The following is a 288358-nucleotide window of genomic DNA, read 5'->3' on the forward strand; positions in this document are numbered from 1 at the left end:
CTGCACCAAACTTTGGGGGTATCATCAGGACAGTCTCCTGATGATACCCTCCAAGTTTGGTGTCGCTAGCTTTAAAAATGCTGGTTTGCGTGTTTCACCGCTCACTCCAGCAGGCTTCATGTGCAGGAGCGGTGAAACATGAAAACCGGAATTTTTAACGCTAGTGGCACCAAATTTGAGGGTATCATCAGGAGACTGTCCTGATGACACCCCCCAAGTTTGGTGCAGTTTGGTTCAGGGGGGGCAAAGTTATGGACCCTCAAAGGGGGGGCCTCTATCCCCCATTGTTTCCAATGAGAGCTAAGGAGATGGTGGCTACCATTTTGAGGGTCCATAACTTTGGCCCCCCTAAACCAAACTGCACCAAGCTTGGGGGGTGTCATCAGGACAGTCTCCCGATGATACCCTGATATTTTGGTGCTGATATGTCTAAAAATGCGCACCTGCAGGCACCCCCAAAAATTTGCCCAAGATTCTTTTTTCTGCAGTGACTTCTGCATTGCTGTCAATGGGGAATTTCTGGTGGAGGGCTGTGGGGTGCACATTTATCAAGGTACAGTCACAAATGTTCAGGGTATCTTCAGGAGAGTCTTTGGATGACACCATCCAGGTTTGAGGAACTTTGCTTATGGGGGCAGTGGGAGATGGACCCTACCCATAACATTGAACCCCTTGAAGCAACGGTCACCAAACCTGGATGGTGTCATGAAGAGACTCTCCTGAAGACACCCTGAAAGTTTTGTGGGTTTACCATGAGAAATGTGCACTCCACAGCCCTCCCACAGAAATTTCCCATTGGCTGCAATGGAGCCAGCCAGCCACCACAGAGCACAGAATCTAGGGGAAATTGTTTAAGTGACTATGAGGGGTGCAGTTTTAGAGCTACTGTCACCAGAATTTCAGGGTATCATACAAGTACTGTCCCTATGATACTCCACAAGTTTGGTGAAGTTTGGTTGAGGGGTTCAAAGTTATGGACCTTAAAAGTGTAGCCCCCATTTCCTGTTAGCTTCCATTGGAAACAATGGGGGATGGGGCACCCCTTTTGAGGGTCAATAACTTTGCCCCCCCTGAACCAAACTGCACCAAACTTGGGGAGAATCATCAGGACAGTCTCCAGATGATATCCTGAAAGTTTAGTGCTGCTAGCTTTAGAATTGCACCCCCTGCAGGCCAAAACGTGTAAAAACACCAAAAATTCAAAAAAATAATAAAATGGACCCGAATTTTTCGGATTTACCCGAATTTTCGGGCATATCCGAATCGGCTATGATTCGGATTCGGGCATACAAATCATTTTATGCCCCAAAATACCCAAATCCGAATTTTACCGAATTTTTTTAGTATTGACCAACCCTAGTTCCTGTTACTCACAGTAGTTGTTGTCCTTTGCATGGGCCAGAGCCCCTGAATTCACCATACTCTCAAACTTCTTACTGTGTGATGGCTAGATATGGTAGTGTCTTCACATACCAAGAAAGTAGACGAGGAATCTCAGTGAAAGAGCAGTTTATACTATGACTTCAAGCTTCATGCAAATAGGCTGTGTTACTTGTTCGACTTTTTGACCTGTTGAAACATCAATCAGGAATCCTAGATGAGGAATCTTTGAAATCTCTTTATTCAGGGCCAAACTAGATGTGATTAGGCAGCCACATCTAATCATTGAAAGTGATTTGTCAAGTTTGCAGATATATATATATCGCTTCAAAGGAGCACATAGGAGAAGGGAGCTAACATCGCCAATCATTACCTAATTGTATTTTTTTTCTTTAAATAAATTTTCTTCCAGCCCTGCTCTGATACCAGAAGTGAGTCAAGCGAGGGGAAAAATGATTGAAGCCATAGAATGTACCTAGATACTGCAGGACAGGGAGAGGCCATCATTCTTCTCACACATGTGCACTTTTCTTATAAAATATAGATCCCCCCATGCCCTGATTTGCATGTAAATGGAGCAGATGCCTAAAAACAGATGGTTTCTCCGCTGCATTTAGTGTGGCCCTCTGCCAGCCAGAACATCAATGAAGGAATCAAGTTTATACCACTCATCACATCATTCCCCTCTTCACAGGACAGGGAAGGAATCTCCCTCTCAAGGTCAAAACAGACATGTTTCTATGAGACCTGCCAGCCACCTTTCCAATGTTTTAAAAGGATAATTGCAGCTATGTAAAGCACTGAGTCAGTGCAAGGTAAGTATTTAATTTTCCTTTCTGTAGTTCCATTGAACAAAACTTAGATCCCTACATGGGCTATTAAATCTAGAAGGAAAAAGAGAAAGCACTTGTATTTTTCTCACTCAAGTTTAATAACAGTATGGAGGTATTAAAGGAATGGCAAAGGAGAAAAAGGATTAATCCCCCCCCAACACACACACAACATGACCATGCTTCAAATTTGAACCTTTTCCAGCTGCTATATCCCTTTTTAAACTGCTGATAGGACCCTCAGTTTTCCAGTAAACTTTCCTCAGTCCTGCTATTTGTCTGGCTCTACAGTGTTGTGTAATGGAATTATGCAAACAGGTGTGAGAAAGGGTCTGTGTATTGGATAATAATATTCCAAAGGTATGGCATCTAACAGGTTATTTCCATAAAGAAAAATCATACATTCTCCAAACTCAGCCAACAATCTGCAGCTTCCTTATAGTTTTTGATGTCACCTTTGCCTCCCATGCATGTGACAAAAGAAAAGTAAAATTTGCTATGGGAGATGTGAAACTAAGCACTGGCTTAGCAACAGATCCTGGAGGTAAAGGGGCAGGATCCAGAGATATCGAACTTGTGTTCATATGCTGATACCAGGTACAATCTTAAATTGAAAACAAAACTCTGCAAGTTTCTTTTTATGTCTAAGAAAAGTGCTGCCTGTACAGGGAGGTGTATTGAAGTGTATTGATATATAGCTCAATTTTGCTGAAACAGCTTTGGGCTGTAGCATGTTAAATAGCAGTGAAATATTATTTAAATCCAGAAATTCAGCAAAATCAGTGTAGAGCAGAAGTACATATGGTCAGCAGATCTGCAGAAGAAGAAGAACTAGCACTGCTTTGATATATCTGTGTTCATTCCCCTTTGGCATACAAAAAGCCAATGATAGCTGAAGATGGAGTCCTTAGACTATGAGAATGGGAGAAGTCACGACTCATGAAATTTGCCCTTCTATACCACAATAGTTGGTTAGTCAGTTAATTTATAGACTGCCTGTCAACTAAAAGTCCCCAAGGTATTTTGCAACACAATAAAATAAAGGCTAGTGAGATACAATTAAAATTGAGCAGAAATCAATAAAAGCAATGCAAATCAATGTAATACCATAAAAGATCAATACATGTTTATTGAGTCCAATTGATCTTACAAATAGGTATGATGAAGATGACAGCACTAAAGTACAGGAGTCTTTCAGACAATCCAGGCCACAGTCTTCGTGCTGCTGTCCCTAATGCTCAGTTTCCAAAACCCTTTACTTCAGAGGGTGTAGATTCAGTTCAACCTGGACCATTTTCTTCTTGTCCTCTTTTTTTCCCCATTCTGCCTCTACTGAAATGAAATACTGTCTCCCCAGACATGGATCCACCAGTGAATTGCATGGAACTTAAGGCACCTAAATATGGATCATCAAGGAGTTGCTGCTGTTACCTGCAAGGGCTGTGGAATGTTCGTTTTCTGCCAGAGGATATGGATAGCTACACCTGCAGCAAGTGCAAGTTGGTTCCTTTGTTAGAAGAGAAGGTACAGCAGCTTGAAACACAAGTATCTACACTTCAGCACATTAAGAAGAACAAGACTTTCCTGGACAGAATGGAATAGACAGTATTGGATGGAGAACAAACCAGGGACATCTCTGAGGTGGATGACAGCTCTCAAACAGAGGAGGTGGGAAACTGGAGAAATGTAACCGATAGAAGCAGAAGGACCAGGGAGCATTCTGTGAATTTGAAACTATAGAATCATTTTGAGGTTCTCTCCCTTCTTGATGAAGATAAGGAACAGGCATAATAGGAATGGACAGAGAATGCACAAGTGACAGAAGGTTCAACCCATGAAATGTCACCTGTAAAACTCCAGAGGAGATGTGTGGTGGTGGTAAGGGACTCCCTGCTAGGGGGACAGAAGCAGCAGCTTGCAGGCCTGACAAGATGTATTGAGAGGTGTGCTGTCTCCCTGGGGTAAAAATCCATGATGTCACAGAGAGGCTGAGAAGACTTGTCAAGGCCACTGACCGTTATTCCTTCCTTTTAATCCATGTCAAAACAAGTGACTCCACTAGATGTAACTTTCAAGACATCAGAAAGGATTTTGAGGCTCTCGGAAGAAAGCTGAAGGAACTGGATGCACAGGTTGTCATTTCATCTCTACTTCCAGTTGAAGGACATGGGCCCAGGTGGGAAAGAACAATAGTGGAGGTGAATAATTGACTTTGCAGGTGGTGTCACCAGGAATGCTTTGGCTTCTTGGACCATGGTCTGCCGTTTCATGAAGAGAGACTACTGGCAAGGGGTGGGTTACACCACACGGCTATAGGGAAGAGCATTTTTGCTGGGAGATTGACAAACCTCTTTAAGGGCTTTAAACTGAGATTTATGTTGGAAGGAGACAGTGCTCAAGTGGCCAGGATTTCATGAAGTGCTACAGATAGTAGTCTGAAGATTATAGAGAGAACTGAGCGAATAGTTCAAGAAACAATGGTGGGAGGGGAAAAGGCTTTAATAAGGGGGAATGAACAGTGGTGGTATTCAAATATTTTAACAACTGGTTATTTACAAGCAGCATTTTAACAACCGGTTCTGCTGGTGCAAACCTGCTGAATCCCACCACTGGGAATGAACCATGGCTTTAGATGTCTCTACACTAATGCAGAGAGCATGGAAAATAAGATGAAAATCAAAATATCCTGAGGATAAAATAAGATTTTGATTTAAATGTGCTGATTACAATAGAAGAAACAGATGCCATAAGTGTTTTTGTTCCTCTTCTCCATTATAATCCCTAAGCATTTTACAATTTTAGTATGATTAAATCCTGATTTTTGCTGTAATTCTAATTTTTCACTCTTTGTTAAATTTTTAAGTATCCTTGTGGTGTTTAATTCATTAATCTTCAAACCAGCTAGTTTCCCAAATCAGTTTATTTTTTCTAACATTATATTATATTAATTTTTTCTAGTGGTTCATCTAGGAATAACACCAGGTCATCTGGGTATGCTCTAAGTTTATAATTTTCTTGTTTACTTTTATTTCTAATATCTCTGTTTAAAGCTTCTAAAGTCAAAATAAATAATGAAGAAGCAAATGAAGATTGAAAGAGAAACAGGGGGACCAGATCAGACAGCCCACTGGCAGAACATATCAAAACAAAAACATAAATGCCCAACCATATCAGGACGACTAGTATAGGATTCATGTGCATGGTTTACTAACCATAAGGCAGATGAACTTATTCTGTTTCCCGTACACATGAAAGCAGCTCTAGCCCATGAAAAACAATAATATACACTTAGAGATAAACATCATCTATAAAACATCTTAGCTTTATGAAAACCTATATGTTCCTCTTTGAATTAGGTCACCACAGAGAATTTTACAAATCAGCACATCTATTTCATGTTCCTTTTCTTAAAAAAAAATGCTTGGCAGCCTGAAAGCCAGACACTATGACCCATAAGCCATAGAAAACTTAACTCGGGGCTCTTCGGGTGCTCTTCAGTGTGAATGTGAGGAGCCATTCTGTGCCTGCCTTGAAGCTTGAAGATAAAGGGCCTTGTTAAAGCCCTTTAAACTGCATTTATATTGAATTACTAGTGACAGCAAGTATATCAATATGGTCGCCCCCTTCCCAACAAACCCCGCAAAAAAAGAAAGAGGCAAAACACCCTGCTGAAAAAGGAGACTATGCTACATCCCCCTCCCTTCCCTCCAAACTCTCTCTCTCTCTCTGCTGTTGCAGCCAGAGAAGTTGTTTTAAAATACTGTCTTGTTTGAATCAAAGTTGTAAAAATCCTTCCAGATCATCAGGGAGGGCAGAAGCAAAGCAGGGAAGCTGGAGTGGAAACAAAAAGAGACCCTGCTTGGGTTGATGTTTTGCAAAAGCCAAAGAGAGAGGCTTGCTTTTAAAACAGAAGCTTGTCTGAAAGAAAGCTTTTTTAAAAAAATGCCCTCCCAATCATTGGACAAAGCAGAAGAAGAGCAGAGGAGGTGCGGTGAAGCCAGAAAGAGACCCTGCTTGTGTTGTTCCTACTGAGGTATTGATACAAGCATTTAGGGAGGCTGAGGGGGAAGCATGCAAAGCAACATGAGGAAGTGGGGAGTGAGACTAGGTGGACTGACTGTGGGTGAAGGGAAGAGGTCCAGGGCAAAGTTGTGCTCACTGGCAATTCTGCCTCCTCTGGCTGCAAAGCAAAATTAAATTTGTGCTAGAAGTTGCCCTGCTTGCTCCAAGGAAAATAGAAAGTGAAAGCGGGGCTTGAGGAAAGAAATGTTGCGGCCACACCCATTTGCCCCCATTCATGCAGCAGATGCCTTGTGTGTAATCAGCTTATGGCTTGATTTCCCATGCATGCCGACATGATTCTTTTAAATTTCTCTCATTTACATATGCATGCACCTCTGCCTTTGTATGCATACAGTTTTGCTTTGGTAAAGGTAGACATTGATAATTAAACTGGCATATCCAGAGAAGAGCCATCATTCCCAATAAAAATGGATGGTCTCTGTTTGAGAACTTCTCTCCTAAAATGATGCTGTCCTGCTATTCTTTCTCCACACACATCCTGCTTCCATTGCTCCCCTAATGCTAGCAAGTCAACCCCCAGTTTGGAAACCTCTGACCTAATGTATCATTAGTCATTGGAACATCTATAATTTCTATCTTGGCTGTGTCCCTTTTAATCAGGGTTACTAATTAGAGACTTCTATCATGAAAGACAAGGTGCTGCTGAATTTAAACATACAGTATAACAACTAGTTAAACTGGGGGTTTTGTTGCCCCTCTCCCTTCGTAAAGAAACTCTTATCTAATTCTAGGCCTGAAGGGTGCCCCTTGTTGTCTGCTATTCTTTAGGTCTGACAGAAAATCTTGTAAAGCAATCGCTTGTCCCACTAATTGTAATAGCAATAAGTTATCTAAAGTATCAGCTAAATATTTGAAAGGATGCCAACAACATGTTAGCTCCTGTGTGTGTGTATTTTTAATCAACACAGAGTAAGATAAGGAAGTAAAATTTTAGGGAAGCACTGGTTTTGTTTGGAATGTTCTAAAGTAAACAGTGATGTATCATTTGTTATTGGGTCTGTTTTATGGGCAGTTCCTTTCTCTAAATATAAGCACACAAATCACCACTAACCACCATCTCAATCTCTGGTCAGCTACGTACTCAGACCAAGATTGTCAATAACAGATATTTATTCCAAGTAACAGATATCTTTCCCATGTGGGATCACTACATTGAACTGAAATCCTATGTATTTAACACATCTACTGGGTAAATTGTTTCTGGAAGACATTGTTGTCCAGCATCCATCAGCATATTTTCACTGGAATAAAAATATGTATCTGAAAAGTTCTGCTACTAAACTGCTTTTTGTTGTTGTTGTTTGGAATATTCAGCTCAGAAATCCTGTACAACCATTTGCTGTAGTCTCAGAATGCCAATCAAAGCATTTTATTTATTTATTTTTATTTATTTATTTATTTATACTTTGGGCTTTTATACCACCCTATCCCCGAGGGGCTCTGGGGCTCGGCCAAGTAGCCTTATACATGCTTAAGGGGGACTCACATGCTATGGCCCACAGATGTCTAATGATTTAATTTTACAGATTAAATGTCAGTGTCAGGTTCCTTTTGTTATACCTAAGGGTGTCTTTGTGGACAGACAGTCATTCTGTACTTTTTAAAAGTGTGGACCTTCTTGGTGGAAAGTGCTGTGAAGTAACATCAACTTATAGGAAACCCATAGGGTTTTCAAGGCAAGAGATGAACAGAGATAGTTTTCTATTGCCTACCTCTGCATAGTGACTCTGAACTTCCTTTGCAGTCTCTTGCCCAGGTACTAAGCAGGGCTAATCCGTGCAGAGCCCCTACCCATCTGCTATCTAATCCTGCCTCCAAAGCATTGAAAGCCACCATGGTAGCAGTGTGGAATTTCCAATGTATATATAGTACTTACCTGCCCAGACTTTTTTTCTCAGCAATTGAAATAAAGTAAGAAAGATTTTGTTCAAGAAATCTCTGAATTAGGTTATAGTTTTAAAGGGAGACAGAGGAATTAAGGGAGTGCTTCTACATAAATAGGGTCCTGAACGTTAAAATGAATGATTCCTAACTGCCTTTGCCTAACTCTAGTAACAAGAATATATCTCTTGCATTTCTTCATCTTTATCATCCTGTAAAGGAAATACACATCCGCATGCACCAATGAAATGTAGTCAAGATATTCGCTAAGAAGGATACTTTGAATGGTTTAAGATATGCTGCTGAAAAAAGTTTCAGAGAAAAATTTGACAAAGTCAAAGCAACAGAAAAATGCAGCTGCAACAAGACTGGAGTTGGGTGAGAACCCATCCATAAATAGTTTACTGTGACCTTCAGAATCATTAGACATCTGTGGACCATAGCGTGTGAGCCCCCCTTAAGCATGTATAAGGCTACTTGGCCGAGTTACAGAAAAAAGCTACATTGCATTGGCAGTTTAAACAATGTTGACAGTGTTACCTGCTAAAGTATGCAATGGAGTTAGAATATGCCACCTCATAGTTGATATCATTCAACCAGCCCCAAAGCCTGTGGCACAACGCCTGCTGAGTTTTTGTGAAACTGGATTGCAAACCCTGGTCTCCTCCTTAATCTCAGTACTTTTCTAATTCCCCAGTCATGCCTTGTATCAGTTTACTGAGTTATCCACACTCACCTACAAAACATTTACTTCACTTCATTACTCCCTGGCCAAAATATCTTCTGAAGGCCGTCATGACAGATTTATATTCTGACCATCAGACAGGAATGAAGTTCTCTGCTTTTCCTTTACCTATACTACATAAACATGTCCACTGTAACGGGTATAGGACTTCTCAGACTGAGACACAGTACAATCCTAACCACAGTTACATCCTTTTAAATCCAATAGACATTAATGGACTTCGAATGATATAATTCTGTTTAGGATTGCACTGTTAGCGTATAGTATTCTTAGGCTGAGGACTAAGGTGAAATAGACAACAACCCCTAGAGAGCTGGACTGTGTGTGAATAGGAAAACCGCTCCTTCTCTTCCAAAATATGTCAGAGTTGATGTGTTTAATAGCTGTGACAGGCCAGGGCATTTTAAAAACAGACAGATTTAACAGTGACAGTATGATCCAAATTTTATTATCAGGCTGTCTTGCTATCTAGAAAATATTTCATTTACCAGTGTAAGTTGCAGGGTACATATTACTTTGTATTCCAGAGGATACACTGTAGAGATATTTTTGTGTTGAAAGGAAGTGGATTCAATGCACTGATATGCCTACTGCTTGCATAGTGAAAAGATTAGGTAAGGGTCAGTACACTGGGGAAGTTAAGACATGAATGTTTTTATGGTCTGTGGTGCATTTCTTTTATACACAACTCAGTGAAACAGATACTCATTCAAGAAGATTAAATGGACTGGCGCGAGAAAAAAATAAGACATTGTATTAAGCACACAGGTGGGGATATAATCTCATTTGCCAGTAGGCGATTTCAAGAAGGTGGACCTCTGTTTCTTCAGCATGTTCTGTCTTCTTTGATGAATATTGAGGATTGTCAAAAATGTGACTGGCAGCTTTCTCATTAGATGTCTTAAAATGGATTAAAGAAACATAGACCCACCATACTCAGAGATAGCTATTCTTCACAATATGACTGACCAATCATCAATATACAACAACAATGCAAGCCTTTATTGGCATATAGCCAATCATCAATATATTGCCTTGCATGTAGGTTTCCCATGGACATGGGTCTGGCCATTGCTGGACTTCCTTGTTCATCATCCAGCTGACACACCCTGGGAGAATGATAATCAGAACTTTATGGGAAGGTTATGAATCACATGGACATCTATATACTATTTCCCAAGTATGTCCCCAATTATGGATATATAAATCCATGGATTGGGGCCACACTTACACTAAACAGATGCTTCTGCAAACCAATGATGGTGTTAGATAGGAAGAGCTACAAAGCTGGGGGTGAGTGAATTGTCAAGGGTTAGCAACAGATGCAAAGAGTTGCAAGGGTGGGATACATTGATGGAGAAAAGATGGGGCAAAAGTGAGAGGTAAGTTGACAGATAAAAGGAATGAGAGATGGTGAAGATAGGGAGTAGATTGACAGAAAAGGGAGAAGTGGATTAATGGAGAAGGAGTGGGGCACAAGAGATAGAAGTAAGTTAACAGATAAGAGGAGGGGAGAAATGGGAAACAGGGGTAAATTGACAGAGAAAAGGTAGAGTAGATTGACGGAGAAGGGAGGGGCAAAAGGGATGGGAGTAGGTTGGCAGACAAAGGAAAGGGAGAAGATTATTAGAGAAGGGGAAGAGGGAAAGAAACAAAGGGTGGAAGGGTTGTACCCTTTCTGCAAGTTCCTTGCAGGTCCCCACTTGTTATAGTTTATTTGGATACAATTGTTTTGCGGAGTGAGGCATAAATAAATATTAGAGTTCATACTTAGTGTGGCATTTCTTGTGAATTTTAGGTTGCATATTTCTCTTTCTTAAGGACTCCATCTTGGGTTTTTTTCTCTTTAATTGTGAATCAGTTGGCTCAACTGATCTTTAAGAGATATTTGGCATGACATCATAGCCTGAACATCAAAGACTCAACCAATAGGAATCTCTAATTTTTTTTGAGGGGGGGGGCCTTTTCTTATATAGCTGTTCACTATTTTGTTTAGTTCGGTCATTTGTAGTATTTTGACTTGCTTTTGAGCCATCTTTGCTTAATAAATGCCTGGAGAAAAAAATAGATATAAAGTTTAGTGGCTTTATGCTTAGGTGAAAATTTCTCTCTTGATAAGCAAAGGTAATCACTAGGAAGAATCATGATATCCTTGAACTTGGTCTTCAATTGTGTTGACGTGATGTACTTTTATTGTTCTAAACATTATTTTAGTTCCTGGTTTGTTTTATTATTGTTTTATAGTTCTTCTGATGCCGGTTTGAATACAGACAGTAAAATGGTAAGACATGAGAATTTTAAATAAATAAATAACAAATCTCACTATATCCCATCCACATTATAATAAACCTTTGTCTTCATTCTCCAGATAACCATGCTGCTTACTCTTCCTTCAGTTTTTTATTAGCAAGAACTATATCTTGTTCAAAAAAGTCTCAAAATGGATGATGAAATGGTGAGAGACTGCTGAATAAGAAGCTTGATTTGTCTCCAATTGCTACTTTTTCAAAAATATGACTAATGAAGTTCTCCTTCTATGGTGAAATTGTACCACATCCATTGTTTTATTCAACATTTAATCAAGTGATACGTAAGGGGTGACAGCATCTCTGGTCACTAGTCACATCACAGGCAATATCTTGTAGGTACCTAACATTTGCTCAACCAGATTCCTCATCAAAATCACAATAGCACTGAATGAGCTATCAGAAACAAAACATAATATTCTGGATGCTTGCAGTGTGTGATATCTCTGCTGCGCAAGTACATCCTCAAGGGACTATCTGCAGTGAATGAAAAACAAAGCACCCGCATGCACACACGCGCACACACACCACTAGGGTTGGAGATTCGGCCAGTCCAAATCCGAATTTTTACCGAATCTGCACTGATTCGGACGGATTCGGACGAGGAGGGCCAGGCCTGAACTGTCAGAATCCTAACGGAGTCCAGATCCATGGGATTCGGATCCTGCCAGCCGAATTGCGTTTTTTTTATTTTTTTGGGAGTTTTCACGTTTCGGCCTGCAGAGGGCGCATTTTTTAAACATATCAGCACCAAAATTTCAGGGTATCATCAGGAGACTGTCCTTATGATACCCTCCAAGTTTAGTTGAGATTTGAACTAGAGGGGGGGCCAAAGTTATGGACCCCCAAAGTGTCCCTATCTCCCATTCTTTCTGTGGGAACTAAGGAGATGAGGGGCTACCCTTTTGAGGATTGTAACACAACTGAACTAAACTACACCAAACTTGGAGGGTATCATCAGGACAGTTCTACCTGATGGCACTCTGGAAGTTAATGGTACTGATACATCTACAAATGGCACCTGCAGGCACCCCCAGAAATTTGCACAAGATTCTTTGTTCTGCAGTGACTTAAGCTGCATTGCTGTCAATAGGGAAATTCTGATAGAGGGCTGTGGAGTGCACATTTTTCATGGTAAACCCACAAAACTTTCAGGGTATCTTCAGGAGAGTCTCTGGATGACACCGTAAGGTTTGGGGAATTACACTTCCAGGGCAGTGGGAGATGGGACCCTACCCTTTTTTAAGGTCCCATAGGAATTAAACCCCCACAGAGCAAAATTCCCCAAACCTGGATGGTGTCATCCAGAGACTCTCCCTGAAGATACCCTGAAAAGTTTTGTGACCATACCTTCAATGAAATGTGCACCTCACAGCGCCTCTACCCAAAATTCCCCATTGACAGCAATGCAGCTAAGTCACTGCAGAACAAAGAATCTTGGGCAAATTTCTGGGGGGTGCACCTGCAGGGGACGCATTTTGAGATGTATCGGCACCAAATTATCAGGGGTATCATCAGGTGACTGTCAGTGATGTTGCCCACCAAGTTTGAGTGCAGTTTGGTTCAGGCTATGGACCCTCAAAGGGGGGTTGCATACTGTGGCCCTATTGTTTCCAGTGATGGTAGCTGATAGAGGGGATGGGGGGCTACACCTTTGAGAGTCCATACCTTTGGCTCCCCTGAACCAAACTGCACCAAACCCAGAGGGTATCATCAGGACAGTCTCCTGATGATACCCTGAAAGAAGTTGGTGTCCACTAGCTTTAAAATGCTTTGGTTTGCGTGTTTCACGGCTCCACTTTCACTCCAGCAGGCTTCATGTGCAGGAGGCGGTGGGAAACATGAAAACCGGAATTTTTTAAAGCTAGTGGCACTGCAAATTTCAGAGGTATCATCAGGAGACTGTCCTAATGGCACTAAGTTTGTGGTGGGGTTTGGTTCAGGGGGGGCTGAGATTATGGACCCTCAAAGAGGGGGCCTCTATCCCCCATTGTTGTTTTCAATGAGAGCTAAGGAGATGGTGGCTTACCTGCATTTTGAGGAGTCCATTAACGGCCCCCCTAAACCAAACTGCACTAAACTTGGGGGGGGTGTCATCAGGACAGTCTCCTGATGATACCCTGATATTTTGGTGCTGATATGTCTAAAACTGCGCCCCTGAAACACCCCCAAAAATTTGCCCAAGATTCTTTTTTCTGCAGTGACTACTGCATTGATACTGTCAATGGGGAATTTCCTGGTGGAGGGAACTGTGGGGTGCTGCACATTTATTTCAAGGTACAGATCACCAAAATGTTCAGGGGTATCTTCAGGAGAGTCTTTTGATGACACCATCCGGAGTTTGATGTACACTTGCTTGCTTATGGGGGCAGTGGGAGATGGACCTACCCATAACATGATGAACCCCTTGGAAGCTAGCGGTCACCAAACCTGGATGGTTGTCATGAAGAGACTCTCTCCTGAAGGAATTACCCTGAAAGTTTTGTGGGTTTACCATGAGAAATGTGCACTCCACAGCCCTCCCACAGAAATTTCCCATTGGCTGCAATGGAGGCAGCCGAAGCCACTACAGGCACAGAATCTGGGGAAATTGTTTGGAGGTGAAGGAAAACTATGAGGGGTGCAGTTTTAGGAGCTTACTGTCACCAGAGGGAATTTCAGGGTATCAATTTACAAGTTACTGTCCCTATGATACTCCACTGAAGTTTGGGTGAAGTTTGGTTCAGGGTTTCAGAAGTTATGGACCTTGTAAAAGATGTAGCCCCATTTTAGCTGTTAGCTTCCATTGGAAACAATGGGGGATGGGGCACCCACTGAGGGTCAATAGCTTTGCCCCTGAACAAACTACGCAAACAGGAGAGAAATCATCAGGACAGTCTCAGATGATATCCTGAAAGTTTGAATGCTGCTAGCTTTAAAATTGAACCAAGCCGGAGCCAAAACAGTGTAAAAACACCAAAAATTCAAAAAAATAATAAAATGGACCCGAATTTTTCGGATTTGCGAATTTTCGGGCATATCCGAATCGGCTGTGATTCAGTTCGAACGCATACAAATCATTTTATGCCCCAAAATACCCAAATCCGAATTTTACCGAATTTTTTTAGTATTGACCAACCCTAGTTCCTGTTACTCACAGTAGTTGTTGTCCTTTGCATGGGCCAGAGCCCCTGAATTCACCATACTCTCAAACTTCTTACTGTGTGATGGCTAGATATGGTAGTGTCTTCACATACCAAGAAAGTAGACGAGGAATCTCAGTGAAAGAGCAGTTTATGCTAGGACTTCAAAATGAAGAACATAACAGAGCTGGGTTACTTGTTCGACTTTTTGACCTGCTGAAACATCCATCTAGTATTCCTAGCTGAGGAATCAGTGGATTTACAATTTTACAAACAAACAGCAATGTGCTGCACTCTGGTTATTCAGGTGCATCTTATTTATTAAAATTTCATTATTATCCTTATAGTTTTTTACTCTGCCCGTACTCCAAAATGCTTGTTTCTCCTACCCATTTTATCTTCCCAGCACCCTAGTGAGGTAAGTTAAGAGTGAGAGGGAGAATTACTACCCCAAGGTCATCTGTGGGTTTTATGGCAGAATAGAAGTTGAAAGTGTGTCTCATAAGAACATAGAACATAAGAACAAGCCAGCTGGATCAGACCAGAGTCCATCTAGTCCAGCTCTCTGCTACTCGCAGTGGCCCACCAGGTGCCTTTGGGAGTTCACATGTAGGATGTGAAAGCAATGGCCTTCTGCAGCTGTTGCTCCAGGACACCTTGGTCTGTTAAGGCAATGTTGGCAATCTCAGATCAAAGAGGATCAAGATTGGTAGCCATAAATCGGCATTCTCCTCCAAGTAAATCTGTCCAAGCCCCCTTTTTGAAAGCTATCCAGGTTATTAGTGGCCATCACTCACCTCCTGTGGCAGCATATTCCAAACACCAATCACACGCTATGCGTGAAGAAGTGTTTCCTTTTTTATTGAAGTCCTAATTCTTCCCCAGCATTTCTCAATGAATGCCCCCTGGTTCTAGTATTGTGAGGAAAGTAGAGAAAAATTTCTCTCTGTCCAACATTTTCTACCCCATGCATACAATTTTGTAGACTTCCAACTTCATATCCCTCTCAGCCGCCTCTCTCAAACTAAAGAGTCCCAAACGCTGCAGGCCTCCTCCTCATAGGGAAAGTGCTCCAGTCCCTCAATCATCCTTGCTTGCCTCCTTTTCTCTGCACCTTTCTTTCTATCTCCTCACATATCCTTTTCTTTTGAGGATGTGGCGTGACTCAGAACTGGACACGAGTACTTCGGCGCAATGCGGTCGCGATGCCACCTCGCTTTTATAGAGTATAAGGAGCATGAAACAATTCCTTTTGCAGTTTTATTCTCAATTCCTTTTCTAATGATCCCCAGCATAGAGTTTGCCTTTTTCACAGTTGCCATGCATTGAGTTGACATTCCCATGGAACTATCAACTAAGACGCCTAAATCCCTTTCCTGGTCTGTGACTGATAGCACTGACCCCTGTAGCGTGTTTAGGCTCTGTGTAGGCTCTTCAGGCTTCTCTTTAGGCTCTGTGCAAATGTTCATTTGTGACCAATACCGAGATGGCAATCCCATCAGTATCCACATCCAATGTTCAACAGAACATCTTCACTGGGGCAGTTGCATTCATTTGATCTGTATGTTGCATTTTGCAATGTATATGATAACGTGAATTGACTCTATGGGCGATTTTGCACTCACCGTGTGAACTCAAGTTCAACCTATGTTCAACCCAAGTGCTCCCCACATCCGGTGAATCCGACATGGGTTCATCCTGCTCTGCTCCATTCTGCCATTAAATTTTTTCTGGAGCTCACACCTCTCGTAGGGTTGAACTCAATGCCAAGCTAGGGTTTTAGAACTCAACCTGCTGAAGCTGACGTGGAGTGGGGGACTCTTACGTCCGGGCTTCGCATTCACCCATTCAGCCAATCACAGACGAATGTTTTGGGCATGCGCAGAATGGAAGACTCATGCCGGCAAAAAGCGCGCCTTTCCCCCCACTTCCATATAACACTGACGACCATGCGCAGTAACAAAGGGCAATGAAACGGCAACATTTTTCCTTCACAGCACCATTTCGCCCAATCAATCGCACCTCATCCCTCCCTCCTTTTGGGTGGCATGTTATGAACATTTGTCATTTTGGAGGGGAAGTTGCCATTTTGATCTGACTGCTGACAGCTGAGCACAGTTGAGTCACGGCCAGCAGTTGCTCCACCTCAGGATCCACAACAGACAGTTCTGACAAGAGGATCAAAAGATGTGTTTCCCGCGCAAAATGGAAATGAAAGCTACGAGCGTAAGAACCTTGCACCTTCTTACGCACATTGCATTGCGACATCAATGCTACGTAGCTGTAACATTAAAAAAATTGGGGGAAAAGGGACGCATGTTCGCATTCCCGCCCGAATGCAGCAGCCAATCAGGCACGACGAGTGAATGATGCACTGAGGTGATACTGCCCTCTGAACTCGGCTCCGGCAGGACAACCTCGGCTGCTGTGGGAAGTTACGAGGGGATTGACATAGGTCAACTCTTTCAGCCTGATGAGTCGACCCTATGTCAATTCTCAAGTGCAAAATCGCTTTATGTGTAGGCCCTGTGCCAACATTTCACTGAGAGCAAGAACACTTACATATAATGATCCTTGGTTTCTTAATCCAGCAGATTCTAATGAGCTTCAGCATAAAAAAAATAGATCCACAACTCAATGGTAGAGCATCTGGTTTGCATAAACAAAGTACCAGTTTCATTCTGGCATCTCCAGTTAAAAGGATCTGGTAAGAGGGGATTTGAAAGACCTCTACCTGAGACCCTGGAGAAATGCTGCTGATTGGAATAGACATTGACAATTTAGACTTTGATTGACCAGTGGTCTAACTCAGTAGTTTACCATGATGTGCACAGAATAGTTGTTATAAATTGTGCAAAGCAAAGGATTTCTCAAATATATATTTCAGAGGCACCAGCCCTTAAACACTAAGGATTAAGGAGCTGAAGGGCTCCAAAGCGAAATTGTAAGGATGGAAGGTGAGAGGGCTTTCCCTTATTAAGTATTAAGGCTCAGCTTGTCAGTTTGGTATTTGAAAGCAGTGGGGTCAGGTGAGTGGTGCTGGATAAATCACAGCAATTTGAGCTATCACTTCGCTCTCCTATAGCGTCTGAATTTCTTCCATATTATAACAGCTCCTCTTTTCTCATACTGAGCGAAATCCCTCATTCTGAGCTGCTCTTGAAAGACTTCAGACAGCTAATTTTGGACGTTTCCCAGATCTATATTCCCCAAACATTGCTTCGATTGTGCAGTAAGGGAACTCAGAGTCCCTCCCCCAGCCACCAACCCTGTACAAAGGACATCTGCTTTTACTATTTGGTTTAGTGTGGGGTTGAGGTTAAATGAGAAAGGAGTGAGCTGATTGGCCCCAAAGGATTGATTACACTTGATACATTGAATGTCTGATTTTTGTATTCCTTGTTCTTATTTGTTCACAGCCTGTATGTCAAGGTACACTGTGGCTGCAGCTGTTTCCATCTAGAAATAAAGTTAATGTTGTTGGAGAAGCTTGGCAAACCAGGATAATCTACTAATAAAGCCTGTTTTGGTGGCTTAGACTGGATTCTGAGTCAGGCTTTAGCAACTAGAAATCTTTGGAGTGTGGAGTGGGTGTTGGCATACTAAAGTATGGTCATATGGACCAAAGGATATCTTTTTAAAAGTTTGCATTCAGAAGCACCTTTAAAACCAACAGTTTTGCTTATGCTATAAGCTTTCATGTGGATGAACACTTCTTCAGACATCTGAAGAAGTATGCATGCACACAAAAGCTTATACCAAGAATAAAACTTAGTTGGCTTTAAAGGTGCCACTGGACTCAAACTTTTTTCCACTTCAGACCAACAGTGTTACCCACAATATGAATCTACTATAAAGTATATCAAGCATTCATGAGCTCTAGTCACATTGCTTTTCACAGCTGGATCAGATTCCTTTAAAAATGGCCCAAACTTCAGAAATCAAAAGCATTATCACTAATATGAAAATACTCTCCATAATGTGCCATTATCCTATTCATAACTGTCTGTGCAAAATTAGTTGCAATTTTTTTCATGGGATTTGTGACTTGTGTCCACCAATTGTAAGTTACTCATAGAATGCTCAATTGGCTTTAAAAATATTAATGTTTTTGAAAAACTTCTGTGTGATTTGCAATCAAACCGAGAAACAGAACCTTTGGTGACCCAGAGGAAAATAACACACAAGCTACTGTAAAATGAAATTTTGAATACTATGTAGCATTTTGGATCTGTTCTGTAACTCAAATTTACTAGCTTTCAAGGAATCTAAACAATATAGGAAGCTGCAATGTCTGTTGCTTGTCTGGAAAGAAAGGACAGAAAATATGTTTCTATTTCTCAGTTACTGAGCCATTACTCTTGCACAGTTGCTTTAATTTTAAAAAGTACTTAGTAGAGTTTAAATCAGTATATCTGCACTGGCTTCTATTGAGTTATGCTCGCATCTACCTATTCTGGGTCAATAGTAGCACCTGTTACTTTAGAATATTAAAATCGCAATCTTGTCAGTTTTCCTTTGGGCAATATTTTGTGCCATTCCTTTCCATTTTCTCACATTCCCTTTCCTTTATGGGTGTAAATATGCTGACATGTGAGCCATTTTTGCAAAAGATGAGGAGACCAAATTTATGCAGCATTGGATTTTTGTTCCTGATGGAAAATAATAATTACCCAAACAGAAGCCATCCTCTGGAAAGTTAAAATGCTCATCCAGCTTATTCAACAGCATTTAAGAAAAAACATATTGTCAGGATCAATGACATATAAAAAAAGCGAGCAAAAGAGCAAGATAAAGACATCTTCTATGTAGCCCAAGAAATACTGTGCAGTAGGAAGCAACCCAGAGACAGCCCAGAAACAGCTGAGCTGGCAGACAATGACAATCACAAGCAAGACAAAAGCAAGAATAAAATAATTTACCAGTCATTCTTGTTAAAGATAGCACTGGACTAAGACTTCCATATCGATTCTCATCTCTCACTCTGCCTCACACACTCACTCTGCATTAAACATACAATCATACATAGCATAAAGTATGTAATAAATGGTTCAGTGGATCCAAAAAACTATTATTTCAGTTGGCTTTACTTCTCCTGCTGTTCTCTGGTTTGTGTAAAAGTAAAGGCTTGCATTTATGAAAACTGCTAGGGAAAAAAATTCTGTTTTTGTTCTTTTAATGATAGACTAGCAGGCACAGTTTGGGATTCAGTGGAGTGGGGGGAGGGAGGGGGGGAGGGAGGGAGAAAAAAGTTCCCTTTTATGAACTTTTCCAGCCAGCAAGTGGAAGGTGGAATGAGATTTGAGCAACACCACCATCCTCTAATTCAGTAGTGATGCTATGACACAGTTTACACTCAACTAGAAGAGCTGCTGACATTTTGTTTTACAAACAATGCATACCAAATTTTTCCATAATAGTATGAATACTTAGAATTCCTTCTGAGAGCTCATATGGAGTTATTATTGTCCCAAATTCATTCAGTCATCTAAGATTTGAACACAGGTCTTCCCAGTACAAGTAGCAAGACTAGAAACTTGGGAGGAGGGTAGATTTTTAAGACCAGGGCACCTATTCCACTTGGGAAATGCCTCAATCACATATTTTATATAAATCATTTGAGAGGCAATGAGGCAGAGTTGACAGAAAAGGATAGTCAGAGATTGTCATAGACTGAAGGGTTTTTTCCCCACAGGTGTTGGGAGTACTAGATAATTTTGAGGAAAACTTATGCATTTAGTCAGTGATACTGGCTCATTTGCTAAAGGCTTTGCCAAATGTATAATGAAGCTTCTTATATTATGCTCCAGTCTGAACATATATTTTAACCTTTTCTCACATATTGGTAGGCAAATTTCAGCTGGTGAAGAAATGGAATTCAACAACAATGCATTTGTATACTGTGACAGAACTGGGGCTTAATTGTCAGCTTGATGAAAAACTTAACAGCTAACTCCCCCCACACACACACACACACACACATACACACACACCTCACTGTCCCCATTCACTTCTGCTAATACTTCTTCTTTCCTTGATCCTTAGCGAGCTACACATGGCCAATATGGCTTCCTGAACTATAGAAAGTGACTTAAATCATTTTCCTCTCTTCCATTTTATTATCATGAACACTCTGTGAGGCAGTTTAGTCCAAGAATATGTGGCTGGCCCAAAGTTACCTAGCAAGCTTCCATGGCCATGTGGGGATTCAACACTCTGCATAAGTTCCAATGCTCTTAACCATTGCACCACACTGAATGTCTATTAGCCCAGTGGTGGGATTCAGCACTATGCACCACTTCGGCTTGTAATGGTGCTTGTAAACAACCAGTTGTTAAATTATTGGAATCCCACCACCGGAACCAGTTGTTAAAGTATTTGAATCCCACCACTGTATTAGCCCATATGATGGTCCCCACACTACACACCACCATTACAGGACCAAACTCTGCACAATAAAGAAAGGAAGCTGCTGGCAGAATATGCAAGGTGTGTGGATGTTGCCAAGACAAATTGCTATTTGTTTCTGAACATGTGCAAGCAACACAGCTTTGCACAGAGGTACAATGTATCATCAATCAAAGTTATATTGCAATTCCCTCCCAGCTTGTGTAAATAAATGTTTGTTGATTCCGTACTCATCTTTTCTTCCATCAGAAAATCCAAGGTGGAGCAGGTGAGGTTTGGAAGTGGTTACCCTGGAGGCATTGATCAGGCTTGCTGAAGTAAAGTTGCTGTATTTTGAGCTTTTAAATCATCCCCTAGGACCTTGCATTCAGGTAATCCAGTTATCTGGGAGGAATGCTGTCTCAAACTCTGTGGGTAAATAAGATATGTCATTCTCAGATTGGCAGTGCTCTCTCCCCTACTTTACCTAAAACATGCACCGTGAGTCTCAAAAGATGTACTTATATACCTTACATGTGAGTCCTTTTTGCCACCATCTTCAAACTTTTCCTCACAAAATTCCATATTTTCTTTACTATCTTCCATATTTCCCACATCATCGTCTATCAGTGTAGCAAGTGTTTTGCAAATAAAAAAGCTCCCAAGAATACAAATTTCACCATCCCCATATTGTATTAGGGTATTTAAACAGCTCGTGTAAATGGCATGAGATTACTCCAAAACCATGCTGGAATACAGAGAAAGTATTCAGTATGGATTTGATCAATGCAAGTGGTTTGTACTTCACTGCCATAACTCTTAATAACTCTATAACAGGAAGACTTAGGCCCCTTCTGCATGGGCCAATAAACCCAGGATACAGATGGTAAAAAAAACATGGGGGGGGGGGGCACACAGATCCCACTGCTAAAGCAAGGCTGTCCCATGTTAAGTCCCCTAAACAGGGTTTTTTGAGAATCGCACTATCCATGATTCTTTTTTAAAAACCTGACTTAAAACGTAGCTACGCAGTGGAGGAAAGTAAGTTATAAAAAAAGACGTGCCTCTGTGCAAAGGTGTGATAGCAACCTGCATTGTTTCCACAGGCTCCATAGAACGTGAAAACAGGGGAGAGGGTTACTTAGAATAGAATAGAATAGAATAGAATAGAATCTTTATTGGCCAAGTGTGATTGGACACACAAGGAATTTGTCTCCGGTGCATATGCTCTCAGTGTACATAAAAGAAAATACATTTGTCAAGAATCATAAGGTACAGCACTTAATGATTGTCATATAGGTCTAGTAAGCAATCAGGAAACAATCAATAGTAATAAAAACATACTTTATCCCAACTGCAACGTGCTCTAACAGTGCTGCACAGAAGGGGCCTCTGAATCATAGAAACAGAAACATAGAATAGAGTTGGGAGAGGCCACAGGGGCCAATCTCCTGCCATTCAAGAACACATAATCAAAGCACTCCTGAGAAATGGCCATCCAGCCTCTATTTAAAAACCTCAAAAGAAGGAGTTTCCACCACACTTCAAGGCAATGTATTCCATTGTCGAACAGCCCTTACTGTCAGGACTTTCATCCTGATGTTTAAGTGGAATCTCTTTTCCTGCACTTTGAATCCATTACCCTTGTTCTAGTCTCTGGAGCAGCAGAAAACAATATTTAACTGACTTTAACTCAAAGTGGACACATTCAAGGCCCTCTTATTCCATTTCGTTGGCTGTTCATATTGTTTCTAGTCATGATATATGACCATTCCCAGTTTTCTTGCTTTCTTTTTGGTAGAAAATGTCACCAAATTTCTAGTTCAGCTAAGAGCCAAACTACACAGTGAGCCTAAATGGTGTTTGGGGGCATGACTGCCTCCCCATACCTCCCCACCAAGCCCTGCCCCCCCCCCCCCCCGCCAGCCAGCTTCTGCCCTCCCCAGGAAGGTGGGGTGTTGCGGCGGGTAACCCAGACAGACACCACGGATGCCTGCCATCAAGCCCTGCCCCCTGTCTCCCTGCAGGTCAGCTTCTACCCTCCCCAGGGCCTGGGGGGGCAGGAGCCAGCCTGCAGGGAAGCTGGAAGGGAGGTGGGGCTCAGCAATGGGCAGCTCAAGCACACGCCCTGCACTCTCCTCATGTGACAAAATGGCATGCTCCTAGGGACATGGGATACACCATGTCAACATTAGCGGTACGCCACTGAAACTACATGTTACTGTTTACATGAGTTGCCAATGAGGACTGGCAGCCATTCTGCAGGCATAAGTCTCTAGTGGCAACTTCTGTGTAGAACCACAGCAGGAAGCTGTTTTGGATCAAAACCTCAGGATGGTTGGAGAGACTGTTGTCTTCCCCCTTAACACCAGTTGTAGAAACCAGGTCTTCCCCCTTAACACCAGTTGTAGAAACCAAAACACCATGGAGGCCACAGGCAGGTTTTTTTCTTGTAGATGGCTGCAAGCATTCAGCACATGCACCGCCTCCCAATGGGTTAATAATATAATATCCCCCATAGGTCCCCTGGTCTATTTTGGCTATGAAAATGGTACAGTATGAAGGCAGGAATCCCTCCTCTTCCAATCTAAATCATGCCCTTGCTGCCCTGTTACACAGGAGTTGCCACAGAATAACTGCCAGTCCCCCTTGGCAATTCATGTAAAGTATAGGTTGGCCCTAAGCTTGCCTACTGGCCAACCCTTTATAAGGTGAGCAATATACTATTCGTTTAAGGTATGTAAGATTTCTTTTACCTAACCACTTTCATAAAGAAGATACTTTCCTTATTGCCAAGATGCAAAAGTGGTATTTATTTTGAATATAATAATTTATCAGGGCATTTTATGCAGTGTCACTACAGTCTAAATGCACTGAATTCTATGGCCCCTTCCACACATGCAGAATAATGCACTTTCAATCCACTTCCACAACTGTTTGCAAGTGGATGTTGCTATTCCGCACAGTAAAATCCAGCTGCAAAGTGCATTGAAAGTGGATTGAAAGTGCATTATTCTGCATGTGCTGAAGGGGCCAAAGGGTTTAGACAGGAGTAAAGCTGCATAGGATAGCACTGTCAATTTCTTATTTCAACACTCAAGCAAGGTAGAGAATACATTTTGCCATTATTCAATAAAATGTTCTTCCAGAGACTGCAGATGCGTTTTGGTTTTTTTAAAAAAATCAAAATTGATAATACATTCCCAACTTGATGAAATTAACAGGGAAGAAATGTGAATTTTTTGCCTGTGGGATTCTGGAATCAGATCTTGGTGTTTGGCCTGAATATTTTCCCTTCTCTTTCTCCAGTCACTGACAAGTATTATATAAGACACTGCATTGATTGAAGACAAAACAAAAGCTTGTGAATGGAGCAAAGATTGCCGTAAACATTCTGTTTTCTGTGCAAATAATTGTACTGGGGCGGGGGATTGACAAAGTATCTCCTTTGTAACATTTGAAAGACCCCCAAAATGATTTTAGTTGTGCATGTTTTTTTCAAAAGAAACTTAGCTTTACAACTTTAACCAAGGCTGATGGCAAAATGCCTAGATAATATTGCTAGCAGCTTGTTCTTCTGTGTCACCCACCCTTCATCTGGATGTAATATCTCAATATTGCTCCAGAAGATTGAATTTTATTTAGGCTTTAAGCATGATAATAAAAAAAGCAAACCAAATACTTCAATGGCAGGAGCTTTGTCAGTTAAAGGAGTTGGATTTACAGGGAGGCAGCTGCATAGCTGACTTTATCGCGTGCAGCCGATTAATGAATGCTACCACTTGTCAATAGAAAGGAGAGGTCACCAGAAGAATATTTCTTTTATTTTTGCAAGATTTTTGAAGGTGTACAATGTGGCACTTGGTGCTCAAAACAATGATCCACTTGCAAAAGGACCAATAGTGTGCAGTACAATTGACTCTTTTGCCATATTTATTTGACCATGGGTCCTGACCTGGATAGCCCCAGGTTAGCCTGATCTCAGAAGCTAAGCAGGGTTGGTCCTGATTGGTATTTGGATGGGCAACCTGACATGGAGGCAGACATTGGCAAATCACCATGACATGGAGGCAGACATTGGCAAATCACCTCTGAACATCTTATACCTTGAAAATCTCACATGTCTACTGTGACTTGATTGCAACCACACATACACACAAACATTTTGAGCATGAATCAGAGTGGTCATCTGAATAATACCAATCCAAAGCATTATGAAAATATAGCTATTTTGTGGATCCTTTTCAGTTAATAATACGTGAACCAATCTTAGTAGAGAAGAGATGAAGAAAAGAGCACCCAAGAAGTTTCAGGACTGCAGTCATGGACATTCCTGATGCTGAGGGAATTAATGAGTAAATGTTAAAGTCACCTGATCTTGGAGTGGAATGGTCCAGTGGTCCAATGAATGGAGCTTTGTGGCCCACACTTAACTCTGGTAAAGGAACAATGCATGGTAGAATATCACAGACAGAGAGATGTCCAGAGATATTGAGCAATGTCTGTTGGGAGAGGGGGCTTCTTTTAGGGAAAATTGGATCTTCAGAGTTATGCAGAGTGGCCCTTAATCTCCTGGGAAAAGAGGAGTCCTGCCTTTTTGGGGAAAGATGAGAGACAAACATCAACCTTAATGTGTTGGGTTATTAATCTAATGGTTGAGGCATTTGCTTGATGGCCCAAGCTTGGCAATGCCTGAAAGGGGGGAAATAGTTGATGGAATTACAACTATACAACAATGTCAATGCAAATGAGAAGGTCATTTGAGAGATTAATTAAAGAAGAAGTACTTGGTTAGTGTAACACTGCCCAGGAACACTCATGGCAAACAGATTAACAAGTCCTTTGTCTCTGCAGAGGTAAATAGTTCAGGACTGGAGATGGGAATGCTTTCCAGGGCAGGGTCACTGTCCTCTCTTAATGCCTCTAGGAAGCATATGAGATAGGTGCTTTGCATGGCAGATATGGGCGAGGGCATGTCTAGACAACTTTTTCTGTGTCCTTGTGGGACACTAGCCAATGCAGAGAATGGGCTATCCATTTTGGCACTGCTCTGCTAGGTACCCCAAGGGTTGGCAGGATGAGTAGAGACATGGCTGTCTTAAAAGCAGGGCTCACCTGACCCACCATGGTTCGATCTGGTAACAATAGTCTCACTGCAAGTTTACTGTCAAATTAATTCGTGTGCCCAGACAGAGTGAGTCCAAGTGAGGTGTCACTTTCCGGGCCAGATAAAGAGGAAAGCAAAAACTAATTTCTTCCAAATGTATTTAATTTTCTGTAGAGTTGAACAAAACTCTGAGATCTGTGACTGAATCAGTCAGAGCTAGGGGTGCTGACAAATTCCCAGTGACTATGTGCAGCAGGCAAACATATTGTTTCCAATAGCTTTGATCCCTTATGAGCTCACTGTACAAATGCCTCACCACACCATCTCACTGGAACATCAGGCTTAACCATTTCTGCTGCAGCTCAGTAGCTTTAGAGGTGGCAGTTTGAGTGGCATCACCTCCATCTTGTTTCAATTCAATTTCAGTTTGTTCTGCCTCAGCTATTTGACTGATAGGCACTGACCAAGGACAGAAAGGGCAACTTCTGGTGAAATCAATAAGGAGATACAGAGTATGGTGGCATGGCATACTGATGATACTGACTACCAAAACAGTGTACAGTCTCATCTACAGATATTACATAAACATTGGAATGAGACTGGCTACTGATCCTGGGGGACCCCACAGGACATTTCCTGTGCTGCTGATCCTGCTTCAGATGCTGTACCCCAATTGCACCATCAGTAATGAATGATAGGATATAATTCCAGCTTTCAAGGGGCACCAGGAAATCTCCAGCTATTACAGTTGATCTCCAGACAACCAAGACTAGATACTACCGAATATTATACCTAAGATTTTCTGCCTCTAAACAGATGAACTACCACTGGGTCATGGTCAAAGCTTGCTTCTCTGAAACTTTAACAATAGATGTTAAATTACGATTCATATGATGCTTGCACAAGTACTGGCTATTTTAATTGAAGTCACTGCAGATCAACTGTATACAAAATCATCTTCAAAAGCCATTCACACCTATAATTGTATCTTTTCTTCCCCTCTGGATATCCCATGGGCAGAAAACACCACTGCTATTTTGCAAAGAAGATCACAGAATAATGTTGAAAATCCAATCATGGCATGTTCTTATGATATTTATAATCATATAGGGTGGTTTCTTTTTTGATCCAGAACTGATTTTTCCATTTGATGTAGGATGGGTAGAGGGCATTATTCCTTAGAGCACAAAAAATGTACAATTGTGCTGAGTAAACATTTAAGAAAAATGACCCACAAATGAGAAGAGAACACAAGGGCTTCTCATTCCTTATTAGGCGTTATTTAAGGAATATTTAAAGAATGGGGAAGTGAATCCATATTTTAGAAGCATTTCTGCCTCCTACTGTACCTTACTAAAAGGATTTATGTGCAATCCTCTTAATTGGTACAGGCCCTGCTGGGAAGAAGAATGTGCCAACACATTCTTCATTCTGATTAGGCTCCAAGGAATATATTGTGCTGTGAGACAATTACTTTTATTTCATGAATTGGTTGAACAATGAACACTGTGCCATGTTTTTTTATTTTTATCCAGGGCTGCATTGAGGTGGAGAAGGGGGGGAGACAAGTAGCAAGAAATGTATGCAAATAAATACTGAATCACACCTGTAAGCTATTGTGAATAGAAACCCACAGCCATCAGGCTTGCCAGCCAAACACATATTTCACAATTAAGTGAGCAATTACCCATTCTTTATCCATTGAAATGGGATGCACTAAATCTATTCCCTGGCTATCAGCCCATTTAAAGAGCAGGCCATCCATCTAGGTACTGATTAAGTGGATTGTGCTATAGGTGGTGCAAAGAGGTACACTTTGCATCTCTTCTCCAAGGTGCTGACTGTCCTTATCTCAATGTGTCAATGATAGGAGATAAAGGCTATCAACACCTTGCAGATAATTTATGAAATCTACCCAAGGAGTTTTTTCAGTCAGATTTCCAATGGCTCCATCAAAGGCAGCTTGAACAATCTGAAACCCAAAATCTCTGACGCTTTTGTGTTCCATTTCCAAATATTTGTGTCTGACTTCCATTCATAATCGCTATGAGCTACAATCTTTCAGTTCATGACTTTTTGCTCTTGAGATTTTTGCCTCTCATGTGAGAAGAGCAAATGTAACTAGTAAGGCTGGGGATCACAGTGTAATTGCCTCTAATCTACCTCTATGACACAGAAAGGGGGCTAATATACATAACTGAGTACACAGGCACACCCTGTGTAACAGTCAGATGTCAGTAGCAAGTGATTCTCAGTTCCCTCACACATGGTGCTTGATTTAGATTGGGATCATATTAAAAATGAAGGAGCTTCAGTCTTCCTACCTGTACCAATTCCTGACCTGAAACTGTTCTGAAACTGTTTTGTTCTGTTCACTGTCTGGCCCTTGGGGAAACTAAAATATATCCCCAAAAATGGCCAAATAGCCTCCCAGGACAATTTCAGGTTAAGAAAACAGTGCAGGGGAAGAATGTGTGATAAGTCTTGATCTGAATCAGGCACCCTTACACAGAAATTGAGAAAAACCCACAACTTGTGCTTAACTGTTACACAAGGAGACGAGTTCAGATTCTGGGCTCTCTATGGTAAGTGAATCAGATATAGCTAGCCTAAAATAGACAATTAGCAGTCATACTAATTGTTGTTGTGCATTCTTTTTTTCACAATGCAATTTGGTGTAACATATCTGAGTCCCATTTATATATCTAGTAGCAATATGTGATTACCCATCTGCAATGCTTAAATCCGTGAATTGGGATGATACAGATGCTAAACAAACTTTTGTACGAACTTGGCCTAGGTTTGTGGAAAAATCTGAAATGTTTACACTTTCCAAAATTAAAATTAAAAAAAATTGACAAGTACATAGACAGCACACTTGCTTTGCTTCTGTTGAAGTGGCAGCAGTGGACACTGGAAGCCACTCCAAGGCCAGCGGTGGTGACAGAGGAGATGCTATGGACTCTGAGAGGTTCCAAGGCACTGGCACCACCATGGCCAGGCTCCACAGTGAGTGGCTAGCCTATAATTGTACTGGATCAATAATAGGCAGGGAAATAATGGGATCACCCCTATGCAAGTTTCGTGAAGCGGTGGGAGGGGGCTTATAAATCTGGTTTATTACAGAAAAAGCTAGACTTTCTGAGACACTTGATATTATCTGATTAGAGGAAGCTTTCATATATGTAATTTCCCAGAGGTGGTCAGTGCTGATACAAAACATAAGAAGTCTGTTTCATGAGATTCTTCTAAACATGTAGTGTTAGATCCTAGGTAACAGAACCTAGTCAAGAATGGTAAACTTTGGCTCATGTAGTAGGCATTACATTTTAATCCCATTCTTCCACCAGGAAGTTCACAGATACATTTTCTCCTTACAATAATCTTGTGAGGCAGTCTACAAGATGACAACTTGCTGTAAAACACCCAGTCAGCTTCTCAGATTGAGCAGGGATTGAAACCTCACATGCACTATTTTGACTCTACAGTTGTCTCTCACCATAAGAACATAAGAACAAGCCAGCTGGATCAGACCAGAGTCCATCTAGTCCAGCTCTCTGCTACTCACAGTGGACCACCAGGTGCCTTTGGGAGCTCACATGCAGGATGTGAAAGCAATGGCCTTTTGCGGCTGTTGCTCCTGAGAACCTGGTCTGTTAAGGCATTTGCAATCTCAGATCAAAGAGGATCAAGATTGGTAGCCATAAATTGACTTCTCCTCCATAAATCTGTCCAAGCCCCTTTTAAAGCTATCCAGGTTAGTGGCCATCACCACCTCCTGTGGCAGCATATTCCAAACACCAATCACACGTTGCGTGAAGAAGTGTTTCCTTTTATTAGTCCTAATTCTTCCCCCAGCATTTTCAATGAATGCCCCCTGGTTTTGGTATTGTGAGAAAGAGAGAAAAAATTCTCTCTGTCAACATTTTCTACCCCATGCATAATTTTATAGACTTCAATCATATCCCCCCTCAGACGTCTCCTCTCCAAACTAAAGAGTCCCAAATGCTGCAGCCTCTCCTCATAGGGAAGGTACACCAGTCCCTCAATCATCCTTGTTGCCCTTCTCTGCACTTTTTCTATCTCCTCAATATCCTTTTTGAGATGCGGCAACCAGAACTGGACACAGTACTCCAAGTGCGGTCGCACCACTGCTTTATATAAGGGCATGACAATCTTTGCAGTTTTATTATCAATTCCTTTCCTAATGATCCCCAGCATCTTTGCTGCTATGGTTGCATAGTCAAGAGCAGAGAAGTCAACTGGTGTGAGGCAAAAAAGAATGTATCTGTGGTAACTGAGCTGCTATTAACAGGTTGATTCTCACAGTGTTCCTCCAATACTACTCCAGCGCTGGAGGTTAACCAATATGCTTCCATGGCAAACTAGAGAACTGCTTTTTCCTGGAAGCATTCTGTGATCCAGAATGACATGAAAGAGGCACATGGGTCACTTCACACATACCTTTTTAACAGTTAGAGATATTTGAAGAGTGCACCTAAAACTGTGAAGTGTCTATTTGACTTTTGTGATGGCAAACACATGTACATTTGTCAGGAAGTTCTGAATGGGTACAGCAATGTATGCTTCGTAGCAACCCCAGCTTTAGATGGCCATGATCTAAGGAGCTTCCCAGTTTTAGCTCTTAGCCAGGCTCCTGGGACAATTGTTTAGGAAGAAAAGGAAAAAATGATTGGACTGTGACATGATGGTTCATTTTGGACATTTCAGAACCAAAGAGGCTACCCTTTGATCCTCATAATTTGCCAATTGTTGCTGTGTTTCTTACTTCATTGGGTCATAACATCAGCTTCAACAAAAGATAGTAATTCATTATAAGACATGACAGAATTATATTGACAGTTTGGCATTGGATTTTGAGAGGGTTGGCTGGTGTATACCATTATCTAGTCAGTATCTTCTTGATTTGGCCAATGTTTGAGACACTGGGAATATCCTGTAATGTAAGGAATGTTTTCAAACATTTACACTGCTATGGCTTGATAGTTGAGATAGACAAGAAGTCTGAGAAAGAAAGAGATGGATCAGATAATGGATATCTCACAGTTCATTTAAATAGGGCTGTTCCCCTTTAAATACAAACTACAGGAAAGTGTTTAAAAGGAAACACAAGGCTATAGAGAGACCTATGTATTCTATCAATAGTTGTTCCAAGAAGGTTCTGTTTTTATCAACAGTAACCCAGTTTGCTAATACACAGCCAGAGCTACTTGGTGATTGATTGCACTCAGGGCCAATTGAAACTCTGCTAGCTTGAAAATGGATAGTGTATAGACCAACAGCGGTGGTGCAGTTTTTCATTAAAATGAAATGGAAAAGTGATTTCATAATTCTTTCTGTCTTAGGTGGTTTTAAAAGAATTTTAGACAGTTAAAAATTGCATGGATTTTAAACCATATGTGAGAGGGTGAAAAAAAATAAGGGTTTGTGTTTTTCCTGTTTTTTAATATGAGCCAGATGAAACAAAAAGATTGTTTCCTTCCAAACTATAGGTCAAGTGCCTCTATAGGCTTTAAGATGACTCTGTAAGTTATCATGTTATCTTTCTTTCTTGACAGTGTACCATTATGTGGTGTATCATTTCAGCATTTACTATCTTCAATGTCCTTTTATCTTCATGCTGGGATTTCTTTTAAAATTCCAGCCCATACATTTGGTTTCATTATATAAGTCTGGCTTTTACGAAACAGTTTTTTAAAAAATAAATTGTTCTTCATTTTCTTCAGTTTCATATTTGCCAGTTCTGACCTGAAACAGAATATTCACTTTGTTGATTTTTATCACGAGAAGTTAAAAACAATGCAGCCAATGATCTATAAAAAGGCAAAAAAATGGGGAAATATGTTAAGTTGCTTTTCATTAATATCCTTGAAGGGGAGGAAGGCAGAAAAGGCATCACTATAAATTACAAAAAAAATTGTTTGCAAAATTCAAATAGTTTGTCCTTTTGTAACCCCTCAACCCCATTCTGAAAGTACTGTTGTATCCCTTTCTCTTCTGTGGCTGTGTTTCTTTCACATAAAAATAAATTGAAATAAGTGTTTGATACCAAATGTTACCAGTGTTAACACTGCAAATATGGTGTTAAATTATTTATTTAACATCTGGCAAATATTAGTCAAGCTGCAGCACAGATAAATTGAATAAAAGAATGTCTATGCCAGGAGGAGGAAAAGAGAGAGAATTGCCTAATGCTGTAAGTAGATCGAATGCTTCACAAAGATTTTCTCCCCCTTTCATAAAGGGTGCATGTCCAAGGCCTGCAAAAGTGGGCAGAAGGCAACTGCTTCCCCTTAGCTAAATCTGAAGCCATCAAAGCAGTTTTAAGGATTTTGTTTAATCTTGAAAACCAAATTCCATGAAACAAACCTGACAGCAAAATGAGATCTTATAACACATTTTTGTTTTCTGTTTTCTAAACTCCTCCTTCAAACACAGCTTTCCAAATATTTCATTTTATTTTATCCTACTGTTGGCTTTTTGTTTTTTGAGCAAAAAAATTAATTAAGCCATCCATAAAAGATTTGGCCAGTTCGGAACACAGCACCAGATAGAGTTACCTTGGAAATCAGGGGAGGCATAAGAATGAAGAAAGGCATTACAGGAAAATGACACATTGAAGTTCAGCTATCAGGGGAATAAAATAAAAGGAAATGTTGTTTGGGTAGAGTCAAGAGACACAGACACTCTTTTGGTTAGAAAATTACAAATAGAAACTGCTGGCTTACTTTAAATAAATGCACATTGAGTGGGGAGGGGGGTTTACTCAAAAACAACTGAGGGCTTATCGAAATAGAATGGAAGAAGGAATAATGATAACATATCTAATGCTCATTTTCTTTTAAATTCTTGGATTACTTGATATTGCTTGAGAATGTAAGGAAAACTGATCTCGTATAGCATCAACCAAAATAGTGTGTTTTATACCTTCCCTCTATTGTGCGCAGCATTAACTAAAAGAGAGGAATTAAGATTCCAAATACCATTTGTGCTTAATGGCATGTGTGCACCTCTTTCTTTATATAACAAGTTTATTCTCATTTGCCATTGTTTTAACTATGTGACAGGCATATTATTGGGCCAAATCACTAAACCAGATTCACATTGAGTGTGAGCTGAAATACAAAACATGATTATTAAAGATGTATTTGGAAATACACCTTACAATGCATTTTTACCTGAAAATAGAAAACTTTATATCTTGTGGTTGTTGTGGGTTTTGTGACCATGGTCTGGTAGATCTTGTTCCTAATGTTTCACCTGCATCTGTGGCTGGCATCTTCAGAGGGAAGTCTGTTACACACTGTGTCCAGTGAGAAGAGAATATTTTTAGTGGGGTATACATTGTCCATGTCCCAGGGTGGAGAACGAATCAGTAAGTGTTTGGGTGGAACTTGCTATGCAAGGTGTGGTTGATAGTATTGTATTGCGGGTGGGGTTTTTCCAGTTCAGGGAGTGATTCACATTTGCATTCCCTGCAACAGCAACAGTGAATGCAAACCCTGTGTCTGGGTGGAGTCCATATTCTTTGAACCGAGCATGCCCTTGGCCTTTGATTCTGGTGTTTTGAAGTACTGGTAGCCAAGTTTTGTTAATTCTCAGAGTCTCTTCCTTCTTGTTGACGTTTTCTTGATGTTTATGGATTTCAATGGCCTTCTTTCCGCGTTGCAGAGACTCCAAAACTATTCCGGCCTTCCTCACAGCAAAAAGGACTTTTAAATCCCCACAGGCTAACCATATATATGACTGCCCGGAATGCATATTATTACATGAGAGAATCCACACCACTCGGAAAGAACTTGCAACCATAGACAAGGAGTTACTACTACTCCACATCCACATCAGTCAAAAAATGAGAAGCCAAGACTGGGACAAAATCAACAACCTCACATACAGAGAAATGGAGAAAAACATTGCTAGCCACACAAAAAGACGGAAGCAGAAATTCAGCAAAATCTAAAAACATCAGCATCGACAGAAACCCTCATTGGACACTTCAAGAATCATTATAAATTTGACTGAATGGCAACTTTCCAGTGATGAAACATCCATCCTGGCCAAGGGAGGCAATTTTGCTGTTACTCCTACCAGAGTTCCCATGGAAGACATCATTGCTAATGTAGAATCATTGCTAATGTAGAAGTGCAGTGATAGGCAATACACATATCTGGAAACACATATTTCTTTACTGATTACTGATCCCACTGGATCTGACGGTTCAATTGTAATCTCAAAACTTTTAAGGAACCCTGGTCCCATATACAATCAACATCTTTCAAATTTTCTTTTGGATATAAGCAAATGTAAATGATACTTTATGGTGTGTATGTACTGTCTTAGTCTTCTTATCCTTTTATATTTTGTTATAACTGTATGCCAATAAAGGCTTGTTCATTCATTCATCTGGAAACACTGGTGATTTTACACCATTTTTTTGTGTGAGCAAGTTTGCAGGTTGCGAGTCCCATGGTTTGTGTATCATCAACATTGTTTGAGACCTTTGTAACATTTTATACTAACATTTTCATATGTAACCTGTGTTTCTGGTCTTAACAAACTTATTGTGCAAAACATATAACAAATATTATTATTTTATTATAGAATTTATAGTTTACAGCTCAATCTTTTAGGCTCCCTGTACTTTTCTGGTTGAGTTTCCCCCACCCCATTTGTTGTTGTTGTTTAGGTTTTCAGACCCATCAGGAAGGCTTCAAGGAAGTTCTAAAGGCAACTACCCCAAAAACCTTCCCTGGGTGACCCCCATCTGAACCTCTGTTAATGTTAGTTTGTGATGGGAAAGCATCTGGGTTGACCTAAATCTTCAATTTGGTTGATGGAAATTGTCCTTCAGAAACTCTGGGCTTAAGCCACTTACAGACTTTAAAGATCAAAAACAGAGCTTAGAAACATATTGGAAGCCAGTGTACATGCTATAGTACTTCAGAATGGGACATGCAATAGAAGTGGTAAAGAGACTTTGTTCTCTCTGCATACTGTCCAGTTTGGGATCAGCATCTTGTCCTCTGATGAACCAGCAAAGGTGAGGGAGCAGATTCCAATAGCTCACTGCTAACTCCCCCTCCCCATTTGCAAATGTTATAATTAGCAGGTAGGCAAATATGAAGCAGAGATGGGAAGATAGATAACCAGGTTGGTGAGAAAATAGTTACCATGCAATTAAACAAAGGGTGGAAAAAAGGGAAGAGTGGCAGGATGGCTTAAAATGAGAAGTGTAAAATGAAAGACATTCTGGGATACAATTGAAGTCAAGAAGATCTTTGGTGTTTTTCACCATTCATTTTCGCCATTCATAACACTCATGCACTGGCGTAATGTCCATTGGGCAAGGTGGGCAGCTGCCCAGGGCATCACCTTGTGGGGGGCATCAAAATGCTGGGTTCGTTTTTGGGTATTTTTAGTGGTTTTCCATTTTTGGCCTGCAGGGGGCGCAGTTTTTAGGCTAGCGGCACCAAAATTTCAGTAATAGAGATCAGGAGTCTGTCCTTATGTTACCTTCCCAAGTTTAGTGAGGTTTGGTTCATAGATTCCAAAGTTATGGATCATTGTTGGGTGTTTCTATCTTCCATTAGTTTCCTAATGGGAGTTGGTTGGAGATGGGGGCTACAGTTTAGGGGGTCCATAACTTTGGTCTCCCTGAATTAGTAAACCGCACCAAACTTGGGGGGAATCATTAGGGCAGTCCTCCTGATGAGACCCTGAAAGCGGAGACTGTGCCTTCAAAATTGTGCCCCCCCAGTTTGCAATTCCTCATAGATTAGTATCGTAGAATTCTCATCGTAGAACTAAGATTCTTGGGCAAATCTCGGGATGTTCTTGGAGGGAGGGTATTTCTGAGGACGTATCAGCACCAAAAGTTCAGGGTATCATATGGAGACTGTCATGATGGCAACCCCAAGGTTTGGTGCAGTTTGGTTCAGGGGGTCCAAAGTTATGGACCCTCAAAAGGGTAGCCCCATCTTAGCAAAGAATGTGGGGTGGGGTACCCCCTTTGAGGGTTTATAACTTTGGACCCCCTAAACCAAACTGCACCAAAATTTGGGGGAACCATAAGGACAGTTTCCAGATGATATCCTGAAATTTTGGTGCCGATACATCCAAAAATGCGCCCCCTGCAGGAACATCCCAGAAATTTGCCCAAGAATCTTTGTTCTGCATTGAGTTTTCTGTATTGCTGTCCATGGGGGTTGCAGGCTGGGAAGGGGGGGGCGGGATTTCTGAAGGCACAGTCTGAAAATTTTCAGGGTCTCATCAGGAGACTGCCCTGATGATACCCCCCAGGTTTGGTGCAGTTTGATCCAGGGGGCCAAAGTTATGGACCCTCAAAACTGTAGCCCCCATCTCCTATTAGCTCCCATTGGAAACAATGGGGGATGGGGCACCCCCTTTGGGAGTCCATAACTTTGGAATCCTTGAACCAAACCTCACCAAACCTGGGGAGTAGCATAAGGACAGTCTCCTGATGATATGCTGAAATTTTGGGGCTGATATGTCTAAAAACCTCACCCCCTGCAGGCACCAATGTCCTGGTGCAAAAAAAAATTGGTTGTGGTGGAGTGGCTGCCCAATCAGTATCTAACCCAGGTTTTGCCCAGGGCTACAGTTTGCCCAGGGCTGCCTCATTACGCCCCTGCACTCATGTATTAATGTGTCTTTTTCCAGCTGTTTATCATATGACTATATATCCTAGAATTGAATGTCTGTCTTTTACTGAAACTATATTTTGTAACTGTAATACCAAACTGTATGTTTCAAGTCAACTATGTGTCTTAGGTCAGGAAGACCCTAAGGCTGTTTCCACACAGGCCAAAAAAGTCGGTAAAAGGATAGTAAAAACAGCATTAGAGGTGGGGAGTTCACATGGCCATTGATGCAGAAACAACACTGCAGTGTTGCGGCAACGCTCCAGCGGGCCCACAACAGTTTATTTGAAAGTCGCTCACCTAGTGTGTCTTTTCAACAATGGTGCTCCGCAGTCAGCGTCGTGCAAAGTGCCCACCAGGAATCAGTGCCGCAGAGCTCCCCACCCCCCCCAATGGCAGCTCACACTGGCCAATCCTGGTGCTGAATGACCATGACTGGGAAAAAAAGAACACCATTTACAAAGCACAGCCGTAAGAAGTGCCGATGTGCTTCTTGTCTACGGAGCACCCGCCCATGCGAATGCTCTGTTGCTGCAGCGTTGCCAATAACACTGACAGCACAACACTGTAATTGGCTGTGCAGAAACCACCTAAGAGACTACATCATGGACTTTTGTTTGTTACTTGGACTCTAGGGTTACAGTATTACAGTTTCCCAGGTTCTGTTCCTACTGCTTTCCTGTTTCAACCTAGTTAGTGTTGCATGCTATGCCCTTAGATCACCTGGCTTTTTAATATGTCTTCACCTCTCCTCTGTCTTGAACATTTTGTAACTTTCTTTCCTTTTCTAAAATTCATATTTATTTTCTCCTTTTATATCTTTTATTTCCTTTTTACTCACTCTGCTATATATGCTTTCCAGCAGATTCCTCTGGCCCAAATGCCCTGTTGTTAAGATTGACATAGGAAGTTTTCTTCAAAGTCAGGGAAAAAAGCACCAAAGATGGAAGGAGAAAGTGAATTAAACAGTATAAAATTACATTGTTTTAAATTAGTTTTTTAAAAAAAAAAAAAAAAACCTACACAATACAGAAGGCTATTGATATAAAAACATTTTCTCTAAACCTTCAGAACCCAGAGTAAATGCAACCCAGCTCACATCTGGGTGAGGCACAAAAATGTTTTGGGGAATTCTGGCTTTCGACTCAACCCTCACAAGAAGAAATAAGCATCTCTCTTCAATGGGCATTTCTTGTAGAAATGGTTTTTAGGACTTATATTGTGCCAATGCTCATTTCAAAAGCCTGAGAAGATAACAAACTCAAGTTCTTCAGTCAATCTATTCTGCGTGCCACCATCTTAAAATGATGAGAGAAACAATTATAAGCATATGAGGAATAGGATAACAGGACCAAGGGTGTCAGTTATTGCATATAGCTACCATTGAGTTCTCCATGTTGCATATAATTTTTCAGATGAGATATAGTCCTTCTCTTGATCTCTTAAGATTGTACGTCAGAGAGAAACCAGTACTGCAGCATTAAATAAGTAAGCATGAGCGTACACCTAAATTTATACCCTTTATGTCCTTTTTTCCTGTCCAGGTCTTCTACAAATAAGTGGTGGCTGGAGATCCCCCACTATTACAACCTGTCTCCAAATGATAGATATCAGTTCACCTGGAGAAAATTGATGTTTTGGAAGGTGGACTCTATGGCATCATACCCCATTGAAGTCCCTCTCCTCTTCAAATCATGCCCTTTTCAGGCTCCATCCTCAAAATCTCCAGGTGTTTCCCAACTTGGAGCTGGCAACTCTGTCTACAGATACTATCCCTGAAAGGCTGAAGGGCCAAATGTCTTCCTTTCATGTTGCCTCTCAGTGCACATGAAGGCTCCATTTAGTCATTATAGCAGATAGCCCTTGATTAGGCTCTGCTACAACAGCCTACTTCCATGTGAGACACAGGCAATATGTGGAGAGGGTTGCCAGCTCTAGATTGAGAAATACCTGGAGATTTGATGAGTGGAGCCTGAAGAGGGCAGAGTTTGGGGAGGGGAGAGGCTTCAGTGGGGTATAATGTCACAAAGTCTACTTTCCTAAGCAGCCATTTTCTCCAGGTGAACTCATGTCTGTTACCTGGAAATCATCTGTAATCCCAGGAGTTTTCCATCTAGAGGTTGGCAATCCTTATGTCTTTCAAAGTTATTAATTAATGACATTGTCAAAATAACTTTCCCTTATCAACCTGTTATGGTTACATGCTTTAATTGGTTTAGTCAAAGTTTAGTTAAAGTTTTTGTTGATAAATTGATTAGTGGAAATTTCAATCAGTAAGGACTATTACTTGCTTATTTTCTGAGGTTATTTTAGTTCTTGTGTCTTTTTGCTTAGTGAGTGAAGACCTTTCCCTATAACAGTGGTCAATACCTTTGGGGAGCAAACCTAATTAGGTTTACTCAGAAGTAAGTCCAATTTTATTCAGTGGGACTTGCTCATACAAAAGGTTTTTTTTAGGATCATAGAGTTTATTTGTTATTGCTGCAGATGGTGAGACTTACTTGCACAATAAATACACCTGTGGGGGGGGGGGGGGGGGGGGGCGGGGGGGGGTGGGGGGAGGCGCGGGGGGCGGGGGGCGGGGGGGGGGGGCGGGGGAGGGGGGGTGGGGGGGGGGGGGCGGGGGGGGGGGGGGGGGGGGGGGGGGGGGGGGGTAGGGGGGGAAAGAGGGGCTGAGAGGGGGGGGGGGGTGGGGGGGGGAGGGGATGGGGGGGGGGGAGGGTGGGGGGGGGGGGGGGTGGGGGGGGGGGGGGGTGGGGGGGGGGGGGGGTGGGGGGGGGGGGGGGTGGGGGGGGGGGGGGGTGGGGGGGGGGGGGGGTGGGGGGGGGGGGGGGTGGGGGGGGGGGGGGGTGGGGGGGGGGGGGGGTGGGGGGGGGGGGGGGTGGGGGGGGGGGGGGGTGGGGGGGGGGGGGGGTGGGGGGGGGGGGGGGTGGGGGGGGGGGGGGGTGGGGGGGGGGGGGGGTGGGGGGGGGGGGGGGTGGGGGGGGGGGGGGGTGGGGGGGGGGGGGGGTGGGGGGGGGGGGGGGTGGGGGGGGGGGGGGGTGGGGGGGGGGGGGGGTGGGGGGGGGGGGGGGTGGGGGGGGGGGGGGGTGGGGGGGGGGGGGGGTGGGGGGGGGGGGGGGTGGGGGGGGGGGGGGGTGGGGGGGGGGGGGGGTGGGGGGGGGGGGGGGTGGGGGGGGGGGGGGGTGGGGGGGGGGGGGGGTGGGGGGGGGGGGGGGTGGGGGGGGGGGGGGGTGGGGGGGGGGGGGGGTGGGGGGGGGGGGGGGTGGGGGGGGGGGGGGGTGGGGGGGGGGGGGGGTGGGGGGGGGGGGGGGTGGGGGGGGGGGGGGGTGGGGGGGGGGGGGGGTGGGGGGGGGGGGGGGTGGGGGGGGGGGGGGGTGGGGGGGGGGGGGGGTGGGGGGGGGGGGGGGTGGGGGGGGGGGGGGGTGGGGGGGGGGGGGGGTGGGGGGGGGGGGGGGTGGGGGGGGGGGGGGGTGGGGGGGGGGGGGGGTGGGGGGGGGGGGGGGTGGGGGGGGGGGGGGGTGGGGGGGGGGGGGGGTGGGGGGGGGGGGGGGTGGGGGGGGGGGGGGGTGGGGGGGGGGGGGGGTGGGGGGGGGGGGGGGTGGGGGGGGGGGGGGGTGGGGGGGGGGGGGGGTGGGGGGGGGGGGGGGTGGGGGGGGGGGGGGGTGGGGGGGGGGGGGGGTGGGGGGGGGGGGGGGTGGGGGGGGGGGGGGGTGGGGGGGGGGGGGGGTGGGGGGGGGGGGGGGTGGGGGGGGGGGGGGGTGGGGGGGGGGGGGGGTGGGGGGGGGGGGGGGTGGGGGGGGGGGGGGGTGGGGGGGGGGGGGGGTGGGGGGGGGGGGGGGTGGGGGGGGGGGGGGGTGGGGGGGGGGGGGGGTGGGGGGGGGGGGGGGTGGGGGGGGGGGGGGGTGGGGGGGGGGGGGGGTGGGGGGGGGGGGGGGTGGGGGGGGGGGGGGGTGGGGGGGGGGGGGGGTGGGGGGGGGGGGGGGTGGGGGGGGGGGGGGGTGGGGGGGGGGGGGGGTGGGGGGGGGGGGGGGTGGGGGGGGGGGGGGGTGGGGGGGGGGGGGGGTGGGGGGGGGGGGGGGTGGGGGGGGGGGGGGGTGGGGGGGGGGGGGGGTGGGGGGGGGGGGGGGTGGGGGGGGGGGGGGGTGGGGGGGGGGGGGGGTGGGGGGGGGGGGGGGTGGGGGGGGGGGGGGGTGGGGGGGGGGGGGGGTGGGGGGGGGGGGGGGTGGGGGGGGGGGGGGGTGGGGGGGGGGGGGGGTGGGGGGGGGGGGGGGTGGGGGGGGGGGGGGGTGGGGGGGGGGGGGGGTGGGGGGGGGGGGGGGTGGGGGGGGGGGGGGGTGGGGGGGGGGGGGGGTGGGGGGGGGGGGGGGTGGGGGGGGGGGGGGGTGGGGGGGGGGGGGGGTGGGGGGGGGGGGGGGTGGGGGGGGGGGGGGGTGGGGGGGGGGGGGGGTGGGGGGGGGGGGGGGTGGGGGGGGGGGGGGGTGGGGGGGGGGGGGGGTGGGGGGGGGGGGGGGTGGGGGGGGGGGGGGGTGGGGGGGGGGGGGGGTGGGGGGGGGGGGGGGTGGGGGGGGGGGGGGGTGGGGGGGGGGGGGGGTGGGGGGGGGGGGGGGTGGGGGGGGGGGGGGGTGGGGGGGGGGGGGGGTGGGGGGGGGGGGGGGTGGGGGGGGGGGGGGGTGGGGGGGGGGGGGGGTGGGGGGGGGGGGGGGTGGGGGGGGGGGGGGGTGGGGGGGGGGGGGGGTGGGGGGGGGGGGGGGTGGGGGGGGGGGGGGGTGGGGGGGGGGGGGGGTGGGGGGGGGGGGGGGTGGGGGGGGGGGGGGGTGGGGGGGGGGGGGGGTGGGGGGGGGGGGGGGTGGGGGGGGGGGGGGGTGGGGGGGGGGGGGGGTGGGGGGGGGGGGGGGTGGGGGGGGGGGGGGGTGGGGGGGGGGGGGGGTGGGGGGGGGGGGGGGTGGGGGGGGGGGGGGGTGGGGGGGGGGGGGGGTGGGGGGGGGGGGGGGTGGGGGGGGGGGGGGGTGGGGGGGGGGGGGGGTGGGGGGGGGGGGGGGTGGGGGGGGGGGGGGGTGGGGGGGGGGGGGGGTGGGGGGGGGGGGGGGTGGGGGGGGGGGGGGGTGGGGGGGGGGGGGGGTGGGGGGGGGGGGGGGTGGGGGGGGGGGGGGGTGGGGGGGGGGGGGGGTGGGGGGGGGGGGGGGTGGGGGGGGGGGGGGGTGGGGGGGGGGGGGGGTGGGGGGGGGGGGGGGTGGGGGGGGGGGGGGGTGGGGGGGGGGGGGGGTGGGGGGGGGGGGGGGTGGGGGGGGGGGGGGGTGGGGGGGGGGGGGGGTGGGGGGGGGGGGGGGTGGGGGGGGGGGGGGGTGGGGGGGGGGGGGGGTGGGGGGGGGGGGGGGTGGGGGGGGGGGGGGGTGGGGGGGGGGGGGGGTGGGGGGGGGGGGGGGTGGGGGGGGGGGGGGGTGGGGGGGGGGGGGGGTGGGGGGGGGGGGGGGTGGGGGGGGGGGGGGGTGGGGGGGGGGGGGGGTGGGGGGGGGGGGGGGTGGGGGGGGGGGGGGGTGGGGGGGGGGGGGGGTGGGGGGGGGGGGGGGTGGGGGGGGGGGGGGGTGGGGGGGGGGGGGGGTGGGGGGGGGGGGGGGTGGGGGGGGGGGGGGGTGGGGGGGGGGGGGGGTGGGGGGGGGGGGGGGTGGGGGGGGGGGGGGGTGGGGGGGGGGGGGGGTGGGGGGGGGGGGGGGTGGGGGGGGGGGGGGGTGGGGGGGGGGGGGGGTGGGGGGGGGGGGGGGTGGGGGGGGGGGGGGGTGGGGGGGGGGGGGGGTGGGGGGGGGGGGGGGTGGGGGGGGGGGGGGGTGGGGGGGGGGGGGGGTGGGGGGGGGGGGGGGTGGGGGGGGGGGGGGGTGGGGGGGGGGGGGGGTGGGGGGGGGGGGGGGTGGGGGGGGGGGGGGGTGGGGGGGGGGGGGGGTGGGGGGGGGGGGGGGTGGGGGGGGGGGGGGGTGGGGGGGGGGGGGGGTGGGGGGGGGGGGGGGTGGGGGGGGGGGGGGGTGGGGGGGGGGGGGGGTGGGGGGGGGGGGGGGTGGGGGGGGGGGGGGGTGGGGGGGGGGGGGGGTGGGGGGGGGGGGGGGTGGGGGGGGGGGGGGGTGGGGGGGGGGGGGGGTGGGGGGGGGGGGGGGTGGGGGGGGGGGGGGGTGGGGGGGGGGGGGGGTGGGGGGGGGGGGGGGTGGGGGGGGGGGGGGGTGGGGGGGGGGGGGGGTGGGGGGGGGGGGGGGTGGGGGGGGGGGGGGGTGGGGGGGGGGGGGGGTGGGGGGGGGGGGGGGTGGGGGGGGGGGGGGGTGGGGGGGGGGGGGGGTGGGGGGGGGGGGGGGTGGGGGGGGGGGGGGGTGGGGGGGGGGGGGGGTGGGGGGGGGGGGGGGTGGGGGGGGGGGGGGGTGGGGGGGGGGGGGGGTGGGGGGGGGGGGGGGTGGGGGGGGGGGGGGGTGGGGGGGGGGGGGGGTGGGGGGGGGGGGGGGTGGGGGGGGGGGGGGGTGGGGGGGGGGGGGGGTGGGGGGGGGGGGGGGTGGGGGGGGGGGGGGGTGGGGGGGGGGGGGGGTGGGGGGGGGGGGGGGTGGGGGGGGGGGGGGGTGGGGGGGGGGGGGGGTGGGGGGGGGGGGGGGTGGGGGGGGGGGGGGGTGGGGGGGGGGGGGGGTGGGGGGGGGGGGGGGTGGGGGGGGGGGGGGGTGGGGGGGGGGGGGGGTGGGGGGGGGGGGGGGTGGGGGGGGGGGGGGGTGGGGGGGGGGGGGGGTGGGGGGGGGGGGGGGTGGGGGGGGGGGGGGGTGGGGGGGGGGGGGGGTGGGGGGGGGGGGGGGTGGGGGGGGGGGGGGGTGGGGGGGGGGGGGGGTGGGGGGGGGGGGGGGTGGGGGGGGGGGGGGGTGGGGGGGGGGGGGGGTGGGGGGGGGGGGGGGTGGGGGGGGGGGGGGGTGGGGGGGGGGGGGGGTGGGGGGGGGGGGGGGTGGGGGGGGGGGGGGGTGGGGGGGGGGGGGGGTGGGGGGGGGGGGGGGTGGGGGGGGGGGGGGGTGGGGGGGGGGGGGGGTGGGGGGGGGGGGGGGTGGGGGGGGGGGGGGGTGGGGGGGGGGGGGGGTGGGGGGGGGGGGGGGTGGGGGGGGGGGGGGGTGGGGGGGGGGGGGGGTGGGGGGGGGGGGGGGTGGGGGGGGGGGGGGGTGGGGGGGGGGGGGGGTGGGGGGGGGGGGGGGTGGGGGGGGGGGGGGGTGGGGGGGGGGGGGGGTGGGGGGGGGGGGGGGTGGGGGGGGGGGGGGGTGGGGGGGGGGGGGGGTGGGGGGGGGGGGGGGTGGGGGGGGGGGGGGGTGGGGGGGGGGGGGGGTGGGGGGGGGGGAAGAGGGGGGGGGGGGGGGGGGGGGGGGGGGGGGGGGGAGGGGGGGGGGGGGGGGGGGGGGGGGGGGGGTGGGGGTGGGGGGGGGGGGGGGGAGGGGGGGGAGGGGGGGGAGGGAGGTGGGCGGGGGGGGGGGGGGGGGGGGGGGGTTGGGGGGGGGGGGGGGGGGGGGTGTGGGGCGTGGGGGGTCAATGAATGCCCCCTGGTTCTAGTATTGTGAGAAAGAGAGAAAAAATTCTCTCTGTCAACATTTTCTACCCCATGCATAAATTTTATAGACTTCAATCATATCCCCCCTCAGGACGTCTCCTCTCCAAACTAAAGAGTCCCAAACGCTGCGGCTCTTTCCTCATAAGGAAGGTGCTCCAGTCCCTCAATCATCCTCGTTGCCCTTCTCTGCACTTTTTTCAATCTCTTCAATATCCTTTTTGAGATGTGGGCAACCAGAACTGAACACAGTACTCCAAAAGCGGTCGCATCTCACGGTTTCTTAAGTATATGGGCATGACAATCCTTGCAGCTCGGATATCAATTCCTTTCCTAATTATCCCCAGCATAGAGCTCTTGCCTTTTTTTCACAGCTGCCATACATTGAAGTTGATATTCCCATGGAACTATCAACTAAGACGCCCATGAATCCCTTTCCCCTGGTCTGTGACTTCGACAAATTTGAATCCCTGTAGCGTGTATGTGAAGTTTTCTGGGATTTTTTGCCCCTATGTGCATCACTCTTTACATTTTGCTACATTGAACTGCATTTGCCATTTCTTAGCTCCACTCACCTAATTTATCAAGGTCCGCTTTGGAGCTCCTTCGCAATCCTTTTGTGGTTCTCACCATCCTACATGGCCTGGTATCATCTGCAAACTTGGTCACCACGCTTACCCACCCCTACTTCCAGGTCATTTATGAATAGGTTAAAGAGCACTGGTCCCACACGTGGATCCTTGGGGGACACCACTCCCATTACATCTCTCCACAGTGAGAATTTCCCATTTACACCCACTCTTTGCTTCCTCTGCTTCAACCAGTTTTTAATCCATAGGAGGACTTCCCCTCTTATTCCTTCATTGCTGAGTTTTCTCAATAGTCTCTGGTGAGGAACTTTGTCAGTGCCTTTTGGAAATCCAAGTAGACAATGTCCACTGGTTCCCCCCCCTATCCACATGCCTATTTACATCCTCAAAGAACTCTAGTAAGTTTGTAAGACAGGATTTGTTTCTGCAAAGTCCATGCTGCTGACTCTTTCTCAGCAGGTCTTGCTTTTCTACATGTTTAATACAATTTTATCTTTAATGACAGATTCTACTTAATTTACCAGGAACAGTGATGTCAAACTGATCGGGTTTGTAATTTCCCGGGTCCCCCCTAGATCCTTTCTTAAAGATTGGTGTGACATTGGCCATCTTCCAGTCTTCGTGGGATGGAGCCCGATTTCAAGGATAAGTTGCCTATTAAAGTGAGAACATCAGCAATTTCATGCTAAAGCTCTTTAAGAACTCTTGGGTGAATGCAATCTGGGCCAGGGGATTTGGTAGCATTTCTTAGCTTGTATCAAATGGCCGTCACTGTGAACTTCTTCCCTTTGTCTACCACTATCTTCGTTAGTTCCTCGGATTCGCTTCCTAAGAAGCTTGGTTCTAGGTGCAGGGAATTTTCCTCACCCCTTCTTGGGTGAAGATTAGATGCAAAGAATTCATTCAGCTTTTCTGCAATCTCCCTGTCATCTTTTAGCACACCCTTTGTTCCTTTGTCATCTGTCCGGCCTTACCGCCTCCCCTTATATATTCCTGCTTTTGATGTACTTGAAGAACTGTTTGTTGCTGGTTTTGATGTTCACAGCCATGCGTTCCTCATAATCCTTTTTTGCCTCCCTTACAGCTAACTTGCTTCTCTTTTGCCACCATTTGTGTTCTCTCTGGCATTCTTTTTTTATCAGCTAACTTGGACTTCCATTTTCTAAAAAAAGACACATCTTTTTTTTTTCCTAATAATTTCCTCAACCTCTTTGTTAACCATGGTGGCTTTCTTTTGGACTGGGTGCTGCCTTTTCTAACCTGTGGAACACATTCCAGCTGAGCTTTTAAGACTGTGTTTTTAAATAACCTCCAAGCATCTTGGACATTTTTGACTCTCTTGATTTTCCCTTTCAGCTTCCTGCGCACTATCCCCCTCATCTTTGAGAAATTTCCCTTTCTGAAGGCAAATGTAACTACATTAGTAGTTGTCACTTGTTCGCATGCAGAGATACTGAATCTGACAGCATTGTGGTCGCTGTTCCCTATCGGCTCAACAACACTGACTTCCCGCACCAGGTCCTGGGTCTCCCTAATCTTAGTCCAATATACCACTGTACCACACTAGCTCATTAACACCCATCAGCACTGTTAAATTAACACATTAATTTAGCTCCATAATATTTTTCAGCTTTCTTGTAGCACATATTAGGGAACAGTGATCCATCAGTTTTTTCAAAGAGAATGGCAACTATTTGGAAACTTTTTCCTACAACAAAAACAAGGGCAATCATAAATAAGTCTCCAGATGTTAAAAAGGAATTTGAGCTAATGTTTGAATTTCCCAGATGGTACTTTATTAGTCATGCTCTCAAAGAAAAAAAATGCTTCACTTCATGGAGGTGACAAATACCCTTTAGAAGAGTTCAAAACAGAAACAGACGTCAAGGCATATACAAGAAATGTACAGGTTAGTCACATTGCAGGTGTTATGTTTCTTCTTCCACTTCAAAAAATCCACCATGTCTTTGAAATTATTGATGCAACTTTAATGTAATATTAAAGCATCTTCCTTACATATAGTAAGCACACTAATTAGTTTACAATTAAACCAACGAAAGAGGGCCTAACCATAAACAGGATCATGTTCAGAAATGAAGAGCAACACGACAAATTTAAGTAATGCTTATTCAAATCAGTAGGCCTCAAAATGCATGTCATCTATACCCTGTTGACATATGGTGGTACAAAATTATGACACAGACCCAATGCTGTTCCATTTGGCTATCTTTGATTAGGTGGTAAGGTGACAAAATTTAACCTAGAAGGACCAAAAAGAAGAAAAAGTAAAAATCTGCAGCTGGCAATGAGAGTCTCACTCACCACTATTTACTGAGAGGTGATATTTTATGGATGTCAATGTGGTTTTAATAACTTAGAAAGTTTGTATCATTTGACTTATATTTCAAAGCCAGTACCAAGTCTTTAGGCAAAACATGTCAGAAGCAGGATGCCCTTTTGGGTTTTTTTTTTACCTGCCCCTTTTACCTACAAATAGATATATTACATTGATCTTAAGAGTTTAAACCTAATGTGAGCCAGAACTATTTATTTCTTCTAACCTATTGTCAGTACAGCAAGCTGTATCTTTGTCTAATGGCTTAACAAAAACACTTTAAAATAAATTTAAAAATTGAATTTTTGTAAAATTACCTGGGAAAGAAAACTTGGCAAGCACTTTGAAGCAGCATCTATTGATGAAAGCAGTTTTCCAGAGGGCCTTTCTGCACAGCAAAATTAATGCGGGGTTCAGCCAGGATAGATGACGCCAGTGCAGAGCTGGGCCCTTTGTATGGTGCTGGGTGGGTGGCCCCGTAGCCAACGTGGCTGGGCGATGCGACTTCTCACACAGGCCATCTGTTGTGGCTGTCCCTGGTCCTCTCCGCTGCATTGCAATGCAGCCGGCCACAAGCAATCCCCACACCATATTAGGTCGGTGCTCTCCTGCATGGCTACACAGGAGAGGGGCAGGGGGTAGGGAACAAGAAAGCTGCGGCCAAGTAACATGGCTCCCATGTGGGAGCTTGAACCCTGCCTTCCCCAAAACAATTGTGGAGAACGCGATTGTCATTTAACCCACCCTGTGGCTGTTAGCACAGGTGAGGGACGGGTTAAACCCATGTTAGGGGCGGGAACCGTGCAAAGTTCCCACCCAGTATGGGGTTTTTCCCTCCCTTAACCCCGTGTTTATTGCCTTGTGTGGAAAGAACCTAAGCCAGTCATCTGGCTATATGTCTGGGGGGTTTGGGGGGTTCTTCTCTGGTGCTGGGCAGGAGAGCCCCAGCTGCTATACTGAAGCTTGAAACATCGGCAAGGTGAGCTCCTATAACTGACAATCTTGCTGCTAACTTTTAAATTAGTTCAACTTTTCAAACCATCTGCAGGTGGGGGGGGGGGAGTGATAAAACAAGACCATAAATATTATCAGCAGGAAAACCAGCTATAAAACAAGTCAATAGCCTATCACAGGCACAAAATAGTATTCAACAGCATAAAATGTCAATAAAATAGCTCTCAACCAAGAAACAAACCATAAAAATAGTTTTAAAAGAGGGAACCATTTCATTAAAAGCATGAGTAAAGGGAAATAGTTTAACTCGATCCTTGAAAGGCATTAAAGAATGTGCAGGTGAATTTCAACTGGGCAGGCACTTGAAATGAAAGAGACCACCACTGAAAAATCCCTGTCTGGTTACCACATTTTTGCAGACTCAGAGAGCAGGGCCCAGGAAGAGGATCTTAACTTGGGTGTGAGGTAAGGGAATGTGCAAGGGAGTGGCCCTTCGAATATTCTGTCTCCAATCCACTTAGAGTTAAAAAACCAGTACTTTGAATTTTGCACAGAAATGAACAGACAGCCAGTGCAACCCTTTTCAGATCAGGGATGATACAATCCCTGTATCCAGTCCATGATAGTAGCCTAGCTGATGCTTTTTAGACCAACTGAAGTTTCCAATCATTTTTCAAAGGCAGCCCTACTTAGAGTGCATTATTCTATCCTGGTTGTGATCAGAATATGGATCACCATCAATGTGTTTAAAGGAACATCTATAGTTGGCAGATCAGCCAAAGCTGATTAAAGTGACTAGTTGCCAAAGGGGAAACCTGCGCCACCAGCCATGGACCAGCATCAGCAATACCTCCATCTTACGAATCTCCTTTCTTAGAGGGAACACTGACACCTTAGTCCTTGAGGACCTTTGTTACTAGCTAACCATACCTCAGTCTTGTGTGGGCTGAACTCCCATCCTGTTACCTTCCCTAGGCATTTGTTTAGAACATCCACAGACCAACTCAGCTGTTAGGAACAAAAGGAACTGGATGTCATCTGCATATTGATGGCACCTCATTCCAAATCCCTAGACTCCTAGCAGTTTCAAAAACATAAGTTGTTCATGGAGACCCATTTGTGTTCACCTATAGATTAACAGCTCAGCCACCAGGTATTCTTAGAGTTTACTGGAGATTGTTTTGGAGGAGATTGCATCTGTGTAAAGTAGCAGGCTGGCATGACACACATTCTGCTGGCAGTTGCATCTTTTTGAATAATCATTTTATATTTTTTACTGCACTTCACTTTTTGTTTATTCATAATCTATGTGCTGGCTGTGAATCTATGACAAAAATATAATGGGTTGATTCAGATAAATATGTTATTCATTATCTATGACAGCCTAGTCTGTAAACTTTTCTTCACATGGTAACTCACAATGAGATGGCCTTTAATGTTTTACAGGCAATAAGGGCAAAAGTTTCTTTGAGATGAGATTATCATCACATGAATACATTGTGAAGAGGCCATTTGAATTTAACTGGTGAAATTAATATGAACCTATTCTATATCTATTAGTCATATAATCAAATATTAGCCTTCTGAACCATAGTACATATCCTTGTCCAGTCCTGTTACATATACAGTGTTTAAAAATGAAAGCAAAACTCACTTAATTGGAGAAGGCAAAACTGGAGAATGCAAACATAATGGTATAATACATAAAATAAACAATACAATAAAACAAATTTATAAAATTGGAGAATGACACACTAACAGTGCAATCCACAAGGGGGAAGAAAAGAGTTGTAGAAGTTGCACGAGGGTGCACCAGTGTGAGTGCTCTATACACTGGTGCAAGGGGCAAATACACTGAGAGGGTGTATACTAACATGGGTGGTGGGGTACTGCATGGCTTCATAATGCCCAAATATGGAAGCTGCTGCTGTGTAAGCACTCCTCCAGCACAGGATGCCACAATAGTGCTGGAGGAGACATTCTGGGGGGTATTCCCTAGGGTGGAGTTTCCTATGGTTGGCTTCCTGTGGTCTTCCAGCCCAGGACACCCCTATTAGCTGATGTAAACTTAAGCCAGCTAAAAGTGTGGTATAGCCCATTGGAGTTTGCAGGCAGCTTGGGATTTCTGCTGTTTTTCATTCTTCCCATGTTACCTGAAACCCCTTTTCAGGTAGCATGACTGTGCACAGCAATGCCACCACCTGGCCACCATGAAACTGCCTCCCTTATAAAGTGCATTGCCAATATCAGTATCATATATGTGTTAAACAGTGTACCAAAACTGGATGACAAAGATAGAAAGCAGTGCAAAAATCATATGGTACATACAATAAACAATGCAACTGCAATTGCTAAAAAAATCCCATAACATTCCCTTTATAAAACTTAGTCCCTTTATAAAAATTAAATGGAGAGCATTCAAATTACTGGGGAAAAGGAACATTATGTTGCCCTGAGCTTCTTGGCCAAAGAAAAAAAGGATGGAAGAACAGATTGACAGAAATTGTAAGATCAACTGTGTGCAGAGGGCTTTTTGAACACTGTAATCTGTATATAAACACTGGAAATGCAACTCATAATGTTGCTGAGCCAAAATTTCACTCTGGTAAAGAAAAATAAAGTTGAAAGATTGAAACTGTATATATGTAGACACTGAAAAATAGCTATCCTTCACTTTCTCTTTATTCTTTTGTGAAAGGTGTCAGAAGTATGGAAAAAGTAAAGAGAGAAGAGGGTTTTTTAAAAAAAAATCAAGCAGAACGAAAATATCAGTTTTCATCAAATCCCATTTGCTGCTAGAAATTTAGTCCCATAAGAATTCAGTGACATAATAAACTAATTTTCTGGAAGCTTTCACTACTAGTATAATTAAGTGATCAGCAAGCAATCCTATACTTGCAATTTGTCTGTTTCTTTCCTCCCAATCCTATTTTAAACTTCTTTGGAGCATTTCATATCATTTACGCAAACCATATGCAAAGCACATGTGTTCTATCTTAAAGGTATGGAAGCAACATAAATTTCACACACTGAATATGCCAGACACATGTGCACACGTCCTCTAGCCACATGTATTTAGAATAAGGAATAAATCCAGTGATGTTTAATTTGTGCCTTTTATTTGAGAGATGGCAACAAAAATCTGTTATGTGCGATTTTACTTGGTTTTTGTCACAGTGCTGTCCAAGTTGTAAAAAGTGGAGTGCCAATAATTTTTACAGTTCAATGGATTTTACTTATGCACATACATTATGATTTAGTATTGGAAAGTATTGTGGAACAGGAACTGCTCTGAGCAACCCCACATCTTGTCAATCTCAGAAGTCCTTTGGGAGTTTTTAATGCACACTAGTAAGCCTAGGCCAAACAAATTTCATTGGTAGAAACCACTACTAAACAATACTTTTCAGTATACTCAGCTGGGTGGGGGTCTTGACAAACAGACTGAGAGTTAGCCGAAAGAAGTGCAAATATAGAGAACATTCGGGATGACTTTCCAATCCACTATTCAACCCCTCTGTATTCTTTTTACACAGCGTTCAAGGTGTAGGCAAAGCTTTATGTGTAAGAAAAGCTTTAAAGAATCCTGGAGCAAACCAAAAATTGATCCCAACTAAAAGTTTTTACTCAGGAAACATCATTTCAAGTACACAAAAAGATACATGAAATACCTATCATTTCTATATTAAATATTTTTGTAATAATCTTATTACAAGAGAAGAATGCTATTCTTACAAGAGAAGAAAGTCAGAGAATGACATTATCCATGTGTAACTATTAAACTGGTAGTATATAGCTGGATTCTTATTAAGGGTTTAATCTTTTTAGATTAACAGGGATGTAGAATCCTTTCACATATTGTCTATTCTGGGTTTTCTGGGCTGTGTGGCCATGGTTTGGTAGTTTCTGCTCCTGACATATTCCCACATCGATGGCTGGCAGCTTCAGAGGCATGCCATGGTAGACGCCAGCCATAGACATGAGGGAAACATATATTATTAGACTGTGGCTACACAGCCCGGAAAACCCACAACAGCTAGTTGATTCTGGCTGTGAAGTCCTTCAACAATACTTTCAAATATTCTTCTTTTATTTTTATCCCATCCTTCCTCAAAGGTGCCAAAGGCACAGTATGCAATTCTGCCTTCTTATCCGCCTAGTTCTGTGGGGCAGATTAGGCTGAGAGAGAATGACTGGCTCAAAGTCACCCAGCAAGCATCAAGGTAGAGTAGGGATTTGAACCTAGTCTCTCAGATCTTGAAGCCAACACTCTAACCACCATGCAGCTCTGGAACATGAACTATCGACTTTTAATGGATCTATGTGTTCCACTCATGCCAGACAGACATTTGATCAACTGCTGGCCATTGGATGCCTCCATTTTTACTTTCCCCTCTCAGAAGACTATTACCATTTAAAATTTGCATACTTGCTAAGCATTTAACATGGGATGTCTGATACATCATGTTTCAGCTGGTGAAGAGTTCTGGAGTACTTGCAAGCCTGCAGCCATTTTATTTTGGTTGGTTCTTAAAAAAAATCATATGGCTTTTTTATTTGAATTTTGCTTTGGGCCGATGTGTCTACATGCACATTATATATAAAAGCTTAATATACAAAATACATGCTTGTTATTCCATTTTAGGAATTGATAAAACAATTAGAGAGTGTCATCAAAATTATAACTTAAGTTGTTTCTGACAGGAAGCCTTCAATTTATTTATTATCAAAACAAGGTAATAGATTTCCCAATGCTGGTTCAAAGACATGGAATTTCCTGCTTCACGTAAATGTCTACAAGGTTCTACGCACTATAGTGCTAGTTGTATGAACATGAATGTGGCAGAAGTACTCACCATATACCTTCTGTTTTGATTCTATAATCAATAAAATTTCTTATTTGTGGAAATTTGTATTCTGTGATGTAAAATTTCTTGTTCTTCCAGTATCAATCAGTTTTGAATAAGCAGCATGTTATAAGGAAGATTTCTCACAATCATGAATCACTGGGAACTCCTGGCCTAAAAATGGAGAGTTGATACAGGCCTCAAACTAAAAAAAATGCTTGTGGTAGCAGCCTTCTGCAGAAAAGATGAAGGCTGTTTCCGCACAGCCCATTAATGGCGCCCTGGGGACGGGATAAACGCCGTCCGCAGGGAGCCATTCGCACAGGCGGCGCTGCTGCAATGCAGCAGCGCCGACCTGACTCCGCTCCCCAAGGGGGAAGAGGCGGCTCCGTGCAGAGCCGCCTGCCGTCTGCCGGCCTGTCTGGAGGCCGCCCGCATGCTTCCATGCGAACGGCCTCCGCCTCCACGGCCGTGCGGAAACAGCCGAAGAGAACACTGTGAGGCCAACCAAGTCACATTTGGCAGTCACTCCCCCATTTGTCCACTCAGAACTTGCTGTTCTAGATGTGAGGATTTCCTGCCACCAATCCACTCTCCCAGTCAATAGAGTGGCACTCAAAGAACAGAGTGGTGTTATGTTATTGTTGCCCTGACTTGGATACCCCAGGGAAGCCCAACATTACCAGATAAACAGCATTGGCCTGGTTAGCATTTGAATGGGAGACAACCAAAGAATACCAAGGACCTAGTTGCATGGTAAACTACCTCTGAATATCTCTTGCCAGGAAGATGCTATGGGATTGGTTGTCATAAGTTAGCTGTGACTTGGAACTAGACCACATGCATTATATGTTATGTGTAGTCAAGTTGCTTCCCTATGAATTAATGGCCTTCAAAATGTCCTGTCATTAACTTGCTTTGGTCCTGTAAACTATAGACTGTGGCTTTCTTTATTGAGTCAATCCATCTCATGTTGGGTCTTCTACTTTTTCTACTGCCTTCAACTTTTTTATTTCCCAGGAAGACTTGCCCTGTATCTTATTGAAGTTAAATTTGGGTGCCTTCAGAAAAAAAACAAAAGTCTTGCAATACATTTGAAATGACAAAATTAACATTAGTCTATCTGCATATGGAATGTCATTCCAGATGGCTGCTAATGCTATATGAATTTCAGAGAGCCATTGCTTTCAATGCACTGTTGTTTTGCATGGAGACACATTAGTCACACTTTTGCTTGAATAATTAAGGTGACAGAAAAAATGTAGAGATCATGTACTGTTTTTACTGTCACTCAATTCCAGGTTCAGAAAGACAAAAACATATCCATTTTATTATCATGGCTAATAGGAAATGCCAACCTAGTACTATTATAATGTTTCTAGTCCTAGTAGCCCACTAACAGAAGGGGAAGGAAGGAAGGAAGGAAGGAAGGAAGGAAGGAAGGAAGGAAGGAAGGAAGGAAGGAAGGAAGGAAGGAAGGAAGGAAGGAAGGAAGGAAGGAAGGAAGGAAGGAAGGAAGGAAGGAAGGAAGGAAGGAAGGAAGGAAGGAAGGAAGGAAGGAAGGAAGGAAGGAAGGAAGGAAGGAAGTTCCTTCACATACACACTACAAGGGTCAGTACTATCAGTCACAGACCAGGAAAGGGATTTGGGTGTCTTAGTTGACAGGTCCATGGGAATGTCAATTCAGTGTATGGCAGCTGTGAAAAAGGCAAACTCTATGCTGGGGATAATTAGGAAAGGAGTTGATAATAAAACTGCAAGGATTGTCATGCCCTTATATAAAGCCGTGGTGCGTGAATCTCAAGACTTGGAGTACTTGTGGTTCAGAAGGATTCTGGTTGCCCACATCTCAAAAAAGGATATTGAAAGAGATAGAAAAAGAAGTGCAGAGAGAAGGGCAACTTGAGGATGATTGAAGGATTGGGAGCACCTTCCTTATGAGGGAGAGGGCTTCAGCATTTTGGGACCTCCTAGTTTGGCGAGGAGACGTCTGAGGGGAGACATGATTGAAGTCTATAAAATTATGCATGGGGTAGAAAGGAAATGTTGATAGAGAGAATTTTTTCTCTCTTTCTCACAATACTAGAACCAGGGGCATCCATTGAAGAAATGCTGGGGAGAAGAATTAGGATCTCAATAAAAGGGAAACACTTCTTCACGCAACGTGTGATTGAGTGTTTGGAATATGCTGCCACAGGAGGTGGTGATGGCCACTAACCTGGATAACTTTAAAAAAGGGCTTGAGACAGATTTCATGGAGGAGAAGCTTCGATCTATGGCTACCAATCTTGATCCTCCCCTTGATCTCAGATTGCAAAATGCCTTAGCAGACCAGGGTGCTCAGGAGCAGCAGCAGCAGAAGGCCATTGCTTTCCCACATCCTGTAATGCGTGAGCTCCCAAAGGCACCTGGTGGGCCTCACTGCGAGGAGTAGCAGAGTGGCTGGACTAGATGGACTCCTGGTCTGATCCAGCAGGAGACTAAGATTCCTTATGTTCTCTTAAGGAGGAGAAGGAAGGAAGGAAGGAAGGAAGGAAGGAAGGAAGGAAGGAGGGAAGGAAGGAAGGAAGGAAGGAAGGAAGGAGGGAGGGAAGGAAGGAAGGAAGGAAGGAAGGAAGGAAGGAAGGAAGGGAAGGAAGGAAGGAAGGAGGAGGGAAGGAAGGAAGGGAAGGAAGGAAGGAAGGAAGGAAGGAAGGGAAGGGAGGAAGGAAGGAAGGAAGGAAGGAAGGAAGGAAGGAAGGAAGGAAGGAAGGAAGGAAGGAAGGGAAGGAAGGAAGGAAGGAAGGAAGGAAGGAAGGAAGGAAGGGAGGGGAGGGAGGGAGGGAGGTGAGGTGAGATGGAGGGGGACGGACGGACGATGACTAGGATCGAATAATGAGGATCTGGACATAGAGCTGAGACAGGCAGACGTGATGAGACTGAGACAGACTGGACAGACGGATGGAGCGTAAGGGAGTTGTCAAAGGAAACTTTCTGCTATGGCTGGATTTAACTGGTTTTAGTGGGTTTTCCAGTCTGTGTGGTGTGTTCTGGTAGATCTTGTTCCTAACGTTTCGTCTGCATCTGTGGCTGGCATCTTCAGAGGTGTATCACAGAGAAAAGTCTGTTACACACTGTGTCTAGTGAGAAGGGGAAGTTTAGTGGGGTATATATTGTCCATGTCCCAGGGTGGGGAACCAATCAGTAAGTGTTTGGGTGGAACTTGCTATGCAAAGGTATGGTTGAGTGCATAGTATTGAGAGTGGGGCTATCAGTCGATTTTTAAGTACTTGTAGCCAAGCTTTGTTAATACTCAGAGTCTCTTCTGTCTTGTTGAAGTTGTCTTGGTGTTTCGGAATTTCAATGGCCGCCCTGGGCAGTCTGACATAGTAACCTTCCGAATATTCCAGAATTTCAGTGTTTTCAAATAAAATGTTAAATCCAGTTTTGCTTAGGACATGTTCTGCTACTGCAGTTTTTTCAGGATGGTTAAGTCGACAATGTCTTTCATGCTCCTTAATACGTGCCTGAATGCTGCTTTTTGTGGTTCCTATGTAGACCTTTCTACAGCCACAGGGTATGCTTTAGACTCCTGCAGAAGTGAGGGGGTCTCTCTTGTCCTTTGCTGAGCGTAGCATCTGCTGTATTTTCCTGGTAGGTTTGAAGATGGTTTTTAGGTTATGTTTTTTCATCAGTTTCCCTATTTGATCTGTGATTACCTTGACGTATGGTAGAAATATTTTTCCTGTGGTGGGCTGTTTCTCCTCAGTCCTCTGTACTTCTCTTGGTCTTAAAGCTCTTCTGATTTCTGTTGTGGAGTAGCCATTAGCCTGCAGAGCCCAGTCTAGATTATTGATTTAATCAGGGAGGAAGTGAGGTTCACAAATTCATTTTGCACGATCTGTCAGAGTTTTGATTATGCCCCTTTTTTGTTGTGGATGGTGATTGGAGTTTTTATGTAGATGCCAGTCTGTGTGTGTTGGTTTTCTGCATATTGTGTGGCCCAATTGGTGGCTGGGTCTGCGAAAGACCAAGACATCTAAAAAAGGCAGTTTCCCTTCTTTTTCAGTTTTCATGGTAAATTGTAAGTTTGGGTGGATGCTGTTAAGGTGGTTCAGAAAATTCAGCAGTTCCTTCTCACCATGGCTCCAGATTGTAAAAGTGTCATCCACAAATCAGAACCAAGGTTCAGATTTCCTGAGTGCTGTTTTGAGGGATTGTTTCTCAAAAAGAAAGAAAGATTCAACAATGGCTGTACATTTAATTGAGAGGAGAATAAGAAATGATGTTTTTTCTTATGAAAAGTTAGAATTTATATATAAAATTATATTTGGCAATATGTGGAACATTATATTGAGCCATAGAATGGCAGTAATTTCTTAATGACTAGTTTTATAGAATTTTATTTAAATTATAATGCTTTTAAAATGTATATACAATTTCAATGTATCAGCTTTAAAACATGGTTATAGTTATTAAGTTTACACAATCCAAAGGACAAACAAGGAATCCCAAATATTTTAACAAACACTTGGGAAATGATCATGTCAAAGGTTTTGCTGGCCTAATGGCCGTAATAAAACTGAACTGAATCATGTCAAAGGTAAGCACTTTTACATTCCATTTATCTGTATTTATTTATAAACAAAGAAATAAATTTGATTTCAGTCGAAGTCATTTGAAGTCAGCAGCACCTTTGCCTCATTCACAACCTTTGGAAAAACTATCTGGTGATTTTAAAGGTGCCTATTATGAATAATGTATATTTGGACAGAGCAAATCTGTTTGGATGTCCTTTTTTACTCTATGTTTCTTTCCTCTGAAAGCAAAAGACAACATTTCATTAAGTGACCAGATGATTTGTGAAGTCTTCATGTAAACATGCATAGGCATGAAATAATTTAAGTCTTAATTATAGAGAGAGAGGATAACTTGTCAAAAATATTGTATGACGTAACTCTGTGTGTGTGTGTGTGCGCGCGCGCGGGCGCGTGCACGTGTGTGTGTGCATGTGTGTGTGTAACGTGCGGGGATCAAGCCAAGGTCAGCAGATCCTGGAATGTGACAATGTGTCTCACTGAAGGAAGAGAGCAGGTGAAAGAACTTTGGACAAAACCACTAGCCAGAGAGTCCTGTCCTGTGATTTATAAAGCAGGGTGCATGCCAGAAGTTGCTAAATACTTGCAGGCTGTGTGAGTTACCAATCACACAGAGAAACTATAAACTCCCAAGGATAATTTGCTATTTTTCTCACTCTGTCTAATCCATATAGCAGAGGTAATTCATGTCTCCAGCATTTTTAGATAGCACAACTAAGCAAGCACACTTGAAAGCAAGTCCTGCTGGAATCAAAATGTTGAGGCTCTGTCTGTTTCACCATTCTGTACCTTGTGCCAATTCTAGCCAGTTTTGTCTTAGATGAAAACAACAACAGTATCCTAAGCATCAGTAGCAGAGACAGAGCTGCAATGGGGACATCTGGAGTGGCTTGCCCCGGGTGCTGCCATTGTAGTCACATGGCAGGAGTGGGGACGGGGTCAGGGCGTGTCAGGGGCATGTTGGGGCGGGAGCGGGCACGTGGGCAGTTCATGTCCCAGGCGCAGTTTCCCCTCCCTTCGTCACTGATCAGAAGGGGTACGAACTCTGGGTTGCAAAATTTCTGGGGGGATCTTAGCAGATATAATGGCAGAGTTCATGCTCTAAAGTGACCATTTTCTCCAGGGTAGCTGATATCGGTAGTCTGGAGATCAGCCTTAATTCGGAAAAATCTTTAGGTCCCACCTGGAGGCTGGCAATCTACAACTGGCTGATCATCCTGTCAGCAGGGGGATTTACTAGCAGCAAAAGAAGGCTTCGACCTGCATTTCCAGTATTATGGTTGCCAGTGACACATCCGTGGTCCTGTGTTTAGGCATAAACTTTAAGGTAAAATGACTTTTACAATAGAGGCTTTGCCCAAATAGCAGGGCATCCCCACATTACCAGCAACATGATGCCATCAGTTGCAGAGTATGCTGGAAGTGACATTGCTGCATCTCGCAGGAAGTCACATCCTGTTCACTAGGTTTCTAAATTCATGTCTAGTTTGAATGACATCGCCACTTTCACTTTACATTTTGCATAGTGGTGCCTTGAAGTGGGAATCTGGAATCAGAAACCACATTACATCTCCCTGAAGGCCTCGTGTAAAAAACAAAGGCTTAGCTGCCTAACTAATTGCACATTCTTTAAGCATATTCTTGGAAGTACAGCAGCAAGATCAAAACAATTCTGTAGCAGGCATGGCAAGATGTTTGGAGAAGAAAGTGACAACAGTCACAGCGAAACAAGAATGAATGAACACAGTCAGTTGCAAGCCACAAAGTCTAATGCTTCCAGGCTTTCAGAGCCCTGTCACCCAGCAAACATAAAAGATGCGACATAAAGGGTTTTTCACACATTACATTTCGAAACCAGTCATAGTAACAAGTAAAACTGAGAATCAGCCTCAGACAATCCTACTGGGAAGATCTCCCTGTGGTGTTTTATATCTTCTTGATTGGATATTATTATTATTAATAATAAGGAAGCTGATGAAACTGTAGATCATGTGCTCAGCTGCTGCAAAAAGATCGCCCAGACTGAGTATAAACAGAGGCACAACTTAGTGGCCAAGATGATCCACTGGAATTTATGCCAGAATTACAACATGAGGTCAGCTAAAAACTGGTGGGAACATTGTCTAGAGTAAGTCATGGAAAATGTGAAGGTCAAAATCTTGTGGGACTTTTGAATCCAGACAAAGTATTGGAACATAATACACCAGACATCACAGTGATTGTGGACAAGAAAGTGACCATTTTCAACATAGTGGTACCTGGTGACATCAGGGTCACTGAAAGAGAACATGAGAAGGTCACTAAATACCATGATTTGAACATTGAGATTCAGTGACTATAGCATAAGCCAGCTGAGGTCATCCAGTGATAATCCAGTGATAATCCCTGAGCACCATTCCAAAAACACTGGGGCAGCACTTGAAATTTCTTAAAATCAGCAAAATTAACATCTGTCAGATTCAGAAAGCAGCCCTCCTGGGATCCGCGTGAGTACTATTCTGATATATTTCAACTTCCTAGGCCTCTGGGTGAGGCTCAAATTGTAATAAAAAGCCAACAACCAGCTAAAGAACTGGCAGCTGTGACATTAAAAATAATAATAATGCTGTGATAGTAATATTACTGTTTCAATTATACTACTATTGTATATGAAAGATTTCACATAAAAACTTGATATTTGCAAACTGTGTTAGAAAAACATTAATCCATGTCTAATATCTTTGTCTCACTGGGTTTTTTAAATGTATACCTATATATTTAAATCCACATATCAGGGTCACACAGAAAAAGAAAAAACGACATGTGCACAGGATCACCAGGATGAACAAACTTGATTAATCTATTTTTACATGGAAAGGCCCATTGGATGAGCTGCAAGCAGAGTAAACTGCTGGGAAGATTTTTTTAAATCGCTGCAGTAACACAGAAGCTCCTGAAAGGGGGAAGAAAATGGCGGGCACTACTATACGAAAAGCCAAGTCTTGCTGATTGTTGTCTAATGCACTATAAACGATCTCTCATCAAAGTTCAGTGTTTCATAGTGCATAGAATAATGTTTTTGATGATGGTGGTGCTTAAAAATATTTAATGCTTTTAGAGAATTAGGACTACTTTGAACTGTGAAAACTGTGGAAACACTCTACTTTCACTTCTGCCAAATGACTACCGACTGCACTTAGATCTTTTGGTGAGACAGGGTATAGTGTTTTGGATATATATTTTGTGACTGGAAGACTGTATTCAAAAGATTTGAGGCTAAACCCTGTGCAAAATTCCTTCCCCAAACATGTTATATTCCAGCTTAAAAACATTTCATTTGTGTTGCATGGAATGTGGGCTGGGAGGTGGTTCTGCTTCCAGGTCTTCCTCGGAAGTAGCCTGGCTGCACTGTGTCCTCAGGTTCTGTCTCAGAGTTCTCTGTGTCCTGGTAAGCACCCAGGGGCTGCCTCATGACAGAATGGACCATTGTTAAGATTATAAGATTAGGGTTTGGGAAAACACAGTTGAAATCCTTGGCCCTTTTCACACAAATCTTTTTAAATGTTTTGAGGCAGGAAATAAAATGTTTCCTCCATGGAGTTCTGCATTGTTTTTATCCCCAAATGTTTTATTTCTAGCCTCAACCCATTTTAAATGAATTCCCCTTTAAAACGATTGTTTGGCTGAAATGAAGCACGGACTCAACACAGAACTCCAAAAAAACACACAGGCCCTTTCCGCATGGTCCAATAACGACATCCTGGGGATGGCAAAAACTCCGTCCCCAGGGAACCGTTCGCACAGGCGGCGCTGCCCAAATGCAGCAGCGCCGACCTGGCTCCCTTCCCCCTCCCCCAGGGCAGCCTCAGGCCGCCTCCAAAAACCTCCCTCCTGGAGGGAGGTTTTTGGCACAACAGCGCATTCCCGGGGGTGCTGTGCGAACGGCACTGCCGGGAATGCGCTGTTGTCCCTGTCCCTCTCCCACTCACCTCGTCGCCTCCGTCACCCTGCTGGCCTCCGAAGGCCTTCCCTCACTGTCCTCCGACCCTTGGAGGTCGGAGGGCAGTGTGGGCGGGTCTACGGAGGCCAGCAGGGCGACGGAGGCGACGGGAGAGGGACGGGGAAGAGGCGGGTTGGCCTGGCGACGGCGCTCCGTGGCGCCGTTGTCCCAGCCAGTTCTGGGATCGTCCATGCGGACGGTCCCAGCGTCGTCGGGTCGGCGTTTATTATGCCAACCCAACCCTTCCGCCTCCGTGCGGAAGGGGCCACACAAAGAAATCACATAGTGGCAGCTAGGAATCATTTTGAAGGGGTGAGTGTAAACCTATAACATGGCAAAGGAGGGGGGTGGAAAATGTTTTAGGAATGTTTTAGGGGATTTGTGCAGAAAGGGTTTTTACTCTGCCATTCTAGGTGACCCTGTACCAGTCTCACACTCTCAACTTAACCTGTCTCACAATGTTGTTATCAAGATAAAATGAAAAGGAGGAGATAGCCTGCTCCATAGCTTTTAGCATGTTCATGAGCATCTTAAAACATCAACTCAACTTAGCCAATAGGAAACAGAGGTTTCACTATTTCCATAATGTTCTTTAGCAGATAATGCTGCTTGCTTATAGGCTGCATAAAATTGCACCGTAACTCAGAGCCAATGAGAGAGGGAAATTCCTGGATTTGTCGTTTGCATCTTCAGAGAAACAATTTATCTTCCAGAGAACTAGCAGTTTGTGCTAGTCTATGTAAAGTTGTGTAATTGAGTATTCTGGGAGATTAAAGTGGTTTCCCACCGGTTTTAGTATTGCTGTTTTCAATGTTTGGTTTGTGCCCATTTATTCATTTAAAATTGGCCAGTTTACATGGGAGGAAGTCATTGCAAACAGAGAACAAATTTATTTTAAGATTATTTTTAATGTGAGAATTAAGTATGCTATGATTTGCTTATTTATGAGAAAAGTACTAGCAAGACAGAGCGCAAGCAAAAAGACAGCCAATGGGAAATGTCTGCCCCACTCCTAAGAGGGCAGTGAGTATTAATGCCGAACATCTCCCAAAACAAAAACTTCCTACGCAATTCTCTTTGAAGTCATGAGAACTTTGCCATGTGTAATCGGCTGCAGAAATTTTGTATGCAGTCTGAAGAAATGTGCAGGGTCCTCCCTTCACAGGCAGATGGGGGGAAAGTAGGGGAGGGGGGAAAGCACCTTCATGCGAAGGTGTACGCCCTGGTCAACTTGCTGCCTGTCCACAGAACAGGGGCTGGGGCAGGGGCGGGTTCATATCACCTGCCTTTCCCTCACTTTTATTGGCCCGTACGAAAAGGGCCTTAACAGTGTTACTCAACAAGTAATGAAATTGTCCCAGCGTTATTCAACAAGTAATGAAATACAACAATGAAATAGTCCCAGATCTCCTAGTGCACAGGAATGCCGCCATTGGTGCCAGTGCAGGCTCCTGCAGCAGAGGAGTGCCAGCACAGCTACAGCATTCATGCCTGGCTGTGGATATGCCATGTATCTCCCCCATACTGGTATAGGTGCCCCCAGTGCCAGCATAAGTGCTACTAAAGCTTTTTGGATTGGCAATGGCACCGGGGTCATGCTGGCTCCAGAGCCCTTTCACCACCACCATCACGCCCGCCCCCCCCGTGGATTGCACTCTAGCTCTGCTTACATGGAAATAGATTATTGCCCAAACCTTTATTGTTTTTACAATGTGATTATAATTACTGCTAAAATAATGTTTGACCTTTGTAAACCAACTTTCTGCCATACCAATTTTTTCAGAATCAGCAATAAAACAATTAAAAAACAGAAAGAATGACACATTAAACCATAAAACAGGCAACTGACACTCTACTATTAAATCCCCTTGCATCAATTAGGTCAAAAATAAACCAGTTATTTTTTAAAAAATCAAATGCCAGTATTATAAAAAAATGAATGTTTTTCAATTTCCTCTACAATTATTATAATGAAGTAGCTAGAATTACTTCCCTAGACAGAGAATAACAATGACTAGGTAGGCCAATTTGGGTTTTTTTGTTTTTTAAAAAATCCTGCCCTTACTGAATCTTGTTTCCATGAACGAGCGGGATACAAGAGCAGATTCTGAGTCATCACCCAAATAAGAGGAGGAGGCAAATAGAGGGGAGGGAATAAGCACTGGAATATTTAAATGAAGATAAGACAGAAAATGCACACCTTTGGTGTAGGCTGGGTTTCTTGCCAGCTAAATAAATTACTTTCGGATTCACATACTTAAAAAGTTTTCATTTTAAATCCAAAACTGTTTTGAAAGATCTTGCTTTAATAAAACTTATGTTCCTCTTAGCTGAGAGCTTGAAGTGGCTCTTGGGTTATATAACACTGGTAGAAGATAAATTTTCATAAACTTTGTTGCTGAAATCTGGATGTTCTAAATCTTTTTCCATGCTCTATATTAATGTGGACTTCATAGCTGTCACATGATACTGATACATTCCAAAAGTTAAAATACAAGATTATTCTTCAGCCATTGAACAAACCAGCAGGAATTTTAATCAAGACAATATCCAATAATGAATAAAGACTGAATGTGTTTGGAAGTCATCCAGAATACACATTTGGGAATTTTAATCTTGATCGCCTTTGAATTTTGAAAAGAAGAAGAATAAAAAGTCGGCCCATTCAGATCATGCCATTCTGTCTGCCAGCAAAAAAGAGAGCCATCTAAGGTATTAAAGCGTTTCATCTGTACAGACACTGAATATTGCAAATCTGTCTCAGTAATTGATACCAGATAAGTCAAAAATGAATCTATTGAAGGGGGGGAGTTGTTTCAGTGAAAATGTGCTACAGATTCGTAGATGGAGCAAAAATATTGATAATTTGTATTCAAAATTGTTCAGTTGTTTGGTGTGATAATATGAAGGAAATTATTTTTGATAACATATGATCAACAAAGGAAATCATTTCTGATAATGTATGATAAATAAATCTGATGTAATAAGAGCTGGGATGCAATAGCAGCTATTTATCAGAAAAAAAAACTTTGGGATGACATTCTGATAATGCCGAAGTCCATGGCAAAATTCTAAACTGCATACACAGTTTGTTACTACTGTGAATATTCAGAGAGATAATCTATTAAATTCTCCACAATAAGGAGCTTAGCATATTGGACATGGACCATTATTTATTCTGATAGTTTGTGGATCCTGCAATAGCATTAGAATAATCAGTGATTTCAGTCAGTGATAGGAATTTATATAGAATCATATTGACTTTGGATGAATAGGCGAAAATATCCACTGAAATAGATAATCATTTTTGTTGTTTCATAATCATCCCATAAGAGAGTTGTTTATGTATAAATAGAGAACTAAAACTCAATGGCGTAGCACCCATGGGACGGGGGGGGTGCGACGTCCCAGGAGGAGCAGTGGCTGGGCCGTCAAGGGGGCGTGGCGGGGCATGGCAGGTGTGGCGGGGTAGGTGACACTGCAGCAGGGATGCAGGGCATGCGTGCGCCCCAGGCGCAGTTCCCCCTCGCTCTGCTTCTTCTGAGCAATAAGGATTGATTCAAATCTGTATCCATCAGGTCCATGAAATATTGCATTTGAAAGCATGGTAAAGTCCAAACTTTATTCAGCTTTCCCTCACTGATGTGTGACAATCCTGTTGGAAATAATCCAAAAATTTCAATTAGTACAGAATGTGATTGTTCATTTTTGACCTCCAGGAACAGCACAGAAGAGTTCAAATTCTGCAGAGAATGGGTTTTTCAGGTATTTTAGAATTTGCTATTGTCCTTAGTATTCTTAGAATAATAAAGTGTTTTCTGCCCCCATGCAGGGAATAATTAAATATGTCTCAGAAATCTAATCAAGAAAATGCACTGAAAGGATTTGTTTGAGCTGGCAAATCAATGCCAGGAAACTGGCTCAGAAGGTAATGGGATCTTTGAGTCAACAGCATTGGTGCTGAAGTTCCTTGGGTTTGAATGGATTGAGACACTCCAGGAAAGCCTTGCTCAAACTCCAAGAATATGACTAGCCAACATCTGTTTAAGAATTTTGTTATTTTCTCGAAAAATATAAATGGAAAGTCAGTGAATATTTAAGAACAGTCTTTATTTCCTCATAAGGAAATAAAATTACATTAGTAGTTGAGTGAGGATAATATAAAAAAGGCAAAATGTACATTTTCTGTTCATGGTTGGTCTTGAAGACTCAAAGAAATTTAAAAGTTTTCCCCTCTCTAAGAATATGGTTTCTAACCATCTATGAATTTATGGATCTACTTGATTTAGCCCACTGGTTTCTCTAGCTTAATATCTATCTATCTATCTATCTATCTATCTATCTATCTATCTATCTATCTATCTATCTATCTATCTATCTATCTATCTATCTATCTATCTATCTATCTATCTATCTATCTATCTATCTATCTATCTATCTATCTATCTATCTATCTATCTATTTGGGTGCTGTGTGGTTTCCGGGCTGTATGGCCGTGTTCTAGCAACATTCTCTCCTGACGTTTCGCCTGCATCTGTGGCTGGCATCTTCAGAGGATCATGATGCAGGCGAAACGTCAGGAGAGAATGTTGCTAGAACACGGCCATACAGCCCGGAAACCACACAGCACCCAAGTGATTCCGGCCGTGAAAGCCTTCGACAATATATCTATCTATTTATTTATTTATATACCGCCCTCCCCAAAGGCTCAGGATTTGTTTGAGCTGGCAAATAAATGTCTGGCAGAAGCTCTCTGGCAGAAGCTCTCTGGAGGCTTAAAACAAATGGTTCTCCCAAACCACCTGCTGTTTGATGTTGAATCTAAAACCTTCTGCATAAAAAAGCAAGCATTCTACTTCGGAGCCACAGAAGATTTACCAGTTTGGGAAGGAAAATCAGCAGGTTGGCTCCAACCAGCTTCTTTCTGCCCTTTGATTACCAAAAAGGATATGCTGAGTGTAATGGGATCTACGTGAACAAGACCATTTGGAATTGGAGTATGGTAGGAGCAGAACTGGGTGACATGGGAGCAAAAGAAATGGTGGGATTGAATCCACTGTGCAGAAGTGCAATTCCTTTGGTGATCACTACTCTTGGCAGCTTTGTGAAAAATATTGCTCATGAAATACATTTTGGTTCTTTCTCAAAAAAGTCGCACAATGAAAAAAAAAAAGGAATAAAACTGCATACTACCCAATAGAGCCACAACAAGGAAAAAGCTGGTGAAACCTATGTGGAGCTACACTGAATCAGAGGAATGAAATGGAATGAGAGGAGTTATGTGACTAATAGGCTGGTTGAGAGGCTGGCACAGTATCAGGAGCCTGATACCTCAGCCTGAGCTCAAACTTTCTGTGGGCCACTAGAAAAGACCCCAAAACGGTTGAAGGAGACCTACCTCCCCTTTTTCCTTTGACAGATGAAACTGTCCATGGGACCCAACTCTCTTTGTACATTAAAAGTCTTATGCGGGAAGCTATAAAATAACTTAAGCTCAGGAAGGAATGTTCTGCATGCTAAAAGAGTAGAAGAGGCTAATAGAGTTATATACGTTTCAAGTGTAGATATAATCAAGTGTGTACAATATAAAGCAGAAGGTTCATAATGATGGGGGGTGAAAGGGGGGAAGCTATTTTGCAGTAGCTCTGTGAACTTTGGCTGAACTTTGCTGTTTGGCAGCCTTCAGTAAGGACAGCCTAAGATGAGGCATTAGGGTTTGAATCTGAGAAGCTGACATCAAGCAGACAGCAAGACATGATATCTTATTTTCCTGAGCTGTGCTGACACAAATTGAACTCCGCTTATTATTTTCTTATGCCTGTAAAAGCTGCACTTGGAATTTAAGCATTTTGCTCGCAGATGTTGAGAGGAGGGCTGCTTTGTCTTCATTTAAATAATTTGCAGATTGGTTGGAAGCATTAGAAGATAAATACTCATTTTTCATTTCAAGTCGATGTGATGAAGAGGGTGATTTTCCCCCCTTGTCTTTTTCCAAAGTTAAGAAGCCAGGATTCCATGTGTTAAACAGTAAAGGGGGGTGGGGGTGGGATGCCCTATAAGATATGTGACTGTTTCCAATCACCAGCAATGATTTTAAAGACTTTTATCAACTGTGGGTTCTTTTGTTCACTGGAGGTTTTAGGTTGCGATACTATTCAATACTAAAAGATCCAGGCCTCCTGCACTGAACACACAAGCCTCAGAAAGCTGCCATCCTTTTGAGCTGATTCTTACGATATGCAATAAAATAGATTCATATAGTTTGTTTTCTTCTAAAATTTGCACTACTAGTAGTAGTCAAATGTTGTTGCTTGTGGTTATAAGCCATTTCAATTCCCTATGACACAGTAAAATAGAATATAAGATAAAAGGGATACATTTAAAACTCTTATTACATAAAGTAATATAACTTAGAATGCAATTCAAAGGGGGTGGTGAATGGAGCCTTGGAAGCCGTGCCAGGATTGTGCCAACTCGAGTGCTAATCCTGCTGACGCAAGGGATGAATACACCAGTGAAGGGGCTATTATGTTGGCAGCAAACTTGGAAGCTGTCATGCATTCCTGCACCCCCCAATATTACATGATATTAGAAAAATTCCACCAGGCTACAAGACATTTCCTGCAAACTCAGCTGACTAGGCCTCAACCTCGACTCCTTTTCAATGTCCAGTAAAAAGTACATTTTCCATGCAATTAAAACTAGATTGGAATATATGGAGAGAAAAGCCCTTTTGCCATCTAAACTTGGGCTCATTCCGCACATGCAGAGTAATGCACTTTCAAACTGCTTTCAGTGCTCTTTGAAGGTGTGCGGAATAGCAAAATCCACTTGCAAACAGTTGTGAAAGTGGTTTGAAAACACATTATTTTGCGTGTGCGGAAGGGGCCCTAGAGTTTGCTCACCACAAACTTTTTGCATTCACACAGCTTATAAACAAGCATCTTTTTATCTTTATATATGGGTCTCTCCATCACTCAGAAGAGCATTTGTGCTAGCAAGACTGAATGCCTTCCTGGCCAACGTCTTATTGGGAAGATTCACAGGCATTCCACACATGAGCCACTCTGCCCTTGCTGAACTAATGCTCCCAACTCAATTCCCCCTATTATTTTGGGATGCTCTTTATTCATTTATTTTCGTAAACCACTTCTCCATTTAATGAATACCAAGGGGAAGAATCACCTGACTAATGCCACATTGACTCAATTCCTGTTAAGTGATCAAGACCTTTAAAAAGGGCTTGGACAGATTTATGGAGGAGAAGTCAATCTATGGCTACCAATCGTGATCCTCCTTGATCTCAGATTGCAAATGCCTTAGCAGACCAGGTGCTCAGGAGCAGCAGCAGCAGAAGGCCATTGCTTTCACATCCTGCATGTGAGCTCCCAAAGGCACCTGGTGGGCCACTGCGAGTAGCAGAATGCTGGACTAGATGGACTCTGGTCTGATCCAGCAGGCTAGTTCTTATGTTCTTATGACCTCCACTTCCCTACATCTGTAGCAACTTTTCTGGCTAAAATTTTAAAACAGAATTAACTGAAAATTGTTGAATTTTAATTGTTTTCCGATTTTAGTACATGTCCTGTTATTTAACTTTATCCAAGTAAAATTGAATGAATGCCATTAAAGGTAATTTGAATTATAAAAATTAAAGTTTCTGTATTACATGATACCTTTGGCAATTGTTGCAACATATTTGACCCTTAACCTTTTTGGCAGCAAGGGCAAGAAGTGAGACATTATAAGTAACGAAAGGATCAGTATCGGATATGAGCTTAACCAGCTTTTCTATTTCTGTTAAACTGCTATCTAAAAATAATTTATCTAAGAATTTGGCACTGTGCAACTAAAATCATCCAGTATCTACAAGCCATGTAGAATTATGACAGATGTGAGCTCTTCCAATTCTGCAATAAACCTAGTAGTGGTCTCAATTACCCTAGGGTCAACCACTGGCTGGGATGGTGCTGCAGTTCTCTTGCCCCACAATATTTCCATAATACTTAAAATGTTAATTGTTGTGAATTCTGTTGGAAGCTGCTTTGAGCTCAACTTGTAAGGAAAGGATTGGGTAGAAAGCAAAGCAAATTCATAAACGCGTTAGAGAATAGAGGAAAATTCTTTTGCCAACATTGTGTATATATAGATATCTATAATCATTTTTCAATTCAACAATAATTTCCAGCATTTAATTAGTCTGGAAGCCTATCATAAGACTTTTAAAAATATATCATTTGCTATACTTAAAATATATCTGCACACCAAATTCAACTGAATTCAAGACTGGATTTTTTGTAGTAGTAATTTACAGATGAAACTTTATTACATAGATTATTAGCAATATGTCAACTGTTCAACTAATAGACAGGACACTTTTGTGGTTCTATTATGTTAGAAGTTTCATAATGTAACTGTGATCCTGTGGTCAGCCTTCCCCCATCCCTCAACCCAAGCAGGACAATTCCTTCAGAATAAAAATTCAATATAGCTACACCAGCAGAACCTCCCACCTTATTCTACTGCCACCATCAGGTAGGAGATCCCTCACCCCACATATTGGATAGAGACAGAAGGGGGACCTGGAAACCCCAATGACCATGCAGGGAAGGAAAGCTGAGAGCTTGCTCCTCTCATTTGCAAATCCTACAAAAGATTGTTTGTGGCAGTGACTGAATTCAGAGAGAGAGAGAGAGGCCCCTCTTGGCATTGGGGAAGCCAAGGTTGTGTGTGCCAGGCAGATAGAGGCTTTGGATGGCCGCTAGGCCCTAAATGCCTTGGAGAGCACCATGTAATAGGGCTTATAGGCCAGAGTAATCTGTGTTTCAGATGTCCAGACATGATGGGATTTTGTAGTGGAGATTAGAGTGTCTGGGCGTACTTTTATTCTGAGTACAGGGCCATGAGCAGATGTTTTGGGTGGGATCCAATGAAATGTACTGGTTTCTTGCGATGTTCTGTTGCTGACTTTTTCCTTTCCATTTACTTCATAATATGAGGAATGAAATCTTTTATAGTCTGTTTCCCATATTATGATACATATGGAAAAAGGAAAAGACAAAAAAAACCAAGCCAAGCTTGACCATTCATTCTTCTTGAATTTCTGGGTGCCTGTAACTTGCCATAAAAACCTCACATACTGTTCTTTAGAAATTGCTCTAAGATAGCCAGGCATGCTGAAGAGAAGAATATCTTAGTTCATCTGGCAGCAGAGTAGTGCTGACTGGGCCTCTGCCACTGCTTTTCTGTCCCTTAAATAAATCACATTTCAGTGATTGACATCACCTAATATTACAACTGCTGCTATTGATGTATTCTTGGCACAGTCCAGGAGAAAAGACATCACAATCTTGTTGCTAAGAGGCCTAAAAATCTAAACAAATGTCAGATATCCGTTACTGACAAGCCTGTACAAAAGTATCCTGATCTCTAATAAGGAAGAGTATTGAAAATGAATATTTTACTCTCTTTTTTCCCTCTCGTAATTTTCCATAAAATTTCCAGGCATTGGAAATAGTTGCCAGCTGGCAGTTCTCTCAAATGGGTAAAGTGGCACTTGAAAAATAAAACACAGTATCCTTCATGCTTTGGATGAACACAAGATTTTTCTCTGCTATAAAAGGCGAGTTACTGCCAAATTCAAGGGGGGGGGGATATTACCAGCTATAATGGAAATGCACTAGTTAATGATGAGGTTACCAAAAAGTAACAATGGCCCCTTCCACGCATGCAGAATAATACACTTTCAATCCACTATAACAATAGTTTGCAAGTGGATTTTGATGTTCCGCACAGTAAAATCCAGCTGCAAAGTGCATTGAAAGTGGATTGAAAGTGGATTATTCTGCATGTGCGGAAGGGGCCATAAATGACTAAAATAATTATTGCTATTATACATCTACTGCTTTCTTGCCATGTGAAAGGTTTTGTAATAAATAAAGGTATGTAGAAATGGACAGCTATGTTCCAAGCATCATCCCACCCACATTGCTGCCCAGTCACTAATTCTATTCAGTGCTGTCTTAGGTGACATCTTGTTTTTATTTGCCTCTTATTATTTGGCAACAAGCTGCTCCATTAATGACCACAAAAATTCTGAGAAGAAAGTAAGTTGTCAGTTTATGTTGCAGTCCTCAAGGGTGAAGGAAAAGAATACAGAAGAAGCCAGGCGAAAATTAGATGCTTTATAATGAAAAGTACTTGGTTTTATGTATGGTTACATAGCTGGCAAATAGTCTCTCCCCTTTTACACACATATGGTTCTATGACTCTTAATAATGGTGTGGAAGGACATTTTCCAAACTAGTCATGCAGTAACAATGCAATTTGTATTTAGAAATTATCTGAAGGAATTACAGTTATGTTGATGTTTATAATGAGGAAGCAAAGGTTTTAATTTGTATGTGGGCACAAGGAAGAGAAGGACACATTAAGAGAGTAAAGGGTTGCACCTTTATTAACCTATCAAAACTTATTATGGGAGAAAGCATTAAATGACAATCCTAGCCCTGCTGCAGATAGTAGAGTTAAAGTAGGACAGTGAAAGTGCCCCTTCATCTTAAGCTTGGGTGACTCCGCCCTGATTCAGAGCCTATGGCCTGAAATGGTGGGATTCTGTTCCTTTTGGAATGGGGGAATTAACAAGAGCAGACTCTTGGCTTAGCAAAAGATTGGGCAAGCTCGAGATCTTTGTTGCCTATGCATATTGAAGTCACCTTTTGAAAGAAATCTGTAGGAGAACAAATAAAGTTTAACAATTTTATTTAGGGATAATGGGGGTACACAAGCACTCAATAATCAAAGCAGCACAATACACACACAGTCCCAGGATATAAGCACTGCTGAATGTATAAGTTTGGAATAAATGACTGGTACTGGGGGGAATATGGGTTATAGTCACCTGATCTTGGAAAGAAAGGATCTAGTGAACAGAAATGAGTGATCCATGTTTAGGTGTGGTAGAAAAAAGAATGACATGTTGTGGGGCAATATGAACAGAGAGGCATCCAAAGATATTGAACAATGACTACTGAGAAAGGGGGCTTCTTATAGGGAAAAAGGGACCCTCGGGCTATGCAGAATGGCCCTGAAGCTCCCAGGACCAAGAGGAGTCTTGGCTTTTTGGGGAAAGACAAGAGACAGACATCAACCTTTCGTGTTCAGTCATTAATCTAATGGTTGAGTCCTTAGCTTGATGGGCCAATCTTGAGAATGCCTGAAGGTGAGAGGACACTGATGAAATTACAGTTTTTATAACAATAACAATGTAAATGAGGTGGCTATTGAAGAGAGATTAGTCAGAGGAAAAAGTGTTGGGTTAATACAATACTGGCAAGAACACTTGGGGCAAATATCTTATCAAGTCTTTGCAGTGTGGATAATTCAGGGCTAGAGATGGGAAGCAACAGCTTTCAAGACAGAGGCATTGTTTTCTCTTAATCCCTTTAGGAAGAGAACGGTGGCAATTTGCAAGGCAGATATTGGCAAGAACAACTGCAGACAAGATTTTTCTATTTCCTTGTGGATTTACTAGCCAGTGCAGAGAATGGGCTCCCCATTTTGACACAGAACTGCTAGCCACTCCAAGTGTAGACAGGATGGGTAGAGACACTGTTCTTAAAACAGAGTCCCCCACCCATCATGGAGCGGTCTGATAATAGCTCTACCTAACTCAACATCAAGTCCACATCTATGCATAATGGCCACTGACCACTCCAACATGGCTTCTCTGCCAAATGGGAGAACCATTAGCACATTTCCTGGAAACATGGATGCAACAAGGCATTTGTCTTGGAACTTAACATTTAGATAATCAGATTAGAATGTTCCTGTCAAACTCAGATTCCTGACCCTTGTAGGCACTGAACCAGCAGTTAATAGGCCAAAGTAGAATAGTCACATTAAAATCAGAAACTGGGAGGTGAGAACTAAGAATCTGAAACTGGTACTGAATCAGTTCTTGGGGGGGGGGCTTAATTCCACAGAGTGACAGCAAAAAAGATTGGACAGTATCTGAGACTTTTGTACCAGATGGCTATTTCTTACATTATTTGAGTGATTTCTCTTTCCAGTATAAGATAGCCAGTAAAACAATCTTAGTGAACGTGGGGTAGAAAACCATGACAAATTGGAGCAGTATGAGTAGATACTTGGCAGAATTCCATAGGAGCTCCCAATATCAATAACCGGAGGATTTCCATGGACTTTGTAGATTTATGGTTTAGCTTTGATTGATTCAGAGATTGATTCAGATATTAATAAATCAAATAATTGAAAAAATGTTTTCATTAATTATATTCGTTTTATTAATTTTATTATTTAATCTAAATAAGAGATAATTCAGTAATATTCAGTTGTAAAATTCATTTGAAAATAACCTAATTGAGTATGAACTTCACTTGTTAATTTTGAAAGAATTACTAATCCAGGTGAAACTACTTCTGACTTTCAGACCTGAACTCAGCCAGTTCTGGCTGGTTTTTTTTTTTCTGACAATGTCATGGTACCTGCAATGGCACACTGATTTCAGTTACAGTTGCTCCACACCATTTTTTTAATTTCTGTTTCCCAAGGGCTATAAAGATTCAAGGTGTCAGGGAAAGAAGACAAAAGCACACAGTAGATATGAGCCTGATAGGAACATGTCCAACCCGAACCTATGATCACAATAAAAGCGTGTGCCATTTCTACCTATAGATTTATTTCCAATTACAATATAGCTTCCTGGTTTAGCAAGGGAGACTGCTTGCTCACATTTAAAGCAAGCATTATTGTGCCTTTCACAAAAAACACCTGGGCATGCAGATGAAGAAAGATAAATCCGACACCTTCTCATGCCTTAGCACATTGTGCAGCACAGTTTGAAGAATGTAATTTTGCCTTGGCAAACCCATCCCCAGTTTTCCATGCCTTTAGCTCTATCTGTTTTAGAATGATTCAATTCCACTTCCCACCCATGTAAGTAGCCTGGAGGTAGGAAAGAATTATGGAAGATCTTATAACTTGTGTCTCTCTGTGAGTACCTTTTTTTTCTGTCTCCATTTTGACAGGAAGAATCTTTTGGGTGAGGAATATAAGGGGGTCTTAAGGGGGTCTTTCTGTTCCCTGTTTTTTCTTCCTGGCCACCATCATATCCTCTCTCCTTTTCCTACTTCTTTCTCTCCTTCCCAATTATTAACCATTTTTTATTTTACCTGCCCCCTCATATTTAGCTTTATTTATTACATATCTACTTTATTTATATCCCACCATTCTTCCCACTGGGAGCCCAAAGCAGCTGGCATCATTCTCAACGTCTCCATTTTATCCTTGTTTTATCCCTGCGATTCAGATCAGGCTGAGAAAGAATGATTGGCCCAAGGCCAACCCACAAGCTTCCATGACAGGGGGGACTTGAATCTAGATCTTGGAGATTCTAGTTTGATGACTGCTACTACACCACTCTGGCTTTCAGCCTCCTTCCCTTACCTCCCCCTTGCAGGCTGGGACAAATCCAGTCAAGTTTCAAAACTTGTGCAGTAGCAAGTTTCTCAGGTGAGTTATGTGGTGGCCACTGCCAGTCTGGTCAAAGTTGTGGTGGCCACTGCCAGTCTGGAAGCTGCTACTGGGTCCAGGTGAGTTATGTGACATTGTGTCATCATCTTTCAGTCTAACCTACCTCAGTGAGCTCCCCCTTGCTGGCAGTCTTTAAGCTGCAGCTGGACAAACACTTGTCTGGGATGTTTTAGGCTGATCCTCCATTGAGCAGGGGGTTGGACTAGATGACCCTCTCCAACTCTATGATTCTATTATTCAATTTCTCCTTCCATAATGCAACTTCTAACATAGCTTTTTCTATATAGCTAGTACATTGTTTCAGTTTGCTCTTTCTTCAGGTATATCAGAGTAGTGTACACAGTTCTCCTCTCTTCAATTTTATCCTCACAACAACCCAGTGAAGTAAGTTAGAGTGAGAGAAAGTGAGTGATCCAAGGTCTCCCAATGAGTATTATGACAGCAGGGGGAGGAAGCAACTGAAAACAGGAATCCAGGTTCTAAGTTAACAGCCTGACTACTATTCCATATGGATTCCAGACTACAAAAAGCATTCCTACAACAACTGAAGGAGCAGATTTGATTGCATCTGGAAGTTACAAAACTGCAGTGGGGATTTTTGAGTAGAACTGGGGGATGTAGAATGAGATACCTGAAACTGATAATGGTTTCATGCGGACTTGAAAACATTAAATTATCCACCATAACTAGTCAGAAGTGCTAAAGTTATATTTGCAATAGTGCATCCCAATGACGGTTCTCAAGGAATAAGCAAAACGTGCAAGCTATTAAGGTAAAGTGGCTCTCTCAAGATGCTGAAAATTGTTCATGGGAAACATGACAATATGTCTCAAATAATAACCTGAATTTCACCAACACCAATATACCAAACATGATTTTGACAGATTGAGTAGGAAAGTTGAAAGAAAATTGGTGCACCTGCTTCTGCTGCAAGGGATTAATGGGAACAATTAAGAAGGATAAAGACATTGCAGAGGGAGTTAAATGACTTATTTGCATCACTTTCCAGGGCTTGCCAGGGAAACAATTACTCTTATCTGGAAATGAAGATGATGAGCTGGCAGACACTCTGGTGTCAAAAAGGGATTCTTTTTAACGAACACAGCAAGTGAAGAGCAACAAGTCACCAAAACAGCCGACAGTGTGCAAAAAAAAAAGTTTTGACAGGACTTTCAAGTCAAATACTGAGAAGACAAAATCATATAAAAAGGAAGTTGCCATACTGGAATTTAAGTATCTCTGCTTATTGAATCAGCCTTCAGAATTTTATGGAATGTAGTGTAATTAGGCTCAAATAATGCTTTTTATTCACTTGATGCATAAGATTCAGGACTGATAATGGAAAACAACCCCATTTCACAAGAGGAAATCATGCCCTTCAATGGAAGTCCATCGAGCAGATCCTTTTCTTGAAAATGTTTCACTTTGGATTTTTTAAACATCTCCTTTGTAAAGAGTTATTAAACAGAAGCAGCAGCCTCAGTGTACAAGCTAAGCTTACAGCCCTCAGTGTACTTTGACTGGAGAGGAACCCCACTATTGATATGAAATACGTCAGAATATAACAAGATGGAGACCATCTGGTGAAGTCATACCTCTCCTACAGTAATGTCAAGTTTAAAAAAGAATACAAGATGGCATCATTGAATTTTTCATTCACTGCAGTTACTAACTCAAACTGGGTGTCTTGGGCAGGAGATTTCTTATACTGAATTATGTAGATTTCTTCAATATCTGTTTCTGGTCCATCTACTTCTTAATACTTCTTCTAGGATTCATAGTCCAATAAATGTAATTAATTTTGTAGGTTTTACCATTGTGATTTATAAGAATGAACAGACCATTGAATTCTTTAGCAGCAATTTCTATAAACCTTTATCCTTCACCCTTCTCGAACAGATTTTACATAATTTATTTTTTAAAACCAGTCTTTCTATGGAGAGCTTCATCTAGCCTTTCAATCCCTGTGCAGTTCATTTGAAAAATACATGTCCCATGATGTCATTAGCTTTGCTTTTTCTGGGGTTAATAATGGGGTGGGGAAAGTCAATTAGCAAACCCACACAGGAATGGAAGGGTTAAAATGCCATCCCCCTCCCCCATTTTATGGCCTCAATCTCCCTAGTCCAAACTGGGGCATTATTCAAGATTTGTTTTAAAAAACAGGGGGAAGATCCAGCAGAGGTGTAGCTCCAAGGGGACGGGTGTGTGTGCACCAGGTGCACCGCCCTGTGGGGGTGTCGTGGGGCGGGGTGTGGTGTGGTGGGGGCACTCTGGGGTGGGACAGGGGCAGAGAATGCACGTGTGCACAGGGCACTTTTCCCCCTTGCTATTCTTCTGTGATCCAGTCACTGATCTCCCAGCGTTGTATTTGTTTTGGACCTAAATGACCAGCCACACCAAAAGCTTGCTGACTGCACAATGTACGGAACCAGTCCTTCTGCTTTTTACTTTCCTTCCATCTTTCTTCTCACAACTTAATAGGGGACATTACTTAGCATCTCTCTGTGAACATCAGTTAAAGCCAGTGTTCAATGTTCAGAAGTAATCAAAAGGACAAGACACAAGGTATTGACTTTCTCCTGCTGCCTTGGAATATAGTCTACTATCCTTATCAGCCTGTTTGTGAGATACAGCAGAGAAAGTTGTGGCAGTCAGACACAGATGATTAAAATGACCAGAGATACACCAGGCAAGATGAGTAAGGTGAGGTCTGTTTTGTGTACAAAGGTGTTGTGAACTAGAGATCAGTATGAAGGTCTCTGGAATAATTCATGGGATTCTTTTCTAAAAAGTAAATCATGTATTTGAGTTTATCCCAATTCATCAGAGTAAAAGTTCTTCAGTGAGACTAAACTACAGCATATTTATCAGCGACTAAGAGGAAACAATTGTTTCCAAGATTCACAGCGCAAAACATGTTTGAACTCCATTCTAAAACCTCTTCCTTTGGTCCCAACAGTGTCCATTTTCCAAACTATGTAAGGGCCATATACAAAGAAGGCCAGTACATGTATATTTATGTACATTATGTATTTTGGATTTTAGTGTTTTTAAAGTGTTTTTCCCAAGAGCTCCTACTCAATGGGGTTCTGAGGAACAAGTTGAAATATGAATCTATGGCCCTTTCCACACCGCAACGGTGCGGCGGGTGCATCGGCATAAACAGTGCCAATGCACCCCTCCGGGACCGTTCGCATGGATGGCCCCGGGAAGGCAGCAGGCGGCAGCGCAGCCTTCGCGCAGACTGCGCCGTCGCCGAATGCCTCCCTTGTCTCCTGGCTTCCAGCTCGTCGCAGAAGCCAGGGGACACACCCCTGCAGCCTGGAGCGACGGCTCTGGAGTCGCAGGCTGGGGGGCATGTCCCCTGGCCTCTGCAACAAGCCAGAAGCCAGGAGACAAGGTAGGCATTGGGGAAAGGGGGGGAATGGTGCCTTCCAGCCGCTGCCGTTTGCACGGCAGCGTTTGGAAGCCGCTGTTTCCGAAATACCTTGCTCAGGGAGCGAGGTTCAGAAACAGCAGCTTCACGCCGCTCGGGGGTTGCGAGGCCGCCACTGCTGCGATGCAGCGGTGGCGGCCGTTGAACCCCTCCCCAGGGATGCTGTTTTTAGCGTCCCTGGGACGCTGTATTCTGCCCATGCGGAAACAGCCTAAGTAACATTAATTTCTCTGATTTTAATACATGCTGAATTCTGATTACAAGGGGAGCTATTCTTTCTGGATGTTACCTGAGAGCCAGTTAATGTGATGATGCAGTAGTAAAACTAGAAACTGGGAGACCTGAATTTAAATATTCTGCCATGGAAACTTGCTGGATGACTTACAGCCCAATGAGGTAGATTGGTGGTGAGGTAGATTGGTGGCCAGAGACAGCATCCACACCATCTCCAATAAGGTTTCAGGCAACACAGAAGAGGGGAGGAAAGGAAATAAAACCCAGTATCCTGAAAACTCCCACAGGGAAGACTGATACATGTCACACTTTAAAGTTGGCACTGCCCCCAGGAACACCCCCAGAATTCAGAGCAGCCTCTTGTGAAACAGGAACAATGCTGTGGAAGACCACTTCCTGTTTCCTGCATCACAGCACCCTACCACTGAGGTAAGTATCTCTGCCTCAGCATTGATGCCACTTGCCATGGGCACTGGCACAACTCTTCCGCCACTTCCAGTGTGGCTTCAATTCCCCCTCCCCTTGGATTGCATAGTTCGACTAGTCACACACTTTCAGACTGATCTACCTCACAAGGTTGATGTGATGATAAAATGGAGAATAAACCATGTAAGCTCTTTGGGTCCCCATTCGGGAGACAGGTGGGGTAAAATAAATACCAGACTGGAAGTATTGTCCTCAAATTGGAATATGCTATTTGTTGAGATATTGTGTGCATCGAGGAATGCTGCTGTAAATTTCGTTGTGCGTGCACAATGACAATAAAATGCTTATGCTTATGCTTATATTCCTTTCCCTATACCCCTCCTTTCCATTATGTGCCCTTGCACTTCTCCTGGTTTCCCTTTCTCATTGTCGCAAACTATTCCATGGACTGCAAAAAATCACATCTAACAGTTACAATGTTAAGTAAATTGTTTTGAATGTTAGTTTTTTCAAATGTAGCAATTTCTTTACCTCTGACAAATACAGAGGGGATTAAAAATTCATGCACTCTTACTACAAAACTGATAGCCATAATGTTTACATGGATCCTAGCCAATGTGAGGAGAGTTCTGGTTGCAGGAAAGGACTTTCCATTTTGTAGCCTGGCTGAACATCCTGAAATGTTGCTCTTAAGAGGACAGTGTGGGATGTGGCACAGTGGGAACTGGTGTTCCTTCTTTGCAGGAACAAAAGACAGGCGGGATTTTAGGACAAAAAGTAAAAATGCTCTAGGGAAACAGGCAATTTTCATCAGTAGTGAATTACATAGCAAGAAGCAAGAAATAAAGATGTTCACAGCTAAGGTGACAAATATATGTCTACTAGGATTCAGTAAATGTCAGGGGTATTACTCCCAGGATAAATCCGGCCTCAGAGAATTTGGAAGGCATGAAGTGTGATGCAGACACATAGTGGGAGTGTGGAAGAATGCTTCTATTTTGAGATGTATTTAAAAGGCTTTCTCACAGATCCATGGAGGTCACAAAATATTTTTATTTAGTTCCAATAAGGTCAGAGCTTGAATGACAAGCTCCATTTTGGTCACAACAGCAAGGATAAATCGAATATAGCCAGGAGATTCTAAAGCAAAGACATGAAATGTTGATTCAAGAGTTTGGAGGAATGTCCTTCAAGAAGAACCATAAAGGAAACAGAATAGGAAACAGAATAGGTATCACTTACACAAGAAGTGACAACAACAATACTTGACCACAGCTAATAAATCATTGTCTGATAATAATAAAACAGAAGAATTATTTAGTGGAATTTAAAAGGACTTAACAAGGGATTAATGAGGATTCCTTGTACTTGGAGTGCTTTGGAACCTCAGTGCATTTTTATACATGAGACTTATCTTTTTTAAATTTACTTTTGTACACTCTCTGTAACCCACAGTGGCTAAAATATGTGTTTGACATCCACATTTCTGTCTTTTATTAATGACATTCACATGGACACAAACAGTATGAGAAAGCTTTGATAATTAGTTTTAATGTATCATATGAAAACACCCTTGGAGACTAACATTCGATACAGGCCAATAAAAATAGAAAGATACAATATATTCTCATAAGCGGCATTATTTAGAATATGAACAGGAAGAGCCATGAAGTTCACTAGGTAACACTGAGCTAGTCACTTTTTTTCAGACTAACCTCCTTAATAGAGTTGTTGTGAGGGTAAAATAGGAGGAGGACGACATATGCTGCTGTTAGCTGCTGAGGAAGCACAGAATAGAAGTGTTGTATGAAGCTGAACATCTTACCACAAATCTAAATCCTCCACACATTCAATCCCACTGTGTATTATTCTTCATATTTGCAGTATTCCATTGTCAAAAGCAAGTAGAAAGCTAGAACCAGGGGCTTCTGATCTGAGTGTCATTCCTCCTTGTGGGAAGCCACCCAGGTTTGTAGAGAGAAGCCTGAAACAGTTCAGTTATTCAGCCATATCCAATATAGCTTCACCCTTTCCCAGGTAGATTATTGGCTTCTACTGGCCTATCAATAAATGATTTTGGATGAAGTCAGAAGGTGTAGGTTCAGCTGCTTATCTGCACAGCTTCCTAGGTGCTTTCCAAGAACCTTTACATGGCTACCTTTAGCCCTCCCCCCTTTTCCTGCCTTAGGCAAGGAATTATCTACCTGCAGCCCTAATTTCCCACTCCGGAAACATTGGGGAGTAGGGAAAGTGACCTCATATGGTAAAGACCAATGAAACTAGGGGAGGCATCCCAGAGTATCATTAGCCAGAAATGCTATCACGTCCTCCCCGAACTCTGTTCTCCCAGGCATCACCACCTCCAGGCAGTGTAGGGAACCACAGCACCTATTTCCACATATCAAGCAATTATATCCTGAGTAGTGGCATTGCTGCCATGCGGTCATCCGAGGACAAACACCCCAGGTGCCCCGTGGGTGTCATGTGGGTGTGTAAAAATCTACCCCCACACTTCTGGGAAGGAGGAGGGGCATGGTTGGGCCTTGCCTCTCGCAGTCCCCCCCCCCCTGCAGTGCCCCGCAAGCTGTCCTTGGGAAGTGTAGTTCCCACCAGGCTACTTTTTCAGGCTGTTTTTTCCAGCCAGCTGAACTCAGGTAAGTGGTGAGTGTGTGTGCCATGGGGGGTGCCATGGGGTTGGGTGCGGGGCACCATGGGGGGTACTGTGGGGGTGGGTGCCATTCCCCCACGTCAATTCCTGAGCATAAAACAATGCAGTCCTTTGGTCTTATGACCTTCCAATTTCAAATATCTACTCACAGTAACCTCTGAGGAGAACCTCTCCTAATTGGTGTGGGCTAGAAGTGAAGAAATATGTGCCATTGATTCACAATCAACTCTTGGTGACCCCACTCATGAGCTTTTCAACACAAGACAGCAGCAAAGGTGGTTTGCCTTTCTTCATGAAGGAGTCCTTATCTCCATAGGTGGTACTGACTGTAGCTGTAGACTGACATCAGCTCTGCATCTCCCAAGCTCTAATGATCTCAGGCTAAACTGAGCTAAACTAGTGAAACAGTTAAATACCAATAAAAACTCTACTGTATTTACTCAAAAGGAAGATGATTCCGAATGTAATATGACCTTAAAATGCTATTCACTCACAAAACTGTATGCAAATGCAAGACAACTTTCTTTCTTTTTGATGGCATACCCATGGGGGGAAAAAACCTAGTTTTGCATTTGACTGGATATTGTAGTTGCAAAACACCTTCTCCAGGTGCTGGGTTTGGGGTGGGGGGGTTAAACTGCTCCACAGCGGTCATTATCAGAAGCTAGAGGTTAAGCATAGCAGATTGGAAACATCTGTTTTTATGTCTTTAATTAATAGTACTGGTCTAGGGAGACCAAAATAACCTGATTGTGATTGTTAATGCCCAAGAGAGTTAGAAGGTACCTTTGCCACTTCAACTCAAGCAGAAATGTTTTGGGATGCTTTCCTTGGGATGCACTGCAAAGATTTCAAATTCAGGCCTGACTTGTCTGAGGAGAAGAATACCTGCTTTTGCTGTCTGCGGTTTAGCACAACTCCAGGATCTGCTTCTCACAGCACATTCTTTAAAAATAGCCTATTAGCCTCAAGCAATGTAGAAGGGCATGATTTTACATTGGTTGCACTGCTAGACTAGAATTACTTTTAGGTTGATCCTATAAACTGCCCTTAAATGGAGTGCAATAAAACTGCATCTTACATTTGACTAGCGAATCAAAGATGCGTTTGCTTTTCTTAAACTTCCCTCACCATTCACTGAGAAAGCAGATTTAATTTTTTTTTATTCCTGGACTGTCATTGGCCATTCTTGTTTATCGCCATGTCTAACAGTATCATGCAGAAGACGAGTTCTTGTACATAAGAATGATGCAAATGTTATGGAAAACATGTTCAATGCCCCATGTTCAACTGGAGTCAGTTGTGAGCTATATCTGTTCAGTTTGGCAATGAATTCGTTTCATGTCTGTTGAACAGATTTGCATCAGGTTTTTGCAAAAAAAAAAAATCCTAAACCTATGCATGCATGCAGACACTGATGTGCCAAACAGATCAACAGTCATTAATGTCAATAAAGATTACCTAGATTAATGCCAAAAGAGTAAGATTTTAAACACAGTTTTTATGACTGAGTTATACAACTTGTGGCTGATTTAACTGACAATTTAAACTGCGTGCCAGGAGGAACATTGACACTGGATGCGGGTGAGGGTGCATACGTGGGTTGTTCTATAGTCTGCTCTTCAGATGGAAGAGCTGAATAGGTGAAGCAACCTGTTCAGCAACCATGATCAGGGAACCAAATGGGCAAGCTATCCACTGAACGAACTGCTCCCTGTTTGCAACTGGCAAGCAGGACATGAGCCAAATGGGTGAGTGTTTTAACAGGATAGTTTTTCATGATTTGAAATGCTGCTTCATCAATACTTGGATCTCAGAGTCAACATGAAGAAGCTCCAGGTTTCTGCAGTCTTTTAAGACGTGGAGCTCTTTAAAAATGCAGGTGGTGGAATTCTGGAGCATGTGGCTTAAGACTTTAGGAGGGGTGTCATGATGCAGAGGCGTAGCTCCAAGGGGATGTGGCGGAGGCGCGACACACCAGGCATGCCCCTGTGGAGTGTGGCGGGGGCATTCCAGAGTGGGACAGGGCAGAGGATGCACCAATGCACCGGGCGCTTTTCCCCCTTGCTACACCTCTGCCATGATGTTAAAGGTATTTCCATGTTAAAAAAAACCCTCACTGCCTGTAGCAAACCAACAAATGTGGGAGAGGACTACTTTAACATGCTATCTTACATTAAGTGTGGAGTTTTTGTGTAAAAGCCATCAATGTCATTATTTCCATGTACACATGCCTGCACTGAAACTGTACCAGAGCAGAAACTCAGAGGTCCAAGATACAAGTTGTTGTCATTGCTACCTAATCTGATTCTTCTTAAACGAATAGCTAAAGATTTACTGATGCCAATAACTGCTCAAATTGAACTTAGAAGTGGTGAGCCCATCCTGTTCCCTGGTCCAAAGTCCTGCTTACCATTACACATTCCAGCTGTCCCTATGTGATCCACACAGGTATGCTAGAGCGTGCCAGCAAGAAATATTCATCCCTCGGGTGGTACATGTGTTTTTAGATTCATAATGGTATAAAGAAAAAGAGGATTTGTGGTTGTAATATCATCTGACTTCTGTACCAAACTAGAATATACCTTCTTCGCTGGAGGAAAAAATCAGCTCCTTGGTGTCTATGTTAAGAAAAGTGGCATTGATAAAATTGTATCTGTTATCTTTAAAATTGCTTTAAACTAGAAGCTTGGCTAACAAAGGACAGAAGTTGCTTTTGGATTAGCATATATGTCATGTTTAATCAATCAAGGGAGAGTTGTAATTACTTTACTCTTTTCTTTGCAAACTTTAAAGAAGGAAAGCCATGAACCTATAAAAGTAAGTGTCATCCTGTTGGGATAGTTAAGAGTTTTACAGGTAATTTGTTGCAGATTTTATGCAGATAGCTGATAATTATTTCCTTTCAGGCTCATCTGCCAGCCTGTCATCCATTTTTAACACAGCCATAAGGAGTACAGATGCAGCAATCAAATCTATGTAACTGTATGGATTGGGGAGGGGTGATGTACACATTGCAGGTATTTTTATTGAACAACCAGCTAACTCCTGATATTATTAGTGCACAGAGTAAATGTGACATGGTATCAACTTAAAACTATGGATTTTGTGACTCTAAACATATACAATGATGAAACAATGAGGTGTTTGCTTGTTGTATTCTAAGTTCTGGATTTTTGTTCGCTACACATTGATGAAATTGTTGCTGAAATGAAAAGTCTGACCCTACTTAAAAAAAAACCCCTCTTTTTTTCCAATTTGATTGTCGTTGAATTGAAGGCTTCGACCCTACCACTTTGCCGTCAAAAGGTTCATTCACTTCAAAGTGGCTCATGTTGGTAAAAGCACTTTACAGATCAGGCTGCAAGTGACTGTTTCTTTCAGCACTGAACCCTTGATTAGCCATAGCCCGAAACAAAAGGAATGCATAGCTGCTCCAAAAATGACTTAAATTGTCAAAGGACACCGAATTGCCTGCACCACAATCAGATGAATATGTTTCAGAATATGCTAAAACGGGCACAGCTGTTTAACTTTAGAGTTCAGTTCCGTCACCTTAAGATGGTCTGTATTTTTCTGCTTCACGGATTAAATCTCTACACTGGGAAATTTTTGGAAGAACATCCAGAAAAAGAAAACAGAAGAGCATTTCAATAAAGCTGGATTTGATATAATAGTTTGCCTGAGTGATACAAAGAGTTCGTTTTTCTCTGATTCTTTAGAGCTCGGTTACAAGGCTACTGCATTTTATTCCCCCAAGGAAATCAGAGCAATAGACATGATTCGCCTCTCCTCCATTTTGCCCATATGGGCTAGTTTGGCCACAAAAAATTGACTGCCATAGACTCACTCATGAGCTTACTTTTCTGATCAGGTGTTTGATGTGGCATTTCTAGCATGCTACTCTGACACTCTTGCCACTGTACCACACTGTCTCTTAATATTTCTATGTTTCCAGTCCTGAAGGCAGTTTGATGATAGACGCCTGTTCATAATATTAATTGACAAGGACAGGAATTCATGTCATTAATTCAACTGAGACAAAGTTCTTTGTCGTGGAAATACCCTAAGATTAGAGTAATCATGTTAGGATGCCCAGTGATATATATGCATATGTGAACTCATCCACAGTATTCACTGGATAGGTAAAGGTTACTAAAATTGCCCTATCTTGCTGCAGACACCATACTGGTCCACACTAATTCTCTTGAATTGGTAGCAATACTAGTAAAAGAAATGTGCCATATTCTTCAGGGGATTGTGAAATATTTCTCTATGTTGACTTTTCTTTACAGCTGCCATACATAGATTTGTTGCAGTTTGTCTTGGTGAGCCTATAGAGCCAAGCCTCATTCAGATATGGTCTAAGTATTTCAACAACTACTTTGCCAGGGGACTGTCACAACCCAAAAGTGTTATGCTGATGTCACAATTGGATCCAGTTTGTCACCATGGCACAAATGTTCTGCACTTACTAGCCAAACTCAACATTTCATTGGGGATCCACGAGCAGATGGGGAAGGGGGTAGTGATTTAAATCCGGAGTGTGATGCCAGGACAGCGAGGTGAGCCCTCCCTCACCCCCCAGATCATTTCCCTGATTAACATGCTTTTTACCCAAGTTGTTGTAAACCTCAATAAGATTGCTTCCACATGGGAGATTTGCTGAGCCCTGGCTCTCAAATGGAAATGGGTAGCAGTGTTAAGAGCATCCATGCCACACTGCTTTTCATCCATTTTCCTTGCACACTTTCCCATGGTTTGTTCTGATGATTCTGCAGCCTGCTTTGCTCCAAACTTTCGGATCACAGGTCAATTATGTCTTCCAGGATAGTTATGGGACTATAGTTCCCATCATCCCCTGTCAGCATGATGCTGGCAGGGGATGCTGGGAACTATAGTCCATAACATCTGGAGGGCCGTGAGTTTGACACCTCTGTTCCAGAAGCATCAGCATCATACTGGATTTTCCCACAGTGTGGCTGGGAAGGTGCAGATTTCCACATCTCCCTGCCCACATTCAGTACCGCATTCCATTCCTATGTCACTAGAGAATCATATGTTTTGGTGTACTATTGTTTATTATGATTTTTACGTATTATAATTTTATTATTTTTAAATTATTGTGAGCTGGTCTGTGCCTGCTGCAGTGGAAGAGAGCAGGATGAAAATCTAAAATAAATAACACTTTAGTGATATGATTACTTAGTACTTTTATAAAGCCCTTTGGTGATATAGGTAGAAGAAATGGCAGGGGTGAGAGGACAAGGAGGAAAGAATGGGAAAATGCCCTGTGAGAATATTCTGTGAGAACAGTCAATGTCTCTGCATTTGCAGTGACAATGGTTGGATCCAGAGTACATATTTCTATAGCTGCAAGAATTGCTATCCATGACCTATCTCTTCTTACACAAGTCTGAAACGCCCCCCAAATTGTGTTCCAACTATCATGTATCCTCAAAAGGCAATGCAGCACTATTGGAACTGGGATTTGTTTTTGTTTTTCAAAAGCAGCAATGCTTGACAAACAGTAGGTAGTATTAGTGCATTAAGCACGGCATGCAGCTAAAGTGGCACATATATTCATGACTTGCAGTAATACATGTCTATTGCTTGATGTACATCCATATCTTCAGCACCAACAACTGTGCTTTCTCCAAACACTTCTTGTCAGATAGGTTCTGATTTTCACTGCTAGGATCTGATACTGTTCTAGATCTTCTGCTAAGATATTTTCAGATTCTGGTTTTCGCCCTATCTTGCTGCTTAGAACGGGATGTGCCTGTGATGACTTACCCTAAGAACCGGTTTTTCTAAATACAGAATCAAAGCAATCCCATGCAAAGTTACTCAGATCTAAGTTTGTTGCTTTTAATGGTTAGATTGCAGTAATTCTGCATAGGAATTCACTGAATGTCTACTCATGTCTGCTCATTAACATTTGCTTTGGGATAAGTAAAATGCAAGAAAAAAATGTAGTTTAGGGCCTTACAGTTCTTGCATTGTGGTAAACTCCACCAAGATTGATTATTTAACCACTATAGGGACATGTAACATTTGTCTCTAATTTGCTGCAGCTACTCGTTTCATCTAGTTATACATACATTTGAGTATGTTTCAAAACAATGAATTACAATTTAATATTGTTCCTAAGAAACCCTGCAGTACATACATTTATGACAAATGAATTTATGGTTTAAATTATTACAGAACCTGAGGGAACTTTCTTTCACAATCAGTGGCATTTAGAAGAGAAGAAAAAGAGAAATGTGATCTTTATTTAGAAGCAGTATAAAATATATACTATGATTTTGAGCCCTGAACAACTCAGCTTCCTGTTTTAAAAATATATATATCACTAAAGTACAGCCTCATATGTTCCATGTCAATACACAAACAACCCTAATATTTTTATTATTGTAGTGTGAATAGTTAACAGAGAAACAGAATACTTCTGAACTGGTGGTGAAAAGTGCTGTCAAGCCACAACTAACGTATGGCTATCCCCGATGGTTTTTGAGGGATTGCCAGCAAGATGTAGTGGTTAAGAGCAGTGGACTCTAAGGTCTCTTCCAGATAGCAGCATCGGCACCCCTGGGGACAGCAAAACGCCGCCCCAGGAGCCATTCGCGACAGGTGCAGCTGCCGCGCAGTCAAGGCTGCCCTCGCATCACCGACCAGCGCGAAACCGGCATTTCCCAACCTCGCTGGCAAGCGAGGTTGTTGGGAAACGCCAGCTTGGAGCCGCTGCTGTGTGAACGGCAGCGGCTTCCAGGCACCTTCCTCCCGGACAGTAATCATTTAAACCTGGGCGGCCCTCCAGCGCCGAGGCCTGGGGACATGCCCCTTTGCCCTGCTAATTCTGGAGCTGTCACGCAAGCAGGGCAGGGCGTGCGGTCCCCTGGCCTCGTGACATACTGGAGGGCCGCAGGACAGGTGAGTCGCTCTGACAACAGCGCAGCTCTGCGCCGTCATCCCTGCCGTTTCTGGGACCGTCCATGCGAACAGTCCCAGAGGGGTCGGGTCGGTGTGGATTGTGCCGACCCGACTCCTTCCACCTCCATGCGGAAATGGCCTAATCTAGAGAACCACATTTGATTCCCTACTCTGCCACATGAAGCCTCCTGGGTGTCCTTGAGCCAGTCATAGTTCTCTCTCTCACCTACTTCACAAGATGTCTGTTGTGGTGGGGAGGTGACCGTTAACCACTTTGAGACGCCTTTTGGTAGATATAAAAACTGTTCTTTTTTTAAGATTTCCCCTTCAAGTATTATGGCTCAGCCTGGTCTAGTTGAAGACCCCTGGGAGGAAGACTCAGATGGAGAGGAGGGGACAGTTTTGGTTCTAGATCCCCAGACACTGCCCGTAAATGCAGAGTCTGACCAGTCATTAGTCTCCACAGGACCAGGTCTAGGGGCTCAGGCAGAACATGCAGACAGGGATCCATAGCCAGGTCCAAGCTCTGAGATTCCCTGGCCAGGGTCTAGCTCTGTGACACTTCAGTCTCTTCCCAATGAGCCAGAAGGAACCCTGCCAGCCCCCCTCAGCCCCAGGAGCAACGCAGGAGGAGACTGCATGCCAGGATACAGCAGAGGAGACGCAGTAGCAGCTTAGCAGCCATGGGGTGAGCTGACTTGATTGTTAAGTCCTTACAGGAGTCAGACTAAGGTAACCCAGCTGCAAGAGGTTATCGCACTAGGGAATGGGAGACTGGCTATAAAAGAGCGGCTGTGGCTGAGCTATCTTGTGGAAGCAACGTTTTGTTTCAGTTTGTAGGCCACTGTCTCTGTTCCTAACCTTGTGTACTCATTAAACAGCTGCATTCGCAGAATCACTGTGTCTGGAGAGTCTGTTGGTAAATGAGGGCCGGTCTACGACACCCAGTACTAACCAGGACTGACCACATTTAGCTTCTGAGAGCTGATGAGATTGTGTTATCCTGGACCATCCAGGTCAGGACACTTCTGAATTTGCTGGGGTTTAATAAATTACAAAAACTAAATGCTTTCTGGAAGGTCCAGGCAAAGATTAAAATGTGAAAACATGTTACTTCTTGAAATGAAAACAGCAAATGTGTTCAGAACCAATATAACAAGGGGACAGAATCCTACTGTCCCTCATCACCCCAAGAGCCCATGGCGTTGGACAAGTGATGTGATTTGTTTTTATACAGAGTTCTGGCACCCACACACAAAGCATGTCATGTGGTTGTTTTAGTTTTCTATGGGGATAAAGTACATAGATTGGTAATGGAGAATTTTTCATTCTGCCCTCAGTCTACCAACCATTATCTGGTGAAAGTTGAGTCACAGACAATCGAAACATCCTCAAGAGTGACGGCAGAAGGCTGATGGATCCAGAGGGGTTCCTGAGATCTCTTGGGGATTTTCTAATCAGCAAGAATGGTGCTCCTGTTTATTTATTTGAATGTATTTATCCTTCACCTTTCTAGCCAGTGGGCACTCAAGGCAGCTTATTTTCCTCTCCATTTTATCCTCACAACCTTCTGTGTAGGTTGAGAGAGTATGATGGGCCCATGGTCACCTAGTAAGCTTCCACGGTAAGAGTGGGGATTCAAACCTAGGTTTTCCAGATACTAGTCTGATACTCTTAACCACTACAGCACACAGGCTGTCACTGATCTGTGGAATATGAAGATGACCTGAGCTGTGGACATGATTGCCCCTGAGCACTCTCTGTTCTTGCATGGCATCCGGAATGGCTCTTGGTTTACTGAGGAACTTCGTATAATGAAACATTTAGGTAGACAGAGCATAAATAGACAGAGAACTCAAAGCAAATGCAATCAAATACAGATGATAGCACATTATCATACTTGTTCCAGGGGCACTGATGGGAGCACTGTGAGCTCACTTTCCAACCATCACTGTGCCTGCATAATACCCTCCATTGGAGCTTTTCCAGAATAAAAAGGGGCTTTTATTTCATGCCTCAGGGAATGCTGACCCAGAAAGCATACAGGCTCTCTATGATTCCCTTGCAAAGCATTCCTTTGGAATGCATCTTGCAGATAAAATTGTTCTTATCTGCCATGACTTATACAGTACGGTTAGACTGGTTCAACTTCAAGTTATTGTTGGAGCACAGTCTATTCCTAGCTGTATGGATAACTTTCAGATGAAGTGGACAACTTGCTTTGAAGGGTGCTGTCCACCATGTCCAGCTTTGCTCCTTGCTATCATGGATAATAATGTCATGCAGAGCTGGGTTGGTTGACTGAGTTCAGGAGGTAATAAATGCCTCTATGCAGGAGGGTGTAGTTTCAAATTCTTTTTAAAAGGCAGTTGTACGACACCTCCTTCAAAAGGCATTCCTGACCCGAATGGCCCAAACAGCTGCTGCCTAGTAGCTAATATTCTAGTCTTGGGCAAGGAACTAGAGTTGATGTTGGCTAAACAGCTTCAGACAATCTTGGAGGAGTCGGACTACCTAGACCTATTGCAGTTTTAATTCAGGCTTGGCTTTGGGATGGAAATAGCTTTATTTGCTCTTACTAATGATCTTTACTGGGAGAGTGACAAGGGAGTGCATCCCTGTTGATTCTCCTAGACATCTCAGTGGCTTTTGATATCATTGACTATGGTATCCATCTGAACAGGTTGGCTGAGGTGGGTTTAGTGGGACATCATACTTCACTGGTGGCATTTTTTATTGACCAACCAATTCCAGAACGTGGTAACAGAGAACTTCTGCTTGACCTGTAGCATTTATGCTATTGGATATGACAGGGCTCTATCTTATCCTTATGCTATTTAACATCTACATGAAGCCTCTGGGAGAAGTCATCTGGAGACTTAGAGGGTGGTTCCACCAATATGTGGATCACACCCAGCACTATTTCTCCTTAATACCTAAGCCAGCTGGTCTCTGGAAGTCCTGAATAGGTTCCTGGAGAAGGTAATGGGATAGATCAGGGGTAGGGAACCTGCGGCTCTCCAGATGTTCAGGAACTACAATTCCCATCAGCCCCTACCAGCATGGCCAATTGGCCATGCTGACAGAGGCTGATGGGAATTGTAGTTCCTGAACATCTGGAGAGCCGCAGGTTCCCTACCCCTGGGATAGATGAAGCTCTATCCTGACAGGAGATGAGGTGCTTTTGGTCAATGGAGAAGCTGTGTGGAAACTGTCAAGCCAGACTGTCTTGAATGATGTTGCAGTATCCTGAAAGAGCAGGATCATAGTGTGGGGGTACTACTAGAGATTGACCTATGCCTGAAGATTCAGGTCACCTCAGTGGCAGGTAGCATCGTTTATCAGCTCTGGCTGGTTGGCCAACAATGGCAGTTTCTTGGAAAGCATTACCAAATCTTTCAACGTCCAAGGCAGATTATTATAATCAGCTCAACATGGGTCTGCCTTTGAAATTGGTTTGGAAACTTCAACTGGTCCAAAATGTGGTGGTCAGGCAACTGTCAGGGGTTGATTAATAAGATGTATCATCCCTGTGCTGCACTGGTAACTCATCAGTTTCTATGCACAATTCAAAGAGCTGCTTCTTATCGTTAAGGCCCCAAACAGCTTGGAGTCAGGGTACCTGAAGGACTGCCTCCTCCCATCCTATCCAGCCTATCAGTTGAGATCTACCTCTCAAATCCTGTTCTCTGTGCCCCCCCCCTTAATGTATAAAGTGAGTGGCAATTCTGTGATGGCACCTTGCCTCTGAAATGCCCTTTCCTTTGAGTCTATCCTGGCACCTACTTTACTTTCTTTTAGGCATCAGGTTAAAACATATTATTTACCCAGGTTTTTAATTAGGGGTTTTATCATAGCTTTTTAATGCTCTGCTTCTATTTTATGAATAGTTTTTATGCTGCTCATGAATAATGACTTTTTAAATGCTATTAATTGTAAGCCACTTCAAGCAGAGAGTATTCTAAATTAATTAATTAATTAAGGAAGGCATGAATCCTCTGTAGTAGCTAACACTCAGATGGAGATTCAGGGCCTTGTTTGTTACATTTTCAGCTATGTACTTAGCACTTTTTGCTATTTGACAATGAATGTAATGTATCTTTCCCAAGAAGGTATTTGCTAAGCAGGTTGATAAATGTTTGGTGATAAATTGGATGCAACTGGGTTGGCTCAATTAAATCCAATTAAAATCATACCAACACAGAATATAAATAGCATCTGACTTCAGTGCAAAGAGGGGCTAGCCTTTACATTCTCAGAAGATAATTCTACTGCCTGACAGATACATACCAGAAGAGCATTCAGAGTCAGATATATTATAGAACTAAATTGCCAGAGAAATCAGTACATCAATGGTGTAATGAGTGTGGCTGCACAAAGGCACTGAAGTGAAATAAATTCATGCACACAACACACAGTTAAGATCATATTTGAAGGTCTAGCAATAGACAGCCAGGAGCTGCTGTCTATGTCCAAGTCTTTCCTTTAGACATTGTCTGACAGTTATTAATCTATCATTGCAATATGGCCCTGTGAAGAGCATGTGGGTGTAGAATAGCAGTTCAGAGACTGAGTTATGAATCTGGAAGTTCCTGATTCAGAAGTGAGCTCATTTAAGAATTTGGTGGGTGGCCTTCAGCAAAGCAATTTCAGCCCCCACGTTAGTGTGAAAACAATTGTACAGGGCTGTGGCAAAATTCACAAGATAGGGCGTGCAAAGTAATTTGAATATTTGAAAGTACATTACAAATACTAAGAGAGGTTATAAGGACTACATGTGTTGGGTTGAACTTTGTGTTCAGACACACATTACTGCTGAACATCTGTAAAGCAGGCATTGGAGATTTTGAGCAGAAAAGCAATCGGTGGAAGAGTCTTAGGTGCTTGACTGTTACTTTCTCCTTCCTTCATGTTCTCCTCCAAGACCCAAAATAAGCCCAGCTAGAGATAAAATATATGTTATTTTTTGTTTTAACTGGTTTGATTATGTAATTCAGAATGTTCTGTTTTTAATTGTTATTCGCATATGTGAGCCTGACTAGACAGAAATGTGGGCAATAAATAAATAACTAAAATGCCTGAGTGTGAAATAATGCAGGGGAAGCTGCTCCATTCCACTTGATCTGTGTTTGACAGTGTCATGCTTTTGAAGACATGGGCCTGCAACTATTATGTCTAGCTCTGCCCTTAGGATATGCTTGTATTTCTGACTTGCAGTGTCAAGGCCAGACCTACCTCATAATGGCTGTGGTGGGTTTTCCGGGCTGTGTGGCCGTGGTCTGGTGGATCTTGTTCCTAACGTTTCGCCTGCATCTGTGGCTGGCATCTTCAGAGGTGTATCACAGAGTAAAGTCTATTACACACTGTATCCAGTGAGAAGGGAATGTTTTTAGTGAAACTCGGTGTGTAACAGACTTCTCTCTGTGATACACCTCTGAAGATGCCAGCCACAGATGCAGGTGAAACATTAGGAACAAGGTCTACCAGACCACAGCCACACAGCCTGGAAAACCCACAACAACCAGTTGAATCTGGCCGTGAAAGCCTTCAGCACTACCTCATAACGTTTATGAGACTGAATCAGATAATTGGCTCATTTCAGCTGCTGCATTTAGTGTTATATAAAATTGCATGGAGAACTATCTCAAGTCCATTTTGTACTGTACATAATAAGGCCATATTGTTCCACAATCTGTGAGTCTTTGATGGCCACCAATGCTCAGTGAAAATATTTTTCTACATCTAATCTCTTCAGATACTAATTGAAAGGCAAATCTGCTGTCCAAATGGAGAATTGGTGATGACAAAGAAAATTCTTGAAGACAGCCTGCCTTACATGACTTTAAAAGGGGATTGCATGGATTTATGAACTTTTGGTCCATTGCAAATCATGGTAGCGGAATGAGAACTTCGAGTTCAGAGGTAAATTGCCTTCATTTGTCACATACTGAGGAGCCATCAGCAGGTGCAGATGTTTATGAGTTTCCCTGTGGCATCTTACTGGAAACTCTTGGAAACACAAAGCTGACATAGATAGATCTTTGATCTGATCCACCACAGCAACTCTTATACTCTTATGGCTTTAATTAAAGGGACCCAAAATCAGTTTCACTTCCTCTTGAATCATTCTTTTCCCATGCCACTTTCGAAACTCCTGATTTGATTACAATATATGTTTAAATAAATTCAGAACTTGCATGTAAATAGATCGAAGAGTTTCATGGTCAGGGCTCCTTTGCTTATATGGACTCATGAAACTCTTACAAATTAATCATACACTTTGCATTTTCTAAGAAAGAAAAGTTATTTGCATTAGAAAGGCTTGTTAGCACATCCTACAAACTGGGAGACATTAGCAGAACACATTGTCATATGGAATGGCCATGTTATCATTTTGATTTAAAAGCTGTCTGCAGTAATGGGCTCAGTATAACCTTTTGCCCTATTAGACTTCTACAAAGAAATCTATCTGGTTGAGGGTTAAATGTAGATCACACAGTCACACAACACAGTCTGTACACTTTCCCTTCAAACTGTTGTGGGAAGAAAAAGACTTGCCAAATCACACCTCACTTATTTTTTTAAGTAGTACATGTGGTTTAACTTTGCACCCACTTTTCCACTTGAAAGCCTAATGTTAGCACCCTAAGACACCTGCTTTATATTAGCAAAATAATTTAGACACCAAGCAATGGAACAAAAGATGTGGATTATCAGTTGGTATACAGATGACTAGAGAATCAAGGTATCCTTGGATTAAAAATACACTGCCCTGGCAAAATGCAACCCTATTTGTTTTTTTTCACCACTGAGCATTGCGCAAAATCTAAAGATAGGGTAGTTAAAACTGCAAACAACATCTTGCTTTTATGTGATGAGCACCTGAAAATCCATGTCCACCCTTTTGACAAGGGCATTTTTGTCATTCCACAGTAGCAAAACAAGTGCAAGATTTGACGTGGTCTGCACATATGGCCATTAAGGGCACCAAGGTTTGCTGGAGGGTCACCTTGTTTTGGCTCTGGATCAATTTCATGGTCTCAGCTGTCCAGATGATTTGCACAGAACACCAGCAGAGTAGAGCAACCTGCTGTGAATCATCATCCAAATAATTTTTTAAAAAAACCTGGCAGTTGCCCTACACGATATCCCATAATATTAAAAACTTTTTTCCACTAGCATTAGCTAGTTGCTGTTCTTGTCTTTTTATTTACTTGTCTGGGTGGCTATAAATTACTTTTGTGCTCTAATCTCTGTTTTCCAATATATGCTTAATTGCCCCATGCAATATTAAGAAAACAGAGTGAGAGATAATGGATTTTTGAAATAGCTACTTTCAGCTTGATCTGGACTTCAATATGCTGCTTTGTTAGCATGCATCAGTGGATGGCACTCTTTTATACAATACATGATGTGCAAATTCCTTTTGTCCTACTCAACTCAGAGCTTTGAAAAAAGCTCAATCGCTAGGGATTGCTTTTATCCAATATGTATCATGCCTTTAGCCAAGAAGTACGTTAGAAGTGTTGTGGTAGTTGGACTGACTGCAGCCACCTTCCATTACCAGTTAGGTATATACAATCTTTGATCCTCTACTGGTGGGTCCATCTTGCATACCAAAAATCTATTGCTTCCCTCCTATTATTGTGCCTTTACGCATTTTGTGTGCTTGCCTCAGGCCTCTCAGGTGGGGCTTCTGGCGAGTCACCATTTCTATTTAACTGCCATTCAGCTGTCTTCAGCACTCTCACTGAGGTGGGGGCAGAGGCATAGCTACCATGGGGACATCCGGGGACAAGTGCCCCGGGCGCCACCTTGTGGTGGGCGCAAAAATTGCAGGTTCGTTAGTGGCTTTTTCTATTTTTCAGGGGTTTTTCCATTTTTGGCCTGCAGGGCGCGCAGTTTTTAGGCTAGCAGCACCAAAATTTCAGACTATTGTCAGGTAACTCTCCTGATGATACCAGCCAAGTTTGGTGCAGTTTGGTTCAGGGGGTCCACAGCTATGGACCCCCAAAATGGGTGACCCCATACTCCATTGTTTCCAATGGGAGCTAATAGTAAATGGGGTCCATTTTGAGGGTCCATAACTTTGGACCCCCTGAATCAAACTTCACTAAACCTAGGTGGTATCATAAGGATAGTTTCCTGCTGATACCACCCAGGTTTAGTGAAGGTTGGTTCAAGGGGTCCAAAGTTATGGACCCCCAAAAGGGGTGCTCCATCCCCCTTGTTTCCAATGGGAGCTAATGGTAGATGGGGCTACCCTTTTGAGGGTCCATAACTTTGGGCTTCCTGAACCAAACTTCACTAAACCTGGGTGGTTTCATCAGGAGAGTCTTCAGAAGATAGCCTAAAAGTTTGGTACTGTTAGCTTAAACATTGCTCCCCTGACAGGCACCCTCAAATTTTCCCCAGGCACCCTCAAATTTTCCCCGCCTTCAAAAAATAGCATCACTTCCAATGTTGTTTAAACTAGGGAGCCCTGGGTGTGTTCAGATTTGTGTGTTGGGGCATGTTCTATAATGCGATGGTGACTTTGAGATGACCTGGTGCAAAAAATGTTGTTTGGTCGTGGTGGGGGAGGGATGCTGCCCAAATTGGGGGGGGGCGCAAAACTCAGATTTTGCCCCGGGCTCCATTTACCCTAGCTACACCCCTGGGTGGGGGGAGGGTTTTTCAGTAAGCAGCAATCTTGGGGAAGACAATAGAAGGTGAGTTAGAGTCTGGACATGGGGCAGAGGCTCCAGACACTAGGTCTCATTCCCTGGAGCTCAATGAACAAGTCCTTGGTTAAACAGGCAAGACTTTTTGAAGGAAACACTATTGATGACAACTAAATATGGATAGTCAGGGAGTTGCTGCAGTCACCTGCAATAGCTGTGGAATGTTTGTTTTTTGCTGGGCGATGTGGGTATTAACATCTTCAGCTTGTGTAAGCTGGTTGTTCATGAGTAGTGTTATACATCAGGGATTATTACAGCTGTGAGCAGGTCCATGGAATCCTGGAAGCCATATTGAGAGCATCTGGGTAAAAATTAAGGGAGAGAAAAACAGCAGTGATCTCATTATGGGGGTCTATTACAGACCCCAAACCAGACTGAAGAGTTGGATGAAGCCTTCCTGGAACAGATGACCAAACTTTCAGAAAGGAAAGAAGTAGTGGTAATGGGAGATTTCAATTATCCTGATATTTGTTGGGAGTCAAACTCTGCCAAGACTATCAGATCCAACACATTTCTCACTTGCCTTGCAAACAATTTCATGATCCAGAAGGTGGAAGAAGCAACAAGGGAAATGGCTATTTTAGATCTGCTTCTAACCAATAATGATGACCTGATTAGTGGAGTGGAAGTGGTAGGATCCTTAAGTGGGAGTAATCATGTTCTCCTGGAGTTGGTTATACAGTGGAAAGGCAATACTAAGTGTAGTCAGACAACATCCTAGAATTTAAGAAAGCAGACTTCAGTAAGCATAGGAAACTACTGTGTGTGATCCTTTGGTTAAAAATACTAAAAAAGAAGGGATGAATAGGAATTCCTTAAAAGTGAGATCTTGAAGGAACAATTTGAAACATTTACAGTGAGGACAAATGGGAGGTGTCTAAGGAAACCAGGATGGATGTCTAAAGAATGTTCAACTGAGCTAAAGCTCACAATGAGCTGAGACAGAGAGATTAAAAACAACAAAAATGGCCTTTTGGGGTATATCTATAGAAAAAGAAGAAAAAAGATAGGATAGAGTCACTGAATGGAGAAGATGGCAAAATGCTAATAGGGGATGGAGAAAAAGCAGAACTACTTAACATCTTCTTTGCCTCAGTCTTTTCTAAAAAAATAAAACAGTGCTCATCCAGTGGAAAATGGAACAGAAGATAAAGAAGGGGAAATTCAGCAAGGAATAAACAAAGAGGTGGTATAGGGATATCTGGCTACCTTAAATGAATTCAAATCTCCAGGGCCTGATGAGCTGCATCCCAGGGTATTAAAAGAACTGATAGAAGTAATCTCACAACCTTGGGTGCTGTGTGGTTTCCGGACTGTATGGCCGTGTTCTAGCAGCATTCTCTCCTGACGTTTCGCCTGCATCTGTGGCTGGCATCTTCAGAGGATCATTGAGCCATAGTTTTTCCAATTTCCGTGTGTCTTGGAACAATTTCTCCCCGTAGAGATGTTCAATGTATTGTCGAAGGCTTTCGCGGCTGGAATCACTTGGGTGCTGTGTGGCTTCCGGGCTGTATGGCCGTGTTCTAGCAGCATTCTCTCCTGACGTTTCGCCTGCATCTGTGGCTGGCATCTGTGGCTGGCAGTATGATCCTCTGAAGATGCCAGCCACAGATGCAGGCGAAACGTCAGGAGAGAATGCTGCTAGAACACGGCCATACAGCCCGGAAACCACACAGCACCCAAGTGATTCCGGCCGTGAAAGCCTTCGACAATCTCACAACCTTTTGCTATAATCTTTGAGAACTCCTGGAGAACAGGAGATGTCCCGGTTGACTGGAGGAGGGTTAATGTTATTCCCATAGTCAAAAAGAGGACCCAAAAAAGTACCATCCAGTCAGCCTGATATCAATACCAGGAAAGATTCTGGAGCAGATAATTAGACAGATTGTGTGTAAGCACTTAGAAGGGAACAGTGTGATCACTAAAAGTCAACATAGGTTTCTCAAAACCAAATCATGCCAGACTAATCTCATGCCAGACTAATCTCATCTCACTGCCAGCCACAGTGACAAGCTTGGTAGACAAAGGGAATGCTGTTTATGTAGCATACCAAGACTGTAGTAAAGCCTTTGATAAGGGGCCCCATGACATTCTTGCAAATAAGCTAGTCAAATGTGGACTAGACAATGCTACTGTTAGATGGATTTGCAGTTGGTTGACTGACCAAACCCAAAGAGTGCTCATCAATGGCTTATCTTCATCCTGGGGAGAAGTGACTAGTGGGGTGCTACAGGATTCTGCCCTGGGCCTAGTGCTAGTCAATATTTTTATCAATGACTTGGATGATGAAATAGAGGGCATGCTAATCATATTTGCAGGTGACACCAAATTAGGTGGAGTAGCTAATACCCCAGAGGACAGAGTCAGGATTCAAAATGACCTGGACAGGTTAGAGAGTTGGGCCAAAGCTAACACAATGAACTTCAAACAGAGATACATGCAAGATACTCCACTTAGGCAGAAAAAATGAAATGCACAGATATAGGATGGATGACACCTGGCTTGAAAGGGATCTGGGAGTCTAAGTAGACTGCAAGCTGCACATGAGTCAACAGTGTGATGTAACCAAGAAAGTCAATACAATTCTGGGATGCATCAGTAGGAGTATAGTGCCTAGATCAAGGGACGTAATAGTACCTCTCTATTCTGCATTGGTCAGACCTCACCTGGAATACTGTGTTCAGTTCGGGGCACCACAATTCAAGAAGATTATTGGCAAACTGGAATGGGTCCAAGGAGGGCGACCAAAATGGTAAAGGGTCTGGAATCCGTGCCCTGCGAGGAGAGACTTAGGGAGCTGGGCATGTTTAGTTTGGCAAGGGGTGACATGATAGCCATGCTTAAATATTTGAAGGGATGTCATGTTGAAGAGGGAGCAAGCTTATTTTCTGCTGCTACAGAGACTAAGACAAGGAGTAATGGGGTCAAAGTACAGTAAAAGAGATTCCATCTAAACATTAGGAGGAACTTCCTGACAGTTAGGGCTATTCAAAAGTGGAATACACTTCCTCGGAGTGTAGTGGAGTCTTCTTCTTTGGAGGTTTTGGTGTTTGATTGTCTGTTCCTGCATGGCAGGGGGTTGGACTTGATGGCCCTTGTGGTCTCTTCCAACTCTGTGATTCTATGATTCTATAGTCAGAATACTAGAAGTAACAAATAGCTCAGTGTAACTTACAGTGCACCTTCTCTGTTAATATACAGGGGCAGCAATCCTTCCTATCATTCAACATAGGTATCATAGGCTGATTCCACATGGGCCAAAAACAGCAGTGTGAAAACAGGGTTTATACTGTTTTCACACCATTTTCACACCGCAGTTTTTGGCCCATGCGGAATCAGCCATAGATTGTGCTGAGATTTACAGTTAGATTGCTGTGTCCATAGTCACAGCCAATTTTTGTGTTTTCTCTATTACGTACCTATCAAGAATGAATTGTAATTCATTTCAAAAAATAAACTGGAAGTGGTAGTACCATCTGATTAACTTGGTTCCCAGAATATCCTGACTCTCCCCATTCAGTAGCAGTCATTCAGTTGCCTGGTGCTTCTTATCATGCTTGTTGACACTCGCAAAGAAGCCCCTTTTTGTGTTCTTCATTACAGTGTCATGGCACACATGTCATGCCACTGTCTTTATGCCAGGATTCATGATGGCAGGAGCTAGTCATTGTGTCACTCAAACATTAGTTAGTGAGGAGCCCATTCCTGTGCGATTCTCCACTTTCCTCTGCATTAGTAGCTCCTGCATTAAGCTGCTTAGACAACATGTCTGTTAGTGGTCATGTTTTTGGCTTACGGACATGACTGTTCTGACAGGCGTGCCACTGAAATGGTATTTAATTGATTACAGCTCTTTGATTTTGGAAAAGAAATCTCGAATAGATTGTGAAGGTCCGTAAATACAGTATGAAAGTTGTGAGTTATGAGTGACATTAGATTTCCAGCAGATGTTTCTGCCCTGTGATACAAACCAATTTAACAAGTCTGCTTACAGATGGTTTGGGATATTTGGGGCCTCATGACATAGTGAATTGCTCTCGTTCTCTCGTTCTCTCTCATTTTTCACCATGATCCATTTAAAAAACATTTTTGAAGTCTATGGATGGTTATTTGAGGGAACTTCCTCAAGTATATTTCAAATCCAACAAAAAGTTTGGTACTATTATAATAAAATCAGAGACAGCCATTATGCTTCCGGGAAGCTGTCATTTCCTAGAAGTAAGGGGGAATGGTTTCAATGTCAGGTGTTACAAGAGACATTGAAAAGATTCTGCCACAATTTTTTAGCAGTCAGATGCCTTATAATATTGATCAATTATAGTAATGCTTTAGATATAAAGCTCACTGGATGATGTTGAGCTTTCTCTCACACACAACAAAAGCTGCCGTATAAAGATTTTTTGAGGACCTAATGAAGGAACATGTATATTGTCCACTGCCATCACAAATTATGGGGAAATTGTGACATTTACTCAGTGAAGAGATTCGAAAATCTGAGCCAGCTGAATGACCCCTGGTCAGAACATCTGACCAACCATTTTTTTGCAAGTACCGGTAACTTAAAGCTTCATCTGGATCTGAGATGTGAGCTTTCAGCCAGTCATTTGAAGCTTGCCAGCTATGCTAAAAGAACTAGCAATCAATTACAATCTGTAATATTCTCATGGCTCATCGCCATTTTCAGTTTGACTGGAGGCCTGCTGGACTATAGATTTTTATTTAAATTGGTATTGTTTGAGTGTATTTTACTTTGTAAGCCACTTAAAGCCCCACAATAGAAAACAGCATCATTATAAAGCCCACATGGTGCAGAGCTTAAAGTGTTGGGCTAAGATCTAGCACACCCAGATTTGAATCCCTACCCTGCCATGGGATCTCACTGGGTGATATTAGCCACTCATTCTTTCACTATCAGCCCTACCTCTCAGGTTAGTTTTTGTGAAGATGAAATGGAGGAAGGGAGAACAATGTTGTAAGATACATTGAGTTCTCATACCAAAAAAAAGGGGGGGGGGTATAAATATCTAAATAAATAAATCTGACCAAGGATTATGGTAACAGCTCTGAGATTTGTCCTGTGATTAAAATAAAGGCAGTCAAATTCTTTTTAACAATAATTTAAAGACAGTTTGAACAAGGGAGTTCCTTTCACGCATAGCCCTATGGTTGCCATCTTGGAAAACCAAATTCTTTTTTTAAAAAACCAAGCTCCTAAATTAAAAAAAAAACCTTCAAAATGTGCTGCAAGGCATTTTCTCCCAGCCCGAACCCTCAAGCAAACTGGTTGTTAGAAGAATAAAATGGCGGAGTCCTAAGGTAGGAGAGATTTGGAATGGCAAATATGTGTGGGAAGGATACATATGATCTTCGGAGGAGGAACTGCCACAACAATGAATGGCACATGTGTTTCTTTCAGATAGTGGTGGACTGTGGGGGATGTCCAGCACATAGAGGACTAAGAATTTTGTGTGTCCCTGGGATGTGGACAATACAGCAGAGATAATATCAAGCAGCTACCAGTGACCATGGAAAAGACATCCTATGTCCATGGTGGCGAACCTATGGCACTCCAGATGTTCATGGACTACAATTCCCATCAGCCCCTGCCAGCATGGCCAATTGGCCATGCTGGCAGGGGCTGATGGGAATTGTAGTCCATGAACATCTGGAGTGCCATAGGTTCGCCACCACTGTCCTATGTGTTATCAGACCCTGGGGATGTAAGGCCAGGTCTGGGAAGTCTAGAAGGAAGGTATTACTCAAATGTAGGTCTCCTTCAGGTGCTAGAGAATAAAGGGAAAATGTGACAGTAGATGAAATGATGATGTTAATGATGCCTTTTCATTTCAAAACCAAGGCTAGTTATATTTATAAGGTAACTTCTATAACAAATCAGATGCTTGTCCAGTCAACTGTGGTGCTAATGAGTGAGTACTGAATTCTGTTCCTGTATTGAACAAAATATCCAATAAGCAAAAATATACGAATATACTAAACATGCTCCAGAAAAGACTATAGAAGAATATGAAATCTAGCTGTCACACAGAAATCAACTGGACTTAAAAGTGACTAACTTGGGTTGGATTATGCCTGCATTTGTATTATTATGCCCAAAGTGATGCATGAACAGATAAGTGCACCTTATAAATAATTCATGTCAGTTTTGTTTATCTGTAGCTTAGTTTTAATGAAATGCATTATAATTTAAGAGATGTAAAACCCCAAATCTGAAATTGACTTACAGCACACCCACGTGCAGAGTTATTTCAGTCTAAGATCATTGAGATCAGTGGGTTTAAATTGGAGTAATTGCCTGCACTGTTAATCATTCAACCTCATATAAACTTGTAAAAGGGCCAGTTTACATCCAATTGTTTTACTACTCATCCAGAGGCACAGCTGGGGAAAATGGAGCCCAGGGTGGACTCCAAGTTTTCCGCCCCTCAACCCATGGGCCTGTGTAGCCCCCTGCTACGTCACGCCACCCCCCCATGCTCAGTTCTCCTCCCCCCTCCCTGCACCCCACTTACCCGGCGGGGCCTGGCAGGGTGGGGGGAGGGGGAGGTGTCTGAGGGTGATTTTCTGCCCCCACATGACCCCAACAGTGCCTGTCCCCACCCCACCCCCTTATAGCTACACGTCTGAACTCATCCCATTCCCTGTTACATACATAATGAGTCAAATAAGAGGTCAATCATACTTTGCAACAGAGATAAAAATGAAACATACCTTCTATGGTTCCTACTCATTCATGAGAAAGAGTCCCTGACATAATATTAGGAGTAGCACAAAGTCTGCAAACAGCCATTTCAAAATCCAACTCACTTTGTTTTCAAAGCCCATTTTATATTGAGATGAACACATCATATGAAGTAAGTATATACATAGCCACGACAATTTGTTAACAATTCAAAATGTTGTGGCTACACTGTGGGAGCACCCAGCTGGTCATGTGGCTACCACTGACATATGCTCCCAATTTGCTCAAATTGCAGATGCTCTAGGGTCACCATGGACAGGTCATGCATGCTTTAAAATCAACTATGTTAGAATGCATGTTCTGCTTTTCCACCTGCACAACTGGCATCATTAATCAAATTGACTCATGCAGGGCTGATTTACAGGGTTGAACGATAGTCCCAAGTGGCAGTGCAACAACCTGTAACTATCTTGTGATCCTACCTTCTCAGGCAGTGATAGAAAGTTAAGGAGACCAGCCAGGCAGCCTTCTCCCTATCCAATGTGCACCCACTAAGCAGGATTGAGGCAACTAGTAAACCCTTCTCTTTTGTAAGTTTTTCTTTCTTTCTGGTGGGTGCTTTCAGTGTGATGAAGAGTAATGCAGAATATTTTCAATCTGGTTTCCATGAATGACCAACAGAGCCTAGACAGACAAGCTTCTAGCTCCCCACCCCAGAGAATGGGAAAGAACACAGGCAAGAGATGAAGAGGAAAGACTGTGAGGACCTGCATGCACAAAGCCCTTATGATCAAATTCTGAACCATTCTGAATGTCTCAAAAAAGGAACGTTTAAGTTTTGAGGGTGCTCGTTACAACTGTGCAGCTGTTAATTCTGAACTACAAATACATCAAGCACATAGCCCAACAAGCACATCAAGCACATCAAACACAAAACATTTGGCCAGCGGGGGGAGTGTGTTTTTACCATCTAGGTCTCCGGTGGGTTCAGTTGAGGGGGAGGATTACGGCCATCTATCTGATATAGTTCCTATTATAGTTATTGGTTACAAGTTTGGATTTTATTGTTGTTTTAAACTATTATACAGGTCATGCATGCTTTAAAATCAACTATGTTAGAATGCATGTATAGGGCGGCCTATACATTGAAAATATAAATAAATATAAATAAATAGCATAGACTAGGTGACAAGTATACACTGAAGGCAAATCAGACAAATGCAGACATAATATTCCCACCAGTGCAAAGTTTTCTGAACAGGTCTGTTCATGCTCATAAACAAAGTAGTTTGCATTTCCCAAAATAGGTTTTCCTTTCACCCAGCTCTATGTCAACCCGGAACAAAGACAAATCATGTAAAGAAAAAAAATCAAATTCCAGTTTAGATACTAATTACTTTTGTACTCTCCAGACTGCTTAGAAGAGATGCTGACTTTTTCAATTGCTAAATGAGGTGGCTTTATAGAAAAGTGTCATTGTTGCACTGATAGTCAATAATTCCTCTCAGAGAAAGCTAGTCTAATCTTGGCAACAATATATGCTGAAACCTCAGAGAAAATCATTCTAAGCCTAAATTGATCAAGGCAATACACAGAGTTGATCAATATATTGTTAGTATAATCACAGTGAGTGGTTCTGAGGCACAGCATGCTTATGAATATACAATCTAGTATCCATCATATGTGGAATGCAGATAAGTTTGCTGAGGATGAATAAAGGTAGCCTAGGTTACTGCTTCATTGTAAATGGGATTAATGAAGTAGAAGATCATGTGGGAAGGCAAACAGGGACACTGGAAGAAATTTACTAGTGTTAACTAAAAAAGATATGGTAGTGATAGTATATTTTTGACATCCCAGGCTTCAAGAGGCACCACAAGGTCAATACAGCTCCTTCTTAGTTGGACAAGTACATCGGAAAATATCATTTTGAGCCATTTATGGCACAATCAGCAAATTTACTTAGAAGAAAACTCCACTAAGTTCTGGTTGTGGTGGGTTTTCCGGGCTGTGTGGCCGTGGCCTGGTGGATCTTGTTCCTAACGTTTTGCCTGCATCTGTGGCTGTCATCTTCAGAGGTGTATCACAGAGGGAAGTCTGTTACACACTGTGTCTAGAGAGAAGGGAATGTTTGGGGTATATATTGTCCATGTCCCAGGGTGGGGAACCAATCAGTAAGTGTTTGGGTGGAACTTGTAATGCAAAGATGTGGTTGATAGTATTGTACTGCGGGTGGGGCTTATCAGTCCAAGGAGTGATTCACATTTTGATGTCACATTTCAATCCTCACTGCACTACAAGACTCTGACTAAGCTGACAGGCTCTCAAAATGTTATGGAGCAAAACCTTTCACAATATGAGTGGTTGTTAACCATTTGTCAGCAGAGATATAGAAACAAAGAAAGGATATATATATATAGTGTGTGCCATTGCTTCCTCAGACAAATTTATGAAACAGCTCTTAAAAGTATGCAAGTGTCACTGGTCAGAAGAGAATGGGATCACTAAATTTACCACAAGCCAATCTAAATATGTTTAATTATGTTAAACATAATACAAGCCAAAGTGCTTGTCATGGTGGTGCAGTTAGGTAACTTTAGACTCTGGGCTTCATGGCGTAGAAGGTTAAGAGCTCGTGTATCTAATCTGGAGGAACCGGGTTTGATTCCCAGCTCTGCCGCCTGAGCTGTGGAGGCTTATCTTGGGAATTCAGATTAGCCTGTACACTCCCACACACGCCAGCTGGGTGACCTTGGGCTAGTCACAGCTTTTAGGAGCTCTCTCAGCCATACCCACCTCACAGGGTGTTTGTTGTGAGGGGGAAGGGCAAGGAGATTGTAAGCCCCTTTGTGTCTCCTGCAGGAGAGAAAGGGGGGATATAAATCCAAACTCTTCTTCTTCTTCTTCTTCTTCTTCTTCTTCTTCTTCTTCTTCTTCTAGATGCTAGAATACATGTCAAATGCACAGCAATGTCCTCTGCTGAGCCCATAATCTGGGGTGCTGGACCACTCACTGGGCCAAGCTTACTTGGGGACCTCATATTGAGTTCTTTTCTATCATAGTTGTCATTACTATCTGGAGGGACCTCTTCAGGAATAGGTGGGTCATTTCTGATGTGGCAGTGATTAAGGCAGTTAACTGTCAGACCTCACATTCTGAGTCGGTCATGTGTCCAGTGCACAATTTTGTTTTAGTTGCCTCTCTGCTGACAGTATATTGCAAGTACAGATAATGACATCGCAGATTTCTTGTCTCACTTTCAGGAGGAGAGGTTCTGGGCATGGGCCTCTGACTTGAACCATCACCCAGAAAATCTATTCCCAGAAGAGCTGTGGGCACTTGCCAATGAGTGATCATGCAGTAAATACTCCGCTCCATTGCACTTTACACTCAGTGTTCATACTCTCTCTATGGCAGCCTTCCTTGCTTCCCTGAAGGATGATGAGTGGGAGCAGTTTGTTTCTATTCTTGGAGTCCTTGGTGCTTCATTACCTAGCCTAGCATATCTGATGGAGAGGGTCCTGGTCCCCAAGAGTATGGGAATTCACTTGTTTGCTCTTGGCTTTGCTGATCCATGGGTCTCTTTTATTGCCAAGAGGCCATTGAGGGTTAGCAGAAAAATTCTCTTCTGGTGTCTGATGCTCTCAAGCCCATCACTCTCAAGATCCTTAAGGGGCTCTTGCAACAGCTGCCCACCCTCTGCTGGCTCAAGTTCAGGGTAACCCCATTCTCAGCCATCATACTCAGCTGTCTATGGGGTCTTCCATAGCTGTGAGCAGGTCTCATCCTCACAGTGGGATTGTTCAGGGCACACAATCTAGACATTAGCATATCACCACTTGGGGGGCAGGATCTCTGCATGGTAGTGTTGCAGTCCAAGACCAGTCAGAAGGGCACCCATCCAGGTTGAGACAATCATGGAATAACTCGTCAAAAGGCCAAAGCTCTCTGCTCCTTTCTTATCCATACAGACGGGACTTTCCTCACAAGGTTTTAATTCACTAGAATATTTGGGTGACCTTGACCAACCTGGGATTCCAGCTGAGGGACTTCAGGGCACATTCCTTTTGCACAGGTGAAGCCATGGAGAGACTGGAGCTAGAGCTCCCATCCTCTCACATGCTGGATCCATGTCTCATACTGCACTTGTGTTCCTATGATTGTGAACAATAAAAGCAGTGGCCTTTCCCCCTCCAAATCAATGTGATCTGCTTTTTGTTCTTCTTTGTCCTCATTTCTTCCTTCATTTCCTTGGTCCTCAAACAATATCCTGCTTTGAGGGCCTCTGCAAAGCCCAAGAGCTGAGCTGGACTTCCATTCCAAAGTTCAGTAGCCAACTCTAGCACTATCAATGTCCTGTCAACAAGCTGGAATCCAATCAAAGAGTTACAACCCGCACCACCCAAGTGCTTTATGTTGCTATAGAAAAATTAAAAGATAGCCACTGCTCCCTGACTACTGTTGTCTTAAAGTGTGCAATTTTGAGAATTAATCATGACACTATTTATTCATTTTAAAAATCTGTCACTTTTTATAACTATTTCCTCTGGTCTAGGCAACCCACAGAGTATTAGAAAGCACTCTGTAATCTAGTTCATAAACTGCTAAATTGACCCTGTGCTGTGCATCTCCTCCAGAAATGTAGATGGTAGCCCTAAGACACTTACACAGCTGAAGAAGATGCCCTGGTAATTAGGCCCCACCAGATATCTGGTTTGTTCAGCTAGATGGTTTGTTCGTATTTTTTAATGATATGGACTAAGTTAACTAACCAGTTTTCATTTGCTACTTTAAATGAAAACCTCAGATTACATTCATAACAGAAAGAATACAGAATAGGAAACAGCATTGAGCTACTTGGTAAGGGATACGTTGTGTTTCCTCTCTGTCAGGTTGCTGAGTGCTGGTGAATGTAATTTATTAAACTCCCCTAAGGATTTTGATAATATTGCCTGAAGTATCTATTAAGGAAAATAGTTAAGTGGGAAATTAAGACCTAAAGTTCTGTCACAGATGAAAATTAAGTGATAAGCACAAAAAAGAAGAAGAAATGACCAGTCTGCTGTATGAATCAGCAACATAATGGTGTGTCCTATGGGATAAATGCTATGGCTGGTGTTTTTAATCAATTCGGAGAGGATAAAATAAGTACAAACTAGTGCAGCAGTCTCGTGAAATATATAGCAGAATTAGAATGCTAGATATTACCTTGGCAGATTGAATTCTGTTGCCTTCTGTGCAGTAAATCGCTTTGGAGGGCGCACATTAAACAGCTCATGCACTCTGATGAGAAGCGAATTAGTTGTAAACTTCTCCAATCTTGGGACCATTGTAGACAGCGACCCAATGAAGACATCTCTTCAAATTCAATAGAGAAAGACAGTCAAGACTGTAAATTAGATATTAGGCTACATGGAGAGGATATAGTGAAGAAAATATTATTCCATTATACAAATCAATGGGGCAAACTCTTTTTGAGTACTGCATTTAATTTGGTCCTCTAATCTACAGGAAAGTCATAACAGAAAAGCCATAAAGAGCAGGAAGATACGTGGCACAGGAGAAATTTGGTAGATTCTAGCAATGTAAAGCAGGTTTAGTTTTAAAATAGAGTGTATCAACATTGTGCCATTCATCTTAGGTCATGGCTGAGAGGTTCCTGGCCTGAAATAACATCAGGGAACTGCTGTTTGCTTCAGTGAGGTATGTTTACGTGCATTCCTTAGTTATCCAAATGGAACAAGTTATGACTCCCCTGGGCCATTTCTTGTTGGGCACATGGCACAGGGGGATGCTTTAGCCCTCACTCGCTTTGTGCTCCATAAGCACCCCAGTTCAGGGGGGATATGATTGAAGTCTATAAAATTATGCATGGGGTAGAAAATGTTGACAGAGATAAATTTTTCTCTCTTTCTCACAATACTAGAACCAGGGGGCATTCATTGAAAATGCTGGGGGGAAGAATTAGGACTAATAAAAGGAAACACTTCTTCACACAACGTGTGATTGGTGTTTGGAATATGCTGCCACAGGAGGTGGTGATGGCCACTAACCTGGATAGCTTTAAAAAGGGCTTGGACAGATTTATGGAGGAGAAGTCGATCTATGGCTACCAATCTTGATCCTCCTTGATCTCAGATTGCAAATGCCTTAGCAGACCAGGTGCTCAGCAGCAGCAGCAGAAGGCCATTGCTTTCACATCCTGCATGTGAGCTCCCAAAGGCACCTGGTGGGCCACTGCGAGTAGCAGAATGCTGGACTAGATGGACTCTGGTCTGATCCAGCAGGCTAGTTCTTATGTTCTTATGTTCTTATGCACCTTTAATTTCAGCTTGAAAAGCCACTGGGATCTCCAAACATGGTACCCACCCCTTCCTGGTGCGTGTCTGATTTGGTCTTAGGACTGTAATGCATACTTCTTTGACACGGTCCTACTGAACTGAGCAAAATTTGCTTTTGGTAAATGTGAATAGGCTTAAAATGTAAAATGGTAATGGAAAGACATTCTAAATACACATAAGATCTTTACAGATCTCTTCTTCTCAAATCTATCTGAGTTAATTCTGAGTGCATGATTATGAATACATCAAAAAAGAAAAATGCTGAATTTTGCAAAATAATTATTAACCTGAACCTCAACAAGTCTTATGTCTCTGCTTTGGCATTATTTTCTTCAGTCAGCAGTTGATGCCTACCTATAAACTAGAAAGAAATACAGAAGATTAATAGATACCATCTTCGTCATATTATTCAATACAACTACACAGTTTTGAAAATTAGGTCAAGGGAGGATAGGAGAATAGTGATTCATTACCAAGACTGAGAGATGCAGAATTACCTCATCATGAATTCTAAGTCATCTGTTTTTCTCCATTGTCATTGCAATGAATCATCATCACTAATAAATTGGGAAGTCAAATAACATCTTATACTGCCTGGATAAACTGGTTGCCATCTGACATCTGTCTTCATTAGCAGAGCAGTAATAAAATTAATGAAAAACACTTAGCTCACAATACTTGGAATCAATCAGGTTGCCTCTAGGTTACGTAGTAAGTAGATTCTCCATTGAAGGGTCCTCCTCAGAATGATACTGCATCACTGTACAAAATGGCACCACTCGTTAGGAACTGGTTACATGTTTCCAAAATGTATCAAAATCCTTGTAATTTCTGAAATGAGACATTGATATTAACATAATTTACTGGCATGGACGTGCATGTATTAGCAAACAGCTAGCTGCTAGAGATTGTAATCTTTACAATATGATTTTTATGAAAATGAATAAATCATTCAAAGAAAGTTATATTGGATCTGTTGAAAAAGACTGGAAGCATTAGTTATTTTAATATGGGCTCATCTCTTCTTAAAATTTTTGTTCTGAACAACCCTGTATGTAATAAAGTCAATGAATGATGGGGTAGGTCCTCTAGCTACAGTGTAAGATTAAATCAGTGAGGGGTGAATAACCATTGATTAAACATGATGGGAAGGCAGTTCCATGAATCAATTAAAACAGTTCTTGACCAGTTCTTAACTTGAATTCCCATCTTAACTGATTGCAAGACTGCAAACAGTATATTTAAAAATCTGGGTGCAATTCATTCAATGTGGCTTTGGGGAAAGTTTTGAGTCATTTTAAAATAACTTGCACCTGAACAGGAATAAGTAGGCTGTGCTCAGTATTGTTTCTAAAAAGAGGACCAGGAAGGAAAGCAGAATGTCAATAATGAATGCATACGAATTAGGATTTAACTTCAAGCAACTTTCATATGTGTTAAATGTGATACTGTGTCTTAGAATTGGGGAAAAATAAATTAGAATGTTGCCAGTAGTCCAGAGGCTGATACTTGCAATAAGCTGACAAATGACATTATTGTCTTATAAGCATATTATGAAAATATGGTTTTGGTATCTAAATAGGATCCATATAGTTTTCCTATTGGTCTTTGAAAACTGATTGCCCTTGTATATACAATTTTTGGGGATCCAAGTTTTCAAGAACTTCATAAGTTTCATTTCCTTCTTTGAAGAAATTTCTTTAGATGCCTTATACATTCTGCCATATGTTGTTCGGACATGAATTCAGCATCATTTTTCCCTGACAAACTTGCTCTACAAAACAAAACAAAAAAATGCCATGTCCAAGAAATGGAGCCAATAGGAGATAAGACTGATATTAAATCTAGAGGGGTTGAGTGTCTCATTTCCCTCTGTTGAAACAAAGCTGTTTCTGATATTTAGTAGGGAATACATGGAAAAGATTTCAGAGAGATCTTGGATTTTGTACAGCCTTTATGGTAGTTTGCATAAAATGTTGCCTATAAAGCTAAAGATTATCTTAAGGAAGGTGTCGTTTTGATATTACTTAATGAAGTCAATTGTATCAGTAGACTAACTACAGTAATATTTCTGAAATCCAAGATCCAACTATAATATGAATCCCACATATATCTGCAGTGTATTACACCTAGTAATCACCTTCTAGAAGTGCCAGTTTGATGCTGAAATGTCAAGGATCTCTAGAGATTCCCTGGACAGTGATCCTTTTGAACACCCCAATACATTTAAATAACATTTAAAGAAATACAGCTTTAAGAAGGAATGTGAGAGAAAAGGGTGTGCAAATAGTAGAAATATGGAATAAGTACCATTGACCTTAGTAAGGTTTACGCATTACTTTCTGTCAGCATGTAAATACAAAAAGACCCCACACATGCACATGTAGGAGAAAAGAGGGAATGAACTCACCATGCTTAAGAGGCAAGGCCTATCTAGGAATACAAATTTGTTCATTTGAACCCTTCACTGGAAAACAGCAACATGCTCCCATTTTGCAAAAAACAAACCAGAAAAAACTCTGATTTAGAGGGGAAAATGAGTTAAAGTGAAGAATTCTAAATCTCTAGAGTGGATTTCTAGCAATCTAAAATAAAACTATGAGATTGAAACTGTTGGCCAGGATCAACAACCAGCATGCTTTCAACATCACACTTCTGATGGGGTTCAGCTGACTTGGGGCAGCAATCCCCATGCCAACAACGGGGCATTTTTAACATGCAAAAAAACCCTCTAGGAGTCCAGCTTTGCAAGTTAATGTCGTTTCCCCCACCCACCTACCTTCTTTCAACTCAGTGCAGCCTACAAGATGTCTTCTACCCTGACAAAGGTGATCTGGCCACCTGAATAGTAACACTGAAACAAGATTACTGCAATGCACTCCAGATCTTCCTTCAAAATCAACTTGGAAATTCCAGTTGATGCAGAATGCTACAGCTTGGTTATTATCAGGAACAAGGTAGAGTATGTTTATTATACACTCACAGTTACAATTATTATACACAATTATACACTTGCTGCCTACTCAATTTAATGTACTGACTATCATATACAAAGCCTTTCATGGCTTTGATCACACATCTGCAAGACCACCTCTCCCTTTTCTCCATCACAATAGCTTCACTCATCTGATCAGGGCTTTCTGCAGCTGCAACCCTGAAAATGGGCAAAAGTGTCCATACATATGCATGTTATGTGAAAAAAAGAGGGTTCATCTCCTAGGTCAAATTGCTGAGTCAGCAATAAGGAAGGAGCCAGAAAGTCTGGAGCAACTTGTGATACCGCACATGCAGAATAATGCACTTTCAATCCACTTTCAGTGCACTTCGAAACTGTGCGGAATAGCAAAATCCCCCTGCAAACAATCGTGAAAGTGGATTGGAAGTGCATTATTCTGCATGTGCGGAAGGGGCTATAGTCGACCTTTAATGTGAATGGTGCACGAGACTGTGACTCTGTTCCTATGGAAGACTGTTGGTGGGCAAAGTGCTAGCTTGAATATTATAAAGGCAGTGTATAGAACTCTATATGAATCTTTAGGCTTCTTACTTATCTTAGTGCTTAGTCCTGTGTAGCTTAAGAACTTTGCATAGTGCATTGCATAGTGTTTGTATAGTAGTGCAACTACCAAGTAAAGCCTTCCTGTGGAAAGAACAACTTGTGTGAAGTGTCTTATTCCTAAGAAGGTCGGAGACTGCTGAGTGTAAGCAGTTGGACTACTAGACCTCCTTATCTACTATGGGTAGCTCTGCTCTACTCTGCTGATAATGCATTCTCTGGTGTAACTCCCACCTTATGAAATGCCCTGCCTGCAGAAGTTAGGAATACATTCACTCCTGGATTTCCACAACCTACACAAAACTGGATTATTCAGATGGAACTAGGATTGTACTGTGATGAAATGGTTTGGAAAGATGCTTTGGCAAAGGGATATGGAGTGGAACTGTATACTGTACTACTGCGTATAATATTCACTGTCTGTTACTGTATGCTCCTTCAGTGTAGTTTCTGCATCATTGAACATGTCTTATTTAAATGCTTATGCTTTCTTTCAGCTCTATTTCAGATTTCTGCAATTCAAACCCTATTGCACTGTTTATTGGATGTCCCATCCTAACACTGTGCAATTCACCCTGAATCTTTGTAAGAATGGAGGACTATAAATAATGTAAGTAAATAAAGGAGAGAAAGAAACATGAGGCAGCTGGACTGTTTAGATTCGTGGATCCCCAAAGCAACATGAGCCCTGGGAATTTTGTATCCCTGGTTTCCTTCTTTCCCTTGGTATGATATTCACATGAATTAGAATTTCACTTCAGTTTTGCAGACCACAAACCAATTTTCTCAACTCCCACAAGTGCTAAAAGTGCTTTGGTTATTGCAGAAAAGCTGTACATTGAGTGAAAACAGAGTAAAAGTACTCTTGCAGATCACAGCCATTATGTACGAAATCCCTTTAAAATTAGGATGAGTGAAACTTTCCCTATTATTTTACCAATATTTCTGCCGCACTCAAAATGACACCACATGTTTGAGACTTTTATCTGCAAAATCAGATCAGTAGTTCCAATTAAATTGTAATATTGAATGTTAGCTGATAGAAGTTGCTTGGAATCGAGCATTATTATATGACTATGTTATATTATATTCTAAAACTGGCCAAATGTTTGGATACTAAAATCCAGTGGCTGGAGCTGTGAACAGGCAAGACATATCTTTCACCAAACTGAAAAGGGCCCTAGGTTTGCAGAAAAACCTGAAATCTTTCCAAAAAATATACTGGGGAGCTTTAAAAAGCCAAAAATGATAAATGGGGCTTCTGTAACTTTAAGCAACAGGTTCCCTCAGTGACCTTTCTAGGAAAACACAGGTATGGTCCTGCCAGTAGAGGCAAGGAAACTGGGGAGGGCCCTTTCCAGACCTATTTTGCCTTTTGAGGGAGGACTCATTGGGGACAGGCCTAGAGTTACCAGCTCCAGGTTGGGAAGTTCCTAGAGATTATGTGGTGAAGTCTGAGGAAGGAAGAGGTTTCAGCAGAATATAATGCCACTGAGTCCACCCTTCACAAAGCCATTTCTGCCAGGGAAGATGGTACTGTCAACCTCCAGGTGAGAGCCAGAAATCACCCAGAATTATAACCAATTTCCAGTGCCAGAGATGGGTCCCTGAAGAAAATGGCTGCTTTTGAGGGTGGAGTCTATGGCATTATACCTTGCTGAGATTGATTTCCACCCCAAACTTCACCCTGCCAAGGCTCCACCCCCAAATCTTCAAGTATTACCCAAGCTGTAGTTGGCAACCCTAAGGAGGACTGAACTCTATAGCTGGAAGATCTGTTGTGATTCCAGGAGGGTTGCTGCCGCAATTGCTGCTGGGAGAGGGGGGGAGGGGTACTGTCACATTCCAGAAACTAGGATCCACTGGCAGATGTTTAGTTCTGCATGCAATTGAGCTTCCCTCCAAGCTCCCTTTGTGATCTTATCAGAATGGAATGAGATTGTGCCATAACTCCACAGGTTTCACTGACATGGTAGGGTGCACTACATATGCTTAGAGGTGTTCACTTCTCTATTCAGATAAAAATGTGTGCACAAATTATGATTAACACTCTCACACAAGCAGAGCAGCAAGCTCTTTTAAAATTCTCTGCTAGCCCATCCTTGTCCTCGTTCTATGTTGCACAAATCAATAACGTAAAAGAGATTTTCCCCTCAATCCTACTGGGATGGAAGATGGGAGAACTGTTTGGTTTGCTTTTTAGCATTTGCTCTTTAACATTTGACTGACTGACTCTGTGTTCATCGCAAATCACACACATTTTTCACATAGTTGTTTCTGAATTGCTTTTTCCATCTCTGTTCCCTATCTGTCATCTGCTACATATACCTTGTTGTTAATGATTTACAAAAGAGATGGTTCCAACTTGGAAAGGTGGAAGCGCTACATAGCTAGGAGGTTAAGCTACAGAAGAATGAGAGATAGGGGTATTGAATAGTCTGTAAAAGATGAGAGCCAGCATGACATAGTAGTTATGAACAGCATACTCTAACCTGGAGAACGGAATTAGATTCCCATGCTTCCACATGAGTAGCGTGCTCTAACCTGGAGCACTGGTTTGGATTCCTCATTCTTCCACATGCAGTGTGCTAAGTGGTCTTAGGCTACTCACAGTTCTCTCCAAACTCTCTGTCTCACGTACCCCACAAAATGTCTATAGTGCAGTGATGGCGAACCTATGGCACGGGTGCCAGAGGTGGCACTCAGAGCCTCTCTGTGGGCACGCGCAAACAGAGTACCCCCTCCCCACACATATAGGCTGGCCTGGGCCGCTGGGCTCGATTATTAGCATTAAACCTAAGACCTAGTTTTGGGGAAGTAGTGTAGGTAACCCTGTTAAGCGCTGTTAAACCCCACTGATTTTCATGCATAGAACTAAAGTGCGATCCTTTACCTGGGAGTAAGCTTGTTGCTGGCAATGGGGCTTGCGTCTGAGTAAACCCTCCTAGGGTCGTGATTCACCCGGTTGGAAGAGTTGCACAGTTGATTCAAAACGAAGCCATCGACACCACCAAACTGACTCCTGAGTAACACACGCCTCAGAGTCAACCATTTTTTCTAAACAAAAACCTCAGTATTCAGGTTAAATTACCATGTTGACACTTTGCGATAAATAAGTGAGTTTTGGGTTGCAATTTGGGCACTCAGTCTTGAAAAGGTTCGCCATCACTGCTATAGTGGTAAAGGGAAGGGAAAGTGGATGTTGTAAAAGCCACTTTGAGACTAAAGGAGGGGTATAAAACCAATTCTTTTTCTTCTTCTGTAGCAGCCAAATTGGAAGTTATTACTGTAGTTTATTAAGTCAACTGAGATGGCCTGGATTTAGCTGACAATAAGATATTACAATTATTCTTTTAAGTTTCCTCCTATAGCTTAGAGAGAAAGACCCACAATATTGGCTTCAGCTGGCAACTGTCTGGCCTTTGTTACTCCAGCCTGCTGAAAAGCCACCCCCAAAGGTAGGGAGAGCTTTGTAAATGGAGCAGGATGTAATGCAGGGAACTGCAGGGGAAACTTTGGAAGGAAGAATCCAGTAGCAATCCCCCACTTTTGCATGAAAGGAAATGCTTTTCTACGGAAGGGGGGGGGGGATAGATGCTGAATTTAACCCAATTTTCAAGAATCCTTTTACAAAATCAGAAGATAAATTCTGACTTATTTCAAGCTTTCCAGATAAGACATTACTCATGAAAGTAAACATCAGGTATGAATAGAATTACACACATGTACATTCTGAGTTGGATCAAGCCAGCTTTTCCACTTGTAAAAAAGAGAGGAAAAGGAGAGGAGAAACTTCCATTTGACCACCAAAAAGGTTATGCTAAGGATCACTGTATCTGCATGAAGGAAAGCCATGTGGCAACAAGGATTATAAAAGGGACGGGAACTGACTGATTGAAAAAGCTGACAGGATTCAATTCTATATGTAATTTGATTTTTTAAAAGGTTTTATTTTCTCAATATCATGCCGTTGTTTTGAAGACAATACAAATTGCATTAGGTTGAAGAAAATATTAAGTTATAGTTATAAAGATATGCTAGAATTTATGCTTGTGCAAGAAGTCAGATATTCTCTATCAACCAATCTCATGTGAAATTTCATTTAAAAAAAATTTTATTTTCTCAATGTTATGCTGTTGTTTTAGAGACAATACAAATCACATTATGTTGGAGAAAATATTAAGCTACTGTGATAAAGATATGCTCAAATTTATGCTTATGCAAGAAGTCCAATATTCTCCAACAACCAATCTCAAGTTAAATCCTAAATCTAATGATAAATAAAATAAATACATAAATTCCTTTAAGGTAATGTATAGTTTTATCAGCCATCAGTAAAGCGAAGATTGATATATTTGTATATAAGACTATGAATTCTGAAAGTATCAACAGAAATAAGATTCCCCTTATATTTAATGGACTTATCCAAAACAATATCTTCTTGTAAAGAAATAATAGTTGTAATTAAGGAAATCATGGACAAAGAGTCCCACAGCATCCTTAGCTTATTGTTTTGGATTATAGAAAAATGCTGTGAGACAGGAAAATTGAATACCAGTGATTAATACAATAATTATGCCAAGAATTGAAATTGCTTCCAAGTAGAAAATGGAAACTCTTGTCTGTTGAAAAGCAATCAAGGTGAACATGGAGCACATTACTGATGGTGAAGCTCGCTCAGCTGATGTGATTAGAAAAGGAAAGAGAGAAGGAATGCCTTGAAATAATTGGCATTTGTTTTCTTCTGGAATAGAAGATAAAACTGAGATATTTCGAGGCTCTTCTTCTTGATTCACATTAGTGAATGTCCTGCTCTGTTTCTAAAAATAAGGAAATTATATGTTGTGTATATTTTTGTTTGTGAAATGTATATATTTTGGATGCACAGATTAGAGTTCATTTTGGTTATGCCTGCTGCAATGATAATCAACAGGCATTTCAGAATATTCTAACTGCATACCTTTGTTTGGGCAAGCATAACCGTCTTGTGAAGATGGAGGTATTTTACACAAGGCCTGACATAATTTCTGCATGTGCTTGCACGGTCACTAAATATTATTCTGTGCCAATCTGCAGTATGCACATAAGGTATTATAGGAGCAGCAGTGGCGTAGGAGGTTAAGAGCTCGTGTATCTAATCTGGAGGAACTGGGTTTGATTCCCAGCTCTGCCACCTGAGCTGTGGAAGCTTATCTGGGGAATTCAGATTAGCCTGTACACTCCCACACACACCAGCTGGGTGACCTTGGGCTAGTCACAGCTTCTCAGAGCTCTCTCAGCGCCCCCCCCCCACCTCACAGGGTGTTTGTTGTGAGGGGGGAAAGGCAAGGAGATTGTCAGCCCCTTTGAGTCTCCTGCAGGAGAGAAAGGGGAGATATAAATCCAAACTCTTCTTCTTCTTCTTCTATAGACCATTGGTTCCTGGATATCCCACATTCACTATTATTCTGCATGTACCTGTAGAAGGCACTTGCTGCTCACATGCCTGCTTTGGAACATCCCAGTTCAACTGCAAGGTGGAAACTGTGGGGCTATTATTTTTATTCACTTTTCCATGAACCCTCTGAAACAACTTACAATGAATAAAACTACTAATACAAGCAGCAGCAAAGTTGCAATCAAAACTGAATTAAAGCAATAATTGGACAACACAAACTTTGAAAATGACTGATTGTATGAGAATAAACTGCCCTTTGTCTATATGTAACTGCCAACAGTGAAGGCACCAAGCACACTTTTCATGGGAGGGGAGCATCAAAAATGTGATCCCTCAGAAGAGAAAATCCACACACAGATGATCTGTGTAACAGGGCAAGTTCTTATGGCAGGAGATAATCTTTCAGCTAATTAGGCAAACAACATGGCTGCTGATCATCCCTCTGGCCTGCTCATCAATCACAGGATAATTTAGATACCCAAAGCCCTGGACCCTGGTGTGTCATTATTTCCTGTTATTGTATCCAGTCACATGAAGAACTTCTTGTCAGCCAGGGATAAGAGCAGGTTCTGCTGCTTGACTCTTCTGCTAAGTCACATTATACGCACACACATGCTCAACAATGCTGAGTTGTGTGCCTGTTTTGTTGGGAAATACTGACATTTGAATTTCAGTTGTCAAAATATCCTGATTTATTTTGGTTTGTCTTGTTTTCCTTTGGTAGCTGCACATTAGATCATGGCACATCCATTCATTCACACTTCCCATACTCTGATGATCTTTTGCCGCCTTCTAAGTGATATGAATTAATGAGTGATGTGTTGATTGCCTGGAAACATTAATGTCTTTTTGAAACAATTTCATTGAAAGCAATAAGAGGGACCATTAGCCCAGCTCTCATTGTTCTGTTAATCATGTCTAGTGAAGCTGGTTAGTTTAAATCTAAGAAACTACATCCAAGGTTGACACTGAAGTTTTATTGAGGCTAGTGTTGGCAGTGGAGTTAATTCAAGGGGTCTCCAGAACAGCCCTGGAACTTGCCTGTAGTCAGATGGCTGTTATACAGTTATCCAAGGAATTTGATCCAAGAGACCACATAAAATAATGTGCTGTGATAATTCAATCTTGATGTCTCCAAGATACAAACCACTTCATTCAGTCTTAGATTAAGTCAGTATGAACTGCAGACATTAAGTACCTTTAACCTAAGAAAAATAATATTTTACCATCTGGTTACAATCTTATGCAAAAGGGGGGTTGAAGAACAAAATCACCCCAAGGTATTTTTTATGAAAATTGAAAGACCTGGCATATAAAAAACAACAGATAAATGTGAAGAAGAGGTCGGGTTTTTTTTTTTTTGTTCAGTAAGTTTTGCATGGTTATAAATCAAACCTAAATTCCACCCTGAAGTATATGATTGCCAACTGTAAGGTTGATGAAACACTGCTATTTCCCATACTGTATCACTGTTAGTCAAATTCTCCAACTGATCTTAGAGCTGCCTATTACACGATGTTATCTAAATAGTTAGTATAACTGATACTTTTTATCATACCACTTTATGACAACTTCTGCTCCTACAACTGATCAGAAATTTTTGTCAGATATAAAAATTGTCATATAACAAAATAGTAAAAATAGTCTCATTCAAACTGGACATGACACTGATAATGTATACTCAGGATTCCTCTAAAACTTTTAGTATTGAATTTCACATTGCTCTCCCTCACTGTAGGGATGTATGTTCAGATATTGCTAAGCTGAAAATATATCCAAAAATACCTTATTGTTATATCCAGGATTTGCTGTTGTGGGTTTTCCTGGCTCATTGGCCATGGTCTAGTGGTTTTAGTTCCTAACATTTTGCCCATATCTTTGGCTGGCTTTTTCAGTAGCATGTGCCACAAACACATCTAGCTTAGGTCCCAAAAATGGGTCCTGAAAAATCCAGGAAATATCCAGGATTAACCTGAAATATTGGGATCCAGTGTTTGGTGGCTCCCAGGACTTTATTTTTTTTCTTCTCCTTTTCCCATGTTTCTGTGTATCCAGGTCTTTGTATCAGTTTGCCATGTTGCTTTGGATAGGATTCTGTGAGTTTCAAGTGTTTAAAGTTCTTTTTTTTTTCTGGAGTTGGTTTGTGTCAAGTTCATTATTTTTATGAGTGGATTTTCCCATTTTATACAAAGATTCTTGCATTTTACATAGGTTTATCTTGCATTTTTAGGTTTAGATTTTCACATTTTGTATTGGTAAGTCTTAGCAACTTGCACTAGCATTATTATAGGGAGATTCTTGGATTTTACATTTTAAGACCTTTTTTCTCCATAGGAAACCATGGAAGATGACTGGGGGCATCTTTTTCAGGGAGTAGGACTCCTAGGTCCAATTGGCTTGAAATTTGGGAGTTCTTTAAAGGATAGGCACTATCAGCTGTTATGAAATCTTGTGGCCAGGACCTTTAAAAACTCTCACCCTTCCCTCTCCAGAAGTATTCACTAGAGCAAATAACTGAGCTGAAAAATATTGGAAACCCAATAAAATCTGGATTTGAACACCATGCCTGTCTTTGAAATCTGGAAAACTGTGAATATTGATTTTTTTTTTGCCCCAGTATATCTGGATCTGAAAAATACCAATTTTGGCTGCTGTACACCCGTATCTCATTGTATAATCTGGAACAAACGCAAAATACTGTGTCTAACTTCATCTCCTGTAGCCATAAGATAAACATTAATCTGTAAGATCAAAATAGAATTCATACTGTGGCTTGGACAAAGTTGTAACAATGTGCAGAACATTATTTTTGTTTCCCATACCAAATAAAGTATCCAGATAGATAAATAAACAGACCATTATGAAGCACAAAATGTTTGTAACAATGTAAACCAGAATTTTCTTAAGAATGAATCAACAGATTGTCTACCACATGTTATGCGATCTAGTAACTTATAAATATAAATTTGTGCTTCTTCACTTCCAGGGTATCCTTTGAGGTTCATGTCTGGACCTGATTAATTATGCTGTGCTTGTAGGAAGAGTTTCATAGGATAGTAGTATTACTTTAAGACATAACTCTCTGAACAATCAACTCATATCTTCAGTAGCCTATATTGCGCATATGGCATATACATGCAAGTGGGAGGTTCCCGAGGACTTAGAAGGTCAAGAATCATATTTTTCCCCTACTTGCTTTTTCTCTTTGCCTCCCTTTAGCATACCTGCATCATCTCCCCTTTCTTTCTTAACCCTTCTCTATATAACTTTTTCTGTTTGTCCCCATGGCGATCTCTGCCCCTCCCTCATCCACCTTTTTCTGCCCCTCCAACTTTAGCTGTCAAAGTTTTTCTGTCCCTCATCTCTCGAGATCCTAGGTGAAACACTGTATTTTTGAAGACATTGCTTCCATGGTTTTAAGGTTTTTGTAACCAGAAATGTGGGTGTGTTTTTTTGTTGCTGTTACATTTCATATTTTTTCTGAAAAATAAAGTTTGCCCCAGACCTGTTGAAAAATTCCTCTCTGTTCCTGGCCTTGTTATGGGGATTTTTTGATCTATACTCTATAGCCAAGTTCAGAATCAGATACAAGTGTGGGCTATGAGGAACTCATAGGAAGGAGGAAAGAAGTCACATTCTTCTTCTCCTGGCCACCTCTGTCTCAGTGCCCACAAAGCAGGGCACAAATTGGGAAGAAAAAAAGATGCTTTTGACTTGTAGCTTGCCCAACCAGCTACCTCCATTTACTTTCCTCTGTGGCAGCACTAACCATCTTATGGCACTCCATTACTACGTGTCTATATGCTCTTGCTGCCTGCCCACCCTTTTCTCCTTCCAGGCTGCTCCAATTCTACAACTACTAATGCCCACCATTCCTAACAATGGCGGCAATGATCTCAAGATGCAACATCATAAGATTTCCTTTCCTTTACGTTGCTTGCATAAGCGCAGACGGTGGTCCTACACTTTTAGCATTTTTCTGAAAAACTGAACTGTACAAAAATGCCCCCTGTCTCTACAGCCCCGACTGGGTTACTTAATCCACACTGGGGTCAGGATCAAAATGATACAATAATTTGTCTACACATGACCTCTATTCAGACTGAATCAACAAGCTCAAGAAGGAGTTTAGTGGGAACAATCCTGCTCGGACATCCCAGTGTGAACTGAACAGGACTAAGGCTAACTTTTATAAGAAGAAGAGTTTATATTGGATTTATATCCCCCCTTTTTCGCCTCTAAGGAGATTCAAAGGGGCTTACAATCTCCTTTCCCTTCCCCCCCACCCCACAACAAACACCTTGTGAGGTATGTGGGGCTGAGAGAGCTCCAAAGAACTGTGACTAGTCCAAGGTCACCCAGCTGGCATGTATTGGAGTGCACAAGCTGATCTGGTTCACCAAATAAGCCTCCACATCTCAAGTGGCAGAGCAGGGGCATCAAACCCGATTCTCTACACCACATTGGCTCTCTGTCTATTTAGCTATGAACATAGTGCCAATCTGCGGTGTCAATGAATGCCTTTGTAATTAAATATTAGCACTGTTCTATTTCCAACATAAGAGGTTCTTTGTTCAAAGCAATCAGCCATGCATTATTGAAGTGTGAAATACTGCGATTCTTTCACTGAATGGCCAGAATCCCATCTTACCTTCTTAAAGGTAGCCAAACCTTGTTTGTTAGATTTCAAGTCATCATATGTCAGAATATTCATAATGTTTCACAAGCCAAAATCCAATCCATCAAACAGAACAAAAATGTCTATTCTAACTTATTTCAATGTGTTTTAAAATAATGGTTGTATGCCCCAGCACTTATTTCCCAGACCCCACTGACAGGCAAAGTGAATCCATTGTTTTGTATGTACAGGGTTAATTTTCAGGTGCATTCCACAGCTTGATCCAGCAAACTTTGTTCATGCCTTTCAAGAGACTCCTCCTGTATGTCAGCGTTGAAACATCAAGCTCTTAATGCCTTAATTTAAGAGTAGTGTGTCCCAATGCTGTCTCTTTCCCATCAAGGAAAATCCAAGGTATATGCAGGTGTGCTTCTCTAGGAAGAAAAAGAAGAAGCAATAAATAATTTGTTGACAAGATAAAGCCACAGATAAAATTATGAGTTCTGCTCTGATTTGTGTAGACATTAGATATCTTAATTTTATTGTGGAGAGAGATGATTATATATAAATATATTGCTTTTAATTATAGGTTAACTGACTTGACTGTCTTTGCCTTTGACATTTGAAAAAATAGAAGATGATTTTCAGAACTGCATAGTACTTAGAATTGTGTGTGGGGGGGGGGGTCTTTTAGATCTTTTTTTAAAAAAAATCTGTTCTGACAATATCAGCCATGAGCTATTTTTATTTTATGATTACTGTTCTCAGTTGGATAACATTCTCTCTTGATTTAATCAGAAAAGATAGAGTAATGTCAGAAGATTTTGTTCTCAGCATACCACATTGTTTTGGCAGCAAATTCAGCCTAAGCATTTGCAGGTGACTGGAGGCCACTTCTAGAAGGGATCTGGATATCCTCCTTCCAGAAATATTTGCAGAAAGCTCAGAATTTCTGAATATTGAGAGGCGCAGGAAAGAGTTTGTCATTCAGCGCCAAGCTTTTTCTTTTTGACACTTACGGATCATTCCCTTATCAAGGTCGATACTGACTGCTCTGACCAGCAGTGGCTCAGGCAGAAGCCCTTCATACTACCCACGACTCGAACCTTTTGAACAGAGGTGCCAGAGATTGAACATCAAAAGCAGATGCTCTGTAACAGAGTCATGGTCTCCACCCGCCAGCAGCAGCAGCAGCAGCAGCAGCAGCAGCAGCAGCAGCAGCAGCAGCAGCAGCAGCAGCAGCAGCATCATCATCATCATCATCATTATTATTATTATTATTATTTAAATTTATATACCACCCTCCCCCGAAAGGCTTTATTGCCTTTTTGAGTTAGTTCTAAAATTCTGGACTAGAACTAGCCTAGATACACTAATTTCATAATGTCTGTGGATACCTTTATAGCAGTGGTGGCGAACCTATGGCACGGGTGCCAGAGGTGGCACTCAGAGCCCTCTCTGTGGGCACGCGCAAACAGAGTACCCCCTCCCCACACATATAGGCTGGCCTGGGCCGCTGGGCTCGATTATTAGCATTAAACCTAAGACCTAGTTTTGGGGAAGTAGTGTAGGTAACCCTGTTAAGAGCTGTTAAACCCCACTGATTTTCATGCGTAGAACTAAAGCGTGATCCTTTACCTGGGAGTAAGCTTGGTTGCTGGCAATGGGGCTTGCTTCTGAGTAAACCCTCCTAGGGTCATGATTCACCCAGTTGGAAGAGTTGCACGGTTGCTTCAAAGCAAAGCTTCAAACCACCAAACTTACTCCTGAGTAACACACGCCTCAGAGTCAACCATTTTTTCTAAACAAAAACCTCAGTATTCAGGTTAAATTACCATGTTGACATTTTGCGATAAATAAGTGGGTTTTGGGTTGCAATTTGGGCACTTGGTCTTGAAAAGGTTCGCCATCACTGCTTTATAGTGATCAATATAATAACCTTACATTGTTTTGAGTTCTGAGACCATCCATAATTACCACAAAAAAATCACAGTTTTGATGTAATCCACCATACATTCTTCGGAATAAATTCCATTGAGCTCAACAGGATTTTCTCCACAGTTTTCCATTCTGCTTTGGGAAATAAAATGCTTGTCCAATCAGAGAGCCACTGCCCAAATTTACAGCGGAGGGGGCTGTGATATTCCTTAGGGAGCAGCAGTGGTGCAGTGGTTAAGAGCACGTGCAGTCTAATCTGGAGAACTGAGTTTGATTCCCTGCTTTGCCACTTGAGCTATGGAGGCTTATCTGAGGAACTAGATTAGCCTGTGCACTCCAACACATGCCAGCTGGGTGACCTTGGGCTAGTCACAGTGCTTCTGAGTTCTCTCAGCCCTGTCTATCTCACAGGGTGTTTGGGGGGAGGGTGGTTGTAAGTCCCTTTGAGTCTCCTACAGGAAAGAAGGGGGGGTATAAATCCAAACTCTTCTTCTGAAACCACATTATGTTTACTGATGCTTTTGGAAGTATCTTCGAAAACAGAATTTACCCTTCCTCCAATGCTCATTTGTTTTCTTTTGCATTTATCAGCCATACATTCATTTTGAAGTTGGGATTGCAATTAAAAATGAACAGCATTCTGCAACTGTTTGCATTAGGCAGCCAGCATCATTCACCATCACATAAACAGCTAGTTGCTAGCTGATGTTGGAGGATGTTCAGAACATATGGAATTGTTGGGGTTTATAGTCACTGGAGCTTTCCCGGCCTTTCAGTTCCTTTTCTGAAGACATTAAAATTACTGGTCATAGCAATCCCACTGGGAAGCTTGAAAGACTGGGAAGAATAATGTGCAGGAAAGATAAGGCCGCACTTGGAGCCTATTTGGGGTTTAAAGGGAAGTCCTGTGGCTAGGGTTGCCAGCTGTCTGGTTTTGCACTGGATAGTCCATTATTTACACTTTTTGGTCTTGGAAAAAAGCTAGGAAAGAACAGACATATAAATGTGTTTTTTTAAAAAAAATGTTTTTATTACTATTTACATCTCTCTCTCATGCACGCACACATGCATGCACAAACACACACTATGAGGGGAAAACCTTTACTCTCAGAGAAAGAGTGAATAGGTGGGCAGGGAGTGACTAAGGCCTGTACTTAACCCACCCCTCCTTCATTTCCCCTCAGCCTTTGCCTCTGCTATCACCTTCTGCCTTAGACAAGGTGTTGTCACTCCCCCTCCCTCCCTCCCTTCCTTCTTTCTGTCTGTCTCTCTCTGTCTGTGGGAAAGCACTTCCTTCTCACTGCCATCCACAGGGCCAAGAGAGAAGGATGGATTCAGCACAGGCCAAATATAACAGGTGTAAGGTGTTATACGAACCATTTGTGTGGGGGGGGGGGGGACATTACACAGGTCCATTCCCAAATACAGTTTGGCCTGTTTTCTTCCCCTCAGCCCACAATTTTTGAAAATCCACAGTCCTGGGTTGGAGGCATTCCTGCATGAACACAACAGGCAGGAGACGCTTTATTCCCCTTGCTTCCACCCATTCACTTTGTTCCATGCCATCCACTGTCATGGAGGATTCACCCACCTGCCATTCTGTGCAGGTTGGAGGCAGATTCTCTGGATGCTCAACTGTGTGCAAAGTCCTCCACATATATTTTCTCCCAGTGGCAGTGAGTATGATGGATCTACAGTAACATATTCATTATTGCTCAGCCATTAGAGGGAGGTCTCTTTTCTTTTCTTTTTTCTTTTGTGTGTTGCACATGCACAGCTATGTAGGTGCAGCTGATCCGACTGTGGGATCATCAGATGGGTGTGGGCAATGGAGGGATTCAGCAGGTTCGCACCACTTCGGCAGAACCAGTTGTTAAAATGGTGCTTGTAAACAATGTTGTTAAACTATTTGAATCCCACCACCAGAACCGGTTGTTAAATTATTTGAATCCCACCACTGGGTGTGGGGGTTCATTTACTGTATGCCTGGGCAGTTGTACATGTGTTGCAGGAAATTAAAAAGAGAGAGAAGCATCTCTGTACAAAGGTGTGAAAGATAGAGTGAATATGACCTGACAGGGTTTGATGAATTCTGGTGACTTCATCAGTTCTGCTTTTCTGAGGCATTGAGGAGCAGCACTTCCTTTGGATGTCAGTCAAAGCTGAAATGAAGTTACTAAGATAAAAGTACTAGTGGAGAGAAAAAAGAGATGGAAGGGGAGGCAAGGCAAAGTAGAGTAGGCTGAGCTTCCATTTGGACTTCCTTTCTTTACACCGCTGCACATTGTCTGAGAAAACATTACCACTTTTGAGCATGTGCAGTGCTTTTATCTTATCAACAAGTCATAGCAGCTCCCCTGCGGCAGGCCATGTAGCCAGAATCATTTCTGCTTTTCACAGGACCAATCACAGCCCTTTATTAGAACTTTATTTACAAAATAGAAAGGTCGCTTTCTGTGAGGCTATAAAACAAATTTGGGCAGAAATGGGGAAAAGAAAATGGAAGAGTGAAAGATAATAACTGATTAAACAAAGGGCTATCTTTTCCCCACTATTTACAATATTATAAACTGTTTTCCTAAAAATGGGACCCATAGCTGTGTGCAAAAAAAAAGAAGCTTACAAACTGAACATGCACTGTAATGGACCACCATCACAAACAAACTAACACTGAAAATAAATCACATGAAACCAAATGCGTTATCTGCCTTTAATTTAGGAGTGCACACAGATGTTTAAATAACTCTAGAGCAGGTTGAGGCAACTGGCCCCTGCAATGAAAAGTACATAGCAGTAAAATGTGGCACGTTAAACCTGTAACAGATTTGCAGTGTCATCCGAAGCTGAATTATACCCTTCCAAGTCCATTGGCTTCAGCTGTTATCAGAGTGAGACTCAAGGCAGATTACAGAACTAGGGACAATGCAAAAAAGTCCAGTTTAACATGTTCAGCAAACAGTGCAGTATAACTTGATCACAAAACTGGAAAACAATGAAATTAAAACATCCAACAAAAAGCCCAACATCTTTCATAGGAACATAAGAAGAGCTTTAATGTTGGACTTGGTTCTGAGTGAGGCTCAGGATCTGGTGTGAGATGTAGATGTTGCACTGATTGCAAATAGTGACCATAACACTATTAAATTTAGTCCCAAAGACCAAAAAGAGTCGTATTTAATTTTGAAATAAGGTGACTACTTGAAAGAAAGCGGAATAGGAAACTCAAGAGAGTCAAATCCCTAGAGGACAATCAGAAAACTGTATCATAGTCCCCCTTTACTAAAATGAACAATTAGAGCCAGTGTGGTGTAGTGGTAAAGAGTGGTGGACTGTAATCTGGAGAGCTGGGTTCAATTCATCACATCAAGCCTGCTGGGTGACCTTGGACATGTCACAGTTCTCTTAGAACTCTCTCTCAACCCACGTGGAGACAAGCAATGGCAAACCATTTCTAAATATCTTTTGCCTTGAAAACCCTACAGGGTTGCCATAAATCAACTGTGATCTGATGGCACGCATCTGAACAATCCTGTTTTACACATTCTGCCGACCAATAAAAAAGTGGGAGTCTTCCTGGCGTAAGGCCACTGCACTGTTACAGTGGCATCATTATTCATAGATCCATTTTGTCCAGTGCACTAAGTGCTATCCTCAGTTGGCAGATTCATTCACACATACTGACATACAAATATTTTGGGCTGGGTCTGTGGATCAGTAGCAGAGTTTTTCACACAGAATTGTATTTGAGAGGGCAGAAAGTAATATAAGGGATGGGATTTCAATTTTAATTTTGAAAAGAAAAAGTGGTCTCAAAGGAAGGGCAGTGTTTGGGGAAGTGGCAACACAATGTCCTTTGACCTGAAAGTGCCATCATACGACATGACATCACAAAGTGACATAACATCCTGCTAAGCCCTGCCCTCCCCAAACTCTGCCCTCCCAGCCATTACCTCCAAATCTCCTGAAATTCCAACACTTGGCAGCTCTAAATGGGGAGGGAAAGCATCAGAGTGTATTAAGGAAGGTAAGGAGAGCTGTTGGGGAGAGTGTCCAGCATTTTTGTCAAAATTGTCTGGCAACCCTACCTGATGAAGGTCATTACCAGTCATTTGGCGGGGGGTAGGGCATGGTACTCGAGAAGAGACAGGCAGTCACTTGTGCCTGTGTGAGTATTTTCTAAGCATTCTGCTGAAGATTTAAAATGTCTAACATTTTTTCTATTTAGCAGATATGCAAAGTTTTGGTGAGGCACAGACTTGTGTAAGATGCCTCCATCCCCTCAGGAGCTGATCGTCGCTAATTATATTTTAAGAATTAATATGCATATTGAATTTTAGACGTCTGAATTGAAGCCATTGCACTTGGGAAGTCAGCTACCAGAATAACAGATCAAATGGTGGACTTACAGTCTCTCTGTCTGAATTTCCAGTATTCTCTGAGACAGTGCTTTCATTCGTTCCACTTCCTGTATGGGTATAGAGGACAGTGTTTCAGACACTTGGAAGCGGCATTATATTGTGGAGTTATCATTGCACTATACATACATGGTTTTTGGTGTCTTGTTATGGTCTCTGGTCAAATCACAGCATTAATAAGACATTCAAAATATCTATTCGCTTGTAATATTTTATCTTGATTTCAAAAAAATAGCTGCACCCTAAGTAAGGGGCTTGTAAATAAGATCAGACAATAATATCCCCAAATATTTTACACCAACATTCACTAGAAACAACTGGACAAATACTTGAGTGTTATTAATTTGAAAGTGGGGGGGGGGGGTTGTGGTTTCTTGATTCCCCTTCTTTCTCCAGATACACTACACAACATATATGACTTACTGTTTTGACTACTTGAGAGGAAACCAAATACATCTCGGTGATTGTCAGTGCTGTCCTAAACAAAGTTATATCTTTCAAAGCCCATTGGTCAATGACACAGTACTACTGTAGGTAAAGTGATCTAGTTACTCAGAAGAAATGTATATGATTAACCTTTTTACAACCTTTTTAGTTTGTTTCCCAATTAATCCTTTCAAATACAGAACTTTCTAGGACTTTTTTTTTCATGCCTACAGCTGGCTTTATACTAATCAGCATGTTTTTCAGTGGATTAACTAGGGTGCTTCAACCATTGATTTCTTAAGGGTTCTATCCTGCTATATGAATGGAGACCCAAAAAATGGCTTGTAATATTTACACAACGCCATCTGAAATATAAGAACTGTTTTAATGTTTAAAAAGTATAAAATCAACAGACACATAAAGAAGAGATGCAGGTATGAAACAAAGAAAATAGATTGAAAAACAAAGTTTGAAAATACTAGACTAAACCACAGGAACATAATACAAATTAAACCCACACAACAAATGGAGAACATATAAGAGACTGAACAGAGTTGGGAGCAAGTGTGTGATTGTGTCTTGACCTGCCTCCCTTTCTTTCTAAGTAACTAAAAATTTTAAGTAATTTGCAGTGCAATCCTAAAAACACTTTCCTGGAAGTAAGCCTCATTGAATAGACCGGAGTAGGATTCTCAGTAGACCAGTTTAGGCTTGCTCCCTGAGTTATTGGCACCACCCACCCAATGATGGTTGCAACAATGTGGAGGAAAAAAATGTCCTTAATTGATGCTTAATGGATGTTACTTATCAGGTGATGTTATTTACCCGCATGTTATGAAAAGCTCCACCTGCCTATTTCCACTCATTAAGCCTCTATTAAAGGGGAAGGGCATTTTTGTCCAGGTAACTGGCAGCCTTGAGCTTCTAGGTATTGACTATAATTTTATTTGGGCAGGTTCCCTATGAGGCTACCCAACAGGGCCACCAGTTAGGCTCACCTTTGCTTTTCCTAACGTGCACACACACAGTAGTCAATGTGTGGATTATAATGATGACATTCAGCTCCAAGAGAGGCATTCAGACTGATCAGCCCACAGTTAGCTTCTCACCCACCACCAACACACATACGTACTCACAAATGTTTCAAAGTGTTTGCTGATCTTATTAAAGGCTGATATACCTAACTTGCTAATTCTGCTGCCAACTCCTGAACTAGGACCTAAATAGATGAAAGCAGATCTATTGAAACTAAGAACTTCCCATCTACAAGCAGTTCAGGGGTGGGGGAGGAATTTCTCCAAGCCAATTTGAGAAGGTTCCAAAAAATTTCTTGTTCAGCCCCAATGCAATCAGCTAATCCTACAGAACTTTATAGAGACAGGGATGATAGGTCAGTTTCTAGCTTGCAAATGGCTGTCAGAGACAGGCTATTTAAAGTCTTTACTTGTCCTCTCTGGCTGGCCACACAGCAGGAGTGTGTCATTTTCTTTAGAAAGAATACAATTGTAGCAAATAATGGATCCCAGCTAAGAATGGGATCCTTCTTTAGGTTGATTGTCATAATTTTCAACACCAATTTGCAATTACAGGTACTATCTATGGCTGAGATCCAGAGAGATCTTTTAGGCATGCCCTGGTGGTTTGGGCATGCTCATGACAATTTTTTTTGTCTCATAACTCATTGTGTGGTTCTTCAGATCTTGGCCTATAATGCTCATAGTCTCTTGACAATTCTATTGTGGATCATTTTGTATAACACAGTGATTTTATTTATACTATTGCATACTTTTAGAAACAGGCAGTGATTTTACTGAAACTTAAGATGACCCATCTCTAAATAGGGCAAAGGAATGGAATCTAAAGTAATAATTTAGTCTGCATAAGCTTTGATTTGAAAATTGAGGCTATCTGCTAATATGGATTCCTTTCCATTTATATAAGCAACTTTTCTATAATGTTGTTGAAAGTTGTTGAGGAAAGTTGCTGAGAGGGAGACTGTCAGGGAAGGAAGATTTGCACCTATTAAAAGGAGTTATTCATGTAAGCCTCTTCAACAATAGCAGAGATTAAACCCTTTTACACTGACTTTGAAGACCTATGAACTCTAAGGTTAAGTGGGGTATATAACAAGCTATCTGACAGCCACATCAACAGTTGCCTTATCCCTGAGCTTATCTTATCTTGGAAAACCTGATCCATAAGCCCGTTAAACAGTCAAGAATACTTTGATTTAATCTGGTTTAAATCCCATTGACTTCAGTGGGTCTGCATCAGTTTAAATTCAAATTCTAGGGCTTAAATAGTTTGTGAATTTGGTTGTAAAACACTCCATGTATTCCCATAAAAATGTTTTAATGAAAGTTCAGTGGGGATCCATAAAAAGAAGCTGCATGAATTGTTTCTCAATAGCATTTTGAAAGTTTGGACCCACTTTTAACTCCATTCTAAAATATATAAACTATTTTATTGTTTTACCAAATATATCAGCTTCCTTTTATGTTGGCATTTGTTTGTTTCTCTCTATCAGTTCTTCTCTAGCCCTTTGTTCTGCTTTTAAGCTTGTTCCATTATCCCCCCTTTCTTTCTCTGTGTGTGTGTGTGATTCAGCTATAAATGTATTTATTTATTTGTTCGATTTATAGGCCGCCTCACCCCCGAAGGGCTCGATGGTTCCAGGTTCAGTTCATGATGCTTCCAGTTAAAAGGTGACATGAAGAACCCTGACCTGCTGCCAGCTCAGTGGACAATACTGCCATTGATATACTAGTGGTCTGAACCAGCTCAGTGGACAATACTGCCATTGATATACTAGTGGTCTGAACTAAAGTAGTTTCATGTATACTACTTGTCTCTTCTCTTAAAAAAATTATAGTGTTGGTCTGGTCCTCATAATACACCAGCTGAAAATCAATGTAGTGCTCTAAATCACAGACATTACTAAATAAATTATGATCTGCCACCTTAGTTTCATTGCCAGTGAGTATTCTTTGCAGAAGAACAAAATGTCCCCATGGAACATGGGTTATCTATACTTTCTCTCAACGAACTTCAGCATTACCTCTAAAACTGCAAACTCACCAAAAGCTCCCTAATTCTCTTGTACAACCATGTGAAGATCACTATCTTAAGTGCCGTCCTTCTGTGCCGTCCTTTCACTGTTCCTGGATGACAAAATGAAAGTGCTAATTTACATCCTATGCTCTTAATGCATGGAACCAATCCACCATGGCTTGCACTTTCCTGTGACTGCTGCCTTCTTTTGGTGCCAAGAGAGCAATTAGTGACTGAGGAGTAGCCTCAATTAACCAGCAGGAGTGATTATCAGGCCAGATTACCATCTTCCAGAAGTAAAGATTGGTGATAACCAGGTCAGATGGAATCATCTTCACCTCTCACAGAACTGCAGGACAACAGCAAGACATACTATCCCTCAGGGAAGTTAGATTACTGCAGGTCATGTTTGCTAAAACTAGGCCATTCCAACTTACTGTAGATTTGACCTGACTCAAAAGCGATATAATTATCAAGTTAGACACCATGGAAGAGTCCTTGCCTAAGTGCTGAAATTGTTACTCAACTTATGCTGCATAAAAGTGATGGTCCTTCTACTCTCTTTTTCATATACTTGAAACATAGCACTAGGTATTTTTTCTGATATAATTCCAGAACCAAATTAAACAAAACCATATGAACTATCTGTTGTATATTCCATTGCTCCATTTGCATAGTGGTATTTGTTAAAATTATATTAAAGTGTTATGCCTGCCTGAAGCTACAGCCCTACAGCATGTGCAAGTGGTATTGTGTTAAATACATTCTCTTTTTCACTCCTGCATCACCATATCCAACCCAGTATTTCTGTTCCCTCTTGAAAGAAAATCAACCATAAACATATCCTAACATCACAATGACAAAAGTTCTTGTATCTTTGTCTTCTCATTCGGTGACCTTTCATGTGTGTGTGTGGGGGGGGGGGGTTGCAATAGCCAGCAATTATTCAAAGTCCCGTTTCAATCCCCACACCAAACAGAGAAATTCAGTGGATGTTTAACAATCTTCAATTCTCTCTGCTTTCTGAAGTATGTGTCTGGGCTACAGAACCTCACTGTGTGTCCCTTGTATCCCAGTTAAAAATCTGTGAACTGTAATTAATGTCCCTGCCTTTAAAAGTCTATTTTGTCGACCTGAACACAAACACTTTTGTTTTGTGTTGCGTTAAATGCAACATTAATTAAAAGATCATAATCATTAGGTGGCTTTCCCCATGAAATACTAAAACAAGGAGAGCCAGTCTGTGCTGGTCTTTTGTACAGTCTGCACATCAGAGTCTATACGGCATGCTTCTCTTTCATGTAAATTGCAGGGGCTGCAATTCATTGGCTTGGATTACCAGCTCTGCAAAGAGACCCTTGTCTGCTGTATGGAAGGACTGAAAGACAATAGGGAGAATACACAAAACAGAGGTGGAGGGAACAGAAGGAGAGAGCAACCAGAACAAACCAATAAACAGTGAGGTCTTATGACTGCACCTCTTTCATGAGGCTGTGAAAAGAAAATGAGTTCATCTCCCCATATCTGCTCACAGCCACACAAACATATCATGGAAGGAGCCATTTTCTGTTTCAGTTTTTAGCTTTTGGAATGGAGGTTGGAGTTTGGCTGCTGCCATCAGGGCCTCCCAAGAGACCTTCTTGAAAGTGAGATGGAGGATCTCCAGGGTGTTTCTGATTGAAATGAAATTTACAAATAAATACATGACTGAAAGAGAAGGGCAATGAATAAAGGTGAGACTACAATGACCCAGTGGAAACTTCTTTGTTGGACAAAGTAGGAAACTGGGAAATGTGCACGCATTTTCATTAAAAACAGTGACAGCTCCGTAAAATTACAAAGTTCTTCAATTTATATCGAGTTTTGTAACATGTAACATTTTAAGGTGTTATTAGTACCAATTAATACAGAATTTTCAACAAACAACATTCTATAGAATGCTTATCTTGTCAACATTCAACACAGCAATCCTGAATTATAGATTGCTTTTACTTTTTCTGTGATCTAATAGCTACAACTGCATGTGAATTAGGAGATCTAGGTACACCTTCTGAAATGGGCTCTGTCCATTCTGAAATTGGGTTGATTACATATACATTACATATGATTACATTACATATTGTTGTGGCATTGTTCATTTCATATCTGGTTCATTATAACATTCGTCACAACATTCAAGTAAAATTGTTTATTGTTAATAATTTCTGAAGCATTTCAGAGAACAAATTATATAATGATAAACCCTTCTCATTCAGGCTGCCCCTTGAGGCAGTTTCCATTTTGCTGGATGAAAACTGGGGTACACAGCCACTAGCTCTAGGGTTGCCAGCCACGAGCTTGCAATCAGTGGGAGTCTGGGGGGCCAGGGATATGGTGTGGCATTATCAAGCTTATATCACTTCCAAGCTTCACAACTTCGTGCTGCAGTTCTCCATATTTTGTATAACTCATACCTTGAAGACGACCCCCGCCCGCCCCGCCCCATAAGAAAAACTCACAGAAATCTTCAATATACAAGGCCATTCCCGCACGGGCAGAAAATGACGGCCTGGAGATGGTAAAAACACCGTCTCCAGGCCGCCACTCGCACGAGGGGCGCAGCTGCAGCGCAGCCGCGCCGCCCTCGCGCCGCCCGCCCGGCCTGGAGCCGGCGTTTCCCCAGAGCGCTTCCTAGCGCTCTTTTTGGGGAAACGCCGCAGTGAAGCCGCTGCCGAGCGAACGGCAGCGGCTTCACTCCGACTCCCCCACCCGGCACTCACCTTGTCCCTGGGCCTCCGACGCGTCGCCGAGGCCTGGGGACACGCCCCCCTGCCCTGCTCCGCTCGAGCAGGCGCGCAGGGCCAGGGGGCATGTCCCCAGGCCTCTGCGACGCGCCGGAGGCCCAGGGACAAGCCGGGTCATGCGAGCACCGGCGCTCCGCGGCGCCGGCTGCCCGCCTCTTCCCAGGACCGTCCGTGCGGACGGTCCCAGCGTCTTCGGGTCGGCGCGAGAAGCGCCGACCCAGCCGTTTCCGCTGCCGTGCGGAAACGGCCCAGGTTAGTGGGAACAGAGAGTGAGCTCACAAAATGGTACTGAGGAGGAAATTTGGGGACAGCAGAGTGATGTGGAAAACATTTTGGAGACTGCACAGCAATGAAGCCGTTTCAGCCTAAAGAATCATTTTTAAAGGAGATTCACTGAAAACATTTTGAGATTGGAACTCCATGGAGGAAACATTTTATTTCCTGCCTCAGGACGTTTTAAAATGTTTGTGCAGAAAGGGACATGTTGGGGTTCACTAGCACAAGCAAGATACTTATTACATTACTTTGTATGCCTATCCAGATACAATGTATGTGTCCCATGTCAGTTAGAAATAATCCGTGAATAATTTCAGTTACTTCCTTTGCAAACTGTCCAAAATAATCAAGAAATGTTCAGTTGTCTGCTTCGATGTAGGAGAAAAGTGGTGATTTATATATCATATGCCAATTGCTACTGACATGAGACAAGTATATTTTTTACACAACTATGTCTGAGTACAAAAGAATTTTAATTAGCAGGTATCTCAGTTCTAAATATAAAATGCCTAATAGACCACACTATTTTCTTCTGTTCTCTTTCCTAGCCGAAATCAACCTAAAACCAATCCAATATGCCATTTCATGTTGAATGCAGTTACCTAACATGTGGGGAAAATATAGCAAGATAGTTCAGGCAAGGCATTGTGCTTGTTTTAAACTTTAGGAGGACTCAAACAACTTCTTTTTTGAGCCACTGCCTCATAATTTGTTGGTTTGCCAAAGTAGTTTTACACAAACTTTATTAGCATGTATAAATCAAAGTAGCTTCATAAGTTATATGGCAACAAAAACATTTATAAATATTATTCTTGAACAATGCACATGGACATTATATTTATCAATCCAATAACCATTTTCATGTATGTATTTACTTACACTCTGTCTTGTCTCCTCAGACTAAGTTATTAGAATTATATATGATCATATACAGAGTTATTTCATACATATATAGTTGCTTCTGTGATGGAAAAAATATCAAGATGCTGGGTAGTTAATGGGTTTTGCTCAAGCCAACTTTTTTTCAATTCCCTCCTTATTACAACCATTATCACACAGGGTTTTGTCCATCCAGATGACATAATCCTCTGCAAAAACATCTTTGGTGGACAAAGGGAATGCCCTCCTTCCTTTTAAACCTGTAAAAAAAATTAGTTGGATCCAGTTGTCTTTTTCACACATACCCCTTCTTATAATTCTGTGCTGTATTGTAATTCTTAATCTAGGCTACATTTCAGTGTTACATTTAACAGCAGCTAGTGAAAATGTGAACACACACACAGCTAATTGCTGGGTTTATGCTTGAATGTTATGTCTCCTTTCACAGTTAAAAACTAATTCCATTTACTCATCATGTATGGGCACAAGGTTTAACTGGAATTTCTATTCCTCCCACAAATCAGGATTCTAAACTTTAGAGTCCTGGTTTAGGATCCTGGTCAGTGGAGAAGAAAAAAAATCATCTAAATTTTGCCACCCAACCCTATGTATCAGAGCAAATCTCACTGAGCTAAGTACCATTTATTCCCAAGTAACTGTACATAAGATTGCAGCCTTCATTTAAAAATGTCAAACAGCAGACACTTTGATTAGATGAATACTTGGCAGGGACTTTTCTCCCATTAAAAAGCAAAGACTAAAGGCGCATTTTACATGAACTCAATATGAAGTGGAACCTGCACTCCCAATGAACATTACTTTCAATAACAGTAATAAATTGTTCATATTTCCATACCTGTGATAGAATGAAACTATTTGAAACATGTCTAGTACTAACCAATATGGCAAGTATGGGATGTTTTCTCTTCCCCCCACCCTTTCTTGTTAACCAAATTATTCTACAAGGCCAGCCAGTTAGTTGCTTAATTTCTTGAGATTGTTTATTGATGCATACTGAATAGTCTGCTGTTTTTTTGTAATGCTGAGTGCTTACATATACCATAGTACAAATATGTTAAATAATGCAATATGTTACACACGCACACACACACACATACCAGCAAATCGACTTACATAATAGTGCAACTTGCTGTAAGTGAAGAGCCTTGTCAGAAACAAGTCAGTTCAGGCAAAGATACATGTGCATACTTGGCCTAAGAGAAATATTCTTGTCACATAAAAATCCTGCTATTAATCAAAAATCACATTATAGCTTCTGGAATGAAGTTTCCTTTACTACTCTTTAATCATAAGTCCAAGATAAGATAAAATTGGTAATTGTACATTCTCTTTTGATGGAAGATAATAGTAAAGTGGTACAGAAATTTGAGTTACAAGAATATATTCACCCTGCTAATAGGCTTTCATTATGTGGTCTTTACTGATTTATTCATTAGACATTTTCTACATATATAGAAAACTTTAATTGGAAGTTACTTAATACATTGTTACAAAATGTTAATTCATTTTTTTCTCTCTAATTCAACAATAATTTACAGTAGGAAAGCTAGCTTAGTTGCAGAAAGCAAGAAACATTCACCAGTGACATTGTTTGGACAATGTTGATTACATTTCCTAAGATGATTTAAGAAGCAGGGAAGCCAGTGGTGAGCCTGTGTATGAAAGCATTCACACAAAGCGGTCCTTCACTGCTCACCTAGTTCACTGGCAGAAGGATGTCATCAGCAAAAGTTAGAAGCGTAAAGGGGTAAACCTGAATATACTTTCTCAGAAACAAATTCCACTAAAATGGCATTTTATAGTCTACTTTTCTCACCAATGGGGAGCAGTTTACAATGTTATTATCCCCTCCTTCATTTAACTCTCACAGCAAAAATAACTGTGTGATATAGGTTAGGGTGACAGGTTTAAGCTTCCAGTGAACTTCGACAGCAGAGTGAGCAATTGAACCTGGCTCCCAGATCCTAACTTAAATACTGTGCTACACCCTGAGATGATTAGGGTTGTACTATTTGGCTGCTTTTCTGGGCACAATTGAAATTTCTCACTGAAATTGATGGGATTTACTTTTGAGGAAACAGGGGTTCATGCTGCACAAATGAAAACAAAGAGGACATTGCAGGTGAGCTCCCAGTCTCCACATTGCTTTTTTATCTCATCTTCCTAAAGGTACCTATCCATTTATTTATTTCATACACTTTCTTTTTTCTCTCTCTTTTAATTTTCTGGACTACAGCACCACTAATTTTATTATTATCTATCTAATACAATTTCTGTATTATTAAACTGTAGGATTGTGTTGGAATGTTCTAAACTTCCCTGACCTAGATGGCCCAGGCTAGCCCAATCTCATAATATTTTGGAAGCTACACAAGGTTGGGCCACTGCGAGTAGCAGAGAGCTGGACTAGATGGACTCTGGTCTGATCCAGCTGGCTTGTTCTTATGTTCTTAAGGTTGGCCTGGTCTGTATTTGGATGGGAGACCACTAAGAAAGTCCAAGCTTGCTGCGTAGAAGCAGGCAATGGCAAACCACCTCGGAACATCTCTTGCCTTGAAGTCCCTATGGGGTCCCCATAAGTTGGCAAAAAACCAGCATCTACTATTGCTGCAAGCTACAAATAAATAACACATGCTTCCAAGAGAATATAGTGGTGACACAATGATAGAGCATTGATGTGACAGAATGGGCCATACCACATAACATTGCAGGACATTTTGGAAAGTTTCTTATATTAGTAATTCCTAAAAATGGCAAATTAGTACTCGTTTGAGAAAAGGAGAAAGTAGAACCTTTCTGTTTTATGTGCTCATGTTTTTATTGGCAGGAAGTTTTTGCATGGGTGGGAGCATTAAAAATGTGACGATTCCAAATAGCAGTCTGAACTGGCACTGTCAAATTCTACCACCTCATTCTGTTCTTTTGACTGGGCCTAAGAATCCATTGAATCCTGGACTGACATATTTATTAACACGTGTTGTAAAATTTTCTAAAGTGCATTTGAGCGCACCAAAGATTAGATCATAAGGCATTTATAAGTTCTCTTGGTATCACAAAGGACTTGGTTCTTTTTGCTTGTTCTGGAATAGAGCTCTTTAAGAAATCTTCTCTAGAAATGCTTCTAAATGTAACTTTTGGTCTCTGGGCAATATGAAGCACATAGAATTTGGTGGGGCATTTAGAACTTTTTCATGGGCCCATTGCAATTGACAATTTATGAAAAATGTACTACTGTTTATGAAATGGTACTATTTTTTTCTCAGCAGAATCAGAGAAAAAGAGCAGAAACAGAAATCAATCATACAGCAAGATACAAATCATGGGCCCCTTCCGCACACGCAAAATAATGCGTTTTCAAACCACTTTCACAACTGTTTGCAAGTGGATTTTGCCATTCCACACAGCTTCAAACAGTATTGAAAGCAGTTTGAAAGTGCATTATTCTGCATGTGCGGAATGAGCCATGGACTTCCATCTCTGCTTTTGGACAGTGAGAAGAAGACATAATCTGTGGGAACAGCTCAGCCTAACAACTGACAAACCAAGTGTCATCAACGTTCAGGGTGAGATGACATGAAATAGGATAAGAACACCTACAATGCCTAATATAACACCCCAGAGCAGTGTTATATGCTGGACAGAAGTATTGAGTGTTCAGTTTCATTTCATTATCTAATGGAAGATGCCCTCCTGATCCTTCGTGATCCTTTGTGAAATCAAATAAATAAACTCCCAGTGTACGAACTGCATACAATTAAATGTGGGTGAAATCAATATGGGAATAGATTACTGCAGTTTTGAAAAGGCAAGATCAAATGAATGAACTTATAACATCTAGCAACACATATCTGCTCTGGTACTGTTCCTATCACTTTCTAAGTTTCATTTTTAAAATGTCCAGGGTAACCATTCCTTTTATTTATTCGTTTCTAAGTCTTATATCTCTCCCTTCTTCTAAATGTTGGTCTCCAAGATAACAAATAGTTAAAAATCTTGCAATTAAAGGGAGAAATAAATCAGTCAGTCAGTCCAGAAGCCAGTAAACATTACATAGAAGCGTAACCAATTTCTTGCCATTATAAACCACAGAAACTAAGACTCATCAGATAACCATCACTGGCCTGGGCAAATAAAGTTTTTATTTGGCACTTAAAAGGTATAAACATGAGTGCCTCTTTGCCTGGGGAGAGACTGTTGCCATCAAGAGCTGTTACCACCTGCTTAGCCCTCCCTGAATTAGTCAATTGATGGCAGGTAAATTTGATCTTGGAAAACATATGAAGAAGAGGAGTTTCGATTTATATCCCTCTTCTCTCATGTAAGAAGACTCACTTACAAACTTCTATTCCCTTCCTCTCCCCACAATAGAAACCTTGTGAGGTAGGAGGGACTGAGTGAGTTCTGAAGGACTGTGAGTAGTCCAAGGTCCCCCAGCAGGAATGCAGGAGTAGGAGAACAAGTCTTGTTCACCAGATAAGACTCTGCAGCTCAAGTAAAGGAGTGGAGAATCAAACCCAGTTCTCTGGAGTCCACCTGCTCTTAACCACTATACCACACTGGAGAGACATGATGGACATGTATTGTATGTGTTTTAATTTGTAAGAAATTTTGAGTCCACAGAGTGAAAAAACAGGTTTTAAAAGACACAAATAGTAAGCAGTTATATTTGCATAATCTATTCCAATACTGGCATTTGTTATAACAGGAATTTTAAGTTTTATTTTTATAAGCAGGAATAACCAATTCAAACTCACAGAGGTAATTTGGGGAAAAGATACATGTTGTTCTACTTTTCTCTTCCCGAGTTTCTGACAGTCTGCCATTCTGCCATTTAGTTTTATGACTGAAAAATAAATACACTGGAGCAAATTAATACAATGAAGCAATTGCAGCAAGTACTATATCAGGCAGCAGGCAGCTTGCAAGAAATTTCACCTGTAGTGACAACTATGGGAATTCACTGGGATAACATCCAAAACTAAGACAGGAGGGTCATGACTGAACTGATATATGAATTAATCATGAATATACTGGTCTATTGAAGTTAGGATTAGTCCAATTTGTAGAGGAAAACAATACTTACACACTATGTACTTCCTGCACATCCATAGTTTTATGTTGCCTTGCCAGCTCCAAGTTGTGAACTATGTGGAGATTTTGGGAGAGGAGACTGAGGAGTGTGGGGTTCAGAAAGGGAAGGGACTTAAATGTCCTTGAGTCCACCTTCCAAAGCAACCATTTTCTCCAGGCAAACTCATCTCTGTTGCCAGATCAGTTGCACTCTCAGGAGATTTCCAGCCCACCCATAAGATGACAACTCTAACTTTATGATAATCAGGGTTAGAATATCACAACCATGATACATGGGGGGGGGGGGGTTAAACCTTATTTTTGGAATATAAAAGAATAGGAGGAGTTGGGGGCAGGGATAATACAGCTGGATATGTTCAATTGTTGCTTGATTCTCAACTTTTTATGTTAATAACTTATTTTTTATTCTAAATAGGCCACTACCCACCAGGTGACTCCTCCCACACTACTGCTGGAGGCAATGATACCCATCCTTGGTGCTGTTGACCAGGACTGAGTTGAATAGCTCAGAGCAGAACAGAGACTTCTCAACTTGGCTTGCTCCTTGGCCACTTAAATTTCCAAGTCCTCTCCTGAATACTGTTTCATGCGATATCGAAGAAAATGTTTGTTAGGTTTCCAAACTAATATAAAATAGACAATATTATGGTAATAGTCTTGTAGTTCAGATTTCAGATCCAGCACTTATAATAGTATATAGAGCAGGTTGTTACAAAAAGTCAACTGGAATAGAACAGAGAGAAAACACCATACTTGGAAGAGAACATGTGATGAAACACAAAGGATACAAGCAATGTTGGTAAAGCAAAAATAAAAACTGTGTATTCAAAGGGCACAAATATTTAAAGTCTATAGGCATAAGTAGAAAATTTAGACACAAGCAAATATTGAAAATATTTCTAATTGTTCCAAAATTTATGTTGCTAGATTTTGGAATATGAAAATATCTCAGCAATGTACAATACATCCACAGTCTGGGCGGTGGACAAGAGTGATTTTTTGACAGTGTAATCCCACCTCATGACACTCAACACTTACAAAAATTACAGTAAATAATTTTCCAGCTTGTTCTTTCTTTTCTCTTCCATAAGAAATAACGTACAAAACAGTACATCAAATATAAAAAACAATAATTAACATAGAATGGTTTGGGCCTGTTGTGCTCAAACAGACCAGTAGAGTCTCAGTCACTTTCTGGCTTTTGTCTAGCTGGGTCTCCAAGAGATGGATAGGCTTGCACCTTTGCTTTGCCGAGCCATCTGTTCTTCTCTTCAAGGGTTCCAATATAACCCTAGAATATCAATATACAGTTCATAAGGAACTTGGAGTTCTTCTGAGATGAACTACCTACAGCTTCAGGCTCTCCAACAAATCTGGGAGAATTCATATAATAACCATTGCAACATACATAACAGAAAACCAAAGTACCACCTATTAGCCAGTCAATATGAACATAATCCTCCCTTTCAGCAATCATATGCAAATATTCTCATGCCTGTAATATTAATATATAGTTCATAATGAACTTGGAGTCTGTCTACCTACAGTTTAGGCTCTCCTTCAAATCTGGGAGGATTGTGCCTTTTCTTCCTTATATGGGAATATCCAAACTCTTTAGCTCCCCTAGTGGAATTTGGGCTACACTTAACTTCAGAGATCTGATGGCATCAGGCTATATCACGCTGTGTTCACTCCTGGATTGCATTAGACTGTTAGACATAGAAAAAATAGAACCAAGTGCCTATTCAATTCATTAACTATATAGAAGAAAGGAGGGCAGTCATTCTGACAGGGCTCAAAAATTCAGCACAGGGATCCCAAAAGAAGGCAGTAGTTTTGCATTTGAGAGTTACATTACCATATAAAGAAGATAAAGGACGATCATTATGCCTAGAGACTAAAATTACCTACATGCAACACTGGCAAAAGGATCCCACATCTTGCAAGAGGTAAAACATGAGAAAATACAGCAGAAATAAGGTATTCCTCTGTTATATCCCTTGTCAGAGGTTTGCTAAGTTCTCCTAGAAAATGCTTTCAGCCCAGCTTTCAAAAGCTTCCATTTTGGTTAGATTCAGTATCTAAAGTTTTTCACAGGAAAATTCAATAAATATCTGAGGCCTTAAAAGACTTAAAGTGTAGACTGAGGACATTTTAGGCTGTGTAAAAAGGACTCAGGAATATCACTTGAGACTAAAAAGGGCACTAGAAAGAACTAAAATAACATGACTAAAGCTCAGCAAACAGAAGTATAAATTCAAAGCCAAAAAAAGATAGGTGGAACATTAAAAGAACAAGCGTTCAGGTATACCTTAGCAGACCAAAGCAAATATGCCATTCTCTAAGGAGAAAGAAGGACTACATATATTCCTGTTTGATCTATATCATAGGGAAGTTAATACAGGTGAAACAGGAATGCTAAAAACAATTCTGCATAAAAATTCTCAGTAGCTTTAGGTGTATAATGATAATCTACGCTGAATAACTTTTTGAACTCAGATGGAATAACAGGAGCCATTTTCAGATGTTTCATTTGACACACCAACCATTTGTAATGAGAGCACACATTATCTATGATCTTTCTGATTCAAACAAATGCCATTTGGAAGGAATAATTTAATGAGCATATTTTTCATATTTGTTACAAATAAACAGATGATTGAATTTTTGAGGGTACATATTCATGTCCAAAGTTGTACACACATTATAAAAAGATGTATTGCACTATTCACACAAAATTGCAACCATACATATCAAGGAGTAGGAGTAGTATGGGATGTTGTGTGGTTTCTGGGCTGTATGGCCATGTTCCAGTAGCATTTTCTCCTGACATTTCACCTGCATCTGTGGTTGGCATTTTCAGAGGATCTGATGGTAGTAAAGCAAATGGAGTATATATACCTGTGGAATGTCCAGGGTGGGAGAAAGAACCATTTCCCTGCTTTAATGGTTAAATTGTTTTTTTAAAAGCTTGATTTGCATGTGTTGAGTGGGATACACCCATTTTAGCATGTGAGTAACCATGAAGAGAGCATAATCAATTAGTGAGGGCATCTGCATAGTAGTAGCCTGGCCTTTTGATCCCTTTGATTGCTTACTGCCTAGAGACATCCTTTGTCTGGGTCATGTTCAATAGCCCTTTGATTGATTGCTGCCTGGAGAAATCCTGTGTCTGGGTGGTGTTCATTAGTCACGGTCTTGATTAGTGTTTTTCAGTACTGGTAGCCAAATTTTGTTTATTTTCTTGGTTTCTTCCTTTCTGTTGAAATTGTCCATGTGCTTGTGGATTTCAATAGCTTCTCTGTGCAGTCTGATTTAGTGGTTATCAGAGTGGTCCAGAATTTCTGTGCTTTCAAATAATATTTGGTGCCCAGCTTGGTTTATCATGTGTTCTACTACTGCTGCTGCTGATTTTTCTGGCTGAATTAGTCTGCAGTGCCTTTCATGTTCTTTGATTCATGTCTGGGTGCTGCATTTGGTGGTTCCTATGTAGACTTGTCCACAGCTACACGGTACACGATAGACTCTTGCAGAAGTTAGAAGATCCCTCTTATCCTTTGCCAAACATAGCATTTGTGGGTCTGTAGATTATAGGTTATGTTTCTTCATCAGTTTCCCTGTACAGTCAGTGATTCCCTTGATGTATGGTATGAACACTTTCCCTCTTGGTGGCTGTTCATGGAGGCATGCAAATGAGGCAAGAGTTGAGAGCAGGTTCCTTTATCCCACCTGCAATCCAATCTCCCTGTGCCATGCAGAAAGGGCCTTATTCAGTGATCTTGGACCAGTCACTGTATTTCAGTGTAGCTTACCTTAGAGGGTTACTGAGTGGATAACATATAGAAGAGAAAACCATGTACATTAGCCCAAGATCCTTGCAATGAGTGAAGAGTAAAATATATTAAAATGCAAGTAGTATCAGTCTGATCCATGGAATCATATGATGATTTTGTTTTTTTTCTTACAGCAAGTTGAAAATGTCATCCATTTCTCCTGAGCATATGACCTCCCTGGGGGTGGGTCACTCCCAATTGACTCCCAATGGACTCATATTGACTCATGGAGGTACCTTATTGTTGCTCTGCAGTAATAGCAACTATGGATGCATAAACCTGTACATTTTGTGTTTTATTGGGTGCTATAAAGTCTGAGGAACCTGCTTCATCCCCTCCTGAGTTCTCTTCCAGAAATCTAAATCTGAAGGATTGTTCTACATGAATATTAACTTTTGCACTCATTTTAGCATCTTTTTTTTAGATATCTGGTTTATGAATCTGTTTTGTAATCGATTAAATTGCATTCCTTTATGTGAAATATTTTAACATCCTTTTTTTTACTTTCCAGAGTTGTGAATATGCTGACATTATTTGGTTTTCCTTACTATAGCAGACTTGAAGGAGTATTAATCCTCCTTTTGTAAACCAACCAGGCTTAAAATTATAATTATTTCATCTAGTCTAGGTGTAAGTGGATATTACTGCAAACTGTCTCCCTTCCCCAGTTACAATGAATATTTTCATGCCATTCTTCTGTTTTTATTCTTTAGAAATCAAGTCAACTTCTTTTTAGGTACCAAAGATTGTAAATGGATTGATCTGGCCTATTAATGTTGCTTTCACATAAGTTATTGTTTCTTATCTTTGCAGACACACACATGTGCCTTCCCCCTCCCTTCAGCTAGAAAGGGCCAGCTCCTTGAAGCTCACATAGATTCTTAATAGAGCAACAAAGGAGTGTATCTGTCCAATTAGTGCCAAAGGAGAAAACAGTATTAATTCTATGACCATTCTAAGTCATAATAACCTTACAAAATGGTCAATCCTTACTTGTCCAAATAGTATTACTGATCACATTAGGACACTTGGTATAATCACTGTGCAAAGGGAGGGGGGTTATTCCTAGCAGGCGAACTTCACTCAACCTCAAGTCACAAAGAAGCAGAACAAGCATCGTGAAGGGAAGAAAAACAAAGACAAAAAAGAGGAAAAGATTACATAGGAGTTTTGTAACAAAATCTATATTTATGCTTGATACTCTTGGCCTTGACTGTCCTCATTATTTCCAAAATCCTATGATATGAAACAACTGAATTTATGCAAGCAATGCCTTTGTGTTTAGACATTCCAGGGTAAAAGCAATCCGTCTCTATTGGTTAATTACTTTCTTCATGTGCAAACAGATTCATGCTCACTCGAAACCACAAAATTGCTTCTGGAATCTTTATTGAGCTTACCTATATTTCTGATAAAACAGATGCTTGTTATTGCTATTTCATAACTAATTATAGTTATTTAATTAACTATATATCTTCAGGGCCTTGCTTTTTTGCAATAGTTTGTTTTGGAAGGGATGAAGAGAAGGACGGGGACACAATACACTGGGGAGATACAATACCCCATACAGAGGCACCCAGACTCCCATAATAGCCAACCACCCCAGGAAAGCACAGCTGAGAATTACCTTGCCGCCGTTGCTGCCTGGGAGCGGGCAGGCAGAGGCGGGGCCATTCTGCTGCTGAGGTGAACACGTAATATAGGTGGAGGGATGAGGAGGGTTCCAACCCTCACTCCCCTATTGGCAGGGGGCTCACAGCCAGAGCCACCTCTGCGCCCCATAGGGCAGGTTGGATTGTTTCCTCTTGCCTCTCCACCATCAACATGGCAGTACCAGATTCCTCCATAGGCAATGCTAACAATGTCTTCTTCCAGGGCATTGCCAGGACTTGCATGTAGCCCTCAGAATGCATGGGCCAGCTGAGCTTGGCAATGGGGCCCCCCACCCCTGAGCAAAAATCAAGTGGGAGCTCCAAAGCAAGGGGGCAGGACACCAGCCTGGGTGTGGGGGAGGGTCCTTGAGACAGCTGCAAGGTCCATGGACCATCAGCAGGCATTGGGCTCGAGGTTCCTGCCACAGCTCGCAATCATCACTGGAAGCACATGAGGTTGTGCCGCCACTCTTGCCATCGATTCCCCCAGCAGCTCATTGTCCGGCGAGTCTTCCTCAGATGAGAACACTGTCCATGCTGGTGGCTCTTACTGGAGGAGGGATGAGGATGTTTTTGGGTTGCCTCATTGGTTAACCAGGCGTAGAAGGTCCAGCTCTGACAGCGGGCCCAGGGGCCAGCCGCCACACACAACTCTGGGGAAAGTAAGGCCAGAGACCCTTCAGGATCTCATCTAACTCGCAAACTTAGAGAGCGGGATTTAGATTACTATCATGTGGATATCTTTTCCCTCCTGAAGCCTGATGGGTTTCATGGGGATACAGGAAAATCTTCTGTCAAGACACAGAGCGTACCTTTGATAACTGGATTCAGGGTTATGGGCAGTATCAGGCCTTAATCTCCGTTGCCTACCCAACAGAGGTTGGCATCTCATGACCATATGTGTAATGTCTTATGGGCCCAATTCATAGCAGGGGATGCTGCTGCCATTAATTATGATAAAGGCTTTTGGAAAAGCACATCCCATGATGAAACTGCAAGCTGGGACCTTATGTATGACCAGGTCTGTAAGGTCATCATTCACCCATACTCCAAGCCTCAGGGTGACCCCTTAAAATGATGCCTTCCTATTAAAAGGGATGGGTCCCAGCTAGTCTATTGAGAATTTAACCAAGGGAAGTGGCAGTGGCAGCGGTGCAGATCGGAGCATGTTTGTGAGTCATGCTTTTGGCTCCACCCCAGGTTTTCCTGTGGGAAGGGGGTAACCAGCTGTCCTTTTGAGGAGCCTGACCCACCAACCCTAACAGGGGGTAGGAGGGATGGGGAGTCGGGGGGTCGGGCACCTCCATCACCTCCTCTTAGTTCTCTAGCTGGGCCAGGTTTGGGGAAGCTAACTGCCCCCCCATCTGGCTTGGCTCTCTGGTGTCCCTGCTGTATGCTTATCCCAACAGAGCAGCTGCAAAATACTTGCTAAAAGACCTTACAGAGGGCTTCAGGATCCCCTATGAAGGAACCCAGGTGGCCACAAATTGCAGTAACCTAAAATCTGCCCAGGACCTGCACCATGTAGTAGCCTCAAAAATTGAGAAAGAATGCAGGGTTGGTCCTTTTCCTGAAACCCCCCTTGCAACTCTGGGGGTCTCGCCACTGGGGGTGGTCCCAAGAAAGCTCCTGGGGAGTACTGCATCATTCATCATCTATCCTACCCCAAGGGTTTCTATGTTAACAATGCCATTGATCTGAGTAGGTTAGCTTTTTCAGGACTTTGTGAAGGATCAACTTTCAAAATAGAGGGAGATGTGATGACATGGCTTCAAGAGGTTATAATGCATCATAAAACTGACACCTTCACTTGTAATTTGGAAAGATCTGAAAGTAGTTATTTTAAAAAATTGGAAGACTCCAGGGTGAGCCGAGCTGGTTAGTAATTACACAGTGCTGTTTGCTCTCTTTATTAGCATTAAAATTTGCCTTGTTGGATCAGTGTCACTTGACCAAACAATATCGCTTTCAGCGTTTCCTTGATCCATCCTCATGTCCACTGGCAAATAGCATCAACCATCCAGGCTTCATTATATATGATATTGGAAACAACCTGCTGACTGGGTAGTAATGAGAGTAAACAATCCAGGTATTCAGCACACTGGCAAAACTCTCATAAATGTTAATGACTAGATTTTTGTAATTAATTACAAGGTAGGAGTTGCAAAAGTCAGAATATGATAGATGTTAGAATATATTAGATCCATATGAAATTCTCCCCACTTATACATCAATTGTTATATGAAGGAAGAGTCAACCAATTTAAACATTTCATTTGATCACTATACACAGACCTCTCCCAGTTTTCCACAAGATCCATATGGGATTAAGTCATAGGCAAGAACAAACATGCATTTGTAGAGCAAAAACAGCATTGATTCAGCAATTCTAGATACATTTGAACGTGTATTTTCAAACAGCAGTATTTTTGTCATTCATGAATTTCAGCAGTGATATAATGATTGATCTATATGACTTGATGTTACAAAAAGTCCAGGTGATTCCTGCCTTATTTGATTCCTGCCTTATTTGAAAAGACTCCTGCATTTGAAAAGAAACTACTTTTTGCTTGGAAGGCAAGAGCAGTTGCATTCTTCTCTTCAACAGCCTAGTTAGTCTGAACCCCCCAAACTAGGCAAACACTTACAAGCTGCCACTGAAATTTCCATTAGCTAGTCATCAAGCCCACAGTACATCTTTGTGAAACTTCCCAAAGTTGATGCATATGTGAACACCAGTGTGAAAATACTGTTGCACATAGATTTATCCTCTGGGTCACTGAGAATTTAGACCATTCTTTGTGTCACTTTTTGCAATGAATTACAAGGACCCCAAAATGTATAGCTGGGTCAACACAGGGGTTTGAACTTGGCCAAGGCTCTATTGAAACTAATGCAAGCCTACAAGTATTTAAACATAAATTACAGGTTATTTTTTCAACAAAGAAGGATGACCTGCTTAATGAATTCAATCAAGATCAGCTGTATTCCCACAGGTTTCAAGAAATAGAAAAGAGGAGCTTGGATTTATACCCTGGGTTTTTTTTAACTGTAAGGAGTCTCTAAGCAGCTTACAAATCCCTTCCTTCCTCTCTCCACAACAGACACCCTGTGAAGTAGGTTGGGCTGTGAGAGTTAAGAACATAAGAACGTAAGAACTAGCCTGCTGGATCAGACCAGAGTCCATCTAGTCCAGCATTCTGCTACTCGCAGTGGCCCACCAGGTGCCTTTGGGAGCTCACATGCAGGATGTGAAAGCAATGGCCTGCTGCTGCTGCTGCTCCTGAGCACTTGGTCTGCTAAGGCATTTGCAATCTGAGATCAAGGAGGATCGAGATTGGTAGCCATAGATCGACTTCTCCTCCATAAATCTGTTCAAGCCCTTTTTAAAGCTATCCAGGTTAGTGGCCATCACCACCTCCTGTGGCAGCATATTCCAAACACCAATCACACGTTGTGTGAAGAAGTGTTTCCTTTTATTAGTCCTAATTCTTCCCCCCAGCATTTTCAATGAATGCCCCCTGGTTCTAGTATTATGAGAAAGAGAGAAAAATTTCTCTCTGTCAACATTTTCTACCCCATGCATAATTTTATAGACTTCAATCATATCCCCCCTCAGACGTCTCTTCTCCAAACTAAAGAGTCCCAAACGCTGCAGCCTCTCCTCATAAGGAAGGTGCTCCAATCCTTCAATCATCCTCGTTGCCCTGCTCTGCACTTTTTCTATCTCTTCGATATCCTTTTTGAGATGTGGTGACCAGAACTGAACACAGTCCTCCAAGTGCAGTCGCACCACAGCTTTATATAAGGGCATGACAATCCTTGCAGTTTTATTATCAACTCCTTTCCTAATTATCCCCAGCATAGAGTTTGAGTGGAGTTCAGAAAGAACAGTGACTAGCCTAATTGCAGACGGGGGGGGGGGGCATGAGGAGGCTTGCAACCCATGAGGAGGCTTGCAACTGGTCTGGGTCACATGGGGAGTGCATTTGGCTGCCTGATCACTGCCTCTGCTTGTCCACTCACCTGCCACTGTCACTTGCATGCCCACCTGCCACTGCCACTATGGTTACCTGTCAGCCCACCTGTTCCCCAACTCCAGAGCTGTGATATCTCCCATGGCATGTAGCAGGTCACTAGTCCACACTGAGCCGTCCCCCCCCCCCCCCCCACGGCATGTCTTCCTGCCTTTCCCTCCCACCATTTGTGGAATAGCAGCAGCAGCAGAGGTGGGTCTGGCATCACGTTCTCACCCTGAAGGTGTCAACAGGTAGCAGCAACAGGACTTCTTCCTGAGTGACAGCGACCAGACATGTGCACTGGTGAGGCTAAGGCAGGGCATGTTTCGATCCAGCAAGGAAGGGAGAGAGTCTGGCAAGTGCACCCAGCCTTAATGGTCTTTGGGCAGCATTCTTCTGACTGAGAACTGTGTGCTCCACATGGCTTCTTTTCAGTTCCTGATCCAAACCAGTTCCTCCAGTCCTTCTCCACCTGGGTCTTCCCCTTCTTCTGTCTTAACTGTCCCATCCCCTTTTTTTCCATTTCCAATTACTCTGGAGGTGAGGAGGTAGGGCTGCTGCCACTAGGCTGAAGCACCCTGAGGGCGCAGTCCAGGGAGTGCAGTCTGGGGGGGCACAATTTCGGTTCTTGCCATTGGCATCATTTTATGTAGGTATGCCCCTGGACTAGCCCAAGGTCACCCAGCAGGCTTCATGTGGAAGAGTGGAGAAACCAACCTGGTTAACCAGATTAGAGTCTGCCACTCATGTGGAGGAGTGGGGAATTAAACCCAATTATCCAGATTAGAATCCACTGCTCTTAAACACTACACCAAACTTATTTAATCTCGGTCTAGCAAATGATAACTTATTACATCTTGGGAAAAGTAAATCTCTATTAACTATTAATACCTATTAACTATTAATGCCTATTAACTATTAACTATTAAAACCAGAGCCCTTTGGGGAGAGGGCAGTATATAAAATGAAATAACAGCAACAGCAACAATAATAACAATAATAACAATAATGATGATGATGATGATGATGATGATGATGATGATGATGATGATGATGATGATGATGATGATGATAATAATAATAATAATAATAAAAAGATGTAGAATATTTCATTTCAGTTCCATGAGATTGAACAGTATACTCTCCCCAGTTCTTTGGAATCCTCCCATATCTAAATATCCCAGTTTAACACTAGAAATCTAACAGTCCCTCACTATTATAGAGCATTTATGCTCACATGTCTAAATGCTGCCCCTTTGGCAGTCTTACATGGGAGATATCATAACTTGCCTTATTCAAGTAGGTTTTGCCAAAGTGATTTGAAAATTGCTGGTTTTGGATTGCCTTACTATAACTCTTACCATGATTTATGAATTGTGCTTATTTTAATTAAGTTACTTTTCATAGTAATAAGAGATAATTTAGTCCCTTGTTTGCTGGTGTATAGAGATCCAAAATGTATGTTGCCAGTGACCCAATTTCATTCCACCATATTTTCCTTAAAGAAATAAAGATTCCCTATTTGCTGTTTAAGGTCATAGGAAGGAAGGAAGGAAGGAAGGAAGGAAGGAAGGAAGGAAGGAAGGAAGGAAGGAAGGAAGGAAGGAAGGAAGGAAGGAAGGAAGGAAGGAAGGAAGGAAGGAAGGAAGGAAGGAAGGAAGGAAGGAAGGAAGGAATTATGACAAGACAAAGGGAAAGGATCGCTACATAGTATTTAAAAAACAGTTTAAGTAGACTTAGTCTTAGAAGCATATCAATATATTGATACAAAATACAACAGAAATGTCTGACAGGAAACAGCAGCATGTTTACAGTTTACAGGCACATTCAAAATAAATACCATTAAGTCTGTGCAGTTTTGGGACTATAATTACGTCTAACAAAAACCAACATTGTGTAGCAAAGTCATTCTTTACCAAAAGCAGCAAGGACCACCAGCCCAGAAGTTTTTCTGTGCCAGTGGGTGGGTTCTAACCAGGTGGTCATTTTGTGCCAGTACTGGAACTTCAACTCCAAACCTTATGCATATAAAATTGGACCATGAGACTGTGAACTTTGCAGGCCAAGGGTTGCTTATGTTTCTACAGTGAGCAGTGCCACTGAGACTAGCTGGGGGAGTTTTCATGTACATATCTGAACCTGCCTGTACATACTATTTAGACAACATGGAATAACTCTCAGAAGCCTGTATGGATTTCTTTGACTTATAAATACAGTGGAACCTCAGTTTCCATTGCCTTCGGTTTTCATCGGTTTCGGTTCTCATCGATTTTTTCAGCGAAAAATTTGTCTCAGTTTTCATCAATTTGCCTCAGTTTTCATCGATTTGCAGTAAGGTGTAGGTGTTTGTGGAGAAAAATCACCTGGACTAAGTTGTTGCAGGCCATGTCTGCAACTTGTTTAATGACAGTGTCTTGCCCCATTTCAGACAAATTTTAAAGAGGCATCAAAAACAGACCTCTTTGGACAACTTTCTGGTGCGACATTGGTCCACTGGCTCTGAAGCTGGTCCTAGTGTTATTGTTTGTTACTGTTTTCAGCATTAAACACTAGGTTTATTCACCAAAAATGTGTTTTGGTATGTTTTTGGGAGTGCCTAGAACAGATTAATTGGATTTACATTGATTCCTATGGAAAAGTTTGCCTCGGTTTTCATTGGTTTCAGTTTTCATCGATTCTTTTCGGACAGATTACCAACGAAAACCGAGGTTCCACTGTAGTAAAATATACAAACGAACAAACACAAGAACAGACCTTTAAAACTTGCCACAAAGCTTTTCCTTCTAGAACCTGAAAGGGCCCTCCAGCATACATTGCTAAGGCCATTATTGTTAGATGATGATGAATATAGTAATAACAACATAACCATTAGTATGTTTCAATGTCTAAATTGCACATTGGCATATTATTCACTGAAGGTGTAGGTGTAGAATCACTTAACAAAATTACAGAATTCACTTGCAGAAGACACAGCAAAAGATACCTCCCAGGAGAAGGGACCTGTTTTGATCCAACCCAATAACTACAGCCCCCATAAGCAACTTAAATATTAAATGCTCCAGTGCAACATATACCAGGATCAGCTAGCCACGAGCTATTTATCACTGACCCAGTGCCACTGTTGATGCTTCTCATCATATCCACTTCACTGCCAGGGAAGAAGACCTTGGGGTAGGGGTTTTCTTTCAAACATTTAATCTGTACACACCTCCCTCTGAGCACCTATGAGTGTTTATAGATAAGATCAGCTGTTGCAAGGGGAGGAGTCGGGTTGTCTGAATAAATTACAAGATGGGGAAAGTCCACATGTTTAAAAAGAAATATTTGCTTCCAGGCTGTTACCTCGTATACCAAGCGTCAGTACAGAGTAAATATTTTGCCAAGTTACAACCTGTCCTCAAAATCTGGTTCTTGTTTGTTGTATTTAAATAAGGAACACTTGACACATTGTAGTGCAACTTTTTCCAAGTCAACTGTGTTAATTATAGGTTTCTGGGAACATTATCAAGAATGCTCTTGAAATTCATTTTTAAATGCACTGTAATGATTTTTTTCCCCACAGCACGAATCAACCCAGCTTCTTTGAATATTGCTTAAAGCTTTTCAACAGACAACTTTTTTAGTGACTTTTGTCAAGCTGAACTTGGGATTAATTTGACTACAGGTGTCAGATAAAAACAGAATTCTTGCAGGAAGGCTAAGAACCGTGTGGGCAAAATATGAAAGCAGAACAGCAGGTTGGTCCCAACTCTGAATAGCTGATGCAATTAAAATACTTCCGGTTCCCCTGTAAAAACCTTAAGTGAAAAGATGGGATGGGATATATATATAGTGCATTTGGGAGGATGCTTTCAAGAATTCCCAGTTAGCACATGCAAATAATTGGTATTTGTTTGGGTTTAATAATTGAAGCTCCTTTGGTAACATAACATCTAGAAAATAGCATTCACAAGTCATGTTAAAGACAGCCACTTGTGTTGTCCAGTCTTCAGAACAAGCAGGCTCTTTTTTTAAGCGGGTGGTTCATATGCTGCCTGCTTTTCTGCTGTCCTTTGCCATCTGCAGCTCATCTTATCATCTAAAGAAATATATGAGTTTCTTCAGTGGTCCCACCCCACCCCCTCCCCACACTTCCACAGGTTCTTCTTCTTGATTTGTTTGAACACCATCTGCTCCATATAACAAGTGGCGCAGTTGTAAAATGTGCTAGCAGTGAAAAAATGTCAATAATTTTATGCTTGGCTTTGGGGAAATCAAAACGAGTTGGGCGAGGAGAAGCTTTGTTTTTGAAAGTAGCATTCTAACAGCCGGCATTATAAACAAGCCCCAGCTTGCTTTTCTGGGACAGTTGACACTGATCAGATGGTTGTGCCCCCTCCCATTCAGCCACAGAAGCCACTTAATTGAGTCCACCATCTAATCTATTGAAGGAAATCCTGATTGCCATCCAACCCCCACCACACACACACACACACACACATTCTTGAATATATTTAATGAGTTCATACTATTTAAAATATTTAACAGAATTCCCCTATAGGGCAGATTTTCCTATATCAAGTCACTCAGTGTTTACCCCACAACACACAATGAATGATGAGGAGACTGAATGTTTTTAGACTTGGAAGTAACTACAAAGCACTTGTGAAAGCTTTTGAAGACCATGGAAACGAGAATGTGTGTCATGGCATAACATTACCACAGGGTGGTGGAAGCAGTGCAGTTCCTTAATGTACACCAGGGCAAACTTTAAAAGAATAGAAAAGAGGGGAAAAAATCCGCCTGGAAGAAGAATTTGCGAGTCACTGTCCCTTGCATTTAGTTGAAGGAGAGGTGTCAAAAATTCAGTTTAGCTGATGGAAAATCCAGATGGCTAAACAGTTGACCCATAGATCATCCCTCTACCAGGCTTTTAGCACCCTCATCTCGATCCTCATAATGAGGCAGACACTCCTTGAACTGCTGCAGTTCTATGCATTGGCACGTAGCTTGTAAGAAATTAATTTTAAGGACGGCTTAAGGATAGAAATCGTGCTGTGGTCAGGCCAGACCTTGCGCGCTGCAAATGGGTTGTTGAGGGACTACGGTTTAAGTTGAATACTTGTAGAAGTTGGCTCACAGCTGTCTTTTGTTTGGAATTGTGCTAACAGGATATTTTTTTTCAGGAATCAAGCAACTGTCTTTGGATTTAATGGATCTAAGAAATATATACCATGTGCAATAATTTTTTTAATATTGAAAGTATTCTAGTCTCTCAGATGAGTAGTCCAAAATTCAGATGTGTATCTCATGAAGAATAATTTATTTGCGATCCTTTGTACCAGGAAAATAGCAGTGCACTTTGCATGGAGAGACAATGGAGGTGGGATCAGAGTTGTAGCATTTCAGGGACAAGAGGTGCCAGTTGGTAGAAACCCATGGCACTGCACCATTCAGGGGAAGTCTTATGCTCTTTTCCAAAGAAGAAGGGATAATGACAGGTATTAACAACTGGAAGCTGTCTTGTCATATATACGGTACTTCTTCACACTGACATTGGTAACCCCATTCAAAGGTTATAAGACTACAAATGAAAGCCAATGATGCTTGTTAAGTTTCTTACTTATATTACTCTACAAAGTCAACAATGTGATACATCTTTTTAAAGAGCTGGGACAAGGTGCTAAGCACAGCTGAGTTCTTAAAATAACGTAAAAACTCACATCAAATATTTTAAATTGTTTTTCTCTCCTTGTTTACATCCCTGTGAAGAATGTGTTAGAAATACCACAACGAACAATACCAGTGATCTTTTTGAGGGTGCAAACAAATTTGCCATGGTATGTCAGTCATATGTGTTTATTTTACCTTAAAGAAAAAATTACATCGTGTCAACCGTAATCTGTAGAAAAATCTGGAGGGGAATAAAACCCCTCTTAATCCACTCTCAGAAATTCTTCTAAATTGCGTGGAATTTTCTTGGGCATTTCTTTACTTGCCACCTCTAACTTTCACTTTAACCATGGAATAGGGTTTTTTTTTTAATTTCAGGGACATACATAACACTTGTGCTGTACTGCTGTTTATGGTATGATTTGTTAGTGAACTTTTATGTATGGGGTGTCTGCATCTGGTAAGGTCTACAACTGCACCTCTTTGACAGGTCCAGATGTTGTGAAGATAAAATACCTCCTGTGTGAGGAACTGGCTGGAATCAGGATCTGTGATGGGTGTTCTTAATATAGTTTAAAAAAGCATCTGTCTTAAAATAATCCCAACATCTTACTTCTCTGTTTATTGTTCTGTCAGATCTTTTTTGGTTACCAGGGGAGCCACCATAAAGGAAATTTGCAACCGCAGCTTACATTTTCACCATTATTAATTTGGCTACCTTAATGAAAGAAAACCAGAATCAGCATTTTATTTTTCTACCTCAGTGATCAAATTGATGACACCAGAAGAAAATGGGTTTTCAGCCAATATTTGAATTGAAGTTAGCAAGAAGTTGGTATTGAATAAGTAAAGTGAAAGCAAACAGCAAGGCAACATAAAGGATCACTGCTTGACTCTTATGCTTCATAACTTATTAGACTGTGGACCTCTTAAATATACTAATGATAGTTGACCCTTATTAGTATTTCTGAATTAGCATTTCCTTGGATGTAAGCAAAGGGTTTGGAACACACTTTAGGCTTACCACTTACCATAGTACAGTATATACTTGTGTGATTCTCAAGTCATTTACATTTCTCACAGCAAATAGTAACTTAAGCATGGCACTGAAGCTGTAAGTCAGCTATGTCCTGGAAAGGATTTGCACCATAACGATCATCTTGAGAACACAATGTACAATCCTAAACATAGGTGGTTTTTACACCTCTCTGCCCACAATATAAAAAGTTAAGACCTTACTATGGTAGGCAATGCATTGAAGAAGGTTATTTTAATAAAACACCTAGTATTAAAGGCTGTGTATATGATACTAAATGCAATCTTGCTTCTAAACTTCAACTAAAACCATAGGAAAAGGTAAGGGGAACAATACTTTTAATTTTAAAAAAACTACTTTGAAATAGTAACATTACATTGTATATGCCAGCTTTAAAATATCCATATTTCCAAGGTTAATATCTTCATAACAATACCTGAAAAGCTAAATTATTTGATTCTCTATGAGTCTATATTATCACATTTGAGGTAAATAAAAGAACAATTATGATTACTACTATAGCACAAACAAATGTAACTTATCAATAAAATCCATTACGGGCGACTTTCTAAAAGTGCTGATACATTTTCCCACATCATTTTGTGCAGACAAAAACTGTTTACCTTTCTCTTGCTCAAGAAGATTTACAGATATGCCTCTCGTCTGTTTTGCAGATGTTCTTTGGTGAGCTTAACAGTAATACAGACTGTCATCAGGGTTGTCTTCAGATCTTTGAGATCATTTTTTGCATTGCACAGTACATATTTTATTGGATGTTTGCTTGATCTGAATATATATCTGGCATTTGTGTGTGGGCACATATGTTCCTACTGTTATAAACCTCTATGGTGAAACCTTCTCCATAAATGCCATGGATAAATATATTGGCACACACACTCTGCAATTTCCCAAATAGTCACAAAGGAAACAATCAAAGGTATAGGTTAAAATTTTGCGATCTTATATGTCATTCGTGTGTTTTTTTCAAAATAAAGAAGGCAAGGCTGTAATTATACTTTAGATTAATCCAAACAATTGTGAAACAGAATTTTATACACATTTTAGTTTTTATTTCTTAGGGCTCCTGTGATTTCCCAACCTGTTGCAAATATTTCTTTGCTTGATATTGGCTCTCTTCTAAGACAAATGTGAGTAACTTCCATAAAATTCGGAGAGGAGAAAATGGATTTCTGAGAAACATTTTGTCACCCCCTGCCCAAACACACACCCAGTTTCTCAAAGAAAAGCTATGTTTAAGTCTTATCTTTTATCTAGTTGTGTGTTTTATTTATTCATTTAAATTGGCATTTGGATGAACTGGTTTAAATGCTTTTGGACTCACATTTAGCCAAGAACTATGGCTTGTGCTATTTTTTGTAAATTGTGTATAAAATTTGCTTGACAAACATATTAACACTTTAATCATGTCAAACATTTTACTTAATAGTAAGAACCAGTGAAGTCAATGGTGCCTTTTTTATAAGTAAACACAGAAATGACCAGAGCATTAGCAAAACAAAAAACAAAAAACACCCACAGACATAAAAAATAAAAAAGTGAATTTGCTGCTGAGTGCAAGTTTTCTACTAAAAACTTAGTTATATCTCTCTTTATTTTTGCTCCTAAATAAGTGCTATAATTCTAAATTTCATTTCTCTTAATTTTAGTTCAATATTATCAAAACCTGGCTGTTCATATCAGGGGCAAGTAAAAATTTAGCAAATATATAAGGTCTCCAACTGTGCAAAATCTAGAATCCCTTTCTTTCTGATATCTTTTTTTAAACTATGATTGAAAATATACTGCACTTTCTAATCAATCTCAAAAAAAATTTTCGGAGAAACGCCATTAAATAAAATATCAACCAGTCTTGAGCCCTGAATTTATTTAGAATAAAAACCTGTTAAGCAATCCGTGATTCCTTCGTTCTACCTCTGACCAGTGAGCAAAGCCTGATACTGTATAAAGCATACTTTTTGATGCCTTCCTTAGATTAAATTTAAAATGTTACAGAACAAAAACAATATCAGAAGCTTTATATGAGCAAAACAATTGAAAATTTAATTGGAAATTAGCCCAATTAAGTTGAGAGCACTTATCTCCTGTTTTCACTACAAATGCATCAGTGTTGCACCCAAGTGTATGTACATTTTAAGCAATTTAAAAGATTTTCAAGAATCTTTTTCTTGGTCTAGTAACCCATGCAGGGAATTTATTAATTAGTTCTTCCAATGTAGAAAATTCACTAGAAAAATTCATTTTCATGGCTTTCTCATTAATACAAAGCACCCAATATCCCAGTCATAACTCCAAGAAGTAGATGTAAATCATGTTGAAATCAATAAGACTTTCTTACAAGCAATCTTAAGCGGCTGTGTAAGAAAACACAACAGTGTGGAGGCCTGAGTTCAGATGCATTATAATCAGCACCGATGATTCAGCTTCTACTAAACCTTAATCTGCTACTAATTGGACACTGGTTTCTGGAATGTTATTTCATCAATGTTGGTTTGTCTGGGGGGAATTATTCAGAAAAACTATGAGAAAGGTACATTCATGGCATAACAATTTGGTTGGCTGACCGATATACTATTACCCCATGGGCTTGGGTCCACCAGTTTCTATGGATGGAAGGGATTTCCACCTGTGGAGTTTTTTACTTTGGAGGGGAGAAACTTTTCTGAAACATTTTTGGTCCAAATTAGAAAAAATTGAAAAAATGGTGCACACCTCTAATCCAGGGGTAAAATAGTTTTCCTGGGAATGTTCAGAATTCCAGAAATCTAGAGTCCGTAAGAGACTTTTAGAATTAAAATGTAAATATACAAACAACAATATCGACTTTTTCTGAAGGTAATAAGAACAGTTTTCTCTACCTCATACTGGCCCCTTCCACACATGAAGAATAATGCACTTTCAATTCACTTTCACAACTGTTTGCAAGTGGATTTTGCTATTCCGCACAGTAAAATCCAGCTGCAAAGTGCATTGAAAGTGGATTGAAAGTGAATTATTGTGCATGTGTGGAAGGAGCCACTGTGGGTATGGGAGTAGCAAGCTGATCTGGTCGCCAATTCACATTTTATGTAAGTACATTAGTTGTACATTTGTTGGTGATGTCAGGCTGTACTGTGCCATAATGAAAGACATGTGCATGTGAAAAGGAGATGTTTACTTGTGACCATACAGGGGCATATAGTTGTCATGGGTTGGAGATTTATGTTTGGTTGTTTTCAGCATTAGGGGTGAGCATCATTTTTTGATACTTTTTGGATTTAATAGTCCTGAAATTTTTTGAAAGCCTCAAAAAAGCCAAATTTCCATACTGGGTGTGGTTTTGGGTGTGGGGGGGTTAAAATTGTTCAGGCTTATTAAACCCGAACCCAAAAAATTGCAGCTGCCTCCAAACTCCACATGAGTCTTAGAGGCAGCTGGTGGGCAGAGCTGAATGTGTGCTGCCTGCTTCCTTCAAGACCTACATGGACTTTGGAAATGGCAGCACAGAACTAAATGCTGGACCTGCCCAGTCTGAGCCCAGGGTTCAGCTCTGTGCTGCCTCCTCTGAGGCGGCAGCAGCAGCAGCAGCAGGCCCAGCCACCCAGCAGGTAAGTGAGGGGTCGAGCGAGGGGGAACGGTGTTCCTCTGTCTTTTTTTAATGGTGGTGAGACCAAAGAGCCGATAGATTCGAAAAAAATCAGCATTTTGGGAGGGATCCACTTCTGGTTTCCCTTTGATTGCTGCCATTTGGTTGAGGAAAACCCCACTGAAAAATACCTTTTTTCTCAATGCACACCCCTACTTAACACATGTGTGCAAGCACATACCTGTGCTGATCACTTGACAATTTCCACTGCTAGAAATCAGCACACCAAATTGCTATATACATTTTTAAAACCTATATTGTGCAAATTTATACTATTGATACTCCTTCATTCATCCAGCCCAGTATTGTCTACTCTGACCATCAGTAGCTCTCAAGAGTATCAGGCACAGAAATAGCTATCTCAGTATCCAATGGAGATCAAGAGATTTTTTCGATTTACAGCCCCAGCAATTTTTGAAAAGCCCCCCCCAAAAAAACCAAATCCCCATACTTCTACATGTCAATCATATTTTTACTCCTTGACCATAGCCTTTGTGTGAGCATATGTACAAAAGTACTGTTCAGTTGCAACAAATGCGAATTCTGCATGGGCCGCGGGAGCAGTGGGGCACTGGGGTATATGACACTGGCGTCAGCCTGGGGCCATTCGCAGCCCCAGAGCTGCCACATCTCACAGCAGTGCCTCTGCATGAAGCGTGCCTTTTTTAAAAAAACAGTACTTCCTCATCCCTGTATAGCTCTGTCATGAGGGGACACGCCCCTGTGGCCCTGGCAACAGCCCAGGGATCGGAGGGCAGGGGTGTGTCCCTTTGTCCTGACGGAGCTATGCAGGGATGAGGAGGCAAGGTGTTTTTTTTTAAGCAGCGTGCTTTTAAAAAACGCGGCCTTCCCCCCGGTGCTGTTTGCTTGGCACCGGGTGGACGTCACCACTTTCCAAATGACTCACTAGTTTAGCGGGTCAACTAAACACCGTTTGGAGGGGGAAAGAGCAGTGCTGCCTCAATGTGGAGGTGGCAGCTGTGGGAAGTTCCCCCTCCAAATGGTGTTTTTACCGGGCTGGCACTAGTAATTTCAGCCCATGCAGAATCTGCCAAATTCACTGCATCCCCAGAAAGGGGCTTTCAAGGTAAATGCGAAGCAGAGACGGTTTGCCGTTGCCTTCATCCACAGAGTCTTCCTTGGTGGTCTCCCAATCAAATACCAACCCTGGTTAGCTTCTTAAATCTGACAAAATCAGGCTATACTTTGTTCCCTCTCTGCCTTCCTGTGTAAAAATTCTATTTTATTTAAAAATCCATCACAGCAGCTCACACCAATACCAAGCCAGTTCTCACCACATTTCCAAGGTGCAAAAACATACAATGGGCAAGTACTCTAAATGCATCTCATTCACATGAGGTGTTTCTCCCACAGAATGCTTTATAAAGTCCTTGCCCAGTTGCCGCTGACTATTTTAAACACAGCAATTTGAGGTTCTGTGTGGAAAGCTGTGAACCCTTCTGGATAAAAGCCCAGCTTTTAAAGTTAACCTGATGAAAACACGACATAGTCAAGCCGTTTCTATTTTTATTTCTCTCCTGAAATGGTCAGCCCACACAGATGCTGCCAGAGGGGCTTACAAAAGTTTGAAGAGTTAGGCCAGGGGAGAAAAATGGCTTTTCATCTTGGTCTTCCCATGCTGTTTAAACTGCAAAATAACATTATGTATGGTGCTCACTGGGTTAGCCATATAAAGCAGACTGATATTAATCCTTCAGTTTGGAAAGAGGAGAAGGGACCAAAAATGGATTTTCTATTTCCTTGTATCCAAACTTCCCTGGCTATGGCCCAGTTCACATACAGCTGAATTCTCTTGGGAGACAAATGCACAATTACTTTTAGCACAGCATGTCCAATACACCCTTTTAGTCTCAGATTAGTGAATTAAAGCAATGAAAATGAATTTCACATACCAAATCTCCAAAATCCTGAAGACATGCCACACTATGGGATCACGCTAAGTATGGTTAAGGATAACTTGCCAACCCTATTACAATAAGGATACTTTGGCAGCTTTTAGGTGTTCACATACACCAGCGGGGGTGAAGTAAGAACCTGGATAGCTCAGACACTGGGATTTTCTCAAATACAGGAATGCAATTGCTACTAGTACAGATGGCTCACAGTCCACCTGTGAGCTGAAGGGGGATTTCTACACTTGAAAACTGGATTATACTCATAATTTATAAATAGACAAAAACTAGACAAGGGGCTTTTTTCCTACATCTTACTGGCGATACGGACTCTTGTTCTCTTTCTTGTTCTCTCCTTAGGCTTAGACTTGCCCAAGTGCTCCTATACCTGGACATATTCCATTGTCTTTAAAATAATTCTAATTAAATAAAGTATTTACGATGTGGAATTTGGCCTGGGGGCAAAGGAAAAGAGCTTCTGCCTATTAGAAGGGGAAGGGGTATTACATGGAAGGGGTATTATACAACACTGATATGTTCCCTCCAGGTAGAAGAGAAGAACAGTTTGAATTCTGACCCTACTGTTCTCTCCCTTGTAAGGATTCTCAAAGTGGCTTACAAATGCCAACAGAGACAGGGCTGAGAAAATTCTGAGAGAACTGTGACTAGCTCAAGGTTACCCAGCAGGCTTCATGTGGAGGAGTGGGAAATGAAACCCAGTTCTCCAGATTAAAGTCCACTGCTCTTAGCCACTATGCCGCACTGGCTCAGGTGATGTTTAGCAGACTTTAACCATAGCCTTCCTTTGGATTGTCCTTTATTTACAGAGACCCCTTCCTTCTTCCAGCACCTACATATGAAAATGTGGGGAAACCGCTCAGTGATAATGAGCTAACAACATATGAGGTTGGATCAAAATGTCTTTCCTTTTGGTGGTAAAGTGAGGAAAGGTCACTTTCATCCACCAAGAAAGGCTGTACTGGGGATTGGGGGTCAGGGACTGCATGGACAAAAGCCATGTAGGCAGGAGTACAGATAGGAATTGGATGAGATTATGGCCATGTAGGCACTTGTGGTTTCCTGCGCTTACATGCCCTTCATGTTAGATTCTCTGTAACATGTGGGATTCTCCATGACACATTTTCCCCCTCTCCCGAATTCACCACACCTCAGAGCAGAGAATCTCTATGGTTTCTTAAACCACTGAAAGTGTGACTTTTCCTCTCACATCTGAGGTAAAATAGGCAGCACGTGTTTGACTTGCATCAGGTTTTTTTGCTCCTCCCCGCATTCCCCTGCCCACCCAACAGCAGTTCCTCACATTCTTCAGGGCAACAATTCTGAGCAATAGGAAGAGCTTTTTTATTTTAACGCAGCCAGTCTGTCGCTGGAGCAGTAGACTGCAGAAATCTACATGAAATGTACTTGGTCTAGAAAAATAACACTCAACCCAAAACAGCACACACCATAAAAAGGCAACAGAGAGCTGCGTCCCTCTCTGAAGGTTGCACAGACAGAACAGGCAGGTACAATCGCAGCTCAGCTCAGCTAGGGACACTTCACAGCAGGAGAATCCTGTTTAAACTGTGGGAAAACCCCAGTGTCAGGCTAATGGCTGCACAGTAAGTACTGCATGCATAAAAGGCCTGAGTGAAAAAGTTGGCTAGATTCAACTCATGATCTTTTTGTAACCCAGGGTGAATACTCTTGGCTACTATCATAGTGCTTGTCCTTGGATTGTTGAAAGAAAATCACACCCTTCCCTGCCCCCTCCCTCCAATCCCTCACCTCCATATCTCAGAGAATGTCTCTGGCACAGCTGGAAAATGCTAAAGCAGCTAACAAAAGAAACAGCAGACATATCTCCTTTTGTTCTTGCTATTCACATTGAGTATTAACATGATGATTTCAGGAATTACAGGGATGGTGCCAGGGGACTGTTTAAACCTTAAGCAAACAGCCAGCAGTTGCTGTGCGGAACTCATTCTGCCTGGTGCTCACACTCTTTGGGTTGTATCCAGCAAAGAAAGTGGAAATTATGAGAGGAGCTTCACCCCATAGAAGTAAACTTCCCTGCTTCTCTCCTTACACTGCAGCCCACCTGAAATGCTGCCCCCAGGGTTCAGGGGGACCCCAGGGGGTGATCATGTTAAGATCTGCATAAGAGGAAGAAGTGAGAAATTAATGGATACAGGCCAACACGAGTGGTCCTTATAGAACTGAGGCTCATTCCCACACGTTTGTACCGAAATAATGCATTTTTCAAAGCTTCACTTTTACCACAACTTTGTTGCACCAGTGGGATTTTCCGTTCCGCATTGCACACTTCTAAAGAGCACTGAAAGCAGTTTGAAAGTGCATTATTCTGCATGTGCGGAATGAGCCTCAGTTCTATAAGGACCACTCGTGTTGGCCTGTATCCATAGAACCTTGTATGAGTTTTTTTTTGAGGGGGGCATTGAACTGGAACAATGCCAAATTGCCAGAGAGATTTCCTCTCCACAACCCAAAGAGCGGGAAAACTATCAAGCATTATCACTAGAACCAGAATTCTACAGCAAGACCAGTTCAATTCTACGATCAGAAAAATGATGAAATGGATGTATCAAGCACTGAAGACTGAGATGTGTGTTCAGACAGCAGTAATGGAGCAAGATGATTTTCAAAGATAATAAGGCAGGTACAGTGCTGAAGAACAGGCAATACATTATTTATTTAAAACATTTTTATTGGAAACATTCTCATGCTCCCTTCCCAGGAATCTGCCCAAGGCAGCTTACAAAATAAAAATAAATTATAGTTGGAGGGAAGGGTCTGCAAGGCTAAAACCGGTGAGGAAACAAGAATGACAGACAACATAGTTGCATTCAAGAGATACAACAAGTACTTCTTTGCATAATGTTTGATTATCTTGTAGAACTCACTGCGGCAGGATGCAGTAATGGCCACCAAACCATTAGGCGGGTTTTTTTAAAAAAAGAACAGACAAATTCATTGAAGAAAGGTGATGATGGCTTAATGGGTACTCCACATTCTGAGAGAGTATACCTCAGAATGCCAGTTGTTTTGGGGAAGGTGGAAATCTGCCCTTTGTGCCTCTGAAGTGGACTTTCCATAGCATCTTGACTGGCCACTAAAGAAAGCAGATAATGGACCATTAGTCTAATTCAGTAGGCTTAGGGGAAAGTTATATATTAGAAGCAGGAAACCTAATCCCCTGTATATTCTCCCACTCCATTGCCCAGAATATTTTTATCTAAAGAATCATGTTGGTAACAGCAATTGTCCAGTTCTACTCTTGTGGGAAGGAACTGGAGGGGAGGCAAAAACTAGAAGGGGACAGTCATTCAGTAAAGCCACCCACTTGTTTCAGTGGGGCACAAATGCTAGTGGTAAGAGCATGTGTCAATTCACAGGAGACCAGCCTCAAAATTACTGGCAATAATGTCCTGGCTTGTTCCTCCCTGCTTACGGAATCAGGGCATTGCTCTATCAAAGTCAGTGTTGTCTGCTATGATTGACATCCCAGATTTCAGGAAGATGTCTTTTATGTTGCCTGAGACCAGATCCTTCATAGTAGTGATGTCAAGGGTTGGGCCAGGGGCCTTTGGATTGAAATACAAAGCAAATGTTCTACCACAGGTCCATCGCCTTTCCAAGCAAGAGGCTTTAGAATGGTGGTATATGGTTTGAATGTTGAGAAACTTTTGTTGCACACAACAAGGAAGAAGCAATTTAGGCTTAGACTGGCAAAATGCCAATGCAGAGAGAGAGAGAGAGAGAGAGAGAGAGAGAGAGAGAGAGAGAGAGAGAGAGAGAGAGAGAGAGACTGAACTTCACCTACTTAACTCAATTTTGTTTCTGACACATACTATGCTGCACCTTCAGGATGTCATAGCTCCAAAGGAAACTCACTCTGTTTCTAGTAACTTTAAATTTAAGAAATGACTGGAGAGTGACTCGTGGCTGGAATGTGCTGTGCTGGGAAGACTGTTCATTTGGCAGCCCCTAAAACCACCAATTAGACCAGGAAACACTGGCTCAGTTTCATATTGTTTTCGATATCACTCAATATCTAGTTAATCAAAAAGTGGTTACTTCATGCATTGGATGTTTCTCACGTAGATGCATTATCCATCTGATTTCTCACTCGAAAGCTGGGCTCTCCCAGAGGAATCAAATGAATATATACAGTGCTACAATGATTGACACAGTCAGGAATTTTGCTGCTTTGTCATGTATTATGCTTGTACACTTAATGCTGTGTATGCAACTTATTCTAGCATTAGGCTTTCTCTACAAAGGAAGGATGGGGAAAGGAAGAGAGAATAAGCAGCCATCCATTGCAATTAATCTTTTTTCTCCTTCCCTTTTTAGGCCCTGGAAATGAAAATGCCATTGCTAAGCATATTTCCTGGGAAGTCAATCTCACAGTAATCAGGGAGACTGACTTCCAGCTAAGGATGGTTAAGATCAGGCCATGTGCCACTTCCCATCTAATATCTGGCCAATTTACATATGGAGACAGAAGTAGCTCATCCCCATGAGCATCCACACCAGGGAGCTTTGCCACTTCTTTGTCTTTCTTTCAGAGATAGCCCCTCTTAAATTTTAGGAAGATAGGACAAAGTTTCCCCACCCTATAGCTCGTTAAAAATTTTCCACTTGTAGATTAGACACATAACTCTGTGGGTATCGTGAGTTTTTCCATCCTTTCCCAGGACATTCAGGTGGGCAAGTTTTTAAATCAGAAATCAAGCACTCAGATAACAGGGGCTAGCCCAGCTATTCCCAACCAGGGTTCTGTGGTACCCTGGGGTGCTGTGAGCATGTCCCGGGGTACCGTGGCAACACCACCAGCTCCTTTCTCTTTTGTGGTGCCGCAAGGTCAGCAGCCAATTCCCACACACGCACACACCGTACTTCCCTTCACCCTGGGGAGGGGGGACAGGTGGGAGATGTGGTGCATTAATGGGGCCCTGGGAGGAGGAAGGTGCAGGGTGGGGGTGGCTTAGAGGGAGTACTCATGGGAGATCTATATGAAAGAGTGAGGTCAAAGGAGGTGCACAACTGTGATGTCGAAAAGGTTGGGAAACACTGGGCTAGCCGCTGCTTGACATCAGCATGCTTTCCCTGCTAGGGTCTGGCTAGACAAAGTTTTTTTAAAAACAGCAGATCATGGAAAGATATGGTGGAAAGAGGGGAGATGTTTTAGCTCCCCTCAGAGGGTGGGGCAGACAGCGTATGTGCCCTCGGTGCTGTCCCTTGAAGGGAGTTCCAGGTGCCCAGGCTGCCAACTGCACTGCACTTGGTAAGTTTTCTATGAATTTCAGAATTGAAGCACAACTTTCTGACTTGCACCAAGAGAGTTGCATGAATCTTTTACAAAACTTGGGAGTGGGAACTGCATTCTCCAGATGTTCCAGGAACTGCAAATTCCCATCAGCCTCTATCGGCATGGCCAATTGGCCATGCTGGTAAGAAGTGATAAGGAATGTAATTCCTGACCTCCCAGGAAAACCTGAGTCCTAAGTTAGGGACCTGTGGTTTTCCAGATAGCTCAGGGTCCACCTATCAGTTTCGTCAGCATGGCCACTGGCCATGCTGGTAGGCTGATGGGAATTGTAGTCTCTGAACATCTGAGAGTCAGAGGATTCCTACCTCTAAGGCTAAGCCCATGGCTTCAGTGGGTTTAGGAGGGTGTATCTGCTTAAGATTGTCCTTTTACTAAAAATGTTATTTCAATACTTGGAATTTCTACAGCTTACCAGATTACAGATATTCAGAGACAAAGTATTTTCTTACTTACAAAGAATATAAGGCTGGCAATACTTTTGCAAAAAATATATATCTCCTGAGGATAGCCTCAGGACATGTTCTTGGAGCTCTTGGAATATTTAGTGTCTGGGTCGCAAAGGCCTCCGTGGCCATACTCATATCTTTTTTTGTTTCCTGATGAACATTTTGGGAGCAAATTGAGTGAAAGCTTTACCATGTTAAAACTGAGCTGTAAAAATCACAAGTGCTGCTCATTTTCTTGCAGGTCACACAATAGTCATCAAACAGCAACTGCCTACTTAACTGGAGTAGTTTGAAGCTAATAATGTAAACGCAAAACACATCATTATCTGATTGTTTCCCTTTGAGTCATCCTGGGTCCAAGCAGACTGTTCAGGCATTTCCCTCCTTTTAAGAAACTGGATTCAGTTACTATCAGAAAACCACAAATCCCAAAACACTCAAACTTTTTACTGGTGCTTGAGGTGGGCACTGCTCCCATGCTTTTAATAGTCTTTTTCTCTTGGGGAATGAAGTCCGTTCTTTGAACTTCTCCTTTCCTCAAAGCCTTCCAATTTTCCAAACTCAGCCAATTTTCCAATGCACCATCTTGAAATCTTCTGATATTCATACACTCTTCCCTATCCATGCCACACTAGAGGTCAGCCAATCACTATCTTCTATCTTCACTTCCATTAATCTCTTGTAGTTGCTTGGTGACACTGCTTCCTTGTGACAGCATTTTGTGTATTTAATATGCCCTCAGGCTTTTTCACACAGGCATCTTTATCTCTTGGAAGTATCCAATGATGACTCTTGGGTGAGAATACATACTGCATATAGAACCTCTGTCTCATGTGACATTTCATGCAATGTTTTTCATCCCTTCAGCTGCCATACATTTAGAATCAACTAGAAGTTTAAAAATACATGCACAGTTCCTCATTAGTCAGGAAATGAAACATGACTAATCAGAACTGGGCATGCATTTTTAAACTTCTAGTGGATTTTGAATTTTGGTGCCTTGGATCCCATGTAGATTTTCATGGGTGGAAATAAGGGGGGGGGTAATTTTTTCCAATTCTTTCCTCCTGCAGCAGCTCAAAGCATACCCCAACATGCTTCTCCTGAAGTGTGTGGAGGGAGGAGAATATGAGGTGTTCTGTGAAGGGGGTGGTTAAAATTGCCCTTCTTCTTGCACCCACTTCTCCCCCCCCCCCTTTCAGCAGAGACTAAAGGAGAGCAGGCATCTTTAAGATCCCTGGCCTGAATGAATGCTGATTAGGCATTGTATTCGGCACTGTATTCAGGAGGCTTGCATTCGGCTAGAATATAAACTGAAAGATTCGGCTTTTTTTGCAATTTGGCCATGTTGAATTGCCAAGCCTATTATCAACCACAAATTCCCTTTGGTGCTGCTTCAATTGACTATTTCAGCAATTCAGACTGTGCCCTATAATATATAAGAGATCCAATCCAATCAGGTATCAATAATGACTATGCTTACTTACTGCCCTTCCTCAATAGCCCATGAAAAAGAGACAAAACAAGCCTGGGAAACATTTCCATGAAAAGGGTAAATAGTTTCTTTTTCAGGTCAGCTCTACCAAATAAGCAAATATATCAATATCCATCTTTGCACTTTTAATATATTTTCTCATCTGAAATTTTAAGTACAGTAAATTTGACGTTAATCAAGTATTAACCACTGCAACACTATGGAAGTGAAGTTTTTCACTATGTACAGTATAGGCATACTGGGTGAAAATGGCACCCAGGGCAAGACCAGCTCCCAGCACCCCACCCGGCTCCCTATGCCAGCCCCTGTTTGGCTCCTTGCGCCCCCCCCCCCCGCATGCCCTACTTACATCACCAGCAAGGAGGGCAGGGCTTGGAAGCAGGTGGCTCGGACAGGTGGCTCGGGCATGCACCATGGCAGCAGGCCAGCTTCTGCCCTCCATGAGCCAGCCTGTCACCCCGGTGCCTACCTGGGCTGCCCACCACCAGGCCCTCCTCCCAATCTCCCTGGGAAGGGCAGGAACCGGCCTGCAGAGAGGCTGGGGGGCAGGGCTCAGCAGTGGGCAGCTCAGGCGGGTGGCCTAGGTGGGTGCCGCACTAGTGGGCCAGCTTCTGCCCTCCCAGGCATACCTGGGGGTCAGAAGCTGGCCTATGGCCATGGCATACAGCTTGGTCAGCAAGCAGCACCCCAGCACAGGGGGAGCCACTGGAGCTCCCCCCTGTGACAAAATGGCATTCGACCAGGGACATGGGATACCCCATGGTGTACAGCCCCTGGTGTACAGCACAGCAGTAGTCTTTTCCACACAACAACAATAAGTTGTCACAGAGACAACTTTTTAAAAAGCATCTCCTCATTTTTTTTTGTCCAGATAGGATGGACAATAAAGTATTTGAGGAGACAGTGGTTTTTTTTCCTATCCACCATTTTCCACTGCTTGAATCCTCCATGCCACCGCCATTTGTTGAAGTTCCCCTGGGACATTTTCTCAGCTGACATCATGGCTGCCTTCCTTTTCAGGGATTAAAATATATGAATGAACATATATACTTTTCCTCCTGATTTCAACAACATGTCATTTCCTCATTTTTAATTTTTTTTGTAAGATATCTTTGATGCTACAAAGACGTGATGGGAGAATCATGCCAATCCTCATAGTGAGTCTCCATAGCTTCAAAGATACCTCACAGAAACATTTTTAAATGGGGAAACGACTCATTGCTATAATCAGCAGGAAAAGTTAAGTCGTTATTTATGGTCAATGACCAAATATAATACAAATCTCCAATGTAGCAAAAATATTTATTTATTTATTTATTTTATTGGGCTTTTATACCGCCCCATCCCCGAAGGAGGGTAGAAGAGGCAATCTATCCAACTTGCCAGTGTCTCCATCCATAGACCATGCATTGCTGGTAGGCCAGGTATCACCTTCCTTGCTCTGTTCAGGTATCCTTCACAGGCAGGATACTGTCTCCCCTATACAGCACATTGTTCGGGGGGGGGGTGAACACCACCTTTCTAGTGCAGTGCACTGGATGCTGCCTTTATCACTTCAGGAAGGATGAGTACCACCTCCCTCATACTGCATTGGGCTCAAGTGAATTGAATGGAGTCCTTCTGGAAGGTAGAGAGGACAAGATATCCTTGTGCACATAAAAGCCACTTCGTCTCTGTCTACTGCCAAGGGTTCTCTGTGCAAAAATGAAACTGTGGTCAGAGTACTGCCTCTAATGATTGTGTGAGCAATTATTTATGTAGTCATTTTTATCAACCTTGTTTTTATGGTTGAATATCTTTTATTTATGCTGTTTATCATGGTGTTTCTTTCCTGACACTTTTATGGAATGGCATTATATACATTTGATAAGTAAATAAAAAATTACAGAGACTTGGCATGCTGAATTTTCTGGAAAATTTCCCAGTGCTTTATTTTTTCATGGAAAAATTTCAATTCCCAAAGATTCATAGTTTCATTAACTAAATATCAATGAATAGATGCCACTACTAATACAATACCAGAAAATTTGGCAGGGGATTATCCCTAGGAATTGTGAGAGGGGAAAAGTGCGCTTTATTGATTTTAAAATGGGGGGTGGGAAATAAAATGGGAAGAACATGCTATATTGCCTTTATATTTTTACAGTTCCTATAAATATAATTTCCACCTAAAGCATTGAATTTGTTTGAATGTGTCACTTTAACAGCACCTGAATGTTTTTCTCAAATCATATGCAGTATTTGTTATTAGCAGGAAATAAAATTAATGTAAGATAAAATCTATTTACTAAATATAATTCAAAATAAAAATGATAAATCAAATACTCTATTTAGGGCATTCAGTTATTTTCCAGAGAGGTTTTTTGGGGGGAAATTTCCAGAAAAAAACAATTCTATTTTTCTGAAAAGTCCATATAACTGATAAGTATGTGGCAATATGTTACAGTGTAATTCTATGAAGAAGGTACTCCAGTCTAACTTTTTAAATTTAATTGGTTTAAACTGGCATAACTCTACATATGCTTGCACTATTACATCATTCCCTCTTCATTAAGCAGTATATTATACCTCAGAACACAAAAGTAATATGCTGCCTTTCTGATATATGTTTGACCACACATAGTTGATTCCACTACAGTCCAGGCCAGGTGTGCCAGGTGGTGTTCTTTTGAAAAATTATCAGGAAAATAGCAACTTTGTAAGATTCATAATATAAACTTTAGATACCGGTGTGACCATTTGTTTTTGACCTATATAAAGCATACTGGGCTATAAACAAGATTGTATGGATTGATATTAGTTCTGTGTTTGTGCAGATTATTTATTGACTTCTGAAGAAGATCCAGTGGGATCAAAATGAATCAGGGGTTTTTTGTGCTACATCCTGGAATATTTTATATATGAACCTAACTGTTGAGGCTTTGTTAAATATTTTGTGATAATGTGATATTTAATGTGTTTTTAGATATGGATGTATATTTTCTGTTTAGATTTTTATATATAGCTTTTTATTAAGAGTAAAGCACAGTGAAATAAAATGTGTATTTAATAGATTTTAATAGATATCTATTAGACGTTTCAATGCCTTTGAGTCATAGCTTTTTTTTAAGGTTGAATTTGGCATTCTTTTCCCTTTCTTTGGCTGCCAAGGAAATACGAGACCCAATAAACCCCAAAAACCCAAAAATCATCAAAGTAAAAAGACTAAAGCGAGATTAAATGTACTATTAAATGCAATATAAAACAATACATACCAGGCATTTGAATATAAACAATGTCAAACAAGTACTCGGTATTCAACAATTCAATGCATAAAATGTCATATTAATGCTCAATGACATTCTAATAAAAGCTGAACTATTTCAACAAAGATCTTTCTGCAGCACCATCTGCAGAAAGTAAAATAATCCATTGTACAACTCACCATTAGCCCAAATAGCAAGAAAGATCCACTTCTTCAAATTCAATTAACTTGATTTGTCAATAAGAATCTGTCACTCATACATCCAAATATCCTTATTATCTACCTGTCTATCCTGGTCTCATTCCACCATGGCATTCATCATTCCAAAAAGATATAAACAAGAGCCACTTTCCCACAAATTTATCAGGGTCATTGACAGGGTTTTCATATTCCAACATACATAAATTAACATCTTTTTTTAAAAAAGACTGTGTTCTAGGCAGTGAGTAAACCATTCTAGAATGGGGGAAAACACATCGTGATTTCCAGTGTAAAGCTATGCACTGTCTGGCAAGTCTAATTATGTTAATCATTACTTCTAAATCAGTTTCATCAATACGTCTTTCAGAAAACACAACAAAGTAATCATTGGGGTTACTAGGGATGCAATATTCAGTTCTCTCATGTATCCTATTGAATATCTGACACCAAAAAATGCTGAATTAAAAGATGGGACCAAAAACAGCACAATCAATCTGCTCTGCATGTGCCACATCCCCAAGGAATATATGAGTATATATAACAGATCTGTAACAGCCCTAATAGCACAGCCTAGCCTGTGGTGGCGAACCTTTGGCACTCCAGATGTTATGGACTACAATTCCCATCAGCCCCTGCCAGCATGGCCAATTGTAGGGGCTGATGGGAATTGTAGTCCGTAACATCTGGAGTGCCAAAGGTTTGCCATCACTAGTGATCTAAGTAGGGTCAGCAGCACTCGGATGGCTCACCACAGAGAAAGATCACAGCTACTATGCAGAGGAAGGCAATGGCAAACTACTTCTCCTCAACCCTGGCGTTGCCTTGAAGATGCCATGAAGTAACTTTACAGGGTTGTCATGATTCAAGAGCACACTTTATTCATGACACAGATGGGCTAACATGTCTAGTATTAAATGCCAGTGAGATGTCCAAATGTTCAACAGTGGTGGATATAAGAGCATCCCATGTTGCTTGTTTATTTCACCCTTGAGATTGGGGGAAAGGTAAGTTGCAAAGTAAAGCTCCTACGTCCTCAATATGTATCTGAAAACTGAGCTTGGACACATGCTGAAATAAATCTCTTCAGTCTGTAAGATGCCACAGAGCTCCTATTTTGTAATATCCTCAGTAGTATCTCCATGTGATGGTCATCTGTTAGTACAGTTCTGGCAAACTTGCCACCTACATGGAGAATTACATAGATTTTGGCATTCAATTAAGTAATTTCAAATAAAGAAAATGTCTTTTTAAAAGTACTTATTCATCAGCAAGTTCCATGGACATTCAAAAGGCCCAGAGCTACAATGAATCAATGAAAAAGAACACATCATGGCATTTTATAGAACGATCTGGTGCCAACAACTACCTCCTGGGGAGGGCTAGGCTGATTCATTTGGCGCAAACATCAAAAACATCAGTTGAAAGCAGACAAGAGACCATCCTGGAGGGCTAGAAAGAAGCTTACCTATCGGGTTGGGCCATGGGATTGGCCTGGGAAGGCTGAATGGGAAAGTGTCATTTGAGAGACGCACTAGCCTGGGAAAAGAATTTTTTAGAGAGGGCCAACATTAATAGGGCAGTACTTCAATAGCTCCAAGCAAGCCTCAAGAACCCACTCGTGGAGTTATATTAATTTTGTTTCAGAAGTCCTCAGTCATTCGCTCTAAGCTTGTGCAGAATATGTTAAAGAGACGCAAGCCACAACAAAAAAAGAAATTCTGCATCACCAAATAACACGCAAATCCCTTCAAAAAGTACAACATTCCTACATAAATGTTGGAGTGTACCATATCAGCAACCTGCAATTAAAAAAAAACACCTTTCAAATAATTTTCTTTGGTAGGTTTGTAAATAATACATTTGTACTTTTGTTCAAAAAGAAAAATATCTTGTATACTTGTCCCCCAGTGGGAATGCTCAAAATCTCTTTGTGTGAATCACTCATATAAACAGGCATTGATCTAGTGATCTGTTCCAAATGGAGGAGCGCAGATGTTATTCTGGGTTTTCCCCATATAGAACAGGTTTACATTCACTTCTAGAGACATGGATTCCTCTGCAGGCTCTGTTCAGTTTCTCCCCACCCCACATCCACCCTATTTAGATTACTGGAATTTCAGCATGTGCAAAGGATTCATGTGCTCATCCAACTATACATTGATCTCTGATGAATAAGAAATGTTCATTTATTACAAGCTATACGTCAAAAATTCAATCAACTCAGATTTTAGAAAAATGACAAATTGTGAGAACTATAAAAATTCTGCATAGATTGTCTGAAAGTTTTATCTCATTAATCAGCCAAGTGTTATAAAGACATGACCTATTACAGATGCTCCTGCTAGACTAGATTTCTCCTGGTTATCTGCAATTTAAAGATAGATATAAAAGGAGTTTCAAAATCTGTGCATATTGTGGATTCTGATAGTTCCATGCACAGTATTCTTAAGTCCTAAATTTGAGCATACTTATAGGTCAAACAGGCTACATGCTGTCCTCCTAATAAACTCAATTGACCTTTCTTTTGAAATGGGCAATGCATGGAATTTTTTTTGTCTTGCTACAAGTGCACTAGATCCACGATCAATCTGGTATGCAGTACTGGAAGATCATATATGTAGTGCATTTATCCCATATGTGCAGTGAAGTGTTTGGTACTTGTGATGCTGGGCCAAAGTTCCATACAATGCCATTTTCAAAAGGGTAATTTCATTCCAAACTCTGAGACTTATGGGCTGGGTTTGATATACTGAGCAGCAGTATCAATTGCTGTAATTCCATAAACCATTGCAAGTTTTACAGTATGATAACCAGTGGTGTTGCGCCCACAGGGCAGGGGTGAGCGTGACGCCCCGGGTAGAGTCGCAGCAGAGGCGTGCCAGGGGCGTTCCGGGGGCATTCTGGGTGGGGTGGGTGGTGCTGCAGCAGGGGTGCAGGGCACGCGCATGCCCCAGGCACAGTTTCTCCTTGCTCCGCCTCTGATGATATCTATGAATACCTATATTCATGTGGCTTTGAAGTGTACTCATCGCTACAAAAAAAGTTGGAGTTAACAATGTGCTAGATATAAAATATGAATTAGTGCTGGATATTGCTTTCCATATCCAACTTACATGATGGGGCTCCCAATTTCAGCTTTGGAAATTCCTGGAGATTTGGGGCAGTGCCTGAAGAACAAGGGAGCTCATTTAGGAACTGATGTCACCCTTGAGCTCTATATACTCTATACACTATACACTACATACTATATACTACGCACGGGCGTGCGCACACGCGCACTCACACACACACACACACACACACACACACACTGAAGTTACCATTTCTTCCAAAGGGGCCTGAATTCTGTAGTCTTGAGAACAGTTATAATTCCACAATCATCCCAGGTCCCACCATAAAGTGATTAACCCCAGTGGTAAATACTGTAACCAAGCATGTGTAGAAGTCTTAAAAGAAACCATTCAGTGTGTGGACTACCAGGTAGTCCTGAGATTTTTGCCTGCCACTCAGAAGCATAAAATCAAAGCAACCATATCAATTCATTTCACATCTTGGTTCCTCAGCTTCTGCAACTGAATCTTCCTTGTGTTTTCTAAATGGAGATAGCAACCATGCAGGGCCCTGACTCAGATAAGGACCATGGTGCAGGGAAAGGAGGTTTAACCACTGTCACCCTGAGCAGTTTTGTGAATCAAAATTACCACCTCTCACACCCTGATATTCTCCTAAAGTGGGAAGAAGACAGGCAAAGGTAATTTGACTGACTTTTCCCACTTCCGTGGCTAATAGTAGCTGGAAGGGTTGGGTTGGTTTGTGAAAGCATGAGAGGAGAAAAATTGTAAACCCTCTGTCCTCTTGCTCCTTGCTCCCAGTATAAAGCAGAATCCCACATGGTTGATTCCATTTTGAAAGAACCAGTCACAGACTTGCTGATGACACAGTGTTGGCCCTTGCTGCTGTTTTATGTATTGCCCAATTATGAGGCATGACTGAAGTAATGAGGGACACTTGTTCATAGCTGACCATCAGGATTGCATGCGTAAGAATAAAAAGGGAGGAGCTGAGCAGAGTGACTCACAGAGATACAGTTACACTCTGCCAAGTTCAACTCATTTGCCTCCATTCCCTGGTTTAAATCTTAGGTTTACATAACTAAGGGCTTGTTTTCTACAAGTTCCCTGACCTCTAGGTGCTTGCTGTGTGGGGCTTCTGAGGAGGCTCATTAAAATTCTGAATTAAAATATATTATGAGAGTTTCCATGCAAACCTCTTTCATTTTGGAATGTTAAGATCAGGGGGGGGCGAAGGAGCAGCTGAAGATTGCTATGAAACTGTTTAGCCATATCTAATTCGGCAGTGTATTAGAAAGACTTTCAGCCTAATACACTTGAGTCTATTGTATGTACTCAAACATTCCAGTCAACCAGACTGATAAAACCAATTTAACGGGTCTATTGGCAAGAGTGAGCTCAGATTTTCTCAAAATCATATCTATGTCTGCGCATGCAAAGCAGCACATTTTCACCTGCTACTTTGATTGATTGGGTTTTTTAAAAACCCTAATGAAAAACAAAGCAACTGACATGCTCTCAGTGTATTAGAATTTTCCCTTATTATTTTTGTAGCCAACACAAGAAAGTCTGGTGTTTTAAAAGGATTCACAAGTACTGCTGAACATCTGCAAAAATCAAAAATAATGCTGTTACTGGTTTCACAATGAAAAGATTTGTTTCAATTTTAGGGAGCTGATTGAAATAATGTATTGTGTGTCATTATTCTTACAGAGGGTTATGATATTCCATTAGTAATTAAATCCATACTAATTGGAAGCATATAATAATGAGAAGAACAAGGTATCAGCATTTGTGCCCCAAAATTTCACACGTTAGGGCATCTGACAGGATCAAATATAGGTACTGGCTGGCCCCGCCTCCTCCTTTTGTTTTGGACGTTCACAGACGGTGCTGCTGGTTGCTGCAAGTCTGTCTGCCCGGCGGGGATGCTGAGGCCACGTGGGCCGAGCAGCTGGTGAGAATGGAAGGGGGAGGGGGCTCCCTGCCGTTTTTGCGCCCCCCACATGACCTGGCAGGGGCACGCCCAGGACAAGCTGCCCCGGATGTCTCTGTTGGCGCTTCGTCACTAAGAGGCGGTTCCTCAGATATGCAGGTCCGAAACCACTCACAACTTTGAAGGTTAAAACCAACACTTTGAACATGATCCGGTACTCAATCAGCAGCCAGTGGAGATGGTACAGGACCAGTGTGATCCAGTCCTGACCTGACACTCCCAACTACTTCACCTGTCCCCAAACTTGCAGGAGTTTCCCAACTTAGGTAACTGTAAGACACAAGTGTTATTTCACTAGATTATATAAATTTTCCTTTTCTTTGTTCCTTGTTTTCCCTCTTTTAGTTGTTTCTTCTCTTTCAATACCTCTCCATACAGTAAATGAGTTAATTCTGAAGGTGGATTTGGCATTTTTAAAAGAGTATTCAAATATATCTTTAGTTTACATGTCTTTGGTTACACCACATCTTTCTGCTCCTACCTGAAATTGTGACCCTAAAAATTGAAAGGCATCCTCGCTGGCTCAACAGTGTTCTTTATTGACTGTGTTGTTTGTGTCTAGAAAAAAAATGAGGGGAGAAGGAGAGCATTTTGGGCTTGCACCTGAAATTCCAAGGGATATGCAAACAAACAAACAAATAAAAACAAACAAACAAACATTTTTGGCTTGTTTTTATGTGCAGTTGTTTTTATGCGGAGTGCTATTAAGCCCAAATTCAAAACGCTCTCTCATTTATTTATTTTTATTCTGGTCAGGGGTCTCAAAAGCTGGAAGTGGTCCCAGGGCTCCTTGTACAGCTGAGAAGGTTTGTATCTCGGTAACCACACAGAGGGTCACTTTTCTTCTGTGGATCGGGTGCATTTCATTTCCTTTGACAACTATGATTTGGTCACCAAATGTTTCAGATAACTGTCATGAGAGGGCATTTACATTTTCAATCATACATTGATGCAAAGGAATTATATTAAGACCTATCTAGTCAGTTTTATGCAGGTTTATGCCAAACTCAGTGGAACTTACAGGAGAAAATGCATAGGATTGCAGCTTTGATGTCATATTAAACATGCAATTGCCTTATCCCATTAAATCCATTAGAGTATCTTTTTAAATTTGGCCATCTGGATTAGCAGGTGTCAGCTGCATTAAAACTAGAATGAATCTGGCTAATGGTAATTCAAACAGTCAGTTTAAGACCCAGACATGTTTCAGTGCCAATTATATAGGCAGCAATTGTTCTCTAGCAGTGGGCAAGCATAGTCCTTTCTCTGCTGCTAAAATCCTGTAGCCTCGTAACACTCCACACATTTATTCTGTCAGGAGTGTTAACATGAAAGACCGAGCTTCATCAAATTTATATTGACCGTATCACAGATGTTGTGTCAATAATTCTCTTGTACTAGCATTTTTAAAGTTAGGGCTGCCAGCACCAGGTTGGGCAATTCCTGGGATTTTAGGTGGATCCAGAACAAAGCAGGGAGGGACTTTAATGCCATACAATCCACCCTCCAAAGCAATCTTTTGTCCCGGGGAACTGATCTCTGTTGTCTGGAGGTCAGCTGTAATTCTGGGAGATTTTTAGGCCCCAACTGGAGGCTGGCAAGCCTATTTACAGCATGTACCACCAACAGTAGCCAGCCATATTAGGTCACCTTTTAAAAAATTGCTTCTGGAAGAAGGGCCCAGAAGGCAAATAATGCCAATATCAGTGAGTTTTCCAAATCAAACTGGAAACCAAGGGCTATTCTTTATTCCAGTTTCTCTTTGCACTTGTCTGCACTCAAACTCTACCCAGAATGTCAATGCCATCTTTCATAGTCAGCAGCCATAGTCAGTAAATCTAGACACTTTTGTTAAGCACAGAAGTCCCCTTGCGCCACCCAACAGCACGGGCTTAGTCAAGCTAGTGTTGTCACAGCTGAAAAACAAATGGACAAGCTGGAAGCCAGCAGGATGCTGAGGAAGGGTCACCTCCTAGAGAGTATGAATTGTTTAAAATTAAAATTTGGAGCATGGCTGGTCAGAGAATGAAATGTCAAGTGTAAATTCTACTGGCAACCTCATGCACCAATAAGACCTCGCTCAAAATCCATCTTTTATTTTCAGACATTACACCAGGTTTATTTTCATCTGTTGTAATCACATCCTGAAGTGCGTGTGCTGAAAGCAAAATCACTGATGGTTCATAGCGACGTTTCTAAAGCAATCTTATTTTCATCATGCAGAAGAAATAGACCTGTATACAAACGATACAGTGTGTCTGCCCAAATACAACCCTCATCTCTTTTCCACCCATCATCTCCCATTCATCTGGTCCACCAACCAGGCCCCAGAATGCCAAAGAGGTCCAGTCTTGTCACTCTGAAGAACCCAGAAATAATGAGCAAAATAAATCTTCCATAAGTGGAAACAGCCATGTTATTTCAGGAGCTTGGAGATCTAGTGAAGGCCATGTGGAGGGGGTAATTTAGCAGTTTCTCTAATGTGGTTACATGTCTTTGCTGTATACTGAATGGCATATGTGTAATAAAGATGAAGAGCAGCTGAGTCGTTTGTACGGTAACTCAACAGCCTTGCACATGCCTGTATGTGCTGATGTAGATGGGATGGTCAATCAAGAGAGCTCTTTTGGAGAAAGTATGATGGACCAGGAAAGCACTTTTCTGAAAGATACTGGCCATGTTGATCCTCCAGAAGAAAATAATTGGATAATAAGTTTTGATAATCGTATCAGCAGGAAAGTTTAGTCACTTCTCAGAGTGTGAAGCACTGCCGTTGGTCAATGAAAAAGGGTAGAAAGGACCAGAGCTAAACACACCAGAGCTAGACTCTTCGTGAATCCCCAGCTTTCTTTTTGAGGATATTGGAAGAATTCAGTGTAGGAACTCCAAGGGGAAAAAAGTAGAAAGACAATGTAACTTGAGGGCTTAACTTAGCTTTCAACTAGATGGGAAGGAGGTGATTTGGAGAATAAGATATTGCATTTCAGTTGTATGTTATTTGTTTATTTGTTTTTTATGTTGATGGAAGGGTGCATTGTCTTGATGTTGTTTTAATTGCTGTTTCCTGCATTGTGGCTAATAAACCATTTCAACTTATTTCAACCTAGTTATTGAACCAGTGTATGTTCCTTATGGATCCATGTTTGCCTACTGGGGCAAATTGGGATCTAGCTTTTCACACCCTTGTGTGGTAGAGCACAAATGTTTTCACAGGAGGACATTGCTTTGGGGTGGGACTACTGGGACCAAAAAGTCTGACTACTCCTTTTCAATTTCCCAGGCACACAACCTCTGACTAATAATTCTTCCTGTTGTATCCAGGCTTTGCCTGGTCTTCCCACTATTTTTTTATCTTCAAAGGTCTCCAGGTCTCACTTTTTACAACCTGTGTGCCTCCTGCTCAAAAACAAATCCACGGCCAGTCCTGCACCGCAAATGTATAATGGATTGCAGTCGTTATAAAGAAACCTGTTTACCTGTTCACATGTGTCCCATGCAGGCAGCGATTGGAATCCACGAAAACAATCCCGATTGCTGCCAAGCCTTTGCACAGAGACACTTCTCTTTTTCTTTTAATTTCCGCCAAAACATGCAGCCAAGCAGAGATGAACCCCCACAGCTGTGCCAATCATCCCACGATATGACCAGCTACGCCTGTGCAGCTTCACAGATGCAACCCACAAAATAAAAAGAGGAAAAGGGGCCTTCCTGGAATGTCTGGGCAGTGGCTGGCAGCTTCTCCCTCACCATGGAGGGCACGGGGAAAGGGAGGCAAATAAAGCACCTCTAGCCTGGTCGTTTGTGCGGGAGCAGTTCTAATCCAGGATTTTCCAAAAGAATGGCTAGTTTAGTGATTTTCAAAAAACCTGAGTTGGGGAAAATAAAACAGGGCAGACACATTTGGGAGGTGGGACCTGTGCAAAGTCCCCCCCCCAGTAGGTTTTATAGTGTCCTGTACCCATGTTTGTTGGCCCATATAGAATGGGTCCATGCTATAGCCATCTCTCATTGGATTATGGTTCTCTTCTTCATTCTCATTTCTTCCCTATTGAAAATACTTCTAATGAAGTTATATTTTTCTTCCATCATTTTGAGACCACTCCTACATTTCAGAACAGGCTATTACTTCCTATCTTCAGTTTTAGCATCATTTTGTCCTCACACCTGAAGCTTTTTACCTTTCCATGCTGATTACTTCTCCACTTAATTTTTCTTCCATCATTCACCACTCAAAGAGCTCGTCCAGGTGATTAAAGAACCAGCTAAAACCTCTTAGGATATTTGAACTTATATTGATCTCTTGCCAACCACATGATTTCTGTCCCCACATAATGTGTAGCCCTTCAAAAAGGGTGTTATGGTCTGAAGCCATAATTCCGCCCATTTTTAAAGCCGGGTTTGCTGTGATCTGTAATGCTAGGAAGTCTATAGAGCTCGAGGACATGGACTACATTTTTCTGTTTCCACTAGAGATGCACACTAGCACCAAAAATTAGATTTGGAATTCCAGTTCAAAATTTGAAATATAAAAAATCTGGAATCTCTGAATATCCAAAACTCTATTAAAGTCACTAAGAACAACCATTTTCCACAAAAAGGGCAACCATATTTTCTCTTGGCCTTCTGATACTTTTCCAGTGCCTATGGCAACCTCAAAGTGTTGAGTTGTGGCCACACAGCAACAGTCGGCCACCATTGCCAGACATCAATGCCAGTAATGAGGAAATAGCTTCAAACTGAACCTGAACAACGCAAATGCCACCAGGATGGCACAGGGCACAGCATACTGGACCAGAGAATAGTCAGTTCTGGGGAGTGGACAGAGACTTGAGGCAGAACTGGCAGGCAGAGGTAAGCAGCAGACAGACTGATAGTGGTGGATGGGTTGGAGCTATCCCAAGATCATTAGGTGCAGCACAGTTGAGTGAGTGAACACAGTCCTGGAGAAGCAGCTTGGAGAAGGGAAAGGACAGAAAGAGGAAGCAGCAGTCTGAAGCAAGGCATACCTGTCCTGCAAATTGAAGTATGCCCAAAGGCATAGCTCCAAGGCGGCAGGGGCATGATGCACCGGGCATGCGCCCCTGTGGGGGTTTGGTGGGGTCATGGCAGGGGTGTTCCAGGGCAGGACAGGAGAGTTCCAAGGCAGGACGGGGGTGGAGAACACCCCAATGCACCAGGCACTTTTCTCCCTTGCTACGCCTCTGAGTATACCATTCTCTCTTTCTCAAAGAGGAACCTCAGGAAACCCCAGCAGTGTTCCTGCAGTGTCATCTTCTTCTACCACACCCATGTTTCATAAAGCTGGCAGACTCCCCCAAAACAATGCCATCTGATTCTGCTACAGCAGGCACAGACCAAAAACAGGAAAATCACATACACACATACACAGACAAAATCTATTACCTAATCACAATCTATCTGTCTGCACCTAACAAATTTATCCTTGTGCCTGATACACCTCATATTTAATATAAAATTACACTAAGGTTAGAGAAGAATGAAGAACACAGAGAAGGCTATTTCAACATACAGAACAAACAAGGCACTGCAGGGGATCTGTATAAGCCACTATGCCCATCTTTCAGTTGGAATGGATCAAAGTGAAAGTACCTTCTAGTGTCCATGCCTGTTTCAGGATTTCATAAAGGCACGTATACGTCACTCACAAGCTTTGCTCTCATCCCATTCCTCCCTCCCTGGGCAAGACTATGGCAACGCCAACTAAGGAACACTAAGATCTCTGCCCCATCACCATTTTTGACAAGCTGTCTGAAGAAGAACTCAGGCAAAGCTGTCTGAGCAATGGGTTTAACTTTCCTCCTCTTGCAATAAGCCTAGCCTATTTCCAGTAGAAGTCAGTGGGATTCTGAATACAGGAATTATTCCAAATCTCTAAACCTATAAAATCGAGGTTTAGAATTTTTCATAACTATTCTGAACATAGCATTATTAAGTGCTTTCAAATATTTCTGAATCTGAGTTGCACATCCCAAATCTCAGCCTCTCATGAAGTCCTATCTGCCATTTCTCTTCTGCAAAATGGATGGGGAGGGGCATTTTCTGATTTTTAAGTGGAAGGTAAAAGGGAAATGACTTAATCCTTCCCTCTTCCATCTTCACCATACCATGGCTTCCCCTAGATGCTTCCCCCTCACTGAGATTCTATTCAAAACAAAAAGAGGCTAAATGTCATTTCATAGAAGATTTTCCCATGAGGAGGAGGCTATAAGTACGCTAATTTGCCACCATTTATTTGTTTCTTTAAAGCTAGGCAGTCTTTTATCCCCTCTTACTCATATTTTTAAAACACTGCTGCTTTAAAACCTGCACAAATCAATACCAACTGGGGTATGTGGGGTGGAATCATATCAATCAGCCAATAGATACACCTGCAGCTCATGAAACTGTTCCATGTGGACAACTGCAGTGGATTTGCCACAGGTTTTCCAGCAACTCAATATCACTGTTGGGGTTCTCAGAACCCTCCATTTTAAATAAATGTTAACCAGTAACACTGGTAGTTATGACTAAAATATGGATGTAAACTTCTGGGGTGGGGCAGTTTTGTTGCCTATTGGGTTTGGTGATCCATTGTATCTATTCAGGTATATATTGCATACAAGGCCAAGGAGACTTTTCTCAGATTTGGTCCAGCCACCTCTAGAGAGTCTACACCCCATGGGATAACAAGATCAAATCCCCACTACCGTTGCTTAGCATAGGTTTTCAGGAACGTTCACCTGTTCACAGCTTGAGGGATCTATTTCCCTCGAGCCGAATACCCACTATTAGCCTTAGTTATGGGTTTCAGAACACAAACGACCGTTAGTTTGTGTTCTGAAACCTGGCTAAGACAGTAGTGGGGATTCGACTGGGGAGGTCGTCCCTCAAACCTGGTTAGTTTGTGTTCTGAAACCTGGCTAAGACGGTAGTGGGGATTCGACCTAAGTAAGCAGAAAAGATTCTTACTGTCATACTTAAGAGCTGACCATGTGACTGTCACTTCCTGAAGAATGCCCCTCTGGCTACAATAACTCCAGTACACTGATGCTATTGGAACTATTGTTATGAGAAGAGAAGCATGAAATAGTTTCCTTTCCATTTCTTCCCATGTGCACACAAACCTCAGAGCCTACAATGATGTGCAATCTAATGATAATAATCTCAGCATTCTGGGGGTGTATATTTTAACTTCTGTGTTTATTGTTTCAGTCTGCTTACAAGGCAGCAGTGTCACCTGAATGACCCACACTTCTATGATTATTTTGAATCTTATTAAGCTTAGCATCAGTCAGGTTTTTTTTAAAGGAGGGCAGGGAATGAAGAGCCTAATTTGTTAAACATTTTGAACTGGCAACCGTGCTAGCCACCTGGTTGAACCTGAGGTTGGTCTAAAATTGGCCTTCATGCAGTTTCCTGTAAATGTACAAAGAAACCAGATGCTCCTGTTGCGACTCTACCTTCTTCAGGTCAGCATCTGGCATTTACAATTGCTCCCTGAAAGGAAATGCAATTAATATGCAGTTCTTCTCTCTTGTGCCATATTAAGCAGAGAACATATTACTGGAGACAATACACTTTATAAACTCCTCCCCCACACAACCTGTCTTTCGCTCGACAAAACTTCCAGACCTCTTCCTAAATAAGAAAACCTCTGAAGCACAAAAGCAGGCAGCCTATAAACATGTGGCTGAGGGGAAAATCTGTAGCAAATGGGATTCATATGTTTGCTATTACACTACTACTTGCAGGTGCAAGGCAAAGCATGGAATTCTCTTGTCATCCATCTTTTAAACTCCTTACACTTTAATTCTTCTGGTGCTTCATTTTCATAGCTATAAAAAAACAGAAAAGTTATCAGTCTCCCTGTCTTCAAGAAGGGAGACTGAAAAGAGAGGCAGAGTTGCAAAAGTGGCTCCCTGAATTTATATAGCTGATCCACTAGGGCAGCAAAGTCCCTTTGCTGTCAATATTTGACCACACAGCCACTAACAAACAATTGAATCTCTGTTTATGATTGTACAGAAAGGTAGAACTAAATGCTAGAGATAGTGGACAAAGGAGTTACAGATGGAATCCACAGACAACAAAACTAACTTGAGTTTTGTCCCTAACTTTGTACCCTTCAGGATTCCCCAAATATCCAACTACAGTGGAACCAAATGAATTTCACTTGTAATTATTCAGAATAAAAGCAAAGGTTAATCTTCCTGGCTCCAGAGTTTTTTTAAAAAAATTATACTTTGATATGTGAAAACCTTTGATGCAGGAACACTAACCATCGTAACGAAAACACTGATCTAAAAGATTTTCATAGCTCAGGATCAGGTCCTTACAACATTTTAAAATGTCTTTAAAATGAATGCAATGTTCTTGTGGCAGCCATAAGGATGCCAACATTTTTAGTTTGGCTTTGGGATCTAGATGCCCTTCAGAGTATTCCAAATAGCTTTAGAATTACCTACACTATTTTTAAACTAGCATCCAGAACTCTGGAGAGTTCTTATCCTATAAGTCATTGCAAGCTTGCTAAATTAAGTTATAAAAGCAACAAATTTGAAGAGAGAATCTTTGTCACAAATGGTCAGATAGTACCTATTCTTTCATGAGGTTGGCATCAGAACACAATGGTAAAGGACTTGTGGGGAATTTTACTTTGAGGAGGAATTGGCAGTTAGCTATGACAATTTTTATCAAAGTTTTTATTTATAAAATCTTTCTGTTCTAATCCAGCTTGGATGCAAGTTTGGGAATAGCACAGGTAGTAGTGGAGTTTGGAGTACCATCTGTTCTTTTTTGGATTGTTTCTGTCTGCTCTCCCGAGCCCCTGATAAATGTTGACAGGGTCCTTCTAACTGTGAAGGTCACCACTTGTAAGTTGGATCCTTGTCCTTTCTGGCTAATAAAAGCTTGCTGGGATATGGTGAGGGAGCCTCTAATGAAAATCATTAGCACCTTGTTATCTGGAGAGTATTTTCCCAAGGTGGTTATAGAAACCTTCCTTGGTTCAGAAGGTCATGGCCCGTTATAGACTACTTTTCAACATGCCTTTTCTAGTGAAAATTATAGAAAGAGTGGTGGCAGAGAAACTCCAAGGTTTCCTGAATGATGTATCTGCCTTTGACTTATATCAGTTTGCCTTCAGGACTTTTTACAGAGCTGTCTTTGTAGATAATTTGGAAATTTCAACTGGTGCAAAATGCAGCAGTTCATTAAATAGCTGGGGCCAGCTGGCTAGCACATATTTTATCTATTTTGAGATCTCTGCACTAGTTGCCAATTTACTTCCAAATTTAACTCAAGGTGCTGGTTGTTACATTGGAACCCCAACATTGATACAGGACTGCCAAGAGCCACTGTGCCCCACTCCCATACATTGATTCCATCTGGGACCTCCGCATATGGCCCTGATCCAAAACAAACATCATAACAAAACAAATCACTTGGGCTCATTCCGCACATGCAGAATAATGCACTTTCAAACTGCTTTCAGTGCTCTTTGAAGCTGTGCGGAATGGCAAAATCCACTTGCAAACAATTGTGAAAGTGGTTTGAAAACGCATTATTTTGTGTGTGCGGAAGGGGCCTTGGTTTGCTGTTACTTTGAATCCATAGTAAAAAAAAATTGACCTATGCATTTCATAGAATCATAGAATTGGAAGAGATCCCAAGGGCCATCAAGTCCAACCCCCTGCAATGAGGGAACACATAATCAAAGCACTCCCAACATATGTTCATCCAGCCTCTGTTTAAAAACCTCCAAGGAAGGACACTCCACAACTCTCTGAGGCAGTGAATTCCACTGTCGAACAGCCCTGATGGTCAGGAAGTTTTTCCTAATGTTTAGGTGGAATCTCTTTTCCTGCACCTTCAATCCATTACTCCGTATCCTTGTCTCTGAGGCAGCAGAAAACAAGTGGGTTTTTTTTTAACTTGCTGCTACACACTAACTGTGACTTTACAAGATCTGGCTGGGCAGCAAAACTGTGGTTCTAAGTGCAAGTAAAGAAAAGGAGTAAAAATTGATTGATGGAGATAAGATCTTGTTAGCAAGCAATTTCTGTAGCAGCTATCAGCTGTGCTGGCTTGTTTTGCCTTGTTCCAATGTTGGCTTGGTTGATCTGTTAAAGAAAGGTGTGCTTCGGCCTTGCAGAAAAGCTGGGCTAGCTGATGGAGTGAAGGCCTTTAACTGTGCTCTGCCTTCCCTGCACCCCTAGTGGCTGCAGCAAGAGCTGCAATAAAAGTAAAATGAAAGGCATACGGCTGTTAAGTGGCATGACGCTGGCTTCAGGGGTCCTTCAGCTGACTTGGGCCCCATGAATTTTGTCCTCTCAGACCCCCTCTCTTTGACAGCCCTGTGTGGATACATATACCCAAACGACCACCTCTCCCAGTATTATAATATGTGACAGCTCTGCTCCTCAGAACAACACTATTGATTACTCCTTCCTGTAGTGTTATTAGAATGTGTACAGTCAGATCTAGGGCATTCTCAATGACTTGTCCTATTTGGGGGACAAGCTTTCTGAAGTTGGAGAAACTTACCTTCCTGAGTTTCCACAGAAGTTGTGTAAAGTGGAATTATTCAGGAATTTGTTTAGCACTATCATCATATCTTTTTTTAAATCCCATTTTAATTGTATATTGTTTTTATTATTATTGTAACCTGCCTTAGATGTACACTTTTGGAGAAAGATTGGCTACATGTGCTGTAAATAAATGAATTAAGGATTTCCATAGTTAAACTGAAGTAACTGCAGGGCAAACACAGACCATAACAAAATCGAGCAGGTCCAAAATAAGAAAATCAATGCTTTTGGATTATTTCTCTCCTTTTTTTCTTGCTTAGTCCAGGATTTCAAAGTCCAATGAATCAGTTCATCACTGGAATTTTTTTTTGTTAAGAATTATATTTTTGCCAGTTTATTGTTATTATAGAGTTTATTAATAGTTGTGGCAAAGTACTGCCTAATTCAATTCCAGTGATGGACAAATTAATCATTCATAGAAAAGTAGTAGAAAAGAGTGCGTTAAAGCAGCACAATCATCATTCCAAAGTGTCACAAGAGAAGATTTCTGTGTTCAGTTGCAAAACTTGAAAGGAATGTGGGGATTTCGTTAAAGCATGTAGGAAAAATGGAACCTGTTACTATAATTCATAGCAGAGAACTGGAAACTGCAGAATTAGCATTTAAATTTGCAGCCTGCATTTGGGCGAAACCACTTTCTGAATCTTCATATTCTGGGATTCTTGTGATTTTTCCTGAACAAGAGTGGAGGAATTAAAAGTTCTTCAAGTGTCCTGGGCAACCCACAACTTTGAAGGCAGAGTCTCACTCTCATAAAACATGAAAAGCAACACACTAGCAAACATGCTTGGAACCTTGTCTCTGGGTATTCACAAATGAGATTCAGATCTTCAGAAATTAGTTCGCAGCATTCCAAGACAAAGGTCAAATTAATAGAAGGAAAGCATTACTTTTTCCAGCTGTTTATTTTCAACTAAACACATAGCAGTTGTCTATTCAACTAGTTAGCTGCTGTGGATCAAATGCAGCGACAATGTGTGTATTCAAAAGTGGCACTTTGCATGAAACACTCCTGCAAATCATAGCCCTTTCTGAGAAATTGCTTGACCACAACCAAGCACAAAATCCTTGGCTTGATCTGTGATGCCATTTTAACACAGCTGATTGTTTCAGTACAATGCAAAAATATGGGTAAATCTACAATGTAGGCAAGCAAATAATCCTCGTTTTTTTATACTTTGTGTATGGGAGTAGCAAGGCAAATTCTTACATCAAAGTAATTGACCTTCTGTCCTTTTATAGGAAGATTAATACAGCAAAATATGTGACTCTCAAAAAAGGAATATCTTAATTTGCCTTTTGTGCACTTAAAACATACATGTAGCCTGGAAACCCATATATTGATTCCTGGTCAACAGCCAAAATACACCTGACATTGTGTTAAAACATCTAATGTCAGTTTAACTTGGCCACCACATTTTTTTTTGCTGGAAAACAACCAGAAGACAAGAAAATAGATCCATAATTATATCTTCCATAAAAAGAATAAGAATCCGCTGATCCGGTCAAGGAAGTACCATTGGGAGACACAATATCAACCCTTTCCTTTGTGTAATTTTCTTGACCAAAATTACCCTTCCGCCCAGCTGTTTTTCTCTCCAATGGTGAAAACATACTTATCCCTATGTGGCAAACAGAAGTTTGGGGGAGATGATTTGAATAATGAAAATGGCATAGGGAGAAAGAATTAACTTCCAACACCCCACCCCTGGCTGTGCCATGGTCACCGTTCCATTTTTTGCGCCTCCACTTGGCTAGATTTAACTTAAAGAAAAAAGACTGCCTGAGATCTGATCACTAAGCTCCCATGGATTTGGACTTGTAATATAGAAATTACAGCAGTGTTCTAATAATTTATTTATTTATTTATTCGTTCCACTTTTATACCGCCCTCCCCCAAGGGGCTCAGGGCGGTTTACAACATAATATAAACAAATTAGGGAGTGCAAGTTTTGGTAAGATATTTGTATTGCCCAGTTTTTTTCCCTAACAGATCCCATTCAAAGAACTGAACAACTACTTCCTTGTGCCCAAGAACACTTCTGCTTTTTGTGTCTCAATTCCACGTCATGCAACATAGCAAGGGCGAAAGCAGCCAGCTCTTCCATTGCTGCAGTTTGTGATATGGTATGATGGTCTATATTCGGCGGAGGGGGGGGATCAGCACCATTACCCTCCAAATACAAGGACACTTACTTTTCAATAGGCCTGTTTAGGATCCTCCCTTAATGTAGCACTTTAGATCCCAGTCATTGATCAATTTTTCACACAATAAGAAATAAAACATTCTAGTTTACAGCTTGCATTATTTTGTACAATTTTTTTAAATGCTGGAATAATTTAACAAACCTCTAACTCTTCCCTTGCCTTGTGTATAGATAAGGATACAGAGCTACTAATTAATAAATGTGAACTGAACATTGTATCCTTGTTTTCTGCATTAATATTTATTGCCATATGGGAGCATACGTTGCAATAAAGACCAGTACAAAGTTGATCTATTCTGTTCTGTTGCCATTACTTGGATAGCAGTTCACTTAGAGATTTTGTGCAAAACAGTCAAATCTTTCTTAAAAAATAAATATTTGTTAAACTAATACTGAATATTTGATGCAACCCCTTAAAGTTTGCTCTTTGCACATTGATAAAAATCAATTAAGAAGTGTTTGGGAGGAATTGGATTCATTTATACATGCACAAACACGTGTGTGTGTGTGTGTGTGTGTGTGTGTGTGTGTGTGTGTGTGTGTGTGTGTGTGTGTGTGTGTGTAAAATATGCTTGCTGGACCTTGGACTATCATCATCTAAAAAGAGCGAAAATATTGTTTATGTTTGCCTAGACTTTTTTCTGAATTCTCTAATTTTCTAATTTCATTTTAAATTGAAAATGGAGGCAGGAAAAAACACTTCATTAAGATTAGGCATATGCATACTTTGTTATCTCCTAAAGAAATACTGGATGTGCATGCCAGCAAGCAAAGGTCTCTTCTGCAAACCAAAACCACTACTAAGTGCTAAAAACAAGTCTGCTAATGTACAAAGTTTCCATTTACATTGAATGGCAACTCTCAAAGCTTGTTAGTGGGCAGAGACAGCTACATCTTTTAAAATATATATATATGGTCACAAATAAGCTGGAAAAATTGGAAGAAAGTCTTAGCAAACATTGTGTATTATGAAGTAACTAATCATCCTAAAAGGACTATTCTGAAGATACCTTAATAAGAAAATAAATGGGATTTCTCTGGAAATCAAAATGAAAACTGGATTTCTATGAAAGTTACAATTCCAGATTTCAGCTTAGACTCATATCTGCCATGTGTTATATGCATCTCTGTTCTATTTCTGCATTGTCGTAAACGTGAAAACTTGTGAAAAGAGGGTGAGAATTGTCCCTGCATATAGAAGTGTTCATGTTTCTGACAGTACAGGCTTAAACAGAGTTATATCGTTCCAGGCTGAGAAGGGCATAAATATTTAGGATCACACACATTCTGCAGTTGCCACGAGTTTCTATAGGGATTCCTTCTCAGCACAAAATTTTCTGCATAAGAGCTGGAAAAAGATGAGTTTGCATCAGAAGGATTTTTGTTTGTTTGTCTCTTTGGGTGTATTTTGTGGACCCCTGAATTGGAGCTCACTGAACGGGAAGCCAAACAGCTCGTGGAATTCTGCATTATCAGGCTTGCTGTGGGGGTCTCTTCCTTATTCCTGACCAGAGACAATGGAGTGGTTAAATGACACCTTTCCAAGCAAAAGTGAGCCTAAGCACATTCAGAGACTTCCCTGCACTTTCACTGTTAACTTAGCATTTTATTGTTCATTTCAGGGATCAGAATAAATGCTAACCATTAAGCTTTATATTACTATTTTTACTACTTAGCTGGCCTTAAAACTACATGTGTGCTGTTAAGGATCTGCAGCCTATGTAAATTAAAGATAATTCTACATTTACCAAGGCCTATTGGGGAGCTCCTTTCCCCCATTCACTCAACCCCCCCTCATAGCAGACCTTAAAAACTGGATGTAGAGAAGGTGAGGCCGGGGGATGTAATCGTTCCCTAGGCTGGGAGAACATATCATTTCCTAAGGATCAACTGGATGGCGGATTTATGACATTTGAGACTCATGGCTTCCCTTGGGACAGAAGGGTATGAAGGGGTTGGGGGAAAGTCATTTAATATGAAAAAAGGCATTTAATATGAACAAAACATTGTTGTGTGGAAGGCTGAATTCCTCCCCTACCCCCACACAATCTAGGCATTGAACCCCCCCCCCCCTTTATACTGGGGTTCTCACACAAGCAAAGCTGCCTTTGGAAAGACACCATTACAGCTCTATATATCCAGTATGTAATTTGTGCTTAAGAGAATGATATTTAGGATCATTTACTCCAACCATAAGATTTTCAGCAGCATAGTGGGAGGTAATGCTTCAATGAGACCTTTGTTTTTTAATCTTCTGATACAGTTGCTGAGGCAGTTGGCTGGCTTGGAAATTACATCAGGTTTTTTTTATCATCTGGGGCTCACATGCAGTATTTTGGGCCACCCCACCCAAACATATCATTTCATAGACAGAACTGTAATTAATTATACATGTTTTTTCTCACACACACTCTGTCTCTGTCTCTCTTCCTCTCTTGTTCAGGAAGCTTCAGGCAAAAGTTGTAAACTGAAGAAAGGAAGGAAACTAAATTCAGGAAGGGGGGAAAGAGGAAAGCTATTTACAATGCTGCACAATTAAACCCTGCTGACTTTTTTTCACCCTTTCTGGAACAAAAAAACAACCAAAACAGATCAGGATTCTACCCAAAGCGCACAATAATAACAACAGCAGACAATGGCACATTTTGGCCACTTCAAAGAGTTTACTCCTGGCTTGCTCCTCGAGTGTAAAGAGAGTACGGAGGGAAAAAGCACCATTGTCCTCTGCCACAAGTTGGGTGGTAACGGAGGACATAATATAAAACTGTTGCCTAGTGTTCCGCTAAGCTCTGTCCTCCTCTGAAAAAAAATTCCTCATAATTCAGGCAACAGCTGGAAAGCTTAGCCTAATGGTCTGTGCTTAAATGTGGAAGGTCACAGGGTACTGATCTAAGGAGCTGAGAAGGCTTGCTCACCCGACTGTTGACACTTAGTAAACGGAGAAGGAGGGGCTATGTGTGCATCTGAGAAAACCATATCCAAGCAGCCAACCCCACCCCCCAAAAAAGAATAGGAAGCAAGTTCTATTCAAGGTTTGCAGGGGTCCTGGAAGCACTGGGAGGGGGGGAGGCTACAAGGCCCTTTGCTGCCTCTGAGTTACCTTGTATTATAACAGGATTAAAGTACATTTAGCTTCTCTATTAGCATACTTTAGCCCCATTTAGCTTTACTTGATGTTTCCGATGGGCCTTTGATCAGCCTTGCATGGGGCTGGTCAGCTCAGGACAACACGGTCAAAAAGCGAGACTGTGAAATTATCCTGATGCTGAATCTCACCCGAGATCTTTCCGACTGTTTTCAGTCACTCATCCCTAATATTCTGCTCCCCTTTCCTCTTTCCCCTTCTTCTTAAGAAAGTAATTTACACTTTGTTAAAGAGAGAGAGAAGAGATTAAATGAAAAAGGTAACACTGTGACCGATAATAATTAGTTCCTACACCAAAATCACAATTCCAGCTTATGTGCCGGTTTAGCAGCAACTCCTAAAAAATACTATAATTTTGACAGTGTCTGCCTTTTTTATTGCTTACATTTGCATATAAATTAAATCCATATTGTAGCTTTAAGGCAAGTTCAGCTTAGAATTCTGGGCAGCTCAGGGATCTATTGTTTTACATTCACTTCCTACATTGAGGATGAATGAGAGAGGGAGAAGAACAGTAGAAGCAACAAAGTCCGCTTGGTAGTGTTTTTAATTGCTTCTCTGCCAATTATGACCAAATTAATATTTAAGCATTTTCCATTGCTGTGAGAAATTGTTTACAAAATATACTTCCTCGTGCACAGTATCTGTTTGCCCAAGGCAATAGTGATATTGAAATTGTTGCAGCCTCAACTTCAAAAAATAATTAAAGAAAAAACATTTCTTTTTTTAATTGTTGCAAAGAATATCTCATTCACATATGTGTGCATGTGTGTATAAAATAGATGTATGATGATTACTTCCAGCATCTTCCCACAAAGCTGCATTGGACCACATGTATTCACCAAGAAGCTTTGCAGGGGTGGGAATAATAATTGCATGTCATTTCTTTCACTTGATTTCTTTTTTAAGATGTCTTCTGATTTTGGCTGTAATCTATGCCTGAGCAAACTACATTGGCCTGCATGAATTTCTGTTCCGGTAAGTTGCAAAAACCTGCGGGCTGCTAATGCTGACACACCAGGCCATAGCCTTGAAAGACAGAAGATGTTTGCAAGAAGCAAATGGCACCTGAAAGTCTTTGTTTCAAGCATTCATTAATAAGGCACAGTATGACATTTGCGCTCTGCTCTCTTTGTGAGCTAATGCATAGTATGGACCAATCACTGAGCCACAGTTTTAGGAAGCACTGAAATCAAAAATCAGGAAAAATGCCAGACAGCAAAAACTCTATGGCAACAGGCCAGAAAATCTAACTCGGCTTGCTCTTGTGTATAAAATAAGATTCCTTTATATATTGCTGTATGTATGTTGCATGTATAATTATTTGCAAATATACAACCACATATCATGCTTTTATGATGGGATACATGAAGTGTCATTCATCCTACTTGCTATTAAGACACTTAAAAGAAAGCTTATAATTGGAAAAATAGTTCCCTATCTTCATTTAATATTGTGTATGTTTTACATCATCTGTAACTTTAAAAGTTTAAAATTAGTGTATAATCAGAAAGTGCTGCATTTTGGAACTATGAACGTTTAAACATTTGAGGATAATGAGAAACAAAGATTTTTGTCCAACAATCCAATGCTGTGATCCCAATATTAAAAGCAAAGATTGGCAAAAGAGGTTGTTGAACCAGCAGTGGCATGAAAAGCTATGGTGCTGACCAGTTATTGTCTCTTCAGATAGACTGTTTTGGTATTGGGGTGCTGTGTGGTTTCCGGGTAACTGTATCGGTCTGTTGTGGCAAACATAAGCAGGAATCCAACAGCACTGTAGATACTGACAATATTTTATTGTAGCATAATGCATCTGGACTCTGGCCCACAATATCTTATAGAAGAATTAAATCTAAACTGCCACTAGATCCCTGTTTTTATTTGTTGTTGGCCCTGCTATCTATAAAGTGTAATGTTTTTCTTCCAGATTTTCATGCTGAAATTGACTGATTACTGATCTTCTATTTCTTTATAAGGAACTTAGGCCTCATTTGCTACACCTTTCACTTCCTTAATATTTAATCTTTTGTGTCAGCCTGGTATCCTTTTGCTATTGCTTAGGCAATTAATTAATTGAAACTGGACACCTAATCTCTCAGAGGTTTTCTGAGATCCTTTTAAAACTATTATTACGGATTGTATATATCATTTTTAAATAGCATGATCCAAGAACAAACCAAGGTATAACAACCATTCCAAATGAAAGGATGAACTTGATCCAGAACCATCAAGTACCTGACTATTTTTCCTCAACCAGAATTTCATCAGACAACTCTATGGCTCATTCCGCACATGCAGAATAATGCACTTTCAAACTGCTTTCAGTGCTCTTTGAAGCTGTGCGGAATGGCAAAATCCACTTGCAAACAGTTGTGAAAGTGGTTTGAAAACGCATTATTTTGCGTGTGCGGAAGGGGCCTATGATTCTCAGGATTGTGAAAACTCTATTGTAGGCTTTTCTGCAGAGATTGTAGCCCTACACAGCTATGGCTCAACCTGTGTTTGATGTAGGTTTCTGAAACTGCTGAGTACTACTGAGCAAGAGTACTGTTATGAACGGAATAGAATGGATGCATTTCACAATAATCAGCTCCCAAGGTACAACTAAAATAAAGTGACACTGTTCTCACAAAGCAAATAAGGAAGGAAGGAAGGAAGGAAGGAAGGAAGGAAGGAAGGAAGGAAGGAAGGAAGGAAGGAAGGAAGGAAGGAAGGAAGGAAGGAAGGAAGGAAGGAAGGAAGGAAGGAAGAAAGGAAGAAAGGAAGAAAGGAAGGAAGGAAGAAAGGAAGAAAGAAAGAAAGAAAGAAAGAAAGAAAGAAAGAAAAAGAAAGAAAGAAAGAAAAAGAAAGAAAGAAAGAAAGAAAAAGAAAGAAAGAAAAAGCAAGCAAGCAAGCAAGCAAGCAAGCTTTTCTAAGTCCAGTGAAATAAATGGGCTCAGACAGGTGCAGCTCTGTTTAAGAGTGCACTATGAGTTTAGTTATAATCCAGTCAGGTAAATGGTTGAGCATAAATTAAAATACATGAAATAAATTTATGGAACTATTTCAAAGTATATGAACAAAGTTGGTATTGTGAAATCTGAAAACCATGGAAGTAAAGAAAGAACACTCTCGCACTGAGGATACCCCTCGGGGAGGTGGGGGGCTCCTTGTAGTGGGTGATTCGATCATTAGGAATATAGAGAGTTGGGTTTGTGACAGGCGTGATGACCGCATGGTGACTTATTCGCCTGGTGCTGGTTAGTCATGATGCCACGCTTCGGCTCAGATAGGCTGTTAGACAGCGCTGGGGTGGAGTCAGCAGTTGTGGTCCACATACTGGTACCAATGACATTGGGAAATGCAGTCGGGAGGTTCTGGAAGCGAAATCTCTAGGCTGCTACAGGAAAAAGGTTAAAATCTAGGACCCCTGCTGCGGCATTCTCCGAAATGTTACCTGTTCCACGCGCAGGGAGAGCTTGTGGGCAAGCCGGAGATACAGCAGGGTCTCAAATGGATGAGAAGGTGGTGTAAGGCAGAGTGGTTTCAGCTTCTATCAGGAACTGGGGAACCTTTTGGGATAAGCGCAGGCCTGTACAAAAGGGACGTATTTCATCTTTAACCAAAGAGGAACCAGGCTGCTGGCGCTCAACGCTAAAAAAAGGTGGCAGAACAGCTTTTAAACTGATCCTTTGGGGAAAGCCGACAGGAGCTGAGGTGACTTCGTCTGAATAAATACAGAGTCCATGGGGATGCAGACACAGAGAGAGGTTTTTCTAAATCAACCACACATACAAGCCGAGGAGCATAGCAGCAAAGTAAATGTGATAAGTGATAGTGTCTTGCTAAAAGGCTAGAGGGAAGCAAAACACATAAATCCCAGGTTAAGGACACAGAGACAGAGTATACAAGCAAGTCTCTATGCTAATAGTGTGGAAGCATTCATCTGACCTAAAATGGGGAGCTTGGAGTACAGAGTCTTTGGAAGGAGGACATTGATATAGTGCGGTAATCACAGGAGACATGGTGGAATGAGGAGAACCAGTGGGATGCTGTTATCCCATGTTACATGAAGGATAGGACAGGGCGTATTGGGGGTGGGGTGGCCCTCTACATCAAAGAGAGCATAGTGTCACATAAAATAGACAATGCAGTGGGGAGCTGATTCCCTACAGAAGCACTGTGGATATCAATACCAGGGTGAAGCAAAAAGTTTAACATTAGGAATATATATTATCGTCCCCCTGACCAAAGTGCACAAAGAGGATTCTGAGGATGGAAACAGAAATTAGAGAGGCCAACAAAAGCAAAATGTCGTGGTAATGGGCTTAAGATTTTAACTATCCCCACATAAACTTGAAAAAAAATGCAATGTTCAGGCTCATAGTAAGGAGAGAACATTCCTGGATACAAGCTAAATGACTGTGGCTTAGGAGCAGATGGTTGTAGAACCAACCAGGGAGATGTGATCCTAGATCTAATTCTATGTGGGACCCAGGACCTGGGTGCGCGAAGTCAGTGTTGTTGGAGCCGATAGGGAACAGCCGCAATTCTCACAATGCTGCTGTCAGATTCAGTATCTCTGCATGCTTAACAAGTGACAACTACTAATGTAAGTTAAGACATTTGCCTTCAGGTGAAAGGGAAATTTCTCAAAGATGAGGGGGGATAGTGCCGCGAGGAAGCTGAAAAAAGGGAAAATCAAGAGAGTCAAAAAAATGTCCAAGGTGCTTGGAGGTTATTTCATAAAACACATGTCTTTAAAAGCTCAGCTGGAATGTGTTCCCGCAAGAGGTTACGAAAGCAAGCGCCCAGTCGTTCAAAAGAAAGCCAGCCACCATGGTTAATAAGGGAGGTTGGAGGTAATTATTAGGAAAAAAAAAGATGTCTCTTTAGAAAAAATGGAAGTCCAACTTTAACTGATGAAGAATACTCACAGAGAGAACACAAAATGGTGGCAAAAAGAGAAGCCAAAGTTAGCTGTAAGGGAGGCAAAAAAGGATTATGAGTGGAACGCGACATGGCTGCAACATCAAGACTAGCAAACAAACAGTTCTTCAAGTACACATCAAAAAAGCAGGGAAGCCAGCTAGGGAAGCGGTAGGTCCGCTAGACGGCATGAAGGAAACAAAAAAGGTGTGCTAAAAGGTGACAGGGAGATTGCAGAGAAGCTGCTGAATGAATTCTTTGCATCTGTCTTCACCCAAGAGGAGGTAGGGAGGAAAATTCCCTGCACCTGAACCAAGCTTCTTAGGAGGTGGAATCCGAGGAACTAGCGAAGCGGTTAGTGGTAGACAAGGGAAGAAGTTCTGGCAGCCATTGATAAACTAAATGCTACCAAATCCCCTGGCTCCAGATTACTGCATTCATCCAAGAGTTCTTAAAGAGCTCAAGCATGAAATTGCTGCTGATGTTCCTCACATTAATATGCAACTTATCCCTGAAATCAGGCTCCATCCCTGAAGACTGTAAGCAAGATGGCCAATGTCACACCAATCTTTAAGAAAAAAGGGTCTAGGGGACCCGGGAAATTACAGGCCAGTCAGTTTGACATCTGGTTCCTGGTAAATTAGTAGAATCTATCATTAAAGATAAAATTATTAAACATGTAGAAAAGCAAGACCTGCTGAGGAAGAGACAGCATGGCTTTGGCAGAGGCAAGTCCTGTCTTACAAACTTACGAGAGTTCTTTGAGGGTGTAAAACAGACATGTGGATAAGGGGAACCAGTGGACATTGGTTCACTTGGATTTCCAAAAGGCTTTTTGACAAAGTTCCTCACCACAGAGACTGTTGAGAAAACCTTCCCAGCGGCAATGAAGGAATAAGAGGGGAAGTCCTCCTATGGATTAAAAAAACTGGTTGGAGGAACAGGAAACAAAGGGGTGGGTATATAAATGGGAAGTTCTCACAATGGAGAGATGTAGGAGTGGTGTCCCCTAAGGATCCGTTTTGGGGACCAGTGCTCTTTAACTTATTCATAAATGACCTGGAAGTAGGGTAAGGGTAGTGTGGGTGGCCAAGTTTGCAGATGATACCAAATTAAGTGTAGGGTGGTAAGAACCACAAAGGATTGGCGTAAGAGCTCCAAGCGGACCTTGGATAAATTAGGTGAGTGGGCTTCAAGAAAATGGCAAATGCAGTTCAATGTAGCTTAAAATGTAAAGTGATGCACGGAGGGGCAAAAAAAATCCAAACTTCACATACATCGCTTACAGGGGTCAGTGCTATCAGTCACAGACCAGGAAAAGGGATTTGGGCTCGCCTTAGCTGCTGATAGTTCCATGGAATGTCAACTCAATGCATGGCAGCGGTGAAAAAGGCAAACTCTATGCTGGGGATAATGTTAGGAAAGGAATTGAGAATAAAACTGCTAAGATTGTCATGCCCCTTATATAAAGCCGTGGTGCACCGCGACTTGGAGTAATTTCGTAGGTTCTAGTTCCTGGTCAGCCACATCTCCCCAAAAAAAGGATATCGAGGAGATAGAAAAAGTGCAGAGAAGGGCAACGAGGATGATTGAAGGATTGGAGCACCTTCCTTATGAGGAGATGCTGCAGCATTTGGGACTCTTTAGTTTGGAGAGGAGACGTCTGAGGGGGGATATGATTGAAGTCTATAAAATTATGCATGGGGTAGAAAATGTTGACAGAGAGAAATTTTTCTCTCTGTCTCACAATACTAGAACCAGGGGGCATTCATTGAAAATGCTGGGGGGAAGAATTAGGACTAATAAAAGGAAACACTTCTTCACGCAACGTGTGATTGGTGTTTGGAATATGCTGCCACAGGAGGTGGTGATGGCCACTCTCAACCTGGATAGCTTTAAAAAGGGCTTGACAGATTTATGGAGGAGAAGTTTCAATCTATGGCTACTCAATCTTGATCCTCCTTGATCTCAGATTGCGCTAACATGCCTTAGCAGACCAGGTGCTCAGGAGCAGCAGCAGCAGAAGGCCATTGCTTTCACATCCTGCATGTGAGCTCCCAAAGGCACCTGGTGGGCCACTGCGAGTAGCAGAATGCTGGACTAGATGGACTCTGGTCTGATCCAGCAGGCTAGTTCTTATGTTCTTATGTTCTAACACTTCAACCTGTGACATGCTACAACTTGGAGGAACAAATAGGCCACTCAGTGCCACGTACTTAACCAATGCAAACACCACCAATCCAAATACATGGGAAATATGAGAAAGCCAGGATAGCATCATGGTTACAGTGTCAGTCTAGCATCTGGGAGACCTGAGATGAATCCCCTGCTCTGCCCTGAAAGCTCACTGAGTGTTCTTGGGGCAATCACCTTGCTTAACCTACTTCACAGGATGGTTGTGAGGAAAAAATGGAGGAGTGGAGAACAGGGTTATAAGCTTTGGGTTCCCACTGGGAAGAAAAATGGATTATAAATATGCAAGTCTTCCTGATAGTCTTCGACTTTGACCAGACATAAGAATTCATGGCAGAAAAAAATCATACCATATTTTAAGTAATCAAGCAACTCACCATGTTGTGAGTTGCAGTGACTGAAACATGGGCCTAAACACAGAAAATCTCTCTCATGTCATTTTTTCTTTGCCGGGGGGGGGGGGGCTTGCCCGATTCACCTTCTCATTACAGCCTCCTTCCCCCATGTATTTTGTCCTTGCAGGACATCCAGCAATTTTCCTTCGCTTAAGTTGGATGTTCTCTCAAGTAAGTGTAGAAACTGAGTTTCAGAGTCTGTAATATGACACACAGATCTGCATACATATAGGAGTAGGCTGTATGTGTGTCCTGTCAAGTCACAGCTGACTTATGGCAACCCCATAGGATTTTCAAGGCAAGAGACATTCAGAGGTATTTTGCCATTGTCTAACTCCGTGAGGGCTGAAAGAGTTCTGAGAGAACTGTGACTGGCCCAAGGTTACCCAGGAGGCTTCATGTGGAGGAATGGGGAATTAAAGCTGATTTTCCAGATTAAAGTCCTCTACTCAGCCACAACTCCATGCTGGTTAATAAAAATCAAGCCTACGGCTTCATAAGAACAGAGTTCTTTTTGGAGTTAAGGTTTTGTTCTGTAATTTGTTATTATCTTTTGTGGGGAAGGGGGCTAATTTGTCCAAATATTGCTTTTTGAAAAATCACAGTTAATGCTTCAAATTGATTCCTTGGGGACTATTGTAAATTTCCCAAAATGGTATCCATGCAGAATCCCAGAGTTTGGCATTATGGTATAAATCATTGCCTTTGCCCAGATTTTGTCATCAATTTATTCCTCAGAGCCAATGCTAGACATTTGATGACTTACTCATAATATTTTCTTTTCTCATGTATGTCTCCTATTTTTCCACCTCCTTCTCCCCACAGCAAACTACACAGCATAGTAATCAGTGTGTCTCGAATGCAGAGCAGCTGCATGAGATACATGATTCTTCAAAAGACAGTGCCTTGGTTTGTATGTGTTCACTTGAGGGTAATGTTGTAATCATGACTCATGAGTGAGATGAGCCTCTCCTCCACACACAGCCTCTGGAGGGAACTGGTTCCTCTGGGCTTGTTCCTGACCATGAAGAGCTCCAGTTCGTGTCATCTTTCCTTTCCAAAAAAAAACACGGGAAGTTCAAATAAACTGGGATTCTGTATGAATTTAACACTTCGTTGCTCAATATATTATACCTGAGATCAATAACAGTAGCCTCCAGGAAAAGAGGCAGATCCAACATGAGATGGATTGACTCATTAAAGGAAACCATGGCCTTTAGTTTGCAAGTCATTAATTTACAAGGTCACCATAAGTTGGAAGTGACTTGATCTCACTCAGCACAGGCAATCAATAACTAAATTATGGGAATTTCCACTTCAGTCTTATAGTGCTGGTTCCCTTGCCTTATCCCTTAATGGTCATTTTTAGGGACTATGAGAGAAATCAAATGACACCTGTGCCACATAAACATCTGCATTTGCATTCAGTTGTGACTTCCTTAAAATTGGTCCCATGCTGCACTAATGGACAGGGCTACTCCTATAAATCCCAGGTCTTTTTAGTAGATAATGTTCTCATGGTGAGCATGGATTTCTGATAATGACTTTCAGTCAAGCTAGAGACTACTTCATATATTCAAGTGAAGGGGCAAAAAGATTTCAGCAGGTGTATGCAGGTCGGGATGGGGAAGAGATTCACCAAAGTCTAAATGATTACTCATGGTTAGATAATGAAAGGTGCAATTTTAAGTCTCTTCCTTGCATATTATCAACATAAATGCCCAAAGCTCCCTTTTTTGGAGCAAGGGCAGTTGCTGACTTTTGGTTGGAAACAGTTTGCCAAACCTCTTTTTAAGTGGAGCCACCATCTGTTGGTCTGGCTGGGATTTAAGTCTGAACCATAGGCAATAGGGTAAGCTGGCAGGAAGGCTAATTAAAACCTTCCCAGCCTGACATTCTGGACAGTATTTTGCTGGGAAAGCTTTCCTATCTGGAGGAGCCGCGTGGCGTAGTGGTTAAGTGCTTTCACTGCCACTCACACGGTCAGGAGTTCGAGCCCCCTGTGGGTCAGATATCCTGGCAGCTGGCTCATGGTCAACTCAGCACATAGCTAGGGGGTAAAGAATAGCTGGGGAAAGCAATGGCAAACTACCCCACAAAAAAAGCTTGCCTATGAAATCACTGCTTGCAGTGGTACCCCAGGGTCGAATACGAGTGAAGGGGAAACTTTACCTTTCCTATCTGCCTCACATTTCCTATGGTAGTTGGGATTAGCTGATCACTTCAGGAGTGAGCAGGATTTTGAAGAAGCTGTGTGGAAATTGGCTGGGGAGGGGGACTGCTTCACACTGCAAGTGCAGTAGAGATATTTTAAATAGACCTGGTCCATGGAAAACCAGGACTAGGAATTTGCAAGATTGGTGTGGGTTTGGGTTTTCAAGTTAACAGAGTAGTAATCACGAGGCTACCTATGGCCCTTTCTGCACAAATGTTTTAAAATGTTCTGAAGCAGGAAATAAAACATTTCTTCCATGGAATACCTCATTGCTATTATCCCCAAATGTTTTATTTGCAGTCTCAACGCATTTTAAATCCATCCCCTTTTAAAACAGTTCTCCAATTGAAACTATTTGAAAATGTCTTCGGTTCCTGTGTGATCTATTGACTATGTCTCCCACACTTGTCTGCTTCCCTGAACTTCCTCTTCAGCGCCATTTTCTGAGTTCACTCCATTTCCCCTTGCCTGTTTATTTGCAGCATTTTTGTTTGTTGTTTGTTTGTTGGGGAGGCAATCTTCAAAGTATCAAGTATACAAAGAGTAGAGAATCACAGCACAAGGCTTTGAAGAACTGAAGCATTGATTCAACACATAACTCAGAAAAACAAGGAAAAATCATGTGTAATGCAGGCATGAATGATTTCAAGGAGGTGAGCAAAGATGTAGGTAAGGGGGGTTCTCGGGTTCAACACACACCCCACCATTACATGTCCGAAGCTCCACCACCACCACCACCCCGTTTGTGGGGGATTTTTGTATTTTTAAGTGGTTTTTTTTTGTTTTTGGCCTGCAGGGGATGCAATTTTTAGGCTAGCACCACCATAATTTCTGGGATCTGTTGGGAGACTCTCCTGATGATACCACCCAGGTTTGATGAGGTTGGTTCTGGGGGTCCAAAGTTATGGACTCCCAAAGGGGGTGCCAAATCCCCCATTGTTTCCAATGGGAGCTAATAGGAGATGGGGCTATACCATAACTTTGGACCCCCTGAACCAAAGTTCACTGGGTGGTATCATCAGGAGAGTCTCCTAAAGATACCCTGAAAGTTTGATGCTGTTAGCTTAACAATTGCATCCCTGACAGCAGGCACCCTCCAAATTTCCCCAGATTTTCCTTTTAAATCCACCCCCTTCAGCATGGATGTAAAGGGAGAATCTGAGGTCCCTAGTTTAAACATTGAAAGTGATGCTGTTTCAGGGTGGGGGATAATCCACCCCAAAACAGCATCACTTTCAATGTTGTTTTAAACTGGGGACCCCAGATTCTCCTTTTAAGTGATGTTGTTGGGGCCAGATTCCAGCAAGTGATGTTGTTGGGGCCAGATTCCAGCATCACAGTGGCCCCCCATGGGGGGGGGGCACAAAACTCATATTTTGCACCAGGCTCCATTTTTCCTAGCTACACCTCTGTCCAGAGGGAAGGGCAGAAGGGGCTGCTGGCTGCTGGCTGGGAGCCCACTGGTGGGGGGGGGCAGGGGAGTCTGTTGTCCCTGGCCTCAGAGAACTGCTTTTATAAGCACTGAGGGTGGGGGTGGGGCTTGGGAAGGCGTGGCCATGACCCCAGGGGCGAGTGTGGGTGTGGCCCAACCCTCCAACCCCCCCCCATAAAAAATCTATACCTACATCACTGGGGGTGAGTATGGACATATATTGTTATACGGGGGGGGTTGAAAATATTTTAGAAAAAATTTAAGTGATGTATGCAGAAAGGACTTATGGGTACAAAAGGTAATTAAAAAACCACTGTGTTGGGCACAGAACTCTCTCATTGTAAAACATCACCGCCTGGATCAATTGGCATCAGAGAATAGTGTTCATGATATATCTCAGCAAATGTTGCGTGTAGGGCCAGGCTATGTTATTTCAAAGCAGCTAAATTACCATTCTGAGCTTGAAGCCAAGGTAGAACTGCCCAAATGCTGGAGAATCCTTTGGGTAGCTAGCTTCTTAGGAAACCCCACTAAATTAATGAGAATGAATTAATTAACTGTAGTTCAAATTTAATAAACCCTGTTTTAACCATACTTCTTTCATATTCTTTTCCTTCAGGCTGTTGGGGTCAAGGGATCTTAGAATATGGCATGCAGATTTTATATACAGAATCATTTCACAGTATATTAAAATAGTCACTCAGGACTGGTTCATATTAGTCCTCAGCATTCTCCCCCTGTCATAAGAATTTCAAGAGCATATACAGGTACTATCTTATGAATTTGTACTTCCAAATTTGGGGGGGGGGGGGTCTGCTTCTAGAACTGCTGTGGTTGCACACTCCACAGCACCCATGGAGTCACGGAATCATGCCAGTCATGCCTTCATGTAAGTGCTGCCTGACTACATGCTTTTGAAGTACTTGTGCAGGCTAGAACCCACTACATGTAGAATGTGGAGATATACAGAGATGTAGATGCTTGTGAGGAATCACAGAGAGGCAGTTGCCTTCCTTGCCCTTGCAATAAGGTCACCAAGACAGGAAGAGACTGGAGGACAAAACTCTAGAGTCTAGACTCTGATCTCACTGAGGATCCAAGGAACCAGAATAAATCATGTGATTTGCTTTCATTCATTGTTTAGATTAGTTTCAAGAAGTATGAGGAGGGCAGATGAAATGTTTATCTAGGGGTTCTTGGTTGCAGGAAAATCGTAGAGGCTATGGGAAAGAGCAAGAGCAAATAGTGGGGAAGAGGTACCTCTTGCAAGTCTTGTGAACCTGCTTGTTCATATCTGAAGCATGAGTAAACTACTTCTTGAAAAGCTGCATATTGGTGAGCGACAGCCTAAAACAATGCCATTGAAGATATTTCTGTTGTACCTATAGGTCTCCAGAGCAAGTTTTACAGCTGTGCAGTGACGAACTGGACAACTTCACCAGCCTACCACTAATGTAACATGGAGATCCATTGAAAACAATTTAAATCTCTAAACAGTTTTAATAAGTTCCCAGTTTTTTAATCCAGTATTTCTGTGAAACATGTCCTCAGTTATATGTATAGATACAAAAGAATGTGCCATGTATAATAAACCAGTCATGCACAGGAAACACACATGCACACACACACAATACCATGGCTATTCTCCCAATACACTCAGCAGTTGTTCTGCAATCTGAGATTCCAAAAATGTAGCTCACCTTATCTTGTCCTGAAATCTAGACTGAGTCAATGAACAAACTTTTTAAAAGGCCATATGGCTCAAAGTTGAACAATTGTGGGCCACTTTTGTAGAATCGCAGAAATAACTTGTTAGCAGCTATGGTGTTACCTATTCTTAGATTCACCTTTCTTTGAGTCAGTCTCATTAAGTAGAACATCAAAATTATGGCCCCTGTTAAGATACAGGAAGACATGACTGTATATATGAGAAGTTTATTTTTTCTATTGCCTTTTCATCCTTTATAGGGCTCTCAGTGAGACTCGTGGCAAATATGAACAGCAGTAATTGTAAAAGAATTTTTAAAACGAATCACTTGCATTTATAAAAAGCATAGTAAAATTACAGAAAAGTGTAATAGAGGACATGGTAGTGTCAAATACATCAATCAGTCAATTCGAAGATCTTCCAGAACAGATGGCCCCAGATAGTGGCAAGCGATGCTTCTTCTCAGCCACATTGCAATGTTGCCCAAATAGAGGTCGCTGTGGATGCCTCATTTCCAAATGCATATTACAATGCAACTGCACATCTGGAAGTGCATATCCACATCCAGCCTGCCTGTAGAGTCCCTGATTCAGCAAAGCTAGTCACCCATGGAAGACATGTCCATGCACAGATCTCCTTTTCTGCTTCATTAACCTGGGAAATGCTTCCAAATGTCTTCAAAACATGTATACCACGCCATTATGGATAAAGAACATAGATGGATTGATACTGATACAATTCATGTGCTGGAATTCACTACTTCTGCAATGTTCTCATGTTCACCATGTACAATTGCGTTTTGCATCATTCTGATGGGGCGTACATAGCTTTGCCATCTTACCAGTGGTGATCCATTTTGGCTAGTTGCTCAAGGCCTATTTATTTCCATTGTTCTATTTCTTCATGCTACTTTTTTTCTTTTTAAAAAAGCATCATGCTCTGGGAGCTGCATCTGAGGAACTTCTGCCTTCCTCCATGGGAAAAAAGGTGGAATTGGCTTGGGATTTGCATGTTCTAATCGCCACATACTGGTAGTTTAGGAAGCTGCTGTGTAACTCTAAGTAAGTAGTCTCCAGTTTAGTTGGGGAAATTAGCCACAGACAGAGATTGAGAGGGGATAACTGGGATCGATAACCTATGTATACCAGGAAAGTCCTGGGTGAAAACTCTCAAATTATCAGGTGGTTGTACAGTGAAAGTGGTTGTTGTTATTACAGAATTAAGTACTAAGAACAAGAAATATATCTCAAGCAATGAGCATACACACATGAAGCATACTGGAGCTGACCAAGAGAAAAAGGAGGAAGTTGGATAGGGTTTCAGGGGTAATAGCTACCAGTCCTGAAGGGTTGTCCAGAGAAAGCAACACTGAAGAGGAAAATGGCCAGCATTTCCAGGAGCAAAGGAAAGAGTCCACATGCAGCAAGGGTATGTGCATGGATCCAGAACACACAGACACTATGAATGACCAAAGGACCAATATTTGTACCCCAAAATGGTCCTGAGGTGGTGTGCAGGCAGGAAAGTCAGAGGAAAAGAATTGATTGCTTTTCTGGGTTTTCAACAACAACAAAAAATGTAGAGGCTAGATGCTTCACCAGGACCCAAAAGAATGCCTGGCTATTCTCCTGAATACAGATTGATTGCTGGGACGGGTGCAGTTAGGGTAAGAAAGATTCTGAGAGGCATCCATTTTGTGGGGAGCAGTGTCTTGCCGTCATGCCCATCTTTGGCCACAGTTCCTTCATGGCACCCTTTAGTGGGAAGAGAAGTCTGAGTGCTGGCAGTTGTGGGGAGGGAAGGGGGGACAAAAAAAACCCTTTCTGTTTCTTTTATCAGTACAGCTCAATTGGCAGAAATGTGAGTAAAGTGTAATTTCACCCTCTTTCCCTTCCCACTGTAGTCTTCTGATCAACATGGCTACTACATTATGGGAATGCAGTGACATTGGAAGTAAACCTTTCTGGAATAAGAAAGGCAGGTACATGACAAGGAAAGTAGAAAAGATCTTCAATCTTTGCATCTATGGATTATGGAATCCAGCTTAATGACTTCTTTCCTCCCCGTGGACAATCCTCCTCTGGCTCAAAACCAAACATTGACCCTGCTACCCCACTTCCACCCCTACTACTACTTTTACTTAAACAGAAACATGAAGCCCCAGCCTGCTCAAGTTCTTTCAGTCAGGACCTCACTTCCTGGAGTACTTTGTGGTTCTCATTAATTAAAACTTCTATTAAAGACCTTCCTTGCCTTTAAATTATGAAAAACCTTCATACAGATCAGACACTGGTCAGATGGGACATTTCTCCATTTATAGCTGCCCAGGATCACTGCAAGCCTGCTGGGTACCACAAAGAAAGTACATGCAGTATACTAAACTTTAGATACAGGTAAAGTTGACTTACGCCATCAGGCAAAACAGCTCAGTCCTGGAGGAGCCCTTTCCCTTAAGAATCTTATGGGGTTATAACACATGTATGAATGAGGAAACCCACCTGACATAATTAAGAGGGACAAACAAGCCTGTCCTTTCATATGTATCTCCTCTTTGCAATTTTATAGACTGTGGCATGTAAAGAAGGCAAGGAAATCAACTGAATGTTCTGTGTGTATCATGGCATTCCGGGGAGTATCTGCCAGAGGGACATGTGGTATCACATCCCTGGGCACATGCCATCCAGTCACATGGGGGGGGCCATGCTCACTGACTCCAAGTGGTAGACTTGAGTGCCTTCCCGGCTCCAGGCAGTAGTCCAGGGCACCGGCTCTGGCTCCAAGTGGTACATCTGGATGCCGGCTCTGGCTCCAAGTGGTAGACCTGGGCGCCATGCCAACTCCGGGCGGTAGGCCTGGGCGCTGGGGCGGGGGGATTCAGATTTGGCCCCCGGGCTCCTTTTTTCCTAGATACGCCTCTGATGGCATTGCATGATGATGAAGCATCATCATGTAAATATCCATTTATTATAACTGCATTCCTTTTTTTCTTTTTTTTAAATGTAGATTTCTTGTGTATTTTCATCCCCCCAGCCCCATCCCCCACACACAGTATGCCCACATATGACCACCCATAGATTGCCTTGAACACTGACAACATGGTTTGTCAATTTACACCAACCAAAGGCAAATTTACATTGACCAATACCATAAGCATAGAAAGCATGCAAAATATTCTCTATTTAAATAACTTTTTCAATCATCATTCCCACAATATTAAGACCTTGCCATTCTATAACTGCTAATCTTCCTCAATATCAAATTGTCCTTATATTAATTATCGGGGGGGAGGGCTCTCTGGGAAGTGCCACTGATTTAAAACTAATGTTTTAGTCTCAACGGGTAATTACATTAGTCTTGAAAATCCTTCTGTAAAGTCTACCCCAATCAGATTTTTAATTTAATGCATCATCAGCTGTTTTTATGATAATATTTAATCTGCTGAAACAAAACTAGTGTCCTATGAATATCTATAACATTTAAGAGCCATTTGGTTTTAGCCATTCTCTCTTTAGGAGAAGTTGTTCATTATCATATGAATAATCCATGTGAAATACGCACACACACACTTCTCTGTCATGACGCTAAAAATAAGTAATTGAGTGCATTTCTTTATCAATTCTTAACAATTAAGTCTGGAAAATGGGCACTGAGGAAAAGGAAGAGAATAACCACATGCTATTATTTTGCACAGACAATAGGAACAGCAATTGTTACATATGCAGCAACACTGTCAGTAAAGAAGTGTCTTCCAATAAACCACTTGTGATTCATACTGGAAGCAATCTACTACTTCAATTCTGCTGAACATCCTCAGTCCCCATTTCCATAGAACATCCTCAGGTTCACACATAAACATCTATAGAAATGGGTCAACATTTCCTAGCTGTTACTGGATGGCCCTCTCTGTTTCCAGTATACATATGTGAGACAAGTTTAACACTGTTTAGCAATGAAAGAGCAACAGGGAACATATAGCTTACATGGATACATCCCACAGAGATTACTAAGATTTTGCCTATGTAAGAATGTGCAGGATTGCACATATATTTGGAAAGATTCCAGCATGAAGTTTTTGGATTCAAGAAAAGGCTAAAGAGTTGGAACAAGTTGATTGAACAGTGTGATGCACAGTGGACAGAGTAGAAAGATGTCAGAAACTGGGCCGCAAAGAGAGGATGATGAAACAAATTTGGAAGTACACCGCATTATGTCATACACTGCAGGCACTAGTATAGCACCAAGGGGACATGGGGGCATAGCGCACCAAGTGTGCTTCTGAAGGGCGTGGCAAAGGTTGTTCTGGAAGGACATTCTGAAGTTGGTAGCGGAGTGGCAGGTGCGCCCAGGGTTTTATGTGCCCCGGGCACAGTTCCCCCTCACTCTGCCCCTGACTGCAGGAGAACAGCACCGTCATCCCTTGCAGGCACTCAGCTTTTGCTAAATCTAGAGAAAGTTGTCTCTGTAAGTTTTGCATGCTGCTAACTGTCCTTTCGCCTTGTATTCACAGATAAGTGCTGATGCTTTTGTGCCTGCCAGTATGCGTATATCGTGTCTCCTTTTTTTAGCCACTGAATTTCAACAGTCTCCTTCATCCAAATGATGAAGAATGTCATTGGCAAACTGACATATTTGTAGTATGTCTGAATTACTTCCTGAAATATCAGAGATTAGTTCCATGTGAAATCCCCTCTCATATAAATACAGATATAGATCCACATGCCCTTAAAAATACTATAGTGAGCAGTAATTTTATGTTTTCATATATTCGTATCATTGTGATCCAGGCAGGAAACCAAACTTCAGAAAATTTATGATGCCATAACTAAAAAGAAAGATGAAAACTTGCTTATTAGAGGGAAATCCCACTCACCAAAAATATTTTTTCCCTACAGGTATGCTCACAGAATTCATTGTTTAGACTTGACGCTATAGATTTTATTTGCTTGCTTGCTTTATTCTCTCACTGGGTACATTTTTTTAAAAAAAGATCAACAACAACAAATTGGACATGATAAGGGAATAAATCTGTAGTGTCCAAAGTCCAATCTCTGGCCAAGCTCTTTTTTATTAATTCCAATATAGAGGCAAGATCTGCTGAAAGGGAATGAAAAATTGTGGTAACTAGTCAGAAGCAGCTCCGCTGCATGCAAACACCAAAGCTAGCCTATTCCTTCCCCATGTCCCTATGCAATGTGGAAACAAAGCTTGTCGTTTTAGTAATGCTGTCTTGATTACCTGTTTAATTCAGGAAGGGCCGTTGTAACTATTGTAATAGCTGCAAGAGCACGCAGCAAGATAAACTCAAGTAAAACAAACTGCAGTCATCTCGATGCAGTGCACCTACCCAGTTTTATCTAAACAACTTCTGATTTGTGTTATCTCTTTTAGTTTGGGTGCTTATTCCCTGAGAATGGCGGGTGGCGGGGGCTCTTTTGACTGCTATGATTACCTTGTTTGAAAGCTTTCTCTGCTCCACCAGCACTATGGCCCCCTCCTCCAAATTCTTCCTATCATAAATTTTGCATTACTTGGTGCACAATAACGCGCCCCAAAATTAAATAAACAATTTAATTAATTTAATTAAAATTAAATATTAAACATATTGTGTATGAGGATCCTGTGCCTTTGATTTAATTGGGCAGGAGAACCCAAAGCAGTTTGGGTAACAGTGAAAAATAATTAAAAACAACAAGTAGGGGTTGCCTCTGGGTATGAAGAATAGTCGGGGAGCTTTCTCCTGAGAAAGGTTTCCTTAATTAAAACTAAACTAATCTTGGAAAAAATACACACTTGATAAGCATTTCATAATACAAATCATAATCCACAAAAAGTGAAGCGCGTATTTCTTCTACATGATGCACAGAAAGAAACTTAAGTAATTTTCTTCCTGCCACAAGGTGCTCTTTCGCCACACAGGTGACAGAATGGGAGAAGGCACCAAGTGGAGCTAGTGAAAACTCTCAGCTGCACTTAGGCCTGGGTAAATAGTTGTGGGTCATTTATAAAAAGACCCAGAAAGTCCATCGATCTGAAACAGTGTTTCATAGAAGTGCTCCTAATCATGTCTTAGCTGTTGGAAAGTAACAAGCAGAAAATCGTCATAGTAACCTTGTTCCTTTTCTTTCCTTTTATACAGCTTTCGCCAGTTCCAGTAACCTGATTTTAAAAATGAGCCATGATTCATGCTGGCAGATGGGTCTTTTGGTTACATTTTCCAAAGCCAGGAATAAGGAGCTGTGTAGAGCTTTCACAGTCATCCTTAAACACCTTCCATTCATAATGCACCGTATTCTTGCCTGCACTAGAGGAAGGACAGTAGCTGATTTATACACCAGCTCCCCATCATGGTTGTTGCCAAATGCTTGCATTTATACAATCCATAGTGAAAAATATGAATGCTATGAAGAACTTGGATGCATGCCAAGATAGCATGCTCTCTATCCTGGACATCAAACAGAGGGCTTTGAATTCTCTCTCTCTCTCTCTCTCTCTCTCTCTCACACACACACACACACACACACACACACACACACCTGTTCTCCTACAGGCTTGCCAATGCTGACAGGTTTTCTATGCCATTTCAAGAAAAATGCTTTTTAAAAAACATACTTGGCTGTAGCAAGGCTCACAAGAGCCTATCTGGGCAACCTGATGTTAAGCAAATATATTGAAAAATAGTCTAATTAACTATTCTGGTGTGGATATCCCAACATGAGGGAACATTTCTGAAGCTAGTCTTTTAAAGTCACAGTTTTATTTGAAGGAACTTTATGGATCTGGAATATACAAGTGAAGACCTACATCAATGTGTGGAAATATTTTTTGTGTATTTTTATATATGTACATTCCCATTTTATTTTCTTACACTCACACGCCCATATGCAAGCATATTTATATTATACACACAATGCTTAAATGCACTTAACATTACTTACCAACAAACACACCAGGAGGTGAACAACACTTGACTAGGTGTGCAACGTAAGACACTACCTTTCGCTACTGATCTCCTTTCCACTTCCAGTTTCTGGCCCACTTCAACCTAAGCCTGGAGTGCAGCCTGTTCGTTAACATTCCATAACACCTAAACAGCTGAACAAATTGACTGATATCTATAAACTGAAGCCAGAATCCTTACAGCTAACAGCTTTGGCCTTTCAAGGATTGCAACCAATGCTCAACTTTACTCCCTTCTCTCCTTTTTGCAGATTTTATGTGGTTGGGGGCAACACATGGCAAAACCACTACTTTTAGACCATTCTGTGTGTTGTATTCTATACAGTCTTATTCATCATCCACTATTCAACAAATTCAAAGATACAATCAGAGGCATACTTACTTGGACATAAATGCCTTTGATCTCAGTAGGATTTACTTCTGAGTATACATGCTTAGGCACTCTCAGGATTGCGGTACTATTTTGATGTATCATTTTTCTCTCTGTAGCCGTAATGACTGCTCTAAAAGTATTTATTCGCTTCATTTATAATTCCTTCCTCTCCAATGGGAAAACAAAATGACTTACTGCAGCTTCCTCTCCTCCATTTTATCATCTCAACAACCTCAAATTAAGCTAACAGCAAACATCCACAGCAGAATGGGGGCTTTAACTTTGGTCTCCCAGATTCTGGCCCAACACTTTAACCACTGCAACTGCTTTGAGTGTGTAAATGTACCATGCCTATGTACAATACAACTCTTCTAAGGACTCTTTAAAATGAAAACTCTGGAAAAACCAATGAACAGGCATAGATATGCTACAGGGAATAGCACGAGATAGAAATGAGGCAAATTCAGGGCACACTGTCATGAAGATTTCTTGAACTGTTTTGCAGCAGTGCTCAGTAGCACGTTTCTGCTAGCCTTCAAGTGAACCAAACTAGATCATTGTTACCACATTTTAAAGGTATTGCCTGCAGTCCTGCATTTACGCATGGGGCAGCAGCATGTGTGTACACCTGCAAATGTCTTCAGATTATCTGCTGCAGCTACTTATATGGCTGAGTGGGCAGGCTGTTTTTCAGTTTCAAACTGGCGGGCATGTTGAGCAATGCAAGCAGATGAAGCAGATGTGTGACTGCTCTCTTCCTTGCTTGCCCACAATGTTCTTTAACATCATATCCTGTACCTTTCAGTCATTCAGCCTCTGACTGAAGAGAAGTTTATTTATTCCAGGTGTCAAGTGAAGATGTTGTATTGCAGCCCAGGATAACTCATGAATATCTTTTTAAGTTGCTTAATTAAAATCAATTGAATCTTTCTTGAAATAAGTAAATATGGAAGAAACACAATGAAATATCCTTGCAGGTGTAAATAAATTCAGAAATACATGCGTATCATCCCCTATCCTATCAAGACTGAAAAAGAAAACGCATTTTCTGAGATTCTTGCTGAAGTGCTATCAGAATGATTAGATAGTCTCATGCAACCCACACTTGAAATATTCTGGTGTTTGGGGGATAGCCCAAATGATGTGAAGCTCACATGACCATACAAAAACCTTCCAATCTGCCTCTTCTGATGTGATGAGGTGAGCACCTCTCTGAGCTTAGAAGAAGAAATTTCACAAGGAAATCAATATATCAGAACTGTGAACAATGATCAGTCATCATATGGATAAGAAAAAAGTTATACTTAGATCTTTATAGGTTTGAAATTTTTGAACAGAATATTTGATGATGGAGGTTTTGGATGTTTACAAATGTACATAAGCTCCACAATCCACTATTTTCTGTAACAGTGCTTTCTTTTGTTCTTCACAATCTTTATAAAAATAAATAACCTGTGAACTATTCGATCAACTAGCTCAGAGATTTTTCTCTCTCTTTCCCAAGGATGGAACTAAGAACATAGCTGTGAAATTAAAACTTTATGTTTTGCATGTTTGAAAATTATCTGGCGTGCTGTTTTGTTCAATCAATATGGCAAACAGAAAAGGGCCAGAGATAGAAGAACCTCCCAAACTCTTGTGTGTTGGCATTCACAAAGGCTATAGAGCTGTAGGGTAACTATAAAGTTTTAAAATCCTGAGCAGAGTACAGCAGATGAAGGTGACTGTTTTATTTCATTTGGCATTTCCTCAATAATCCCTGCTTCCTAGCCAATTCTTTAATTGCTGTGTTTATGTCATGTACATATTTTAACTCTGTTTTTAATTATTTTAATGATGTGCTTTGGGATAATGGTGGTAAAATGTGATCTTATCATGTGTGTTTTAAATTGTTAGCCACATCGTGAGGTGAGATACAAATTTTGTAAATAAATAAATAAATGTAATATCAGCTAAACAAAATTGGAAAATTTGCTCTTCCTCACCACAGCTTTGCCTGCAGTGATTGATAGTGTCTGATAGAAGCAGAGGCGTAGCTGGGCCACAGTGCGCCCAGTGCGCACTGTGTTTTCCATCCCCCTCTGTGTAGCACCCTGCCCCGCAGCCCCCCACACACACACACACACGTACCTTTCTTCAGCCTGGAGAAGCAGCCTGTTGGGAACTACACTTCCCATGAGACCGTGGGGCTCACAAGGTCTCCTGGGAAATGTAGTTCCCGCCAGGCTATTTTCAGCCTGAAGGGAACAGGCCGCTTCTTCAGCCTGCACTATCCCAATAAGGTAAGTGTGGGGGCAGGGGGGGCACCGCAGGGGAGCATGGAAGTGGGGTGCCGCAGGGGGCGGGGATGATTTCCCCCCCCCAGGCATATGCACAGTGCAACACGCACTCCCCGGCCCCCTGGTAGCTTTGCCTCTGGATAGAAGCAAGCTTGATTCTGAACTGGGATCAATGGGACACAAGACCAATCTAGTCCTTATTCCCATGTACCCCTTTCTTTCCTTCATGTCAGTGAACATGCATCATTCATTCCTTTGAGAGAAAAGTGAAAGTAATATGATATTATGATCAGTGCCAGGAAGACTCGTCTTCAAACCTGCACTCAGTGAAGCTCACTGTCTGAAGTCGAATCTACCTAATGAAGTTGATAATAAAGCAGAAAAGACCGAGACATTCATGTTGTCCTGAGCGCCTTCAAAAAAGTGAAGCATAAAAAAATCTATCAGATAAAAGCAGTGTGGTGTAGTGGTTAAAAGTAGAGGACTCTGGTGAACTGGGTTTGATTCCCTAATTTTGCACATCAAGGCTGCTGGGTTACCTTGGATTAGACACAGTTCTTCAAAACTCTCTCAGTCCCACTTACCTCACAAGTTGTTTGTTGTACGGAGAGGAAGGGCAATGATTTTGCACACTGTTGAGACTCCGTACAGTTGAGAAAGGTGGGATGTAAATCTAAACTCTTCTTCATTGTACTTGGAGATGTCGTTGCAGCAAGGGCCAAACCCAGTGGTGGGATTCAGCAGGTTCGCACCACTTCGGCAGAACCAGTTGTTAAAATGGTGCTTGTAAACAACCAGTTTTTAAACTATTTGAATCCCACCACTGGCCAAACCTGCCATCTACCACTCCCTTGGATCTTCAAAGGAGCCTCAATACCTCCGTGTTCATGCAAAGGTGACAGAGAGGCATCATAATCCACAGAAGGCCTCATCTATAACTCTTCTGTCTTCCCCAAACACAATCAACACCTTACTAGTAGCTACTTATTTCTCTTCTGTATGGACGTAAGCACAGAATGATGACAATCTCATTTAGGTCACTGTCAACATTCACCAAACTCATCTGGGATTGCCACCATTCAGATCTGAAAGTCAACCTTACTGAATCTGCTACACATCTACTGTAAAATTATGACACACCACAAGACATTCACATGACTATTTATATAAAACTGAGCTTTTGGGGGAAAGAGGCCCTGTTGGATAAGGCCCCTTGGATCAATAGTCCTTGGTTATGATGTCATTCACTCATTTAGGGCAAATATTTGGCTGGTTTCCTTCATTCTCTCTTCCTTTTGCATAACTGAGAAAAGACAGAGCTAGAAATAGTCTTCAAGCAACTGCATGTTCACTAAGGGCCCATTCCTAACAGTGTTTTGCATTGAGAACACATGTGGAACAAAATACTCCTTGTGAACACACTATAACACAGCCATGCATTCAGTTTCTATGAGGTCAGTATTGCTGTCCTCATTCTACTAAATCATCAGCAAATTAGTAAGCATACACCTATGAAATATATATATATATGAAATATATGATATATATATATGAAATATATATATATGTTTTCCTAACAAGGAAGATATATGTAAAATTCTTTCCATCTTCTTTTCTGAAAGACTTACATACTTCCCCCTTTGAGCTCAGTGTTAGTGATTGTAGCATTTTTGGATTCCATCTAACCAGTTTCTCTACTGATAAAAAGGGAGGAAAGAGTCCCATTTTAAAAAACCTAACCTAAAGATCATGGGATCTGCATGGATAAAAGTCATCTGGGACAGGAGCTGTAAAAGGGAAAGGAGCTCAACAAGATAGAATGAAAAATCTGGCAAGACCCAACACAATTAGCACAGAGTTTTGCCGGGGGTGGGAAGGTGTACCATCAGAAGGAAATTCTGATAGTTCATCCATTTCCAGACTACCAAATAGACATTCAAGAGAGCGAACAGAGCAGAGAAGAATGATGGTCATTTGCAAGTGAAATATTCCTGAACAATATCTGGAATTAAATTAATTATTGTATGTGAATGCATATTGCAGGGATGACACAAGAAAGTGTTGTTACATTCAGGAAACAACAGAAATCTTTCCAAAGCACATCGAGCTCCTGTAAGTTTTCATGTTTGTGCCTATTAAGGACACAAATCTGGTATATTAGATGTTGCCAATAAACAAAATTCCCACTAGTTTTAGTAAAATTACAGATCATACGGTGTTTCCTCCACTCTCCAGCAGTACTGAATGCAGTACATCTCCCAAGGTTGCTCTAGAAAGACTGTTAACATGAGGAGCAAAGAAACTAGATTTGTGAAACATGGTAAACAATGCAAAGCTGTCCTCCAGGGAGATCTATAGACTGCGGACCTAATTTGCAGTCTTGCTGAAGAGTCATCTCTACATAATAGCAGAAAATGAAGACAAAATTCACACAAGGCTTGCTATTCTCCACTTCGTGACTCAGTTCATTGATGTCTATAGGATGACTTGTAGGACGAAGCACTGCCAAGCCCAGACAGGCCTCTATATGCCATCCAAAAGATACACATCATTTCAGTTGCTCGAGCATGGATATAAACTCTTCACTGATTTGCCAGCCTTAGGTTTTCCAACAACTCCATGTATTTCTTTGATTTTTATTTCCTTTGAACTGTCAGCAACATGTTCAGCATTCAAAATTATTCTAACATTGGCATCCATACAGCCCACCATTCTCAAAGATGCTTATCACTTGTATCCATATATTAGGTAGTTCTGTTTGGGATAAGCACATGCTAGATTTCCAAGTTATCATTTGTTTTGTTTTAATTACAGTTCAGGGCGGGTTTTTTTTTTTTCTTAATTGCATATTCACCATCAGAATAAATGTCTTGCCAATTCCTTTGTAAATTAGAGAACTTAATTTGTAATTAAATGCAGCTTGTAACATATTCTTTGGTGCACCACTGATTTCAGAAGACTCTAGGCAAGCTCTAGCCCAAATTTTAAAAAATTCTGATTTCCACTGGTTTCAAAGGGGTGGAAACTATGCCCATGTTCAAATCTCCTGCTGAAATCAAAGGGACTTAAAAGGTTTTATGCCTAATAAAGGTTTTTGGATTGGATTGGATTTGGATTGGATTGGATTTAAAAGGCTGAACCTTAGTTGGACTTAGCTAAAAACTGTAGTGAATCAATTGTAGCTTCATAGATTGCCCTATGAGTTTGTTACAGAATCATCGTGTAATATTTGAGGTGATTATTAGACATATGTCCTCTCGTCACTAGTACCTTCTCAAGAATCAGTTTGGTATAGTAATTACAGTGTTGGACTGGAACTGGCAAGGCCCCTGTTTAAATCCCTACTCAGTTACAAAGCTTAATGGGGCAATCACTGTATCTAAACCTAACCTACTTGGCAGAGATGTTGTGAAGATAAAATGGAGGTGCAGAGAGCCATGAATGGTGCCTTGTGGGAAAAATTGAATTAAAATGCAATAGATTATACATCTGTCTCTCCCTTTCCTCGTCCTCACCCTTTATTTATTTTCCAAGATTCACATTGCATTTCTCAGCACAAAAGGTGACAAGATGTCTTTGCTATCTCTGCTGTTGAAATCCTGATTATAAGCTCTTTGTGGTAGAAAAGCTTATGTTCCATCCTAAGCAATCAATAAGAACAATGGGACATTGCTGTCTTTTAATTTTGTATTGCAATTGAAGTTGAGTTAGTTGAAGACCTTTGAAATCCCTGTTCTTTTACAAATTATAATATGTAACATAATATTAACATTATAACTCCCATAATTTATGCAGCACTTTTCATTTCACACCTTTCTTTGCAATTCCTCCTCATATTAACACCACCACACTGCAAGTTCTGCTATATAAAAAAGGATTTTTTTTTTCATTTCAGTGACTCAGGGAAACACAGGCATAGAGTGAATACAACATTCAAATATTTGGGGGAAAATATTTTATGCATATATACCGTCCAAAAAAATGGACTACAACCCCCTGTTGAGTATATACTTGGTAGCATACCCAAGACTGTTGCTGTATATATATAAAACTGCAATTTTGCCTCAAACATCAGCGATGGAGATCCATATTTTGTTTCCTGCAAGTAACAAACAGCAGGTAACAAGTGCAATTCACTAAATTCCCATATATGTCCAGTTGCAAACTTTTATTGAGCTGCACCTATCTCATGGATGTGCATGTTAAATCATTCAGATATTATCTGCCTATTATGTTTTTTTTAGGCCCAAGGAACTCATTATGCCTGGATTTCCCCTGCTTGGTTTTATGGAATATGTGTAAAGTACCAACAAGTTGCAGCCAATTTATGGTAACCGCAGCAATGGGCCTTCAAAGGTAAGTGAGAAGCAGAGATCGTTTGCCATTGCCTTCCTCTGCAGAGTCTTCTTTGGGCACCTCCCTTCCAAGTACTGACCCTGCTTAGCCTCCAAGATATGATGAGATCAGGCTACATACCACCCCACTTTCCCTCCTCAATACAGGCTGCGTACTCTAACTTCGAGCCTTGTTATTTCACAGACTGGAATACATTAATGTATTATTCTTAAGTCAATATATTCATTTAGATAGGTGGGAATCCTATATACTCAACACTTAAGGTGAAGCCAAAATACCAAGAAGAAGAAGAAGAAGAAGAGGAAGAGGAAGAGGAAGAGGAGGAGGAGGAGTTTGGCTTTATATCCCCCCTTTTTCTCCTGTAGGAGACTCAAAGGGGCTTACAATCTCCTTGCCCTTTCCCCCTCACAACAAACACCCTGTGGAGCTGAACTTTTTTAGACAGAAAAGTGCACAAGCTGTCCCCATATCAGTGAGGCATCTCCAGGAAAACTCTACTTGGTAGAAAAAAGAGAGACTTGCACTTCTCAATTCTCTTGTATGCTTGTCCTGGCCCGAACCAGTCAGAGGCCACTTAAAGGAAACTCCATACGCAAAAGCTGGACGAAAGATCTCTTCAGCTCCTGCCATCTGAGTCAGTTCCTCAAGCAATCTTATGGAGATGGAACCTCTAGGACAAATTATATTCATGATCTATTTTTACCAAGGTCTACCTTCACAATATACAGTCAGAAGACGACATAAATCTCTAACACACATTTGCATGCTACAGAATTCTTGTACAGATGTTTGAACATCTCAGACTTCATTTACACTTATCATGGATTCAACGGTAAGCTTTAAAATGTTGTAGCAATTAACAGTGGAGATTAGGAGGTATCCTGGATACACTGTATTCTTCAACTGTCCTTCTATCTAAGCCCTGTTCTAGATTTCACATTTAAACTTAATTCCAAAATATATCTTTAACAGGTGTGATCCCCACAGCAGGCTTGACCTGGTACTTATCAGCAATGCTCAAGTACCCGCTGGCTCATCTCATGCCCTGTTGACCAGTTGCAAACCAAGACAGGATTTTTTGATGATCAGTTTGATAGTTCATCAGTCAGTTTGTGAGTGCTTGACATGTTCTTTCACTGTATTCTTTACCAAAAATACAGTACAGCACAACTGGCCCATGCTGAATCTTACCCAGCTCAATTCTGCTACTTCCCCATCTTTGCTACATAACTGCCATGCTCAGCAGAGCATTATGTAAGTAGGCAATTATACCATTCACAAATCATACATATTGCTCCTCAATAATTGCTGGGTCTCAATGAAATCCGACCCTGCAGTGTTCGTCTAAGTCGACTTTAGTCATGATAATGGCTACTGATCAATTTCAGTCAGCAGACTCTTTTCACATGCATCGTTTGGGGAAATCTGACTGCAAACTGGTTCAGCAGGCATTCAGGACTGCTCACTGCAAAGCAAACAAACCAAGTGATAGGCTCACATTTGATTGCTACCTTTGAATGCTGGACGTTTGACCATCGAACCAGTTCACAATGAAATTCTCAGCATCCCTAGTAGCTGCGCACTATAGCCATATCTGTTCAGACCCGTCTAACAGATATTCTCACTGCAAGAACAATACCTACCTGGTGTAACAGGAAGGGAACAGATCAGCACAGCCAAAATAATATCAAGGCATAACCTGCGACAAGATAGACAGGCCCAAACAGAACAATAAAACACCAACTAAAACTACAATACATACAGTTCTTCACTCAAACCAGTTCAATGCATCATTAATGATGCCTCTCTCTCTCTCTCATAGGCTCATTCCGCACACGCAGAATAATGCAGTTTCAAGCTGCTTTCAGGGCTCTTTGAAGCTGTGCGGAATGGCAAAAACAGTTGTGAAAGCAGCTTGAAAGTGCATTATTTTGCGTGTGCGGAATGAGCCATAGGCAATATAAGCAAACCTTTTCTTGCCCACAGACCAGCTTCTAATCTTCAGACACTTCTCATCTACAATAAAACACTTCATAACCCAGATACAGGCTCTAGGACCAGGATCTGCAACAAACCAAGAAGCCAACTCTGTCACCATATTCACTCAGGCTCATTCCGCACATGCAGAATAATGCACTTTCAAACTGCCTTCAGAGCTCTTTGAAGCTGTGCAGAATGGCAAAATCCACTTGCAAACAGTTGTGAAAGTGGTTTGAAAACGCATTATTTTGCGTGTGCGGAAGGGGCCTCAGAAAGCACATTCACCAGATCTAGCAAATATCACCCATAATATCTCAAGTTCATTCACTTGTTCACCTTCAAACATTATATATGTCATCAAATGTCAAAAATCCCCTTCTACTCTTTATATCAGGCAAACAAGGACAGCCCCTACACAGAAGAATGGGCATAAACTGAACATCAAAAATTACAACACTCAACACCAGTGGGAATATACTTTAATTTTTTAGCTCATTTTCATTGCAGACCTAAGAATACCAGACCTTAAATGGAGAAGCTTCAAGAGGAGATTACAACATGAGATTGTTGAACTGGAAATCATTCACAAATTCAGAACAAATGATCCCACAGAGCAGAAACATAGGATTTTTATCTTATTACAAATTCTGTTTTCTGTCCCTTTCAAGCTGTCCCCTGCTCTAATCAAGCTGATTACATTTTGCATTATACCTCTACATCCTTTTTCTTTGAAGCATTCCCTTCCCCCCACCCCCCACCCCCCATCACACCAATTCAGACTGGGATATAAGCACTCAAGGATCCCTATTCATACTTGGTATCTGATGAAGAGAGGGATGACTGCCAAAAGCTCAAGAGCAGCAGTGGCATAGTGGTTAAGAGCAGGTGCGTTCTAGTCTGAAGGAACCAGGTTTGATTCTTTGCTCTGCCATTTGAGCTGTGGAGGCTTATCTGGGGAATTCAGATTAGCCTGTGCATGCCCACACATGCCAGCTGGGTGACCTTGGGCTAGTCACAGCTTTTCAGAGCTCTCTCAGCCCCACTCACCTCACAGGGTGTTTGTTGTGAGGGGGGAAGGGCAAGGAGATTGTAAACTCCTTTGAGTTTCCTACAGGAGAGAAAGGGGGATCTAAATCCAAATTATTATTATTATTATTATTATTATTATTATTATTATTATTATTATTATTATTATTATTATTATTATTATTATTATTAGTCTCTAAGGTGCTACTGAACTCAAATCTTCTTAGGATTTACATCATTCAAAAGTATATGCAGGAACCATATGATCTGAAAATTAGCTGTAGCTCTTCATCTCATGTTTTATTGAACATGTGGCAATAAATATAATTTTTATATTTTCTGAATAATCTAATCAAGGTTTTGTTGATAGTATAGATTAAGTTCCATCACTTTTATCCTTGTTTTCAATTCTGGAGAGTCACAACTGAAGCAAAGCCTTCATTTCCAGTTTCTCAGATCTATAAACTCCTACAGAGGTGCTCCAGGCTATAACTCTGATTTTAGATAATATCTGTTATTTCACAACTTGAATGCTACCAGTAGAGAGAGCACCCTCTGCTGCAAGAGGGACAGTGTTAACAGCTAAATTCTGTGGGTGAAAAATGTTTCTTCTCCTCGAGTACAACTCATTGACAATAGACCAACACCTTCCCACCAAAACCATTCACTTAAGATAAAATTGCTGTGTAATGTAAAAGCTGCAAAGGGAGTCTAAGAATGTGTTAAGTAAGCAGAACTCTTTTAAGTATCCCACTTCCTGTTTTTTGGGCTGTTCTGTGAGCATTGCAATAGCCCATTGTGGCAAACCCATCTGTTCTAAGCTCGGGAAGGGACATTTTCTACAGTGAGGAAAGGGGTAGCAGACATAGTGGCTGCATTTCCATCCCCAGATCTTATCTTCACCTTTTTCAACCCATGAAATATTCCTGCCTTTACTGGAGATAGGGGGTGCACATTGGAAAGCTTTCCATCCATTCCTGTTATTCCATGGAGGCTCTGCTTTTACTACCCACACCATCTCAGCCATCTCAAGCCTTCTCCTCAACTGCTATCTTCCACCATTGGCAATATCTTTTTTTCCCTGTTTGGCATACTCCATTAATCATTATTGGCCTCCTCCCTAAGTTTTAGTGTTATATCTGTTCACAGGTTTTGTTGAATTATTGTACATATAATTTAGCTAGCCAGCCCAATCCATGGGGGGAGTTGTTTTACAATGGCTGGGGATGGTGTCACTGTGGTGCAGCTGTACCACCTCCAAAATGGTTTCAGGTGGCATGGGAAGCAAGAAAAATGGCAGAAATCCCAGGTTACTCTGCAAAACCTCCATGAAGTCCAATGGGCTGTGCCTGCCTTTTTGCCAGGATAAGTCCACGCTGGCTAAAGAGGTGTCCCCCAGGCCAAAAGAGCACAGAAAGCCAACTAAAGTCAGTTTCACCCTTGGGAATGTCCCTGGAACACCCATAGCAGAACTCCTTTACCTGCACCAGAAAAGGACCAGCACTGATGCTTCCACGGTGCCCAAGAATTGTGCTGCTGTGCACCTCCCCTGCACTGGCAGAAGAGTCCCTGAATCAACATTCATCCCCATTTTGCCACAGAAGTAGAACTGCTGCCAGCCCAGGGATTACACTGCTTCCAACGTGGTTCCCCCTCCCCTCCCCTCCCCTCCCCTCCCCACCCCACACACACCCACTTTGCACTGTAAATGTTTTTCAATGTGGAAATGCTTTAAAATGTGATGTTCAACATTCGGGTGGCCCTAATTTGGTTGGAAAGGTGGCATAGAAATGTTTTAAATAAATAAATGGTAAGACAGATAGGAGCAACCTTGTATTGTTGATTAAATGAAATGTATGATAAATATCTGCATGGCACACATTTGGCAACCAGATGCATTGAATGGCTAGTGGATGCAACCCAGTAGGACATTCATAGACAACTCACTGAGCCAGGACAGACATCGGCAACCTGGACCATGTCTCTGAGCATAACTGTTGAAGAACAAGGCCCCTATATCTCACCACAAGTAGGGCTGAACCCTACTGCCTCCCATCTCCTTGACTCCAGTGAAATGACAATAAAGCTGTTTATAGGCTGCAGCTGGACATGAAAGACTTTCCTGAAAAGCAAGCAACAACTTTGCTCCCTCTAAAATAAGCAACTTTTTAATACCTGCCTGGTGCAAAGAAGCGTGCACAGCTGGTAGGATATATTTCCATTTGCCTACTTTGCAGTTTTTAGCCAAACAGCAGTTTTATTTTAACTTCATGGTTTGGGGGTGCTAGTAGAGGAGAAAAATATATATTTCCATGCCCAGAATGTGGCTTTTAACACTGAACACTATTAGGTCAATATTAATGCAAACAGCAGTTTTATTTTAACTTCATGGTTTGGGGGATCAATCAATGTGTGCTAGTAGAGGAGAAAAATATATATTTCCATGCCCAGAATGGGGCTTTTAAAACTGAACACTATTAGGTCAATATTAATGCAATGCAATTCTAAGCAGAGTTACCTCAATGTATTGTTGAAGGCTTTCACGGCCGGACTCAACTGGTTCTGGTGGGTTTTCCGGGCTGTGTGGCCATGGTCTTCTTGCATGGTCTTCCTGTAGGAGACTCAAAGGGCCTTACAATCTCCTTCCCTCTGTGATACACCTCTGAAGATGCCAGCCACAGATGCAGGTGAAACGTTAGGAACAAGATCCACCAGACCATGGCCACACAGCTCGGAAAACCCACCAGAACCAGAGTTACCTCAGTCTAAAACCCGTTGATTTCAATGGACTTCAAAAGATATACCTCTGCTTAGAAAAAAAGAAGAAGAGTTTGGATTTATACCCCACTTTTCTCTCCTGTAAGGAGACTCAAGGTGGTTTACAAACTCCTTCCTTTCTTCTCCCCACAACAAACACCTTGTGAGGTAGGCGCAGCAGAGAGAGTTCTGAGAGACAGTGACTAAGGTCACCCAGCAGGTTTCATGTAGGGAAACAAATCCAGTTCACCTGGTTAGAGTCTGCCCCATATGGAGGAGTGAGGATCAAACCCAGTTCTGCAGTCCACCACTCTCCACCACTACACCACGCTGGCTCTGTGTGCCAATGCTTAAAATTGCATTGTAGTTATTGATGGTTGTGTGTGTCCATTCGTACTGCAGATGTATATTAATTTAATGCTGGTTCTTGAGAATGGTAGTTACTTGGTGGTGCTGAGAATGATTGTAAGATGCTGCCCAGACTCCTCCTTCTTCCAGAACCAGAATTCCTGGTATCTCCTGGAAAGATGGAATGTGAAAAAGTGTATAGATATACTCCCCCAAGATGTTTGTAGATGAGCTACAAGCATGCCACGTATGGCATATTTATTTATTTATTTATTTATTGTATTTGTATACCGCCCTCCCCGAAGGCTCAGGGCGGTTTCCAACAAAATAAAAATTTAAAACATCATATATATAAGTTAATTAAAATACATAAAATACATAAAATATTATGATTGTACAAAGAAAGCAGCTGGAATTCTACATTTGTAAACATAGCATAGGAAGAATGGATTATGAAGAATGAAAATCCAGATCCGTCCAAATTCTCTGTCACTTGGGATCCAGACAAACTGGTATTTTTTTCACTAGCATGTCTGGAATCTGCACTGGACTTTAGCCTGAGCAGCCGATGGACTCAAGTCTATCTGCTCTGGCTTCACAAGCGCTATGCAGGATATAGCAGTAATCTTAGGTCATTTTTGGCACATTAGCAAACTCAAGTCTGTACTAAAGAGAGACGAAAGAGGAAACAGGTTTGCCAGCTATCTGGAGAAAAATGCCTTGCCCCTAATGTAGGGGCTTGTTGGTGACATTGTTTAGCAGATGATGTCATTTCCCTCCATGCCATAAACAGCAACACTGTCCACTTCCACACAAAATAAAGGTAAAAGAAGTCCCCAGTGCAAGCACCAACTCAGTACTGATACATGGGGCTGACATCACATCCAAATGCATCCAAATGTTGACTAGGCAGACTGTCTTTCTGGGAGGGTTTGCCACTGCCTTCCACAATCCTCTACGCTTCCTGGATACCCATTTTACTACCTGAAGCCGACTTCCTAGGCAGTTAACCATTCTGCACACATTAAGCCTCTATTGAAGGGGAAAGGCATTTTTCTCCAGGCCTGTTAACAACCCTGAGAGTAACCCACACCCTAAGAGGGACTCCCCCTTTCCTCTTCCAGATGTGCAGAAGCCTATCATGTGAAGGGTCCCTTCCAGGTGAGAAATCACCCTGGGCAGGCCTTTGAAGAGGTCGGGAGGGGAGGGCGAGCAGGAGGAGAGCCCTGTGGCTGCCTCGTTGTTGTTTTTCCCCCGGAAGGGATGGGCGAGTGGAGCGGGGCTGCTTCTCTTTAAACGCTTAAGCGTCGCCAATAAAGAGCTTGCGAGCTCCTCGGTTCATATTAACATTAATCACGTTTTAACAAGGCCACTTCGCCGCGCCAAGAAAGCCGAGAGCTCAAATGGTTTCAGGCTCTCCCTTTGCCTTTATTGTAATGATGAACCGTCAAACGTTTATGATTGATTTACCGGCGGGTGCTTAATTGATACCTTGCTCTCCTGCTGCAGAGGCGGCTCTCTGGGGCGCTGACATCCTCCAGTCTATTTCCAGTCATTGTTTCTGGGGCTACTCATTCCTTCGGAGAGAGAAGGGTTGGGGGGAACCATCTCCGCGCTTCCCCAAATGCCATGCCCCAGTTTCTACCACTGCCTACGGGACGGTCCTCTCTGATGGAAGCCTTGTGGCTAGAGGGCCCTCCTAATCCAGGATGCCGAGAGAGACCTTGTGGTCCTCCCTGCTTCCCTTCTACAAATGTCCTTCCCCGAGCCTAAGTCTTTCCTTCGTCCTAAAAGAGTGGACTGGATAGCCACCGTCTTGGCCAAGGGAAAACCATCCATTATCCCTTTGAGCGGAAGCTAGTGACGGGCTTCTCTTTCAGTGCAGGGATCAGGCACTTTAGGGGCGGTTGGCACTTTAGGGGCAGCCTAGGCACAAACGAGCCACAGGGAGGCAAATGCGCCGCGATCCTGAAAGCAATTAACCCGCAAGCGTCAAACCACTTACTTCCGAAACAAAGCAAACCGCCCTGTGACTTTTGCTGAAGCCCTGCACGCTAGTCATATGCCATCGAAGATCGTGCCGTTACGACTGCTGTTACTACGACTACCATCACTACTGCTGCTGCTGGTGTCAGTATTAGTAAGCAACATTCACGAGGTTTTTATAATAACAGAGGCAAAGGAGAGGCTACTGCTCCTGAAACCTTACAACCAGAGTGTTTCCAACCCACTTAGGAACGGAGTATTTGAACATCTGTCCCTGCTGTTCAATAGACTCTCGTGTAAGTGTTCGAGGTTAGCATCTACCAGTTTCTGGCATAGTTCGATCGTAGATGAGGCTGGAAGCCACCCTGAGTGAGTCAGTGTCCCTTTCGCAGTAAGAGGACTGCTGGCCCAGTTCAAAAGTAAGAGGAAAAGCTCGTACAGTCGCCCTGGGCCACCCACCCCTCTTTTGACCCCCATACCCCTGCTGCTTTCTTCAGTTTTCCCCTGCAAGGGCCTCATCGACCTGTGAAGATGGTGTCAGACCGCAACCATGCTGGTCTGCAGAAGAACAGCCAAAACCTTAGCAACCTTGAACATCTTTAGGATGTTGTGGGTTTCCTGGGTTGTATGTGTTGGAAGAGAAGGACTTTATGCTGTTTCATGCCTTGACCCACAGAGGGGGTTTTACTAGATAGCCAGTGGCTAGATAGGGACCTAGGGATAGATAGGGATAGTGGCTAGATAGGGACCTAGGGACCTTTACTCTATCCCTTTGATATTAGACTGATACTCTTCTCCATTTTACTTTCACCATGCCTAGAGGGAGGATGCAACTGTCTCCATCTAGCTAGACTAGGATAGATTAGTGACTCTATCTACCTACCTGTCTATCCAGAATGGAGTTCACCAATAAATACTCTTTTTATTAGATTAAAAACTACAACTGACTCTGACTTTCTTTTGTGCAAGCTCACACGCACATGGGATCTTCACATGCACGCACATGAGGTAAGGTTTCTGCTGTGCTCTCAGCCACCCGTGCACTCTGCTCAATGTGAACAGGGATAATCCCCATTACCAGGTGATTATTCCAACAGGATGGCCGTGTTCCAGTAGTACTTTCTCCTGATGTTTCACCTGCATCTGTGGGTGGCATCTTCAGAGAATTCTGGCCGTGAAAGCCTCCGACAATACCTCTAGCCTCTTGTTGGTCCCTAAGATCCTATTGGTCACAACAGCATGCCTTGTTGTTCATGTGCTGCTCCCATACAACATTTAACTTTGTGATGATCACAGGCAATCTATTGCGGGGAGGACGAGGGGGGGTGCCAGGATGACCGGGGCACCTTAGTCGATTTAAAAGGCGCCAGGTGTATCTTAAGGGTGCGTGCATATGGGGCGGAACCATGTGAATGGCATGAAGGTCCTCGGTTGCTCCTTTGTCGGCCCTGCACAGTTTGGGAACCGCCTCCCAAGTGGCTTTTGGGCCACGGCAGGCCGAGCCGGTCACCAGAAGGGAGTGGCTGCGATCTTTCCCGTCTGCACCAGTACCGGGGAAGTGTGGGTGATACAGCAGTCTTACCCTGTTGCGTCTTCTTGAGCAGAGCCAGGTTGCGCCCCTCTGCTCCTCTCTGCACCTGGCTCTTCATCAGGCGACCTGAGTCAAGGGAGGGGATCAGCAATGTTGGGAGGGGCGCCTCCTCTTCCTCCTCCCTTTCCCTCATGTTGCAGGTGCGTCTCTCTCCCCTTCCCCGAGCTTAACTCTGAATGAAAAACGCCGGGGCCTTTGAAATGTTTGCTAGGGCCAACTCAGACTTTCTTGCGCATCCGTTAAAAGCACGCACGCACACACACACACACACACCCTCGAGATGCGGCGTTTGCGAGCGATTCCCAGCCGGAGGTCCCGACACCTGGGCAAGTTGGCTCTCTCCGCCCCGGCAAGTGTTCGGGCTGGGTGTTGAAGCTGCTCGGTTTGCGCTCGATCCTTATCTGCCAGAATGGTACTCAGCAGGCCGGCGGTTGCGTCAGGAGTGGCTCCGAATGAGCCCCTGCATTTGGGAACGAGTTTCCCTTTCACACGCTTACAAAAACACAACAGCCCTGCGAAAAGTTGGCCCTTGACTTCGGGAGAGCGCTAAGAACCCCAGCGCCAAACCCCACCCCCCCCGGAGCTGCTGGCCTCCGTTGGCATCGACGCCCCAGCTGGCCCTTCTGGCCACTGGTTTCTCCGGGAGTTTCCCTCCTCCCTTACAAGTATTCCTTTAAACCCGCAGCCTGTCCAGACTGACTGGGTCCCCTCTCGAGGAAGTGCGTTTCCTCCGCAAGCGCCTCTGCCTTTCACTTGCCAGCCAAGGGCTCCTCGCCCCCCGGCCCTGCTCTGCTGCCAGCTGATCCCAACACCCGTCGCCCAGCCCCGCCGCCGCCCAAACTTAAGCCAGTGGCCGCCGCTGCGCAAATCTGGGGCCGTTTACTCGGAAGTAAGGCTCGCTTAATAGCATTTCCCGAAATGCGGCTTGGAGCTGGGCGCCTCCCGCAGAGAAAGGGAAGGAGGAGACGGTTCGCAGCCGCTTGACGGCTCCGACTTGGGAAGAAAACCAGGTTCCTGGCAAGCAGTTCTAAGCAGCCGACAGAATCTCAAAGCGGCTTCGGGGAAAAATGTGCCCCCTGCCCGTCTTTTTCCAGCTCTCGCGAACTTTTCTCGCGGAAGGAATCTTCTGCGACCCAAGTTTTTCAGAAACTCATGTTTTTTCAGAGCAACTTCCTGGCACTGCTGCCCCACCCCCGGTTTTGTGAGAAAGCTTATGGATCGCGTCCTTTTCTGTCACCCAAAGTTGCACTGCGAGAAGGCGGGCGGGCGGGCGGGCGGGGGGGGGGGGCTCTCGTAAGGAAAGATTCGCTCACCTGGTCCTCCTCAGATCCCAGAGCCCAGGCCTTTCAAAGGGCTCCGCCGAGGTCTCGGGTCTCCGGCCTGACTCAGCCGGACGAGACCTTCATTAGCAAGTTTACAGGCGCTCTTTCAAGCCCCTGTTTCACTGCGGCTGCTTTTGCACCCAGAGCTACACCTCTCCCCACCACCACCCCACCCGTGCCAACCCCGAGACAAAGAAAAAGGTTGCTTCTCTCTTGATCTTTCACTTTCCACCACTCGGCTTCAAGGCACTGGAAGAACTCTTTTGTAAAGAGAGAGAGAGAGCAAAGGCGCTCGCGCTCCCACTTGCAAACTTTTTTCCAATCAAAGCAGTATTTCCTCTCGGGTCCTTGCTTCCACTTGCCGAAAAATGTAACCAATTTTTAAAAATGCTGCTGATGGCACTGGGCAGAGCTTGTGCTCAACTGTCTCAGACATTCATACGGTTCCCCACCCGAGCACACACTTCAGGCGCCTGCCATAAGTTTGCATGGTGTCGCCGTCGTTTCTGAAGTCCGGCCAGAGTTTTAAAAGTGAGCAGAAACTTAGCAATGTGAGGAAAGCCCTTCGTACAAGCGAGTACAAGCGAAGGTAAAGAAAGATTCGCCTCTTGCTTAGGCCTCTTCCGCACATGCCGAATAATGCACTTTCAATCCACTTTCGCAATTGTTTGAAAGTGAATTTTGCTATTCCGCACAGTAAAACCCAGCTGCAAAGTGCACTGAAAGTGGATTGAAAGTGCATTATTCGGCATGTGCGGTCGAGAGTCAGGTCAACTTCACATCAATTGGGGAAAGTCAGGCCAACTTCACATCAATTGGACCAGAAAGGACCTTCTGTACAGCTTCCCTCCCATCCTGCTTGCCAGCCACAACTGTCCAAAAGAAAATAACATGCAAAGCATTTCCTGCAGAATATTTTTCTCACCAGTGATAATACAAATATAAATAGTAATAAGCAGATATTTTCTATAGCTCAACAGTCTGCACTATTATTCCCTTTGCAACCTTTTTGCCTCTTTAAAGTCCAAAGTGCACTAAAGAGTTTTTAGAAAGAAAGAAAGAAAGAAAGAAAGAAAGAAAGAAAGAAAGAAAGAAAGAAAGAAAGAAAGAAAGAAAGAAAGAAAGAAAGAAAGAAAGAAAGAAAGAAAGAAAGAAAGAAAGAATCTCTTTGCCTGTCCTCGGGCTCTAAGGGAGCCGATAATTCTTCAAGTGTTCAACTTCCTAGGAAATAGTTTCCATTCTTCCTCTTAAGGAAGCGTCTAAATACAGGCTGGAGGTGAAGGTCAACCAAGCAGCTGTTTTCAAAGGCTGCGGCGGGTGGGGCACCTTAAACAAACATGGCTGTGATTAGGGAGGCGCGCCAAGGGTCGTCTTCGCAGCTCCTTCGTGCCTTCCTGGTTCTCTTGCCAAGGCTACGCTAGAGAGTCGCCTCCGCTGCCGGTTTTCGAGCCAGTCGAGCTGTTTCTTTGGCACCAGGCACATTTCCCCTTTTCTAACCTCTGTGCTCTAACCCACTTTAAGGCCATTTTGCTTTGTTTTAAGGGGGGGAGTATATTTCATCCGACGCGCCCCCCCCCTCCGGCCCACGCGTACCCTTTCCCCCACATTGTCCGGCTACCCCAAACACTAGCGCGCTGCAGATAAACATGGTTAGAAAAGCATTGCCACGGGGGTCGGTGAAATCTGACCTTTGACCGGGGAAGAGGGAGCTCACAATAGTGTCTGCTTTGATTCCTGGAAGGCGGGACAAGGAACAAGCTTCTTGACAGACGTCTTCGGCCAAGGCACCTCCAGAGGAAGAGGGGGGGACAAATGAGCGCGTGGCCGGCCCTGGCAAGACCAAAGGGCCTGGCCAGGGCGAAGCAGCCCCCATCTGAATATGGAAAACCCCGACAGGGTGATCCGAGCTCTCTTTGTGCTCTTGGAGCAGGAGAAAGAGGACAGGAAGTCTTCAGGGGGAGGCACTTGACAGTAGGCCTGGCCTGGTCTGGGGAGGGCGGGGAGTGGTCGCTTCACACATGTCTAGACGTTTTCCTTGGGTCACTGCACATATGGAATGGGATGGGACCCTTCGAAAGGGCTGCAGTTTGTGTAAGAAGGTATGAGGGTTCTGCCACCACATGCCACCAATCTGGTGCAGGAGGCATCAAATGTTGGACTTGACAGGTGTGAACAGGAATCGGTAGGATTTAAGTGCCCTGCTTAATAATCTGATCCTGCCAGACTGGTGTGGTGGCCAAGAGCAGCAGGAGTCTAATCTAGCCAACCAGGTCTGTTTCCCCACTCCTCCACATGAAACCTGCAGGGTGACCTTGGGCAAGTCACAGTTTTCTCAGAGCTCTCTCAGCCTCACAAGGTGTTTTCCTCGCAAGGAGTCTACTGAGGGAAGGGGAAGGGAAGGTGATTATAAGTCACTTTGAGACTCCTTACAGTTGAGAAAAGTGTGGTAAAAATCCCAATTCCTCCCCCTCCTCCTCTTCTTCTAGCCACTCAGTTCTTTTGGGCTTACTCCAGAATCATACACTGGCATTCTTAGCACTGCAGTCCAGAGAGTAGCTACATCTGTTTAGGCCGCTTGACTTCAACTGGTTGAGAAGGGTGTAGCTATGTTCAGAATCACAGGGGAATTTTCACAACTGGGAGCTCCACTCCCTACAGCCTGCCTTGGTCAGAACATTGGTCAGAACACTGGAAGTGCCCTGTTGGGTCAGATGACAGGTACACCTAGGCCCATTTACATCTGGATTCTGTGTACACTTAATCAAAAACAAGTTCCACTAACCTCAAAGGGATGGTGACCTCTTAGTGGTTAAAAAACATGGTATTGCCTGTAAGGGACATATTTTTGATAGACACTGGATATTAGGACAGCATAATAAATGACTAGCTGAGACAGTCTAACACCTCTTTCTGTTACAGGCCCCTGGTGCCATTCAAAGGGGTTGTCCCTGTTTCCCCCCTGGCTCCTGCAAAGTCCAGAATCCTTCCAGGTTGTTTAACTATCTCAGTCTCCCTAATGTATAGATGAAAAGCATCTATGCATAGAACTGTGCTCTTCCTCATCAAATTCAATTGTCACCAGTGCCACCAGCCTCCCCTTGAATGGTGGCTAAGTGGGGACATGGTTGTGACAATCTATGGCCCTCTCTTGATGCAGCAATTGTGCTTACTTCCACTAAACCTACCCTGCTAATGTTGTCTTGATCGATCTGGGGTCGAATAACCATCACTGAGAACAACCTTACTCTTTAACAAAAATGATCAGTCCTATTCTTTGCACTTTCAAAAGGGATTTTGCTTAGCTCTTTTGGTGCCTCTCAAAAAACTTTCAGGGACAGGTCAAAAGGAAAGTGGGTGTGAAGATTTTCCACTCCTGTGTGGATGTTTGGTTTGGTTTGGTTTATTAGATTTGTATGCCGCCCTACCCCCCAAAGGGCTCGGGGTGGTGAACAACAGCTGCAGAATAACAACAGTAATCATAACATTCAATAGTAACCAACAAAGCATAACATCAATAAACGTTATGTTGGGGGAAAGGGGGAGACACGGAGCACCCAAGGCCTTGGAGTTCGGCTTTCAGCAGCCAGAGGCAGAGAAACTTGGCTCCTTTGGGTGCAAAAAGATGGATCTCATTGCCAGGAGTAATAGCGGGACAGGGGGATTCTTTTCTTCAAGGCCAAGTCGTGTCAGTGATGCTGGAGCCCAGGAGGTGCTGCGATCCTTTTTGGGGGGGCAGTGTGTTTTGCCCAAGTTGTCCCAGTTTCATAGGGTAGCTCTGCTGGTCTGCGGTAGAGCCGAGTACCTACATTTGAGCCCAGTTCCATCTTCGAGACATTTGGGGAGGCCTGAGCTTTCCCAAGCGAAAGCTCTCTTGACAGTGGGAATTTTGGCTCTCGAAAGCTCAGACCCTCAGACCCTGCATCTCTTGGTGGTCTCTAAGGGGCTACTGGAATCTAACCGGCACCAGCTGGGCATCTGCTGGGGGTTGCAGGTTGACCAGGCCTTGACGTTCATGGACTGGTCACTGGCCAGCAGTTGCTCACAGGACTGGGGGCCTCTCCCTGCACATCAGGGGGCCATACTAGCATCTTTGGATGGCTAGGAAATACTCAGTCTTCTCTTGGCATAATTGCCTGGCATCACAAGTAATGCTTCGCTGCTTGAGATAATATTTGGCTTTGCCACTCAGACACACCCACCAGTGTGTGGTGTAGTGGTTAAGAGGTGGATTCTGGGCCAGGTGGATTCTAATCTGGAGAACAGGGTTTGATTCCCCACTCCACCTGAGTGGCATAGGCTTATTTGGTGAATCAGATGTGTTTCTGCGCTCCTACATTCCTGCTGGGTGACCTTGGGCTAGTCACAGGTCTTCAGAACTCTCTCAGCCCCACCTACCTCACAAGGTGTCTGTTGTGGGGAGGGGAAGGGGAGGGAAAGGAGTTTGTAAGTCACACTGAGTCTCCTTACAGGAGAGAAAGGTGGGGTATAAATCCAAACTCTTCTTTTTCTTCTTCTTCCCTGTCCCCTTTCCAGTCTGTCCCCTCAACCTAGAACGTGGAGAAACATGTCTTTCCTCCAAAACAAAGGATTCCTCGGAGATCAGTTTCCCAGATTTAACCAACCCACTGGGATCTCCTTGGATCGGCACTGTGCCCTGGGCTCTGTTGCCCTCTCATGGACATGAGCTTGACCATATTAGCAGGAGGACGGCGCAGTCGCAACCGGTCCTCCCCATCGCCAGGAGGTTTCCGGAAGTTATTTTATTTGAGACTTCTCCGCTTTTGCCGAGGAAGTCACAACTGTGCTCTATCTGTGTTTAATGGTTCCTTAAGCAGGAAATCCCACTCAGCTGAAACCAATGGGATCTCCCCTGGGAATATCTCCCTTTCTTTAGATCAGAACAGCAACATATCTCTCTTCAAGTACTTCATGTCGCAGCCGTTTATGGAGACCCCTCATAGGTTTTTCAAGGCAAGATACGAAACAGAGGTGGTTTGCTGCTGTCTTCCTCTGGTTAGTAACTCTGGTATTTCTTGGTGGCCTCCCATCCAAATACTAACCAGAGAACCAACTGTGCTTAGCTTCCAACATGTGAGGAGATCAGGCTAGCCATCTAGTCGACCACATATGTGTCCAACCATACATGCACCTGCACACTTTTAGATATACCCCCATAGTATGAGGGGGGGGAGCGTGTGAACTTGTTGCACTGGCCATCCATCTATGGGAGATATATGTACCAGGGGAAGGAGGCAATGCATGTCTGTGGTGAGCGACAGCTGGCATTCTTCATTACAGACCTCACCTTTGTGACATGTGGAGGGCTGGCCTGCAGTGCTGCCCACCTGCCAGTCGGGAAAGCCTTAGCTTGAAGGCGTGCCCTGGGCCAGCTCCGGATTTCCACGTTTTGGAGTGTCTCCAGTGTTTGTACCCAATGGGAGCAGATCATTTCTACAGTATTCCATTTTCTGGATACTCTCCTGGCAGTTTTGAAGTCTAAGGGGTCATAAAACCCCTGATGGGGTCGACATGTTTAGATATAAACTGGCAAGCTGTACGGAATACCACAGCAGAATAAATGTTGTTCTAATTGCAGCTTTGGTATTCCTTCAGAGGGGAGGCGGGATGAGCTAGATTTTTTTTTAAAACCGGGCTATACAGAAGAGAACTCTCTCTCTCTCTCTCTCTCTCTCTCACACACACACACACACACACACACACACACACACACACACACACCTCACTGTGGATACAGAAGTGAAAACCTGAGGAAGACAGACGAATGTGCACATGTTCGGATGAGGGCCTTGTTTCACTGGATCAAGTTTCATTGCAATCGGTGACAACTTTGCTATTGATTTGAATGGGTTACGGTGGTGCATTTAATCAGATGGATAGATAGATAGGGGGAAGGAGCTAGATTTTGTGAAACTTCTCTCTCTCTCTCTCTCTCTCCCCCCCCCCTTCCTCCTGGTTCAGGAATGGCAGGTGGGTGGAGCTTACCTTTCTACAAATGCGGCAGTGAGTGGAGAGCTCTTTCCCCACGCTCTATGGCCTCCCTGGCAACCATCAGGAGAAGACCAGCGATTCTGGCTCCAGGGTTTGGTTTGTTTGGGTCATTTAATACAACCAGCAGAAATGCAGCTTCGTTGTTTGTTTATTTTTCTGTTTGTTTGTTTGCCCCACCGTTTGCCTCCAGTTAACAACATTTGAACGGCCACATTCTCGTTTTCCGAGGAAGGGAATGCAGGCTTAGGAGTCTATTGTTTTCTTGTAATGCCTAAAACTCTGACCTGAACCCCAGTGCGTTTACACCAGGGCAATCCTAAACAGAGTTACCCTCTTCCAGGCCTATTAAAGAGAGAGCGCCTCTGCTTCAGAGACTTGCCCTGGCTTCGGGGTGAATTCTAAAACGAGAGAGAAGAATCACATCCCGGGAGCGAAGCGTTCGTGCCATGAAAAAGCCGGGCACAAGCTGAAGGCTTGGAGACGCTCCACCGGCGCCTGTTGCTTTGGAAGCGAGCGATAAAGTCTTCTCCCAGACAAGTCTGCAGAGGGTTACCACCTGTAAAGTTTTCTTGGAAACAAATCAGACGCGTAAACAAAACAAACAAAAAAACACTCAGGCTCAGAAAAGTGATGGAGATCAAAGTGGTTCGAGGACTGGAACCAGCAAGAAAGGAGACCGAGCCCAACAATGATTCAGTAAAAAAAGAAACCACTCGAAGTGTTACTGTGGAAGAGGTTAAACGTGGGAAGAAAGTCCATAGGAGACTGCCAGGAGAGGAAAACGCTTATTGGATACAGAAGGGGGGGGGGGAGATCAACCCCTTCTCCAAGTTTCTAGTCCATTCTAAAGAGAGACTCGGCATGCCTGAGCTTGAGAACTCAGCAGATAGTCTTTATGGTACTTGAAAAGGCTGGAGCCATTTGTATTCCATCGTGAACTATGGCTCATTGCTTCAGTCTCGAAAATGTCTGTTTGTTCTCAAGGTGCCCACAAGGCCTCTGACACTTGGAGAGCATCTGCCATCATGCAGGCACAGGGGGATCCGATCTGCACCCTCCGGGACGCCCTGCTAAAGAGCGATGCACATGGTGTGGCGCCAGCCCCTAACAGCTTAACTGGCTGTTGTGGGTTTCTCGAGCCAGGTGGCCCTGGCCTGGTAGTTTTTACTGGTAACCTTCCGCCCACTTCTATGGCTTTCTTTTGCTGGTAACCTTTGGCCCACTTTGTCTTCAGATTCTCTCCGTGGCACTCATTGGTGACATACCTCTGAAAATGTCAGCCATAGACACAGGCGAAAGCAAATACCAGACCATGGCCTCCCAGCCTGGAAAGCACACAACAGTTCATTCCCACTGTGAAAGCCCTTGACAGGGCGTTTAACCTTCCTCACGGGGATGTTGTGCAGATAAAATGAAGGAAGGAAGACGAGGGGAAGACAATGGCTGTACTAATTCAGCCACATTTAACCCATTTTGCTGCTGTCAGGAGCAGGCCTCTGCTCTCTCAGTCTAGCCTGGGAAAAGACCACTTTTAGAAATAAAAAAGCAGCAGTGGCGTAGTGGTTAAGAGCAGGTGCATTCTAATCTGGAGGATTGAGCTGTGGAGGCTTATCTGGGGAATTCAGATTAGCCTGTGCACTCCCACACATGCCAGCTGGGGGACCTTGGGCTAGTCACAGTTCTTCTGAGATCTCTCAGCCCCACCCACATCACAGGGTGTTTGTTGTTGAGGGGGGAAGGGCAAGCTTGTTGTAAGCCCCTTTGAGTCTCCTACAGGTCCCTTTGAGGTCCCTTCTAACAAGCACATGCTCAAGTCCCTGTTTACATGGGAATAAGTCCCACCCAGCTGAATAAAGTATCCTTGTCTCCAGTGAGTGTACAGTTAGTATCTCCACGTACAGATCTAGGATCCAAGCTACAAGGTCGCAAGGTCGTTTTTAAACATTGAATCCCGACATTCGCAATCTACACACAAATACATACAGCTGCTTTCCCTCCTGGCGACGTGCAGCCCTGATCTTCACGCCTGCATTCAGGAAGGCCTGGGTCAGGACGGAATACACGTGCAGTCCGGCCCTCACAAAAGTAAGGCTGAGATCCCAAACTCATCGCGGAGAGCCCCGGCTCGGAGGAAGCCGGATTGGGCCCCGGGACTCCCTTTGCCTCGCCATCAGGAAGGTGCGCCCCTTAGCGCCGAAAGAGACAGGAGTCGTTTTACAGCACCCTCAAGACAAGCACAAGTTTTTATTCCAGCAAAACTTACTTGACCGGAAGGCCGAGGACAGCAGATGCCCGAATTAACACCTGCCTTGGCGCCCCCCCCCCCCGCTACTCTCGTGCCCCTCTTGACCTTGACCCCTGACCCCGGGAGGACGGGCCAGTCGCTGCCCCAGTGGCAGGCCCTCTCCTGGATGGGTGCGATGGGCTTGGCCAGTGGGAAGGGCGCCCCCAACAGCAGCAGCGACCAACGTTAAATAGGGACCGCCGTGGGTCTCTTGGGCCCGATCCGGCCAAAGCTCAGTTCTCTGAAGCCCGTTTGATTTCTATGGGGGAAAACTTCAGTGCTTTTAAATCGCCGGGGACTTCGGAGGAGTTAACTCTGCCTGATGGGACTTCCTTTCTTGCCCTTTCTTGCCTTACTTAACCCGTGTCTCGCGAGAAGAGGGGAACCAACAGAGGCATCTTCCACGTTGAACGTACGTACAAATAAATTGAGGGAGGGGAGAGAAAGACAGGGCAGAAAAGTAGACGGTTGCGCTTTTTAGGGTAGTGGCACCTTCTGAGTACACATGGGCACAAACGAAAATGTGCCTTGACACAGGGAAGTTCAAACCAAGGTATATTCAAAAGGCTTTAAGATGCCACTAGAGCGAGCTCTGCTTTGTTTTGTCTGAAATATATTAACAGAGTTGGCTAATAATACTAACCAACTGGGGCTGCAACCCTACCTCTGTAGTTACTGGAAAATACGACTCACTGGACGGAAATCAAAAGGACTTACTTCTGAGTATCAGTGTTTAACAGTGCTCTGCATGTGGATGGATGACAGACAGACAGATAGACTTGTAGGTCACGGCCAGATGCCCATCAGGTGCTGGGCAATTTCATGGAAACTCCCCAGCACAGGAAATCCGCGCCGAGCGCCACGTCTCCGCGCAAATTAAACCTGGTCTCTGCTCTTAATAACGTCGGTCTGCCGGAGAACGAGGTTTTATCCACCTGCTCCTAACTGTTAGTTCAAGTGGTCGTCCTCGAGGGCCCAGGGAGCCTCTTGGAAAAGCAGACGGTTTGCTTCAACTCCAGGCTGGCAAGCCGAGGAAGGGGGCGAGGAAAGACCTTTCAATAAAAGGACCGATTTTACTTCTTTTTGAAAACGAGGCAAACGCTGCTCGAGGAAGGCCAAGGAGGGAAAAGCAATTCCTCACGCACACACACACACACGCATGCACACACGCTCAGTGCTCCATTCATTATGCCCTGCTGCTAAGCAACCGTCTGCAAAGTACTGATCATTTTCACTCCCCCCGCCCCCCTTTCTGCCTCTATGGCTCTTCCTGGCAAAAGGAGCCTCGGTGGAAATTCAATATGATCCTGGATGCGAGGCAGGGAGCTGTCAGACAAATTTCTCTCCCGCACATCCTGCAACTCGGAGGAGTCAGAAAATTTCCTGACATGATTATGCATTTATCATATGTGTGTGTGTGTGTGTGTGTGTGTGTGTGTGTGTACACACGCGCACAACACGCACGACGTTAGGACCTAGCATTACAATTTACTCTCAGTCTCAAGCAGCCCCATGGAAACCTAAGGGCTTAGCTATACTCGCCCAAGGCAGCTGCACTGACTTGGGATCGAACCTCTGTAAATGAAGGGAAAGGTTAGTCCCCACGCAACTGGGAGTGGTCCCTTTGTTTCCAAAGGACTTCTCAGGCCAGCATTCCTTCGGAAGTAAGCCCAGGCAGATGAGTGGGACTTACTTCCAAGTAAACGGGCCCAAAAGTTCCTGGTCTGCGGTTCTGTTCACCCTGGCTTGCTAAGAAGGCCGCGCTTCTCAGGACGTCTTGCGGCCTACACGTTCTGTCCCTGAAGGAGAGGGGACAAGCAACTTCGAAAAGACAAGGTTTTCAGGAAATATTTTATCTTCAGAAGGAGAGAAAATGATCAGATTAAAAGCCTAAGGAAAACAACAATAGGATTTTTAAAAAAAATCTGGATATATTAAACCTGGAGGGGGCAGGGGAAAAATTACAACCGGCCTGTGTCCTGAACACAATCTACACTTTATTTCAGACTACAGATTTCTGAACATAAGAAAAAAAATCTTTGGCTTGTAGCAAGGGGTTCAGTCTCGCAGTCTGTGGGTCGTATTGTTGTTATGCTTCCTCGGGAGGAGGGGGGAAAAAGAACGGCACACGCACACACGCACAAAATAAAGACAGAAAAATGCACACACAATAGCACACAGGAAGGAAGGGGGGGGAGCGAACTTGGAGAGAGTCAGACACCTCCTCCGAAAACAAGATGAAGAAAAAGGAAGGGAGAGACCCCAAGGTAAGAAAGGAAAACAAACGCGGACAAAAGAAAGAGCGAAGGGTGGAAAAGAGCGAGTGCTCAACAGGAAGAGCCAATAGAAAACGCTACACATTTTTTTCCTTACCTGAAATTAAATATATACAAAGTCATACGATGTTTGGCTATATAGATAATTTTTTTGTAAGTGTTCGGGGATATTTTTTTTAAAATCGGAATCCTTATAGCTATGAATAGACAATAAATCTGATTCTTTATTATTATTATTTTAAATAGCACCCTTCTCAGTCCCCCTCCAACGTGGCGGCGAAAATGTCCTTTGTGTGTGTCTGGGGGTTTTTTGCTCCGGATTGTCCTTGTCTGTCCGGTTAGTTCAGCCTCCCGCGGTCCTCGGCCTCCTGCCCGGCGTTCGGGTTCATAATAATAATAATAATTAATAATAATAATAATTAATAATAATATAAGGGGATTTCTCCGCAGCAGCAGCGGCAGCAGCTTCCGAAGCCCGGGTGTGTGAAGCAGGCGGCGCTGGGGCTGGGGTCGGGGTCGGGGTCGGGTGGGGGGTAGCGTCATTCGCTCTCCTCTTTGTCCTGGACGGTGGTGGTGGAATGGTTGTAGAGTCCCTGGGCCATGAGGTGGAGGGCCAGGCCGTTCTTGATGCCGGTGGCCTTCTTGATCTTGGCGCGCTTGTTCTGGAACCAGATCTTGATCTGCGACTCGTTGAGGCTCAGCTCCTGGGCCAGGGTCTGCCGCCGCTGCTCCGTGATGTAGCGGTTGGCCTGGAACTCGGCCTTGAGTCTCTGCAGCTGCTCGGCCGTGAAAGCCGTCCGCGGCCTCTTGTCCTCCTTCTCGTTCTTCTTCTTCTTCAGCTTCCTCGTGCGGGGACCTGCGGGCGGCAAGAGAAACGCACACGCCACGGGCACAAAAGGGGAGAGGCGGGGGCGGGGGTGGGGGTGGGGAGGGGAGGGGAGGGGGCGGGAGAGGGGGAAAGGGGGACAGCGTGGCTGGGTCAGAAAGGCGCCCCCCAAAAGGCCCTGCTCGGCGCATACATTGCTCCGGCTGTTCTGTCCGGGATGGCGGGGTCAGGGCTATCCCGGCTCAAGGAACGGAGTCATCCCACTCCAGACCACCGAAAACGACCCCAGCCGGCTTGCAGCGCGACCCCTTCGTCTCCCACATCAGCCCCGGGGACGCTAACCCCCCAGCCCTCCCCACCCCAGCCCCTGCATGCAGTGAGGTTCACAGGCCTGACTCTCCAAGGCGAGTGTGCATAGGTTGAACCAGCTGACCCTCTCTGGCCGAGGGTGGGATTCCAAAGGGGTCAACCCCCACCCCCACCCCGCAGAGCTGGGAGACAAAAGGAAAGGAAAGGGACGCCGGTGCCACCCGCCTGCTGCTGGTTCTGTTCCCCCGCCGGGCCCCAGACGCAGAACTGTTCGCCCAACTGCTGGAGATGAGCCGTTCGTTTGATAAATGGAGGGATAGCCAGATCAATCTGTTGATCGAGATTTATCAAACTAGGCGTAACTGGAAAAGGCGCACCCATACCTAGGACGCCTGTCATGCGTGCGTTTCTCTCTCCGGGAGCCACCACTCCCAACTCGCCTCACCTTAAAAGCGCAGGGAACAAATCTTATCTCTTAAAGGCAAAGCTCCTGAATTACTTCCAAAGGGTGGAAAAAATGGCCGACAGGTTTAGTTACGCGCTGCTTCTTTTTTCTTTTCTTTTCTTCCTCCTTTCTCCCCCCCCCCCCTTTAAATGTACTGGCTGCATCCGTGGGAAAATATATATATATTTCCGCAGAAGTTAATGGTGCTCGGGAGATAGGCCTCTCCCATCCCTAAACTACTTCTACAAGCATAGTGCGGGGGATCTCTAATTTTTCGGAAACTCGTGGGGCAGATAAACAGCTCTGTCAGGCCTGCAAGAGTTAAAAAGCACTAGGAGGCACCCCCGTTTCAGAAATCCTTTTCCGACGTCATTAATCTTCCAAAAATGCAAATATCAAGGAAAATTTGAAATGCACAAGGACAGGTTTCCCACCGGCTTTTACGGCAGTCTCTTTCTATATGTTATTAAAACCGAATCGAGAAGGGATTCTTTCGGGAGCGGGAGAAGGGGCAGAGGCAGAGACCCCCCAATTCACCACGCTCATTTTTAAACCGCAACTCAGCTGCAGCCAACCAGTCCTACCCGGTGCAAATGTTGCAAATCCCAATGTTCGCAAATCCAGTGAGAACAGCAAGCTCCGTTGGCGCTGCCCGAACCGAGGCGCCCGTCAGAAAACCAAAGCAGGCCTCTCCTTTTTTTATTAAAAAAAAAAAAAAACAAACGACCCTGGCAATATATGTTCAAAAGAAAATGCATTCGCCCTCTTGCCACTAATCCCAGCCATCCGGCTGAAACAATAAGGCGGCCCGCCTAACGCGAGAAAACCTCGGCTCCTTTCACTTTTCACCCCTAATGGGAAACAACAGGGCAGCGCCTGACCCACAACGCACAAAACAAAAGCAACCCGCGCGAAACGCCCGGCGCTGACTGGGAAGCAAATAGCCATATATCCAATGGCGCTGACTCTCAGGTAGGGTTGCCCGGGGTTGCAGCCCAACCGGGATCCTAGCCAGCAAGAATCTTAGCCAGCAACGCGGCCTGTGTCCCTCCCCAGGCCGGGCATCTGCAGCCTTGGCAGGGCCCTCCCGCGCCATCTTTGCTTGGGAAGCATCGCCCCGGCAGATATTCCGACCTACAGCCGTCCCGTCCCGCTCCCGAGAGTCCCGCAACCGGCCCGTTTGGTTCCCGTCTGGAGAACCACCTGCCCGCCAGGCCTTCTCGCTGGGAATCGGGGCTCCGGCTCACAAGAGCGCAGCGCGGCCGCCACTTCGGGTCAAAAAACACCCTCGACCTGCTGCACACCCCTCAAAACCCGCTTCCGGAATTGTGGTGGGACCGGATGGCAGATTCACACACACACAAACGCACACGCGCACACACGTAACACTGCTTTTTCTCCCTACTTTTTTTTTAACGGGGGAGGAAAAAAGATTACAGGACAGAAGTTGCTCCTGTCCCGGATTGTGAATCGCGCCTGCTCTACGTGCACATTTGGATGTTACGGTACAGGCAAGGAATACATATATTATCATTAGCCTTACGTGCCATATAGAACACCTGTATTATATATATATTTTTTCAGTGACCACATAATGTGAAATATAACCGCCAAACAGACACCAGAACGACTCTGTTTGAAAGCGTTCCGGATTTTGCTTTGTTAAAAAATATATATTAAAGGCAATCCATTTTGCTCAGGGAAGCGGAGAGAAATGTTAAAAGCAAATGAATGGATCCTCCCCAGCAAAAAAAGAAATGCATATCTTGAAAGATGTCTATCTATTTATTTGTCTTGATACGGCCTGAAAGAATCTCCCAGCCGGGGGGAAGGGTCTGTTAGTTGCCCCATGCAAGGGAAATGTTGACAAAATCGGGACAGGTTGCATTTTTAAAATGGATTTCGAAAAGGTTGGTTGATTTCGCCAGCGGAAGATCTTCGGTTTTGCTTGGGTACGGCCAGCTACATGAAGGTCGGAAGAGGGGAGACGCCGGTAGGCCCAGGCTGACCTCCGAGGCCGCCTGGCTTATTGCAAGACCAACGACCTAGCAAGAAACCTGACTCAAAGGGGTAAAAAAGAAAAATTAGGGCTACCTAGTAAAACATCGGTGGCGCCACCAACCTCAAAGCCGTCACCCCCTGCAACAAAACAAAACAAACCCCCCTGCGAGCCTGCTGCGTTTCTCAGCCTTCCAGAAACCCTGTTTCGCCCCCTGGACTTGGTTGGGCGGCTGCTGGGAGGGGGGGGGGAGGAAGGGTGCCCTTCCCAGGACCCCCAAGTGGGGCCGTCCTAACGTCTTCCTGGGCTGCTGCAGCCGGCACACGACCCCCTTCGGGGCCGGCCAGGGGAGCCGAGGGCCTACCGGGGTGGACGGCTTTCAGCCGGGCGGGTCAGCGCAGGTCTTCCCGGTGGGCACGAGCCCTGCTCTCCCGGACGGCCAGAGGACGGAGCCCTCCGATCGGCGGAGCTGACAGCTCAATCACTTACGCTGTCCGCTTAGTCAATCAAAGTGGCTTTTCGGAGTTTCCAGGAGCGGCCCGGGGTCAATAGCGCCGCGATGGCGATGGCGATGGCGATGGCGCTGCTGATAGCGGCCTGTATTGATCCCCCGCCGGCAGAGAGGAGCGCAGCCAGGGAAGGGAGGAGGAAGCGACGGAGCCGCAGATCTCCGCATCCCACCGCCCGCCAAGGGGGTCAAAAGCCCCCCCCCCGCGATTTGCTCCTTCCCGCCCCCCCCCCCAGTGCCCTCCGGCCTGGCTGTGCAGCCCGTGCGCCCAGGGCACCCAAGCAGCTCTGGCCCCGGGCCTTTGGGAGAGCTCGGCTCGCCGTTGACCCGGAGCGGCTGCCTCGCTTGACTCGCTCCTGACGCCGGGCCGACACCGAGGCGGAGAGAGACCTCGCCCCCACCCCCCGCTTGCGCCCGGCGCCGGCTCTGTTTGGGTGCCAGCCCAAGTGGAAAGCGGTTCCGCTCCGCAAGAACCGGGGCCGAAGCTCTTGACACTGTTGGGAGCGGAGGGATTAAGTCTTCGCTTTCCAGCAACCGAGGAAACGGGGAGGGGGGGTGTGTGGAAGAGAAGAGGCGGGGAGGGGGGGACGCGACTCGGCCAGGAGAAGAGACGGAGGCCTCGGCTTTCCCTCTCCCAGCGCCAAGAGGCCTCTTCCTTGCCTGTCCAAGAAAAAGCTTTTCCATCTCGGCCTCCCTCTCTCGTTCACACGCACGCACAAGCACACCCTCGACCTCCTCTTGGATTCTCCAACAATACAACCCCAACACACACAAACACACACACACGGTTTTCAACACACTCCTCATTCACTGCCTGAGTCCTGGACAGCTGCCTCTCCGCTCCAGACAACCCCCGCCTGAAATGCAAAAGTCCCCCTTCCTTCCAGGAAGACGGACTCCCGAGTCCCCCAGCCTGGTCTGCCCGCCCGGCAGCCGCGCTGCTGAGATCTCGGCGGGTTTCCACCACCCGCGGCGTCGCTGGCGCCCTTCGCTTGGCGGAGGGGATCTCCTAAGAGCCCGGTCCCAAACTCCACGGATTTTCGGCTTCGGCTGCTCCAAAACACCCCCACCAAAAACCCTTCCCAGCCCTTTCAAGCGCTCGGCGGAGAAAGGGGCTACTGGAGACCGAAGGAAAGTCACAGCAGCGGCCCCCTCGACGGAAGCTTACCCCCCCCGCGCGCGCGCTGCAGCCCCGATGCGCGGCCTGTCCGAAGGGGGTCCCGGGGATTTCCGTCAGTCCTGTCTCTCCCCCCACCCCGGTAAGCAAAGCAGCAGGTGACAACCTATGCACACCCTTCGCAGAGAGTAAGGCCCTCGGGACCCCCGGGCGCTTCCTCCCGCGCAGACCCGGCCAGCCCGGCCCAGGGAGGCTGCGGGTGGGCCACAGCGGCCCCAACGGATCCCCTTTGGGGTGGAGGAGGGTGGGGGGTGGAGGTGGGGTGGATCTCGAGGCACGCAAGAGGCTTCTTACCCGAGGATGGTCTGTCTGAATACCTAGTGCAGTACACCCAGGCAGGCCATACCAGCGGCTGTTGGGAGTCGCTCTTGACCGCTCCTCCATTATTGGAGCCCATGAGCAGGATGGTGGGGCTGGCGCGCTCCCCGTACTTCGCCGGGTTAGTTCCACTCCCTTCCGAGCAGGAGGAGGAGGAAGAGGAAGAGGAGGAGGAGGAGGAGGAGGAGGAAGAGGAGAAGGGGGGCTTGGCCGTCCCTACCGCTGGCACCGCGGCGGGGCTGGCTTTGGAGGCCGTGCCGGAACTGTCGGGGTCCCCGGGCGACTCGGCGCTCAGGAGCGAGGAGGCCGGGTTGGGGGGCCTGCCGAGCAGAGGGTTGACATTTTCTCTACCTGAGCTGGCCCCGCGATCCAGGGCTCGGTCCCGGCCGCCGCCACCCCCTCCTCCTCCTCCTCCTCCCCCTCCTCCCGCTCCGGCGGCGGGCGTCCCGGCGAGGAGCAGCAGCTGCTCTTTCTTGCAGCCAAAGTCCGGCCTCAGGATGTTGTCGATGAAAAAGTTGGTGGTGCGGTGCTGCTGCGGCGGTGGCGGTGGCGGCGGCGGCGGCTGGGGGGGCGGCGGCTGCTGGGGGGGCGGCCGCGGCTGGGGAGGCGGCGGCGGCGGCGGCGGGTGGTGCGGGTGGTGGTGGTGCGGGTGATGGTGCGGGTGGTGGTGCGGGTGCAGCGAGACCAGGCAAGGCGCGGCAGGCGAGGGGGGCGCCGGGCTGGGCGAGACGGCCGCGCTCTCGCCATCGCTGCCGCTGCCGGGGCGGGCGGCCGGCGGGGCGGCCGAGTCGCGGAGACTTTTAGCGTCCGTCTGATCTTCCATAGTCAGTCGCCAGCTCCGGGGCTCGCCGCCTCGCTCGCCTCTGTCCCCGCTCCCGCGGGCTGCTGGCGGGGTCCGCCCGGCCGGCTCCAACCGGCGCGCAAAAGCAGTCCCCGGGTGCAAAATAATATCCACTTGTTGTCGGCTGGTGGCGAGTCCTAGAGAGGGAGGTCCGAAGACTCCGGCATTTGGAGGGATTCGCTTTTCTTTCCTGGTTGCTTCTTTCTTTTCTTTTCTTTTCTTTCTTTTTTTTTGGCAGTTATAGTTCCACTCTCCTTCTCTCCTTCACCCCTTTCTTTTTAAAAAAGCAAAGATCAAAACAAAACCGCCCCCCCAAACCCCGCCCCCTCCCCCCGAAGTCTTCTCACAATCTACCCATCTTCTTCCAAAGGCTGCAGCTTTGGGGTTTCCCCAAGTGTCAGAGTCAGCTTTGCCCACGGAGCAGCCTTGGCAGATGCTTTAATCGCCAGCTTGCACGTGCATATTTCACCCACACACACACACGTACCTTCCCCACCCCCACTTCTCTCTTTAAAAAATAAAAAATAAAAAGCAAAATCTCTGACAGCTCCGATCTTGCCACAAACTCTCCCTAAAAAATCTCTCAGCCACACTTTTTTCATCCCGACCGGAAGCACGTGAGGATGGCCCGCACGTGGAAAGCACCAATGAACCGCCGAGGAACTCTGTGACGCCCCTGACGTCAGCCAATGGGCAGCGCCGCAACTTTGCAGCTACGCTAGCCAAGGGGTTGGCTCCTTCGCAGGCGGTTTTGCGTTTTCCTTTCCAAGATCCTTTTTCTCAGTCCCATTTCCCTCCGGCTTAAGACTGTTCGTGGAATAATAATTATTATTAATATTATTTTTCCTTTTAAAAAAAAGACCAGATCACAGATAATTCCCGCCCCCCCCCCCCCACACGCTCCATGCCACGACAGTGTGTCTGCACCACCTGTAAGGCTCAGAAAAGGCCTTGATAATGCAGTCCTTTCTCTATTTTCCTTCAGTAGAAGAATATTGAAGTCCTTTAGAAGATGGCCATATATATAATATAAACACATTGGACTAGACCAATGCGGGGCAGGGTGTGTGTGGAATGTATGTGTTTCCAGGAGTGAGTAGGCATCTACACCTAAGATGAAGTTCCGGCCAGATTTCTCATATTGTTCTGACCATTCTGTGTTTATGTGCCTGGTCTGTGTCACACATGTGAGAATCTATGGAATTTTTTTTTTAGCATCACAACTAGCCGCTTAGAGGGTGGGGGGAATTTGGGGTCCCGATCCCGCACAGTTTCTGTCTCCGTCGATTTAAAAGGGGGGGGGGCTCTTGCTTCCGTCTGTGCCATTGAACGCAACAGGGTTTGTATCCTGTTTCCATTTGCCTGGGATGTGCTGGCAGCTTTCCTAGCATCCTGTGGGTCGGTGCCAGGCTAGTCTAGATGAACCCTTCTGTGGACCTTCGCTTGGTTTCATTTGAGTGTCTTCCGGCCAGGGTCACATTCACACATTCACAGGTGGTATAAAGCATCTTTTTTTAAAAAAAAGAGCTGGCTTATTTATTTCAGGAAAGGCTGCCGATGAACATACAGTTGTCAAAACCACACGTTTCTCAGCCGCTTGGCTTTCACGCAATTGAGCTGTCCGCGTTGTACACGCACCCGCACATCGTGAATAACCCGCCCTCCAACCCCCAAATCTTGCATCTTGGCTAAACCCAAATCGGCTCCCGGCAGTTTGTTCAGCAACCGAGACATTCTTCGTAAACAGCAAGACTGGATGGGCCGCTCAGGCTGCTTCTCCTTCGCACCACGCTGCGCTCTGGCCTGGCTTTATTCACTTTGCATGGATCATTTAATTGTTTGCAATAATTCCCTCCCCCCACTCCCACCAACTACTCTGTTATGAAATATTAGGACGGGGTACTTAATGGCCAGAAAGTGGGGAAAAAGAGATGCGCAGGGCCACCGTAGTGGCGATTTATTAGGCTGGAGGTTTTCTACCTTTCAAGGACGCTGCGCCTCTTTCAGTTATTCATAAACATTCTTAGACGGCAGCTTGAAAGCCTGGCGAACCTGTTTACCCCCCCCCCAAAGTGGCGTCACGTGACTTGATTCTTATCCCCCCCCCCAAAAAAAAGGAATTGTTCCTTTCTTTTCTTTTACAGATTGCTGTTTAATTGACGAATCATTCCAACTCGCAGTGTTTTGGTGAGGGCTGAAAGTGGAGGTGGGTTTAGAGGTGCTTAGCGCCTCAAACAGGTCCGAATGCCTGAAAACCGGGGAGGGGGGGTCTTCTTTAAATCTCCAAATCGTCAACCAATTGAATCAGAGCATTCAGAGGGCCTCGTTTTCAGAACCTGGAGGAAACAACTTTCAAAGCAACGTTTGAGGGAAATATGTATGCATACATACATATGGACATGCATACATGTATTCATACACACGCCCGCACGCACACAAACACACTCCAAACTGGCACCAGAGAATCCACCAACGCTGTAACCGCGACCCCCCCCCCCTTAATGCCTTCTGAACATCTGGCCACTCCCAATGCCCGCTCCTTCAGTCGCCCCCCAAAATTGGGTTTTATTTATATTTTAGTTTGCAAAAAAAAGAGGAAGGGGGAGGGGGAAAAATTGAAATCTTTATCCCAAAAGCGAGCGTGGGTACTTAATTAAATTCTAATTAGGACACTATCAATATCCCATTTAGCTGCGTAGCCTTTGTGTGCCTCGGTCCCTTTCAGAGCCGTAAATGGGGGGCCGCCGCCTTATCTCGCCTGCAAAGAGACGCCTTGAGAAGGGCTGCGAAAGATAATTTATAGGTTTTAATTACTCTTCATTCCGCCTGATCAGCTTGGCGTTCATCAGAAGACGGCGAATAAAACCTGGTCAAAAAGCACTGTCACTATTCCCTGGCACGGCGCTTAATCAAAGTAAGCAGGGCCCCTATTACACGCTGCGCGCCTCTCCACGTAATTTCCCAGCTGCTGATAAAGCTGGTTGAATAATGCTGCAGTCCTTCGGAGACACCATTTACAGAAATGACTTTATTGACGGCTTAACGTCGGTAATTCATTTTACCTTTCATGGAGTGGGAGCCCGGATTTGTTACAGTAATGGGATGATAAATGCGCTGGCGGCCCCAAAGCTTTGATTAGGCTCGGGGAGGAACGCGCTCCCGCACACGCGAGCGCGCGCACACACGCACGCCGCCCCAAATGGGCCAGAAACGGAACGCCGGCGAAATGGTGGCCGCGAGACCCGAAAAAATCACACCCAACCCCGAACCCCTCCCTGTGCCCAGGCTGCCACGAAGGAGGCCGGTGAGAGGAGGCTGGCTTACCTGCAGGGCTTTGGCTGAAGCTCCGGCCTGGCGCTCTCGCTCTCTCTTTCTCTCTCCCCCTCCCCTGGGAAAAGGGCAGCCAAGTCCGGCGGGCCGAAGCGCCCGTCCTGCTGTGGAGGCATCTGCGGGCTCGAGATTCTTACACGGGCCACGATGGAAAGAGAGAGAGAGAGAGAGAGAGAGAGAGAGAGAGAGAGAGAGAGAGAGAGAGAGAGAGAGAGAGGAGAAGGAAGCCCAAGGCAGGAGGGGGCCAGCTTTTGAACGGGGGGGGGGGCAATCCTTTGCCATTGTCTGAGAAACTAGTTGGGGCAAGGTAGAAAAGGGGCCAAAGAAACCTGAACCTGGGAACAGGAACCCAAAGGGTCCTTCGTCGTTTATTTCTCCCCTTTTCGTGGCCTCGTTTGTGCCTTCGTGCTTGTCAAAAATAAGGGGAAGGGAGCTAGTTAATCTTGAATTGGGCATCAATATTATCATGCCATCAATGTCATTGTTAAGCGTGTTATTTCCAAGGAGCTAGGATCGGGCGGTTTTTTTTGGGGGGGGGGATTGTCTTTTTGTGTTTTTTGGAGGGGAGGGTCTTCCAGAGGACGAGTCCTGAACTTTCTTTCCAAGCTACAGAACACCTCGGATCAAAGTCCAGGACCTCTCTGAAGAATGCATTTAGAAATTCGATGAAGGGTGATTGATTCTCTCTTAATTTTTGTTCCAATTATTTGTTATTTTAAGAAAGAAAGAAAGAAAGAAAGAAAGAAAGAAAGAAAGAAAGAAAGAAAGAAAGAAAGAAAGAAAGAAAGAAAGAAAGAAAGAAAGAAAGAAAGAAAGAAAGAAAGAAAGAAAGAAAGAAAGAAAGAAAGAAAGAAAGAGCAGCACTACACGTACTGGCGAGCTTCCTTTCTGCTGGTGTATCCTCTCTCTTTCTTCTTACATATGTACTATGTGTGTGTGTGTATAACTATACATATGCATGCATGCATGTATCTAGGTCGTGCGTGTGTACTTCTGTACATCTATACTTGAGATCTGTCCATGTGTCCTTGTGTATCTTATAGACCTCTCGTGCAAATGCTTCTGAGCCTTCGGAACACCGGCCTGGCCCCTTCTGCTCGGGAGGTATATATCGCCGTCTTTAATGTACGCGCCGGTAATCCTATTTCTAGGGCCAGATCAGATCTCATTGGGGCCTTTGGTGAAGGACATGAGTGAGCTGTTGCAATACAATAGATTCTATCCTTCCTACAGGGACCGGCTGACCAGCGGTTTTGTTAAAAGTGAATGCGAATAGATTTCTCCTACAAGTGCGCCATTATGATTATGAGCGGGAAGGTCAAGCTATACATTGCGCCCCCACCCCCACCCCCGCAGCCTATAGAGCCGGCGAAGTGCGCGGGGATCGCCCGTCAACTTGCACCTGACAGTCTCCTGAATGGGCTAATTCAATTAGCGCCGGCCAGAGGCCGTCTTCATTGCCCGGCCGGAGAGGGGCCGCCTCGGCGAGGTCAGCTGTGAGGGGACCGATCGTGGGGGGCACAGAGCCACCCCCTCGCATAATGGCTGGCCGGTCGAGAAGGGGGGGTGGGGGTGGGATGCATAGAGGGTTGCAGAAGCAGCGCCATCCACCCTGCAAATCCACGCTGGAGAGCTCCCCGGCCTCCGAGCTTCCTCGGCTAGCTAGCAGCTGAACTACAATTTAATACACACACAGCGAGACAGACACCTCCATATATCTGTGGGACTCTGCCATCGAATTAAGCCTAAAACCTTCCGGGGCCCCCACTCCCACCCCAAATGGGAATAGTGGTTCTGGCACACGGGATCATTTTGCTGTCTGTGCAGACGAGCAGTTTGGAAGGGGAGGCCGGGCAGAGCGATCTCCTCCCTCGACGGGGCGGAGGGGGGGAGGGAGGTCTCCTGCAAGCAACCTGGCCGCGCTCTTCTCCCAGCAGATCGACTCTGCCGCCCCCGCCCTCTCCCCCTCCCCTCCCCTCCCTACCTCTCTCCGGAAGCGGGCAGAGCCACCTGAGCCAGCTACCTTGGCGTGGCCACAGGAAATGGCTCTTCCTCCGCTCGGCTTCCCGACGGGGAGGGCATCGGAAGGGAGCGCGGCTGCCGCATCCTCCTCCTCCTCATCCCAGTGGCGGGTCCCGCCGCCCCGGGCAATCTGGTTTCAGTTACTCCGGCCGGACAGGCGGCTCCTTCCCGGCTCCTTGCCTGCCTTTTGCTCCCTTGGGCTGATCTTTTGGGAGGGGGGCTGGAGCGTGCCACCCCCAGGGTGGTTGGAAATCGAGATCTGCCCCGCTAACTGAGAGCAGGGGGGTGAAGGGGGCAGGAAATCGACGGCCTTTCCCCAAATGTGAGCTTTGTTTTTATTGGGGTTTTTTGGGTGTTTTTTTTTTTGGCAAGACCTGGTAGCTTTTGTCTCCGAACTGGAGGGGGCTGATCAGACGGCAGAAGCTTTGATCGCCCTGCAGCGCCTTGTGGTGGAGGGGAGGGGGCAGCGCGCTCTGCTGCCTTCCCCTCCCCCCCCCCCAAGTGAAAGGATGTCTAGTGCTTAATAACGGGCCGGGATTACCTTTGCAACGACTTGTTTCTGTGTGACGGGAGCAGAAGGTGCCCTCCCCAACCCTCTTCCCCCTCCCCCTCCCCCTACGGGCTGGAAGAATCCTTTGTGCCCGCCGGCCCGGGGGAAGTTCCAGCCATTTCCATCGTCAGGAATGCTGCTCGCCTGCACTTTTCCTGGCTCGGATGGGAGCGAAAGTTAAAGTCTCCACTTTTGTAGCTGCAGGTGTTGATCCCCGGGGGCGGGGGGGGGAGGGGGAGGGGAGGCAGAATTACAGCCCGGACTGCAGACAGGCAGGCAGGATGGCATGCATAGACAGACAGACAGACAGACAGACAGACAGACAGACAGACAGACAGACAGACAGACAGACAGACAGACAGACAGACAGACAGACAGACAGACAGACAGATAGATAGATAGATAGATAGATAGATAGATAGATAGATAGATAGATAGATAGATAGATAGATAGATAGATAGATAGATAGATAGATAGATAGATAGATCACATATAAATGGAAGTTAATCGAAAGTTACACAGGGGATTAAGTGCAAGAGGAGAAACCCAAATGGAAAGGTGGGATTCATCCTTAGATGTCAGATTCTTGGCCGAACTGGACCACATCCGGGAAAGAGCAGCCAATGCAGAAGCCCGAAACCCTGCTGCGCTCAGGCACTTCCGCTCAGATCTCTGGGAAGCCTCGGAGGTTGGCACACGTGGATTTACGCCTGGATCGTGCCGCGCCTCCAGCCCATCAATGAATCCATAACATTGGCGACGACAGAACGAACTCGTCTATTCTTCACCGAGTAGCCCATTCATTATCGCGGACTGCCAGGCGAAATGAGATGTTTGTTTTAACCGTGAGACCTGACGGAATGGCTCCGTGGATCTGTAGGTGTCAAACGAGAGACCTGCCTGAAGAGAGGGAAGGAAGATGACACATGATATCAATTATTGGGGGTGTTTCTTTTTATACAATGGCCAGGAGAGTAAACGGTGAATATTAACAAAACCTAACAATTTTATTATGGATCTGTACGAACTTACCTTAATATTTAATATATCAATAAACCGCTGACATTGGAAACATCCATAGCTGCCTAGACAGGTGGGGAGGCAGGAAAGTATAAATCGTCCCATCAAGACTATGTGGATAAAGGCTGCCTGTACACAGTGAGCAGGAGACCGGGAAAGGACAGCTTTATATTGGAGGCATGTGTTAATTTGCCATAAACAAGGCAATTAAATTATTAGAAAATGAACTCCTGTCCCCTAAGCTCCCCTGAATCTAGTATCCCAACTGTCCTGGTCAGTAACACGGTTAGAGTCATCCACGCGTGTTGGGACACAGACCGCCTCGGCCGGGCGTTTGTTTGCAGGTTAGTTTATATTCCGTCAGCCTGATCCACAGCAATACTTTGGGGATTTATGGGGTGTGTGTATGGCGGGGGCGGGGGTGTCTCCCAGATTTCAGTGGGACTGAATAAAGCTGTAGATTTAGCATTCTAGGAGGAAAGTTCCGCTGGCCTCGGTGGCATTAAATCCCCAGGCATGTTCAGGATCGGCAGCGACGAATCTCCCCTTAACGATTTGCAGATCGAGTTGTCGCATATCCCTTCCCGCCCCAGCAGCAATGCATGGCTGTAGCCAGGAATACGAGGCGTCGGATGGAGTTGCGGGTGTCGAGAGGTCACGTATGCCAGCTCGCCCCATTGTGCTTACTATTACTGACCGGGTATATACTACTCTGGCTTCCCCCAGCAACTGGTCTGGCGAGGGTGCGGGAGGAAGGAGCGCAGCGCGTGTTTTCCTGCCACTTTTCTCGCCTCGACAGTGTGGTAAAAAGGAGGCGCTACAAGGAAATCACTCATCCGAGCCGGAAGACTTCAGGGAAGCCGGCTGGCAGAGCTCAGCGTCCCTCCCAGCCAGCCAGCCAGCCAGCCAGCCAGGCAGCTGTGGGGGTGTCCTTGTATTTGTCTAGTACAGCAGACTCACATAGGCAGAGATGGAAAAAGTCGGCACTAAAACACGTGTTTTCCTTCCCCGGGCAGGAGTGGGTCCAGATCCGAAATCCAGAAAATTCTCCTTCCTAGAGAAAAAAACCCAATTATGACCTTCTGATACAGTCCCCCAATTTAAGCCCCCCCCCAAAAAAATCGGCTGCTTAAAAAAAATACATCAACGCCTTAAAAAGGGATTCTCTACCCCTCCCCTGAGCCCCATTGGAACCCCGGTAAAAGGGAGGCTGTTGTGGCGCCTGAATGGCCAGCAACTGAGGGTGGCCAAAGGAGCTGGCAGAGCAAAACAACAGCCAAGAAGGACCGAGGCCGGCTTGGGGCGCGCGGGGGAGTGGGTTAGCTTCTCCCTTCGAGAGATGCAAAAATGCAGCATCCCTCTCTCTCCCGCGCGCTCTTTCTGGACGGTCGCCCGCCCGCCCCCCGCCTCGCGCGGGGTTTCTCCAGACCCGACTGCCCCCTTCCCCCCTCCGTGCTCGGACTTCTCCGCCCGGCCTCCCTAGAAGGTGAAGAATCCCGAGGAAGAGGATGGCCCTTCTGTGGTCCAGCTCTGGCTGGCTAGAGCGGTCAGCGAGGACTGGAGACGGGCGACGACTCACAAATGACAGCTGAGCCCTCAAACACAATCCGGTTCTGAATTAGTTGCTCATATCGTCCTTAGAAATAAGTTTTTTGGGGGGGAGGGGGGAAGAGAGATATAAGGTAATGTATGGTCAAATTTGTTTCTGGGCGAGACACATCAGCTTTGGTGGGGGGTGGGGGGTGGATTCATGGGACCGTAAATTGACTTTTCCCTCCAACCTGCCAGGAACTCCAACTAGGCAGTTAAGAAAGAGCCGGTTTCTCCTTTGCAGTTCCCAGACAGATTTTTGTTTTAATTGCAGCAAGTAAGCCGCTGTGGCTACAGAGGGACGGAGATCCCAGAGAACCGTTCCCTAGATGAGGCTTTCTGGCGAGCAGGGGCTTACTTTGGCAGCTCCGGCCTCGAACCCCCGGGGCCTTGGGAGCATTCCGGCTCTTTCACCCCCACCCAGCGACTGAAGACAGTTGAAAGGATCGGGGGAGAGATCCCGCCCTGTGCCACTGGGGCCTACGGAGACTCAAGGTTGGCTGCACTCCAAAGCATCCTCCTGGGAAGCCTGCCCCGGTGGGGCTGGAGGTGGGGAGTTGAGCACGGCTTCAAAGCGGCCGAGCTTTCAGCCCCAAGAGGGGCCCTGCTAAAGTTGGGAGACCCCCGATGTGAACACGGGGGTTGCTTTGCCCGGGGGACGCCCCTCGGCCCACTCCAGGGTGCGGCCTTCGCTTTGAAAGGCAGCTGGGCGGGGTGGCACCTGGGAAAGGAATGAACCCCGCCATGGTTAGCTGAGAGGGGGAACCATCCAAGCCGCCGCCCCCCCTCACGCAATCGGCCGGGAAGTCCTCGCCTCGCCGGGTGAGCGATAGTCACTTCGCCCTTGGAGAGATCAAGAGGGCCTTTTGCTCTGCCGGGTGCTCCAAAGGCGCTCATTTTGGCGCCTCTGTTCTGAATTTATGTCACGAATTAGTTGGTTCCATTTATTCCCCGTCTTTTTTCCCAATGGGGGCCCAAGGCGGCGCCCATCAGTTCTCCCCTCTTCCGTTTTATGGGGGCGGCATCCTGGGGGGGGGGGGGGGGGGTGGGGTGACTGGCCCAAAAGTCACCGAGTTGGGATTCGAACTTTGTCTAACCACAGCGTTGGCCAGGGCTTTCCGCTCAGTCCTCTGGCACTTCTAGCCCAGAAAGGCCTGAAAGGTGCTTTCTAAAGGGAACTCCTGCTCCGAACACGCTACTGCTCAGGAAGTTCGGGGATTGCCTGACCAACCCATAGGCATCTGAAGACAGCGGACTGTTTATGAAATATTCTCCTTTTGTATTGTCGGAGGTCGGAATCACTAAGGTGTTGTGGGTTTTCCGGGTTGCATGGCCGTGTTCCAGTAGCATTTTCTCCTGACATTTCGCCTGCATCTGTCCGGAGAAAATATTACTGGAACACGGCCTGTAGGCCTGTACACCCTATTCTCCTTTTCTTCGTTTCAGCTTCATAATAACCCCGAGAGGCGGATGGACTGAGGAGTGGTTCGGCCAAGGTCCTCCATTGGCGGCTGCAAGGGCGAGCATTGGACCAGCATCGCCCCCAGTTGTAGTCCAGCCCTACACCACACTCCCTGGAGAGGAGGCCTATTAGTCCTAATGGGTCCTGCCTCCCAGTAAGTATGCAGAGGGTCCGACTGTGAATGTGTTCAGGATCTGAAGCCGAATGTTCATCCCCCCCCCCCCATCAATGAACACGTCTTCTCTCTTGATGTCCTTCGAGTGGTCAGTTAGGCAGAATACATTGACTGGGGAGTAATGCCAATTGAACACAGAGGGACTTAACTGTAGAAAATCGGGCCGGAAAACCGGGTTCCGTTTCCACTGAAATTATTTGACTTAGTGCCAACAGACGGACGGACAGACAGACAGACAGACAGACAAGCAGACAGACAGAGATAGCAGCACCCTTTCTCAGAAGGAACGAGTTGCTGTGAATTCTCTGTTTTAAGGTGACCCCGACTCTTCTCCGAGTGCTGTTCTAAATTAACCTCGCGATTGAAGCGGTTCAAAATCCCATTTGCAGGAAGAAGGGAAGAAGCTCTCTTCTGGCCCAGGGAAACTTCCACGCCGAGGCAAAGCCGTCGGGGCTTCACGGAGCAAGAGGACCGCGCTCTTCGACTGCTGCCCAGCGGCGGTCCCCGGAACTGGGTCGCTTTCGGGCCCAAAAGGGGCGGCGTGCGAGTCGCGTCCCTCTTCGGCTATCAGGAGGGGTCCTCGTCCTCTTCAAAACAAACAAGCAAACAAACCAACCAGTAAAATCTGGGATGCCGAAGAGCCTCCTGCCACGTGAGTTTCGAGCGATCAGACGAGGCGAACTAAATATTACAGCCCAGGTCAATCATAGACGGGGGGATTAAGAAACGAATTTCGGAGGCTGATATTTCCGTCATTATGAAGGACTTTCCCCCCAAATTTTGAAAAGGAACAAAGGGGTGTGTGTCGTTTTTTAGCTTTAGTGCTGGAGTTGTCTCAGACACTGCCCAGCGCGGGGTGGGGGGATGTTATTCTGCAGGGCCATTATCGACTGCATTATCGACTTCATGTCTTGTGAAGCTCACGCACTCGTTTGACACCCGGATGGGCGAGTCCCCAAAATGGGAATCCGGAGCCGCGGCGAGATCTAGTCATTTGCACGGAGTGTGGCTTGCTCACCACCTCTTTCCGTCAGCTCCGGAGCCCTGTGCCCTGAGTGTTCCTGGGCACTTTGCATCCGGCTTCTGAGTTTGAAGTTTCTTTCACAGAAGGAGATCTCTAAACCCCAGCTGAAGAACAGATTGCTGCTACTCAAGAATGGTCCCTCCTTGACCGTATTTGCAAGGGGAAAGCGCCACCTGCCGGCCAGTAGTGGAGTGAAACCCGCTTTGGGAGGGCGCACGCGTTGAATTGGCAGGGACATAAAAAAGGCCATCAAGTTTGGGAAAGAAGCGAAGAGTTTTCTTTTTCTCCCGAAGATTTCTGCCCAAGGTATTTTCAGACTCTTTTCATGAAACGGGTAGGGGTCCTCTGCTGCGGCAAATAGATTTCGATAGGGTTAGATTCCTCTTGTTCAGCGGCATTTTCGGGGGAGGGGAGGGGGTGTTGAATACCTTGCAACTTAAACTAATTTGCTGCCATTGCTCCACAATCCGGCTATAAGGAGCGGATGGAGTCACTCTAATATTACGCTTTGGCAAGCCCCAGCTCATTGACGCCAGGCACAGGAATCGTTCGTTCTCTATGGCTTTCCCACTGACTCCCTCCCAGAGAAAAGAAAAATCGAGCTGCGCCAGGACAGGAAGTGAATGAGCCCACCGCCTTGGATTCAGGCCAGGCGGGCCCTTCGAGGGACCCAGTCTCTAGGCGAGGAACAGAAGCCTCGTGACCCCTGAAAGACTCAGACCCTTTCCATCCTAATCTAAGCGGCAGTGGTCGATCCAGGCTGGAAAGTAACGGGCTCGAAAGGCGAAAGCGCCTTTGCTATGCTTTGCTGCAGCACACTATCTTGTCCGCCCCGCCGGCGCTGGTGGCCCAAACCCTCCCAAAGAGGACCCCTGCCGAACCCCTGGGAACAAAGGAGGGTACCGACGCCACGATAGCGCCAGGGCTGATCCCCCAACCAGCCAGCCCAAACTGGCACCCCAACGGGCCGTCCGAAAACGCCCACGAAGAACCCTCCTGCCTGGCCCGCGCTGCCTTTCTCCCGTCTTTGGGCCAAAGCAGCCCCGCTTGCCGCCTTCCCCGTGGGCTCTGCCACGCGTCCACCTCACCGCCTGCTACTCTTAAAAGGCAACCCCTGGAAGGCTGGCTTCAGGAGCCGGAGTAGGCAGGAGGTGGTGGGCTGCTTGGACTGGGCTGCACTCCGGGGAAACCAGGATGTTTGCGCGGGTTAGCGGACAACGGGCCCCTCGGAAGCCCCGGAGGCAGGCAGGAGGTGAATCGGCCCCTTAGTCTGCGCCGCGGTCCCTGCCTGGCCTCCCCTCTGCTGAGACATGAACTGGACGCCCCGTCGGGCCAGCTCCCCTACTCAGTCCCAAGCGACGCCGTCCCAAGAGTAAAGGCCACAGAACGAGCTGCCTTCTTTGGGGGGTTAGGACCGCACCTTCAGGGCGCCGGACGGGTCAAGTTCGCTGCGGAGTGGGCCCCATCCATCCATCCATTTCGCAGGTCTTGTCTCTCAAAGAAGCGGCTCTCGCTCTATCAATGCAGCTTTTCTCTGGAGGAAGACTGCAAATCCTCAGGGAACGCCGCCGGGACCCAATTCCGAGTAATCACTAATCACGGAAAGGCTCGGTCCGAAAATCTCTCTTTTTCTAACGGGACTGACTTGAGAGAGAAATCTTCGGAGCTTCGCCCCTGGCGGAGAGCCGACGAGGACGCAGGGCCAGTCGCAGCCTGGTTTTCAAGGTCAAAAGGAGACGAAACCCGGCAGGCACTGGTGGTCCCTGAAGTGGGCATTGGGGCCCTTTTGCTAGGCAGGAGCCGGGCTTTTCAGCCCCGGGGAATCCAGCGGGAATTAGGCTGCCTGGTAAGTGACAGGGTGTCTGTTTTGCCATCCGCCTGGAGTCTCAGCGGGAAAGGCGGGCTAAGAAAACATGACATAAAATAAACAGTTTCATTGTCGTGCTAACTGGCATTTTCTTCCTCCAAAGAGGCGGGAGCGGCCTCCATGGGTCGGACAGTGGCCTCGCAAGGATGGCAGACCACCAGGGAGCCCACAATATTCCCGCGAGCCCAGAGAGTGAAGCCCAACCTGGCTGGATCCTGTTGGAAGTGAAGGACCATGTGCTGTTTCCTGCCTCAAACACAGTCTTACCAGTAAGCCAGATGCTAGATAGGGACCCAGGGATTGACACCTTTGACCTATCATGTTGGTACTATCCCTTGATGTTAGACTGATACTCTCAGGGACTTCCTTCCTTCAGGCTTACGCCTTTCTCCTCCTCTCTCCCCTTGCTACCCTTCTACTGCACCATGGGTGTAGAGAGGATGGATGCTGAATGCACCCATCCCTGTCCAGCTAGGCGGCAGGACGATTTAGATGCCCCCCCCCCCACCAAGCCGCTTCCCCCTATTGCAAAGGGCAAGGGTGCCGTCTCCAAGGCGAGTTGGTGCTCGGATGCCTTCCTGACCGTTGACACTAGGGTGCAACTACCCCGTGAAAGTTCGGGGTTGGTCACTATCTCTAAATCATCCCCCCCTCCACAAACAAGGAAGTGGTTCCCAAAACTGGAATCTTTCAGTGAAAGGAAGCCCTCGCACACCAACCCCGCAGGCACACGGACTTTTCGACCAGCCTTTTTCTGGAGGGGACAATCTTTCCCGTGCGTGCATGGGACAGACGCACTGGTGTTCTCTGTGACTTCACGAGGCATCTTGACCCTTTGGCCACACAGCCAGCTGTGCACAGAAGGCCAGCTTTTCATCCTTATTTGTCCTTTTATAGTTACAGTCAGGCCAAGCCGTTTCGCAGGTCAGAAAGATCTCGTATAGGAAACCCTGGTTATTTTCTGCGAGGGTATGAGGAGTGATGGCTTATCTATCTTTACTCAGAATTAGCTGCTTAATTCTTTTTAAATACGGAAGTTATCTAGAAGCGTGATGCGGGTTGTGGTGAAAAGTACTATAAGAGCATTAAGACTTCGTACCTTCCGTAGAAGGGAGATTCCCAAAGATTCTGCCGTCAGTTTCCGGAAATAAATCCGTGGCTTCCACTGCAGATGTTTAGGATCCGCTCAAGAGAAGAAGAATCCAGATCTTAATTAAGAAGACAAATTAAGCGGGTAAATCACGGGACGGGGAAGGGAATGTCTGGAAAATGAGACCTATGAAAACTCAACAAACGTCCCGCGATATCGAAAAGACCAACAACATTAATTTCAATATGAATGTTGTTAGTCTTCAAGGGGCCACCGGACTTTGATTTCTTTCCTCTTCCTTCTCCTTTTTTTACAGCAGAAGTACACGGTCACTCTTTTACCACCATCGATTAAACACAACCACTGGAATTGGTTCTGAACCGTTCCTTGTTACTAGGAGTAGCCATTACTACTGATGTTGTTTCTGCAACGATTATATTCGTTCCAAGAAAGCCAATATTTCTATTTATGGGGTCCACAAATTGTACCAAAAAATTGGTCCCATTGTGTTAGCGGCCTCAAAAGAGCTCCCTAAATCGACCCGCAACCTATCTCACCTCTGTTCCAGAATCACCCAATTTGGGGGGGGTGGGGGTGTCGGCGTGGGGATTCAGTTGTGAGAGCAAGGGGATCCTCTAGTGGCCGAAGCCCGCATTAACTGTCGCCTGTCTAACTTAGCTTTGAGGTCACCCAGGTCCCTTCGTCCGGCGTTCTGCTGTCAGCCGGACGCTTTCTCGAGAGCAGTCCTTCCGACTGATAAGGCCTTGGCCGTAAGTCCAGAAGGGTCCCACATTATATAATGTGCAAAGACCCCCCAAAAGCAGCAAACTCGGGGGCGTAATGGAAGCGAAGGTCTGCGTCCTGCTGGAATCCCATGGGAAAAAACGGGAGCTACGGGGGGGGGGGGGGGGACCCGAGTTTCTACCGACCTCGTTAAATTCACTTAGCTTTCTTTTTTCTGGACCGCACCATCAGGGAGGAGCCTCCTATGACCAGCCAGGAGGACACAGACCTGTCATTTAGGTAGCCCAGCTGAAGCATTCGTGGAAGTGGTCTGTGGAAGGGAGGGAGGCCCTAATTTCCAGTGCAGTCCTAAAGAGAAAGTCCTTCTGGAGTCTATTCAGTGGGGTTGGTTCCCAGGAAGGTGTTCTGAAGGCAGCACTGTTAGTTCATTTGGGATACTTGGGTAAGAAAACAGGGTTCAGATGAATGGGAAGGTGCCCCCAAACGGAGCTAGTAGGAAGCCAGATACCAAGAACTCAGAGCAGAAGCAAGAGGCAATCTCCACTTCTTCTGCTGGCTACACCCCAAGCCAAAAAAGTCCAGTTCCTCAGGCTGAGGAAATTTGAGAAAACTGGAAGGTTGTGGGGCTGAGGTTGGCCAGCCAAGTCCTTTGAGTGGACTCCCAAAGAAACTCTTGACTCTTTGTTCCTTTATTTCTCACCATGTTTTAGATTCCTTGCTCTGGAACAAGCAGCATTGTCTTGACAATTGAGCTGAATTGCCCGAATTGAAACTACTTCAAAATGTGGGGGACAGAAGTAGTGTTCCACATCTATCTCCTATAGTTTGTTTCCCCCCCCCACAAGGTTACCTTCTATGGCTGAGCATCTTTATTGGGGGGGGGGATTTCTGTGTGAAAAAAAGAAAGTAATGAAACAGGTTAAACTTTTGTCCACACAGAAACAAGTTTGCTTTCCCATAGGATCTTGGGGACCACTGTTTGGAGGCCGGGCCTGTAGATCTCTCTAGCAGAATTCTGTAAACCTGCAAACTCCTCTGGAGTTTGAGGGAGGGGGAGGAAATCCTGAGCAATTAAACTATTTTAAAGCCCGTGTTTGATACATAGACATAGCCCAGCTGTTGGTGTTTCAAAAATATAGTTTTCTAACTTTAAATAAAGTGTGAGAACATCGGATCTCTAATGACCTCTGTTTTTGTTATCACTTCAGAGCTCTCGGGTGTGATAAATTAATTGGGGGGAGGAGGAGAATGGCACGTAGATAGGAAGAATTTCAATAGCTGATCCATGTCCACAAAATAGATCCAAACACTATTTGTCAAAGCAATCCTGCAGGCTGCTTTCTGGAACACAGGCAATGCTCAAGACCCACTGGAGTAGATCTGGACATTATTAGTGGAGGTGACAGCAGTTATTTCCATCAGGGGCAAGAGAGTTTCATTGTAGTACAGGCAGCCCTTGACTGCTAGCATATGTATTATAAGGGATGGAAAAAGGGCATTTTCTGTAGAGGTCAATCACTTGCATTTCCCATTCCACAGGGCATACAAATATTCGTTCTTTCCTGATTCCCAGTGAGGCTTAATTTGTTTTCAGGATCAGGGCTTGGTCTGAAATGTGTGAAATGATGAAGAAAGCATCATTAGACATGTGCAGAATGTCTTTCCAGTCCAGTGTGGTGTAGTGGTTAAGAGCAGGTGCACTCTAATCTGGAGAGCCAGGTTTGATCCCCTGCTCTGCCACTTGAGCCGTAGCCTTATCTGGTGAACCAGATTAGTTTATGTGCTCCAACACATGCCAGCTGGGTGACCACAGGTTAGTCACAGTTCTTTGGAGCTCTCTCAGCCTCACCCACCTCACAGGGTGTCTCTTGTGGAGGGGGAAGGAAAAGGAGATTGTAAGTCCCTTTGAGACTCCTTACAGGAGAGAAAGGGGGTATAAATCCAAACTCTTCTTCTTCTTTGAATAGCCATTGCCAGATAATGGGGGACGGGAGAATGCATGATTTCCAAGAAAACATATTGCATATGTGTACATATGATGCCACCTTAATCTGAATCAAGATGATCACTCCAGGGTCTCAGGTAGAGGCCTTTTACATGACCTGGTCCTTTTAATTGGAGATGCTAGAGATTGACCCTCAGAACTTCTGCACGTGAAGCAGATACCAACAAGCAATGCCCTCTCCCCAGTTGTTACCTTGTGGTCTACCCATCTTTTTAGATGCTCACTGCAGTAGCAGCCATAAAATCCACCAGTGGTTTTCAATCCAGGTATCGATTAGGCCTGCTCGTAGCCACACTACATCTACCACTTTCAACACTTCTCATTTTCAAAATGGAGGTTCATTCCTATAGCCCAAGAATGAAACACCCAAACACCTGAAAATCACTCCAAGTAACCAGTATTACATCTCCTGGTAGGATATCGGGATATGACAGGGCTAGTAAGGAGAGCTCATAATGATTCTGAGAATGCTGGCAGGGCACGCTCAACCATTTCACCCTTTATTTTAATTTTGACAGGTTTATTACTTTCAGCAGCCCATCTTATGATAGACAGTGATGATATTCGTAATGATATATGTGAGTCATATTTTAGCAGACCATTCAGCAAGTCTCAAATTCAGCTGGAGGAGCTCTTTGAAGTTGATTTTGCTGATCTGATTGAAGCAACGGCCAAATGCAGAGCTGGCTCCTCGTTCTGTGAACATCAAAAAACTTAAACCTGCTCACTCTGTGGGATGGGCCAATGCTGAAAACAGGGGATTTCCCAGCAGGGCTGTGAGAATTAGATTGGTCCAGAGCATTTAGCTTGCCTAAGGAAGTCAAGCTGTGCTGACTTTAGATTTGGACTGTGTGCCTCACAAGTAATGACCAGTTAGCCAAGATCCAGTTTGGTATAATATCAGACTTGGATCGTTGAGACCTAAGCTTAACTTCCCCCACACTAGATGACCTTGGATTAATGCAAGGACGTAGGTAAGGGGGGGCCTCCCGGGTTCAACCCCCTCCATTACATGTTCGAAGCTCTACCCCCCGCCCCGTTTGTGGTTTTTTGGTATTTTTTTTAGTATTTTTCAGTTTTTGGCCTGCAGGCAGTGCAGGCCCCCTGCAGGCCAAATGAAACCACTCAGGTTTGGTGAGGTTTGGTTCAGGGGGTCCAAAGCTATGGACTCCCAAAGGGGGTGCCCCCATCCCCCATTGTTTCCAATGAGAGCTAATAGGAGATGGGGGCTACACATTTGAGGGTCCATAACTTTGTATCCCCTGAACCAAACTTCACCAAACCTGGGTGGTATCATCAGGAGAGTCTCCTAAAGATACCCTGAAAGTTTGGTGCTACTGGCTTAACAATTGCACCCCTGACAGCAGGCACCCCCCAAATTTCCCCAGATTCTCCTTTTAAATCCACCCCCTTTGGCATGGATTTAAAGGAAGAATTTGAGGTTTAAACATTGAAAGTGATGCTGTATCAGGGTGGGGGACAATCAACCACAAAACTGCATCACTTTCAATGTTGTTTTAACTGGGGACCCCAGATTCTCCCTTTAAGGTGGATTTAAAAGGAGAATCTGGGCTCCCTAGTTTAAACACCATTGAAAATGATGCTGTTTGGGGGTGGATTCCAGCATCACGGTAGCTGCCCGGGGGGGGGGGGGGCACAAAACTCAGATTTTGCACCAGGTTTCATTTTCCCTAGCTACACCTCTGTCCGGAGGGGAGGGCAGAAGGGACTGCCGGCTGCTGGCTGGGAGCCCAGCCGGTGGGGGGGGCAGGGAGGGCGGGGCAGGAGAGTCTGCTGGTCTCAGAAAGCTGCTTTTATAAGCACTGAGGCTGGGGCGGGGCTTGGGGAGGCATGGCCATGCCCCCAGGGGTGGGTGTGGGTATGGCCATGCCCCCGAACCCCCCAATAAAAACATCTATACCTACATCCCTGGATCAGTCACTCTCTCTGAGCCTCACATAGTGGCATAGCACCAAGGGGGTAGGGGGTGGTGATGCACAGGGCACACATCGGTGTGGGGGAGTGGCAGGGTGTTCTGGGGTGTGGTGGGACATTCCAGGGCGTGGCAAGGGTGGATGGGGCATGGCAGGGGTGCAGGGCGCATGCGTGCCCCGGTGCAGTTCCCCTTTGCTCCAGCCCTGGCCTCACAGGACCCTTGTAAGGATAAAAAAGAGCTGAGGTTAACTGGGTACATCTCTGAGCTCTCTGGAAAGGTAAATAAAAAATGTAATGGCAGAACTCAGCTTGCCAATGGGAGGGCCAGTGGCCAACAATTTCCTGAGCCACTATCAAGAGGGTGTATCTGCTCCTTCCTGGTCTTTATGGCTACTGTTTTTTAAAGGGCAGTACTTGGAAAGATGAGAGGAAATGGGTTAATGCTATTGGTTTTTCAGTTCACAAGCTTAATTTGAACAGCTGAAATTCAATATATCTTAAATGGGTTTTACTGAAGGAAAAAAACCACAATTTTTGATAAGAGGCTGTCAACTAGTTAAACTATTGAATTCAATTATCTTCCTTTAATGGTTCATCTGCTGATTAATATGGATAAATATGACATCATCTAAACATGGGGTTATTTAATAAAGATGACTGCTTCACCCCCTCTAAATAATAAAGACAGATAGTTTCTCTGGGAAAACCATCTTGAGCACATTATATTCAAAAATGTACTGAGGTTCTTTTTAAAAAAAATCATCTCTCATGGACGGAACAAAGTGAGTTGTGGGATTGTTTCCATATGTTGCCAATTCCTGAGGCAACAAATAACGAACATTTCTTTTTTTAAAAAAATGGGCATTAAATACCTTGTATTGCCATTTATACCAATGGAAGGCATTTAAGGAAGAAATCAGTAGGATTTAATGATGTGATCTTCATGAATAATGAGACTGGGAGCTACACTTTTATGGCTTGCGATGTCATTTTCTTTTGAGCTCATCATACAATTGTACTGATGTTTTATCACAATTTAAATTGAACTGTATTTTGTGTGGCTTTCTAATCAGACTGTTAGGAGCATTCCATGTGGCAACTGTCTAGGTAGTCACTATTAGTTCATGTACACAATCTGTTGGGTTGCTGGAATTACATGTGCTCCAGGGTCCTGCACAGTTTAAAATCTGCATGAAATATTGCTGTACATTTCATGCTGTACATGATATTTACACACCTGTGCAGCTCTCAGCGTTCCTCAAGCGAGTACATGCACCAACGATATACAATCAAACCGCCGTTCCCAGGCAGCAATGTGAGAATATGTGCAGTATTGCAACCCAGTTTAGAACATTCAGTGAGCATATTCCACTATGACATGTTGATAAAATGGGGCTGGGATGGCTTGTAGCATTAGCAGGACTGCAACAATGGCAGGAAAAAACCTTCTTAAGTGAGTAAAATCTTTTGTTCTGTTAGTTGGCGAAGGGAGGAGAAGACCATGGTGGAAAAGCAATGCATGTACAAAACATTTACAGAACAATGTTGAACAATGTTGAAGGCTTGATAAAAAGCAAGGGTTCCCCCCGCCCCCCCCCCAGTAGTTTTCATCTACTGCTCACACTTTGAATCAAACTTGAGTAAAGGCGTTACCATCAAAACACACCATTTAAAGGGCTTTCTCTGCCCTGGATTGTGCCATGTCAACACATTCGGAAAGGCCCACTGGCATTAAGTATTTTCTTCCAGCCACTTTCCAGATGTGCATCTATTTTGCTATAGAAACACACACACACCCCGAAAACTCAGTTTTGTATGCTACATTTCTACTTAGCCCTACAGTCATGTTTGAATTCCCCCATCAGACTAAAACACGGCATTCCTGAGACAGGCAAATGATGAGTACGCCCAGAAACCATCTAATGAAGGACCTCCCTCTAGTTTCCCCAGAGGGTTCAGATCCATATATAGTTAGTGCTTACTATTTTATGAATATGACATTTACTAATTCCTCTTTGCTCTAGAGATTTTCCTCTGAGAATTTCAACATCACTGAATATTTGTGGGGTGCCTTGGAAAGGATGGGATTGATGATGGTTTAAGGTTGTTTCTCTTATCTGATTTTTCATTCTGCTTTGAAGGACGTGCTTGTTAAATCTATCAAAGAGTCAGTCAGCACAATTCACCATCATGTGAACGTATAGTACTTGGGTAGATTTCCCACAGGGGGACCTCTGTGATGGACTCTCACACCTTGCAATAACACCAAGGCATGGAAACCTCTCACTGACCAGGCTTGTCAAATTTTCCATCTTTTTCACCCCAGGGATTGAGCTGCTTCTAATATGTTAGCATTTGGTGACAAGAAGCACTTTCCCTCATTCCTGTTATATTCCCAGAAAGTGAAGGAAGCCCATAAAAAAAAACTTCCTTGGCAAGCTCCTTTTATAAGACACACCAACATAATAATACTGAGGCAGAGATAACTTAAGCAGAATTAAAAAATTATTTAGCAGAGAAAAATATGGGAATGGGAGATGAATAACTTGGAGAAAGGAATGGATAAGGCAGCAAAATTATATGTTTACACTGGATATCTTTGGCAGAGAAGCAGTATTTTTTTCAAATAAGATTGGTCAGTTTCAGTTCTTAGTTACAGTTCAGGTCAGCTTAGATGTTGTATAGTTAGAAGTTTCACAGATTGTACAGATCCCCTTTTACTTCAAGATGTTTTGGCTAATGGCTTGTTCATGTCCACTCAGGGTTTTAACACTGGCTTGGTACATAGACTTGGTAGCCTTACTCAGCCCTTTCCATCAGAAAACCCTCAAAATATAAATTTTCTACTGAGGATATTCCAAGCAAAAACCCATACCCTGACCAACTGGTATACAGGAATCTTTTCTTCACTGGAAGATATTCCTCCTTGGTTTATGTGGCCTTTCAATAAACCCCTCCACTAGTTCTCTCCATTCACTGTATGTTTGCTTTCACACAGCATTCAGGTTGATAACAGTAGTCCAACACTTTGACTAACTACTCCCCTCAGAGTTGTTATGCTTTTTAACATGGTTAAGGCAGACATTTTTTAACAGCAGGAATGCTAAAGACAAAAAGTCTCTCAGATTGTTCAGTCAGGGAGTTAACCTCCTCTGCATCATCTTGCCCTTCAGTCAATCAGAGTTCAGGAGGCCACAGCCAATCAGGTGGCTTTGCCTGTTCCTAAGCTTCTTCCTCACTCACAAAATGGCTCTTGACAGACCTGCACTTTTAAAATTAACTTTTAAAACACTCATTTCTCTGCAGTCAGTCACACTCCCAACTCAATCCTTTCTATCCCAAGCCCAAATAACTGTGTCATGATGGAGCTATTGATATACCTCCTGTTCTACCTGAAAACACAATCATCATGGAAGTATGAGAAGTTGCTGTCAGGTTGATGGTCTCACCTGAATCACCAGGTGAAGCAATTTGCATGCGGTGCTTTTGCCTGGGAATTCATTTGAGATAGTTTCAGACCACCACAAGCATGGGAACAGCATTGATCCACATAGAAACCCAAAATTACATAAATGGTTGCCCTGTTTACATGTTAACAGTGAATGCATGAACACCCTCATACATCTGTTCATAAGAAACAGCCAAATTAAATCAAGGACCAATATTTGGATAAATGGGTTTAAATCACCCATTGAGCTGTACATGTGCTGAACATGAGAATGACACAACACACAAAGAAAAATCAAGTGTACACTGTACATGGATTATACACTGTAACATGAGAATAAGGCAAATGTCTCAATCCTGGCTATGTCACAAGCTTGATAGAAGCCCTGAACCAACTCAACACTATACTTTCACAATAAGGCTAATAATTTGAGATCCTCTTATGCAAATATCCAATCAAGACTGGATGCTCAACCATCCCTTTTGTTAAATTGACTTAGGATGTTTTGATAAAGCACTACCAATTAACAAATCTCTTCTGAAGATGTGTGATGATAAGAACTGTTTATAAAGAGGAATCAATCTCCAAATAACTCAATGGAAAAATTCATCACAAGTGGAAAAAAACTATCCTTGCTTACTGGCTGTTGTGAATGTTATGTTACTATGATCTGTTAGTTTTTGCTCCCAACTTTTCACCCATATATATGGCTGGCATCTTTAGAGATATGTCACATCTCAATGTGACATGCCTCTGAAGATGCCAGCCATAGATGCGGGCAAATGTTAGGAGCAAAAACTACCAGACCACTGCTGCCTAGCCCAGAAAACCCACAACAGCCCATTGATTCTGGCCATAAAAGCCTTCAACAACAAACTGATCCTCGCTTACCCTACTCATATTCTGAAGTTTGGCTGGTGGGAACCAAAAATAGAAAGCAAGGGTCTGTTTCATGGCTATTCAAAGGGAAGGGCAAAACTCATATAGACAGCATGGACTTGGGGGGAATCTTAAAATTCCACAGGTCTCGAGCAGTCAACCTATGAACTTCCTTTCAGTGATTGCAGGCCTCTGCTTGTACTCAGCCTGGGCGATCTTTTTTCAGCAGCTGAGTACATGATCTACAGTTTTCTCAGCTTTTTGCACAATATGCACTTTGCATCATCTGAGGATTTTTCTATTCTGGCCTTGATGAGGATGAGGATGTTGAGGATAAGGATGAGGATTAAACTGCAGGTTTCAGCGGACATCTTGTGGGTTATCATAGGTACTGCAAACCATTTCATTTTGGAAAAGAAAGAAAACAAGAATGGCTATAACCCAGAAAGCACACAACTAGTTGCTTGTGGACACTTGGCTGAATTTAGTGAACTGCTTGTGTACACTGCAAATGTAAGTGCATGAAAAGTCATGGGCTAGGCTTGAGAAACTCTTGAGTGGGAGACCAGTGTGGTAACCCCTCCCAATAAAAGAATCCAGTCAGTTTAAAATGATCCAAGTGGTGAGCTTAGTGCTTCCACTGTTTTAAAATATAAATACACTCATTGAGGTGTGAACTATGAGCCAGGAAGTTCCTGTTTCAGATCTCATTGAGCAGCTGAATGCTACGCATGGTAGTTTGTCTTGATCCCAGGTAACTGTGTGAAGAACTGCAAGCCTCATTCATGAACCCACAAGGTGGTCTTAGGCAAGTCAGTCTCCCCCTCCCCCCTTCGCATCTGCCACATGGGTAAAACTGTTAGCCCCCAGCTTGTTAGTGAACCCAGCCTTCATCTGCTGCACCATATCCTTTAAAAACATCTCTCCATATTATGGTAATACTTTTAACTGGTATTCTGAGCACGGCTCATTTCCAGCCACTTTGGAATCTTTTATCATCCTACGTATAGTATTTGTTGCATTAAATCCCTTCACGTCAGGGGAACAGCACAAATTTGTACTATAATCCTGGCCCCAGAAACAGACCCTCTGACTCACACTGCCCATGTAATCCCCTCATAGCCTTTTGGGGTGATCAAATGGAATCCCTCTTTCCCTTTTCAATTCACATTATTATATGGTTCTGTCTTGGTTTTTTTAGTATAAGGTAACCCTTTCCATTCCACAATGGAACTGTCCAGAGTGCGAATCCTGCTGTCCATGAGGCTGGTTGACACGCACAGTCCTGGCTTGGGTAAGGCAGAACTGGGGCAAGGAGGCTATTCCAGTCAGGCAGCAGAGGCAGGGTGGTGAGGCGCTCAGATCGAGGCCAGCTCCCTGGGTTCTTAAAGGGCCACGTGCAAAAGAAGCGGAGCCGGTAGTGTTGGTTCGCCCCCACCCCGCAGATTTTCTTAGAAGAAAAAGGCAAACTCCAGCTCGCTTTTAGTAAAAGAGAGCTGTGGCAAATATGGGTGAGGAAGTGGTTAAATGGTGGTTGGATGTGAGGGAGGGGAGAATGAGGTGTGTGAGGATGAGCTGGATGTGTATGAGAGTATGTGTGTTGTGTGGTAGCAGTGGGTGTGGCACAGAGAGCGAAAGTTACCTGCGTGTGAGGGGGGGAAAGTCTCACATGACAAAATGTGTATGTGTTTCACTTCCACTCGTATTACCTAACAGTGTTACCTATTTACTGTTTTCAATGCTCATCTCTGGCCATCTGCGCGAACATTGTAAGGGCATACCAACCCCTCAGGCCACAGACAGACAGGCTGCATGAACATTCTAAGAGTGACAGTTAAACACAGCCAGCTTCATGGCCTGGTGCGCCAGGAAAAAGACATTTTACCTGGCTCAGGTATGGACTTTCAGCGATTTGAAGGTCCAATTACCTGCCTGCAACAGGGAGGAACGTCATGTGAAAATTTGTGGGCGATCCGTCCAGCTGTTTCGGTGTTAGGGCATCAGTAACAAAAACACTGTTGCTGTGGGTTATTGTGGTGAAATGGGAAAGGAACAAACGCAGACCCTTCCCTCTCCCTCTGCTAGGGTGGGTGGGTCATATCCAGATGCTGGGCCCACTCCCTCCCCTCCCTTGCATGACACACCTCATTCTCTCCTCTCCCTCATTTCTCTTCCCTTGCATGCCACCCCTCCCCCTCCCTCCCTTCTCTCTCCCTCATGTGTATGTATGTGTATGTGTTTCACTTCCACTCGAGTTATTGCCTATGTACTGTTTTCACTGCTCATATCTGGCCATGTGAGCGAACATTCTAAGCTGCACGAACATTCTAAGGGTGACAGTTCCACACAGGCGTTTTACCTGGGCCATGTGTGAAATTTCAGGTATGTGAACATCTAAAAACACTCTCACCTGGCTGACTACAGTGGCTGGGAATTTTCAGAGGAATTGGCCCAGCAGTTACTGAGTTATACCATCACTAACAAATACATGGTTTGCTTTTTATATATATAGATTAGGCAGAGAAGCAGGGAGGGAGAGAGAAATTGTGCAAACACTGGGTAAAGTTCCTACAGTAGCCTTAAAAATGTAATTTTTTTGCTAAAATTAATATCCATATGCCTGTCTCAAAGCATCTTACTGTAAAAAGACCATGACAACCTGATCCCATATGCCCAGTAGCGATTCTAACTCCATCTGAACAAACAGCATTTACTTTCAACAGATGTTTTTAAGATGACTTCCCTGACATCACATAACTAAGAACAAGAATTCAATTTCACTGTGCTGCTGTATTTTGCAGTAATGGCCCGGGAGGAGGGGGAATCCTCTTGTGGAGGTGATGCAGGGCTGTGCCAATGTGTATGCCCCCTTTGCATTTTAACAGTCATGTATGTGTATTTTGGAAGATTTGAATAAACGCAACAAGATCAGTCTCCTTCATTTAGTTCAACTACTGAGGTTTCTGAGGACCATAATGATGGTCCTCTGTATAGTTCAGTTGCCTTGGGCTGATGAGTATTAAAAGCTTATTGTCTTTATAGATGGGCTAGATAAACATTGATGTTTCACATAGTGTTGGCCTTGCTTTTTCATGTTCTTATCAGCAGAGTCCGCCTTGTTGTCTGCAAACACCATATCTTGAAATGCTTCCAGGATGGGTTGGCACCTATTCTTGAACAGGTGGGACATAAACAATGAAAACTCACACCATTTTAGCATCAAGAAAAGAACAGACATAAACTGCACAAGGCTTATTACTCACCCAGAGACTTCTTATCTAAAGCCATTTAATATCTTGTGACAAGTGCTCCACTTCATTCTTAGAAAACCTCATCACATCCGTATCCATGACTAGATTGTAAGCATAGATTGCCTTGTAGGGCTATGCAATCTAAAGCTTAAGGAAGATGCCCAGCCCATATCACTGTAGTCTCTATGAGTTCCTTGTCTATATCTGTGGCCAGAAAATGTCACATCATATGGAAGTGGCACAATGACAAATTGTCTTTGCCAACATCAAAGATAGCTTATAGCTCCAAAATACACCAGTTTATGGAAAAACTGTTGCCATTAATAATTTTATCCTTGTTGAAGGTCAATGATTTAGACAGGGAAGACAGTGTGATAATGTTTGCTCTTGTCTGCAAAGCATCTCTCTGGCCCCATCCGCACATGCAGAATAATGCACTTTCAACCCACTTTCAATGCGCTTTGCAGTTGCATTTTACTGTGTGAAATAGCAAAATCCATTTGCAAACAATTGTGAAAGTGAATTGAAAATGCATTATTCTGCATGTGTGGAAAAGGCCTCTCTCTCTCTTTAACAACTCCTCCTCCAAGAAAATGAGCCACTGTACTTAACACAGCAAGTCTGTGAGGCTGAGAGATAGTGACTAGCCCAAGATCAGACAGAGCTTTTCACAGTATAGGGGAGATGGGAACCTCAGGGTTGCCTAATTTAAGATGCGGCCTGATCCCCTCTCACAATGTCACTGAAATGTGAAAACCACACAGAAGCTGAAATCCTGGGGTATCATTTTCATAGCAAAACAAAAAGATTGTCATTTTCTGCTGCAATTTTTCTAAGTTAATGTGGTCCACTGCAGTTTCTGGGGGATATTCTATGGTTTACCTTGAAATAAATGGCTCACCAAGCAGGGCTAAATCAGTGTCCCAGTTTCCCACTGTTGGCCATTGTCTGTTTCACATTATACAACCAGAAGGTTGTCGTTAGAAGAGCTTTCCCATAAAATGCCAACATTGTTAAAGAGCACACCTGCAGACTGTCCCTCTAACATACCTACTCGTCTGACTTAAGAAGAGGGCTGAATCTTGCATCTTGCATCTTGCTTCTTCTTGTCTTGGACTCATGAGCGACATGTGTACAAATACCTTTCATTGCATGGTTATCTTCACAGCTTTTATAGATGCCACAAGAACAGAAGAGAACACAGCTGCGAGTCAGATGTCCACTAGTTAAAAGACACAGAGAGCTTGTTCTGAAACTGTGAATAATTTTGCTTAGTCAGGTGACAGTTGGCTCTATAAACAAGACAAAATAAAAACAAAGAGAAAACAGAAACCGGCTTGATTCTCAGATGGTGCTCATCAACTGATTCCTGCAATTTAATATTGTTGTGCTTATAAATAACTGCAAGGGTCAGCAGATTTTGCTCTTGGCAATCTAGTGAACACACGCAAACACATGAAGCTGCCTGCTACTGAGTTAGACCAGTGATCTAATAAGGCCAAAATTGCTTGACCTGACAGACAGCTGCTCTCCAGGGTCACAGGTAGATTTTTTTCACATTATATAATTCTTTTAACTGGAGATTGCAAGGATTGAACCTGGAACCTTCTGCATGCAAACCTGAAACAGTGCCATTGAGCCACAGCTTCTCCTCCACCCTTTTCTGCATCAAACACAGGCCAAATACAACTAGCCCTACTAACACACAAACTCCAATGAAATCAGCAGAGAATTTCCGAGAGGCACTTGGTTGGCCCCTGTGTGAACAGACAGTTGGACTTGATGGGCCTTGGGCTAATCCAATATGGCTTTTCTTACGGTCTCATGTTCTTAACTGCACAGGAACAAAATTTGGTGGCTACTAATCACAATGCACAATGCTTCCCACCCCCACCATTATCATATGTTTACTTGGGTCTCTTCCCAGAATGCTACTTTAAATATGCTAGAAATGTGTACAAATGTGCTTGAAGATCTCTCTTTTTTGAACTTTGTAATTAAATGTTCCATATGGCATTAATCTGCAATTGATATGTCAATCATTAATTCACACACAGTTAATTAGCAAAGTATAATCAATTATTTTCACGTGCAAATCTCCAAACAGATGGAAAAACCACAGGTGGGTGGTGGAGCTTTTGGCTAGCTGCACAACCCTATTGATATGAACAAACTCACAGCTTTGAGATGGATTATCTCCTGCTCTTAGTTAGTCAGCTCAAGACACAGCAAAGTAGTAAAACTTTAAAAACCACAGTTGCTAAGTAATATGAAATAGGAAGAATATCACACAGAGAATTGCATGCATTGCTTGGATTATTTTAATTCAAATTATTAAAATAATTTCAATTTCTTTGAAGACCTTCAAATGTAGATTTATAAATTAAATGTACCTCACTGAGTGACAATGTGGAGTAGTAGTTAAGAGTGTCATAGGCCGTTTCCCCACTTGGGAAAGAAAAGTGAGGCTTACCAGGCTTCGTTAACCGCGGGTGTTTCTGAGCGCGCAGTCATGCTCCCCACTGCTCACTCTCTGCGCGGGGTTTTGCAAAAGGCACCATTCTGAACAGGGGCAGAAATGACGCGCACTGAGGGGTCGCGAGGGCGGCAAAATCGGGGCGGCTGTGTTGTTGCTGTTTCGGTAGTGGGGAGTGCCGTTGGACCCCGCGTTACTTGGAGCAAGTAGCGCGCAACAAAAGGCGAGTGAGGAAACGGCCAGAGTAAATATCTGAGAGATCCAGGTTCAAATTCCTGCCCATGCTATGGAAGTTCACTGGGTAACCTTAGGCCAGTTACCGGTTCTCAGCCTAACCTACCTCACAGAGTTGTTGTGAGGATAAATGGAGGACAGGAGGATGATGTAAGCTGCCCTGGGTCCCCAGTGGGAGAAAGGAGCAGTACAAATTAAGTCAATTAATAAATGAGGCCAGAGGTGGGATCCAGCAGGTTCTCACAGGTTCCCGAGAGTAGGTTACTAATTATTTGTGTGTGCCGAGAGGGGGTTACTAATTGGTGATTTTGCCACATGATTTTTGCCTTAGTTACGCCCTTCCTCTCAGCAGTAGCGCGCAGAACTTGAAGCAGTGTAGCAGGAGGTGCACTGGCGTGCGTGGCAGCCTGCGCCTGCATACATTCGTTTCCCGCCCAACGACCGGTGCAGCGGCTGCGTCCTCGCCATGCCCAGCCCAGCCCCATTGGCGCTATGCCAGTTTGAATCCCACCACCATGAGAACCTGTTACTAAAATTTTTGGATCCCACCACTGAATGAGGCTCCATCAAAGTTTCTCATATCCTTTAATGGTCAAGTCATTTGATCTAAAAGTTCCTTCTATATGCTTCTAGCATTACTGTTTACAGTCTATTTTCAGTTCTGCAAGGTAGCAATCAACCTTACGTAGGCAGCAGAACTGTTTGCCTAAATGTCTGATTATGAGATGGATTTCACACTGGCTTCTCTATTCATATGTTTGCAATGTATTCTTCAAAGGGATGCCATGATCATGGTATTATGGGAAATGTCAGCTCAGATTGAGAGAAAAGTACCCATAGGAAGCCAATATAATTATATCTACAACCTGTGAGGCTGATGAAGCCATTGAAAAACGCAGATTAGGCGCAATGCGTTTTCCTCCTTGTGTTTAAAAGTATTTAAAAGAATTTGGACTTCTGTCTGTGCACAATTTTGGACTTATCATTGAATACATACAGACTTACCTTAAGGATGCTGAATTGATGGGAGAGTATGAACTAAATACTTACCTGAATTAATACGGATGACCCTGAATTTATTTGTTATAATTGTTAAAAATAAGTTGAACTTACCGGTTGGATGTAATCGACAAGAAATGATTGTATTTACAACCAATGAAATATATAAGAAATATGAACAATGATATAAACTCATGTATATAGATATACGTATTTGAAATATTAGTTAAAGCCAGAGTGCAACAGTAGTGGTAGTTCTATTATTATTAATATTGACTGTTGCACCCCCCTCTTCTTATGTTCTTCAAAGGCTCAACATTTCTTCAATATAGTTTGTAAATTTCCCCAAACAAAACTAATTTCATGGTTATGGGGTGTCACAAAATGCATAACCGAAGAGAACTTTTGTTTGAAGGAGACAGTCAGGTTCAGATCATGCGCAGGCCAATATGAGCTTCAGAGAAACACAATTGATAGAACAGCAGCTTACAAATCTCATCATAATAATTAAGGATGGTTTTTCAGGACTTATCAGTGTGAATCAGCAAGGAATAAGGATTCAGTAAAAATGATTCTAAACGTAGCCGGTACAAAATTTCTGACAGAAATTTAAAATACCTTATAGTTAAGGGATGCAATTCACACCTGCACCACAAGATGGGGATATGATGTCTAGGATTTGCTTTTTCCTCTTTCTGGCTAGTCTGCATTCATGATCCTTCTAAGAATAACATATGGAGATAAATACAAACAAAGGAAAGCAAGGGATTTATTCCAGCTAAAGTTATCTAGATAAATCCTATGGAAACATGGATATGGGAAACACAAGATTCATTTCAGGTTATGCTCTGGTTAAAAAACATATTATTCAACTTGACTATCAATGTGTCAGATTTAGAGCAAATCATGTTTGTTCCTGTCAATATTTTCATATTTCCCCTCCAAAAAATATTCCATCATATGCATATTATTTCACTATCCCTCAATAGTCTGGCTAGGTTAAAGGCTCATCCCTCTCAGGTTCACAAAGGCAGATTTATAAATGTCCTGTATTCTGATCGGTCCAGACTGATATCTGTTTTCATATTTTCTCATCTACTTTTTGACGATCCCAGAACTCTTTTTATTATCCCATTTTTAAATAGTTATGTTGCGCTTTCAGTTTGGGCCACTTTGAATTTTTACCTTGTGATAAAAGCCCGAAAATTACTTTGTCGCCTTTCATCCTTTGAGTCGTTATTTCTGCTGTTCCAGCATTGTCTCATGGAGCTTCAATGGAAGAAGGGAAACGGAAGAAAGGGTATGGATCAACATAGTGCCAACTCTCACTGCATTCAAAGAGATACACAACTGGATCCTATTTAGGAGTAAATAACAGCAGCTCCGTTGGCTTGGATCCTAGGCCTTGCCTCATTTTTGCAACGCTCTTTGTTGGCTGCAGAGGCAGTTCTCCTCTGAGCAGCACTTCCCTTTGAGGTTACATGATTTTTGGCTCATGGAAAGATGCTGATGTTCCATGCATGGAAGATGTTGGCACTGGAGGAACGAAAGGTGCAGAAGAGGATTGTTTCTACAATGGAAAGGAGCACAGCACAAGCGGAAACAATGCTTTGGTTCCAAGCCCAGAGTCTTATTTCAGAATGTACAGCTTCAGCCATGCCCAATTTCACAATTTGGGAACATTACTTTTATTAGACCAGCACTTGTATGGGGACCAATGTTTTTATTTATTCATTATGGAAGAGGAGTGAATAGCAAAGTGACCCGACTTTCATACGACAACAAAATATTCAAGACAGTGAAGTTCAAAAAGGGACTGGGAAAAACTTGAGAAGATTTGTACAACTGTGTGATTGGTATCAAAAACAGTGAAGATCTTTCTTGGGTAAAGAACATAGCAGCCAAACAAGACTCACTGGGTCTATCCTTCATTTTTGATCAATACGGTGTTGTTGTGTATCAAGTCTATTCCACTTTCTGGGTCTTCCTCTTGTTGAGAACACATCAACCTTTGGGTTAGCTGGATGTAGAAGTATGTATATATGCACTTCTGATTTGGCTCAAATAAGAGGAAGAACTTCATTGGTTGCTTCTTGTAGAGAGACCCAAAATAGAGCTACAAGACAATGTGAGGACAACGGACAGCTTTCTGTTGCCAAATGTATACATTTCCTTGTTGAGTAAGAATCAGGAAAACTATTTGTGCAAAATGCTGAGTTTTCCTAAAGTATAAAATGTATATACCGGTAGATATATTGTAACCTAGCCTAGGAAGATGATAATTTTTTTCAAAAAAAAAATACCCCTTCGTTAGCATATGACTGAATATGGTACAAAAGAGACTGATATGAATTTTCAATATATAAACTTTTATTTTAATCTTAAGGGGGAATGGTCAAGTCAGATCATTAGGCAGGTTTCAGGTTTAAACTTGGCAGTTGAAAAGGCAACAGGATTGAAGGAAACTTCATATAACTATGTACAATAAATAGTATGTCATTGTCGCAAGAATGTAACTTTTTGTTCTACAGGTACTTGTAACTGTTGAAAGAGATAGCTTGGCTTTCGCTCCTTAGATAAACAAGCAGTTTTATCTTTATCAGATATTTTACACACAATTTTTACAGTCTTTGGAGGCATGAACATACACACAATTTCCAATTGTCCTTCTTTAACACTTGATAGTGATAACTCCCCTTTCCTTGGAGCTACTTCCCTCAGGGGAAGACTACTGTGTGGTGTAGAGCCAGCACTGTAGTAGTTAAGAGTAGGTGGACTCTAATCTGGAGAACTGGGTTGGATTCCCCATTCCTCTATCCAAGCGTCAGACTCTTACCCGGTGAACTAGATTTGTTTCCCCTCTCCTATTCACGAATCCAATCCCGCCTACCTCATAAGGTGTCTGTTGTGGGAAGAGGAAGGAAAGAGTTTGTAAACCCCTTTGAGTCTCCTTACAGGAGAGAAAGGGGGTACAAATCCAAACTCTTCTTCTTCTTCCTTTCTCAGGATCTTTCTCAATCCTACACCTCCCTCCTTCCCCACTCTCAAGTTGTCAATGTGTAAAATTCACCCTCAACTGTCATCCTCCCAAGTCAACAGTAGAATACTTCCAAAAACCCTCTATCAATTAGGGTTCTCAATGCTGGTATAAGGCATCTGCAGTTAGCTGTTTGTCACAAAGATTAGGAATCCTGTCTTTCCCTTATAATACTTTGCTCTAGATATCTGGTCAGGCTCACATATAATAACTGCAACATCTGCTGATAATTAGAGTGTGTCAATGAGCCATCCCAATAAAACACCACAAATAAAACTTTCATTCGGTGCTGCTCACACTCTCAAGCACAATGGTTTTCTGTAGTTTGTACGTTCAATTGTCAGGTGTCAACTTAAAAGTACACAAAAACCAAATTATATCCATGCACATGAAACATGGGGTTAAAACTTCTTATCTGGTTTCAAGACATTTTGAAGGTCCTACCACACACCAAAGAAGCAAAATCAAAGATGGGGCACGTGCCTTGCCAGCTGTATAGTATGGGTCAAACAGAGTTTTAGGAATCAATCTGTACTAGTGTACTGTAATCCCCACTCAAACAGTGTTCCTAACTTCTGCAAGATATGGAGAAGAATTCAATGAAAGGAAATACTCAGAGATTTCTTCCAGTTTGTGCATGCCAGGACAGAGTGACAAGAAAATGAAACTGCTGCATGAAGGTATTTCGATGTGTTGACACTAGCAAATCTGCTTTGAATCTCACCACTATCAGCAATTAAATTGAGCAATGCCCCTTGTAAATTTCAGCAGGTCTTTCTGCCTGATAAGAAAAAGGAACTAACATTTTGCGTAATTATAGTCTGGAATTGCTCATGGTGATCTGCATTGTCATCAAAGTTGTGACAGCCTCATGATCCTTGTTCGTATAAAGAGAAATAAAAGAGGAGGAGCCAAGGAAGCAAAAATGGTAGCCAAGAAGCATCATGTAATTTGAAATGTCCCAAGAGCTCAGCAAAAAATAAAGGGGAAGTCAATTGAAAAGGAATTCCCTTTGTATGTGCTCATTTTCTACACTCAGTACATACTCTGAATGAGCAACTGAGTCAGGAATTGTGTCACATTCTCTGAAGTTGGGGAAAAAGAATCTCAATGCAGTTTTCCTACCTTAACTTGCAAACTGAGTTCAGACTCCTGTTTCTCCAACCTTTTCCACCATTGGATAAGATCTGACTAGTGGCTTTCGGGAAGCACGTATTCATACATACATACACATGGAGAATGGAGAAAGTAAGGGTAGTTTCCCCAAGATCTACAGATGACTTGCCCATCTGAATGTGGATCTATTATGGTGTCCTATCACTCCTGAGTGCCAGGTAGGGGCTTGATCTTTGTTTTTGAGACCAGTTTTCCCTTTCAGTTTAGCAGAAAATTCTGCTAATTTAAATGTACAAAATGACACAGACACCATAAGACTGTCCTTTGCCTTTTGACTTGTCATTCGCTCCAATGAGAGCCATTCACACACGACTCCAGTTGGAATCATCCATGAAACAGGTGTGGTAAAGAGGTAATATACAGTTAACAAAGTGGAGATGTGATCTACCTCCTGGTGGATTATGGGAAGTTAGTTGCCATAAGATGGCTGTTGGAAGGTTTATTGTTAGAACTTCTGTAATGGTAGCTAACTTTCTCTTGCTGAGTTTGTAAGTTAACAGAGAATTCAAGGACTTTACAACTGTCACTGAACCTTATTAGCTTAAAATTACTTTCATCGTGGACAGTTAATTGAAGCAGTTTTTAAAAAGTTAGATTAATTGCTTTTAAACAGAGTTTAAGAATTGTGATTGGGCTCGTATCTTGCTATATTAGATGTAATGAATATGCAAAAACTGATTGATCTATTTTTACTTAAATTGATTATCTCAAATTTAGTTATGAATCAATCAATTATCTAATTAATAATCACATGGTTATGCTAGAACAGATTTAGAGAAAGATAAGACTGATTTTTTTCTATAAATATACACTACTGTGGCAAGCAGATTAGATTTCTCTGGATGGAAATCTCAGAAGAAGAATAGGTAAGATTTCTTGGTGGGTAATTTGGGATTTTTGATAATTCCTAAAAGCAGTCAGACAATGCTAAAACTTGATTTATTTTTTAAACTATTACTTGCTGTAATATGATTAAGCAACGCTAGAAACGTTGATGATTTTAATATTTATTTATGTGTAGCGTTAAGTTTTTAATCCCTGTATTTTTTTTCTGTCTAGCTCAATAAAGAGAATAATTTCTAATCTCAATAAAAAATATAAATGTTTCCACAGGTTCTCTGTCTGATCAGAGGGTTACATTTCAAAGAACCAAATTCACACCCTTACTCTTTTGTTTTATCAGAATTAAAGGTTGATAATCACCTTTTAATAAATCAGTTCTGGAGAACACTGCTGCTAAACAGTTTGCCTTTGGAAAATGTTTAGTTCAGTTCCTCTAATTGTCTGTGGGAGGGAACCCCTCCTTATACCTCCAGACCCTGGTTATATATTAAGGGTGCGACCCAAAGAGGGGGGAATCTGCATTTGAAAATGGTGTGACCTCACTGCCATTGTCCATGCCAAATTGTGTGGTGGAGAGCTTATATGAGGAAAACTGTTTCATATCCCAGGTAATAGTTACCTTGAGGTCGTGATACAATCCATGCTCTTTAGGGCCAAGAGCCCATCAGTTCCTAATCTTCTCTGGCAAAAGGGCACTTGCTTCTTCTGCCTCTTCTTCTTCTTTTTGAATCACCTTTTTTTAAAAAAAAACCTATCTCCCAGGCTTAATGGGAATGTGGGGAATGGAATCTGAAAAGTCAGTTCTCCTTGAACAGTGAAATAGCAGCAGCAGCAGCTATAGTAAGCTGAAGTTGTGCTTCAGACCATTCCTGCTCCCAAGCAGCCAATTTCACCCATGTTTAAAGAATTACATGTACACAGTTGCATTGGAAAAGGAGCAGCTCCCTATTATTTGGGTCACTCCCTGTTCTGTTAGGAAGATGGCACAGGAGTACTAATTGGAGCAACTGTCTTCAAACAGCTGAAGAAATTAAGGCTGAGTTACAAAAATATTTCATAGATTGTAGTTCATAGATTACAGCAAAGCTTTTGACTGTGTGGATCATGAAAAGCTATGACTGGTTTTAAAGGAAATGGATTTCCCACAGCATCTGATTGTTTTGATGCACAACCTGTATTCTGGACAAGTAGCTACTGTTAGAACAGAATATAGAGAAACAGCATGGTTTCCAACTGGCAGAGGTGTTAGATGAGGATATATTCTATTTCCCTATCTCCAGAGGTGTATGGAGAGAAAATGGTGCCCGGAGACAAGTTGGTCTCTGGGTGCCGCCCTGCACTCAGGGGTGGGGTTCAGGGGGCGTGGCCCCACCCCTGAATCCCCACCTCCACTGTGCTTCCTGCAACGTGGCTGCTGCTCTCCCCAGAGCCTGTGGAGAGCAGCTGCTGGCTTCCACCTTCGTGCTTTTAAAAGAGTCCAAGGACCTCCCTGATGTAATAGAAATGTCCAGCCCCTGATTGCCACCATCTCCCTCTGCAGGAAGGAGCTACCAGCACATGGCCTGTAGTGAAGATCCAGGGTGCTACCAGGTTCATTTGGGAGAAGGGACTTTTTCAGGCCTTCATAGTTCAACACCAGCACCTTAAATTCTGCTTTAACCATCTGGAAGTTAAAGAGGTTTTTAGCAGCCAAGTAATGTGTTCTTCTGAGAGGCTAATAACCTGACTGCTGCATTCTAAACTAAACGCTTTTCAAAAGCAGTCCCATCTAAAGTTTATCCTAGTGGCCCACTCTGATAGCCACCATGGCATGGATGGTAGATTTCTCCCAGAGGAAGATGCAGCTGCCAGATGGTTCACCAACTGAACCTGGTGGAAGAGACCCAAATTTCAAGAAGCAAAGCAAGATTCAGGAGCACCCCCAAGCTGTGAATAGACTAAAGAGGATGTATAATGTGCGAACCATCTCCAGGGTCAACTACTAAGCCACACCTATCAATTTCCCCATCTTCTGTGGGT

The 288358-nt window shown here is 43.5% G+C and overlaps 1 protein-coding gene and 1 long non-coding RNA gene across 2 annotated transcripts; both read right to left on the bottom strand.

Annotated features, from left to right (window-relative positions):
- Positions 1–20739: 20739 nt before the first annotated feature.
- Positions 20740–235986, bottom strand: LOC125426922. The gene is made up of 5 exons (XR_007243599.1): positions 235878–235986; positions 130328–130386; positions 110660–111203; positions 109240–109389; positions 20740–21163 (listed from the first exon to the last, which is right to left on the bottom strand). It is a non-coding gene; the product is annotated as an uncharacterized LOC125426922 (long non-coding RNA).
- An 8473-nt stretch (positions 235987–244459) lies between these two features.
- EN1 (engrailed homeobox 1) lies at positions 244460–251927 on the bottom strand. Its single transcript, XM_048486423.1, has 2 exons — positions 250317–251927; positions 244460–245614 (listed from the first exon to the last, which is right to left on the bottom strand). Exons 1-2 carry the CDS (start codon positions 251161–251163, stop codon positions 245298–245300), a joined length of 1164 nt encoding a protein of 387 aa, XP_048342380.1. The 5' UTR covers positions 251164–251927; the 3' UTR covers positions 244460–245297.
- Between the last annotated feature and the right edge of the window lie 36431 nt (positions 251928–288358).

This window comes from Sphaerodactylus townsendi, linkage group LG02 (genome assembly GCF_021028975.2).
Source record: "Sphaerodactylus townsendi isolate TG3544 linkage group LG02, MPM_Stown_v2.3, whole genome shotgun sequence".
Classification (NCBI taxonomy): domain Eukaryota; kingdom Metazoa; phylum Chordata; class Lepidosauria; order Squamata; family Sphaerodactylidae; genus Sphaerodactylus; species Sphaerodactylus townsendi.

Excerpts from the sequence above, each read along its gene's own strand:
- EN1 (XM_048486423.1), bottom strand. The coding sequence starts at position 251,163 with ATGGAAGATCAGACGGACGCTAAAAGTCTCCGCGACTCGGCCGCCCCG. Across the intron at positions 245,615-250,316 it reads TTCAGACAGACCATCCTCGG|GTCCCCGCACGAGGAAGCTG; the intron begins GTAAGAAGCCTC and ends TGCCGCCCGCAG.